Below are 235678 nucleotides of genomic sequence, written 5' to 3'. Positions count from 1 at the left end.
GGCTCTAGAGCGCAGGCTCAGTAGTTGTGGCACGTGGGCTTAGTTGCTCCGCAGCATGTGGGACCTTCCCGGACCAGGGCTCAGCCCATGTCCCCTGCATTGGCAGGTAGATACTTAACCACTGCACCACCAGAGAAGTCCCAGCTGACCATTCTTATCTGGATACTCTTGGGCTAAAATTCCTGGCTTTCAAGATTCCCACGTCCCCACCCCCACCTCACCCTGTGCTCCTGGGGTCTTCTTCCCTCTCTGGCCACTTCTCGCTTCTCTGTGTTCGTGCAGCCCATACCCAGCATCATTTCTCAGGGCTCCGTGGGGACCCCTCTACTGGCCTCTCCATGTTCTCCAGGTGACCACATCCACTCCCATCTCATCCCTGAATCACCACTGCCAGCCCCCCTCACTCCAGGGCTGTGGGGCAGGCTCCCTCCTGCACTCCTCCTGGTATCCGTTGCACAAACTCTCAAACTTAGTGCATGCACAACAGAATAGCTCATCTTCCCATCTTTGTGGGGGTCAAGAGCACAACCCCTCGTGGTCAGGCTTCCATCTGCCTGCTCCAGTGCTGGCCTTGGTGCAGAGAATGTCAAGGTGGGAGGCCTCGCTGGAGGATTACAGGAGACCCTTAAAGGAGAAATAACACGGCCACTACAGAAGTGCTTTCAGAACACGGAGGAGGAGGGAGCACCCGCTAACTCTTCACGGGAGTCCATCTTAACCCTGGTACCAAATCCAGATAAGGAAATGACATGAAAAGGAAATTAAAGTCCAATATACTTCATGAGCCCAGAAAAAAATCCTTAACAGAATATTAGCAAGTTGATTCCAGCAATATATTAAAAGGATAATACATATGACCAAGAAGGGCTCATTCCAAGAATGTAAAGTTCCTTTAACATTTCAAAATTGATTGATGTAATTCACAATGTGATTGGTCCGAAACAGAAAAACCACACAATCATTTCAATAGATGCCCCCAAAGAAAGCATGACAAAATTCACCCATTTATGGTTTAAACACACACATGTACAACACACACACATAAACATGTCAGTAAACTAGGACTAAAAGGGAGCGCCTTCAGTTGATAAAGGGGACCTTCAAAAACCCACAGTGACATCGTACTTGATGGTGAAAGACTGAGTGGGAATGAGGCAAAAGCATCTACTATCACCACTTTACTAGAGAACCCAGCCTATGTAATAAGGCAAGGAAAACAAGTTATACCTTATATTTTTATATGATTGGAAAGGAAAAATGGAAACAATCTTGATCCACAGATGACATTTTTGTCTGCAGAAAATCCTAAACTACAAAATACTCGTAAAACTAACAAGTGAGTTCGGCAAAGTCACAGGATACAAAGCCAAAATATAAAAATCCTATCTCTGTGTCCTAACAATGGATAATTAGAATTTGAAATTACAAGCACAATACAATTTATAAATAGAATTGAAGAACATGAATTACTTAGAGGTAAATTTAACAAAATATGTGTGAGATATGTACCCAGAAAACTATAAAATACCACTGAGAGACTAAAAAAGACCTAAGTAAATGGAGAGTCATACTGTGTTCGTTACCAAACCAAACTTGGGTCCACTCACCCCAATGTGCAGCAAAGCCAATCTACTAACACTGGGTTGTGGTGAAGAAAAGTGCAGTTTATTGCAGGGCCAACGAAGGAGAATGGGCAGCTTCTGTTCAAAAGACCCAAACTCCCCCACGGCTTTCAGGGAAGGGTCTTTAAAGACACTGTGAAGGAGAGGGTCAGAGGGTGGGTGACCAGCTTTTGCATAATTCTCTGATTGGTTGATGGTGATGTTTCAGGAATCTCAATCATCAACTTTCCTGTTCCAGCTGATCTGGGGTCTCTGTGCTGGTGGTCAGCATGCAGTTAACTTGTTCCACCTGGTGAAGGTTTCAGTATCTGCAAAACAACTCAAGGATACGGCTCAGGATGTTATCTATAGCCCTTGAGAAGGAAACTCGACTTAGCTTTATGGCTAAACTACTATTATTTTGTCTTGCTTGACCACTTTCCTACGTTTCTGCATTTTCTCACTTCTCTGATTAAATTTGCTCTTCAGAACATGGGGAAGGCCTAGAAGGCTGAAGCCTCTCTGCAAACAAGAGGTGTGGGACTTAGAGGGGGTCTGTCCCTGAAGCCCCTGCAGGGCCCTGCTCGGTTTCACGTTCATGGATTCCAAGACTGAATATTGTTAAGATGTTGATTCTCCCCAAATTGATCTATAGGTTCAATGCGATTTCAAGCAAAACCACCCAGTTTTTAAAAAGACATTGACAAGCTGATGCTAAAATTTATAAAGAAATGCAAAAGGCAAAGGAAATTCCAAACAATGATAAGGAAGAAGGAAGTTGGGAGACTTATACCACCTTATTTCAAGACTTAAAAAGGTACAGCAGTCAAGACAGAACAGTGTTGGCTTAAAGATAGGCACATAAATCAAAGAATGAGGCTAGAGTTCAGAAATCAATCCTTGCATTTATGACAATAGGTTTTCAACAAAGGTGCAGAGGTCATTTAATGGAGAAAGGACAGTCATTTCAGCAAAAGGTACTGAAATAATGAGACATCATATATTAATACAGAACCTCAAAGCTTACGTTATCTCTAAATATCAACTAGATTAATATTTATTAACCAACAATAATACAGGCATAAATGTAAAAACTATAAATGTGAACCTACTAGAAGAAAACAGGAGAAAATCTTTGTGTCCTTGAGTTATGCAAAGATTTTTCTACGTAAGATGTGAAAAGCACAAACCATAAAATTTTTAAAATAATAATTGGGTCTCATCAAAATTAAAAAATGTTTGCTTTGGGGACTTCCCTGGTGGTGCAGTGGTTAAGAATCCATCTTGCAATGCAGGGGACGCCAGTTCGATCCCTGGTCAGGGATCTAAGATCCCACATGCCGCGGGGCAACTAAGCCCATGTGCCACAACTAGAGAAAAGCCCGCGCACCACAGCGAAGAGCCCACACACTGCAACTAAGACCCGATGCAGCCAATAAATAAATATTTTTTTAATCTGTGCTTCAAAAGACACTGTAAAGAAAATGAAAAGCCACAAATTGGGAGAAAATATTTGCAAAACACATCCTCGATAACAGATTTGTATCTTGAGTACATAAAGAACTCTTGCAACTCAATAAGAAGAAAACTTGATTTAAAACTCGGGCAAAACACTTCAACCAAGAAGAGAAATGGATGGCAAATAAGCACCTGGAAAAAAATGGCCAAAGAGATTAGTCATGTGATCCAGGAAAAGTAAAACCACAACTACAGACCTATTAAAACAACTAAAACTCCCAACGCTGACAACACCTACTGGAGAGAATTTGGAGCGCCTGGAGCTCTCGCATGTCGCTGATGGGAACGTAAACATACGCCACTTTGGAAATCAGTTTGGCAATAATCTACAAAGTTCAACATACACTTACCACACAATCCAACAATCCCACTCGTAGGTATTTCCCCCCCAAAATGAAGACTTAGTCTACATGAACCAGCATACCAGTGTTCATAGCAGCTTCATTTGTAATAGCCAAAAAGCGGAAGCAACACAAGTGTCCTCCAGTGGGTGACTGGCTGGACAAGCTGTGGTCCATCCACACAGTGGACAACTGCTCCACAGTAAATAGGGTGCCCGTCAGGACTCAGGTGAACCTCAGAAACATCACGCAGAGAATCTGGTCTCAAGAAATAGTGTCCTGTGTGAGTTTATGTATGACGTTTTAGAAGAGGCAAGACTGCAGTTACAGAAAGCAGACTGGGGTTGCCAGGTGCGGGCTGGGGGAAGGAGATTGCCGGAAAATGGTGGAGGGAGCCTTGCGGGGTGCTGGAAACGCTCTAGGGCCCAATTGTGGTTACACCACAGTGCTTTTGTCAACCTCATCGAACTACAGGTCGATTTTTTTTTAAATAAATTTATTTATTTATTTATTTTTATTTTTGGCTGTGTTGGGTCTTCGTTGCTGTGCGCGTGCTTTCTCTAGTTGCTGCGAGCGGAGGCTACGCTTCGTTGCGGTGGGTGGGCTGCTCATTGCGGTGGCTTCTCTTGTTGCAGAGCACAGGCTCTAGGCACGTGGGCTTCAGTAATTGTGGCACGTGGGCTCAGTAGTTGTGGCACACGGGCTCTAGAGTGCAGGCTCAGTAGTTGTGGCACACGGGCTTCGTTGCTCTGCGCCATGTGGGATCTTCCTGGACCAGGGCTCGAACCCGTGTCCCCTGCATTGGCCGGCGGATTATTAACCACTGTGCCGCCAGGGAAGCCCTACAGGTCGATTTTACCGCATGTGATTTTTACTTTAGTAAAGCTGACCGGCACAAATGGGATCCGCCCTGCGGGGCCAAGGTCCAGGTGGGGAGAGAAAGCCCATGACCTCTGCCCATTTTCAGCACCCCCCGGCTGTGGGCATGTGAGAAGGAGAGGGCTTCCTGGAGTAGGCGGGCTTGGGCTGCTTGAGGACCTGAGTGCACAGCAGAGACGGCAAGGATTGTCGTCCCAACTCCACTGCAGCTTAAAGGTTCCTTGAGGCAGGGCCGATGCTGCGGGTTCCCAGCTCCCACAGCCCCAAGCAAGGGCCCTCAGGAGGACGAGCTGGAAAGAGAAGGCTCGCTCGGCCCCCGTGAGACACACAGGGCAGCGAACAGCTGTGGCCACAGGTTGGGGTTGGGGCACAGGCCACAGCAGCTCCGCCAGGAGGCACTCTAGGTGCCATGCTGTGCGTCTGGCCGGGCTGTCACTGCTGCAGGGGTGCGCTCTCCCCCTCCCACCATCCTGCCCGCTGGCATCCCCAGGCCCAGGGACACCGGCCCTGGCTCCAGGACTCCAGCACTTGTTTCCTGAGGCTAAGGGCAGACAGCGTCATCATTCATTCATTCATTCATTCCACATTGCCTGGGGTTCATGGCCACAGTGTGGCAGCCCCTTCCCCAGATGCTGACCCTCTGCCCTGGAGAGAGAATCACACAAATAAATGATTACAAAACCTGGGTGGGGGACTTCCCTTGTGGTCCAGTGCTAAGACTCTGTGCTCCCAATGCACGGGGCCCAGGTTCAATCCTTGGTCAGGGAACTAGATCCCACATGCTGCAACTAAAAGATCCCGTATGCCACAACGAAGATCCCGTGTGCCGCAACTAAGACACGGCACAGCCAAATAAATAAATGTGAAAAAAAGAAAAAAAAATGATGTGGGTGGACCGCATAAGTGAGCTGGGGAGACATTCACAGCCCTGAGTCACCCCCATGGAGGTAAGTGATGTTGGGTGTGAGCGAGGCCCCCCAAGGAAGGTGTGCAGCTCTGAAGACAGGCCAGAGGGACACAGAGAGATGGCACGGTAGGCGGGCCTACAGAGGAGATGGAGGACAAGCCATGGACCCAGGATGGGAGGGGCGGGAGGAGGGGCGGGAGGAAGGGCGGCAACAGGAGGAGTCTGCAGCTGAGCTTTGGAGGGAGGGGTGTGGAGGGAGGGGTGGGACCAATGTGTTCTAAAGGCTCTGTTGGGAAAATGAGGCTAACGTGACTCAATTACCAAGGAATGTGTGTTCATTGAGAGCATTTCAGAGCACAAGTGTTGTGCTTCTTTCGTTAAATTTATTCGTAAGTATTTTATTCTTTATGATGTTATTATAAATGTAAGTGTTTTCTTAATTTCATTTTCAGATTGCTCTTGCTAGCATATAGAAACACACATGGTTTTTTGCATCGCATCCTGCAAATTTGCTAAACTTATTAGTTCTGGTAGTTTTTAGTAGATCCCTTAAGTTTCCTATATTCAAGCTCATGCCATCTGCATATAGAGACAGCTTTACTTCTTCCTTTCCAATCTGGATGCCTTTATTTCTTTTTCTTGCCTTATTACCCTGTCCAGAACCTCCAGGACAGTGTTGAATAGAAGTGGTGATGGGCAGACATCCTTGTCCTGTTCCTGATGATGTCAGGAGGAAAGCACCTAGTCTTCTGTTGTTAATATGGTGTGAGCTATGGGTTTTTTGTAAATGCCCTTCATCAAGTGGTAGAAGTTCACTTCGATTCCTAATTTGTTAACTGTTTTTAATCATGCAAGGGTATCAGATTTGGCCAAATGCTTTTGCCAAGTCTACTGAGATGATGTGGCTTTTTAAAAGCCAGTTGATGTGGTGTATTACATTAATTGATTTTCGAGCACTAAACCAACTTTGCGTTCCTGGGATCAATACGACTTGGTCATGGTACATAATGTTGGTGGATTCAGTCTGCTAACATTTTGTTGAGGATTTTTGTGTCTATATTCATAAAGTAATTGGTCGGTAGTTTTCTTTTCTTGTGATGTCTTTGTCTGGTTTTGCTATCAGGGTGGTTCTGGCCTCATAGAATGAGTTGGGAAGAGTTCCCCCCTCTTCTTGGAAGGGTTTGTGAAGGATTGGTATTAATTCTTCCTTAGTGTTTGGTCGGATTCACCAGAGAAGCCATCTGGGCGAGGGTTTGTCCTTGTGGGAATCTAAATTATTAATTCAATCTCCTTACTTGTTACAAGTCTATTCAGATTTTCTATTTCTCCTGGAGTCAGTTTTGGTTCTTGTGTCTTTCCAGGAACTTGTCCATCTCACCTAAGTTATGTAGTTAGTTGGAGCACACGTATATTCATAGTTGAGTCCTTTGCTGTCTTTGGTTTTTCCCTTGGCCTCTCAGGGGCTAAGATTGGGAGTCAGATCCCACCCCTCCTCTGCTCACACCCTTCCCTGGGTCTCTGTCACCCAGCTTAGAAGGCGAGGTGGGCTTCCCCCACCCCCTCTCTCGGGCGTCCTCTCCCACCAGCGGCCTGCTTCACGCTGCTCCTCCCACCGTGGCCCCTCGCTGGCACTGGGTGCCAGGCATACTCGTCCTCACGGCCTGGAAGGGCTTTTGCAACTTTTTCGTCAAGTGTCAGGGTATCTGCTTGCCAGGGAGGCCATAACCAGTGCCACAGCTGGGGCGGCTTAAACAACAGACATTCACTGTCCCCAGTCCTGGAGGCTGTAATCTGAGACCCAGGTGTGGGCAGGGCTGGGTCTTCCTGAGGCCTCTCTCCCTGGCGTGTAGACGGCCGTCTCCTCCCTGTGTCCTCACGGGGTCGTCCCTCTGTGTGTGTCTGTGTCCTGACCTCCTCTTCCTATAAGGACACCAGTCCTGTGGGGTTAGGGCCCCACCCTAGTGACCTCATTTTACCTTCCTCACCTCGTTAAAGGCCCAGCTCCAGACACAGCCACACTCTGAGGTGCTGGGGTTAAACATGTGAATTTGGGGACACAATTCAGCCCATCACGTGAGGCCCACTGTGGCACGCCTCTTGAAACTGGCAACTTTTCCTTCCAAAGACTCCACATCCTTCTCACCTGCTCACCGTTTCTTTTTCCACGGCAGGTACCATCTTCTGAGGTCCATTCGACGTCACCTCTGGCCCGGGTCTCCCTCTGGAACTCAGCCCTGTGAGGCAGGGTCCTCGTTTTGTTTCTGGGGGGATCTCAGGAGCCAGAGCCCAGCCTGGCACATGGCGGGCACTCGGCCAACGAGCCGCCTTCCTCCTCACAGGTTCTTCTGTGGCATTACCTTCAGGGGCGGCCGTAGGTGCAGGCACCATAGCTGAGTATTAGCCAGGCTCTCGGGGGACAGAACCGACAGGAGATCTGTGCATCCTTTCTCTTTCTCTCTGTATCTCTATCTCCATCCCATCTGTCTCCTCTGTCAGCGGGCTGGATATTCAGGGGACCGGGAGGTGCAGTTCCAGTCCAAAGGCAAAAGAAGACCGATGTCCCAGCTCAAGCAGCTAGGCAGGCGGAGTTCCCTCTTACTTGGGGAGGCTCAGCCTTCGGGCCTTCAACTGATTGGATGAGGCCCACCCACATCGGGGAGAACCATCTGCTTTACCGGGTCCACTGATTCAGACGTTCATCTCATCCAGAAACACCCAGACTCTTGTTCAACCAAATGTCTGGGCCCCCTATAGCCCAGCCAGGTTGACATATGAAATTCACCCTCACACTGTGTAAGCTGTATAATGCCTTCACTTACAAAGATGCTGGTCCGGCCCATCTGCACTTGCATGTTTCATGTGCCTCTCGATGGCTTTCCTACAGTGAATTTCCCGGCGCAGGGTGGTTAGGGCAGCGGGTACTGCATTTTACACGCCTTCTATCCACCCCCAACACGGCCCTGTCTCTAGAACAGTTGTGTTGATTTACTGCCCTCTCTCCTCCTGTTCATCCCTCATCACCCATATGTTAGTGAACCACCTTCGTCCACCCTCACAGAACTGGGTCATGTTTTGACACCCGGCGGTTCGGATGCAGGGCAATCACCCTCTTCATTCGCGGGGACGGTTCCGGTCACTGGTGAGGCTGGAAGTATTCTTTCTTGCATTTAGTCACCATTTGCATTTTTCTTTTGTGAATGACTTCTACATGTCTTTTGCCTACTTTTCTTTCGAGGCGTTCAGGTTTCTCTCACTGATTTGCAAGAGACCTTTTAGTATTTTTTTTTAAATAAATGTATTTATTTATTTTTGGCTGCGTTGGGTCTTCGTTGCTGCGCACGGGCTTTCTCTAGTTGCAGTGAGCGGGGGCTACTCTTCATTGCAGTGCGCAGACTTCTCACTGCGGTGGCTTCTCTTGTTGCAGAGCACGGGCTCTAGACACGTGGGCTTCAGTAGTTTTCGCACACGAGCTCAGTAATTGTGGCTCGCGGGCTCTAGAGCACAGGTCAGTAGTTGTGGCACACAGGCTTAGTTGCTCCACAGCATGTGGGATCTTCCCGGACCAGGGATCAAACCTGTGTCCCCTGTATTGGCAGGCGGATTAACCACCGTGCCACCAGGGAAGTCCCCCTTTTAGTGTTGAAGACATCAGCATTCCCTCTAGCATGCTTGCTGCAAATGTTTTTTTTCCATGCTTGTGCTTTGACTCTCAGTCTCGGTTACAGTGTTTTGCGGGCTAAGTGCATTTTCAATGTCTGTGTCGTCAGGTATTGTTATCTTCCCCTTTACAGTTCTGGCAAAGTGGAGACCCCTGGCTGTCACTCCAGATTAGGGTCCTCCTGCTGTCAATGGCTGTAACCTTGGAGTCGGATCGGTTGGTGCCCTGCGACATCAGCCGTGGCTCATTGGACCAGGATGCCCAGCTGCCCACGCGGGGCCAAGTGGGGTCTCCCTCCTGACCATTTGGGACTAGGATCCAGAGGTGCTTACCAGGCACTGCTGCCCATTCCACCTGAGGACACAGAAACCTGGGAACTGTGAGGGTAGGACGACCCCCAGGGGCCCTGAGATGCTGGAAAAGTCAGATCACAGAGAGACGGGGAGGAAGAGAGGCTGCAGAGGTGAGTGAGAGGGCCGGGATGGGAGAGGCACAAGCGGACGGGGTGGAGGGCTCCCCAGGCCTGGCCCACGGCTTAGGAGACTGGCCTGTGTCCCGGGGGCGTCTCCTGCTTCTTAGCTGGGTGGGTCACTCGCCCTAGCAAAGCCTTGACCAAGCCACGCGGGGACCGGACGCCAGCGCTCAGGCTGTCCTCCTGGAAATGAAGACCTTTGCCAGCAGGCAAGCCTTCCCACCCGTGCCCTCCCCCAGCTTGCCCTGGGGGAGACCCCAAGAGAGAACTTTACTCTTCCTGGCTGGGCTGGCTGCAAGTCACTACTTCCTGGGGTCTCCACTCTTCCCCATGAGCTCGGGGTGGGGGTAGGGAGAAATGACAAAGGCGAGGGCCTTGGAGCAGGTGACCCGGTGGCCCCAGGGCCAGTCCCAGGTGCCTCCCTGGCTGCACCACACTGAGATACACCGAGGTTCCCAGTGTTTGGCCCTTGGAGTGTTTGGCCCTGGGGGTCTCAGTGGCAACTCCTGCGTCCAGCCCCGCCCCCATACTTCTGTCTGCTGGGGGAGGGGCCGAGCCCCTGCAGCCTCAGGATGGGGCTCCTCCAGGCCCCGTCCAGCCTTCTGCTGCACACAAGCGCCTTCCCCCTCTTTGGGCACCTGAAGCGCTGAAGAGGGAGCCAAGGAGCTCAGGAGTCTGTGGGTGCCTCTGATCATGGGGAGCTGACCCAGGAAAAATGGGGAGGCCTGTTCCTCAGTGACCCGAAGGCCCCGAGGGGTACAGGTTCCAGCGACAAGGATCTAGCCTGAGGACACAGAAAGACTTTCTAGTAATTCAGAGGTGGGTGGGCCGCCCTGGGTCGCAGGAGGCTCTGAGCCCCACCCCCAGCTTGGTGGGGGGTCCACCCACGGGTGGGAGGAGCCTCCAGAGTGTAGGGACCTCATTCGCTGCAGGGTCAAGATTCAGGGACCCCTGGCTTTGCTCCCCACCTGGGGTGGGGGGCTGAGGGGGGAAGCGCGGGGGGGGGTTCCACTCTCCCCACGACTGTATGTCCATCAGCATTTGAATAAGAAATGGGGAGTTAAAAAGCGAGCGGTTGGAGCTGGTTGCAGGACAGAGTGAAGGTACTGACACCGCTGAACTGCACGCTTAAAAATGCTTAAGAGGTTACATTTTATGTATATTTTTAAACACAATTAAAAACGTAAAAAACAGGCCGGAAAAACGATGGGAGTCATATTCTTCAAAGTAGGGCTTTGTTTCTTCCCCCTCCCTCCGCGGGACTTCTTGGGGGTGGGGGCGGGGTGGGCAGTGTGCGGCAGGTCATACGCGCAGGTGCGGCAGGACAGCGTAGGGAGCCTGGCCTCTTGGACCCAATACGGGCGCTGGGTGCGGGGAGGAGGGAGAGGGGACGGAGGGCGTTTCCAAGCCGGCTCTCCCAGCACTGGCCGCCTATTTTTGGAGCATTAATCCCATTCCTCGAGAGACAGCCCAGCCACTCGCCCCCTCCTCCCTCGCTCGCGGGGTGAACCGACGCGGAGCGCGCAGGACACGGTGCGCGGAGACGGTGCGCCCGCGCCACCACCGAGGAAGGAGGAAGCAGGCCACGCTGGAAATTACACTTATTAGGCAAAGCGCAGTAAATGCAGGTGCTGCGGTTGCCAGGGGGTGTGCGCCCTTCCTTCTCCCTCGTTCGTTCTCGAGCTGGCCGCGAAGAAACCATGCCCGAGCGCCAGGGCAGAAAATGCTCCGCGCGCGGAGTCCCCACCTGATTGATAACCAGACAGACTGATAAAACGTAATGACGCTTATAATCCGGCGAATTGTGGCTTAATAGTCGATGCATTTTCAGTAAGACTGTCTTTGTATTTACTTGTTTAATGACATGGGGCTCCAGGGACCCTGGAGAGGTCCCAGCCCCGGAAGTGCTGCAGGAGACAGGGAGCTGCCCCAACCCAGCTTCCCCTCCTGTCTGCTCCTGGCTCCTAATGGGGCCATTTATTTATGTTTTCAATTTGGTTATTATTATTCGCCTTTACAGAATTAGGAGTACATCAAACATCCTCTCGCCCCCAGAACCGGGTCACATGTCTCCAAAGTGCAGGCAAAGCTTCCCTCAGATGTAAGCAGAAGAAAAATATCTAATAATTATGTTGAATGTTAATAATTAAAGTCAATATAACTCAGTGGATTGAGTCCCTGTTTCTTGCAGTTTGCCCGTCGCATCACGAGGTAAGCCTGTGCGTCGATTCTTTGTACGTGAATAGCTGGCAGATTTGCATTTTTGCAATATTAGTGTTTCCCATGAAATTGGTGTTTAATATGGGATTTTTCTCTTGTTTTTTCAGGACCCTTTCAGCACCACGATCAGTCCCTTGGTCTTCACCTGACCCGTTTCCTGAGCCCCGCGTGAGGGGGTGAGGCTGCCCGTGTTTGGCACCTTGGTCATCTGTTGACTCCACCTCATCACACACTCATCGGAAAAACTCCAATCCTGTCCCACGGAGCCATATGCCAGAAATTCAGGAAGCAACTCACTGCAGTAAGAGCCCCGTGCGGGGAGCTCGGGCCACAGGTTAGGATTTGGAATTCATTTTGGTCACCTGAAGGTAGAGCCTTTCAGGGTTGGGTGCAGCTGTTGGAGACCTTTGTAAAGTCCCGGAGACCACTTTCTTGGGTACACGCCTCTGCCGTGGCCAGGCCTCGGAGCACAGTAGCTGGGACGGGAGCTGATCAAGGCTGCCCGTCCCAGGAGAGGCCTCAGCCCAAAGCGTAGGGAGGGTGGGAACCGGCACAGCGGCTGCAGGTGCAGCAACGGGGAGATGCCCTCCGACCCCGTGGGCGTGAGAGGTGTGCGCAGGTGGGCAGGGGAGCGGCCGGGACTTCTCTGCGGAAGCGGGGCTGGCCCGACAGGGCTGCAGCCCCCGCTGAGGCCTCTGCCCCCCGTCACGAGATGATCCCGCCTCAGGAACAGGAAAGGGGCCCAGTTGTGTCACTGAGCACCGCCCTGCTGTGGCCTAGATTGTGTCCCCCAGGTTCCTAGACTGAAGCCCAAACCCCAGCATCTCAGAATGTGACTGTATTTGGAGGTGGGCCCCTTAAAGAGTGGATGAAGGTAAAATGACTGAGGGACCCTGGGGTGACCCTAACCCCACAGGACTGGGGTCCTTATGAGAAGAGGAGGTCAGGACACAGACACACACAGAGGGACGACCCCGTGAAGACACAGGGAGGAGACGGCCAGCTACACGCCGAGGAGAGAGGCCTCAGGAGGACCAGCCTAGCCCACACCTGGATCTGGGACTGGAGACAGTAAACGACGTGAGGGCATCCGGGCCAGGGCTCTGAGGGCATCTGGGCCAGTGTGCTGTGACGGAGGCACCTCCAGCCCACCCGCGGCCGTGGTGCTACAGTCGCCTTCAGAAGCAGGCGCTTCATGTTGAGACTGATGACACCACAGGCGCCAAGAGGGTAAAGAAAGCTTATTCCTCACGGAGCAGGTGTCTGGGGGGAGCAGAGAGGCCCGATGCCTTGACTGAGGGCAGGAAGAGTGCGTCTTCACCAAGGTCACAGTGGGGCAGCTGTGAGTGTCCCCGCGTGGCAGGAACGTGCACTTGAATCTCCTGCCGGCACCAGAGGGCAGATGAAGCGCTCGCTTCCTTCCCAGCTCACCCAGATGTGGGCGCGAGGAACCCTAAAGGCCGTCAGCGAGCAGACACCGAGAGATGGAGTCCCATCCCTGGCGCACCTGGACAGCAGCCGGGCCAGAGCCACTGACCAGGCAGCTGACATCTCGGGCCAGCATGGAAGGGTGGCCAGAACAGCCTGTGCCTGGGGGCCGGGCTGTGGGGGAGTCAGCCACTCACACCACCTCCCTGGTCCTTCCCTGCCCCCCCTCCCTGACCTAAAGAATCCTGTCCCTTTCTTCAAATTATGTTGCGCTTTCAGCTCCTTTCCAGGAGCTCTGCTCTCCTCTCTACCTGGCCGTGGGGAGGACACGGGGATGGACCCACCTGGCGGGCAGGGGAGGGAATGGGCCATGGCCGTGGCTGAGGTCGGGAGGGACGGTTAGCTCTCGAATACGCGTCCAGCCATCCGTGTGGCCAAGATGAGCCCCGGGATCTTCCAGACCAGGCTCAGGATCTGGCCCGAGGCCCTGCGGCAGGAGGAGGGCAGAGGCTGGCAGGGCGGTGCCCAAGGAGGGATGTTCGGGGGGGAGGTGCTGGGGACCCATCCCACCCCCCACAGAGGCATTTTCCCTTCACCAACATCAGTGTCATAGGAGGGGCCGGACTTAATAAATGAAAACACAGAACGTGCAGCTAAATTTGAATTTCAGATAAACAACGAACAATCTTTCAGTATAAGTACGTCCCGTGCAATATTTAGGGCATATTTATGCTGAAAAATTATTCATTGTTTACCTGAGTTTTAACATAAGGGTGTCCTGCCACCTGCCTGGCGACCCCGTGAGCGTGGGAGGTGTGCGCAGGTGGGCAGGGGGAGCGGCCGGGACACTAGGCCTTTCTCAGATCCCTGGGCCACGGCAGTGGCCTCGTGGCCTTGAAGTGTGTCCTGGGGGCCCAGCTGCCTGGGGGGACGCTGAGGTGGGCCAGGGGAGGGGGCAGAGCAACACCCACCCTCACCCTCAGGTCCAGTGGAGGGACGGAGGGGCAAGGCCCAGAGGGGCCCCCCTTTTGCTGGGGACAGCACCTCCCGGAGGCTGCGGCCCCCCAGGTGCCTCCCCCCTAGCACCCCTACAGCTGTGGTTTACAGGAAACCCAGGGGCGTTTCCAAAGGAACGTGCTCTCTGCGGCACTGGTTTCCCGCGCTCTGCGGCTCCAGGCACCTAACTCGGAGCTCGGGGCGTGGGATTCACAGCAGAGCGACGGCGCCAGAAGCAGGGGTTACTCGGCCTGAAGCTCGGCCCAGCCGGGACGCCCCCAACACCCCCAGCAGCCGAGCCGTCGTCCTGAGAGGCCGCCACATGCGCCTTCATTGGTTTTAAATGAGGAGAAAATAGGCCAGCGGTAAAACGGAAATAAAGTGACTCGGGGTTAATAGACCTGAACGTTCAAGTTCATCCGAGCAGGTGACAGCGGGGAGAGAGCAGTCAGTGCCGGCAGCTCAGCGGCGTGAGATCGGGCTGCAGGGGGTCTGCCGCCCTCTGGGGGGACTCTCCTCTTTGGCTGGGTCTCTGAGCACCCCCGGGACCCCTGACACCCTAGGGCAGACCCTGGGCTCCCTTGCTTTGCTGAGGGCATGAGGCAGGACGGCCCAGTGTTCAGATGCCCCAGGTCAGGGGTCAGCCTGCTGGGTTCAAATTCCTCCTCCCCTGCTGGAGCCGGTAGGGCCCCGTCCCCTCCTGACCTGCCCCTGTCCATGAGTGAGGGTGGTGGCAGTGACCCCTGGGTGCATGGTCGTAGGGCAACTAGATGAGAGGGTGGGTGGGGCCAGTGCCCAGGCAGGGCTGCTGCGGGGTCCTGGCAGTGCCCCTTCCTGGGCCTGTCCCTGTGTGCAGTGCCCTGGCAGCCTGGCACCCGAGAGGCAGGGGCAACCCAGCCCCAGAGGACGAGGCCAACACGGCTATTCCTGGGTCGCTTGGGCTGCACCCCAGCTCCTGGCACCATGGGCTCCTGGCCAGTCCCCTCATGGGCATGGGGCCTGCTGGGCAGGAATCGTTGCCCTTCTCTGTGTTGGTCAAGGGTCTACCGGCTGGCAGGGTGTCTGCTGACCCCAAGAATGTGGGGAGTGGAGAGTCCATGGCCAGAAGGAGAACTGAGTGGGCAGCTTAGGTGTCCAGGCAGCAGCTGTGGTGGGTGTACCTGGCAAGGCGAGGGCGGGGCTGGGGAGTATGCACACAACCGTCCCTTGCCAGTTCTCAGCACATCCTAGCAGGGATGCCACCCTTTCCTTCCTGTTTACACCCTCTCTCCCCGCATGCGCCCAGTAGCCACTCCCCCGCATCCTTTTGGTCCTTCCCCGCACCGTCCGTCCCCGGCAGGATAATTCAGCGTGTGCTTCTGTGCCCACCCTGTGCACCCCAGGCAGCCTCCTCGAGGCTGGAGTCTCCTCTGCCTTTTCCGTGGAGGCCTCAGTAATGCTTTCTGGAGGCACACAGTTTTGTTCGTTTGCTTTTTATTTTTTCAAAATTTTAAATTTGTGGTAAAATGTACATAACCTAAAATTTGGCATTTTAACCATTTTCAGGTGCACAATTCAGCGGCATTCAGTGCATTTGCACATGTTATGCAGCCGTCTCTGCTCTCCTCTATGGTTCTTCATCGGTCAATTTGAGATATTATTCACTAACTTCTGTTGTGTCAGGTGAGGACTAGCTCTGTTATTACCCCTCACTGTCCCTCACCTGTCCTTCCTCATGTACTCCATACAGAGAGAACTTTTAAACTTGAATCGATGGTCCGTGTTTACAACATCCTGTCTACACACCATCCACTCTAGTAGAAGGTAGTGTAACTTCATTACCTTCTTTGGACAGCCTTTTGTTTTTCCTGGAGTTTGTTATTGCTGCATATTCCACTTGCATCAATTGCTGTCCTTTTGTCTTTAATTCTTTCCAGTTGCTCTGCCCTACTGTACAGCTGTCTACTGCTGCTGCACCAAATTGCCACAAATTTAGCGGAGAACACCTTGAGAGACGTGACTAAGGAAATTTCTAGAAGCATCCTGTGTGTCTAGTTGGAGCAGGTCCTGCCAGAGTGGACAGAGGCCCTCCCATGAGCGCAGTGCCAGGCCAGGGGCCGAGCGTAAGGAAAGAAGGGTGTCCAGAGGCTCCTGTCCAGACCTGGAGACAGTGCCCACCTGGGAGGAGGAGTTGGCAGCAGCAGGTGCATCTGGCAGATACACGACATTAGGGCAAAGGCCCAGAACCAGGAGCTGCTCCCCCGGAGATCTGCCTCCTCAGCCACGCCCTCCACGGAGGGCAGGCCTGTCCGCCGTTGCTCACTGTTCTGCCCCAGCGCCCAGCAGGCCCTCAGACAGGCAGCTGCCCCAAGACTGACTAAGTTCTGGATGGAATGCTCGCCCGCACGGGACCAGATGTTTCTGGAGAAGGCCAGACTTGGGCGATCCTGGAGAGAGAGGGGGATGTGCATTCCTGCAGAGAGGGAGGGGTCCCAGGCTGTGGAGGGCAGATGAGCCAGGGCTGGACGGCAAGGACAGCCAGCACAGGGGGTGTGGCCAAGGGGATGGCTGGGGTCAGTGACGGAGGGGTGCTCGCCCTGGGGAAGGACGCAAATCTGATGGGCCGGGCCCCCCAGGATGACATGTGGGTAGGCGGGGGCTGGGTGTTAAGATGGGGGTGGTCAGCTGAGACAACCCAGGTGAAGCCAGAGATGGCAGGAGGAGGGGCCACCAGAAGGTTCTAGAAGCCAGTGGGGCACCAGCCCATGTTTGGGCCAGACCCTGGGCCGTATGGCCATGGGGGGTCCAGGAAGGACATTCTCTACATGAAGGGCTGTCCAGCCCAGCGCCCGGTCAGTTCCCACAGCCACGGCCAGGCCCTGGCCGCCCCACAGGCCTGCGGGATGGGAGCCTACTGCCCGGGTCTCGGAGGAGGGAGGAAAGACAAAGACAACAAAGGCGGCAGCCGGCACTGAGCCCGTCAGAGTCAGGCCACATGGAGCAGGTGGGCCTCGGGGCCAGGCCGAGCGCCGGCCACAAGCCATCCATCAAGTCGAAGGTCCCATTGAAATTCTAATAGGAAAGGGGCGGGAGGCAGGGACTTCCCTGGGGCCGCCCTCCTGGCTCAGAGCGCCCAGGACAGGGTCACAGGGCCCCGGGAGGGGCACACAGAAGTGAGGTCACTCCCCCAGGAAACTCAGAGCACGTGCTTTTGGTGGCTTTCCCAGGGACCCCCAGGAAGACTGCAAACTGCCCCCAGCACCGGCGGGAGTCTGAGCAGAGGACTCTGCCGTGGACAGGCAGGCGTCCCACTGCGCGGCTGGATTTTCGGGGGGCTCCCGGGGCAAACGGCATTCTGTTTGCGTGAGTTATAGATGCCCTTTCCCTGGGAGGCGGGATGTGGCTCTCCCCCCAGCGCCCCACGCTCTGCACGGGTATCCACTCAGGACACCCCGCCTGGCTTCAAGTGCTCAGTACTTTCTCTTAGCTTTCATTCAATTCAGAATGTGGGTTGGGGGAGCCTCACACCCCCACGTGCGTCCGGCCAGCAGGAAGGGGCCCCGAGGCCCGCAGGCTGGGGAAGGACGGCATGAACCGAGGGGGGGCCGGTTGCAGAGAGGGTCCTGCAGGCGAGGCAAGGACTTGGACTTCTGTTCCAGGGGGACATCCGACTAATCTCCAGCCAGAGACGCACAATTCAGACCTCGTCACCCTCTTGCTGGACCTCCTCCCACCAGGAGGGGGACGGCTGGCCCTGTGCCCCTTCTTTGGGCCCTGCCGCCCCAGATGCACAGAGAAATGGCCCTGCCCGGCTCCTGTGGGGTGGAGTGACCACCCCCCACCCCCCACTGCTGATCCACTGCCAGAAAGCGAAGTGCGAGGGGCCTTGAACCTGCTGCCGATGGTGCGACCTGGGATGGAGGCAGACGAGGGCTCGCAGGCGTGGGGACAGCTGGTGCCCACGGACCCCAAGGAATAGTGGTCAGTGCAGGGCAGAGAGGGGCAAACCCACGGAGTGTCCACGGGGAGAGCCCGCGGGGGAGGAAGCCACTCCCGCGTCCTGACAGCCGTGAGCAGTGAGGGTGCCACGGGGGTGAGCGCAGGCGGGGGTCGCTGGAGGGAGGCAGGCCGGTGAAGGCTCTCGAAGCAGTGGACCCCTAGCCCCACCCTCTGCACCCTGGGACCCCTGCAGGTGCCTTCGGGGTTTATTCCCCTGGAGGGTAGTGGGGAGACTCCGGGCGCAGCGTGGGGTGGGTGGAGTGGGGGGAAGCCCTGCCCCAAGAAACACCGAGACCCTGGGCGACAGAACCCCAGCACCCGCAGTGGGCAGCCGGCGGACGGTGCCGCCGCTGAAGACCAGGCGTGGAGCTCCCGGGGGTGCTGATGGGAGGGTCCCCTGGAGAAGCTCAGGGAGAGGAGATGGGGGGTGTGGGGAGGGGCCAGGGCTGCTGGCGCTGAAAAGGCCCTGAGGACGGGCCAGCCGACCACGTGGGGGTGCTCAGGAGCAACCCCCCACCCCGCCCCTGGGAGAGGGCTTTAGAGCCTGGAACGCAGCGGAGCCTGGGTCACAGAAGGCGGGTGCGGGTGCGGGTGCGGGTGTGGGCTGGGGGGAGGGGCCCTCGCGGCAATGGCTGGATGTCCCGTGATAACTGCCGGCAAAGGAAGCCCTCCAGGAAGTGAACCCGCCAGCACCCACGGAGGAGCTCGAGGCAGGGCCTCCCCAGGGCAGCCTTCAGGGGAGACCACGGCCCTGGGGGACCCAGACGAGCCCCTCCCGGATCCTGACCCTCAGAAGCAGGGAGGTGGTGAAACGCGTGTTGTTTCCAGCCGTGACGTTTGCGGGTAACTTGCTACACGGCAGCCGATGCAATAGCTCACGGAATAAAGGATGTTAGCAGCGGGGCTGGACCCACTGTGAGTGTCTGAAGCTCTAGGGAAGGAGGGCCTGGGGGGGTGGCTGCCCTCGCCTCCCCTGCAGCTGGGTCCGGACTCGCGCAGGCCCGGCTGCTGCCCTCCTCGCTGTTGCCTCCGCGAGTCCACAGCCAAGCGCCCGACAACACCTGGGGTCCCTGTGGGGCAGCGGGGACCCGTCGGGAAGAGGGCTCAGGGCAGGAAAAGTGGAGACATCTGCAAAGTGCCAGGCCTGTGTCTGCCTCACTGCCTGTGGCCACCGTGACCTTAAGAGCGTGTGAGTTGTGTCCCCACAAGAAGTGAAAGCAGAGTCTCGGAGAGACACGTGCTCACCCGTGTCCACGACATCATCATTCACACGCCTGAAGGTGGATGCAGCCCACGTCCGTCAGCAGGAGAACAGGCACGCAACCTGTGGTCCATGCACACAGCGGGGCATTACTCAGCCTTGAAAAGGAAGGAAATCCTGACACAGGCTACCGCAGGATGGCCCCTGGAGGACGTTATGCTAAGTGAAAATAATCCGGACACAGAAGGACAAACCCTGTCTAATTCCACCCACGTGAGGTCCCTGAAGGAGTCAGATCCATAGAGACAGACAGGAGATGGTGGGGTCCGGGGCTGGGGGAGGGGAGGGGAGGGAGTGTTCATGGGGGCAGAGTGTCCGTTTGGGAAGACGGAACGTTCTGGGGATGATGGTGGGGAAGGTAGCACAGCATGTGAATGTGCTCCGTGCCCGGACATGTACACCGCGAAACGGCTGAGATGGTAAATATTATGTTGTGTGTTTGTTACCACAGTCTAAAAAAAAAGAACAGTATTTTTAAAAAAGAACACAGTGGCTGCTGAGTTTTGCTCCTCTCTGGCCGACTGTGTCCTGGAGACACCTGATTCAGCTGAGTTGACACAAACCACTGCCTGGGCCTCACGCTCCCCCTGGACTGACCGACGGGGGGACTGTTTTCAGCTTGAGGCGTCTGTGGAGAGCTGGCTGTTTGGAGAGGCCACAGCCCTGGAGACAAGAATCCAGGCTCCAGGCCCCGATGCCCGAGCACCAGGCCAGCCTTGCACATTTCTACCTGCAAGGCTTTGGAGAGGTTCTGTGGGGGACCTGCTGTCCTCTTCCCTCATAAAAGCCAGGGTCACGGCAAGCCAGCCTCATGAGGCTCTTGAGACAGCTGAGTGGGTCAATATGTGTGAAATCTTTTAAAAGTACCTGCTACTATCAGACGGTATAGAAGTGTTAGCTCTTGTTGCGTCGTTGAAGCGTAATTGTGTGTTGAGTTTATGATGTCATCACAGAATCTCTGATGGCCTGTTCCAGGACGTGGCCAGACACAAGCTTGGGAAATAGGAGGGAAATAACGCACTTACGCCCTGGACGGGGTATGAGTTTGCTCAGGCTGCTGTAACCGACATCACAGACGAGGGGGCTTAAACAGCAGACGTTATTGTCCCCAGTCCTGGAGGCTGGAATCCCAGATCCAGGTGTGGGCAGGGCTGGGTCCTCCCGAGGCCTCTCTCCTCGGTGTGTAGACGGCCGTCTTCTCCCTGTGTCCTCACCAGGTCGTCCCTCTGTGTGTGTCTGTGTCCTGACCTCCTCTTCTTATAAGGACACCAGTCATTGGATTAGGGTCACAGTCTTATGACTTCATTTACCTTACTCACCTCTTTAAAGACCCCACCTCCAAACACAGTCACATTCTGAGGTCCTGGGGTTTAGGTCTGCTACGCACGACTCAGCCCATCACAGATGGAGAATGGCACTGGAATTAAGTATGGTTCTAACCGCTTCAGAACCTTCTAGAGGTAAAGGATACACTGCCTCCCAGAGGCCCCAGGAGGTCAGGGACGAGAGGTCGGGGTCTCCGTGGACGGCCCTGGGAGGGGGCTCATTCGTCCACCACAGGCTTTTTGTTTAGGAGACAAGAGGGGGCGGATGTGTCCCTCCGCCGCGATGGCTCTCCCCGTAGACTGGGGAGGGGGCCCTGCTTATTGGAGAGCTAAGGGGAGGGGCAGGGCAGGGGTCCCCATTCCTCCCTGGGAACCAACCTGCCCAAGCCTCTTCCGTGTTCTTCCAACCTCCACGGTTTCCAGCATGGGGCTCTCCCCTTAGGGAAGGACAGGGACAGCTGTGCCTGGGGGGCAAGTCTGCACATTCTGAGGGTCGTCATTAAAAAGACCCTGAGCTCATATTCTCCAACAGCAGCTTAACCAGTAATAAACAGCATGTTGGTCCCCCAAACCTCACTCTTTTATTTCTCAACTGGCGCAGAACTCCATGGGGAGAAGTGGGGCCTCCTCAAACCGTATCAGAACGAGCCCAGAATTCCTGGAATTTGAAGAACCAGATGAGAATCCTGTGGGCACCCCATTTTTCTCCTGGCCCTGGAAGAAAACAAAACTCACCTACAAGGAAGATTATCAGGCTCGTTTCTGAATTTTCCACAGGAACATTCCATGCCAGGAGCAATGTCTACAGGGACCTCAGAGAAAGAGAGTAATCCAGTAATTCTATAACCAGCTCAATTCTTGTGCAGGGAAAGGCCACAGACTTTTGAAATGTGAAATTTTTGAATTTTTCAAATTTTGTAATTGGAAGGTTTAATGTGATATAATTTATACAGGATAAAATGCTCCAATGTAAACTGTCCAGTTCAATGGGTTGTAAAAAAAAATGTACCCCCCTTTGTAACTACCTTCCCGGTCCAGACCCAGAGCATTTCCATCAGCCTGGAAGGTTTCTCTGTGCTCCTTTGCCGTAAATCCCTGCTGCCCCATCCCCAAGGCTGCTGACCATTGACCTGACTTCTATCAATAGATCAATTTTGCCTGTTCTAGGATGTTGTGATACTGAAATCAAATGGCCTGTTCTTTTTGTGTCCATTTTCACTCGTTATCGTGTCTGACATTTGACCCTTTCGTAGCATCGCAGACAACATTTTCAAACATCTCAAGAACAGGAGCCTCCCAGAGACTCTGTGGTGATTCCTCCACTTGCTGAGAGCCCCCTGGCCAGGGAGGACCCTATTACGTGCATCACTTTATATCCAGCCCCTCAGATAGGGCCCCGGCATCCACTGTATAAATGAATGATGAAATAAAAGGAGATGCTGTTATAAAATGAGCGAGGTTGACCCTGAATCAACTTAAATGTAGAACGACTAAACAAAGCAAAGGGGCTTCCCTGGTGGCGCAGTGGTTGAGAGTCCGCCTGCCGATGCAGGGGACACGGGTTCGTGCCCCGGTCCGGGAGGATCCCACATGCCGCGGAGCGGCTGGGCCCGTGAGCCATGGCCGCTGAGCCTGCGCGTCCGGAGCCTGTGCTCCGCAACGGGAGAGGCCACAGCAGTGAGAGGCCCGCGTACCGCAAAAAACAAAACAAACAAAAAAAACTCTAGGAATTGTCCAAATGCATGCAACAAATTGAGACATTTTTGTTTGTTTGTTTGTTTTTATAAATTTATTTATTTTTTGGCTGCGTTGGGTCTTCGTTGCTGCACGTGGGCTTTCTCTAGGTGCAGCGAGCGGGGCTACTCTTCATTGTGGTGTGTGGGCTTCTCATTGTGGTGGCTTCTTTAGTTGCAGAGCATGGGCTCTAGGTGCTTGGGCTTCAGTAGTTGTGGCATGCGGGCTCAGTAGTTGTGGCTCGCGGGCTCTAGACCACAGGCTCAGTAGTTGTGGTGCACAGGCTTAGTTGCTCCGCGGTATGTGGGATCTTCCCAGACCAGGGCTCGAACCCGTTTCACCTGCATTGGCAGGCAGATTCTTAACCACTGCGCCACCAGGGAAGTCCCTTGAGACATGTTTATCCAGGGAAATCTACTGAATCTTGGCAGGAACCGTGAGAGTTTGTGGCATCTTAGCCAGGGCCTGCTCCTCTCCCTCCCCGCCCACAAGACCCATTGCAGGGAAGTCCGGCCCAGCCTGGAGAGCAGAAGGACCGTGGCAGAGGGGGCCGGCTTTCTCTGGAGCTGAGTCTGGAAAATTCCATGCTCAGGGCGTTGCCAACAACAACAACAACAACAGCAAACTCTGTGGCAACTGACAGAGAAGGCCAACACCCCAGCTAGCCTGAGGTCCCCGTAGTGGTCGGGGCAAGTGACGGACCACCCAGACAGACAGACATTTCACGTGGACATCTGGGGGGTGAAAAAGCCAGGGAGGGCCTTGAAAGACGCCATGTGTCCCTGGTGGCCTGGCGGATAGCACCCATGCTCAGTAGAGAGCAGAGAAGCCCCAGCGGCCACTCACGACCAGAGGAACATGAATCCCTTTTCCGAAGGGCTACTCGGTTCTCCCAACGCCATCACTGAAGATTCTGTCTTTACCCCGTGATTTGTGACCCACCCTTGTCATCCATGAACTTTCCACCCAGCCGGGCCCTTTCTGTGGTCCGAGTCCACTCCGGCACCGGCACCACGCGGCTCTAAACAGGTCACAGAGACTTTCAGGTGTCGTCACATCCGCTGAGTCCTCACAATTTCTCTTTTTCGGGGCACTCCTAGCTTTTCCTACATGTTTGCTTTTCTGTAAGAACTGTATCACCAACTCGTTTCACTCCATAAACGTGTCTTGGTATCTTGATTGGGGTTGCATTGAATTTATAAATTAACTTAGGAAGAAGTGACACTTTACAATTTGCGTCACTCTGTCCAAGGGGATGAGGATGTCTTTCCACTTCTTCAAACCGACTTGTGCCCCTTTCCAGAGTGTTTTAAAATTTTCCCCATGGGTTTCAGTGCAGTGTTTTTCAAAACAGTGGTCCACTGTCTCTCCCTTCAAAGCAGCTGATGCCAATTCTGCAAGTTCTGACAATGCTATTAAAACAAACAAACAAAAACTTACTATGCGGGCTTCCCTGGTGGCGCAGTGGTTGAGAGTCTGCCTGCCGATGCAGGGGAAGCGGGTTCGTGCCACGGTCCGGGAGGATCCCACATGCTGCGGAGTGGCTGGGCCCGTGAGCCATGGCCGCTGAGCCTGCGCGTCCAGAGCCTGTGCTCTGCAACGGGAGAGGCCACGACAGTGAGAGGCCCGCGTACCGCAAAAAAAAAAAAAAAAAACTTACTATGGGACTTCCCTGGTGGTGCAGTGGTTAAGAATGCAGGGGACACGGGTTCAATCCTAGGTCTGGGAAGATCCCACATGCCACGGAGCAACTAAGCCCGTGCGCCACAACTACTGAGCCCATGTGCTGCAACTACTGAAGCCCATGCGCCTAGAGCCCATACTCCACAACAAGAGAAGCCACCGCAATGAGAAGCCCGCGCACCGCAGTGAAGAGCAGCTCCCTCTCGCCGCAACTAGAGAAAACCCGCGCGCAGCAGTGAAGACCCAACACAGCCAAAAATAAAAATAAATAAATAAAAATTTTAAAGTTAAAAAACAAAACAAAACACTTACTAGAGAGTGTTAGGCAGGGTTTCAGACAAGTCAGGACTCACATCCTTTCTCCAGATGGTCCTTACACGGCCTGTTGGGTGACAGCTGTGGAGCGCCCGCGGCTGTCCAGCCGGACCCACAGGAGAAACCGCCAAGTTTTCCTGTGCGTGGGTGGTGACCAAATGTCCACATGTCACAGTTGCCACCAGGGCGCAGTGATTATAAGACAACATCCACTGCCACTCACAGATCTAGAGAACAAACTAGTCGTTACCAGTGGATAGGTGGAAGGGGGGAGGGGCGATGTAGGGTTGGAGGTTAAGAGGTACGAACTATCAGGTATACAAAAAACTACAAGGATACATTGTACACACAGGGAATATAGCCAATATTTTATAATAGTTATAAATGGAGCAAAACCTTTGAGAATTGCGAATCATTCTATTGTGCCATTGTAATTTATTGATATACAATATTATGCATCAAATATACTTCAATAACAATAGAAAAAGACAACATCCATGGCAACACTGCACCTGACTTCAGAGATGTTAAATGGTGAAAAAAACATGCCTAGGAATTTACAAAATATAGCGCATCCGGAGAAAATGCCCACTGGAAACTTCATTGGCGTGGCTCACAAATGAAAGGAGGACATCCTGGGACTTCCCTGGTGGTCCAGTGGTTAACACTCCACGCTCCCAATGCAGGGGCCCTGGAGTTCGATCCCTGGTCAAGGAACCAGATCCCGCATGCTGCAACTAAAAGATCCCGCACGCCACAACAAAGATCCCACGTGCCGCAACGAAGACCCAGCACGGCCAAATAAATAAATAAATAAATTTTAATAAATTTATTTATTTATTTTATTTAGTTATTTTTGGCTGTGCTGGGTCTTCGTTGCTGCACGCGGGCTTTCTCTAGTTTCAGTGAGTCGGGGCTGCTCTTCGTTGCGGTGCGCGGGCTTCTCGTTGCGGTGGCTTCTCTTGTTGCAGAGCACGGGCTCTAGGTGCGCGGGCCTCAGTAGTTGTGGCTCATGGGCTCTAGAGCACAGGCTCAGTAGTTGTGGCGCACGGGCTTAGCTGCTCCGCGGCACTTAGGATCTTCCCGGACCAGGGCTCGAACCAGTGACCCCTGCATTGACAGGCGGATTCTTAACCACTGCGCCCCCAGGGAAGTCCCTAAATATTTTTTTTAAGTAAATAAAAAAAGGAGGAAGTCCTGCGATCATCTCAACAGAGACTGAGGATGCTTTTGAGCAAATCCAATGTTCCTTCATTCGATTTAAAAACTGACTAACAAACGAGGTGAGTCACAGAAATCTGTCCCTCTGAGGCTGGGTGCCTATATTCAGTGCTGGGGTCCTGACCGCTGCTGTAAGAAAGAGAAATTAAAAGGAAAAATTAAATTATGTCATCACACATGATATAGTTGGGTATACAGAAGAATCCACAAGAGCCAGTGCTACCGGTTGAACTGACTTCAGAATGTGGCTGTGTTCGGAGCTGGGACCTTTACAGAAGTAGATTAAGTGAAAATGAGGCCATTAGGATGGGCTCTAGTCCAACGTGACTGGTGTCCTTATAAGAAGAGGAGATCAGGACGCAGACACACCAAGAGGGACGAACAGGGAGAAGACAGCTGTCTACACGCCAAGGAGAGAGGCCTCAGGAGGACCCAGCCCTGCCCACACCTGGATCTCAGATTACAGCCTCCAGGACTGGGGACAACGAACGTGTGTTGTTTAAGCCGCCCCGTATGTGGCGTGTTGTTATGGCAGCCCTAGCAAACTCATACAGCCTCGACTGATACAAAATCAATATACAGGGTGTCTAGTTTCTATGTGGGGTGACGAGGACGTTCTGGAGCTGGGTGATGGCGGTGGCTGCAGGACAATGTGAATGTGCTTAAGGCCACTGAAGTGTTCCCTTAGAGATGGTTCAAATGGTAACTTTTATGTTATGTTATTCTACCACAGTAAAGAAAAATCAATACACAGAAATCAATTCTTTCCGTGCCTGCAACAAACTGTTGGAAATAGAATTTGGAAGCTGACGCTTATAATAAGCCTCAAAAATATCAAACAGCTATGAATCTAACAGAAGATGTGTAAGAGCACTCTGGTGACCGTCACGACATTTTGAGGGAATTTAGAGATTATCACTAAAAATTGAGAAATACGCTATATTGATGGATGTCGAGACTCAGTACTGTTCGGATGTCGGTTCTCCTCAAAGCAGTTATCTGTTTGACACCGGGTTTTAATGGGATGCTTTTAATGTCTAAGAAATAAGCAGGGCAGTTGCTGTAGGTTTCCAGCTTCGTGAATGAAGGATGTGCTTTTGTGCTCCTGATTCACTGAGAGTTTTCACCTTTGAGCTCCTAACGTACGGAATCGCACTGATGGACGTGGTAGCGTGGAAACACCCTCGCAGGCCGAGAGGAGGCTTCCTTCAGGTCGAGGACAAGTTATTCTTTTGATCCCTCACTTGGTTTTTTGCTGGTGTTTTATTTAGGCAAGTTCAGAACACTACGTACCTCCACGTGGACGTGCCTGAGAGATTCCAAGCAACGACCAGGCATTAACTCTGGGAAGCGGAGGGCCTGCGGCTTCGAACCGTTGTCTGCGTTGCGTGTGCTGCCTGTCTGTGGCTCGTGCAGCAGAAACAGATGTGAAATGGAAACGTGCACGGTGTTTGCATCCAGTCTCCTGTGATGCTGCCTGGGGTTTTCCTTCACGTTCTTTTTTCCTTTGTGTGTGTCTGTGTGTAAGACTGCATGTGATTGTTTGCGTCTCTATCACCCGGTGTGTCTGTGTGTTTGATTGTGCGTGCTCGTGTATTTGTGTCTGTCTGTGTGTGTTACCGTGTGTGTACGTGTGTGACTGTGAGTGTGTGAACGCCTGTCGGATGCAGGGGGACGCTGCTGCGGGCAGGCTGGTCCCAGGGCCAGGACCGCTGTCCATCTTTCACTGTTGGCCACTCCCACATAAGGGGGCACTGCCCGCTGCTCGGACCTGCTCTGTGGGTCTCCCTGGTGTTGATGGCCGGCGGACGGCCACCACATCACATACTGCTGGTCATCGTCTAGTTTCCTTAGAGAGTCAGTGCCCCGAGGGCAGTGGTCCCTGTTGGTCTGTCTGTCCCTGGCTCACAGGAGATGCCCCCAAATATATGGGGAGAAATGAACGAGTCCATTTCATCCCATAGTTCCTCAGTTTCATTTAGACCTTCAAAGTGCTGGGTAGAAACTTGTGCATGAAGTTCTCCTTTAACTTTTTTTTTTTGTGTGTGGTACGCGGGCCTCTCACTGTTGTGGCCTCTCCCGTTGCGGAGCACAGGCTCCGGACGTGCAGGCTCAGTGGTCATGGCTCACGGGCCCAGCCGCTCCGCGGCATGTGGGATCTTCCCGGACCGGGGCACGAACCCGTGTCCCCTGCATCAGCAGGCGGACTCTCAACCACTGCGCCACCAGGGAAGCCCTCCTTTAACTTTTGACATCCCTTTAGTTTCTGTCATTATTTTACTTTTTTGTCTTTTATCTTTAATAAAATTCATTTTTCCCCAAAGTCCAGCTTTGGGTTTTCCTGGGCAGGTCTACTTGGCAATTTCCTGTTTTCTCAGTTTCCTCCTGCCTCATCGAGCCCTTTCCTGGGGCATCTGCTCTGTGCTTTCTGGCTTCAGCGTCCCCCCGACCCCCGTTCTCCAGGAAACGCCCACGGTGCTGCTGTGAGGCCATTTCCAGGCAGCTTTAACCAGGAAGTTGTTTACAAAGGTCTCTTTAAAGGGTCCCGGGAAACGGGGCCTTGCGTTACTGGGGCGCAGAGGGAGCTCGTGGGTGATCCCGGCCCCCGTGCGGCACTGGGCGAGTCCACCTTCCCGTCCCCAGCCTCCTCTGCTTACTGTGACCACACGTTCGGCCTGCCCTCCGACCAGGTAACTCCATCCCCAGGGACCTACTTACCTACTTACCTTCCACTTCGTCAGCTTCTGTGAGCGTGTCGGGTGTCTCACTGTGAGGGTGGAGCTCACCCGAAAAGTCCTGAAGGGTTTTGCTTCCTACATCCCGAAGGTGAGCATTTAGCTGCACTATTCACTACTGATACGTCTTTTTGGAGGATTTTACCTTTAGTCCATATAAAACCTTCCTTTTTCTAGATTAAGTCTTTCCATCTTCATTCTATTTTAATTAATACTTGTTCAGACGTAGAGTGGCACAACCACTTTCTCTTTGTGTGTGTGGATGCTTTAATCTCTGTCTTTCCCTCTATGTTCAAAGGTTCCTTTTCATTTAGCTTCTGACTGTATCTCTTATAAACAGCATACAGAATTGTCCACTAATCCCTCTCCCACCCCCTCAAATCTGGAAGGTTCTTAGTAGGGACCTCAGCCCTTGAGGCTTTTCTGTGATCGTTAGCGGCTTCACATTTACCTGGCCGTCTGGTCTTGTATTTCTTATTTACCATGGTTTTTACTGTTACCCCTCCCCCCAAGCCTTTCACTGTATTGGCTGAATTGTCTTTGCTCCACTTTTTGTCTTGATGATGGTTTGGAAGTTCTCCATCCAATTTCTGTTCTCCTGGTGGCTACCTTTAAAACCTATTTTTAATTTATTTTATTTTTAAATTTTATTTTGTATTAGAGTTGATTTACAACGTTGTGTTAGTTTCAGGTGTACAGCAAAGTGATTCAGTGACACATATACTCATTCTTTTTCAGGTTCTTCTCCCATATAGTTTATTACTGGATATTGAGTAGAGTTCCCAGGGCTATACAGTAGGTCCTTGTTGATTAGCTATAAAATCTTACCATAGGTTGGAAGATATTTTTCTGTGGATACCTGGAATCAGTCTCCTGTCGGGGGTTACAGAGGAGCTGCCAGTCCGGGGGGACATTTTACCGACACTGTTTAGGAGGGTCAGAGTGCAGTGATGACAACACACACACATTTGGTCAGCTTATTATGGTTTTGGGATCCCCTTATGCACCCGGGGTGGGGTGCCCACCACCCTCTTTAGGTGCAGTCAGTCAGCATCTCTGCCCTCCTTGGAAGCAAGAGGAGAAGCTGCTCTTATGCTGGGTTTGAAATGCCCACATAAAACCCACAGGTACACACGTGTGTGCACACGCACACAGATGCACCACACGTTCATAGGTACCACTATACACCCACAGCACAAATGTACACGCCCGTACACACACTCACACAGATGCACACACACGCTCACACACGTGCACACGTCGGCCCCACGGCTGCAGGGCTCGGCCCCTTCTCCTCTGTGTCCCCGATGCCAGGAGCAGGGGATGCCCGATGACACCCAGTGGAAGATCGGTGCCAGGCACCGAAACCGCACTGGCAGAAGCAGTGCTGAACCCACGGTGAGATGGTTCTGTCCTTCCAGGGATGTTGTGTGAGTTTCCACAGATGCTCTGAAAAGGAAACAGTCTCCTGTTGGTGGCCGAGCAGCTGGCAACAGTCCAGCCTTCCAGATGGCCGTCCACTGCTGGCCCAGATGCCCCAGAGGGCCACAGGGCCAGTGGTCACAGAGGGAGGCTCAGTGCTGGGGACAGCTCCAGCCACACGGACAATTGCCGGCCTGGGATGTATTGTGAAGATGGGGCCCAGGGACTGAGCGGGGGTCGCAGGGGGACTGGGGCAGACAGAGGACGAGGACCTGTGCAGGGGAGAGGCTGGAGCCTGCAGCCGTGGGTGAGTTCCAGGGAAGGGAGCCGCCAGCACGGGACAAAAGAGATGCAGGAAGACCAACCACAGCAAGTGGAAGGAGAAGGAAAAGGTTCCCTGAGGAAGGAGAACGCTGGGAGGAGAGAGACACAGAGACTGGGAGACACAGAGACAGAGAGAAGAGACAGGGAGACATACAGAGACAGAGAGAAGAGAGAGGGAGGAAGGAGACGGGGAGCGGGGGGGGGGGGTTGACGCGGGCGGGGGGCGCAGAGGGAGGCTTCCAGACCCGGAGCAGCGGGAAGACGCCTGCCCGCCGCGGTGAGGGGACGGGAGGACGCGTGGGGACCTTGACGCCCAGTAAGCCGACGGCAGTGTGGCTTCTCCTCACCCCAGCTTTTTTTCATCCTCGTAACCGGCCGCTGTCCTCCTGCGGCCACCCCGCCTCCCCGCACAGGGGGCCGTGTCCCCGGGGCCGCTGGCTCCGGGTGCTGCCTCCGAGGGAGCCGCCAGGGGGCGGCGGAGACCCGGGAACAGAGGACGCAGGAGTTCAGAATCTCTCCCCCAAATTGTTTCTAACGACATTTCTCAAATGAAGATGAAATGGAATAAAAACCATGCCTGGGAGGGAGGCGAGCCCAGCAGTGGGGACACGAAAGAAAACCTGCCTGTGAAGGGAAACGGGGGGAATGACAGCAGCGGAGGGCAGGGCCCTGGGGGGCCCCAGAACTCCGGGCTCTGCGGGTGTCCCGGCTTCGACTCAGGGCAGACAGACAGGCGCCAACACTGGGGCAGGTGCAGAGTTAGAGACAGCGAGGCGCTTACACCAAACCACGGAGCAACGATCAGGGTCTGTGTCATCATCATCGTCGTCATCAGTAAGGAGACCACCGCCCTCCCTGGGCCTAGGGGTCTGGGCCCGGCACACCGAGGCCCCTGCAAGGAGCTGGCTTGGTGAGCGTGAGATAGAAGGTCCTAGTGGACCACCTGACTTGGAGCCTGCACTGGGCACAGCTCCATCCAGCAGGGATCGCCCCGAGGAGCAGGGTCACGGTGTCGCGAGGCGGAATTCTGGCCCCCCGCCCCCCCCCCCCCCCCCCCCCCCCCGACAGCAGGCCTCCGCGGGGCCGTCCTTTGCTGGAGGAAGAAATTTTCCATTTCGGTTTGATCTGCATTATGAACACTCTCTACCGCCTCCTGAAGGCGACACCATCAGCAGAACCGGAGTCAAGGCCTGAGGCGTGGCCTTGGCGGATTTTCTCGCTAAGTCCTCCCACGTGGGCTCCGAGCCGGAGTTGGCGGAGGTGCGCGGCAGCCTCTGCGGCCCACGCGGGTGCGCCCCACGCGGAGCAGCGAGGGGCCGGCGGTAATTAGGAAGCGGTGCTTCTGGCTTTACTGCAGGTTATTTGACTGTAAGCTAATACACATTAACGTTTGAGGACGGCCGTGCTTCCGAGCTCCTGGGCATCAGCGGTCACTTCCCCGGCCCGCGGACTGGCAGCTGCGGAGGCCGCGGAGTCACGAGTAGTGCGTGTGTTTCTGAGCTCCGTCCAGAGTGGAAGTAAGGACTGGTGGTTCCTGAAGAGATGCGCCTCCGAGCGCTCCCTGGGCGGGGCCTAGCTGGGGGGCGGCAGCCGTAAGAAGGCACGGGAAGGGGTGGGGTGGGGTGGGGAGGGGGGGTGGGGAGGGGGTGGGGAGGGGGGGTGGGGAGGGGGTGGGGTGGGGAGGGGGTGGGGTGGGGAGGGGGGGGTGGGGAGGGGGTGGGGTGGGGCGGGGCGGGGCTAGGGTGGGGCTGGAGCTGGGGTGAGCTGGGGTGGGGGTTTGGTTGGCGGGGGATGGTGCAGTGGCCTTGACCCAGCGCTGGCCCCGGGCCGGGCCTGCAGGGCTGAAGCTGGGTGGCACAGGGAGCTGGGAGGGGGGAGGGAGCCCGGGACCCACAAGACCAGCCCCTCGCTGGGCTGACCTGTTCGCTTACAACCAGGCAGGGACCACCTGGAGAAAACTGGCCAGCAGGTCCGCTCCATCTTGAAGATGTATTAGGACACGTATTAAAAACAAAGACCCGGCTTTGTTACAATGGAGTTTCGTTCCCAGAGATTGTGGTGTATGGAACTTCCACTCCAAACATCTCTGAATTAGTTAGCACTTGGAAAATTGACACCCGATGTCTTGCAAGAGCTGCTAGTTACAGGAGTTCTGGGTTTTAGCAGATTCTCTTGAAAGCCCACGAGGCTGCTCTCCCATGTAGCTGTTCTCCCCGTTGACACCCCTGCACCGGGTATCTGATTTTTGTGTTTCCTAGGCACACCTCTAAGATGCTCTCAGGGGCTCAAAGAGAGAGTTTTGGGCTTCAATTTAGTCTCATCACGTAGAATCCATCTCTTACAAACAATTCATCTGTTCATCTATCCATCCATTCACTACTTATGTGGACTTGGGAAAGGTGCTTATGTCCCTGAGCCACAGTTTCCCCGCTTGTATCACGGGGCTGCGTGGCTCCTGCAAAGAGTGGCGGGACTGCAAAGTCCCTGCCGTAGGCCCCGCTCGGTGAACGTTGGCGTAAATGTTGGCTGCGTGATTGTCAGCCTCCTGTGCACCTAAGGGTGTGACTCAGAGATGACCAGCTTCCGCGCAGGACTGGCTGTGAGCCCACATCCCGGGGAGTAGTTAAAGCTGCCCAGGAGGGTGGCGACAGCCTTGACACAGGAGGCGACATGGGGCAGGGGCTTTTGGGGCTTTTTTCAACATCTTTATTGGAGTGCAATTGCTTTAAAATGTTGTGTTAGTTTCTGCTGTATAACAAAGTGAATCAGCTATTCGTATACATATATCCCCATATCCCCTCGCTCTTGCGTCTCCCTGCCACCCTCCCTATCCCACCCCTCTAGGTGGTCACAAAGCACCGAGCTGATCTCCCTGTGCTATGCAGATGCTTCCCACTAGCTATCTATTTTACATTTGGTAGGGTATATATGTCAGTGACGGGGCAGGGTCTTGATGTACGCATATGAGTTTTCCAGGTAGCAGGTGGTGGAGAGGGACTTGCAGGCAGAGGAATCAGGAATCACTCCTAGAGGCAGGTCCCTCACACCACACGGAAGAACGAGCTCAAAGTGGATTATCAGGACGAATCTTACAGGAGTGGCCAGTCATGCTGACATCAAACCACCATCACTGCTGTGGAGGGCATCACAGTACAGCAGAGAGAGACACAAAGCACAAACACTTTAAAAACAACACGGAGAGAACAGAGTAGAACAACGATTAGTATAATGAGTCGCAATCCGGGTCACGATAAGGCACTAAGTGCAGAAGGGAGCCCGCTGAAGGTTTCTCGATGTCAGGGTCAGAGCATCTTTTGCAGTGTGAAATGTCTCTGATCATGTCATCAAGGGTTTAGGTAAACTTTCTGAGTGGCTCGTACAACAGCAGACGTGAAGATTGTCTGTACGTGAGCTGTTATGGTGATTTCTCTGAAATTTAAATCAAGTTGTCTGATGTTAGCTTGCATGACTTTGGGAAAAGGGCATTTTTAGTTCTAAACATTTCCAAGTCAAAGGGATGGGAGGGAAACTGGAAATGTTAGCTTGGAGTCATAGCCAGATATTAGAGGACACTAGGAGAATTCAGGATCTAGTCCAGATTATGGGTAAATACCAAAACCTCAAAGGCAATTTAACAGCACTAGAACCTGATATCCGCAAAAGTATTACTGAAACATAACTTTTCTCTCTAAAATTACCCTCATTTCTACCAAAGTTAGCCAAAGTAATTTTTTTTGCAAAGTAAGTCTGATTTCAATAAACTCAACCCAATTATTTACATAAGTGGAACAAGAAGAGCAATTGTTCATATTTTTATGATAATTTAAATTGGCTTTGCTGGAACTGTTGATAAAGAATCTCAGATTGAACTTTTTTTAAAAATTTACTTATTTGTTTATTTTTGGCTGTGTTGGGTCTTCACTGCTGCACGTGGGCTTTCTCTAGTTGCGGCGAGCAGGGGCTACTCTTCGTTGCAGTGCGCAGGCTTCTCATTGCGGTGGCTTCTCTCGTTGTGAAGCATGGGTTCTACGCACACGGGCTCTAGAGCACAGGCTCAGGAGTTGTGGCGCACGGGCTTAATTGTTCCACGGCATGTGGGATCTTCCCGGCCGAGGGATCGAACCCATGTCCCCTGTGTTGGCAGGTGGATTCTTAACCACTGCGCCACCAGCGAAGCCCCTCAGGCTGAACTTTTATTTATTTATTTATTTTTATTTTTGGCTGCGTTGGGTCATTGTTGCTGGGCGCGGGCTTTTCTCTAGTTGCGGCGAGCGGGGGCTACTCTTTGTTGCGGTGTGCGGGCTTCTCATTGTGGTGATTTCTCTTGTTGCAGAGCACGGGGCTCTAGGCATGCGGGCCTCAGTGGTTGTGGCACGTGGGTGCAGTAGTTGTGGCTCGCAGGTTCTAGAGCGCAGGCTCAGTAGTTGTGGCGCACGGGCTTAGTTGCTCTGCGGCATGTGGGATCTTCCCGGAGCAGGGCTCGAACCCGTGTCCCCTGCGTTGGCAGGCAGATTCTTAACCACTGCGCCATGAGGGAAGCCCCCAGCCTGAACTTTTAAAGTCCTCTCAAGGCCAGGAAAGCCAAGCAAGAACTTGACATCAGATTTCGCCTGCAGTACCTGCAGATTGGGTTCCATTCCTCTTTTCTCCGGGTCCCCAAATATCTTGAGGTTTATGCACCTGCCAGGAAGTGACTTTCCCTACTCACATGTTTAGGCTGCTGGGAACCCTGTAAGCCAGGTCCCAGGCTGTTTTCCCAATGGGCTTTTGGCTCCATAAAGTCAGGCTTAGTTCCTTAAAGCTTTCTGGCCTGAGACAATGCATGTCCCTCTCAAATATGACATTCCAGTCAAAGCCTTGGTAAAAGAACCAATGCTTCCAATTATGTCCTGTTATAAGGAGAACAGAGTCTTATTGAAATTATGCAAATAATTATATTGCCATGGAAACAAGAATACCCACTCAGAGTTTCCAAATTCTGGAGGGATTAGGTAGGGAGAAAAGATCGATATTTCATCTTTGTCTACAAAGGTATACTTTATCAAATTGCTGCAAGTCCTAGATAGCTTGAGAGGAAAGGTTTTCTTAAATCTGGAAAAGCAAAACATAAAATGACCTGCAATGTTTAAAACAAAAAGTCATAAAAGTGATAATTCTCCTCACCAGTTCATTCAGTTTCATGGAATTAATTCTTTTTTTTTTTTTTTTTTTTTGCGGTACGCGGGCCTCTCACTGCTGCTGTGGCCTCTCCCGTTGCGGAGCACAGGCTCCGGACGCGCAGGCTCAGCGGCCATGGCTCACGGGCCCAGCCGCTCCGCGGCATGTGGGATCTTCCCGGACCGGGGCACAAACCCGTGTCCCCTGCATCGGCAGGAGGACCCTTAACCACTGCGCCACCAGGGAAGCCCCCCATGGAATTAATTCTTGATCTTGACCTGTTGTTAGTAGTTTTATGAAGCCATCAGTTTCTTCAGTAGAGTTCTGTGAATTCTTACCCAGTTGAATGGTATGATCTAAAAGTTTATCAGAAACCTGTAGTCTAGAGAAAGTGTCAGAGCCCTTTCCAGGAATCTCTCTGAAGAGGAAACATTAATAAAGACCAGAGTAAAGCAATGTGTATAAATGAAAAAAGACTTAAAATGGCTGGTTAAAGACCTGATCACAATGCAATTGACAAGGAAATTAGGTTATTTCACTGACATACAGCATTTTAAGATAATAACTAGAATTATGACTGATGACATTATACCAGGATACACCAGATTTCCAGAAATTTCACATAGTTTCAGAAACATATTTAACATATACCTACACGGACACAACATAAAGGAGGCTTAGTATTACTTCTTATTTGACAATGCTTCCCGTGCAATTTAAAATATCAAATAAGCCTAATTCATTTCACATCTCCTTTTTACAAGGAGAGAGAACAAATCTTTGTGTTATTTCAGGGGCCCTCTGAAACATCTCATACCTCGAAGTTAGTTCTAAGTCAAAAAGACTTCATTTAGAATTTGATTCGGGGAATTTTGCAACAAATACCAAAAGTTTTTAAAAAAAGCACTTGGTCAAATCGGATCATAGGTAACTGTGAAGCAGTGCTTAGTTATCCATTTTACCAAAATAACAATTAAAGGCAAATATAAAAAGTTATGTATATAGTAAAAAGCCTGAGCTATACAATATAGAATCTTTGTTTTTCTAGACAGATTACATTAAAGAAAACCTTTGTCTACAATTTCTCATTAAGATCAGACCAATAGTCTAAGAAAACGTTTCCTTTCAACAGAGAAAACAAAGTTTAATTTTTTAAACAAAGCTTGCTTTTGATATTAAAAATCATTTACTTAATTGAATTCATTCCAGTGTTAGCCAGTTCTGACCATATATAAAATTCCCTTCTAAACGTTCGCTTTTTTGTTTCATTTTGTTTACAAACTTTCTATAACTTCCTATATCCATATTGTTTGTCCCCTGTTTTCTTTCCCATTTAGAAACTACCAGCTTTAGGACAAAGTCACTTTTTTTCCCTTAACAAAATGCATTTCCATTCCTTAGACTTTTTAAAACAAATTGCCTTGCATGTAAAGATGTTTTTCTTATTAATTTTGGTGGTTTTAATTACATATATTAATTAGAATTTTAACCCTTAGAAGCCTTAATTTCTAGTAAACATTAAGAAGTAGGCAATCATGGACTGTCTTTTGCATTAGCATTCTGTAGGTTGGCGAATTACAAATACTTTTTACAATTTCTAGGAACATGGACCTTCTCACAGATAATTACTCAGGGTGGCACCAAATATATTTACTAATAGCCCCAAATATCTTTGGTTTCTCTGTAAAAGGAAGCCTATGTTCAGTAATTAATGTTTCAGCATCTTATTTTGGGGGGAATGACCTAGATATCTAATAAATTTCTGTCATTTAACTTAACAAAACTCTAAAGTTTCCAGTTACCAAAAAGAATGGAAAAAATATTTTTAAGTCTCATAAAACATAAAGAATTCACCTAACAACTCTTATCTCATTTACATTTAATTCACTTATGAAGATATCATCATACGGACTATTTTTGTTTTGGCTGACAAATTTTATAACAAAGATAACATGATAACTTTTTGACTTTTAGTAAACCTAGGTATTGATACAATAAAAGTATTATACTTGATGCTGAAGAAATGTCTATATGAATTAAACCAACAAAGTTAAACTAGTTTTAGTAACAAATATTAATTTAATACTGAAAATTTCCCAGATCACATAACCTGAAATTCATTTGGGTTAGTTTCTATTATATTTCTAAAAATTTATATAAGCACTTCATTTTCTTTAAGTCAATTATATAGAGCTCTTTGACAAGTTAATTTTGGCAATACCCTCCAGAGGTAGAAACATACCATATCCATAAGGACATACATAGATATTCACACAGTCACCCAGACAGACGCAGACAGAGATCTCATAGTTTCCATTTTAAAACTTTCGTCATGAATCACGTACAATACAAAACTCACTAGTTTATAAATAACAGTTGGAATAAATTAAGTCTACTCACTCAGACGGCTAAAGTCTTTTATTATCTGTGGAGAACACTTTTAAGATTTGTATTTGCCCTTGACGAAAGGCAGGTCACCAGGGGGAACAATGGTGTGATGAGACGGCTGTCACCCTCATTCCATCCCCCAGACCTCTGAGGAGGGGAGGGGGCTGGGGGTTCAGTTCAATCACCAGTGGCCAATGATTTAATCAATCAGGTAATGAAGGCTCGAAAGCACTGAAAAGGACCGGGCTGTGAACACACGGAGGTCTGGGAGACTGCACACCTGGAGACGGCATGGGAGCTCCCGACCCTTTCCCCACACATTGCCCCAGGCATCTCTTCCACCAGAGTTACATCCTTTTATAATAAACTGATGGTCCAGTGAGTAAAATGTTTCTCTGAGTTCTGTGAGCCACTCTAGCAAATCAAACCCCAAGAGGGGGTCTTAGGAACCTCCAACCTATACCCAGTCGGTCAGAAGTACAGGTGACAACCTGGATCTGGGATTGGCATCTTAAGGTGGAGATGTGAGACTGAGCCCTTTACCTGTGGGGTCTGATGCTAACTCTAGACAGGTAGTGTCAGAATTGAATTAAATTTGTGAGACACCCAGGTAGTGTCTCACAGGAGAATCACTTGGGGGTGTGGGAAAAAAACACACATTGGAATACCCAAGAGAAACGAAAATATGTCCACACAAAACTTGTAATACTCACAGCAATGTTATTCATAACAGCAACAAATGGAAACAGCCCAAATGCCCAGCATCTGCTGAATCAATAAACAAAATGGTGTATCCACACAATGGAACATTGTTTGGCCATAAAGAAGCACGAAGCAGAGAGGAAAGCAGGCTCTCAACCAGGTACTTGCACACCTGTGTTCACAGCAGCATCGTTCACAACAGCCAAGACGCAGCAACAGCCCAGGTGTCCACAGATAGATGGACGGATAAGCAAAATGTGGTCTGTGTGTACCGTGAAATATTATTCGTCCTTAAAAAGGAAGGAGATTCTGGGCTTCCCTGGTGGCGCAGTGGTTGAGAGTCCGCCTGCCGATGCAGGGGACACGGGTTCGTGCCACAGTCTGGGAAGATCCCACATGCCGCGGAGCGGCTGGGCCCGTGAGCCATGGCCGCTGAGCCTGCGCGTCCGGAGCCTGTGCTCCGCAACGGGAGAGGCCCGCGTACCGCAAAAAAAAAAAAAGGAAGGAGATTCTGACACAGGCTACCACGTGGATGACACTTGGGGACACTATGCTCAGTGGAAAAAAAAACAGACAAAATGTCACAAACCGTACAGTTCCATTTATATGAAATGTGCAGAACAGGCAAATCTAGGCGACATAAAGGAGATTTGCGGTTGCCAGGGGCTGGGGGCAGGGGAAGGAGCGGTCTATGACCGCGAAGGGTGCAGGGCTTCTTGGGGGTGGGGGATGTGCTCTAAAGTGGAGGGTGGTGATGGGTGCATCCCTCTGTGGGTCCGCTAAAAGCCATTGAATCGTAGGCTCTAAATGGGTGGGTTATATCTCAACAAAGCTGGGGGAAGGGGGGAGGGGGAGGGAAGGGAAGCAAACCCAGGCTGGAGGGTCTGGTGGGTGGAGCCACGGAGGCTGGGATGACCCAGTGCCGGGTGAGGTGGGCGGGAGCGGGGGACGTGGGAGGAGGGGAAGACTGGGGTCTGGTGACCAAGAGCCACGACGACAAATACCGAAGAAGGGTTGCTAACTGGCCGCCAGAACCTCTCCTTCTCTCTTCCTTTAACTAGTTAGGAAAGACCTTCCCCAGGGACTCTGTTCTCTATACAAAGAGAGCGGCCAAGTGCTGATGAAGGAGTGGGTTCTGACCAGCCCTGAGGGGAGAAATGTTCTGGCCACTACTTTTTCCTGGCGGGACTGACCAGTGGCGGCCAGACACGCCCCCACCGCAATGCACTGGGCGGGCAACGCCCTGGGTTGGCAGGGCCGTCGAAAGACCCGCCAGGGTTGTGAGAGACATACGCGTTCCTCTGGGTTTGGTGTCCATCGCAGCAGGAAATCTTTATTGTGCATGTTTTAAAGGTCATATTTGTAACTTCTTACCCCGCTGGCCTTCTCTTTGACCCCAGCCTGAATTCTGCTCTCCTGTGGCTGATGCCTAGAAGCAGGAAGTGTGCCCTGGTGTGGCTTACGGGGAGGCATGTGAAAAGTGGCTTCTTTTGTGAAACCTCACTTTCTGCAAGCTGTAAGCTGGGTGCCCCCTTGTGTCCTTACTCAGCTCTCGCCCACCTGGGCGTCCATTAAGGACACGTGCCTCCTGGGTGCCAGCCGTGGGCCTGAGGACTCCCCTGAGCGCGGTCTGGGCTTCCACCTGTTCCTGGAATGACATAGGTCATTTTTTTTTCCGTAGAGAAGATGCAGGTGCTGGCACACGGACCATGGAGGAGGTGAGGGACACTCTCTGTGCCCCTGGATCCCGGGGACATCCTGCATCCTGGGAGCAGGATAAGACACCCTGAAGAGCGGTGCCACTCTCTCCACAGACCTTGCCCCGAGCAGCTTCAGCTGGGCTTCCAGAGTCGCCTGCCAGACGGAGTTCGTGTTGCACTGAACAATAAAACACCCTGAGTGTAAAGCACCACAGTGCTGCTTCCTGGATGGAGAAGAGAAGCCGGTGCTCCACGCCACAGTGGGACTTCCTGGTGACACACAGAGTCCGAGAGGCGGTGCCTGGATGGAGAAGAGAAGCCGGTGCTCCACGCCACAGTGGGACTTCCTGGTGACACACAGAGTCCGAGAGGCAGCGCCTGGATGGAGAAGAGAAGCCGGTGCTCCACGCCACAGTGGGACTTCCTGGTGACACACAGAGTCTGAGAGGCAGTGCCTGGATGGAGAAGAGAAGCCGGTGCCCCATGCCACAGTGGGACTTCCTGGTGACACACAGAGTCCGAGAGGCGGCGCCTGGATGGAGAAGAGAAGCCGGTGCCCCATGCCACAGTGGGACTTCCTGGTGACACACAGAGTCCGAGAGGCGGTGCCTGGATGGAGAAGAGAAGCCGGTGCTCCACGCCACAGTGGGACTTCCTGGTGACACACAGAGTCCGAGAGGCAGCGGCCAGGCTCTTGGGGACCAGAGCCACAGTGGACCACGCTCTCCAGATTCCAGGTGGAAAGACGCGACAGAGGTGGGTCATTTCACTGGGCCATGTCAGTGCCCAAGCAACCAGGACATGGAAATAACCTGTGATCAGGAATAATGTGGAGTGTGAGTTTCCTGGAGCCGCCCCAACAAAGTCCCACAGATCAGGGGGCTTAAACAGCAGACACTCACTGTCTCCAGTCCTGGAGGCTAGAATCCAAGATCCAGGTGTGGGCAGGGCTGGGTCCTCCTGAGGCCTCTCTCCTCGGCGTGTAGACGGCCGTCTTCTCCCTGTGTCCTCACGGGGTCGTCCCTCTGTGTGTGTCTGTGTCCTGATCTCCTCTTCTTCCCAGTCCTATGGGATTAGGCCCACCCCTAATGGCCTCATTTTACCTTAATCACTCCTTTAAAGACCCCATCTCCAAGTACAGTCACATTCTGAGTTCCTGGGGTTAGGACTCCAGCGTATGAACTTGCAGGGACACATTCAGGGGTTAGGGGTAGGGTTAGGGCCTAACATCAGGCCATGACTTAAGACATTTGGTACAAAAGTAGTGAAGCCCCATGGAATCCCGAGCGCCAAAACGTGCGAGCCTGTGTTGGCTGGAGGGCCTCCGGGCCCTGTGCTGGCCCTGGCAGGGACACCTCGCGGACACCCCATGAGCAGTGGCCGTGCACTGAGATGCTGCAGTTTCAGGTGGCGCGCTGCATCACCTGGGCTGGGTGTGTGGGGAGGCTGGACCTGCACCTGAAAACAGTGTCTTTGGCCAAAGCCCCCTTAGCAGACAGCAGATTGCCACTTGTCTCTTGGAATTGCTTCCAGGGGGTGACGTCGGGCCCGTCCTGCCCCGGGTGTGGCATCTCGTGGCCTGGCCAGCCTTCTCCAGGTCGCTGGTCACCGCCTCCTGTCCCCTCTCACAGCAGCTCTGTTCCTGACCATCAGAGAGGAAGGACACAAGACAAGAGCCATTCTTCCCTGGAATGCGTCACCGTCCTGCGGAGGGACCCACTGGAATCTTGATTTTATGCCCAGGAAACTGCTCCCGTGCTGACCCCCCACCAGCTGCGAGGCGCTCCAGCACCCAGCAGGGTCACCTGAGCGCCCCTGAAGCAGCACCCGGGGGAACGTTTTGTTTTGTTCTGTTGGCGGTACGCGGGCCTCTCACTGTTGTGGCCTCTCCCGTTGTGGAGCACAGGCTCCAGACGTGCAGGCTCAGTGGCCATGGCTCACGGGCCCAGCTGCTCCGCGGCATGTGGGATCTTCCCGGACCGGGGCACGAACCCGTGTCCCCTGCATCGGCAGGCGGACTCTCAACCGCTGCGCCACCAGGGAAGCCCCCCGGGGGAATGTTAAAGTGCCTTCGTCCCTTCTGTGGAGCCAGAGAGCCCGCAGGGGATTGAATGCGATCAGGTAGTGGATCTTCACCCATGCCCGACTGGCACCCATGCGCGGCAGCGGCGGGACCTGGCCCCCTCCCTTGGGCTCTGAGGCTTCTTCGACGCAAAACCTACCCACAACACCAGGGCGCGGAGTGGGGCTGTGTCTGAGTGAGGGGTCCCCGCTGCTGTGTTTCTTGTTTTCTCTTCTTCTTTTCCCCGCTGTGATAAAATACGCACGAGATTGAAGCTCTTCGAGGGCACGTTGTCACTAAGAGGGTTCACACTGTGCAACCGTCACACCATCATCTCCAGAACCTCCCATCCTCCCAAGTGGACACGCTGCCCGCATAACACTCACCCCTCCCCTCCCCCAGCCCCGGCCCCACCGTCTGCTTCCTGTCTCTATGGATGTGATGACTCTGGAGACCTCACGGGAGTGGCGTCACACAGGATGTGTCCTTCTGTGTCTGGCTAATGTCCCCAAGGCTCACCCATGCTGTCGCCCGTGTCAGGATCTCCTTCCTTGTCGAGGCCCAGTAACGCTGCGTCATGTGGAGGGACCACATCTTGTTCACCCTTGTGTTGCTCTTAAACAGCCTCTTCCAAATCCCAAAGGTGGACCCAGGGCTGCGAGGTGTCAGTTAGGGGGAGAGGCATCCGCTCCTTGGCGCAGGAATTCTGCCCCGGGGTGACTCATGCGCTGAGCACCCCCATCCCTGATTTAGCAGAGATCTGGGTGAACTCTTGGACTTGGAATCAGTGCTGCAATGGGGCAGGACCTTTGGGGGTGGCGGGACGGGGTGAGCGTAGTTGCACCCGGGATGTGAACGCCGATGGGGGGTGTCCTCCTTGGAGCCGGCGTCCGCGCTCTGCCAGGCCCGTGTGCTTGCCGGCTGCTGGGGCCGCCCTCCCCGTGGCCCAGGCTCTCCCAGGTCAACAGGGACACAGAGATGAGCGTCTGCTCCCTGGGCTCTGCTCTGTGCTTCCTTCCTGGGAGCCCAGCGTCAGCCTCTCAGGGCCCCGAGCGACATCCCCCCACCGCTGGGATTTGGCCTGAGCAGCCTCTGTCTCCAGACCTTCTGGGCGTGGACACCCCTACCCTGGGCGTCCCCCCGACACGAACCCAGTGTCAGCCCCACTCGGGACACCCTGCCCTCCTGCACCAGCCCTCCTGTGTCCCAGCCAAGGTCACAGGACTCAGGGAGCACAGAATGGGGCGTGTGTGAGGTGAGAGAGCACCCATAGGTCAAGCTGCAGGTCAACGAGGGCAGAGGGGCAGAGGGGCAGAGGGGCAGAGGGCAGGGCTCGCACGACCCAGGGGGCGAGACTGAACAGGGGTGTACTTAACGTGGCAGTGTGACTTTTCCAAGGGAAAAACGTGTGTGTGTGTGTGTGTGTGTGTGTAGTGTGTGCACACGTGTGTATGTGTGTTTGGGGTGGGAGGGAGTAGGTCACACTTGGAAGGAGGACCTTGAGGCAAACGTGCTGGCTCCCGTGTCAGAAATCCTGACCCAAGGACTTGGGATGGGCAGGGCCAGGGTCTCCCACCCCTGGGAGGCGTTACTGGTGGCCCCAAATATAGTCCACATCTGAACCCCCAGAACCTGAGGTGACCTTTTTTGGGAAAGGGGTCTTTGCAGCTGTGGTCAAGCTAAAGGTCTCGAGATGAGGTCATCCTGGGTCACCAGGGGGGCCCTAAATCCAACGACAGGTGCCCTGATGAGAGAAGAGGCGGAGCGAGGAGGAGACCCGTGAAGACCAGGCAGAGGCTGGGGTGACGCGGCCATAAGCCCAGAGGCGCGTGGGGCCCCCGGCAGCAGCAGAGGCGGAGCGCGACACTGCGACACCTCGATTCAGACTTGGGCCTGCAGGGCGGGGAGAGGATGAACCCCTGGCCGTATTCCAAGTCAGAAGACCCCAGACACGCCCCCAAGAGTGCCGACCGGCCAGAACGAAGATGATCTGACGGATACTTGATGGCCCACGTGTACGTCTGCTCACAGAGGGAGGGTGAGGCCCCGCGTCCCGGCTCCTCTGGTCACGTGGTGGGGTGCTGGTTTTCCCCAACAGTTTCATGATAACACGGAGCTCACATTTCCTGACCCCGAGCCAGGGTCCCCAAGACGCTCTGCAAAAATGACCGCATTTGACCTTAGTGGAGAAAACCCCATGGGGTAGGTGTTCTCTCATTTTCACGGGTGAAAAATCAAGGTCTAAAGATTGGCACCGGGTCACGCAGCCAGTGGTACAGAGCCCAGGTCAGAACCCACCTGTCTCCCCTTTTCAGTGAAATGGCAGAAAAACAGAGGCTGGCATGACCAACTCCCGGCGACCAGGGCTGACATCACTGTAGATCTTTGTGTCTTTGTAAGAGATTAAACAGCGCGCCCAGCCCCAAGCTCCCTTTCCTGCTGGTGTGGGCACTGTGGTCCCCGCGGTGGGTCTGCAGTGCCCCGCTCTGTAACATCTCTGGGCCGCAGGTGCAGAGTGGAGCCCGTCGGCCTTCTCTCGCCCGAGGCAGAGGGTGTGGAACACACACTTTCCTGTGCACACGCGTCTTTGTGAAACGCGTGTTGTTGGTGCTAGCTTAGACCACGTGTGGAGGTCCAACTCCTGTACAATGACGGCACGTATTTAAACTGCGCTCGTTGATACGTTCTAGCTTTCGCAAATGACCCTGGAAGCATCGTACAATCAAGATAATGACGTACCCGGAAGCTTCCTGTGCCTTTGTCGTGCCCCTCCTGTTTGTCTGCCTGTCTGTCGCCACCCTCTCTCTGCCAGCTCCTCCCCACTCATCCGCTTGTGTCCTCACAGAGGACTTTGCATTTTCCAGAATTTTACTTATTTATTTTTGGCCGCAGTGCTGCAGGATCTTAGTTCCCAGACCAGGAATGGAACTCCTGAGAGCGCCGAGCCCTAACCACTGGACTGCCAGGGAACTCCCCAGAATTCTGAATATATGGACTCACACACACCGGCAAAATCATTTTGCGATTCACCTTTGCTGCCCTGTGTGCCAACAGCCCCTGCCCCCAGGTCACCCGGAAGTACCCCGCTGGGTGCACCTTCCAAGGTTCCTCTCTCCACACTTTGGTGCACATTTGGGTTTTCTCCAGTTTGGGACCATTACAAATAAAGCTACTGTGAGAATTCTCCGTGGGACACGTGCTTTCGCTCTCTTAGGGAAAGAGCCTGGAGTGGAATCACATGGTGGGTGTAGGTTTAACCTTGGCGGAAACTCAACAACAAGCAAACAAACCTTTTAAGAAGCTGCCCGACCGTCCCCCCAGTAGTTGTGCCGCCGTGTTGCTTCCCACCGGCTGCGCACTAGGGCTTAGTTCTTCCACGTTCTCTGGGCGTGGGCAGTCTTTTTTGTTTTAGAATTTAGCCATTTAATAGTGTGCAGTGGCATCTCATTGTGATTTCAATTTGCATTTCCCTAATGCCTAATATATTGAACACGTTTTCACATGCTTATCTGCCCCTATATACCTTTTTTCATAAATTATTCAGATCTTTTGCCCGTTTTTAATTGGGTTGTTTATTTTCTTGTTACTGAGTTTAAAGTTCTTGACATGTTCTGCATACAAACCGTTTACGAGATATATGATTTGCAAATATTTTCTCTTGGTCCATGGCTTGTCCTTTTATTTCTTTAACCATTATTCCTAATGGTCTTTAGAAGAGCAAAAGTTACTAATTTTAATGAAGTACAATTTACCATTTTTTTCTCATGGATTGGGCTTTTGCTGTTGTATCCAAGAAATCTTTACCTAACTCAAGAGTACAAAGATTTTTCTCCTGTTTTCCCAGGAAGATTTATATTCTTACATTTTACCCATGGATCTATGATTCATTCTTAGTTAATTTTCTATAAGATGTGGGATGCCAATCAAAGTTAATTTTTTTGCATGCGGATATCCAGTCGTATATATGGATACCCAGCAGTATCTGTGAAAAGACTACTACTCTTCTGACATGCTGGAAGCTCGGAAGTTGCCATTCTGTCCTAACAAAAGTAAAAAGCTGAACAAACAAAAATCCAAAACTCTTCTTTGATCCATAGAGGAGCGAGGTCACAGGGCAAACTACTGTCCCCCAAATTGGAGAGACAGACAGGCGCACACAGGGAGTCGGGGTTTACCAGTGCAGCTGTCTGCATGGGAGCCAGCACTGGGGTAGGAAGTCTGGACTGGAATTGATAAATGGCTGAAGGCTCGGTGTGGACACACCTGAGGGATGAAAGCTCCAGGGGCACTCGGTCAGGGGGTCCCCACAGTAGTGTGAGATTCACCTCCAGGAGCACCACCAGGTCCTCACAGTAGACACTGGAGAAAAATTCCTGGTGCTTCCGTCAGGCGGAGGGAAAAGGATCCATTCTGAAATGGATGGAGAAAGACACACTACGCTAGCCTGAAACAAGGGAAAGCAGGGGTTGCTGTGTTAATTTCAGGCAGAGCAGACTTCAGAGCTGGGAAACTTATCAGGGAAAATGGTAAAGCATCAATTCTCCAAGAATACATAATACTCCTTAATGTGTATGCACCGAACAACAGAGCATCAAAATACACGAGGCAAAAGCTGATGGACGGGCTTCCCTGGTGGCACAGAATCTGCCTGCCAATTCAGGGGACATGGGTTCGAGCCCTGGTCCGGGAAGAAACTAAGCCACGTTGCAACACGCATGCTGCGCAGCAACTAAGCCTGTGCACCACAACTACTGAGCCAGCGCTCTAGAGCCCGCGAGCCACAACTACTGAGCCTGCATGCCACAACCACTGAAGCCTGCGTGCCTAGAGCCCGTGCTCCACAATAAGAGAAGCCACCGCAATGAGAAGCCTGCGCACCGCAACAAAGAGTAGCCCCCGCTCACCACAACTAGAGAAAGCCCGCGTGTAGCAACAAAGACCCAACTCAGCCAAAAATAAAATAACTAAAATAAAAATATATAAATATTAAAAAAAACCCAAAACTGATGGACCTGCAAGGAGAAACAGATGAACCCACTGTTACAGCTGGAGACTTCACACCCCCCTACCAGAAATGGACAGGTCCAGCAGGCAGAAGACAAGTGAGGACATAGCTGAACTCAACACCACCAGCAATCAACTGGATTTATCTCTGAGTATTTAATGTTGCGGACGCTTTTGTAAATGGCATTGTTTTGAATTTCAGTTTATGAATGTTCAGTTTGTACTGCTAGTATACAGGAACACAGTAGATTTTTGTTTACTTCCTTGAACGCTGCAAACTTGCTCAACGCACTAACTAGTTCTAGTAGCTGTTTTGTAGGATTTTTCACGTAAACGATCATTCCGTCTGTAAGTAAAGATGGTTTGCCTTGTTATTTTTCAAGTGGGATGCCTTGGCTTCTTTTTCTTGCCTGATTGCCCTGCTACTGGCTCCATTCCACGCAGAATAGACGTGGTGAGCGCAGACATCCTTGTCTTGTTCCTGTCTGAGGAAAAGTATTCAGTCTTTCACCCCTAAGTATGATATGTCAGATGCATGGTTTTTTGTAGATTCCCTCTATCAGATGGAGGGAGTTCCCTTCTGTTCACACGTGCAGAAAGTTAACAGATGGAGTGGACTTTGTCAAATGCTTTTTCTGCCTTTATTTGGACAACCATCTGTTTTTTGTTTTTTGCTTTTGTTTTCAGCTCATTAATGTGGTAGATTGCATCGTATAATGATTTTCAAAAGTTAAACCACCCTTGCACTCCTGAGTTAAATGCCACGTTGTCATGATAAATTATCCTTCCTATATGTTGATGAATTCAGTTTGCTAAAAATTTTGTTAAGAATTTTGCATCTGGGTTCATGAGGGATATTGGTTTGCAGTTTTCTCTTTTGTAATGTCTTTGTTTGGTCTTGGTACTAGCGTAATGCTGGACTCATGGAATGAGTTGGAAAGTATTTTCTCCTCTCCTGTTCTCTAGAAGAGAATTTGTGTAGAATTGATGTTATTTTTTCTCAAATTTTGGTAGAACTCAGCAGCGAAGCCATTTGAGTCTGGAGTTTTCTTGGTGGAAAGGTTTTTAATTCAATAGACAGAACTGTCCTTCATGAGGGAGCTTTGATCATTTGTGTCTTTCAAGGACTTTGTCTATTTCATTCTATCTCATTTAACCTAAGTGAAGTTGTTCATAACATTTCCTTACTCTTCTTCTAATGTTTTGTAGAATCTGTAGTGATGCCAACTTTATCATTCCTCCTATCGGTAATTCACGTTTTCTATCTTTTTTTTTCCTGATCAGTCTGTTTAGTGGTTTATTGATCTTCTTTAAAAAATGAGCTTTTGTTTTTACCAATTTTCTCTGTGGTCTTTCTGTTTTCTATGTCACTGATTTCTTCAATGACTTTTTTTTTGGCTGTGCCCCTTGGCACACGGGATCTTAGTTCCCTGGCCAGGGATAGAACCCGCGCCCCCTGCAGTGGAAGCACAGAGTCTTAACCACGGGACGGCCAGCGAAGTCCCTCTTCAATGCCTTTTATTTCCTCCTTATTTTCTGCTTACTTAGAATTTAATTTGCCTTTCTTTTTCTAGTGTCTGAAGGTGAATGCTGAGGTCAGTGATTTTCTAATGTAGGCATGGATTTCCCCTATGTACTGCTTTAGTTGCATCCCACAAAATGTAATACATTTTCATCTTCATCCAGTTGAAAATGCTGCCTAACTTTCCTTTGGGTTTCTTTGATACGCGGGTTATTTAGCTGTTTGTGATTTAGTTTCCAAATATTTTGTGCCTTTTCCAGATATCTTTTAATTATTGATTTCTAATTTAATTCTGTTTCGGTCAGAGAATATACTTTGCATGATTTGAATCATTTTAGACTATTTTCTGGCCCGGAATATGGTCTATCTTGGTAAATGTTCAGTGAATACTTAAATTGTGTATTATGCTGTTGTTGGATGGCATTTTCTACAAATGCCGGTCAGATCAAGCTGTTGGTGCTGTCCTGGTCTGTCCTCCCTTTACGAGGCTTCTATTTGTTCCACTGAATACGGAGGGGAGGGGGTTGAAATCTCCAGCGACGGCTGTGCGTTTGTCTCTCTCCCTGCAGTTCTATCTGGTTTTGCTCCAAGAATTCTGAAGCTCTACAACTAGATGTAGAAACTTCTAGGATTTTTATGTCCTCTTGGTAAGTGTATCCCTTTACCATCTAAAACGACCCGCTTCATCCCCGGCAACTTCAAGGCAAAGCCTTTTGCGTACCCTACTCAGTGTCCTGTTGGTTATGTGGCTTTTTACTCTGACTAGTGGGAACAGGAACTATTCCTGCCCCGTTTGGCTAACGGTATTATCTCTGTAGCTCTTTCAGGTGGCGCTCTCTCGTGCCTCAGCAGTTTCATCCCATGTGTGCTCTGGTCTGTATTCAGCTGAAGTCTCCAGGGGGAGTCTCTGCAGATAGCAGTCCCTTCTCTGCGCAGGAACTCCCCCCCCCCGCCCCGGCGAATGCCAGCCTCCCCGGCCTCCTCAGGCTCCCGGCCAAGTCCCCTCAGCTCAGGGAGACCCCTGCCCTGCCCCTTGGTCACCCTCCCTGCCCTGCAGCCTGCAAGCTCTCTCCGGGCAGTGAGCAGAGGCCGTCCTACAGCTGAGCTCACTTGTTCCCCGTCCCACAGGGACCACTGACCCTCATTGCTTTATGTCCGGTGTCTTGAAAACCTGCTGCTTAATTATCTTGCGTGGATTTAAAAAATTCATACAAGCTGTTCTACAAACAACCACTTTATTGTTTCTCCCTGTCGCATTGCACCCATAGTGTGTACGCGTCACATCCTACTGATTCATTCCCCTAAAGATGGGCGACTAGGTTGCCAACTCTGCTACACAAACAACAAACAGCTCTGAATGTGTCTCTTGTGGGTCAGAGTGAGAATGTTCCGGAACGTATGCTCAGGAGAGAGCTCCTGGGGTGTGTCTAGTCCACTAAGCCCTGCTGCGGAGCCGCCCTCGCCTGGGTTCTCACCTGCCCTTGGTCTCCTTCCCCTCCTAATTGTTATTTTTCTGATGGATGTAATGTGGTGTCTCATGACTGTTTTATTTCTCTTACTCTTAGTGAGTCTGAAAGCCCCTTCCCATACCTGTCGACCCTTTGGGCTTCCCCTTTTGGAACTGCCAGTTTACAATATCTGTCCATTTACCATCTGGTCTCCTGTTTCCTTGTGATTTATGGGAGGTGTTTCTGTATTCTGGACAGTCATTACTCGTTGGTGTTAGACACTGAAACATTTTTGTCCTTCACCTGCCCATTATCCCTCTGTCAGGCAGATGACAAACGCATGTGCCTCATGGGACCGTACTGTAAATTAAATGAAATTACACACACCGAGCCTGACACCTATGAAACATGCAAAGGTGTTATTTATCATCACTGTTACTCAAGAATGCCACCCAAAGACATACAAAGAAGCTATCAGGGGCTCTTGGTACATTGGGATGTTCCATGAATACTGGGACCTGTGGGTGCCATTGTGAGTTGAAACCTGGACCCAGAAAGGCCACGGAGAGCTCACCTCCCATGACAACATGGAAATGGACTGGGGAACAATGAGGATTACACAGGTAGATGACATCGCTCAGGTGACACACAGGATCAGGGTCCTGAGTGTTGGTGTTGGGTCTCTGAGCAAATGTAAGCAGTTGGGGGAGGAGATGGTGTTTAAGTTAGAATTCCCTTCACAGTCTACATTTTCTACAGGACTTCACTTGGCTGGACCCCTGGCCTCCAGTTTTGTCCCTCTTGCAATTCTCCTGCCAAGGATGTCTTCTCTGGCCACCTCTATGGCCATACCACTCCACTCGGTAAGGCTCCATGAGGATGGTTCACTATTACACCTTGCTTTGGTCCTAACCCCCACTCTAGGGTTGAAACCTCCTTTTCTGGTCCACCTAACTCTCACTTTTTCTGCCCATCAGCTCCCTCTGCCTTTCTCAGGGATATGTGGTCAGCGCCCTGGGGGCCAGGTGGTGCTGGTCTGCTGAACAACTTGTCCTCATGTTTGACTCACCAAGCGTCTCTCCTTTCATCCTACGTGTTCTCTCCCAAGACTTCAACTGCTGCTCAACCCTTCCCAGATGGAGCAGAGGAGAGGTGCCACCTTTTTCTGATTTTATCCTTTACAAACATGACATAGGTATTGAATTCATCAAATTTTCACTGGATCAGTTCCACCAGGAATTGCTTTTTTGTTCAGCATAAGGTAGGGGTCCAATTTCAAGTTTTTTCCTAAGTAGAACCAATCGTTTTAGTACAGAGTATCAGAAGATACTTCCTTTCCCAGCTGCTCAGCAGTGCCAACACCCTCCTAAGTCAAGTTTTCAGATTTTGTTCCATTGGTGAACTTGTCTATCCCCATATCCATACCATAGGCTCAATTACCGTCGTTTTGGAGTACATTTGGACACCTCCTAGACAGTTTCCTTCTGTTTCCTCCTTCTCCTCTTTCTTGTCCTAGAACGTTTTGGCTATTACTCAGCCATTGTTCTTCCATATAAATTCTAGAATCAGCTTGTTAAACTTCTTTTAAAAAAGCCTGTTGGGGTTTTAATGAGAATTTCTTTTGTAGGGCAATTTGGGGGAGAATGGACATATTTCTGATACTGAGCCTTCCTATCCATGAATATGGTAAACAGTTCTCAACTTATTCAGGTCTTCCTTAAGGTCTTTTGATCAAATTTTATAATTTTTCCTTAACACTTTAAAAAAAGTTACATTTTGTCTCTTCTTTTTTTGCTCCTTTCAATGGTATAAAACTGTATCCTCTAGTTATCACTGATATTTAGACGCACATGTAGAAGAGTCTCTGTGTGGCCTCCCAGACCCTCTCCACCTTTCTCTGCCTTTCTTTGTGCCCCAGGAAGTGTTTGTCTACAGAATGCATCACCTGGTTAGGTTAATGGTAGACACTTGTAGAGACTAGCGATGAGAGAGGTCAGGGTGTTTCTTTCCCCAGGTGCCTCCCTGCAAGCCTGTGGTTGCCAGTGGCTCCACTCCTCTGCTGAGGAAGCCTCTCTCCCTGATTACTGCTTCCTCCTTTTGTCCTTTCAAGGCCAGGGGCGGTGGCCACTTCCTGAGGTTAAAAGAAGTCCCTCATGCTTTGCTTATTCACTTAACTCTGCCCCTCCTTTGTAAACTGGAGGGATTTGCTGAAATCCCTCCAGTGATCCTTGTGCGCATGCTATCTGTTTCTCGCCGGGACCATGACTGATACCGTAACTGCCACCAGAAGTGGCCCCAGAAAACAGACTCAAAATGGGACGCTAGCATTGGGTTGCACATATATTTGATGAGCATGTGGCTAAAGTCCTTCCCCGGGGAAATGGAGTACCAGGAGCCTGTGTCATCCAGGGGCTACCCAATTCCTCAAATTATCACCAATGGTGGCATGGGATGTGGTGCAAGTGGAGGGCAAACAGATGTGTGGCCAAGTGGATGAGATATTTAGTCGCTATGGCAAATGCGGGGTTACAAAGACTATGCAGTGGGCTGGCTATTTCTGAGGGCTCTGGGAAGTACACACAGGAAAAGGACGGTTCACACCTTGGGTGTGTCAGTGCCCTCCAGGCAGGCCACCAGGAACACACCTGTAACTCAACAAGCTGGGATTCTTCCTGGTTGCAGCTAAGGAAACCACACACCTGGGGGATGCACCGGGGGACTTAGAGGGTATTAGAAAGGACTCCTTATAGAATTGGGGCTTTTGTAGGTGGTTCTGGGGTGGGTTTAAGGAAGCGGGGTTTTGCTGTGGATTGGATGCTGTCTGGAAGCTTCTTAATAACTCCCATCTAGAAGGTGAAGCTGTGATGGGAAGTGGCAGCAGTGTCCCACCTCGGGTGGCGGAGCAGGTCCACCCGTGACTGGAGTGCTCAGCAGCCCTGTCTGATCGTAGTGCCTGGGAAACTGCTTGTGTCAACAGCAGAACACCAGGCCTAGGGGAAGCCAGGCCTCTCCACCTCCTCCTCGGACGGACAACAGCAAAGCTCCGTGGTCTCCAGAGGAAGCTCGGCCAGCAGCCTCGGGTAAGACCCTGCTGAGCGGCCGGCGGGAAGCAAGGGGCGGAGTGGTCAGCGCGCGGCCTCACCGCGGACACACACGGAGGGCGGCCGCCGCACCGAGTCACTCCGGTCACTCGGCGAGGCGCGGCGGGGCCACAGACCCGCTCCGGCCGCGGGTCCAGCCGGACGCACCAGCACCTACAGTCCGCGGCCCGGCCCCGCGGCCCGCCCCCCCCACCGCCCCAGCCCGGCGCGCATGCGCACACTGCCGGCTCGGGAGCCATTTCGCGGGGCCGAGGGGCGGGGAGCGACTGCGCAGGCGCCCGGCGCCGGAAAGGGCGGGGCGGTGCTGCGCCGGCGCAGTGGGCAGTGCGGGGGCGGGGCCGGCCGTCAGCTGACTGTGGCGGCGGCGGCCTTGCGGGGTAATAGTTAGATCGCGGTTCCGCGCGAAGGGTCGCCGGCGCGTCACCTCTCGGAGGGCGAGGCCTGAGGCCGGCCAGACCATGGCGACCACCGTCAGCACGCAGCGCGGGCCGGTAGGCTCCGGCTGGGGGCGGGCTCCGCGGCCTCAGGGCGCAGGGGAGGGCCCGACGCCGGGCTCCGGGCAAGCGGAAGGGAGTTCCGGGACGGAGGCGGCCCCGCACCGGGTGGGTCCCCGGGTTGGGGGAGGCCCCGCACCCAGTGGGTCCTCGGGAGGAGGAGGCACCCAGAGAAGCACCCTGAACCCTGGACAGGCTCTTGGATGGTGGAGGCTCCCAGGCCCGGCTCTGTTCCTCGGTTTCTTAAGTGACAAATGAGGGTCTGGGAGCCGCGAGCTGGAAGTGCCCTTCCGCGCAGCCCTCGCGTCCTGTCTTCTGGCCCAGCTTATTGTGTCGCTGCCGGCGAGCGAGTCCAGACGGGCTCAGGCCGGCTCCTGGGGACTCGCCTCCAGCCGGGCGTTCGGACTGGGTTGGGGTGCGTCCTCACGAGTAGTGAGGTTCTTATCACAGCGTCTTGAAACGCACGGTAGGCGGACACCTGGGTCCTTCTCAGTCGGGACAAGGTTCCTCTGTGGACACTCTGATGTGCCTTGTCTCAGAAAGCCGCTGCTGAGGGTAAGCCCCCGGCTGCCGGGGCTCCTCACCCTCGAGTCGGGCTTGACAAGTCTTGTTTGTGTTTCTCCCGACTGGAGAAGAAGCCACAGAACGTTTTTCTGAGTTTGAGGAAGACCAGGGCTTGTTAGAAACCCCCCTGGGCACAGACGCTCGTTCTGAGCGTTTGAATGGGACCTGATGGGAGTTCCTAGCCGACTGGGTGTGGAAACGCCCCAGAGTCAGTAGAGTGATTTCTCAGCGTTTCCGCGTCTTCACCGGCACTGCGTACAGCGAGCTACACAGCAGGCCGAGTGTCTGTCGACACGTTCTCATTTCTGGGCAAGTGGCTCATCGGAGCAGCACAAGGAGCAAATTAGTGGCTCCCTCGGGAGGGGAGCGGTGGCGTAATGGGCAAGCGGCCCGGCCCCGTTCCTGGCCCGTCACGTGTCCTCAGCCTGCTGGGAACCACAGGCAAACACACAGCCGGCTCGGGGCCGGGCGCAGGGAGCGCTTGCTGAAGGTGGGCCCCTCCTCTCACCAAGGGGGACGTCGGCCATGTGCTGTGACAGGGCTGTGACCGGGCCAGGGCGGCGGACGGTGTCCGGACTTGGGGCCTGTGCTGTCGGGGTCTCGATGACCCGGCTGACCCACCCGAGTGGTCGTGGGCCTTCTGTCCGTGTGTCGTGGGCCCCATGCGTAGACCAGCAGGTGTTTGAGGGCTGCCCTCCACGACCTGTGCTCGTGCAGTAAGGTTCGGTCCGGGCCAGAGCTGCTGGGGGCTCAGGGGTCTTGGGCGCCCTGGAGCCTGTGTGGCTTGCCCAGATGGTGTGGGTGCTCTCGGTATCTTGGGTGGCACCGTACGGTGACGCCTGCCTTCAGGGTCTCACAGAGCATCCACTCTCAGACCCTGAGGTCTGAATTCAAGTCGGGGTGAACGGTGGCCTGCCTGGGCCGGGGCCGGGGCCGGGCTGAGTAAGGGTGTTGGGGCAAGGGTCTCTGACTGGAGACTCGATGGGGTAGCAGGAGCTGTGGGGTGGTGGGAGGGGAGAGCATGGAAAGCAGAGTGGGACAGGGTCTGGGAGATGGGGGGCTGCTGCTTCAAGGCCAGGAAGGGTCCTGAGCAGGGCTGTCTGTGCCAGAGGGCGGGGCCGCCAGTGCAGGTGCATCTGGCCTTGCGTTTGATCTGGTTGCTACAGTGGACTGTTTACTTTTTACTGTTTCTTTTCCCCCCCTAAGGTTTTTGCCTGGTACACATCCTCTCGTTTCCACATCTCCCCGCTGGCCCACCCCCTCTGGGTTAACTGTACTCGTAAAGGCTTTTTTGCCGGTTATCAGACTTGGAGAACCCTTCCTTTTGTGGTTTTCGGGGTCTGGTGGAGACCTCTTCCTTTGCCAGGGTGTACGGACTTGGCGTTGAAGGAGCTCCCACGTGCTGTCGTGTGTGTGGTGCGGTGGAGGCCCCGCGGGACGGCGTGGCTCGTGGCAGAAGCCTCAAGTCCAGCTGGGGCATCCGGCAGGTGCTCCCCATGCCGGATCCCGGCTGGGCGGCTCTCCCGAGGGTCCCAGCCCTACCCACACAGGACGGGGGTTCAGCCTCGGCCCAGGGTCACTCAGCAGGGCTCCCAGGGCCTGGATTCACGCTCGCTTGGGCTGACTCTGAAGTCTGACTGTCTCTTCCCGCTCGTGGTGAAGGAGGGACAGGCAGAGTCCTCGGGCATGGGAAGCAGAAGGGGGGGTCCCACGGGTCTGGGGAGGTTCCCTTTGTCCCTGAGAAGGGGAGCCTGAGGGGCTAGGAATTTGCTTAAGTTCCAGGAGACGTGGTGTTTGCGTCTGCAGGTGAGTCCCTCCCTGAATGGCCACCGAGGGATGCCCAGCCCTGTGCTGTCTGCCCGCTTTCAGCAGTGCTGGTGTTTCTGTTCTGACAGACCTTCTCCATGCTGTGATTTTGTCTGGTCCACGAACTACTAAAAAGCACCCGATGGGCACCCACAGCAGTACCTGTGTGGGGGCCTCTCTGCCTTCTGAGGTAGAACTCGGGTCAGGGGGGGTTTGCGGGACCTGCCACTGTTGACCACAGTGCTGCCGGTCAGCTCGACGGGACGGCGGCCAAGGCTTGGTCACAGGCTAAGATGTGTGGTGTGTCCCATTGAGTCCAGGCCAAAGGGGGCCAGTAGGGACCACTTGTCCTGCTTTTGGAGATGCTGGTTGATCAGTGTGGCCCCTCCTTCCTGTCATGTCTTTTCCCTTGTCAGGCCTGAGGGTGAGCTGTCTGGATGCCTGGGTGGGCGGGGTTGTCCAGGTTCTCATCAGCCTTGCACGAATTGATAATTGACTTCACTGGGGGTGGCAGAGGGTGATAGTTGAATTTTTTTTTTTAATCTATTTCGGCTGCGTTGGGTCTTTGTTGCTGCGAGCGGGCTTTCTCTAGTTGTAGCAAGCGGGGGCTACTCTTCGTTGCGGTGCGCAGGCTTCTCATTGCGGTGGCTTCTCTTGTTGTGGAGCACGGGCTCTAGGTATGCGGGCTTCATTAGTTGTGGCATGCAGGCTCTGTAGTTGTGGCTCGCGGGCTCTAGAGCGCTGGCTCAGTAGTTGTGGGGCACGGGCTTAGTTGCTCCGTGGCATGTGGGATCTTCCCGGACCAGGGCTCAAACCCGTGTCCCCTGCATTGGCAGGCGGATTCTTAACTGCTGGGCCACCAGGGAAGCCCCTGCTGTTTGAATTTTGTTACTTCTGCTGCATTTATTAGCTGGACCTGTTTGTATGGATGAACGCTGTCTGGTTGTCCTTAAATACAGTCTGCATGGGAAAGGCAAGACAGCAGCTTAGTTCTTTCTCTTTCATTTCCAACGTTCAGAGGAAGGAGTTGTTTTTCTTTTTAGGCCTGCGCTTGGCTTTCTCTTTTTCGGGTACAGTTGTGGACCCGCACTGTTGGAGTCTAGACCATCGCCCGTGTCCCCGTGAGCTCTGCTCTGGATTCTCAGGGTGAGTTAGCAGCGCATCCTGGTTTAGGATGGCCCCGTCTTCCTGTGAGTTGGACCTTTTTGCGTGTGGTGACCCCGCTGGCCATGCACAGGCCTTTCTTGTTTGGTCTGATGCCACATGGCAACGCCAGCTTTCTTTTAGGGAGTGTTTGCCTGAGGGGGTTTTCATTGTTGGACCACATCTTTCAGAACATGTGTCAGGTTGGTCTGCTGTCAGCAACGTGGAGCTGGATTGTTAGGTCGAATCTGAAGTCTGTCTTCTTCACTTCTAGCTGGGATGTGTTAGATGGTTTTATGTGTATAGTTACACACACACTTTTTGTTCCTAACACTTTCATTTGTGCTTTTATTTGTCTATTTTTGTTTCTTTTTCTCTCCTTGCCTTCTTTTGGATTGATTAAATATAGTTTTTTAAGTTCCATTTTTTGGTTTCTGCCGGTTTGGAAAACACATGTTGTCATTCTGTTCTCTTTGGGGTTGTCCTGGAAATGTTAACGTACGGACTTTGCGCTGCAAGGTTAACCCTTGTAACCGCCCTCCTCCTGATGGGTTGCTGCCTCGGGTGGCCTCTCCCCATCCTCCCAGGGGCAGTGTTACCTTGATAAGCTGGTGCTTGCTCACAGGGACTGAGACACTGTGCTGTTTCTCTAGTTCCTGAAAGGTATGTTTGCTGTCTGGGATTCTGGGCGCACAGGCTCCTTCTCTTGGGACGTGAAGGTCCCTGTGAGGCATCTGCCATTGAGCTGCTGGTGTGCTCCAGCCCTGTGCCTCTCCCCGCATCTGAGAGCACCCCCAGCCCCTCTTTCCGCTCGCCCGCTCTGCTCTCTGTCGGTGTCTGTGGCATCTATCTGGGCATTGTGGCCAGCAGCTCTGTGCCCGTACCCTCCCACGTATACGGCCTGGGGGCTGCTGGGCCCCTGCGTTACTTGTCGTTTCTCAGACGCCTGGCCAACTCCTCGGGCTCCCCGCCTGCAGTCCTGCCTGTGCGCCTCCCATTCCACCCACCTCCCTCTGGTGATTCTGCTTCACCACCAGCTGGACAGGAGCTGGGTGGGAGGATGGCGGTGCGGGGCTGGGGGCCCAGGAAGGGCAGCTGCCTCAGCTGACGGTGAGAGGGTCCTGCAGGTCGGGAAGCCACCTGTGCTTTGCGAGGTGCGGGGGTGACCGAGTGGGGGTGGGGCTCGGGCGGGGGCCCCGCAGCGGCTTGTCTGGCGGGTTCATTGTGGGCACGGCCGCGGCAGTGGGCACAGGTGCGATGGCCTCTCACGGCCTAGGGTCGCGTTCTTCACACGGGTTTCCTTCCACGGCTCCTCCTTTCTGTCCGTCTTGCTCCCTTGGGGGTCTTGGGGGGTGTCGGCGCCCACCCCACTCATCCCCAGGCTGACCATCCTGAGCGGCTCCCTGTCTCCCAAGAACATCGCACACGGACCCGCCCTTTCCTTCCCTGGAACCCTCCCTGGCTTCCCCGTCCCCTTGGGCGGCCTCGCCTCTCCTGCCCACTCAGCCGCTCCTGTGGCTCTGCCTACCGAGCAGGTCCAGCATCGGATTCCTTCTCAGCCTCTGCTTCACCCACACCAACCGCACCCCTTCGACTGGTCCCGCCCGCCCCCACCCCACCCCCCACCCCCCACTGTCACACGCTGGGGCCGGGCGCCAGGCAGAGCCAGATGTGCGTGTGCAGCACCTCACCTGCCCCGGCACCTCACCTGCCCCGGCTGCTCACCTGCCCCGGCACCTCACCTGCGCCGGCTCCTCACCTGCCCCGGCTGCTCACCTGCCCCGGCACCTCACCTGCCCCGGCTCCTCACCTGCCCCGGCACCTCACCTGCCCCGGCACCTCACCTGCCCCGGCTGCTCACCTGCCCCGGCACCTCACCTGCCCCGGCTCCTCACCTGCCCCGGCTGCTCACCTGCCCCGGCACCTCACCTGCCCCGGCTCCTCACCTGCCCCGGCTGCTCACCTGCCCCGGCACCTCACCTGCCCCGGCTGCTCACCTGCCCCGGCTGCTCACCTGCCCCGGCTGCTCACCTGCTCCCTTCCTCATCTCTGAGTCAGAGCCCATCAGTGGCCTTGGTGCGACACTCCTGTCCTCTGCTGCACCCTCCTGCTCTCCCTTGCTTGTTCTGCTCCAGCCACCTCCCTGCCTCAATCTGCCTGGCGGGCTCCTGGCCAGGCCTGTGCACAGAGCCCTCCCAGGCTCTGCATGACCGCCGCCTTCATGCCATTCAGGCCTCTGCTGAGGTGGCGTCTTCTCCCAAAGTGGCCTCAGCCGTCTACACCGTCTTACGTCACCGGCTGTTCACCTGCCCCGGGGTGCTCACCCTGTGATTATGTACAGCGCTGCGACTTTCAGCAGTTGTCTTCTTTTGTTAAACTACGAGCGCCACGGGAGCAGTGATTTCCCCCCAGCATTTGGCGTGAAAATCCGCACATACGGTGAAGTTGAAAGACTTGCAGTGCGATGCCCGGCCCCGGCGCCCCTTGGCCCGTCACTGGCTGTTTCATTTTACTCAGGTGTGGACAGGGTGATCCATCTCGCTCGCACCCAGACCCCGGGCTGGCGTGAGAGGCTCCGGGATCCCTGGGCAAGGCCCCGTGGAAGACGCTGCTGTCCTGTCAGCATTGTGGTCTGGTCCTCGTTTGGGCCGGTGGCGTTGTCTCTGTCACTGACCCTCCGGCGTCCTCGTGCTCAGTCAACGCCGTGTCTCAGTCCCCGCGTCCGGAGCTTGTGTCCGGCAGGGCTGGGACAGCCAGACTTCCTGGCTTGAGTGGCCTATCCAGGTTTGGGTCATTTAGAAAGTTGGGGGAGGCCTGAGGGATAGGAATAGGGGAGGAGAGCTGACACAGAGGTTTTTGCAGTGAAACCTGGAAGAGGACTGTGGCGGGAGGGGCGGGGGGGAGGGACTAAGTGGCACCCTCTGGGGAGCCCCCCACGGCGCCAGCCCTCCCTCCCTGTTGCTTCTGGGCTTTTTCCTCTTTTCCTGTTTCCTGAAACCAGGTCATCGGCAGGAGGCGCTGGAGACTTGAGGAAGGAGCAGGGTGTGTGTGTCTGTGGGGGGCGGTGACCCGTGTGGAGACCCGTCCCCGTGGCTGCAGGTGTCGGCTGGCAGTTGGAGTTTTCCTTGTAACTTCCTTTGGGAAGATGCTGAACTGACGGAAGAACGTCAGTGGCCCGTGCCGTGACTGGCAGGTGTCTCCTAGGCCTCAGCGGGCGCGTCCCGGGGCCTCTCTGTCGGGCGCTGGGATGAGCGTGCAGCCTACTGCTTGCCGCAGGCCTCTGGGGCTGCTGTGCGACGGGGCCTGTTGGCTGGTGGGGCAGCCGTCAGCCGCCGGGTGCTGAGCCCCACATGCCCTGCCCTGACCCGCCATCACCCTGGGCCTCGCCCCTGCTGTTGTCTCTGGCGGGCGGGCCTAGGGCAGGTGTCCCCAGGGTGCCTTCAGGCGGGTGGCCCTGCAGACCTGGAGGCTCCTCCTCCCTGGGCTGTGATCCCCCCTCCCCCGCCCCTCACAGGCTCTGACCACGTGGGATTGGTCCCCCTCCCTTAAGGCCTCAGCGTGGCCCGCTGTCCCCGCGTGGCTCCTGTGTGGACTGTGCTGAACCCCAGAACCAAGATGAGTACAGTAAAGAGGGAACATACCCCCCAGGAGTTTCATTTCATTCTAGTTTCATGACCTCTAGGAGCTCCTGACAAGACAGGATCAGTGAAGGAACAGAGAGGCCTTTCCTGACCTGTCACTCTCGCCACTGAATGTCCCCCTGCGGCCTGCTCCCTGTGGGGTCCTTGGCGCTGAGGTGGGCAGTCATTCCTCAGGCCAGCAGGCGGGGGTGTGGTCTGTGCGCCAGCGACCCCTGGGAGAGTCATTTCAGTAAGACGAGTACCGGGCAAACAGCAAGGAGCCTGAGGGGCTCTGGATGGGGTGCGTTTGGGGGGTCACGGGGGCCTGGTCTTGGCGCTGGCAGGAATTGACGATTGGCGTGTCCTGGGCATCTCAGCCCTCCTGAGGGGTGTGGCCCACAGGGTGTCACCACCCGCTTTCCTTCGAGGGCCTGTCCTGGAACCCACTCGGCTGCACTACGCGCCCAGGAAACGCGGCCTGCGATGCCCTGGGGAGGGAATGGAAGGCACTGCGCTCCTCTCCTGGCAACGCCGGGGCCTCTGGGGGGCAGCCTCCGGGGGCACCCTCCCCTGCCCTGGGCTGGGCCCTTGATGCAGCGGAGGTGTGAGACGCAGAGCTGGCTCCCAGACAGAGGGTCGGGGGGGGCGGGGGGCTTGCTTTTAGAGAGAAGCAGCGGGAGCGCTAGGCCCCTGGGTGCAGAGTCGGCGTGCGGGCTGCTGGGAGCCAGCGAGCGCCCTTGTGTGCGCTTCCATCAGCCTTGGTGGGAGCGCATGATCTCCAGGCCCAGACCCTCCCAGGGACCTTCGATAGGAAAGGCGCTGGGGGCGCTCGCTGGGGGAGGTGCTCTCCCAGGGGCGCTGTGAGCTAGGTGGATGGGGTGCTGTCTGGGCCCCTGCCTGGTGCCGTCTGGTCTGCGCAGCAGAGACCCCCGTGTCGTGCGGCGCCCGGACGTCAAGTGGTCCCTGGCGGCTGCTGTGAGCGCAGTTGCCAGAACTCGCTGTGACACGCTGGGGTCTTCCTTTCCGTTTCCATCCAGTTCTTCAGGGCCCGCGGCTGGGGTCTGTGACGTCCCCTGTGCGGCTGAGGGGGCCTGTGGCCCCGGTTTCCCCCCCAGCAGCCAGACCTCCATCGTGGGTCCTGCGGCTGCTCCCTCCTGTTCACCTGGGCTCTGCTCGCACTGTGGCCCCTCCAGGCCCGCACCCCCCCGGGGGGCGAGCAACGGTGCGGCTGTCGAGGGCTCTGAACACAGGCGGTCGGGCCGTCTGGCTGTGGGCCGTCTCTCCGTGCATGGTCTCCTGCGGTCTTCTTGGGAGTCGTCACTCTTGGAGCCCCCAGGCTCCACACTCAGGTGTGTCCCTGAGTGTGGTCCCCATCAGGTGTGTCCCCATCACTTCACCTGTCCAGGGCCAGGTATCCGGGCTTCTGGTGGTTAATCTGTTGGGTTCTTGGTCTCCGGGGCGTTTTTGCACGCAAGTTGTTTCTCGTGGAGACGTTTGAAGGGTATCAGCACAGAGGCCTTTCCAAGTCACTGGACATCCAAGCTTCAGGTTTCACCCCGTGAACAGCGCTCACGGTGGACAGGCCTTGCTTGCGGCGGTCCTGGTCCTGGGGAAGGGATCGTGGACACGTGGACCAGAGCGTGTGAGGCCCCCAGGCCCAGCGAGGACGCGAGGCCTGCTTTCAGGGCGGAGACGCACTCGGGCCTCCACAGAGCCCCCCGTTTGCTGCGCATCCTGATGCCGAGAGTGCAGGCCCTGGGAGGGGTCCGCAGGGTGGATATCTTGCCGCCGCGGACCCTCGTCCTGTGGGCGGGTGGCGCCCAGCCCTGACCGCCGTGCTCTCCGCAGGTGTACATCGGGGAGCTGCCTCAGGACTTCCTGCGCATCACGCCCACACAGCAGCAGCAGCAGGTCCAGCTGGACGCACAGGCTGCGCAGCAGCTGCAGTACGGAGGGGCGCTGGGCACCGTGGGCCGCCTCAGCATCACCGTGGTGCAGGTGGGTGTGGCCGCCTGTGGGGGGGCGGGGGAGGGGGCCGGAGCGGGCGGGGCGGGGCCTTCGCTGTCGTAGCATGTTGCCACGTGGATGGATGGGGCTTCCTCTGATCCCGTTTTTCTGGAAACACATACCTCGTGGAGAGCGATGGATGTGAAGATACTGACGATCGCCCGGGTTTCCCCGGGAAGAGTTAGAGAGGGGGTCCGGAGTGCCGCTCGCCCTGCCGGTGCCGGGGAAGGGGCGGTGTGGCTGCTGCCCGGTCATCCCGGCCCCCGGGAGAACCAGATGTGCTGTCAGGACAGAAAGGGCGCTGCCACGTTGCTCTGACGGGCTGCGTGAGGCCGCGGGAGGCAGAGACATCTGTCCATCTGTCCGTTTGTCCGCAGCAGACACCAGGGCCGTGCCTGGCGAGTCGTTGTGCCCAGTAAGCTTCGGGGTGGCCTTCCTCAGACACTCGTGTGCCGACAGCGCAGCCCAGTCGATGCCTCAGGGGAGCCACTTGGAAGCGGGCAGGCCAGGCCTCCGAGTCCCCTTCGTGGTGCCGGGGGCGCGGGGGGAGAGCACGGTGGCAGACGGGCCTCTGCAGAGGGCAGCAGCCGTGAGCAGAGCACGGCCTTGGGGCCAGTCGGGGTCCAGGAGAAGGAAGGCGCCTCCCGCACTCACGGGCCGCTGGCCTTGCTCAGGCCACGAGCGTCGGATTATTCAGCCGGAAAAGCCTTGGCGGATAGACAGAGACAAAACAGCGGCCTTGAAGCTATCGGAAATCAGGCCCGTTCCAGACTTTGCTGCTACGTGTTTTCCAGAAAATACCAGGGCGGCTTCTAGGAGTTTTGGGGGGAAAATCTGCCGTCCTGAGAACTGCTCTAGTGAATTCACAGTGAAGACAACAGCGTGTGAGGGCTGAGGCCCTCTGCCGGGCGCTTTTGGGAAGACATTGCCCATGCGATCCGTGTTTGCTCTTGCAGACAGAGGAGCAGGAAGTCAGCGGGTGAGGAGGGCAGGGCAGGGCGGCAGTAAACGCCTGCGTCGCCCTGAGGGCCGGGGTGCAGTGCGCCGATGGCGAGCTTGGGGGGCAGGTGTGGAGCGGCCCAGGTGTTATCGTGGAAAGTACAGCATGAACAGGAATCGCCACCCTGTGCCGGGGGCTGCTTCAGGGCCAGGCCCTCCTGGTGCTGCCAGCTGGGGGTCCTGTGGCCTTGGGGCTCGGCTCTGAGTGGGCACCCTGTCCTGAGCTGGAGTTCAGGGCTCCCTCGGGGTCTGTGTCGGGAAGATGTGGGTGAGGCTGGAAGGCCCTGCGCTTGGTGCTCCTGGGGGAGAACCAGCCGACTTCGGGGCGCACCCACGTGGGGGCAGGCGGGTATGTGACCCCAAGGCCTGTTGCCAGCACCCAGGGGATGGAGGAGCCTCGACCAAAATGGGGGAAATTACAGGAGGAACAGGCCGGGAAGGAAACTCGCGGTTCGGTGTCGGACACGTTAAGTCGAGGATGTTTTAAAGGCAGGGGGCCGAGGCCGGGAGACTGTGGACTGCAGGGCAGAGGTCCAGCAGTGACATAAGGCGGGCGTCCTGAGGGGCTCAGGCTGGGCCTGCATGGAGGGGTGGTGGCTCGGGGACGTGCGGTCGTGGGCAGCCCCGGCCAGAGCTCTGGGGAAGTCGGCACGAGAGTGGGGGATGCGGGGGGGCAAGGAGGCTCGCAGACAGAATAGGGGCTTGTGCGGAGCCTTCCAGAGGGGAGAAGAGAGAGGGTGTCAGTGCAGGCAGCAGGGCTTTGGGGAATTTTTTGCTGGTTTTTAAAAAATCGACCTTACTGAATATGATCTACATATGTTAAAATGCACTGATTTGAATTAGCCTGTGTTTCAATGACCTCTGACGAGCCTGTCCACCCCTGTGATGAAGAGAGCTTCCCCAGCAACACAGATAGTTCCCTCTGCCTGTCGGTGGGCCTGCCCTTGACCGCAGTGCTGACCAAGCTCAGGCCCCGGGGCACTTCCCGAGTCTGTCTGTTGCCCAGCAGGGACGGGGGTCCCAGCCCCGGGCCGCTGTGAAGCACGGGCTTCTGTGTGAGCGTGAGTTCCCATTTCGGAGTGGACTCCCAACTCCCGAGCTGGGTGGAGTCTGCTTTGGAGAAGCTGCCAGGCTGGTCCCTGCACTGCCACACCGTGGCTTCTCCCAGCCGCCTGCGGGACTCCTGCGCTCTGGGGGTGGGCGGCTTGGCCCGGCGGGCTGGGTCTGAGCCCGTCCAGCAGCTCCTTGTGGCCTCATGGGGTTCTGCTTTGCGTGTCGCTGATGGCCGATGGTGGGGAGCGTCTTCTCACGTGCTAACTGGCGTCGAGCTTTTCTTCTTCAGATCTTCTGCCTGTTTTTCAACCGTGTTGTGTTCTCATTGCTGAGGTTTGTGGGTCCGTTATGTCCTGGACACGGGTTTGTGATCAGACTTGATGCCGCAGACGGGGCTGCTCTGTCCTCCTCACGGTCCCCAGGGAGCCAGCCGCCAGCTGTCCTTCCTGGGCCGTGCTTTTGCTGACCTTGCCTAAAAGATGGCAAAGACTTCTTCTGGTTTTTCCTGTGCAAGTTTTACAGTTTTAGGTTTTACATTTAAGCCCATAATCCACTGGGAGTCAGTACTTCCCGACCGACAGCCTGGTGTGCTCATCGGTGTTCACGTTTGCGCCTACAAACGCATCCCAGCCGTCCCGAGCAGCGCGTCTGGCTTGAGGTGGGCCCGTGACCTATGTGAGATGTGGGTGGGCTCCGCCTCATCTGGTGCCCAAGATGAGTTGCCTGCACCCCTGGCCCCCATGCAGCACTGGGCAGGGATGGTCACTGCTGAAAGGCTCCTGCACGGGAGCGGGGCCGGGGAGCCAGCACGGTCACTCTCCGAGGGCGCAGGGAAGGCCTTGGCTGGGCCCTGCTTCTCCGGGGTGGCCCCGTCCCCCTGCTTCTCTTCTCGGTGGCTCTTGGCTCTGTCCTGGGACGGCCTGCCCTTTTCACCCTCCTCCTCCTTTGGGTGGGTCCAGCCCCTGCCTAGCAGCAGCCGGTGTGTCCTAAATGTCAGGCACGGCGCCGGGTGCCTTATCGCAGAAACGCTGGACCCAGCCTGGACTTTCTCCTCCCTCCTGGGTCCCAGAGCACGGTCGTCCCTGGGATTGGTTCTGGGACCCACAGACACCACAATCCAAGGATGCCCAAGTCCCTTATATAAAGCGGTGCAGTTCTGCACGTGCCCGACACACGTCCTCCCGTGCACTGAGTCATCACTGGGTTACTCGTAACACTTGACACGCGGTAGATGCTGTGTGCGTGCAGTCGTAACACAGTGTAGAGCTATAGAATTCGTTGCTGCTGTGGCAAATTCAAGCTTTGCTTTTTGGAACTTTCTGGAATGTTTTTTCCTAATATTTTTTATCTGCGGTTGCTTAAATCCACGGATACGGAGGGCTGACGGTTCAGTTACAGCCGTGTTCCGGTGGGTCGGCACCCAGAAATCTCTGGAAGCCGTGAGTGGAAGGGGCAGCCCACTTAGCTGAGCTGCGGCTTCCACTGTGACAGCCGCTGCCCCGTCTCATACATCGGCTTTATTTCAGGCCAAGTTGGCAAAGAACTACGGCATGACCCGCATGGATCCGTACTGCCGCCTGCGCCTGGGCTACGCGGTGTACGAGACGCCCACAGCCCACAACGGCGCCAAGAACCCGCGCTGGAATAAGGTCATCCAGTGCACGGTGCCCCCGGGTGTGGACTCCTTCTACCTGGAGATCTTTGACGAGGTGGGCGCCGCGCGGGGGCCGCTCAGCCGCTCCAGAACTTCAGGTTTCTTGTGGCTTTGTGACAGGTGTCCTGGTGTCCCCAGCATAGTGAAAAGCACGTTTCCCCTGCAGAGTCTTTAGAACTTGCATTCAGACACGTCACCACCCTGTGTCCAGCGTGTGGGCGTCACCCGACCAGGCAGGTCAGGCAGCCGCTATCTGTACGCAGCTCAGGTGTGACGTGGTCAGGGCCCGTGGCTGGGTGGCGTGAGTGGCAGGAACCTCCCGAGTGTCGCTGGGCCGTCGGGTGCCCTGGGCTCTAACTCAGCCTGGCCCTCCGAGGGCCTGCCTGGGCGTGTCCCACCGCTCCTGAGGCCGGGTCGGCTGCCCCCTCGCCTGTGGTCGGCTGACGGGGCTGGGAGGTGGGGGTGGGCAGCGGGGCTGGGAAGTGGCCACAGTCCCCAGGGTTCTGCCTTCCTCCCTTCCTCCCGGGTCCTCCCTCACACCCGGCCCCGTCGCCTCTGGGGCCCTGGGGTGGAGGGGAGCATGTGGTCTGTGGGGGGCGCACATCTGCAGGGGCCCGGTGGAGCCTCCCTCCCCCTGCGCCCACAGGAGGTGGAGAGAGCGGGGCGGCCCCGGGCCGCGCACACCCTGCCGGGAGGGCTGGGGGAGTGGGGCGGCCTCCCGGGCAGCCCTGGGGTCACCGCCATCTCCCGTCGCCCCCCAGCGAGCCTTCTCCATGGATGACCGCATTGCCTGGACGCACGTGACAATCCCCGAGGCGCTGAGGCAGGGCAAGGTCGTGGACGAATGGTACAGCCTGAGCGGGCGGCAGGGCGACGACAAGGAGGGCATGATCAACCTGGTCCTGTCCTACACGGTGAGGCCGGCCGGCGGGCCCATGGCCACTGGGGTGCCGTTCCCGGGCTTACCGGCATCCCCGCCCTTACTCCCAGGTGTTTCTGGCATGTGGACGCGGGGAGCGGGTGCAGGGGCCCTGGGTGGGACCGACTGCCCAGCCTCACGGCCGCCTCCTCTGGCACTTTGTCTCACCCCCTTTCTGGTGCTGGACTGATTCACAGCAGGTCCCAACATCAGTGAGTTTACTCGTGAACATGCCATCGTGCCTCTGTAACAGGCGTTTCTACGTAGACGGAAAGCCATCGTTGTACTTAACTAAAGAATTATAAACAGAGAGGCGGTTTGACCCTGGAGTTTAAGCTTAGGTTTCCTTTCTTGAGCGGGGTTCTCTGTTGGTCACGTCTCAGCCGTGGTTCAGCAGGCCTGATGCCACCTTCTACCCGAGTCCTCCGGCAGAGGAGCCTTTGGGGTGTCGGTGTGGGCAGGGACTTGATGATGCTGGACGGGATGCAGGGCCTGGCTGGACCCACCTCGATCCTGGGCCCGGTGACTGGGCTCCAGGCCCTGCACTGTCCCTCCCAGGACGCTGATGTGATGAGGTTCGGATGTGTGCTGTGTTCTTCTCTGACCCCTGATTGTCTTTGGTGTGTTTCAGTCACTGCCGGCTGCCATGATGATGCCTCCTCAGCCCGTGGTCCTGATGCCCACTGTGTACCAGCAGGGCGTCGGCTACGTGCCCATCACAGGTGTGTGCTGCTTCTCCTCCCCGGGCGCATGCCCTTGGGTGTTCGAGCAGCGGGGAGGCGCGTGGGGGTTCGGGGTGTGGGCTAGAGTCTGGGCCTGGTCTTCAAGGGATGCCCGGAGAGCCTCCCAAAACCAGGGGTCCGCTGTTACGTTTGAACGTTACGTGCACGTGTAGGAAATAGGCTTTGTTTTTTCTCTGTTGGCACAGAGAAGGTGAGTTTTTATGGAGATTTATGGAGATGTTGAAATGTGATTTCTAAGCATTTTGAATCACCGCAGCACAAGATCACTTCCTGTTGGGTGGATGGACCCCGGGCTCCAGCGTTGCTGTTTCTCTCCCATCTCTTTACCTTTATGAGCTTCTTACCTTACGCGCTGGTGACCTTTCTGAGCGCGCGGCTCGCACAGCACAGCAAAGTCAAGCTGGACTGTGGCTCTTCCGCCTTTGGATTTTTGAGGCTTCACGTCAGCCTGTGATCGGCTCCCATCCGGGGCCGTGACGGGTCCTGGGCTCAGCTCGCCCCCCACGTGAACCACCGTAAAACCCGGGCAGTGCATGGGCGGCGGGAGGCTCGGGGCACCGGAGAGACCAAGTGACGCCGAGGATGCCGTGTGCACGGTGGTGGCCACGTCCCCGAAATCCTCTAAACTCCGTCCAGAGCGAGGTGAAGACTGTGGGGCCCCGAGTTAATTGCCCTAGGACCGCCTGCCTCCCACGCTACAACCCAAGACCCTCCTGGCGGAAGGGGCCTAAGGAGAGCCAGGGTGCCCCCTAAAGTTTGTCTCCACTGTTCCCAGAAGTGTCAGAAATGCAGGCGGTGGGGGTGTGGCCTGGATGCGAACCAGGCCAGGGCGGACGGCGGGGGGCTCGCGGAGTGAAGCTGTCAGCCATCCCCAGTCCCGGGTTCCCTTTCCCTCCCCATTTCTGAAAGGCGGTGGGCGAGCACCTTCCTGGGCTCATGGAATGACCTGGGGGCCCTGGCCTCACCAGGTTTGAGTGCCCGCCTGGGACCCAAGCGACCTCTCGCCTCTCAGGACGGCCAGGACTAAAGGCCGGTGGGCGGGGGGTGTGGGCCGGTGCTCGGCCCGGCTGGCCCAGGAGGGACTCGGAGGGGCTGGGCTCTGCTGCTGCCTTGGGAGCACGTCCCGTCCCCTCTGTCCCTGGAGGCAGCCGTGTGTGTCCAGCGCAGCCTCAGTCGCGCACCTGCAGCCGATGCGACCTCGTCTCAACACTTGTCGGCCCTTCTGCCAGTTTTGGTTTGGACGGCGTTGAGCCGCCTTTAGGATCTTCTGACTTCAGACAGGAAAGGAAATCATGTCCTAAACTTCTCAGTCCAGCGCTCCCAGCCTGGTTCGGCAGATTGTTTGTGCTTTTGAGTTTATAAGAACTAATGATTTTATTTTATTTTATTTTTAAAATTTATTTATTTATTTTTGGCTGCATTGGGTCTTCGTTGCTGCACGCAGGCTTTCTCTAGTTGCAGCGAACGGGGGCTACTCTTGGTTGTGGTGCGTGGGCTTCTCATTGCAGTGGCTTCTCTTGTTGTGGAGCATGGGCTCTAGGCGCACGGGCTTCAGTAGTTGTGGCCCCCGGGCTCAACAGTTGTGGCGCACAGGCTTAGCTGCCCCGCGGCATGTGGGATCTTAGTTCTCGACTAGAGCCCGAATCCGCGTCTCCTGCATTGCCAAGCGGATTCTTTTTTTTTTTTTTTTTAATTAATTAATTTATGGCTGAGTTGGGTCTTTGTTGCTGTGCGCGGGCTTCAGTAGTTGTGGCTCGCAGGCTCTAGAGCGCAGGCTCAGTATTTGTGACACACGGGCTCAGTTGCTCTGGGGCATGTTCGACCAGGGCTCGAACCCGTGTCCCCTGCATTGGCAGGCGGATTCTTAACCACTGCGCCACCAGGGAAGCCCTGCAAGCGGATTCTTAACCAGCGTGCCACCAGGGAAGTCCCAGAACTAATGATTTTAAATCCGTTTGTACTTTTCAGAGAGGTGTTTGACTAGGCTCTGCACTCGGTTAGGCGTGGAGCCCCTGTTAACACTCTCCTTCCTTACGTTTGTCTGGGTTCCCCCACGAGACCATCTCAGGACAAGGAGTCAAAGCTTTGTCTTGGGGTCCGGTGGCACCAGGTGCTCGGACTGAACCTTCCAGCAGTTGAGATGCCGTGAGGTTCTCAGTTGTCACCTGTGTCTAACAAGGGAGTGAGGGGACGTGGCTGGTGTGAGGGAGTGATACCAGGAGCCCCACGTGTAGCTGGCGGGGCTGCGTGTCCGGGGCCCCAGGGCCTCTGCTCGAGCGCACAGGCCCCGGCGCGGCAGTGCTCGTGAGCACCTCGCCTCGTGGGTTGTCTGCTGTCACGGGGAAGGCTGGGCACGTGCTGGGCACGCGCTGGGTGAGTTTTCTTTCCTCGTCAGTGTCTGATTGTGATGTGAGTGCCAAGCTGGGAAAGTCTGTTCTGGAATGTGTGACAGAGGAAACGGCGTGAAAGTCTCAGGTGTTGGGGCAAAGGAGCATAGACTGGGTTTGCTGTTTCGTTCTCAGGTGGAGGGAACTGTTTTGTGGCCTTTGATGGATGAGAATTGACCCCTGTGGTGTAAATGCACACGTTCTTAGGCTTGTTTTTGCCCCTGCCACCCCCGTTGTGAAGTGGGCTCATGTGAGATGCCGGGGACCGAGTGGCGGGGGGCTGCTCGCCCCTGGTTTCTCACGAGTGTCTGGCCAGTTTCTGAGGTCACGCTGGGAGACGAGACCTGGGGGGCCGACCCCCAGGGCGGCTAGCCCGCGCGTCGGAGGTGCTGCTTTCCCTGACCCCTGTCTCCTGCTCTCAGGGATGCCCGCCGTGTGCAGCCCCGGCATGGTGCCTGTGGCCCTGCCCCCAGCCGTGAGCGCCCAGCCCCGCTGCAGCGAGGAGGACCTGAAGGCCATCCAGGACATGTTCCCCAACATGGACCGGGAGGTGATCCGCTCTGTGCTGGAGGCCCAGCGGGGCAGCAAGGATGCGGCCATCAACTCCCTGCTGCAGATGGGCGAGGAGTCCTAGATGTGCCCCGCTGCCAGCCCACCTGCCCGCCTGCCCGCCCAGCTCCCAGGAGCACCGTCCCCAGCAGATCCCCGTGAACGCACCCTGCGTAGCCCCTTCCTCGGACGTCTGTGTAGCCCAGTCCACACCCTTGTTCGGGATGCATGTGGTTTTCGGTTCCTGCAGCCGTTCTCGACGTGGTCGCGGCGGGTGGGGGGCCTCTCCCGCATTGGTCGGAGGGCCGTGTCCCGTGTACGCGCCCGCCTTCCCGCCGTCCCGGGAGGCTCTCCTGGGAGCAGCTGCCCCCACCAGGGCCTTCGCGCCGAGCCTTCTCTGGTTTGATTGGTGGCCTACGGCGACGCGACCTGATCGGGTAGGCCCATTAACGCAAGGCACACAGAACCCACTGACAGCGGGTTTGGGGTCACTTAGAAGTTTCAGCTGAAAACTTGTCTCCTCCCCTTGGTGGTGTTCGTGGGCTGCTCACCCCCGTCCAGCCTCGGCTGCAGAGCTCAGCCTGAGTGCAGAGCAGCCAGGTCTGGGCGTGGCGTCGGGAGCCCTGGCCCGAGCCCTGGGCCCTCAATCTCTCCTGCTGTCTCACCCGCCTCTGTGTGATGCTGTCCCGAAGGGTCACCGCTCCCCCTGGGATGCACTCTGGCAACAGAACGAAAACTGGGGTGTAAGAAACAGATCCAGTCTTGTATTTGCTTATTAAAGGGCATTTAGGAACTCCTGGCTTTTACTGCCGATGTTAATTTAGGGAGACTAGGTTGGGCCAGGCCTGTGGGTCAGTTTGGGCGACAGAGAGGGCAGCCTGGTGACCGTCAGTGCTGGCAGGTCTTCCCAAGAGGCAGGAGGCGCCCTGCCGTGTGGATGCTACCCTGGCCCTGGCTCCGGCCGCGGACAGAGAGGATGGGGACAGGCTGGGTGATGCCCCGTGGAAATCAAATCTGAATGGTGTCTCCGAAGTGACGCACTGGCTGTGGCCACTGCGGTCCGCGGTAAGTCGCGGTCACCACTCTGTCTTTGGAGTCATTGTCCAGCCTTTGGACATAGAGGTGGATCCCAACCGTGTGGACGTCAGTGGAAGGCCAGCCCGAGGAAGTTAGGAGGACTCAGGCTGCAGCCCTTCCCTCCATGTAGGTTAAGTGCAGTGCCGCTTTCTGTCTCCCCCGGGCGTGCACGGTGGCCCCGGCTCGGGGAGACCTGCGTTGGTTGGTGGGTTCGGACCACTTGTGCCTTTGCCGCAGGCTCTTCTCAGATGCTTGAGAGCGATGGTTCCTCGGCTGCAGCCCTAGACTGTTGGGCGGTGACCTGACCACACTCGGCGCAGCTCCACACAGGCCGGGCCCCCAGCCCCAGGTGACCCCGCGCTGCCCCAGCCGCCCCGCCCGGGCCTCCGTTCACGGGAGTCTTAGCTTCAGGGCGGCCCCAGACCTGCCAGCTCTCATGGTCCTTTTCCATGGATGCTTCTTTACTAGGTCAGAGGAAGGTCATGCCTGTGAGGCCTTCGTTAAGTCAGACGCCCTTCCTGCCCCGGCTTCGCGTTCATGTCTGCACTCCCCATCCAGGCAGCCCCTGGGGGTGGGGTGGGGGCCGTCTGGCTCGGGCGCCCGGGGCCGGGGCACCGTGCAGCTAGCTGCCGCTCTGTGCTGGTGAGGAGAGAGGCGTTTCCAGCAGGCGCCCTGCCAGTGTTGGCAGAAACGGTCCTCAGAGCTTTGCGTTTCTGATCATTCTGTTGGGGTCCAGGGTCCAGATTCCTCCTTGATTGTAAGATACGTTTTTACTTTTCAGCCTTCTAATTTAATAAATGGTCTGTGTAAAATAGAGAAGTCAAGTTCTCCAAGGAGAGTTGACCATTTTTGTTCTGATCTAACTCGGCTCGTAACAAGCAGGTTGACAGCAGTCGCAGTAAACTCACCAGCAAACTAGTTACAGGACTCGTAAGTGAAGGCAGAGCAGGGCACAGGCTGCATTCTGACTGGGAGCCGGAAATGTTTCCATGCAGCGTGGGTCTGGTTTTCTGGTTGGGTTGTGGAGGACAGGCCGCAGACGCTGTCCTCCTCTCCTGGTTCCCGAAGCACCGGCCTCTCGTTCCTTTGTTGTCCTGTTTGTAATTCTCCAGGCCGTCCCGACCCGGGAGTAGGAACCGAACATGGGCCACAATGTGTCTCCCCTTCTAAGAGGGCCCACGACGCCCGCCTCGGAGCCATACCCCGAGTGCAGGGTCCGGCTCGGGTGCTGGGCCCCGCGGCCCTGGAGCACACAGGGGTGGGGCTGGCCCAGCCCTGAGTCAGCGGGCACTGGCCCCGCTGAGGATGTCGTGCAGCCGGGGATTGGGGGCGGGAGGGAGGGGACCCACTGCCTTCAGGTACGCCCCCCCCCCGCCCCCATTATCCCTCGACAGTTTTCTCAGGTGCCCTCCTGCCCCGGGTCAGTGTCACAGTGAGAGCTTGTGCCCAAGGCCGAGAGGAGTTGTGTGCGGGCGGGGCCCGGGCACCAGGGACACGATGCAGAGGGTAGGGTACGCTCAGCGCTCGTGTGTCCCGGGCGCTCGGCCCTGCGTGTGGGGCGTGAGCCGCCGGGAGGCGCGGCCTTGGCTCGTTGAAGTGCTGGCTGAGGAGGGGACTCGGCCCACAGAGGGAGGGGGGGAACCCTCCCCACCGCGGGCCCATGTCTACACCACCTGCAGCCCGGGGAGCTCCGGGTGAGAAAGCCGCTTGGTGGTAGCAGCAGCTCATTTCTGGAGGAGCCAGTGTCGGTCCCGGGGCGCCAGCTCAGATGCAGGCGAGCGGGACCCCACCCATCCCAGCCGCCAGCCTCCCCTGGAGCAGCACGTGACGACCTGCAGTGTCGTGGAAACAGAATAAAATGCAAAGACCAAGAGAGTTAAAAATACCCACCCAGAAATGGAGAAGAACAGATAGAACTGTTGGAAATGCAGATACGGTCATGCAGTTGGCCCCTTGGTGGGCAGGCTTTTGCCAGATGGGACGTTGCTGAGGGATGGTGGTCCAGCGGGGGCTGAAGAAACCCACTGCACGCGGGGCCCAGAGGAGGTGGGGGGACGGTTGGTGCCTCCGGTCGGGAATCCTGTGAACCCCAGGGAACACGAGGTAGCTGTGCATCGAGTGTGTGAAACAGGCCTGATGCTGAGCTGGGCGTGGGCGGGGGTGTTACCTTGGGGTCAGTGGGTGGAGCTGGGGACGGGGGACGCGGACATGGCCCAGGTATGCAGCCTGCCCACGTCTCAGGGGCCCGCCACTCCTCGCGTGGACGTCCATCCGCAGCCGGGTGCGGGCTGGGTGTGCAGGCGCCGGGCAGTGGGTACCGGGCCGTGGTGGTGGCGGCGACACTTGCGTCTTTCATGTCGGAGGTCAGACATGGCCCTCCTCTCGGCCAGCCCGTCCCAGACGGCAGAGGAATCAGTGGCGTTCTGCCGGTGTCCATCCCAGTTGCACGTTCCAGGGCTGGGGAAATGACCGGTGGGTAGCTGAGTGGCCCCATAAGCCCCAGTTTTAAAGGAGCCTTGGCGTTGCTTTGGGCCCCTGCGGTCAGTGGTGGCCCCTCTGCCCTGGGGGTGAATGCCGTGAGCCCCTCTGGCAGGGGGTAGGGACCACCGCCCTGTCCACTTGCCCTGGTGCCTTGGGGCTCTCCCGAGGGAGCCCAGCCTCTCCTCCGGCCGATGGTTCTGGTCTGAGGACCGAGCAGGTCTGGACCTTGGGCGAGGGGCCGTGGCCCCCACGAGGAGGCCGACAGCTGTCTGTGCTGTCACTTGGTTCTGTTCTGAGTCCGCAGGCTGTCAGCGGCCCGTCCAGCTTGCCCCCATCACCGCAGGTAGCCGCTGCTCAGGGCGTCCGGTTGCCTCTGACCCCTCTGCTCCTGTGGGGCCTCAGCCCCCACCCCATCACTCTGCTGCTGGGGAGCCAGCCCCGTAACGGCATCTGCTGTCTTCAGCCGCACCGCAGAGGTCACCCGCGCTGGTTCTCGGCTGTGCAGGCGCCCTCTCACCTGTGCAGTGTCCCCGCGGCCCTGCTTAGCCTCCACATCCCTTCCTCAGCCACTGCGAGGGCCCTCCTGGGCTCTCCACCCAACGCGGACCGCGGTCGGTTCCGAATTTCCAAGAGCCCGCCCGGCAGCATGGTGAATCTGCTCCTGGGCCACAGCCAGCCCCCCGACTGGGTCCAGAGCTTGTCAGGCTCCAAGATGCTTTCCCAGTGCCTGCAGCTGCAGTGGGCCCACGCTGTCCCAGCCTCCACGCTGACACCCGCTCAGTCATGGGCAGCGAGGAGTGGGCGGGCCCCGCAGCCATGGGGGCTCCGAGGACGGCCATCGCGGGTCCAGGCTCCCTTCCTCTCGGGGCTTCCTGGGGTGGCAGGTGCTGCTGCCTTTATGTTGAGCTCCGGGCCTGGTGCTCAGGGCCCCTCCTCAGGCTGCAGGATGACTGCTTGTCCCCAGCCGGCCCAGGAGGCCCCTCACTTCCCACCAGGAAGTCTGGAGACTCTAATGGGTGGGCCGAGCACCCTGGCAGCGGCTCTGGTCCTTCGTCTGGGTTCCCACGTCTCCTGAGCGCTAGGGAGACGGCACAAGGCCCGGATCCTCACCCACGTCCCGGCCAGCCCTGCAAAGGGAAGACCCAGGAGCCAGGAGCTCAGGGAGGCCTCCTGCCGAGCCTCCCGTCCCCCTGCAAGGCTCCTGACCTCCACCTGCTCCCCATGGCTAGCGGGGCAGCTTCCCAGCCTCTCTGGCAACTCCCCGCCCTCCCCACACCCAGCCCCTCTCGATTGGGTCATCCAGACGTACCCGTTCCCTTTCCTCTGCTTGGTGTCCATCCTGCTGGGATGCTGGGCGGTCAAGCACGGGCTCCTGCCTGCACAGCAGGGCTCGGTCAGCACTTGTTGGATGAACAAATGCAGGAGAGTTTCTGAGCTCGGCCGGTCCCCCTCCCCGCCGTGGCCCCAAGGGTGGCAGGACCTCCCTGGGCTGGGCTTCCGGGTTCACGGGGCTCCCAGAGCGCAGAGTCTGGGCCTTCGGGGCCGTCTTCCCTGTGCCGACAAGGAGAGCGGTTTATTATCGTTCTCTCTTCCATTTTTATTTTCAGAAGTAATGTTCAGAACATCCCTTGGAACTGTTGATTTCTGAAAAGCAACCTTTGTGGAAGCAAAGGCTGCAGCCCAGTTTGATGTTTGACTTGTTCTGGAGGCAGAGCCCCGTGTCCAGGGCCGTAGTCCCCTAGCACTCAGCGGAGCTGTGTCCCCATCACCCCGAGGGCGGAGGGCGGGAGACAAGCCAGCACAGCGAAGCGGAGCGCGGGGCTGCTTGGGACGAGCATGTCAATGGCGGTCTTGCTTGACAGCTTTCTGCGCTAACACGCCAGCCTAGCGAGAAACACGCGGCTCCCTGAGCGCGGGTGTCACTGTGAAGCGCGTTAAACCCAGTGATGATAAACGTTCATTCAGTAATTTGCAACGTCGTCACTAAGGCAATTATCCTCAGTGTCTATTAACTGTTAGGCACTGCCAAGATTCAACCAATAAACCTCGTTTAGGACAAAATGGAAAAGTGAAAAATTACAAAAATTGCAGTGCAAGGGTTATTAGTGTGGAAGAGCTGTTTTCTTTCTGACATACAGCTGGCCCGCTGTGATTCCTGTGGACATCAGGGCAGGATGGACAGAGCGTGTGGACTTCACACCAGCGCAGGGGGACGCGTCCGGTGCTGGCCGAGGGGCGTCCTGGAGGAGGGCCCGGCTGGGGCCTTGGTCTGGGAGGGGCTCTGCTGAGCTGGAGCTGTGGACGGACCGCTCGGCGGCCAGGCTGAGCCCTGGGCCCCCCGCAGAGCTCCGTGCCCCCTGCTTCCACAGCTCTGCTCTCAGGCCCCAGACAGGCTGGGAAACCAACGTGGCCTGGGTTCAGCGAGGGAGCAGATTGGAGGGCGAGTGAGGACGTGACCCCCGGGTACCCGGACAGCAGGAAGATCCGTGCCAGGCACCCTCCACACCCTTCCTAGGATGGAGCTAGGATGAGTTGTCTCGTAAAGAGCACTGGCGGAGTTCTGGAAACGTCTGTGACCTGCCCGGGCCCCACGCCCTCGGCCCTTCACGCATCGCACAGGAGCTGCCCCCAGTGAGCCTGGCAGCAGAGCTGGGTCCACTCAAGCTGCAGAAGCCCACGCGGGGTCCAGGCCACGACACCAAGCAGAGGATGAGGGCGCCTGGCGTCCGCCCTGATGGGTCAGGGAGCCCAAGACCTGGGTGGGGGGGGCCACGACACCAAGCAGAGGATGAGGGCGCCTGGCGTCCGCCCTGATGGGTCAGGGAGCCCAAGACCTGGGTGGGGGGGCGGCCACGACACCAAGCAGAGGATGAGGGCGCCTGGCGTCCGCCCTGATGGGTCAGGGAACCCAAGACCTGGGTGGGGGGGCAACGACACCAAGCAGAGGATGAGGGCGCCTGGCGTCCGCCCTGATGGGTCAGGGAGCCCAAGACCTGGGTGGGGGTGGCCAGTGGGACCCCAGTCAGGCCCCTGAACTCAGGGCTGGACCTGGCTGACCAGCAGTGAGCCTTGCCTGGAGCAAGACGAGAGCACAGAGCCGCCCGGGGCTGAGAGGCAGCACCTGGTGCTCCCAGGGTCCCATGTCTCAGCCGCCCTCAGTGACCGTGGGCTTGTGGCCTCTGGAAGGAGGTGGGGTGCAGCTTGTCCAGCGTCGACTTCAATAATAACATAGCCAGTTGTTTCACCAGCAAAAGTGAGTTTATTCGGGAATAGCAGAGGAATTGCAGCTCAGTATCTGTGAACCGTGGTGGCCCACAGGCACATCCAGAGAACAAGGAAGGGGTTCTTGCTTTTATGGGGAGAAGGGGGAGCTGGGAGGGGCTGTGATATCCAGAGCCCATTGGAGGAGCTGGGGGTCCGGAGTAAGGAGGCTTCCCATGGGCTGGGCCGCTGCAGTCTCTGATTGGCTGGGCTGCCGTGGGAGGAGAGAAGTTTCCTTCCTTCCTCCGGACGGCTGGGTGGTCCGTAGAGATGCCTTCCTGTCAGGGTCGTGCCGGGGGACGTCTCTTCCTGTTTGGGGTAGTTGATGATGCGCTGAGGGCATGAGAGCTTCCCCTGCAGGCCTGTCCCGACTCCAACTTTAGCTCAGTTTCCTTAATTAATTCCACACCAGGCAGAGAGAGAGCCTGCAGAGAGCACATCTGGACCCTGGTCTCCAAAGTGAGCTCTAGTCTGTGACGGGTGAAAACACTTCACACACGTGAGCTCTGGTCTGTGGAGACGGACACTCATTTCACAGGTGCCTTGGAAACGCTTAGTTTTGTAAGAGGTGCGTGGGTTTAAGGAAGCAGTCGTGCCCTGAGAATGACTGACGTTTAGGAAATGCTGTGTTTTACACGTGGGTTAACGAAGACACGGCTGGGGCATGACTTGGCCACAGCCCCCCCCCCCCCCACCGCCGCCCCAGGAAATCAGACTGTGAGACGGCAAGCTTACAGTTGACTCCAGTGGTGACCGAGGCGGGCAACTGTAACCTCGTCAGCCCTCCTGGACCAGCTCCGGCCCAGTCCCAGGGTGGCCTGCCCTGACCAGACCTCGGTGACGTGAGCAGGAAAGGCCACTAAAGAGAGCACAGGCCCCGCCTTCCCCGGGAGCTGAGGACCGCAGCCCGTGGGGGACAATGTAACTCACTGTGGCTGCCGTTCCCTGGGTGGGCAGGCGCACACAGAGCGCAGAGGCAGGTCACGTGATGCAGGAGGCCCCAGAAGCCCCCCGCCCCGCACACGCTCGCCAGGCTTCCTTGGCCCCGGCCAGCACCGCCTTTGCCTCCCCGGTGGAAGCCCCACCCTCTCGTAGCTGCCCCTGCCCATGTGGACACTCAAGCCGGGGCACCACCCCAGCCTTGCCCCCAGCTCGTCCCATCCCGTTCCTGTGCTGGCAGTGTTCTCCACCCTGGATGGGGCAGCAGAAGAGAAAGGCAGCAATCCCTGCCCTCGGTGGAGAGAGAAGCGAAGGTCAGATACACAGCAAGTTGACGTGTGACAAGTGCCTGAAGGAGATGCCCCGCAGAGGCGCAGGGAGTGCTTCCCACAGATGCCCCCTGCATCCCCCGTGGGCCTCCCCCGTTGGCTCGTCTGGTCTTTGTGTAGCTGTGAACCAACCTCCTTATAAAACCCGCGTGTTTGAACCTTCGGATGACCCCTGACTCTGGCCAGTACTCCCACAGCCCAAGACTGACCCTGGGGGCCTCTTGCCTCCTGCCCCGCCTGTCCCTCCCGGAGGTCCAGCAGGGGTGTGCCTCTGGACAGCCCAGCCCACACGTGGAGGGGACATCCGCCAGGACCAGGAAACGTATGTGATGCTCGGTGTTTATTTTCAGAGACGGGGGCTGGGTGAGCAGAGCGGGAGCTGTGGGGTGCCGACCCCGCCGGGGCCCGTCCCTTGGCCCTCGGAGCCTCAGGCCGGGGTCCAGACGTGGGCAGGTAGCCAGCCTTGCCCGGACAGGCCTCAGTCTGCACTCAGCTGCAAGAGGTGTAGCCAGCGGGCACCTGTGCACCGCGGGGCTTCGAGGGGCAGTGGGGGGCACACAGGCCCACCGTGGGAGCAGCACGGCAGTGGGTGTGCAGTTTTCTCCGGGGCATCCCTCTGACACCAGGACAGGGGTGAGCCTGGGTGGAGCGGGTGCTTGTGTTTCAGATGAAGGTCAGGGCCCGAAGGCCAGGCAGGTGGCCAAAGCAGGCAGGAGGGGCTCTGAGGGCAGGTCCCCCCAGCCTGGGGTCCTCCTCAAGCCGACCCTCACTACGCTGTCACCCGCCAGGGCCTGGGTTTCACCTGGGGCAGGTGTAAAGTGGGCGGGGGCAGTGGTATCCACGGAAGGTGTGCGTGGGCTCCCGCGGTTTCCGTGGTTGGGTGGTGCGTGTTCTGGCTCCAGGTGGGGCAGGTGGGGCGGGCGGAGGGGGGGCAGAATGCGTCAGACAATGGTGGACCCATAGGTCGGGAAGTTGGGGGTGCTGTCCTCGGGAGCCTGGGCCGAGGAGACGCAAGATGGGCCACAGCTGCACTCGTCCACGTGGGTGTAGGTGTGCTGGAAGGCCGTCCCGTTGGGACACTGCATGGTTACCACCTCCTGGTGGGCCCTGGTCTTCTTGCAGCAGATGCACGGGCACTGTGTGGCCCGGGCCCCCATGGAGTACCTGCAGACGTATGGCCCTCAGGACCTGCTCACCCAGCCACAACCGCCCAGACTGCCCGGCTCCTGGTTTCTCGGGGGTCGGGAGACAGCGGCCCTGTGCCTGTTCCCTGAGCGCTCGGGGCTTCTCTGTACTGGCCCAGGCAGCGCTCTTGGTCACTTTGAACCCCGACCTTCCCCAGCCAGGCCCCCTTTCTTTCCCACAACAGCTCCTCTGACTTGCTGACCCTGTCAGACCCCTCCTCCAGGAACCTGCCCGGGGCCCTCCAGCCAGGCCTGGACCCATCCTCCTGCCTCTTCCAGCCCGTCTGCTCACAGCTGGCTGCAGCCCGGGCATCGGGGGTGGGGTGGGGCTCTGCCAGCAGCTCTGCCCAGACAGTCTGGTCCCCCCGGATTCTGCCCGTCCTGCACGTAGACTCTGACCTTTGGGTGGTAGCCCTGGTGCCCTGCCCCACGTGGCCCAGCCAAGCTCTCCCAGGCTGGGCTCTGGGGGTCAGGGAAGGCCCCAGGGCTGGTGCAGCCCTGTTGGGGCGGCCCTTCTTCCCTTCCTGTAGCGAGCTGGGCCCTCCAGCCCCAGCCCAGCGCCAGGTGTCCGGCCAGGGACGGACACAGACACGTGGGGCACCGGGTGGTGTCCCCGTGTGTCCTGGGGGTGGGGGAAGGCGCGGGCCGCTCACCGGGCCGCTCCTGGGCAGAAGCCCTCGCAGAAGGGCACGCTGACGGCGGCCTGGGTGGCGCAGCCCTGGTGTCGCAGGACCGTCATGCTGGCGCGAACCTGGCAGGAGTCTGGGCAGACGAAAGGCGGTGGAGGCGGATCTCTGAGGTCCCCGCCCGCGCCGCACCCCCACGTCACCTCCCGCTCAGGGTCGGGTTCCGGCGGCGGCGTTGGCTTCGGGAGGAGTCAGTGGGCGGGGCTGGGGGCGGGAAGGCGGGCCTCGACTTACCCACTTCCTCACAGGAGTAGCAGCAGCCGATTTTCCTGAGGGTGCCCTGCGGGGGAAGGGGGACAGAGAGCGAGCTGGGGCAGGCGGGCCCTCCTGGGGTGGGTGTGGGTGGGGCTCCCGGGTGGGTGTGGCTCTGGGCGTGGGCGGGGCCTCCGGGGCGGGCCTGAGCCCCAGACACACACCCTGCAGCTGGACACGTCCGGGCACGCGACGGGCGTCGGGGTCAGCATAGGGGGCCCGTTCTCAGCCTGGCAGTGGTACAACGTGCAGTTGTCCACGAGGCTGTTGACCCAGGTCTCATTGGGCTGAAATAAAAGGGGGAGAGTGGGGGCCGGGTTGAGGATTATCTGGTGGGCAGAGAAGAGCTGGCGGGGAGGGTCTCTGGGGCGCGGGGATTGAGACTGAGCCCCCCTTACCTGGACCAGCCGGCCGTCGGACGTGAGGCAAGCCGTCTGCACGCACTCCCCGCAGCACTGCCCGGCCACCCTCGAGTACTGGAAGCCCTGGGGACAGAGGGGGGGGTCACGTTCCTCAGCCCCAGCCTGGCTCATCAGCCTCCTGCTCTCCTGCCCATATCCCAGGGGCCCAGGGCCTCCCTAGCAGCACCTTTCCTCTGTGAGGCAGTGTCCCTGCCCTGCCCCAGTGTCCCCTCTTAGCCTCACCCCTGCTTCCAGCACCTTCTGCACTTGTGCCCTCCAGGAACCTGATCCCAGCCCTGCAGGTCCTGCCCCTCGCCCAAGACCCCTTCCACCATCCTCCTGCTTCACTCTCTCCCTTTGGGAAGAAAAAAACCCCAGTGAAGCCTGAGCTGGAGACCCTTCCTGGACCCTAGGGTGTGGTGGCTGGGGGCTGCCCCAGGGGCCTGGGTCTGCCCAGGAGGCTGGCCTCACCTGGGGACAAGTGGTGTCGCAGGCATCCTCCTCACACAGCACGGTCGGGTCATGGGTGTCCACGGACAGGCAGGTGCATGTGTGGCAGGGAATGACCGCTGGGAAGGTTGCACCGACCTGCAGTGGACAGGGTGAGGGGAGGTGACACTGAGGGCCCTGAGGGGCACCAGGGCCAGGACCTCTCCCCGTGTCGGTGAGGCCCACAGAGCAGTCTCTCCTCTTCACATGGGATTACGGATGTACCTGCTGGCTAAGCACAGACCAGGGCAGGCAGGGGCCCCGGGCAGGCAGGAGGGGTGGGAGGGTTCAGTCCTGCCCCGAGGCTCTTGCTGGGAGAGCTAAGCTCCCAGAGGCTCTCTACAGAAGGTGCCTGTATAGGGCCCGGAGCCTCGACTCACTTGCTGTCATGGCGGGAGGGGCCGAATAGGGCTGGGCGTGGGGAGACGAGGAGTGGACACGGGGCATCCCTCGGCGGATGTGCCCACCCCGGACCCGCTCTCCGCCCTACCCCGACCACCTAGCTGAGCCCTTACCCCGTAGACGGTGCCGTTGTAGGTGCACAGCTGAGGCCCTGGAAGGGACGAGAGGGCTGAGGACCTGCCCAGGCAGCGGAAGGAAGTGTTCAGACCCCCCCGGCGCCACCCCCACCCCAGAGACTCACGGCAGCTGAAGGTGGGGCAGCAGCTGTCCTCCGCCTGGGTGCAGGCCAACTCCTCTCCCGGCCTACACTTGGGTGGGCTCTGGGGGCACGTGCTTCTGTTGCAGACTGCGGGAGAGTTGGGGGGCTGCCTGGGGTGTCCCTGCCCTCTGGCCTCTGGCTACTCTGGTTCCCAGGGTAACACCTACCCTCGCTGGACCAAAGAGCACCCCTTCCATGGGAGCTGACGGCTCTCTGCTGCCCTGCAGGGTCCCCACGCTTTGTCACCTCCCCGGTCTTCCCCAAGACCCTGGGTGGTACCAGGGCACACCAGAGGTCATCAGCTTCATTTTTAGGTGGAAAAATGAAGGCCCAAGAGGCCTCCCCACCTCGTGGTCCAGCCAAGTCCAGCTAGGACCCTGCAACCCTGCTCCGCCCTGCAGGCCTGCCGGCCAGGCGGCCTGTGCCCAACGCCGTCCTCTGCTGTCTCTCCGCTCCACCCGGTCCCCTGGGGTGCAGGCCTCACCACACAGAGTTTCCATGCAGCAAGGGTTGTCGGCCAGGGGCCTGGTCTGGGCCACGAAGCCGGCCCGGCCGCATTCCTGTGGCTGGCCCCGGGCCTCGCACTGCACGGGGGCGCACTGCACCGACACGGAGTCTTCATCACACACGCAGGACTGACAGTTGCTGACCCACCGCTCTCCGGGCTGGAACAGACCAGCTCAGGGTCCCCCAGGGCTCCTGGGTGGTGCCCCGGCCTCTGGGGCTGCGTCCAGCAGCGGGTCAGGCCCCCGCCCTCAGCCTCCCCATCTCTGGAGCAGGCGTGTGACGGTGATGCAGCTCACGCTGGGGTGCCCACACCAGCCCCTCCCCGGCCCGGGTAGAGCTGCCGCCCCGAGATGGGGACGCCCTCCCTCCTTCTGCTCAAGCAAGGAGTCAGGCAGCTGTGCGCAGAACACTCACGAATTTGGGAAACCCATCTGGTCCCACGCAGGCTGGGAGGGAAGAACGGGGAGAAAGGGGGTCACTGGGAGTGCCGGGGTTGGGGCCCAGCAGGCCTGGCCACCCCTCCCCCCAACAGAGGCCTCTTCTTCCTGCTGGGGACAGAAGCCCCCGAGAACCCGAGGGGGGTGGTCACTTAGGAGGGGGCTCAGGAAGGCTCAAGGCCACCCTGCGCCGCTGGCAGAACTGGGTGGGCGGGGCCAGGCCGGGGCGTGCCCGCCCCGTGGCCCTCGCATCCCGCTCTGCGGGGCTGGGGAGGGCCCAGGTGTGGGGCTGCGGGGCTGGGGAGGGCCCAGGTGTGGGGCTGCGGGGCTGGGGAGGGCCCAGGTGTGGGGCTGCGGGGCTGGGGAGGGCCCAGGTGTGGGCTGCGGGGCTGGGGAGGACCCAGGTGTGGGCTGCGGGGCTGGGGAGGGCCCAGGTGTGGGCTGCGGGGCTGGGGAGGGCCCAGGTGTGGGCTGCGGGGCTGGGGAGGGCCCAGGTGTGGGCTGCGGGGCTGGGGAGGGCCCAGGTGTGGGGCTGCGGGGCTGGGGAGGGCCCAGGTGTGGGCTGCGGGGCTGGGGAGGGCCCAGGTGTGGGCTGCGGGGCTGGGGAGGGCCCAGGTGTGGGCTGCGGGGCTGGGGAGGGCCCAGGTGTGGGCTGCGGGGCTGGGGAGGGCCCAGGTGTGGGGCTGCGGGGCTGGGGAGGGCCCAGGTGTGGGCTGCGGGGCTGGGGAGGGCCCAGGTGTGGGCTGCGGGGCTGGGGAGGGCCCAGGTGTGGGGCTGCTTACGGCACTCGGGCACGCAGACGTCCGTGTGGGAGTTGAACAGGATGTGGCCGTCGGGACAGAAGCAACCCTCCGCCAGCCCCCTGCTCGCCGGGCTCTGGCTCCTGCAAGGCGACCAGGGCAGTCCGAGGAGGAGTGCAGTGGGCATGGTGGGGGGCTGGGGTCACTCCGGAAGTCCAGGGTCGGAGGTCAGGGTGGGGGAAGGGCACCCTGAGATCTGGGGCTTGGGGTCCCGGACCCTCTGTGGGTCTCCTCCTGGGTCCCCCCAGACCCTTCAGGCAGGCCTGGGAGGCCTGCTGTCCCCACCGTCCTATCCCGTCCCCATCTGCTGGGCTCACCTGGAGTCACAGGACTTGGGCTGCACGGGGCCACACGGCTTATACACCTTGGTGGGCGGGCAGGTGAGGTCTGCGGACACACGGACGGGTGTCAGGTGGGCCATGGAGGCCAGGGCCCCCGGCGGCCACAGCCGACTCACCGCACAGCCCGCTGGTGGCGTTGCGCCAGTCGGGGCACACGCCCCGGGCGCGGCAGAGCGCAGAGTAGGCCTCCAGGCTCTGGCAGAGCGCTTCAGGGCGGTCAGGGCGGCCGGGCCTGCAGCTGTCGCTGACACAGGTGCTGAAGAACGGGCCGGGCGGGATGAGGCCGTGGCACCCGGCGAACACCCTGCGGGTAGGGCCGGTCAGAGGCCAAGGCGATGCCCCGGGGGTGGCTGCCCCCGACCGCCAGCCCATGCAGAGGACTCACGGGCTCAGCATCAGCTCGCAGAGGGGTTCCGGGGGACACGGAGTGGAGGTGGGTGTGCTGGGTGCCGGCAAGGGGGGGCTGGTGGTCGGGGGCAGCCCGGTCGGTGCCCAGCAGCCCTCCCCGCTGCTGTTGGCGACCAGCCAGGACCAGGCCATGTCCTGGCAGGTGGGGGCCATGGTGCCATCAGGCCGGCGACAGTCATCCCTGCGGCTGTTGGTGCAGGTGCCTGGGGAGGGCGGGGCAGGCGCATCACTGTAGGGGGGCACTGGACCATCCTGTTCTCCCCTTCCATCCCCCAACTTCCCTGGCAGCCAGTCAGCTATGAAACACTGCTTCCTGCCAGGGCAGGTGGCAGGGGGAGCAGGTGGGAACCTGTGGCGGGGGCAGGCGGTCAAGAGCCAGGGCCGCCTGGGGGCGCGTGGCGCAGCGGCGGTGCCCGGCCCCTCGCTCCCCCAGCAGGCGTCCTGCGGGGCCCTGCTCACCACACTGGCCCTCGGTGTTGTAGCTGAAGCGGCTGTAGGACAGCCGCGCCTGGAAGACCCGCCCGTTGAAGATGACGCTCACGCCGACAGCGGGAATCTCGATGCTCATCTCGGCGGCCCCCGTCACTGTCGCGGTCAGGCCGTTCTTGCTGAAGCTCGACCTCACCGGCATTTGGCCAAACAGGATCTGGGGACGTGACCGGGAGCCCATGACTTGGGCCGGGGGCAGCGGCCTGGCCTTTGGGGCTTTGCCTGCCGGACGCTGGGCCCCCTCCTCGGCATCTGCACCCCGAAGCGCAGATGCCGCCTCGGGCCTGGGGTCACAGTCGGCGCATTTGGGTCCCAGGGTGCTCTTGGCCGCGGGCCCCTCCCACGCTGCTTCCCTGCTCAGGAGTCACTGTGCTTGGGGCCCCAGGCCGCAGCGTGCCCTTTGCCTCCCCCGAGGCCCCATGGGAGCTGCCCTCCGCGCGGGGGAAATGCGCTCTATGTGCACCAGGGCTCCCGGGCCTCTGCTGGCCCCTGCCTTCCCTAACCAGGTTGGGACAGGCCAGTGCCGCTCTGCTGCCTGCACTCACCAGGCTTTCCTCCTGCCCGTCGGCGCCAGGGGTGGTGGTGAGGACGATGTCCATGGACTCATAGTGGACGCTGAGGGCGCGGGGGCAGCTGGCGGCGGCCTCACAGTAGTGATTGTGTAGGAGGATGCTGAGGTTCCCGTGGCGCGGCTGGATCTCCCGCATGAGGACGTGGGTGCAATCGTCCAGGAAGGAGTAGGAGGTGCCGTCGAAGGTCTCGTAGTGGGTGTCCCCCCAGCCGCTGCAGGAGCCTGCGGGGCGTGGACAGGCCTCACGCAGTGCCACCCAGAGCTGCCACCTTGGGGAGTCACTCAGCCCCCAGGGCCCCAGTCCTCTCGTTTATGACGTGGGTATAGCAGGTTGGATGGGGGCCCCGAAGACGCGTCCACCCAGAGCCTAAGAACGTGACCTCCTTTGGGAAAAGGGTCTTTGCAACTGTGATTAAGGATCATGGAGTGAGGTCACCCTGAGTTACCAGAGTGGCCCTAAATCCAACGACAGGTGGCTTTCTAAGAGACGGAAGAGACGGAGAGAGGAAGCCGCGTGATGACTGGGGCAGAGGTGGGAGGGACGCGGCCACAGCCCAGGGCGCCTGAGGCCCAAGTCTGGAAGGGGCAGACAGGACCCTCCTTTAAAGTTCTGGGGGTAGCTCGGTCCTGCAGACACCTGGATCTTGGATTTCGTCTCCAGGACTGGGAGAGAGTCACTTTCTGTTGTTTTGAACCACCCAGTTTGTGGTCCTTCATTTTAGCTGCCCCAGGACCCCCAGGGCTGGTAAGATCACCCCCTCCCACGTGCTGCTCCATGGGGAAATCTGCTCAGGACCCCTCAGGTTATGATCCCCTCCTCTCCCTGACCTCAGAAACCCCCGGCTTCCCTTCAAACCGCCAAGCCTGACGGGGGGTGGGCTCAGCGATCCCGGGCATTGGGCACAGGGGACATGTGCGTGTCCCAAATGCCTGGCGGCGCATCCCCTCCCCCCCCACCCCCAGCGGCGGGCTCTCACACTCGCACTCGTAGCTGTAGTCACAGGGCCCATCCCCGCTCTGCACTCGCACGGGCAGGTGCCCGTTCACGCAGACGACGTTGCCCATCGGCTTTGGCCCCAGCAGGACGATACGGTTGTCGCCCTCACACCGAGCCACCGTGCAGTCCTCCAGGGTCCAGGACTCATTCACCTGGAGGGAAGCGCAGAGCGCTCACCAGGTGGACTCACCGCCGCCGCCGCAGCCTTAGGACCCCCTCGGCCTGGGCAGGGCTGCCCCGCCTCCTGGCCGGCCGGTGCTAAGCAGGCCCAGACCCCGCGTGCCTCCCTCCAGCCAAGCTGTGGGGCGGCCACCGAGGGGCTGGGGGTTCGCCCGAGACCCTGTGCACACAGAAGGGCCTGGCGCTACAGGGAGGAGGCGGGAGGCACACCTGCCGGGGAGGGATGGTGTGATTGCAGCCGGGAACTGGGGTGGTTGGGGGAACAGAGGCCGAGGTCCCCGAGGGTGAGAAGGTGGGGCAGGTGCCCTGGAAGCGGTCGATGTCGCAGCGCTGGTTGCAGATGGCTAAGAAGAGGCAGCCTGCTCCGTCGGTCTTGTTGTAGATGACGTCCCCTACGAACACAGAGACACTGGGTCAGCCAGGGAGGGGGACAGGAGGGCATCCCCGGACAGGCAGGCACATGAACACGGCCCCCAGGACCCAGCGTCCAGGCTGCAGGGCTCCACTCACCTGGTAGGAAGAGCTTTCCGGAGGCATGGCAAAGGCAGGCTGTGGTGGGGCTGGGAGAGGCGGTGGAGGTGGGGAAGGCCCCCGGGCTGCCAGAGGCCACCCCAGACCAGGAAGGGGTGGTGGGTGGGGACCCGGGGGCGGTCGATATGGGCGAAGTCAAAAGGGGACCTGTAGGAGAGACACTGGGCAAGCCTGGCTTGGTGGTCGTGGGTGGGGACCCCGGGAAGGCAGAGGGACTAGGGGTGGAGACGCTCTCGGTGGTCCCAGGGGAGAAGGGACCTGTCACACGGGTTGAGGTGGAGACCCCCTGGGTGGTCCCCGTGGAGGAGGGACCCGTCAGAGTGGTGGGGGTGGAGACCCCCTCGGTGGTCCCCGTGGAGGAGGGACCTGTCACACGGGTGGGGGTGGAGACACTCTGCGTGGTCCCCGTGGAGGAGGGACCTGTCAGAGTGGTGGGGGTGGAGACCCCCTGGGTGGTCCCCGTGGAGGAGGGACCCGTCAGAGTGGTGGGGGTGGACACCCCCTCTGTGGTCCCCATGGAGGAGGGACCTGTCACACGGGTGGGGGTGGAGACACTCTGCGTGGTCCCCGTGGAGGAGGGACCTGTCACACTGGTGGAGGTGGCCTGGCCTGTGCTAGCTGTGGGGATGGGGGGTCCGGGTGTGGTCTCGGAGGGCCTGGTGGGGAGCTCTGTGACCTGAGGGGAGGCCGTGGGGTGCAGGGAGCGGGTGTTGGGCGTCACGGGGGTGGGCAGCAAGGTGGTCCCGAAGGTGGTCTTGTGCACGTGTGTAGCTGGAGGGGCCGTGGTGGGGGCCCCCGTCTGGGTCGCGGCAGAGGTCGAGGGCCATGGCGCCGTGGCTGTGGAGCTGCTGGTGGCGGGCAGTGTGGTGGAGGTGAGGTGGGGGGTAGCCGTGGTGGGGCAGTGCCGGACATCATCGCAGCAGTACACACGGATGTTGTAGTTGAAGCACATGGTGAAGTTCCCCCTCTGGTCGTCGTTCCTGCAGACCAGCCCGACCTCCAGGCTGCAGCTGAGCTCCTGCCCGATCTGCTCAATGCTCACCTCGGGGAAGCTCTCTGCCCGGCACTCGATCTTCTGCGGCTGCTGGCACACCTTGCCGCCCGCAGCCCGGATGTTGTCATAGGTCTCCATGTCTCCGCCCCTGACCCCCGAGGTGGGGGAGTCCACATCAAACCACTCTGTCCATTGGCACTTGGGTTGACAACTGGTTGTGCTGGTGGTGGCCCCAGTGGTGCCCGTCGACACCAGGATTCCCAACGTGCTGGTCTCAGGGTGTGAGGTGGACAGCGGGCCCGTGGAGGTGGTGCCCGTTGTGCCCGTTGCTGTTCCCGTCAGCAGCTGAGACGTGGAGGTCTGCGTCGTCACCAACATCAGGGTGGGCCCCCTTGAGGCTGTGTGAGTCGGGAGGACCGACGTGGCAGATGTTGGGAGCGTGCCTGTGTGGCTGGGCCTCGAGGATGTCACTCGGACTGTCAGCCCCGTGGAAAGGGAAGGTGCTGGTGTGGCACTGCTGGCGGGGGACGTGGTCACCCCTGTGCTCCCCAGCCATGTTGTGTGCGGCGTGGCTGGTGTCACAGTGGTGGTGGTGCTGGAGGCCGTGGGGGCCGTGGTGGCTGTGGCGGCAGAGGTGGCCACTGTGGCAGTGGCAGCAGTGGAGGTGGCTGCAGTGGTGACTGTAGCGGTGGCCACAGTGGGGGCTGTGGCAGTGGAGGTGCTGGCCGTGGGGGCTGTGGCAGTGGAGGTGGCGGCAGTGGGGGCTGTAGAGGTGGCCACAGTGGTGGCTGTGGCAGTGGGGGCTGTAGAGGTGGTGGCAGTGGTGGCTGTGGCAGTGGAGGTGCTGGCCGTGGGGGCTGTGGCAGTGGAGGTGGCGGCAGTGGGGGCTGTAGAGGTGGCCACAGTGGTGGCTGTGGCAGTGGAGGTGGTGGCTGTGGGGGCTGTGGCAGTGGAGGTGGCGGCAGTGGGGGCTGTAGAGGTGGCCACAGTGGTGGCTGTGGCAGTGGGGGCTGTAGAGGTGGCCACAGTGGGGGCTGTGGCAGTGGAGGTGGTGGCCGTGGGGGCTGTGGCAGTGGTGGCTGTAGAGGTGGCCACAGTGGGGGCTGTGGCAGTGGAGGTGGTGGCCGTGGGGGCTGTGGCAGTGGAGGTGGCGGCAGTGGGGGCTGTAGAGGTGGCCACAGTGGTGGCTGTGGCAGTGGGGGCTGTAGAGGTGGCAGTGGTGGCTGTGGCAGTGGAGGTGGTGGCCGTGGGGGCTGTGGCAGTGGTGGCTGTAGAGGTGGCCGCAGTGGTGGCTGTGGCAGTGGAGGTGGTGGTCGTGGGGGCTGTGGCAGTGGAGGTGGCGGCAGTGGGGGCTGTAGAGGTGGCCAAAGTGGGGGCTGTGGCAGTGGGGGCTGTGACAGTGGATATGGTGGCAGTGGGAGCTGTAGAGGTGGCAGTGGTGACTGTAGCAGTGGAGGTGGTGGCCGTGGGGGCTGTAGCAGTGGAGGTGGTGGCCGTGGGGGCTGTGGCAGTGGAGGTGGTGGCCGTGGGGGCTGTGGCAGTGGGGGCTGTAGAGGTGGCCACAGTGGGGGCTGTGGCAGTGGAGGTGGTGGCCGTGGGGGCTGTGGCAGTGGTGGCTGTAGAGGTGGCCACAGTGGGGGCTGTGGCAGTGGAGGTGGTGGCCGTGGGGGCTGTGGCAGTGGAGGTGGCGGCAGTGGGGGCTGTAGAGGTGGCCACAGTGGTGGCTGTGGCAGTGGGGGCTGTAGAGGTGGTGGCAGTGGTGGCTGTGGCAGTGGAGGTGGTGGCCGTGGGGGCTGTGGCAGTGGTGGCTGTAGAGGTGGCCGCAGTGGTGGCTGTGGCAGTGGAGGTGGTGGTCGTGGGGGCTGTGGCAGTGGAGGTGGCGGCAGTGGGGGCTGTAGAGGTGGCCAAAGTGGGGGCTGTGGCAGTGGGGGCTGTGACAGTGGATATGGTGGCAGTGGGAGCTGTAGAGGTGGCAGTGGTGACTGTAGCAGTGGAGGTGGTGGCCGTGGGGGCTGTAGCAGTGGAGGTGGTGGCCGTGGGGGCTGTGGCAGTGGAGGTGGTGGCCGTGGGGGCTGTGGCAGTGGGGGCTGTAGAGGTGGCCACAGTGGGGGCTGTGGCAGTGGAGGTGGTGGCCGTGGGGGCTGTGGCAGTGGTGGCTGTAGAGGTGGCCACAGTGGGGGCTGTGGCAGTGGAGGTGGTGGCCGTGGGGGCTGTGGCAGTGGAGGTGGCGGCAGTGGGGGCTGTAGAGGTGGCCACAGTGGTGGCTGTGGCAGTGGGGGCTGTAGAGGTGGTGGCAGTGGTGGCTGTGGCAGTGGAGGTGGTGGCCGTGGGGGCTGTGGCAGTGGTTGCGGTGGCAGTGGGAGCTGTAGAGGTGGCCACAGTGGTGGCTGTGGCAGTGGAGGTGGTGGCCGTGGGGGCTGTGGCAGTGGAGGCAGTGGTGGCTGTGGCAGTGGAGGTGGTGGCCGTTGGGGCTGTGGCAGTGGAGGTGGTGGCCGTGGGGGCTGTGGCAGTGGAGGTGGTGGCCGTGGGGGCTGTGACAGTGGTGGCTGTAGAGGTGGCCGCAGTGGTGGCTGTGGCAGTGGAGGTGCTGGCCGTTTGGGCTGTGGCAGTGGTGGCTGTAGAGGTGGCGGCAGTGGGGGCTGTGGCAGTGGAGGCAGTGGCAGTGGGGGCTGTGACAGTGGAGGTGGTGGCAGTGGTGGCTGTGGCAGTGGATGCGGTGGCAGTGGAGGTAGTGGCAGTGGTGGCTGTGGCAGTGGATGCGGTGGCAGTGGTGGTGGGGGGCGTGGGCTCCCCACAGTGGCTGTACCCACAGCACAGCACGCGGATTTTGTAGTTGTAGCACATCTTGAACAGGCCCACCTGCTCGTCGTTCCTGCAGACCAGGCCGAAGCTGACGTCACAGTGCACGCGCTGATTCAGCTCCCCCAGCCTCACGTTGGGGAAGTTTTCGGCCTGGCACTCTATGCCCTGGGGCTGCTCGCACACGGCCCCTCCTGCACGCCTGATCTTGTCGTAGGACTCGACGTCCCCTCCGGCCTCTTCGGACTTGGGGTAGTCCTCGTCAAACCACTCTGTCCACTGGCAGCGGGGCTCACAGGTGGTGGTGGCTGTCGGCTCCGGGATTCCCGACATGCTGGTCTCAGGGTGTGATGTGGCCAGTGGGCCCGTGGAGGTGGTGGTCGTGGGGGCTGTGGCAGTGGAGGTGGTGGCAGTGGGGGCTGTGGCAGTGGAGGTGGTGGTCGTGGGAGCTGTGGCAGTGGAGGTGGTGGTAGTGGATGTGGTGGCAGTAGGGGCTGTAGCAGTGGATGTGGTGGCAGTGGGGGCTGTAGAGGTGGCCACAGTGGTGACTATAGCAGTGGTTGCAGTGGCAGTGGGAGCTGTGGCAGTGGGAGCTGTAGAGGTGGGAGTGGGGGCTATGGCAGTGGATGTGATGGCAGTGGGGCCTGTGGCAGTGGAGGTGGTGGCAGTGGGAGCTGTAGAGGTGGTCACAGTGGTGGCTGTGATAGTGGATGTGGTGGCACTGGGGGCTGTGGCAGTGGCTGTGGTGATAGTGGTGACTGTAGCAGTGGATGAGGTGGCAGTGGGGGCTGTGGCAGTGGGAGCTGTAGGGGTGGCAGTGGGGGCTATGGCAGTGGATGCGGTGGCAGTGGTGGCTGTGGCAGTGGATATGGTGGCAGTGGGAGCTGTAGAGGTGGGAGTGGTGGCTGTGGCAGTAGGGGTGGTGACCGTGGGGGCTGTGGCCGTGGGAGCTGTAGAGGTGGCAGTGGTGACTGTAGCAGTGAATGTGGTGGCAGTGGGGGCTGTGGCAGTGGATGTGGTGGCAGTGGGGGCTGTGGCAGTGGAGGTGGCGGCAGTGGTGGCTGTAGAGGTGGCTACAGTGGTGGCTGTGGCAGTGGAGGTGGTGGCCGTGGGGGCTGTGGCAGTGGATGTGGTGGCAGTGGGGGCTGTAGAGGTGGCCACAGTGGTGACTATAGCAGTGGTTGCAGTGGCAGTGGGAGCTGTGGCAGTGGGAGCTGTAGAGGTGGGAGTGGGGGCTATGGCAGTGGATGTGATGGCAGTGGGGCCTGTGGCAGTGGAGGTGGTGGCAGTGGGAGCTGTAGAGGTGGTCACAGTGGTGGCTGTGATAGTGGATGTGGTAGCACTGGGGGCTGTGGCAGTGGATGTGGTGATAGTGGTGACTGTAGCAGTGGATGCGGTGGCAGTGGGGGCTGTGGCAGTGGGAGCTGTAGGGGTGGCAGTGGGGGCTATGGCAGTGGATGCGGTGGCAGTGGTGGCTGTGGCAGTGGATATGGTGGCAGTGGGAGCTGTAGAGGTGGGAGTGGTGGCTGTGGCAGTGGGGGTGGTGACCATGGGGGCTGTGGCAGTGGGAGCTGTAGAGGTGGCAGTGGTGACTGTAGCAGTGAATGTGGTGGCAGTGGTGGCTGTGGCAGTGGATGTGGTGGCAGTGGGGGCTGTGGCAGTGGAGGTGGCGGCAGTGGGGGCTGTAGAGGTGGCCACAGTGGTGGCTGTGGCAGTGGAGGTGGTGGCCGTGGGGGCTGTGGCAGTGGAGGTGGCGGCAGTGGGGGCTGTAGAGGTGGCCACAGTGGTGGCTGTGGCAGTGGGGGCTGTAGAGGTGGTGGCAGTGGTGGCTGTGGCAGTGGAGGTGCTGGCCGTGGGGGCTGTGGCAGTGGTTGCGGTGGCAGTGGGAGCTGTAGAGGTGGCCACAGTGGTGGCTGTAGCAGTGGAGGTGGTGGCCGTGGGGGCTGTGGCAGTGGTGGCTGTAGAGGTGGCCGCAGTGGTGGCTGTGGCAGTGGAGGTGGTGGTCGTGGGGGCTGTGGCAGTGGAGGTGGCGGCAGTGGGGGCTGTAGAGGTGGCCACAGTGGGGGCTGTGGCAGTGGGGGCTGTGACAGTGGATATGGTGGCAGTGGGAGCTGTAGAGGTGACGGTGGTGACTGTAGCAGTGGAGGTGGTGGCCGTGGTGGCTGTGGCAGTGGAGGTGGTGGCCGTGGGGGCTGTGGCAGTGGGGGCTGTAGAGGTGGCCACAGTGGGGGCTGTGGCAGTGGGGGCTGTAGAGGTGGCCACAGTGGTGGCTGTGGCAGTGGGAGCTGTAGAGGTGGCAGTGGTGACTGTAGCAGTGGAGGTGGTGGCCGTGGGGGCTGTGGCAGTGGAGGTGGTGGCCGTGGGGGCTGTGGCAGTGGTGGCTGTAGAGGTGGCTGCAGTGGGGGCTGTGGCTGTAGAGGTGGCCACAGTGGGGGCTGTGGCAGTGGGGGCTGTAGAGGTGGCCACAGTGGTGGCTGTGGCAGTGGGAGCTGTAGAGGTGGCAGTGGTGACTGTAGCAGTGGAGGTGGTGGCCGTGGGGGCTGTGGCAGTGGAGGTGGTGGCCGTGGGGGCTATGGCAGTGGTGGCTGTAGAGGTGGCCGCAGTGGGGGCTGTGGCTGTAGAGGTGGCCACAGTGGTGGCTGTGGCAGTGGAGGTGGTGGCCGTGGGGGCTGTGGCAGTGGGAGCTGTAGTGGTGGCCACAGTGGGGGCTGTAGCAGTGGAGGTGGTGGCCATGGGGGCTGTGGCAGTGGAGGTGGCGGCAGTGGTGGCTGTAGAGGTGGCCGCAGTGGGAGCTGTGGAGGTGGCCACAGTGGCGACTGTAGCAGTGGAGGTGGTGGCCGTGGGGGCTGTGGCAGTGGTGGCTGTAGAGGTGGCCGCAGTGGTGGCTGTGGCAGTGGAGGTGGTGGTCGTGGGGGCTGTGGCAGTGGAGGTGGTGGCCGTGGGGGCTGTGGCAGTGGAGGTGGCGGCAGTGGGGGCTGTGGCAGTGGGGGCTGTGACAGTGGATATGGTGGCAGTGGGAGCTGTAGAGGTGGCAGTGGTGACTGTAGCAGTGGAGGTGGTGGCCGTGGGGGCTGTGGCAGTGGAGGTGCTGGCCGTGGGGGCTGTGGCAGTGGTGGCTGTAGAGGTGGCCACAGTGGGGGCTGTGGCAGTGGAGGTGGTGGCCGTGGGGGCTGTGGCAGTGGAGGTGGTGGCAGTGGTGGCTGTGGCAGTGGAGGCGGTGGCCATGGGGGCTGTGGCAGTGGTGGCTGTAGAGGTGGCCGCAGTGGGGGCTGTGGCAGTGGAGGTGCTGGCCGTGGTGGCTGTGGCAGTGGATGCAGTGGCAGTGGTGGTGGGGGGCGTGGGCTCCCCGCAGTGGCTGTACCCACAGCACAGCACGCGGATTTTGTAGTTGTAGCACATCTTGAACAGGCCCACCTGCTCGTCGTTCCTGCAGACCAGGCCGAAGCTGACGTCACAGTGCACGCGCTGATTCAGCTCCCCCAGCCTCACGTTGGGGAAGTTTTCGGCCTGGCACTCTATGCCCTGGGGCTGCTCGCACACGGCCCCTCCCGCACGCCTGATCTTGTCGTAGGACTCGACGTCCCCTCCGGCCTCTTCGGACTTGGGGTAGTCCTCGTCAAACCACTCTGTCCACTGGCAGCGGGGCTCACAGGTGGTGGTGGCCAGGACCACAGAGGTGGTGGCCAGGACCACAGAGTTGCTGCTCACTTGGGTCACAGTTGAGGCAGACTTGGCGGTTGGGGTCTGTGAGGTGGAGGCCACCGTGGACAGGAGGGAGGTTCCTCTGGTGGGTGTGGTCTGGGTGGAGGTGGGCAGGGGCTGGGAGGATGGCCGCTGGCTGGTGCCCGGGGCCCGGCTGGTGCTGCAGGGCACGTAGTCGCAGCAGAGGACCCTCAGCTCGTAGTTGTGGCAGAGCGGGGGGTTCTGCTCACTGTTGAGGCAGGTCAGCCCCCGGGCCTGGCCACACTCCACCTTCTGACCCAGCTTCTCCAAAGGCATATCCGGGAACTGCTGGGCCCGGCACTCGACATGCGCTGGGGCCGGGCAGAACTGGTAGCCCCTCTGCCTCAGGTTCTCGAATGTCTCGAAGTCGCCCCCTTCCATGCCCGGCTCTGGATGTCCACTGTCGTACCAGTCGGACCAGCGGCAATGCTCCCGCACGCACACGGTGGAGGGTGTGGGGACCGAGCCTGTGGGTGGGGTGCCGGGGTCCCCATCAGCCTCCTCTGCGTCCTCGCCAGCCCAGAGGAGAGGTGACTCATGTCCCCTTGCCCCAGCGTTGGCCCCGGGCCATCCTTTGCACCCAGGACACCTGTACCAGGTGCCCACTGGGTTCTCCCTTGGCACCCAGACCATCACCGGGGTCAGGGGCTCTGGTGAGTGAGGCAGGACCAGTGGTGTGTCTGCCAGGCTTACCCGTGGTGGAGGGCGGAGCCGCAGTGCTGGTGAAGGTGAAGGGCATTGTGGGCGTGGTTCCGGGACACTCCTCGGCCTTTCGGACGATGGTTCCATTGTCTCTGCAGATGGCAATCAGGCAGGCGCCCAGCCCATCCGTCGTGTTGTAGATGACGTCTCCGTAGGCATAGGTTCTGCCCTCGTAGGTGCACGTACAGGCTGGAGACGGACAGGTGCGGGGCTCATTCAGAGCCCCCAGCCCCCATCCCTCAAACCAACAGGCCCCCGCTTACCCGCGGGGCTGTGTGTGCACTGGAGGCCTCTGGAGGTGCAGTCGCTGGGAGGGAGAGAGAGAAGAGCTGAGGACCAGCAGGGCGCAGGCCTTACTGTGTGCGCCCGGCCCTGCTTCCTGTCCTCCCAGACCCCACCCCCGCTCCGCCACTGGCTCACCAGCTCCGGCAGTTCTCCGCCGTGGGGACCCTGGCGCCGGCATCGTAGTAGTTTCCATCCTCGTCGTAGCAGCCCTCACACTGGGCCACGCACTTCATCTGGTCCTCATTGAAGAACGGCTTGCTGGGTGGGCACTTGGGGTAGCAACCTGGGGCGGGCACAGGGCAGGGAGAACACTCCCCTCTCAGGCCAGGCGGTGGGGCTGCCCCGGCTGCCACCCATCTCTGTCCCCCCGTCCCGAGGGTGGGCATGGGGAGGCAGGAGCCCCCTTGCCCCACTGCCTGCACGCTGTGCTGGGGTGACGAGGCATGGCCTCCCGGAACAGCCTGCCCTCACCTTCCAGGCCTGGCAGGTCCATCAGGCAGTGCCCGCGGGGATTCCGGCAGGTCCTCAGGCAGGGGGCCCCGCAGGGCTGGTAGTGCCACTCGCACTCCCCTTGGGGGTTGTAGTAGTCGCAGAACAGGGCTGAGCGAGGGGGAGAGAGGCTGTGGGCGCCCGCCGGGCCCCGTCACCTCACTCCTCCCAGGTCCGAGGGGTCTCAGGGCCTGCCCCCCAAATTCCTGTCCCCCGCTGAGCCATCCCATTTGGGGAGCCTGTCTGTCTGGTTTGTACGCACACGAACGTGAGCACATGCGTGTAGTACACACGTGTCACGTGTCCCTGTGTGTGCATGCGTGCCCGTCAGGCCCCAGAGCTGGTCAGCTGCACCTCATGCCGCCACCATGGACAGAGCCCGACTCACGGCAGATGTCCGGGGTCCGCCAGGACACGCACACGCCCGCGTCGCGGCAGGCCTGGGCGTAGGCGGCCACGGCCGTGCAGAAACACTCGCAGTCGCCCCCCGAGTCGCAGGCGCACGCGTCGCTCACGCAGGCCTCGTAGTACCTGGTGGAGTCGACCTGGGGGGTGGGGTCTGCTCAGTGAGAAGAGCCAGTCCCCGGCCCCTGGGCAGCCGGCAACCCCCCACCTGCCGTCTGCGGCGCGCCCACCTGGGCACCCACCCCTCCTCCCTCGCCTCTGCTCCGCCACTCACTCAGCTGTAGGCCAGCCCTCCCTGTGACCGTGCTGTGACCTGTCCTGGCAAACGGGGTGCTGTCTCCTCAGGGTGAGGGGGTGCCCCCCGCTCCTCCCTCCCGGGTGGCAGAGACCAGGGCCACCATGTCTCGCATCTGCCACCACGGGCGGCACCGTCTGAGGTGGAGACTGCTGTGTCAGGTGCACAAAGGACTTTCTGAGCCAGCGGGCAGGGCACCCGGGGTGCGGGCGGGGGCTGCGAGCCCGGCGGGACGCGAGGCCTCACGCAGGCTGGCCAGCGTCAGCCGCGGACCAGTCCCACTACGCCGCCTGCTCGGCACCCGCGAGTCCCGGATCACGAGACCGAGTCGGTGAGTGGGCCCTGCGGTCCTTGTTAAGTAGCAGGAAGGGCTTCGGGAAGGCTCTCAGGCCGTGGCAATGCTCCGCTTCCGTGGGGCCCGGCTGGGCTGAGGCCCCCTGAGGTTTCTGTCCGTGCTGGGGGCTGGCGGCTCAGGGAATGTGGGGGAGGACCGAGAGGTGACATTGAGGTCCTCCCTGGGTGGCTCGCAGCCCCGTTTCTAGGGGATGAGGCTGAGTGCCATCAGGGAAAGCAGAGCAGGACTGGGGACGTGGGCACCTGCCTGGTGGGAGGTCCACACAGTGTGCCGTGTACAATGGTCAGGGTCAAGGCCGTCTTCGGAGGACAGGCCTGGGCCAGACCCAGGTCCCTCCAGGAGGGAAGGAGGCAGCCCCAGCACCCGCTTGGCCCACCTGAGAATGGCAGGCGCTGAAGGTGGCGCTGTTGATGATGCTGCACTGCTTCTGGGCCCAGGACTTGCGGTACGGGTTGGCGGTGCAGGGGTCCCTGGGGGCCTGGGCGTCCGGGCAGGACGGGGAGAATTTCCAGCTGTTGCCGAACTCCAGCACGTCGCCCACCACCTGGCTCCGCGTGGTGAAGTCGTTGAGGGCGTTGTCGTCAAAGTTCCCGCACAGCCCGCAGACCCTCCCCTGCAGATGGACGCAGAGATGGGCACAGGGTGGGGCTGCATGAGGTGGCCTGAGGGAGCAGCACAGAGCCTGGCCTGGGAGGCGTGACTGCAGGCCACCCTATTCCCCCAGGCAGCACCCAGTGAACTTTCAGGAAGGCGGGGTGCACGAGGAGTCCTGCAGTGGGCAGGAAGGCAGGTGGGCAGGTGGATAGGCAGGTGGGCAGGCGGATAGGTGGGCAGGTAGACAGGTAGAAAGGTAGGCAAGTGGACAGGCAGGTGGGCAGGTGGACAGGTAAACAGGTGGGCAGGCAGGTGGGCAGGTGGATAGGCAGGTGGGTAGGTAGACAGGTGGGCAGGTGGATAGGCAGGTGGGCAGGTAGACAGGTAAGCAGGTGGACAGGTAGGTAGGTGGACAGGTAGGCAGGTGGGCAGGTAGACAGTGGGGCAGATGGACAGGCAGGCAGGCCGGTGGACAGGTGGGCAGGCGGACAGGTGGGCAGGCAGGTGGGCAGGTAGACAGGTAAGCAGGTGGACAGAAAGGCAGGCAGACAGGCAGGCAGGCACCTGCTCCCCTATAGAACCTTAGCCCAGCGGGCATGGAACAGCTGAGTGCAGAGACCAGGGAGCCACGAGCGCTTTCCAACCAGGACTGACACGCCCACTGGTCGGTTTGGTCTCAACATGCCCCTTTGGGAAGCGGACATTGTGCATGGCCTCTCCAGCCCTCAGCAGTCCGTCAGCTGCCAGACTGCACTGCTGGGCCAGGTCTAGGAGCAAGAGCTCTGTCCCTCCCCAAGGGGGTCCCGCAGCCTGCCACCCCGACCTTGTACTCCTGGTGCAGCCGAATAAACACGCTGGTCTTCCGGTCCCAGGACACGACCACGCCACTGCGGGTCTCGACGGCCAGGTAGATGCCCATGTAACGGATCTTGTAGGGCAGGTCTCCGCCTGGCCCCCTCTGCACCACCTTGTAGGAACCCTCGTGGAGGATCAGCTCATAGTTCTGCAGAGGGGCACGGGGAGGCGGCGGCTGCAGGGAGCTGAGGGGCCAGCTTTGGGGCCGGAGCCCCCTTCCCCCGTGGCCCAGGACAGGGGCTCTGTGGGTACTCAGGGTCCCAATGCATGGGGCTGGCGTTAGGAATGAGCCGGACTCCTGACACTGTCTGCGAACTTGAGGTGAGAGCCTGGGAGCCCGCAGAGGTGTGTGGGAAGTTGGGAGCTGTGGGCAAGCAGAGTGGGGCGGAGGGCACAGGAGCTGCAGGAGGCCAGCCAGCCCCATCTCGGGCCTGCCGCCCATGCTTCTGCTGCCTTCCTCACGCCTCTCCCCACCTTTGGGGTGGGTGGGAAGCGGCCCCCAGTCAGCAGCTCTGCTCTCTGCACTGTGAACTCTGACCACCCTCTGCTAGAACTGGTCACCCCAGGTGTGGGGGGCTGAACGAAGGCCCCCCAAAAAGACACGTCGAGTTCTAACCGCCAGAATCCGCAAATGTGCCCTGATTTGGAAAAAGGGTCTTTGCAGATGTGATGAAGTGAAGGATCTGGAGGTGAGACCGTCGTGGATTTAGGGAGGGCCCAGATCCAGGGACGGGGGTTGCTACCAGGTCAGACAGGGGAAAAGGACACAGAGAAGGGGCCGTGTGACGACAGAGCAGAGATCGGGGGGGACACAGTCACAAGCCAGGAGCCCCCAGGATCTGGATGAGGCAGGAAGGACCCTCGCCTGGAGCCTGTGGCGGGAGCCTGGCCTCAGAACCATGAGAGAATTAACTTCTCAGGTTGCAAGTCCCCGGGCTGTGGCTGTTACTGCGGCCCTGAGACCCGAGGCCACAGCTGGAGGTCCAGGGGCCCCGGCTGGGGCTCCAACGGGGCTGCAGAGGGAGGGAGATGGTCCCCAGGTGCCCCTACCTCCAGGAAGATCTTGATGGCCTTGGAGCAGGTGACGCCTGTGGTCCCGCAGGGGACGTTCTCGGTGACGATGCGGAAGCTCCCGTTGCTGGCGTCGTTGCCCGCACAGTAGTCCTGGGAGGGGGAGGAGAGGGACGTGGTCCCTCGCTGGCCGGGGGCGGGCGAGGGGCCGTGTACCTGGGCCAGCATGTGCTGGCCGAGGGAGGGGGGCCGCGTACCTGGGCCAGCGTGTACTCACAGCTCCCCTCAAAGCTGTAGCGCTCGCCATCAAAGGTGATGAAGTGGCCGTCCCCGTAGGCCACGCAGGTGCCCAGGCAGGGCCGGCGGCTGCACTCCCACCTGCGGCCCCTGCAGGTGCTGCAGGGGAGGGGAGGTGATGCCCTGCTCAGGGGGCCGGGCCAGGAGACCACCTCACCAGGCAGCCGCGGCCGAGCCCGTCACGACGGACAAGGACGAGGACACAGTGCCTCTTCCATAAAACAGGGGTGCGGTGCGCCCCTCCCCAGGCTGGAGGGGTTAAATGGAGCAGGGAGCTCGGGGCACGCGGGATCTGACACCCCACCCCCGAGTTGGGCTCCTGTCTGCAGGCTCCCCTAACCCTTGGCGCCTGGGGTGCAGGGCCCACGGCCCTGAGGGCAGCTTCAACCGGCCCTGCCGTCTGCTGGGCAGAGGCGGCCAGTCCCTGGGCACCTTCCAGAGGACGAACGGGCCACCCAGGGCCTTCCAGGCCTCAGCTCCTCTCCGGCCTCCTGCCAAGGACATCCTGACCGAGGCCCGCTCGGGCCGCTGCCCCCGTGGCCTCCGCCCACACCACCCCCTCCGCGGCCCCTCCACACACCAGGTGTTACAGTGGACCCTGATGGTCTCCCCAGGCTTGTAGGCGGCCTCGTTGTGCAGGCAGGGGCAGTCCTCCTCGGCCACACAGCCCCCGCTCCCATCGGCCAACAGCCCCGCGGGGCAGACGCAGCCCGACACGCAGCGCGTGCTGAACTGTGGACAGGCAGACGCCCATCAGCGGCTCGTCCGGCTCGGCTCGGGGACACCAAGGGGCAGGGGACGCTGCCCCCCACCCCTGGCCCCGGGCAGCACTGCCGTGCCCTCCCAGCTGACTCACACAGTCCACATCCAGCGCGTGGCAGCTCCGCACACACTCGGCCCCGGGCGTGTCCGCGGAGGCGTTGCTACAGTCCAGGAACAGCATGGGGGCCACGCACCCTGAGGAGGAGACCACGCTGGCTGGGCCGCCCGGCCCGGCAGCAGCCCCTCCCCTTGGTCGTCGGGGGGTGGTGCGGGGCCCTGACGGGGGGAGGCCCGGGGCGGGGGTGGGTAGAACCTGTGCTCTGCTCCACGGCTCCCAGGCAGCTCAGCTTCCCGCTCACACATGAACTACAAGAGATGAGAACGATGGCCGGTCTGGGCAGCCGCCCGCCGCCCCACAGACCTCACCCAGCTCTCGGCCGGCTGGGCCCCCGGGCCTTGTCATGAGGGGAGGGAGGCGCCTGCTCCGGGGTACGGTGAGGGCCCCAGATCCCCGCGAACGCACTGAGTGAATGAGCAGAGGTGCCAGGAAGGTACCTGGAGTCGGGCGGGAGGGGGTGGGGGAGGCCAGGACAGGGGTGCACCCAGGTGGGCCCTCCAGGGCACACGCCGTGACCCCCACGGGCCTCAGACCCTTGGAACTCCTTCCCGGGCCAGAGGAGGGGTCCCTCTCAGAACGGCTGTGGGGTGCACGGGGCTGAACTTCCCTCCCCAGGGCGTCCTCTGTGTTTTAAAGTCCCCTGGGGGAGGCACGGAGACCTTTGTGTGTGGAGCAGGCGGGTTGGGGGCGTGACATCGGGGAGGGCGCGACAGCGGGGAGGGGCCTCACCACACCACGCCGTTGTCGTGCAGGACCTCCCCTGGAGCCAGCACAGAGCCGTGCGAGTAGCAGGGGCAGGCCTCGGCGGGCACGCAGCCGCCGGCGTCATCCAGGAAGGTGCCCGAGGGGCAGGTGCAACCGTCCACGGGCACGAAGGCCGCGTCGCAGGTGACGTCGGCCTGGCTTAGGGAGCGGCAGGTGGGCTGGCAGCGGTCCACCACGTAGGCGTAGCTCTGGGTCTCGGGGCAGCTGCTCAGGTACTTGTCTGGGGGCCGGCAGGTTACATACAGGTCAGTAGCCGGGCAGCCCGTCCAGCCCCGCCTGACCACATCCAAGCTGGGGCTGCAGCAGCCCGAGACTCGGCCTCCCCGCCGGCTGGGGTGGGGAGGCCTAAGGCTCTCGCTGAGGACAGGTGGTGGGGTGCGCCCCAGGGTCTCCGGTCCCCCCGCATCCCCACCCTGTGCCCCATCAAGCCGGCTGGCGGACACTCACTGCACACGCCGTCCCGCCAGCCGACGAGCAGCACGCCCCGGGCGGCGCAGGCCCGCACGTAGGAGGACAGGGCCGCGCACATGCAGTCCTCACTCTTCTCACAGTTGCAGGTATCAAACATGCAGTTCTGGGGGGGCATTGGGACGTCAGGGACCCCAGCCCACCAGGGACCCTTCTCTCCGTGTCCGTCCTTCCTGGGACCCCCGTCTGGGCCAGGAGACAGAGGGCAGCGGGGCCTCCCGCGGGGAGCTTGGCGTAAGGCCACAGTGGGGGGGCGGGTGGGAACATGCTGCTCTGAGGGATGGGAGAGGCCAGGCCCGGCTGAGGACAGGGTCCAAGGGAGGGGTCTCTGCGGGACCAGAACAGGGCTCAGCTTGAGTTCTAGGTCCGTCATTGGCTGAGCTGCATGTGGGGGGAGACTGAAGGCCGGAGATGTCTGGAGGTGAGTTGGCCGGGAGGGTGCTGGCAGGGGGTGCAGCCCCCCAAAGTGGGCCTGGGTCTTCCAGCTGTGGACACACACTCCCGGGGGCTGCAGTCACTGAGCGTTAGGGCTTTGGCTTCCAGAGAAGCGGCCTGTGAGCCAACTGTCGGGTCGAGTTGTGTCCCCCCAAAGGGTGTGTCCACGTCAGGACCCCAGGGCCTGTGAACGTGGCCCTGTTGGAAACGGGGTCTTTGCAGATGTGACAAAGTTAGGATGAGGTCGTTAGGGTGGGCCTGGACCCACACACCTGGTGTCCTTATGGGAGAGCTTTGAACCCAGACACACAAGGAGGAGGGCACGAGGCAGAGGCTGCGGTGATGCAGTGTCGTGGCCCCCAGAAGCAGGAGAGGCAGGAATGACCCCCGGGGGACCGTCTGCCAGCACCATGATCTTAACCTCCAGGCTCCAGGACCTGGGCAGTGGGTAGATGCCTCCGGCTGTCAGCCCCCCAGTCTGTGGCCCTTTGGTATGGCCGCCCCAGGCACCGAACACACCAGCAGTGGCCATGTCCCTAGAGTGGGATGCCCCTCGGCCACGGAGGTGTGGGCGGTGCTGAGAGAGGGAGCCGGGAGTGGGGCATGTCCTGCCCCCAGCACCCCACCCCACCCAGGGGCTGGCCGGGGGTCTCACCGAGTGGAAGGGCCCAGGGCTGATAACAGAGTGGCAGGACGAGAAGGCCCCAGCAGGGTCGGTCAGCACAGAGCACCAGCGCCGGGCGTAGTTCTCTGGGGAGGGCAGGCACGCGGACCGTCGCGGGCGCAGCTCAGCGGTCACTGGCGTTCCTCCCACACCTCCTCCCCTGCACCTGCCCACCCGCCCAGCCTCCACTCGGCATACGCAGGCCCTGTGGGGGCCGCTCCGCTGGGGGAACCGAACCGGAACTGGGGGCTCGCCAGCCGCGCCGCGTGGGCCCAGCTCACAGGGCAGCGGGCGCCCCCCCGGGGGTGGGCCTGCAGCCTGTCGGTGACCCCGCACCCCGCCCCGCTCACCCCCCAGCCCCGGCCACCCTGGAGCCCGGGTGAGACAGACGGGCAGCTCCCAGGCCCGGCCGCAGGGTAACCCGAGGCCCCCCCACCCCCAGGCTGGGGATACCGTTCTCCACGCTGAGGGAGCAGGGGTCCTCAAAGCTGTTCTTGACGTTGGGGCAGGCGGCCTGGGTCTTCCAGCTGTTGGCGAAGGCGGCAGCCGTGCCCTCCACCACGCCGCTGATGGTCCGGAAGTCGTCGGCCTGGTTCTGGTTGAAGTTCCCGCACAGGCCTGGGGGCGGGGGGGTGGGCATCAGCGGGCCGCCCAGCTCGGCCCAGGCTCCCAGGAGCCTGCGGGTCCTGCAGGCACCACCACACCGTGGCCCCGCCGGAGAGCCCCATCCCAGGATGTTGCTTCCAAAGCCATCTGCAGATGAGCCCTGGTGGGGGGACAGGCAGCCCCCACATGAGACCCGCTGTGAGGGCAGCGTGTCCTGCTCTCCATCCTCCCGGCCCGCCTTCCGGGGCCGGGGTCCCTGCTGCGCCCGGGGAACCCCTGACTCCCCAGTCCCCGCCTCTGGCCTGACTGCCCACCCCCCGCTCCCCCCCCCCGCCCCGCCCCCAGCCCCCCAAGCCCACCGCTGGCCTCACCGCACATCTGGCCCTGGTAGGAGGGGTCCAGCCTGAGGAACACCTGCATGAGGGGCACCAGCTGCACCTGCAGCTGCAGCCCGAGGCCCGTCTGCACCAGGATGAAGAAGGATGACGGCCTGAAGACGGTGACGTTGGCTGCGGGTTGGGGGGGACAGTCAGCGGCCGCCGTGCTGACCAGCCAGGCCTGGGCCGAGGGCTCGGGGGGCTGCCCGGCAGGAGCCCCGGCCGCCCCTCCAGGGCCCGGGAGCTGGGCAGGAGCTCGCATGTGTGCTCGGGCCGTGACCGCTGACGCTGCTGTGAGGCCAGGCACCGCGTATGCGCCACACGGGTCCCCACGGAGTCACAGATGAGGCCCGTGACAGCCCCACCTTGCAGGTGGGAACCCAGCCCGGGGCCTTTCCGGGACTCCCAAGGCCACAGAGAGCTGGCTCGGTGGCGCCTCCTAGAGGTCCCGCCTGGGGGCCGCGTACCCACTGCCGCGGGCAGCTGCGTGTAGATGGAGTTCACGAACACCCCGCCGTTGGCCTGGACCTGGATGGTCTGGGGAGAGGAGGCGGGGCCGCGGTCAGCGCGGGGCGGAGCCCGGCCGGCCCGCGCGCGGAGGGCCGCTGCCACCGCCCCCAGCCGGGCCCTCACCGTGTCGCCTCCGCCCAACCACAGCGTCACCGTTCTGAGGCAGTTCTCGTTGTCCGTCAGGCCGCACTTCCGCAGCTCGGCCAGCACGGTGAGGGCGTTGCCTGCACAGATCTGACGGCACAGAGCCCACCCGTGTCCTGGGTCGGCCAGCCCCCACCCCGGGCGGGAGGGACTGTGTGTGTGTGGTGCCCTGTGCCCAGGAAGCCCTGCAGGGTCGGGGGCCTCTGGCACCTGGTCACCTCTGGGCAGCTTGTCCAGACCTGGGAGCCCCTTGGCCCCCATGAGTGTGAGCTTCCTCTCGGGATGGAACCCCAGGGGACTTCACCGCTCGGGTGGCCGTCATGGAACCCCTCCTGGGGTGGGGGAGGACGGAGGGTCCCGGGAGGGCCCAGCAGGCGGGGCTCACCTTGGTTAGGACATAGTTGCAGTCCCCGTGCACGTCGTAGAGTTTCTCATCATAGGTGGAGATGTGGGACCCGCCCTGGACGGAGCAGATGCCCGGGCACGGGAGGTCCCGGCACTGCCATAGTCCCCCGGAGCAGGTGCTGGGGGGGAGCCGCGACAGAGGGGCCACGGTGAGGGGGAGGTGAGCCCCATGCGGGGCAGGGGCGGGGCCGGCCGGGGACCTACCAGGAGCTGCAGCTGGTGGCGAAGGAGGCCCCCGGGGCGTAGGGGCGGCCGCCGTGCATGCAGGGGCACTGCCGCAGGGGCAGGCAGCCCGAGTGGGTGACGTCGTCCATCACCGTGCCTGGGGAGCAGCGGGGGGTGGGGGGCACAAGTGGTCAGCGGAGGCTGGGCTCAGGCGTTGGAAACACAGCGACCGATGGGGACAAAGGCCCAGAGAGGGGGCGGTCCCCAAGGGCCCGGAGGACCTGCCTTGGGGGCAGAAGCAGCCGTCGACGCAGTGGTCCTCGCAGAGCTGGGAGCGCTCAGGGTTGGAGCAGGTGTCCGCGCAGGGTGAGCCGCACTCCTGGTATTGCATGTTCAGGGGGCACGTCTGGGCTGTGGGGAGAAGGACAGGGCTTGGCCCCAGGAAGCCACCCTGCTCCCGCCTTCCATGTGCCACCAAGGGTCCCCAAAGGGGCGCGTCTTGCCCCATCTAGCCATCTTCTGAGTGAGGCGGAAGGGGAGAGGAGCGTGGGGCCCCGAGCCTCCGGGGGCAGCCCCCCCGCCCCCACCTGGGTTCAGGGGTGAGCCCAGCTCAGTGTGCCCAAGCCAGGTCCTCCCTCTGGGCCCTCGGGGGCCCGCAGGCCTTTCATATTCCCCTCTGATCTCCTGCCCATCCTCTCACCGTGGGCCCCCCGAGGGGCTCCACCTGCCCGGATCCCCAGCCAGGTGCCAGGTGTCCTGCCTGAGGGTCGCCTCCCTCACACTCTCCCCAGGGACCCAGTGTGGGTGCAGGGCCTTGGGCTCCTCCCCAGTGCATGGGGGCACTCACGGCAGAGGTCAGGGCCCCTCCAGCTCTGCGGCTGTCCCCCGGCGTGGGCACACTGGCGAGAGTACTCCACGAAGGTGGCACATGGGCAGGTGGGGCAGCGGCACAGGTCCTGGGTGCAGGTGGCCACGTACACCTCGGCATCCACCAGCCTGTGGCACTGAGCAAAGGCTGGGCCCAGCAGGGTGTGGCGACAGATGCCCTCCTGGTGAGACAGAGGCTGGAGGCTCTGTCCTCTGTGCGGTATCGGTGGGGACCCCAGCCCTGCAGCCTTTCCCCAGGCCAGGAAGCCCCCTTTCCCTGAGGTTCCAGCCGGCCGGCCAGCCACCTGCTTGCCCACCGTCCATCACGCATCCATCTTCTCATCCCTCCCTCCCTCCATCCACCCATCTGTCCTTCCAGTCCTCTGTCCATCTGTCCATCCACATATCCATCCATCCCTCCCTCCAGCCAGCCACCCATCCTTCTGCTCAACCACTGAGAACTTGCTACTGCTCTGTGCAGAGCTCTGCTTGGTGACCCACGACCCTGGACTCCCTGCGCCCACCCCGGGCTCCGGGACACACCTGCCCACGGTGCGCGTGCCCAGGACGGGTGCAGACCCCATGCTGGAGGCGGCTCAGAGAAGGCGGAGGCGGAGGTGCCCACGGTCAGCCAGCCCCAGCAGGGTCAGTGCCGACCTGTCGCTGACCGTCCCCCTTGTTCAGCCCCCACCCCTGACTAGCTTCAGTTCCCCAGTTAAGTCTCGTGGATTCTGCTGGTTTTGGGGATGCTGGAGCTGCTAGGCCACTTCCAAAGGTGGGGTCCTCCCAGCACGTCGGAAGGGCTTTTGCTCTGGGCTTCCCGAGCGCCCCCTCTTGGTGAGACTGTTTGGGGGGGCACGTATTTGCAGGGGTCGCGGGCAGGCACTCACCTCATCTGTGCAGTTGTCAGCTGGGGAGGGCAGGGGGTCCTGGCACTGCTCCGTGGGCCCATCCAGCTTCTGCAGGTTCCCAAACTGCAGAGGGGTCAGCCTGGCATCTGCAGAGAGGACGCACTCCATGCAGGGGACCGGAGGGGCTCTGGGGGCAGAGCTCCCACCCATGCTCAGGACCCCCGAAACTTCCCTCTGGGGCATCACTGGAAGCGTTGCCACCCCCCGATTTGCTCCCTGCCCAGCGTCCCGGCAAGGCCCCCACCCTGCGCCCCAGCCTCCCTGGGACCGTGCAGCCCGGGCTCGGCCACCTGCTGCGCACTCACTGTGGGCATAGAACTCGTTGATGGCCGGGAGCCCGTTGAAATCCCCGCACAGGCCGCAGGTCTGGTTGGCATACCTGGGGTCCAGCTCCAGCTGGGGGCGGGGGAGGGGCAGCTCTAGCTTCTGCGGGCCCGCAGGGCCCTCAGCCCCCATCCACCCAGCTCCCGCAGGGCTGCCCCTGGGTGGGGAGGGCGTCGGGGTGGGCAGCCTCACCAGGGCGCTGTCCTCTCCGTTCCACGTGAAGGTTAGCATCAGCCGGATGTTGACCTTGACGTAGGCACTGCTCTCCTCCACCAGGAGGCCGGCGCGGCTGTAGGGCAGCTCCTCCCTGGGCCAGAAAGTTCGGTGCTCCCACGGGTCCAGCGCCCTCCCCGCCAGCTCTGAGCCCAGCCCACCCTGGAGCCTGGCCCCTCCACACCCGGGCAGGCTCACCGCCTCCCGTTGACCAGGATGGACCCGTTGGAGACCTCCAGTACCAGCCCCTGCGTCTTGAGGGTGATGTGGGTGACCGTGGGCCTGGAGCCCACCAGGCCGCGGCGGAGCTGGAGGTTGAAGTCCTCGTAGGCGGCACCGCAGTGCGCGGAGAAGACGTAGTTGCACAGCCCGGGGAAGCGGAAGACGTCGCCGTCGAAGGTCTTGTAGTGGAAGTCGCCCCACGTGCTGCACACCCGCCCGCGGTGCGCCGCGTTCAGGGCTGTGGGGAGTGCGCGGTGGGGGAGGGCAGCCTTCCCTGGGACCAGGCCCCCGGTTTCGGGGTGGGGAGCTGCCGCGCCCTTCCTCACTCCCCTCTGCTCCGGATTCTCCCATTCCTCCGACACCAGCACCCGGGTCAGCCCCCAGCAGAACCATCTACAGGGATGGCTCCCAGCCACGCCCAAGGCCCGGCTCCAGCCAAGCTCCAGCTTCCCGGCTGCCCACACTGTCCCAGCTTTATCCCCAGGTCTATGACCACCCCCTGAGGCTGGCAAACACCCCCGCCCCTGTGGGCAATGGGCGGCAACCACTTACAGCTCATGGTGGGGAAGCCAGTGATGGGCGGGATGAAGGTCACACGCCGGGCTGCAGAGTGAGCCGGGTCACACCCGAACGTGGCCGGGCAGGGACCAGCCAGGACACCCCTTCCCAGGACTGCCGTCCTCCTCACTGGCTACCCCGGGGCAGCAGGGAGCCGCAGGCCAACCCTGGCCCAGCCAAGGGAGCCCAGGACTAACGCTGTCCCCTCCAGGACCCTATCCATCTGCCCAGGACACGCTCCTGCCCAGGTCTGTGTGTTTCCCCGATTGTGTGTGTGTGTGAGCATGTGAGTGTGTCCACGCCTGCGAGTGAGTGGGTGGGCATTCATGTAAGCACAGACGTGTGGGTGTGAACGTGTGTGCACACGTGTGTGAGTGCATGTGAGCGTCTGAGCCTGTCTGCTCGGTGCCTTTGTTTTCTTAGACCCCCTCCGCTGTCCCGTCCTGTGGGCAGATGGGATCCAGGAGGGTCTCTGTGGCACGTCGCTAATGTGGCAAAGGGTCCACCCCCCCCCCCCCCCGCCCAGATCCCCTGCCAGCTCCGTGTGGGGCCCTTTCTACCACTGTCCACCCTCTCACCGTTCATGGTAGCCTCCTGACTCGCCCAGCTCTGCTCCGTGCTGCCCTGGGTCTCTGTGGGAAAAGGGAACCAGAGTCCATGAGAAGCCTGACATCAGCCACCTGTCCCTTGGTCTCCAAGGGCTGCAGGATGGTGGCCACGTGAACAGCACCCGATGCCGGGATGGGAGCTTCGGCAGGGAGCTGACCCGCCCTCCCCGTCTGCACCGCATCTCGCTGTGGCTCAGGGTAGAATGGAATCAGGAAAAGCTGTTGGCCTCACTGACCCCAGGCCACCCCAGGGAGAGCGTTCGGCCCCATCCACACATCCCTCAGAGAAGGACGAAGCCTGGCTTTGTTGGGGAGAAGGACACACACGGCTGGGGAGGCTCCCGGGCGTCACTTAGCAGAAACCCAAGACCAGAGCCAGCTCCACCGTAGAACTACCAGCCGTGGCAGGTGGGAGGCCTGGGGGGCCCAGTGCCGGCACGGCTCCCCAGGTCACCTGTGTGTCCCCCGCCACCAGGCACAGGTACCCCCACAATCTTGATGGACAGGACTGTGCCCCCCTCCAGACCCCTCTGTCTCAGGCTCAGGCTGGGGCACCCTGCTCTCGGGCTAGCGCCTCCGAATTCCTTCATCACGTCTGTGGGGGTCTCCATGCTCGGCCGAAGCCGGCGCCTCTTCGGGAGTGGGAGGGGCAGCCCCAGGGGTCCCCATGTCCCCGGTGGCGCTGGGGCTCGGCCCCGCAGCTACCATGCCAGCCTCCACTCCCTGTGCGACTTTCCCGTCTGGGACACCGACATGGGAACCACAGGGACTGGCCTGGGATTTCTCTCTCCTCCTAAGGGCCCTAGTTGACTGCGTTTCCCAGAAGCGTGGCTGCTCCCCCGTCCGCCCCTGACCCCCGACCTGCGGCCCCTCCCGCGTGTGTCCGCTGTTGTACCCACCCCGTGGTCGGGAAATCAGGGGGCTTCACACGGACAGGCTCACGTGGCACACCCTCCTTGGGCCAGGTGACGGCCCAGTGAGCCTGGGTCCAGCGCTTGGCCAGAGAAATGCCTGCTGTTGACAACCCCATCATGCTGTAGTCCGGTGCACATCGCCCTGATGGGAAGCCCCCCCACGCAGGGCCCACCCTCACCCACCCCTAGGGGGGCTTCAGCCCAGGGGACACCCATCTGAGGCAGGAGATAGATCGGCTCCAGCCTAGATGTTTACAGCCAGCCTCCTGTTTACATTTCCCGAGGCAGGAGGCAGGTGGGCTCCAGGCTAGATATCTACATCCAGCCTCCCGTCTGCACTTGGAGATGGAAATAACAGGAACAGGGTAAAAAGCTGGACTTTGCTTCTGGTGGATGCTTTAAGGTAACAGTCGTGGCAGGAGCAGAGAGGGGCTAACCCTTGTTTGAGGAAAAGATCAAGAGATCACGTATTTCCCATCCCTGGGGCAAGGGAGACACTGCACACGCGCAGAAAGGCTCCTTGGGGGTCAAAAAGGAGGGGGCGCCACCCCCTAATAGGTGATGCCAAGGCCTCCCATAGGCCTCTGGGCTGGGATCCATCTTGGCTAAAGGTTGCGCACGCATGTTGGGGAGGGTCCTAGGGCGGTTAAGGGTGTGGAAAGGGAAACCGGATAATTGGCCAGAGGTAAACAGAGACCCGGAAGAACTGCCCTGTATGAATGACTTCACCGCCTCTTTCCTGGGGTCCTCCTCCTTGGGGGGGCGCCCACACCCTTTCTCTCTGGGGGAGGTGAGTGGTTAGGATTAGGGTATCTCTGCCTTGCTTCTGTCTTAACTAAACAAACTGTTTCTCTGTGAGCTCTCCCACAGGTTGTGCTGTGTCTCTAGTAATAAACTTTGTACCTGTTTTTACAGTTTTCGCCTCCCTGAGAAATGCATTTTCCAGTGGGGTCAAGGGCCAGGGGAACGTTGCTTCTGGCCCTGAGCCCCTGGGGGACTAGCAGCTGGGATTCCTGGTTTTCATCCAGGCTGCCCAGGCCCACTTCCTGAGCAGGGAACTAGGTCTTGCTTCAAGCCACGGCTCACTGCTCCGTCTCCCAGCCCATGCCCGCCACGGCGCGCGTCTCCTTCTGACAGGAGCACAGACCCATCCCAGGGATTTGCCCCCAGCCAGAGGGAGGGGAGTGGGCTGACGGCAGGCCTGCTGCCCCGGGGCTGAGGCAGGCTGGCCGGCCACCCAAACCGCGCGGGACCCCCACCGGGAGCTCCCATGGGAAATCCCCCCCCCACCCCGCACCCAGCCCAGTTCGCCCTCCCAGAAAGGCGGCTTGGGGCAGGGGCTCTGGGAGACAACCCCCTCCCCTTCAGCACCTCCCTTTCACAGAGGGAGAGAGCCTCGGGCTGGTGCCCACCTGCCCAGACCCCCGAGCTTGGGCTGAGGTGCTGTAGAGGGGCTGCCGGAGCAGTCCATGGGGCCCGGGGACGGAGGGGTGGCCCCCGGTGGCCAGGGCTCCAGGCCAGCCCAGCTGGGTGTCACCGGCCGCCCCAGGCAGCATCTTTCGTGTTGACAGTAAGCGTTAGGGCTCACGGTGCTTCCCCGGCTTGGAGTGCCACAGGGCCAGACAGGCGGCAGTCAGGTGAGGACGAGAAAGGCCGCAGGGCAGTTATAGCTCCAGGAGCAGAGCCGGCGCTGGGATGGGGCTGCCGTGATGGCCGTGACCCCGGGCCAGCCCAGAGGGCGGAGTGTGGGAGATGCAACCCTGCTGCTCTCCCTGCCGTCAGGCAGCTGTGCCGTCCCCTGCCCGCTCTGCTCTGGGGGCCTCACGGGAACCAGAGAGAACCCCCAGCCCAGTCTCCTCACCCAGAGCCCCCCCAACCCCATCCCGGAGGCTGAGACCCTCAGTTTCCCCAGGGGGACCTAACTTTTCCCAACGCAGCTGGGCGCTCCGGGGGGGCCGGGAGTCTGGCGCGTGCAGGGCCCCACGGAGGACACGCTGTGCAGTGTCGGCAGGAGACACACAGGCGAGTGGCCTGTGGGGGCCGACGAGATGGGGTGAGGGGCTTAGGCCTTACCTGCTTTCTGCACCAAGGGCAGGACCACCAGGGCCCAGGCCAGGGCCCGGCACCCGCTCTGGGCACCCATCCTGAGGGCCGGCACGGCGGTGGGCTGGCGGCGAGGAGGGAGTGGGGCACGACGCTCGCTCCCCTGGGGGCCCTGGGGATTATATAGCGGGAAGCCTTGGCCCCGTGCCCAGCTCCTGGGCCACGCAGGGTGCTGTCCTCTCCCCACGGCAGCCACGTGTGTTTGCTCTTGGGGAGGGGCCGTGGCACACAAGAGCCTAGAGGAGGAAGGATCTGCGGCTCTGGGGCCCCACGCCCCAGCCCACCGCTTCTGAGATCAGGAGAGAAAGCGTGGACGGAGCCGGAGGGTGGCGCTGGCAAAGCCCCCACAAAGCAGGGCCGCCTCGGCCTGCCTGGGTCCCGCCTTGCTGCAGCCCCGCCGCCCGCGATAGGATGGGGCCCGGGGAGGGTGCGGTGTGTGGGCAGCAGGCGGGCTCAGGCCCCGGGGCAGCACCTCCCGGGAGCCTGGCTGAGGCGGTCAGGGGGGATTGGAGGGGAAGAGGCAGCCGTGGGGGAGCTGCCCAGAGGTGCTCACCACCCCATCCCCGAGGGGTGAGCAGGGGCTGCAAGGCCATCACTCCGCCTGGCGGGGGCGGCGGGGGTCCTGCTCGCTGCGGGGTGTGCGTGCTATGTATGGAGGGGGATACCAGTCTGCAGGCTCCCGGGGGTCCCAGAGCTCCCAGCTGTGCCAGCAGGACCCTGCCAGGCCTCTGGGCTCCTCTCTGTCACCAAGTTCAAACTCAAGGGGAAACTGAGGCCCTGAGGATGGACGCCCTGGCGCGCACGCCGGGACTGGCCAAGGCAGGGCTGGGGGCTCCCAGCCTGGGTCCTGTTTGACCCTCGCCTCATGCCCAAGGCCGGCTGGTTAACCCCAGGGAAGGGGCACAGAGGAATCCCAAACCCACCTGGGGTCCCCGGCCAACGGCAGGCTGAGCAGGGACCCGTGTACAAAGTGATGTGGCCCCGGGGCCCCCCGCAGGGCTGACGGGGGGCACTGGGGGACCAGGGATCTCTAAACCCCAGTACCTGCCCCAAGCGGGAGCCACGAAGGCCTGCTCCCCTGACTGGTATGGCAGGTTTTGGGGGGGCCCTGGTCAGTGCAGCCCCCCAGCCACACTCCTCCCCCCCGTCCATTCCCTCCTCTGGCTCTGGCTCTCAGCCACTGGGCGTCCTCACCCCAAACCTGCTGTGTCTGAGCACAGGACGGCTGGGGGGTGGGGTGCACAGGCCCCCACCCCCACCCCCGCCCTGCCCTCCGCCTTTGTCTTTCGGATAAGTCCGTTGAAGTGGAATTTCTGGGGAAAAGGGAAACCCCGTCTTGAAGCTCTAAACGTCTTTTACCGACGTCATCCCCCCAGCTTGGCCAATGGCCCCACAGGTCCTGCGTCTCCTTTTGGTTCCTGGTGTCTTTGGGCCGTTTCCGGCACCGGCAGCAGCATGGGGGCTCCTGCAGACCTAGGCCCTGGGTCTCAGCTCAGGCTCAGACCCCACCCACTGCCCGCTTCTGGGACCCCAGGGCAGGCGCTCAGGCTGCCCTCCAGCTGTCCCTCCCCCATCCTCACTGTCACCTCCCGGCCTGGGGTGCGTGATCTCCAAAGTTCTCTTTCACGGCCAACCCAGTTGTCCCCTCCGCAGAGGGCACAGCTGGAGGGGCCTCTGGGGGAGGGCTGGGTGGGGCCCCTTGCAGAACAGGCCTGGAGGGTGCGCTGGACCCCTCCCTCCACCCTCCTAACCCCGCCCTCCCGAGCTCTCAGGCTGTGGCTGGGCCTGGCCTTCCTGCCCTCGCTCCAGGCCAACAGCCGGTGCTCGAGGCCGTGGCACCTGGTCCCTCATGTGGGTGGGGAGTGCACACAGCCCGGACCCCTGAATCCACCTGAAGGAAGGAAGGAAGCAGGGAATCTGGCCTCCCAGACTGAGCCCCCGTGCCCGCCTTCTCCCCGCTCCCGAAGCCTCAGCTCTCAATCTGTGCCCCTGGCCCAGAGCTGAGCTGGGCGCCTTCAAGGCTGGTCCATCCCTCCGCCCGCCCTGGGTGGCCAGCACCACACAGCCATCAGAGGGGCCCCGCCAGCCCCAGTGCCCACGAAGCTCGGCCCCTCGCTCCGCACCCGCCAGCACCGTGTGTGAGCAGCCTGGGCGCCTCGGCCTCGAGGATGTTATCTCTTCAAGCTTCAAGGTTATCGTCTGCCCCCCACCACCACCAGCACCCCGGAAGGAACACTCCATGTGGCAGGGGCCTGGCCCATCTGTTCACAGCTGGCACACAGTAGGCACTCAGTCAGTGCACCGGAAGACTGAGGGGGCGGACGGCTGTGCCGTGGCCCGACGCTGCCCTTTCCCCCCCGGAGCACCACCCTCGGGCAGGGCTGGCCGTGGGGGCCGCCAGGGTCGCAGGATTGAGACATCCCGGATGTGGACCGCCAAGCCCAGCCTGTTTGCCCAGCGAGTTTACCCCTTCACAGTTGAGAGAGCCGAGGACAGAAGAAGAAGGAAGCGAAGCGTGAGGCTGCTGGGAAGGAGAGCCCGGGCCAGGCCTCCCGGGGCTTGGGGAGGCCGCAGGGACGTGCCAGGGACCTGCCCCGCCTGGGGCGCACCCTGTCCCGCGCTCAGCCTGCAGAGCCCGCAGGCAGACGTGATCCCACCCCCCAGAAAAGACCCCCCACACACAGAGCCCAGAGCTGGGCTGCCCCGGCCAGTCCCTCGGCCCTGTTGGAAGCCCCTGGAGGGGTCATCACAGAACGCTGGGCGCCCTTCTCAGCTCACCCCTCCCTGCCCACCGGCCTCTCACCACAGCAGTGCGGAGTCAGGGCCAGGGGCACTGGGGTGCATCAAGCTTCAGGCATTTATCGAGTGCTGGCTGTTTGCCCAGCTCCACACCGGACACCATGGAGGGTTCAGGAGTACAAGGTATGGCCCTGGGGGCGTCAAAGGCCTGGCTGGCTCTAGGCCTGCTCAGAGCCCGGCCCCGGGCCGTCTAGGGATGCAGGCCTTCTGCACCTGCTGCCTCCGCGGGGAGTGGAAGCCTCCGCTTGCCCGATGGGGTGCCCCCCGCCCTAGTCCATACCCGGGTAGTGTAGGGGGGTGGGATCAGGCTCCACCGGGGCATCCTCGTCCCCAGAGCGGCCACCATGGTGAGAAAGGCTGTGCCCACTCCCCTAACCCTGCCCCAGGGCTGCAAGAATGTGGAGACCCTCCCCCAGGAAGCCCCTGCCCTGTGTGAAGACCAAGACCCCCCACCCCCACCCAGCATCTTCTTCTATTTCCTGGTCTTCACACAACCCCTTTTCTTGCCCATTTCATCTCTCCGTCCCTCTCACCCTCCTTCCCTCCTTCCTTTCTGCCTCTAGCAAATTCTGAGCCCCAAGCCCTGGGGATTTGACGTGGCCAAAGATAAGAGAGGGCCCCTTTGGAGCTCACAGCTCACTGGCCATATAAGGGAGCAGTGAGAGCTTTGAAGGAACCAAAGCTCTCTGTGGGGCTAGGGTGACGTTGAGCTGAAGGAAGGGGAAGAGGCAGTCTTTTGCAAATTAGGGAACAGCAGGTGCAAAGGGCCTGGGGCAGGGATCAACATGGCTCCTTGGAGGGTCTGAAGGCACCTGGTGTGGCTGGTACTGGGGCACCTGCAAGAGGGGAGCTGGCTGTGGCGTGGGCAAGGTTGGACCGGGGAGGAGTCAGGGTTTACTCTGAATTTGGGGGGTACAGTTTACTGTAGCATTTAAAGCAGGGAAACCATAGGGGATTTTTTTTTTATCTGTGTAGAGAAATGTATATAACTTAAAATTTACCATTTTAAGTGTACATTAACCGGCATTAAGTACGTTCACAGTGCTGTGCGACCGTCACCGCTATCCTCTCTAGAACTCTTTTATCATCCCGAAGAGACTCTACCCATTACACAACTCCCCCTCCCCCTCCCCCAGGCCCTGGCCCTGGCCCGGTCCTTCCTACTTTCTGTGTCTGTGAATTTGACTATTCTAGGTCCTCGTGTAAGTGGAATTGTACGGTGTTTGTTCTCTTGTGACTGGATTATTCACTCTGCACAATGCCTGTAAGGTTCATCCACATGGTAGCCTGTGTCAGAATTTCCTTTTTTTTTGGGGGGGGGGGCGGTACGCGGGCCTCTCACTGTTGTGGCCTCTCCCGTTGTGGAGCACAGGCTCCGGACGCGCAGGCTCGGCGGCCATGGCTCACGGGCCCAGCCGCTCCGCGGCATGTGGGATCCTCCCGGACCGGGGCACGAACCCGTGTCCCCTGCATCGGCAGGCGGACTCTCACCACTGCGCCACCAGGGAAGCCCAAGAATTTCCTTTTTTAAGGCTGAATAATACTCCATTGTATGAATAGACTACGTTTTGTTTATCCACTCATCCTTTGATGGACATTTAGGTTGTTCTCACCTTTTGGCTATAGTGAATAAGGCCATGACGTCATCAACATGACAGTGTGAATATCTGAGTCCCTGCTTTCAATTCTTCTGGGTACATACCTAGGAGTAGAATCGCTAGATCATATCATAAGTCTATGTTAAACTTTTTGAGGAATCACCAAACAACAGAAGCGTTTTACATTCCCAGCAGCAGTGCCCAAAGTTTCCAATTTATCCACATCCTTGCCAGCGCTTCTTATATGCCCTCTTTTTTAATGATAGCCATCCTAACAGGTATGAAGTGGCGCCTCGCATGGTCCTGATTTGCATTTCTCTAATGGCTGTTGATGTTGAGCATCTGTTCCCGTGCTAATTAGCTGTTTGCATATCTTCTTTGGAAAAATGTCTATTCAAGTCCTTTGCTCATTTTTGAGCTGGGTTGTTTGTTTTTTTGTTGTTGTTGTTGAGTTTTAGGAGTTCTTTTTTTAAAAATTAATTAATTTATTTATTTATTTGGCTTCGTTTCTGTGCGAGGACTTTCTCTAGTTGCGGCGAACGGGGGCCACTCCTCATCGCGGTGCGCGGGCCTCTCACTGTCGCGGCCTCTCCCGTTGTGGAGCACAGGCTCCAGACGCACAGGCTCAGTAGTTGTGGCTCACGGGCCCAGTTGCTCCGCGGCATGTGGGATCTTCCCAGACCAGGGCTCGAACCCTTGTCCCCTGCATTGGCAGGCAGAAGGAGTTCTTAATATCCTGAATATTAATCCCTAATCAGATATATGATTTACAAATATTTTCTCCATTCTGTGTTTGTCTTCTCACTCTCTTGATAATGTCCTTTGATGCAGAAAGGTTTTAGTTTTGATGTAGTCCAATTTATCAATTTTCTTTTGTTGCCTGTGCTTTTAGGGTCATATCCAAAAATCATTGCCAAATACAGCATCACAAGGATTTTTCCCTAATTTTCTTCTAAGACTTCCATAGTTTTAGCTCTTACATTTAGGTCTTCGATCTATTTCGAGCTAATTTTCATATATGGTGTCAGATAAGAGTCCAACTTCACTCTTTTGCTTGTGGATATCAAGTTTTCCCAGCACCATTTGTTGAAAAGCCTCCTTTCCCCTATTGAATGGTCTTAGCACACTTGTGAAAAACCAATTGACTGTGTGTGCCGGGGCTTATTTCTGCACTGTCTCTTCATTCCATTGGTCTGCATGTCTGTCTTTATGGCAGTGCCACAGTGTTTTGAGTACTGCAGCTTTGTAATAAGTTTTGAAATCAGGAAGAATGAGTCTTGCAACTTTGTTCTTCTTTTTCAAGAGTAATTTGACTATTCCCTTGAGATTCCACATGAATTTCTGTATGGATTTTTCTATTTCTGCAAAAACACCACTGGGATTTTGATAAGGATTACATAAAATCTGTATATCTCTTTGGGTAATATTGTTATCTTATCGGAATTAAGTCTTCAAATCCATGGATATGAGATATTTTTCTACTTATTTATGTATTCCTTAATTTCCTTCAGCAATGTTTTGTAATTTTAAAAATAAATTTATTTATTTAATTAATTTATTTTTGGCTGCATTGGGTCTTTGTTGCTGCACATGGGCTTTCTCTAGTTGCAGCGAGCGGGGGCTACTCTTCATTGCAGTGTGCAGGCTTCTCATTGTGGTGGCTTCTCTTGCTGTGGAACACAGGTTCTAGGCTCATGGGTTTCAGTAGTTGTGGCTCTCGGGTTCTAGAGTGCAGGCTCAGTAGTTGTGGCACATGGGCTTAACTGCTCCACGGCATGTGGGATCTGCCCAGACCAGGGCCTGAACCTGGGTCCCCTGCATCAGCGGGAGGATTCTTAACCACTGCACCATGAGGGAAGTCCCAATGTTTTGTAATTTTCATCGTACAAGTCTTTTGCCTCCTTGCTTAACTTTAATCCTAAGTATTTTATTATTTTTGATGCTACTGTGAATGGAATTATTTTCTTAATTTCCTCTTTGGGTTGTTCCTTGCTAGTGTATAGCAACTTGCTGAATTCATTTATTAGCTCTGTCTTAATCCATTTGGGCTGATATAACAAAATGCCACAGACTAGGTTGTTTATGAACAACAGAAATTTATTTCTCACAGTTCTGGAGACTGGAATTCAGCCAGCATGATTGGGTTCTGGTGAAAGCCCTCTTCCTGGTTTCAGGCTACCCACTTCTTGCAAAGTCCACAGGGGCTAGTGATCTCTCTGGAGCTGCTTTTATAAGGCACTAATCCCATTCATGAGAGCTCCACTTTCATGACTTAAGCACCTCCCAAATGCCCCACCTCCTAATACCGTCACCTTTGAGGGTTAGAATATCAACATATGGATTTTGGATGGAAACACACCATAGCAAGCTTGAATCATTTTTGGTAGAATTTTCAGAAATTTCTACATATAAAATTATGTCATTTGTGACCAGGGATAGTTTATTTTCCAATCTGGCTGCCTTTTACTTCTTTTTCTTGCCTAATTGCTTTGGCTAGAACTTCTAATACTGTGTTGAATAGAAGCAATGAACATACGCATCATTGTCTTGTTCCTGATTTTAAAGGAAAAGCTTTTATCTTTCACCATTAAGTATGACATTAACTGTGGGCTTTTCATATACGGCCTTTATTATATTGAGATAGTGTCCTTCTAGTCTTAGTTTGTTGAGTTCCTAATCATGAAAAGATATTGAAATTTGGCAAATTCTTTTTCTGCATTAATTGAGATGTGGGTTTTTTCCCTTTTCAATCTATTAATGTGGTGATTGGTTGGTTTTTGTATGTTGAACATCCTTGCATTCCTGGAATAAAACTCACTTGATCATGGTGTAGAAACCTTTTAATATACTTCTGAATTTGTTTGCTAGTATTTTGTTGAGGATTTTTGCATAACTATTCACGAGGGATATTGGTACGTAGTTTTCTTTATTTGGACCAAACATAGTTTCTTTTGTTGTTTTTTTTGAGGTTTTTGATTACTGATTTGATCTCCTTCCTAGTTAAAGGTCTATTCAGTTTGTCTGTTTCTTCGTGAGTAAGTTTTGTTAGACTGTGTTTCTAGGCATTTTTCCATTTCTTCTAGGTTATCAAATTTGTTGGCATGCAATTGTTCATACTATTCCCTTTAATCATATTTTTAGTATTATTTGTATTATATTTATTTCTTTGTGATTTTAGTTTTTAATATACTATATTGCCCTCATTAGATTATACCTTCATATTCATAGAACAATATAAACTAATGCCAGTAATAATAATATTGTGGTACAAAAGATCCTGAAGCCTTTTTTTTTAACTGTTTTGAGAACCATACATGGTATTATATTTTATTTCATTCTGTTATTTTAATTTTTTATTTAAGTATAGTTGATACACAATATTATACAATTTACAGGTGTACAAATAGTGATTTACAATTTTTAAAGGTTATGCTTCATTTATAGTTATTATGAAATATTGGCCATATTCCCCATGTAGTACAATATATCCTCATAGCTTATTTGTTTTATACATAATAGTTTGTACCTCTTAATCCCATACCCCTATGTTGCCCTCCCCCCTCCCTACTACCCACTGGTAACCACAATCTTTTCTCTACAACTATGAGTCTGTTGTTGTATTCACTAGTTTATTGTATTTTTTTGATTCCACATATAAGTGATATCACCAGTATTTGTCTGTCTCTGTTTGACTTATTTCATTTAGTATAATACCCTCCAAGTCCATCCATGTTGTTGCAAACCTTTAATCACATTTATCTCTATAAAATTGACAGTAATGCCCCTTTCATTTCTGATTTTAAATTTTGATTCTTCTTCCTTTTTTTTCTTAGTGCATTTAGTTAAAGGTTTGTCAGTTTTGTTGATCTTGTCAAAGAACCACCTTTTGGTTTTGTTGGCTCTCTTTGTTGTTTTTCTATTCTCTATTTTATTTATCTCTGCTCTAACCTTTATTTATTCCTTCCTTCTGCTAGATTTGAGTTTAGTTTTCTCTTCTTTTTCTAGTTCTTTAAGGTGTAAAGTTAAGTTATTGGTTTGAGATCTCTTTTCTTTTTTAATGTAGGTTTTACAGCTATAAATTTTCTTCTTAGCACTGCCTTTGCTGAATCTCCTGTTTTGGTATGTTGTGTTTTTGTTTTCATTCATCTCTAAGGATTTTCTCATTTCTTCTTTGACCTATTAGTTGTTTAAGAGTGTGTTGTTTACGTTCCATGTATTTGTGAATTTTACAAATTTCCTTCCATTATTGATTTTTAGCTTTATTCCTTTATGGTTAGAAAAGATACTTTATATGATATTAATCTTTTAACATTTACTAAAGCTTGTTTTAGAGCACTTAGTTTATAACACTTAGCACTTGTTTATAACACTTAGTTTATTCTGGAGAATACCCCATGTGCACTTGAGAAAATGTGTATTCTGCAGTTGACAGGTGGAGTGTTCTGTATATGTATGTTAGGCATAGTTGGGGTTTTTTTTGTTTTTTGTTTTTGTTTTTGCGGTACACGGGCCTCTCACTGTTGTGGCCTCTCCCATTGCAGAGCACAGGCTCCGGACGTGCAGGCTCAGCGGCCATGGGTCACGGGCCCAGCCGCTCCGCGGCATGTGGGATCTTCCCGGACCGGGGCACGAACCCGCGTCCCCTGCATCGGCAGGCGGACCCTCAACCACTGCGCCACCAGGGAAGCCCCCTGTAGTTGGTTTATAGTCTTGTTCAAGTCCTCTGTTCCATTATTGATTTTCTGTCTTGTTGTTCTATACATTATTGAAAGTGTGGTACTGAATTATCCAACTATTATTAGTAGTTTTATTATCTAGCTCTCCTTTCAAGTCAGCCAATGTTTGCATCATATATTTTGGGACTATACTGTTTGTTGCATATATCTTTATGATTGTTATATATTGTTGAATTTTTTGCTTTTATCAATAAATAATATCCTTCTTTGTCTCTTATAAACTTTATTTTAAAAAACTTAAAGCCTATTTTGTCTGATATTAGTGTAGCCACCCCAGCTCTCTTTTGGTTGCTATTTGCGTGAAATATCTTTTTCCATCCTTTCACTTTCAACCTATTTGTGTCTTTAGTTCTAAAGTGAATCTCTTGTGGACAGCATATAGTTGTTGTTGTTGTTGTTGTTGTTGTTTGCGGTGCACGGGCCTCTCACTGTTGTGGCCTCTCCCGTTGCAGAGCACAGGCTCCAGACGCGCAGGCTCAGCGGCCATGGCTCACGGGCCAAGCCGCTCCGCGGCATGTGGGATCCTCCCAGACTGGGGCACGAACCCGCGTCCCCTGCATCGGCAGGCAGACTCTCAACCACTGCGCCACCAGGGAGGCCCTGTTGTTGTTGTTTTTAATCAATTCTGCCTTGTGAATGGAAAGTTTAAATCGATTTACATTTAAATTGATTACTGATAAGGATGGACTGACTTCTGCCATTTTGCTATTTGTTTTCTGTATGTCTTCTAGCTCTTTTGTTCCTCATTTCCTCCATTACTGCCTTCTTTTGTGTTTAGTTGATTTCTTGTAGTGACAAATTTTGATTCCTTTCTCATTTCCTTTTGTATATATTATGTAGATATTTTCTTTGTGGTTATCATGGGATTACATATAACGGCATAAAGTTAAAACGGTCTAATTTGAATTGACACCAATTTAGTTTCAATTGCATACAAAACTCTAATCCCATCTAGTTCCTTCCCCTCCTAATGTTATTGTTGTAACAGATTAAATCTTTATGCCTTGTGTGCTAATAACATAGATTTGCAATTATTTTCATGAATTTATCTTTTAAATCATAGAAAATAAAACGTAGAGTTACAAACAAAAATTACAGTAATGCCGGCTTTTATATTTGCCCACATATTGAGCTTCAGTGGGTATCTTTATTTTCTTATAGAGCTTTGATTTACTGTCTAGTGTCTTTTCATTTCAACCTGAAGGGCTTCTTTTAGCATTTCTTATACGGTAGGTTTAGTTTTTGTTTATCTGGAAATGTCTTAATTTTGCTCTCACTTTCGAAGGGCAGCTTTGCCAGGTGAGGAATTCTTGGTTGATTGTTTTTTCTTTCACCCTTTCAGATGTATCATTCAGTGCCTTAATGGCTTCCAAGGTTTCCGATGATAAATCAGCTGATAATCTTATTGAGAATGAATTCTCTTGGTACTTTTGGGATTTTCTTCTTTGACTTTCAACAATTTAGTTATAATGTATGTCAATGTGGACCTCTTTGAGTTTATTCTACCTGGAGTTTGTTGAGCTTCTTAGAAGTTTTCAGCCATTATTTCTTTATGTAATATCTTCGCCCCTTTCTCTTCTCTGCAGGGACTCTCATTATGCATATGTTGGCCCACCTGATGATGCCTGACAAGTCCTTTAGGCTCTATTCACTTTTCTTCATTCTTTTTTTCCTGCTCCCCAACTTTGATAATTTCAGTTGTTCTGTCTTCAAGTTCGTTGAGTCTTTCTTCTGCTTGCTCAAGTCTGCTATTGAGCCCCTCTAGTGAATTTTCCATTTCAGTCACTGTATTCCAGAATTTCTGTTTTTTTTTAAATAATTTCTATCTTTGTGTTAATATTCTCATTTTGTACATGCATCATTTCCCTGATTTCCTTTGGGTTTTGTCCATGTTTTACTTTAGCTCTTTGAGCACACTTAAGGCAGTAGTTTTAAAGTCTTTGTCTAGTGAGACTGATGTCTTGACCTCCTTATGGACGATTTCTATAAATTTATTTTGCTCCTTTGAGTGGGCCATATTTTCTTGTTCTTTGTAAGCCTTGTGATTTTTTGTTGAAAATTGGGAGGTAACTCTGGAAATCAGATTCTCCCCTTCCCAGTGTTTGCTATTCTTCTTCTTTTCTTTCTTTCTTTTTTTGTTGTTGAAGGATGTAGCGGTCCATTTGTTTTGAGACTTCTCCAAAGTCTTAATTTTTACAAAGACTATTCCTTGTTGTGTGTGATCACTGAATCTTTGCTGGTTTAGCTTGTGTTCAGCTGGTGTTTGGCAGAGTTTCCTTGAGTAGCAGGAGCCTTCCCAGTCTTCACAGCCTAGCTCTGTCCTTCAACACTTAGGCAGGCTTGCTCTGAGCCTGGGGACCAGCCCAAGATGAAATCTTGCCTGGGCATGAGTGTGTCTTTCTAAATTCCTGCATGTGCATGGCTGCTTTTGAATGCCCGAATTTCTCAAAGGGTCCCACTTCAACTCCTCCAGGCCTTAGATGGTCCATTATATGTCTCCAACTGTAATCTCTTGCCCCAGGAGTCTGTGGGTCTGTAGTCACTTCGCAGCTTTTATGAGCAGTGTCTGCCACTTGTGCCACTTGAATTCCAGGTTAAGCAAAACAGAGATGCGTGCCTTGCATCATTCCTTCATGAATCCACCAGATGTTCACAGTAATTTGCAAGTATGGTATTCTCTGCTCCTTCTGGCTTGGGGTGGGGGAAGGGAATGGAACTGGGCTGGCAACTCAAGACTAAAACTGCCACTGCACTGGGGATGGGCAAGGGTGAGTGAAAATGCCACAAAACTTTCCTATCCTTCTGAAGATGGCCTTTTCTGGATTGGACATTAGCTTGGTTGCTGTAAACCTCTGACTATCTTCTAGAGCTCTGAAGACAGTTATTCCAGACAGTTTCTCCTTGTCCTTTTCAATGTTTCTGTGGAAAATGAGACCTTAGAGCTTCCCAGCCCACCACAGAGTCATTCTGAAAATACAAGTTCGTGAGGCTAAATGGATATAAATGAATAAATGAAAAATAAATAAATGGAAGAAAAGAGATATCTCTTCCTACTGCAGAATGCAGGTAAGAAGAGTGGATGTCACTAGAAAAGCATCATTGGGTGCCAACACTGAAGGGAGCGGGATCCTTACATGGCCCCAAGCCTCTCCCACAAGACCCTTATTAATTCCAAGGGGGGAAATGGCTACTTTCCAGTGGAAAACCTGACAGACCCACCCTGAGCCAAAGTGAACTCCCAGTGGTGGATCCAACCGACATCACGTGCCTCCAGGCATAAGGAACCGAGAAGGACACAGCTCCACTCCTGCTGAGTGTGTACTCCAACCTCGACACAAGGAAGCCACAGACAGACCCAGATTGGGGGATGCTGCACCAGATTCGGGGATGCTGGTCAAGAAGCCCAGAGAAAGGCTGGGGACAGATTCCAGGTTAAAGATGACCAAGCAGGCTGCACTCACGTGACATGCGGTCCTGGGTCAGACCCCAGACTGGGAGGAATGGACACCAGCAGGACAAGCGAGGGGTGTAGCAGCCTGAGGACGGCAGGTGGTAATGCATCTTCACAGACCCCGCCCTACTTCTGGGAGACGCACCCCCATCTATTTAGGTTGAAGGGGCAATCTTCTTAAACTCCAGTGAAACAGAGAAAATATGTAGACACAGAGAGAGGGGAGGGCAGGCACAGCACAGCCCAAGAGCACACAGTACAGCAAAGGGAGCAAAATACAAACCCTGGAGAATCTGGGCTAAGGGCAGACAGGAGCTCTTTATACTATTTCTGTAACTTATCCATAAATTGGAAATTGTATCCAAAAGTTCTCCAGAAAGCTCCGTGCTGGCTGTGATTTGGGGAATGGACTAGAGGGAGGCCATTGGGGGACCACTGCTCCTGTACATGGCAGGGACACAGTGGTGAGGTGGGGGAGGGCCAAAGGGAAAGGAGGGAAGGGGGAGGGGGAGGAAATAAGGGAGAGCGGAGGAGGGCAGGCACCCTATCTTCTGGGCAGAGCCAGCCTGAGCAGGGGCCCCGTGACGTGGAAGGTCCCCAGGCAGGTGCAAGAGGTGCCTCCCTGTCCCCTTCTCCCCGCTCCCTCTCCACCCCTCCCCCCTCCTCTTCCCCAGCCCTGTTGTGAATCTCCTGGAGAAGCAGCACCCCCATACAGGGCCAAGGTCTTGGGGAGGGTCACAGGACCCCCCGAGGGGGCAGAGCCTGGGTGAGGGGGCAGGCATGGCCCGGCATGGACGGGCAGATGTGGACAGAGGAGAAGGTTGGGCCTCTGGGCCCACGTTTGCTCAGGATTAAGACAGCGTGAGGGAGAATAAACAGTAGCGGGTGGGGTGTCCTGGCCGCCAGCAGAGGTGACCAGGTGTCAGTGGGCAGTGTGCCCTCCTCCCTCCAGGAACCCCAGTGTTGACTCAGCACCAGAGCCTGGCAGAGGGGCCCGACGCAGCCCCACACAGCCCGGGGCCACACCCCCCAGCCAGTGCTGAGGGGCACCTGGCCCTGAGGCTACGCAGGCTGGAGCCCCGCCTGCTGCCCTCTCCACCGGCCTCAAGGCCCCAGCAGTGACCAGTGACCGGAGAGGGCGGCTGGGGGACACACCACCGTCCTGGGCCACGCCGCCCTCGTCTGGGCTCAGGCTCCAGGGTGGGGGAGGCCCGGCCCTCCTGGGGGTCACAGGCCCAGGCCTGATCTCTGACCTCTGGAGGCCCCGACTTCACTCTGCTGCATTTTCTTGGGGAGACTGAAGGGGTTCCCTCGTGTCTGGGTATCTTGTTCGTGTTCCGTCAGGGCCCCCGCCTGGCCCCACGTCTGGGATGTGGGCGATGCAGCAAGTGGGGTACACCCCAGCGATGGGTGAGTTTGAACTCCGGACTGTAACAGGAGGGCGGGGAGGATGGCTAACGGCCGCGATCCTGGTGGCCAGGAAAGTCCTCGAGGCATGAGCTGGACTAGCGGGCTGTGGGGAGGGTTGGATGGAGGCTTCTTGGAAGCACCAGCCGGGGGAGGAGGAGCTAGAGCCGCCTCGCCACGTCTGCCGCCACATCTGCCCAGCAGAGCTGCTGCCAGGCCCCTCAGAGCTCAGGACCACTCGGGATGGACCTCGCTGGCCAGCAGGATGGTGGGACCCGCAGGGGACAGCAGTGGCCGGAGCGCCTTGCCCACAGCCCCCTGCCCCAGCCCCCTTCCCCGGGAGGCTGCCTGGCCTCTGCAGGAGGGGTTTCTGCCAGCAGGTAGTCCCTGCCCTCCGTCCCCAGGGCTCTGGTGTCCACGTCTGCAGGTCTGGCCAGGGACTGTGTGAGCGACACGCACACCCGGGTGCCACGTGAGCAGAGACGTAGGTGCCGTGGCTGGAGAGACGCCGCCTCCCTGATGCCTAGGGTTAGGGGTGTGGCCGCCGCCCCAAGGGAAGCTTCTGCAGGGGCCCTGGGAGGAGACGGGGGCCGGGGGGAGCTCGCTGGGCCCCAGCAAGCATGGCTTAGCCTGGAGCAGCAGGACAGGGTCCCTGCTGGTTCCACACACGCTGAACCGCCCCCTCGTGGAAGCGTGGAGGCTCGGCCGTCAGCTGAGGACACAGCATGGAAGCAGCCGGCAGGAGGCAGAGACCCCAACCCAGGGACAGAGCTCCAGGCCCACCTCCTGGGGCTGGAGGCTAAGGGCCGGGAGGGTGTCCAGGAAAGGACAGGTCTGGAGACAGGGCGCGAAGTCCCTCCACCCGAGGGCTCAGCCTGTGGCCTGAGATTGAGTCTAGGGTCCACGAGGCCAGGCCGCCCTTCCCACCTGGGGGACGGTCTCCAGACACCCAGGCTGCCATGGGGCCGATGGCTCTGTGGACGCTGTGTGCCCCCAGGGCTGGCTACCCTGGTGGAAGCAGGAAGGGCCGGGGCCCAGGGCGGGGAGGGGCCCCCGGGAGGGGCTGGGCGGGAAGGGGGCCACCTCATGCCCCCGGGGATTTCGTGCCCCTCACGTCCTCCAGTGGGCTGGGTACCTTGCTCTGAAAGGTCTCCTGAAGTGGGCAGCACCTGCTGACAGGCTGTGTCCCCAGAGGGCACCCTACCTGCTCCTTCGTTTCATGGGTGTGGGGGGCTGTGGCACTCACAGGACAGGGTGGCCCTGAGCTTGGCGTGGGTGCTGGGGTCCCCTCAGGGCCTGTCAATCTGGGAGTGAGGGCACCAAGTTCCCTGAGCCCTGCGGGGGCTGGGGGCGCCCAGGCTGTTTGTCTTGGTGGAGGGGCGGTTCCCATTCAGCTGCGTCAGCTCTGACCTGCCCTGGCGACCCTCCTGCCCAGCCCCCCAGGCAGCCCCCTGCTCGGCAGCTGGACACCCCTGGGGTGGACGCTGGGTTGTGGGGGTGTCCTGAGTCCCAGGCTGACCACTGATCGTGCAGAGCCCCCCGCTGCTGTCAGAAACACACCGGATCGCGCCCATCGTCCGAGTTCCGGGCTGGCTTTCCATCTTTGTTTTTGTTCCCGGCTCTAGCATCTTCCATCCCTCTGTCCATCCCTGCTTGGCTGCGGGAGCCATGCTCTTTGGAACGTCAGTCATAAACACATTTTCTTCTGGGAGCCGGGACACAGGGGCTTTACAGTGGTAACACGATGATGTTTTATTTTTATTCTGTTCTGTAAAGAAAGAAAACCCTGGCGTGCCTCTCTATAGGTGGGTTCTACGAGCCACGAGGAAGCCGCGGGTGCAGTGACCCCAGGTGTGTCACCCTGTCCACGGGCCGCGGCGAAGGGGAGCCACAGAGCTTATGTCAGCGAAGCCCAGGGCTGTCGCCGGCATCTGCTGTTTCACATCTTGCGGAAGGGCTCCCTCCCCACCTCCCGTCACAGAACCCTCTCCCACAGCTTCCCTGGGGCTGCAGGGTCCTCACCTGCGAGGTCTCGAGCCTCCTGGAGTCCAGAGGAGAGGAGACCTACCTCCCGCCCCTCCCCCCACCTCCCCTCCCTTTCTTTTCTATCTGCGCTCACTCCCTTGACAATCTCCCGAGCGGAAGAGCCGAAGCTCCGACCTCTCCCATCTTTGCCTCCCGGTGAGGGCAGGCTCCAGCCCTGGCCCCCCCGACTCACCCACCGCCCTGGCCCCCCCGACTCACCCACCGCCCTGACCTCTCCACCGGGCATCTAATGGTCAAGCTCCTACCCACCCCAGTGCCCTTCCCCGGCCCCCGATGGGGGTGCTGTCCATTCACCCACACTCCACAGCCGGTCCATTGCCAAACTGCCACCTTCCCCACTGACCTACCCCCCAGCTCAGTCTCCTGCTTCCCTCAGCCCGTGTGTCCGTCCTCACCCTGCAGTGGGGCCTGAAGGGCAAGGCAGGGCTCTACAGCCTCTGCCCGGTCCCCCGGGGCCCTTCACTCAGGGCTAGGGCCCGGCTCTGGCTCACCCTGCGGCCCCTCGCCCCGCCCGCCTCGGGCACAGCCGTGTGCCTGCAGCCCCGCCCTCCGACCCGCCAGGCGCTGCCGGGGCTCCTCCCCCAGACAGGCCCCGGCTCCCTCCTTCCCTCCCCCCTCCCTCCCATGACGGCCACTGAGCGGGACCCCGCCAGCAGAAAGGGGTTCTCTGCTCTACTCCCCCGTGGCACTAACGCGTGGCCTCATTCCCAGTGGTCTGTCCACCCTGCCCGCCGTCGCCAGGCTCCCGCTGTGCGTGGCTCCGCGCATGGCCCGGTCCCTGCACGCGGCTCGCCCTGGGTCCCGGGCTGCCACGTGGCACAGCTCCTGGCGCAGCCCTGGCCCCGAGGTCGCCGCGGTACTTCCCGCGCCGGCGGCAGCGCCCTCACTCTTTGTCAGTTGATCCGGATATCTGAGGACCTTTGACGTCCATGCAGATTCTGCAGTGTTCGCTGACTTCCTCTGAAGACCGGGCCACGAGGCTGTCTGGGCCACGCTCACGGAGACGCCTGTGTGATGGCCCAGGCCCCACGTGTCCCCACGGGGTTGGCTGTGAATCGCCAATCCGCTGCCCAGGGCCCAGGTCAAATAGGTCAGAGCTGTGACCTGCATGTGCCCAGGACCAGGCCGGCCGCTGGCGCCCGGCTCTGGCCTCAGACCAAGCAGCCCTCCCCAGTGGTTCGGGCCTGGGTGGGAGTCCAAGTGTCCCTGGATGGGGTGGGCTTGCTGGGGGCAGAGGTCAGGAGAGGGCTGCAACCCAACCTGCCCACCACGGTCACAGGCTCCCCAGTGTCCTGTGTCCCTGTCCATCTCCTTCCCCATATCCAGGAGCCCCCAGCGCCCTTTATCTGGGCAGAAGCTGCCCCCAGTCAGGTCCCCCCAGCATGAGGGTGGACGCCCCTTCCCCATCTGCCTGGGGCAGGACCCAGAAATGAAGGGGTGTCCCTGCCAAGGCCAGACTCCACGGGGGCCAAAGGGGTGGGGTGTGAGCCGCAGAGGCCAGCCCTGGCCCCGGGACCTCTTCTGGCCATGTGTCCCCACCCCCGTGGTGACAAATCATCCCCCCTCCCCCCCAGCATCCAGCAGGTGGGGGCCCCAAGCACAGCCTGGAGGAGCCGCCCTGCAGGCAGAGCCGTGGACGCCTCGGGGGGCCGAACCCGGCTCTGTTGCTCTTCCTGACACCACCTGGCCAGGGCTGCGGGTCTGGTGTGGCAGCAGGGACCCGTTATCTGGTTACTCTTGCTGCCTGGTCACAGTTCCAGGCAGGGGAGGGGTTGTGCACTCCTGCGGGGGTGGAGGGTTAGTCACTGTGTTGGCGTCCATCCCAGCCAGAGAGGAAGAGGGGGCTCCCTCCGACACCCGATCCCCCCCGGGGGCAGTGGCGCTGATCAGGGTGCCACCTGCGGCTACAGGGCCAGCCGGTCTCTGGGGCAGCAGCTCCCAGAGCCAGAGGGCCGGGAACTTCCTGCTCCCAAGGAGGGCGTCCCATGGGGGTGGCAGTGACTTCCCTGCCCGGACCTCGTTGCCACGTCCATCCACCTCCCACTCAGGCTGTCTCCTGGGCCCAAGGGGTCGTGGGGTCATGGCTGTGGGAGCGCCTCGGCCCCTACCTGGTCTCTGACAGGGGAGGTCAGGCTGTGAGGTCAGCTCCACTGCCCACACGGCCGGCCGGAGCAAACAGCCGGGTCAGGCGGGCCATGGGGGCCTGGACCAGGGCACCAGGCACTTGGCGCTCAGGACGGGGCAGACAGGGGTGGGAGTGGGCAACGCCGGCCAGAGGGGTGTAAACTGTAAAGGGCGGTCCTCGCCCTCATCCAGGGTCCTGGAGGCCCTGCGGACCTCAAGGGGCAGCCCAGCCTCAGAGGACGTAAGCCACCTCCCTGGACCCCTGAGACCCCTGACTCTGCTTCCTGAGCCCCTGGCCCAGCTGGAGGCGCCAAGACCACTGTGCTGCCACCTTGTGGCAGTTCAGGGACTGCAGCCCGGTCCTGGAGGTGGGACTTTTGGTGTCACCAGCCCCGGACCCACCCGGCCCCGAGACCCAACTCAGCCTGGCCCCGGTTCTTGTGACCAAGGCAGCGTGAGGTGGACGCAGTGGGCATATCTAATTCCAGGAACCGCAGCAGGGACATGAGGACATGAGTCCAGCTTCCTGTGTTTCCACAGCTGACCTCCAGCAAGCTGCCCTCCCCAGGCCTAGATTCCAGCAGGACTGAGAGCCTGCTCCCACCCCCCATGTTGTCGTGGAGGACAGGTGGTGAGGCATCCGCCCCTGCCCTGCATCCACGCCTGGCCACTCGAGCCCACTGCCCCGTGTCCTCAGGTCCCCGAGGCCTTCTCTGGCCCAGCAAAGGGGCCCCAAGAGGCCAGAGCGGTGGGAAGCTCGGCAGGACTGTTAGCCCCAGGCGACCCTGGTGGTCGGCACGGTCCAGCCTGGCAGCGCCCGCCCCGTCGGGGTCCAGGCCAGGCTGGCCTCCCAGCAATGGCCGGGGTCGGCGGGCTGGCACCTGGCCCCGTGGGCTTGTCTGCTCTGCGTGCCCCTTCCTGGCACTCAGGCTTGGGGAGCTCGGGACACCCTGTGCATTCCTGTGCTGGACCCTGCCCCCTGCCGCCCTCCACTGCCCTGTGTGGGCAGCAGCCTCCCTCCATGCCTGGAGAGGGACATCCGCACGGCCCTTGCCCACCCTCCCAGTGCTGCTGTGGGGCTGGGTCCAGCCTGAGGCCAGTGTGTCACCGGGGGTGTCGGAGACTCCCCTGGGGCCTCTGAGGAAGAGGGGGCGGGGTTTTCGAAACTTGGAGGTTCTCAGGGCAGGGGGCAGGGGTCACAGAGGGGAGGGCAACAGCACTGCTGGGGGACTGGTCTCCCTTGGGCCTGCGTGCACACACACAGGGGCACCGCACACCGAGCTTGACTTTGGTGTGACGGGAGAGTCGAGATTTGTAGAGAGAAGGTGGAGCCTTCCCAGTCCGACGGCTCAGCTGGGTGGACCCGCGGGACCCCCGCCCTCCGTCCAGCCAAGTGCACAGGAGACCAGGCAGCTGGCCTGCCCCGCCCCGGGCCCACGTCTGCCCTCCGACCTGCTCCCGGCGTTTCCGGACAAGCTTACAAACCACACGGAGCCACGCCTGCAAATGCTCCACGTGTATTTGCGAAACCGACGGCCCCTTCCTGAGGCCCAGGGCCGAGGCGGGGTGAGGCTCTGCCACCCAGCGGCCGGCCGAGCAGTCGTTGCTGCATCTGAGGGACCGCTGTGGATCGGGCCCTTACGTGATGCTGAAGGTTGGGACCAGCAGGCTGGCCCCACAGAGGAGCCTCCCCCACCCCCTGCCCCCCGGGCTGGTCCCGAGCAGGCGGCTGCAAGCCCGTCAGGGCCACTGCACACCCGGGGCCGCTGGACTCGGAGAGGGACGAGAGGGGTGGACCGTGCGTCCTAGGCTTGGGTCACCTGGACCGGGGCTCAGGTTCCACTGGCCCTGGAGGCTGAGACTGCAGCGAATACAACCGTTCTTGTGGGCCTGTCCTGGGGGGACAGGGCGGGGCTCCAGCCCGTCTACTGCAAAGGCCGGGGAGCCGGGGCGCCTCTGCTCCAGCGCCCGAGCCCCGCCTCCTGGCTGTGCTCAGCACCCTGCGCCTCCCCTGAGCGGCTGGAGCCCCCGTGGGAGTCGCAGCGCAGGCCCACGCAGCCGCACTCCTGCACCTCGGTGTAGCTGAAGGCCTGGCTGGAGCCGTCCCCACAGCGCAGGGTCACGGAGCGCACAGAGGCCCGCAGCTCCCGGCAACACCTGCACCTGTGCTCCACGGCGCGGGCCTCCAGGGAGTACCTGCGGGCAGGGGCCGCCTGAGCCAGAGGTCGCGGGGGCGCTTAAGAGTGGCTCCCGCGAGCCAGTCACGGCAGCTGAGGGCCTGTGGTTCCTTCTGAGCCCCCAAAGGCTGGGGGGGCCCAGCAGCCTCTCAGCAACCACTTGACCAGCAGGTCACCAATGGGGACCCCGAGTCTGGGGTCTCAGTAAAGAGAAGAGTGTGAGTCCAGACAGGCCGCGAGCCGTCCTTGGCCCCCGGCCCCGACCCCTGCTGGCCCCCGGCCCCCCATCCTGCCCCTGTCTGCCCGCCCCAGGCCCTGCCCTGCAGGAGCCTCTGTGGGCCGGGGGTGGGGGATGGCGGGTCTGCCCTGGGCGAGTCAGGGACTCACGTACATGGAGGTGGTGTCCCCACAGTTGCCCCGGCAGTAGGTGAGGCGCACGGGCCCCACGGAGCTGCAGCCTCGCTGCCGGAGGACCCGAAGCTCGTGGTACACGGCACAGGTCGACCCTGGGGAGGGACACGGGAGGCGGCGCAGAGGTCAGCCCTGGCCAGGCGCCCCCGCCCCCCGCCGCCTCCTGCGTCCCCCGGCCCTGGCAGACACGCCCACTCACTGTTCTGGGCTGGGGGTTGGGGGCAGGAGAGGCAGCAGCCGTCCTCGCTCAGCCGAGCCTTGTCCTGTGAGGACAGAGATGCCGTGGGCGAGGGCAGGGACGCAAGACGGTGGCGCCCACTCCCATGCAGGGCCCCATCCTCCCGTGGCCACTGTCGACCCCCCTGGGCAGGGCAGGGCGGCGGGCTCCCCGGACTCACCGCTGGACAGCCGAGGGGGGCACACGCCTTCTTCGTGGTCACCACCACGAGCCCGTCCTGCTGCTTCTCACACTTGTGTGTCACGCAGCGGCTCCCGGGGTCTGACCAGGACTCGCCGGGCTGCAGGGAGGCCCAGCCAGCAAGCGAGTGGCCCCCCCAAGGCCCCCCTTCCAGCAGGGGAGGGTGCCGCATCCATCTGTCTGTCAGCTCCCGCGGCCTCTGCCCTGCACCCGCCTTGCACTGACGGCTCCCCAGGGGCCCCAGTGCACCAGGAAGCCATCCATCCAGCACCCCCGCTGTCGCTGTCGCTCCCGGCGGCCCCCTGTGCAGGGGTGGGGCTGGCCCCCCTGGAGCCTGTGGCCAGCCCCGCCCGGAACTCACCCCAAGGCCCCGTGACCGCTACTCACGTAGAAGAGGTGAGCAGAGCTGTTGCTGGTGTTCATGACACAGGCCACCTGCACGCACTCGCCACAGCACTGCCCGCTCTGTGTCTGGTACTCGAAGCCCTGGGAGGGGGGCAGGATGTGTGGCCTGAGCCCCGGCTGGACGCTGCGTGGGGGTGGGGGTGTGGGTGTGGCCTGAGCCCCGGCTGGACGCTGCGTGGGGGTGGGAGTGTGGGTGTGGTCTGCGCCCCGGCTGGACGCTGCATGGGGGTGGGAGTGTGGGTGTGGTCTGCGCCCCAGCTGGGCGCTGCGTGGGGGTGGGAGTGTGGGTGTGGTCTGCGCCCCAGCTGGGCGCTGCGTGGGGGTGGGAGTGTGGCTGTGGCCTGAGCCCCGGCTGGGCGCTGCGTGGGGGTGGGAGTGTGGGTGTGGTCTGCGCCCCGGCTGGACGCTGCATGGGGGTGGGAGTGTGGGTGTGGTCTGCGCCCCAGCTGGGCGCTGCGTGGGGGTGGGAGTGTGGGTGTGGCCTGAGCCACGGCTGGGCGCTGTGTGGGGGTGGGAGTGGGGGGGGACGCTCACCACGGGGCAATGGGTGCTGCAGATCTGGGTCTCACAGCTGATCACGACCGTGTCCGACTGGGGGCCACCGGGCAACTCACACCAACACTTTTTGCACAGGTTCGAGGAGACTATGGTACCAGGCTGGGGGAATCAAGGCGACAGTGTCTTCCCAGCTGGGCCTGGTGCCCCCGCCCTCCCGGACATCCCCTCCAGGCCTGCCCCCGCCAGGCAGACTCTTCCCCCAAGGTGACCCTCAGTAGTGCCTCCTGGTTGGGGTCCCGGTCTTGGGGACAGAGCCCCAAGGCTGCTGCTCCAGGGAGGTCACATGCTCTGGAGGACCCGGCATGGGGAGAGAGAGGCTGGGGACCTTCTCAAGTTCAGGACAGGGGCTGTGGTCCCAGAAGAACCCACTGCTGCTCCAAAGGCCACCCAGGCCCGCAGGGACGCAGCCTCGGGGAGAAGCTGGCAGGACGGGGCGACTCTGGTCCCTGTGCACCAGGGGGCCTGACCTTCGGCTGGTTCTTACCTGGTACAAGGTGCCGTTGATGCTGCAGACGGTCCGGCCTGCTCGGGGGAGAAGGCAGACCTGCAGACCCACCGTCCCCTTGTCCCGCCAGCCTCCTGAGCGGCAGCTGCCCGCGCCACCACTACAGCATCCCAGTCCCGGGCGACGGCGCATGTTCCCCCAGCCTGGCCGCCGCTGAGCCAGGACACTCACTGCAGTTTTGGGTCGGGCAGCACGCCCCCTCCTTATAGGCCAGGATGGAGCGCGAGCCTTCCGGGCAGTCCACGGGCGCGGGGCAGTGTGTGGTGTTGCAGACTGCAGCAGACGGAAGGGGGCGTCAGGGCACCTGCCTCCCTCCCGAGCCTGAGTGTCGCCTCTCCCTGGGGGTCTCCAGGAGTACTGACTACCCAGTGGACACGTGGTAGGCTCCCCAGGGGGTGCCCACGCCACGGGGGACGAGGCTTCTGCTCGGCGCTGACCTCCATGGTACCCCTCACCCTTGAGCCTTCCTGCTGGGGGTCAGCAGCTGCAGCCACATACAGGGAGGGTATGCCCACCACCCTCCCGGGGTGTGCCGCCAGGTGCCAGCACCTCGGGACCCTTCAGGGGCAAAGCTGGCCAGCCCTGAGCCTGACCCGGCCTGGGGCTCACCGCAGGTGTACTGGGGACAGCACTGGCCGGTCTGCAGGGCCGCGGGCACTGGCACGAAGCCGGGCTCGGGGCAGGCGGGGGGCGGGGCGCAGGGCCGAGTCCGGCAGCTCAGAGTCCAGGTGCCGTCCTTGCAGGTGCACTCCTGGCAGCCCACGCTGACAGTGTGGCCAGGCTGTTAGGGGAAGGACATGGGACCCCCGGGCCCACGGCTGAGGGCCTGCAAGGGGTCTTCCAAAGTGTGGCTGGGGCTGAGGGCTGCTGGGGCTCTGGGAGGCCCATGGGGGCCAGGAGGCGGGGTGGGAGGGGGTTGTGCGGGCGACCGGCCTCCCTCCCCACCGTCCCCACCTTCACTGTGTGGGAGCAGGGTGGGGGGTTGTCTCCAGGGAGGGCGGGATGCGGCCAGCCTTGGGGCCAGCACCCACCCTCCTCCAGGGCCGTGCAAGGAGGCCTCCTGAGTCTTTGCTCAGGAAAACCTGGCCCCTCCTCTGAGTCCCCCGAGGGTGCCACACTCACCTCCACAGGCTCCCCGTCGGGCCCCACGCAACCTGGAGGAAAAGAGAGGACGTCATCGCTGGGCTTCCATGGCCCCCAGCCCGTCACGGGCAGACCCGGTGTCAGGGGCAGACCCGGTGTCAGGGGCTGGGGGAAACCTAGGCTGTGGCGGAAAGCCCTGGGGTCTGGCTGAGAAGTGCAGAGCCCGAGGGCCCAGTGCGTGGAAGCCCCAAGCCCAGCCCCAGGGACGTACTGCTGCAGTTGGCTGGCACGCAGACCTCTGAGCTCGAGCTGAACAGCGTCATGTCCTCCGGGCAGAAGCAGCCTTCTGTGATGGGAATGGCTTCCGGGAGGGCCCTGTGGGGAGCGGAGGGGGAGCGGGCCGTGACCTCCAGGGTGGGGAGAGGCGGCCTGGGGACACAGGGCGGGGTGGGCGTGTCCCAGAGGGAGAGGGCAGGTGCTTACAGGGTATTGGCACTGTTGTTCATGTAACAGTAGGAAGGATTGGACGGGCCGCAGGGCCGGTACACCTTGTCAGCAGGGCAGGTGAAACCTGTGTGAAGGGTGAGGCCACACCTGAGGCCGGAGGGCACGAGAAGCGAGGCCTGGCCTGGGCCCCGCTGGCTGGAGCTCTTGGCCCAGGCACCTGCTGTGTGCCCTGCACCGCCCAGCCTGTCCGAGCCCTGGACCCCTGCACCCTGGGCCCAGGTGCTCTGACCTGGATTCCCCTCTTGTCCCTCCAGGAAACAAATGCACTCCACCCTGGGCTCAGCCCTCCTCCTCCCAGAAGCCCACCCTGACCGCCCAAGCCCACCCATGGATTGCCCAGTGTGTCTGTCCCCTCGAACATGCTGATTGCCACCGCCCAGCGGGACGGGGCACTCTGGGGCGGGGGGGGGAGGGGGCACTCACGGCACTCGTGGGCGGTCAGGCCCCGCCAGTCGATGCACACGCTGAGGGACGCGCAGAGGGCGGCGTACAGCTCCAGGCTGGAGCACCTCGTGTCCACCGTGGGCGCGTGGCACTGGTCAAAGGCGCAGGCTTGGTAGTATGGCCACGGGGGGATCACCGAGTGACACGGCTTGAAGACCCTGCAGCACAGAGACACACGGGTCATGGGGCAGCTCCGTGGTGGGGTTGCCAGGCTGTAGGCTTTCCCTAATGAAGGGCCCCGAGGGAGAGGCGTCACTGGGCCGACCTGTGTGCCGAGGGACCCCAGCCTCTGGGGCCATCTGTGTGCGGCGGGGAGGGTGTCTGGCTGCAACACAGCTTTTCTTTCTGCAAATTCTCCGCTGGGCTCCCCCCGTGCCCTGCACGCCCGGGTGCTGCCGCCGGCTGAGGACTTACGCCCAGAGCCACCATGAGCTGCCTCAGCGCCTCAGAGGCCGACCCGCCACGAGCCCCGCTGGGCTCTGCGCCTGGCGTTCCAGCAGCCATGACCCCTCTCCCTTGGAGCCCCCTGCAGGCCCGCCCACCTCTTCCTATCTCCCAAGCAGCGTGGGATTAGCAGGGCTACTCAACACCCCTCACACCCCAGCCCTGCCAGGGAATCTCACTTGCTCAGAATTAGCTGGCAGATTGGCGAAGGTAGGCACGAGGTGGACGTTTTCTTGGGCTCAACTGTGGTGGGCGTCAGGGGAGGCCTGCTGCAGGATGGCTGGCCGGGGTGTGTCACATTCCAGTGGCCGGGCATGTCGGAGCAGGAGGGTACCACCGCCCCCCCGGGCAGGCGGCACTCGTCCCTCTGGTCATTGGTACAGGTGCCTGGGGCGTGGAAGCAGCGGTCAGTCAGCCGGGGAAAGCAGAGGCACCCTCACCCTCCCTTGGGGTGCTGGGGGCCGGGCCCCAGCGTCTCCGCGCAGCACTCGATGGGTTGCTGTGGGACCTGTCCCCTGACCTCCCTGTGCTTTCTTTTGCCTCCAAGAAGCCAGACCCTGGGGCAGTTCCCAAAGAGGCCTCACGTATGGGCCACATGGCCAGGCCCCTGGGCCGTGTGCCGCACATTCTTGGTGCAGCTGGAAAGCAGGATCACCTGGAGGCTCCGCGCCACACGGGCGGCCTCACCCCCAGCCAAGAATGCAGTTCTTGGAGGGACACACCCGAGGCCGACCCTTCGCACACCAGACACTCCCGGCCAGAGAAAGGGCCCAGAGTGCGGAGGGCCAGAGCGGGGCTGGGCCGGGCGCTCACCGCACTGCCCCTCCGTGTTGTTGGCGAACTTGCTGAAGGGCAGCTCCACAGAGAAGATGAGGCCACTGAACATGACCTGGACACCAAGGGCGGGGATGGTCACGTACATCTTGATGCCGATTTGGGAGACGACAATGCCGTCTTTCCGGAAGCCGGGTCTGACCACCTCACCGTTGAAGATGATCTAGACGGGGACCCAGCAAGGGAAAGAGAACCGGGTGGCGATCAGCCAGTGCCTGGCGCCCCGAGTCTACCCGGCACAAATGGGGGCTGCCCGGAGGGCGTCCCCACCTCATTGGTCATCACCCCTCCGACGGGCTTGCGGGTCAGCACGACGCGGTCCTGCTGGTACTCGATGATGATGGACTGTAGGCAGGGCAGCCCATCCTCAGCATCACAGAAGTAGGTGTCGATCAGCACCCGGAAGTGTCCGAACACGGGCACGATCTGCTGCACCAGCACATACGTGCAGTTGTCCAGAAACGTGTAGTACGTACCATCAAAAGTGATGTAGTGGGGTTTGCCCCAGCGGCTACACACGCCTGCGGGAGGACGAGCCGCCTTACCTGGCCGCACTACGGGCCTCCTCCCACCGCCCCGGGGCTCCCGCAGGGGCAGGTGTGTCCCGCGCCAAGCGGAGCAGGCGACTGCCCTGTTGTCGGGACCCACACGCCAACAGCACACAGAACTCTGTCCAGTAGGTGCCCAAAGAGGCCGAGAAGTGGGACCAGACTCCGGACGCCCCCTCGCGCCTGCGTGGCCCGGCTGCTCTGGGCTTGGGCAGGGTTCCGCCGGGCACCTGGGGAGGAGGCTGGGCGCCACCACCGCTGCCCTGACCTTGGGAAGTCCTTCCTGGGTCCCACTGATTCCGTCCTGCCTTCTCTGCATGGCCGCCACCCCCGGCCCCGCCCACTCACACTTGCACTCGTAGGGTGGGCAGCAGTCCTCCGGGTGGGCCACTATCACAGCGGGGTAGCCGTTGGCGCAGGTGGGCTTCTGCCTCTTTGGACACTGGCGCGCTCTCACGGTGATGACCCCGTTGCCCTCACAAGTGGCCTCAGAGCAGTTGGGCATGGCCCAGGTTTCACCATTCTGCGGAAGCAAAGACTGCTGCAGGGCCTTGCCCTGACGTGGCGCCCACCCCTCGGGGCTCAGGGCTCGCCTGGGTCTCCGGGGAGAGAAGAGCCACCAGGATTGGGACCAATACTCACACCAGGCCTCTCCTCCCCCAGCACCCCCCCGAGCGCCCGGCCGACTGGGAGGGGCTCCGGGTGTTGGAGGTTGCCCCCTTCCCCCTCTGCCCATTTCCACCCACCCACCGTTTCCACTCCTTGGCCGTTTGACCCTGTCCGGAGCATCAGTCACCTGCTCTAGCCCCCTTTATAGGCAACAGATTCTCAACCTCGGGCCCCACGCTCCTGGCGCCCCCTCCCAGAAGTTCTGGAGGACCAGAAATGGCCGCTCGCCATGGTCAGCCTACGTCAGCCAAGGGGCCACCAATGACTGCTCGCCATGGTCAGCCTACGTCAGCCGAGGGGCCACCAATGGCCGCTCGCCATGGTCAGCCTACGTCAGCCATGGGGCCACCAGTGGCCGCTCGCCATGGTCGGCCTACGTCAGCCGAGGGGCCACCAACCTTCATGCACCCTTGACACCACAGCCTACTTTGAATGATGCGGAGGGTCCCTGCCCTGGCCGCCCCGAGCCCCCGAGAAGGGCAGAAAAGGTGAGGTTACCGTTCTTGGGGGGACTGCATTTGGGCATCCTCCCTGAGTAACGGACACAGAGGCAGAAGGGGAGGACACTGGCGTGGAGGTGGCCGGGGCGGGAGGTGGTGTGCTGGTGGGACAGGTATGGTCGGTCCGCCTGACCACGTGGCAGTGCAGGCTGCAAAGGGCATAATAGCAGTGCCCGGAGAGGTCCGTCTGCTGGTAAATGATGGATCCTGCAAGAAAAGGAACGGGAGGGCACTAGGAGAGCCAAGAAGCGATCACCAGGAGGGACTCTAACCAGGCTGGTGGTCCACCTGGGTGCTGGGCTGGCAGGTGGCCTTCCTTCCCAGGTGTAGATGGCATATCCTCAGAGACGGCTTACTGCCTTCCTATACAAAAGACCTAGCCTTTTCGCAAAGACAAGGCACCCCTCCCTCCCCTTAACACCATAGTTTTGTGAACAGGACAACAGCGACCAGGGTCAGCACACACCACACACCCAGGTAGAGTACACATACCTGCGGAGCATAACCTGGACGCCACACTGCAGTAGCACGTGGATGTGGAGGGCGCTGCGGAGCTAGGGGAGGTCACCAGGGAAACCGTGGGGGCGGTGGACTCTGGAGAGAGTGAGGGCTGGGGACTTGCAGTCACAGAGCTGACAGGGCAGCCTTTCTGGGGCTCACAGCACAGCATGCGCACCTCGTAGTTGAGGCATATCCTGAACTTGCCCTTCTGGTCCCGGTTCCGACACACCAAGCCCACTTCCGGGCTGCACTGCACCACCTGGCCCAGCGTCTGGATGCCGACGTCTGGGTGGTTCTCGGCTCGGCACTCCACCGCCCTCGGTGCTCGGCAAACCCGGTACCCATAGGCACGGAGGTTCTCCAGCGTGTCGAAGTCACCGCTGTCTCTGCCCCATCCCGGACGGCTGACATCCAGCCATGGCGACCACTGGCATTCCTCCCCACAGCGGGGCCGGGACGAGGGCGGGGCGGAGGCTGTGGGAGGGGTTGGTCCAGGGGATGTGCCCGGGGTGGTGGCCGGGGCCGAGCTCGGAGCGTGTGCTGTCTTTTCGGACGGGCTGGGGTGTGTGCTGGGTGGAAGCGTCGAGCTCACGACTGAGGGCAGGAGAGAAAGGGCGAGCGTCAGGGGCCAGGGCTCCCCACACTCCTTGAGGACAGCCCCCCCGCCCCCTCTGTCAGTGTCAGCTGCCTGTCTGTCTCCACCCATGACGGGAACTTGGGAGACAGGGCAGTCGCCAAGCGTCCGGGATATGCCCAAACCTGGCAGGGGTAAAGCTCACTGCAGCTGAGTCAAGGGGTGAATTAAGCGCCCCGGAATCTAAAGCCAGAGCTACAGGGGCTCTTCACCCTCGGGGGAAGCTCTAATAAGGCCCTAAGTCACCCTTAGAAGAGGTTAGGACGCGGAGGTGCCTGGCCCTGGTGCGACGCAAGGCGATCGGAGAGCAGTGGATCCAGGCGGGGACTCCCCAGCCGGCTTCCCGTGGTCCTCTCCCCAGGAGCTAACCTGGGGTACCTTTGCTCACAGCCCCTGCCCCATGCTGGGTGCCGCAGCCCTGAGAGCATGACTGGGGACACGGGTCCTGCCAGCCTCGCGGTGGCTGCGGGCTGACCGGCACAGGGACATGCCCTCTGTCCCATCCCGGCTCCTTCCTGCCGCTCGGGGCCAGGGGTGGGGGGACGGCACCACCCGGTCGGCACCCCGCCTGTCTGCCTTACCGATCGGTGTAGAGAAGGCGAAGGTGGTTTGGGGGGTGGGGGTGGTAGTGTTGCAGTCTTCGACCCTCCTCTCGATGGTGCCGTTAGCCCCACAGTGGGCAAAGATGCAGCCCCCCGTGCCGTCTGTCGTGTGGTAGATGACTTCCCTGGGACGGAAGCGCCGCCCGTCGTAGGTGCAGACACAGGCTGTGGGGAGGACAGCAGCCAGGCGGTTAGGGGGCCGGGGCGCAGGCGGGGACCCGAGACCCCGGGCGCAAGGAGGGCCGCCCACCACTCACCCTCAGAGTGGTAGGTGCACTGCACGCCGCTCTCGGTGCAAACGCTGGCGACAGAAGGGAGATGAGTCTGGGGGTGGAGACTCACCCAGGGGCAGGCAGGCAGGGGAAGCCCCACTGGGGTCCCTGGGGGCCACGCCTCAGCCCCAGAGGTCACGCCCTCTCAGGGAGCCCTTCCTATCAATGACCAGAGAAGGCAGCTCGAGCATGGCCACTGAGCCCCCTGGACCTTCTGAAGGCCACTCCCTCTCCAGGGTGTCTTCCCAGAGGTCCTTGGGCCGTGTCATGACTCAGCTTCCCCTCTGGCCCCTTTCTTCACCCCCAGACCCCCCACCCTCATCCTGCATAAAGGAAGCTCCCTGTTGGACCCCACAGAAAACCCAGGCTGGGGGACCCTCTGGCCCTGAAGGAGGGAGGCTGTGCTGGGGGGTGGCCAGGTGGGGCCTTTCCCCAGTAGCGGAGGGCTGGGCGAATCCCCCACGTGCTCCAGGGTCCTCGCGGCTCCCGCCAGGCGCCTCACCAGTGGTGGCAGTTCTTTTCCGAGGGCACCACAGAGCCCGGCCGGTAGGACTTGCCCTGGACGCGGCAGGGCAGTGGTGGGGTCGGGGTTGGGCATGAAGCTACACATCGCATCTGGTCCTCATCGAAGATGGGGGCCTCTGATGGGCACTTGGGGTAGCAGCCTGGGGACCAGAGAGGCCTGAGTCCCAGCCACACCAACTGCCCAGTGCCTCAGCCCCGCCTCGACTCAGCCCCCAGCCCTGGACCCCACCACGCCATGGGGAGCTTGAGGCTATGGCCGCAAAAGCACCCCGAGGGGTCAGGAGCCGCCCAGCCTGGATCCCCAGGACAAATCTTGGCCCCAACCACCGTCTCCCCAGCACGGCCCCGCCCAGACCAGCAGGGCAGCAGCGCACCTTCCAGGCCACGGACGTCGTGCAGGTACTGGCCGCGGGGGTTCCGGCAGGTCCTCAGGTGGGGGGCCCCGCAGGGCTGGTAGTGCCACTCGCAGTGGCCCTTGGGGTTGCCGTAGTCGCAGAAGAGGGCTGCGGACAACGGGGGCGGGCTCAGGGCCAGGCGCTCGGCCCAGGGGGCCCCAGGTGGAGTGCCGCCCTTGCAAGGACAGCCCCGGGGGCTCCCCCGTAGCCCGGTCCTTGACCAAGTCCTGCGAGCTGTTCTGAAGACGCGTCCCTCCTCTGTGCCTCCCGGACGCGGTTTCAGAGGACATGGGCCTGGGATGCCCAGGGGCAAGGGGGGGCAGTGGGGAGGGGGGCTGGCTGGCTTGTCAGGGACGCCCACCCACTGCGGCCAGGCTCCATGGAGGGGGGGGTGCTCTGCTGATTCCCTTCAAGCCCTTCCTCCCCTCGCACATTCAATACCACTCTTGTCACTCTCTGTGTCTCCGCCCCACCCTGACGGACACATCCGTGGGCACTCACGGCAGATGTCCGGGGTCCGCCAGGACACGCACACACCCGCTTCGTGGCAGGCCTGGGCGTAGGCGGCCACGGCCGTGCAGAAACACTCGCAGTCGCCCCCTGAGTCGCAGGCGCACGCGTCGCTCACGCAGGCCTCGTAGTACCTGGCCGATTCCACCTACGGGAGAGAGAGGCTTCAGATGCCGAGGGACCCGCCATCCCTGTGGGCTCCGGGGAATCAGTGCAGCTGGTGTCGGCCTGGGCCGGTTTCCCCTGGAGCTCGTTGTCCCACGAGGCCGGCCAGACGGGTCCTCATCGCCACAGCGGGCCCTAGAGGGCGGCAAAGAGCCACTGCTCCCATTTCTGTCCCTTCTTCCCCAGGTGCCTGGAGGAGCGCCCCGCGTACGTGGGCGTGGCAGGCGCTGAAGGTGGCGCTGTTGATGATGCTGCACTGCTTCTGGGCCCAGGACTTGCGGTACGGGTTGGCGGTGCAGGGGTCCTTGGGGGCCTGGGCGTCCGGGCAGGACGGGGAGAATTTCCAGCTGTTGCCGAACTCCAGCACGTCGCCCACCACGGACTGGCTCCGCGTGGTGAAGTCGTTGAGGGCGTTGTCGTCAAAGTTCCCGCACAGCCCGCAGACCCTCCCCTGTGGACGGACAGACGTAGAGACGGCGCAGGCTCAGGGCAAGCGCAGGAGGGGCCCTGCGACCTCACTCGCTCCCCCCACCCCGGGGCCCTCAGGAAGAGCCCCACTGGGCTCTGAAGTCTCCAGGAGGGGAGGGCACAGGAGAAGCAGCCTAGTGGCTACGGAGTGTCCCCCAAAGACAGGCTCAGGTCCTGACCCGGGACCCACGAGTTGGCCCAAAGCGGAAGGAGGGTCTCTGCGGATGCAATCCAGTTAGGATGAGGGCATCCTGGACTGGGGTGGCTGATCCAGTGGCCGGCGTCCTTACAGGACGAGGGACACACACAGAGTGAAGACAGTAAAGGGACGTCGTATGCAGAGGTTGGGCTGACGGGGCGCCTGGGGCCACGGAAGCTGGAGGAGGCGGGAAGGATCCTCCCCTCGAGCCTCTGGAGGGAACGTGGCCCTGGGGCACCTGGTTGGACTTAGTGTCCAGACTGCGAGAGAAGGGCCACCAGTTAGGGATCGTTTCTTCCAGCAGCTGCAGGACCCGGACACGGCTGAGGGTCTCCTACTGTCACCTCCTCTCTGTCTCTCTGCCTCTCGGTTTCTGTCTGTCTGTCTCTCTGTCTCTCTATATCTCTCTGTGTCTCTCTGTCTGTCTCTCTGTCTCTCTATAACTCTCTGTGTCTCTCTGTTTTTCTATCATCTCTCTCTGTCTCTGTGTCTCTCTGTTTTTCTATCATCTCCTCTGTCTCTCCCCCACCCGCACCCCCGTCTCCGGCCGGCCCTTGGTCTGGGGTGAGGGCGTCGCCCTTCCTGGGCAGGGCCTCACCTTGAACTCGGGGCTGAGTGTGAGGAAGATGCTGGTCCCCCTGTCCCACAGCAACACCAGGCTGACATCCGTGTCTACCACCAGGTAGTTGCCCATCTGGCGAATGGAGAAGGGCGGCAGCTGCCCCTGTTCCTTCTCGATCACCTCCATGTTCCCGTCACTCAGCTTCAGCTCGTAGCTCTGCATGGGGCAGGACCAGCGAGTGTCTGGGTGAGGACCCTGGCTACCCGTCGAATGGGTCCATGGCCCTGCGGCCCCTGTCCCAGCTCGGCCATGGGAGCGCGGCCTTCCTGGGGGCTCCCCACCAAGGCCCCCACCCACTGCTCACCCCAGGAAGATCTTGATGGCCTTGGAGCAGGTGGCCCCCGTGGTGCCACAGGGGACGTTCTCGGTGAGACATGGAAGCCGTCCTGGGCGCTGCCGTCCCCCCCCCAGTGGCCCTAAGAGGCCGGGATGGGACTGAGCGTGCCCCGCGGGGCAGCAGAGCAGGGCTGCGGGGCGGCGGGAGGGCTCGGCAGCCACACCTGAAGCCGCGTGTACTCGCAGTCCCCGCTGAAGCTGTAGCGCTGCCCATCGAAGGTGCGGTAGTGGCCGTCGCCGTACGCCGCGCAGGTGGCCGGGCAGGGCTGGTCTGTGCACTGCCACATCCTGCTCTTACAGGTGCTGGGCAGGGGCGGCAGGCATCAGGCCCAAACCTCCCTCCTGGAGGCCCAGCTGCCTGCCTGGGCGGGGGCAGGACTTGCCGGCCGGGCTGTACCTCCCGCTGCAGGGAGCCCTCCCCAGGTGGGGTCCGAGCCCCTCCCCGTACCAGGTGTTGCAGCCCACCCGGATGACCTGGCCCGGCTTGTAGCTGGCCTCGTTGTGCACACAAGGGCAGTCGGACACGGGGATGCAGCCGCCGTCGCCAGTGGCCACCAGCCCGTGGGGACACACACAGCCAGGCACACACTGGGAGCTGTACTATGGGGGGGGAGCAGACACAGCTCAGTGGACCCCCAGGGCCTGCAGCGGGGCCACAGGGATACAGGACCAGCAGCCTGCGGGCAGGGGTCCCCTGGGGCCAGTGAGTGGGCTTCTCCACAGGTGCCCATGGGGGCCGAGCAGGTGTGGGGTTGTTGGAGGGGGGTCACTGGGGACACTTACACAGTCCATGTCCAGGGTGTGGCAGCTCTTCTGACAGCCAGCCCCAGCGGCCCCAGGCGTGGTATTGTGGCAGTCGAAGTAGACCATGGGTGGGGTACAGACTGGCGAGGGAGGGGCCATTCAGGGGACCCTGACGCCACCTACCAGGCTCGCTTGAGGGACGTGTCTCCCGACGGCAGAATTTAGCCGCCCCGGGGTGAGCGTGTGAGTGCGTGGGCAGGGTGCCCACACTGCTGAGCCCAGAGACGCTGATTGACACCCAGCAGCCTCGCTGACGTGTGGGCATTTAACCCCGAGCTTAGGTAACTTTATGCAGAGATAACCGAGGGCCCCCTCCCCCACTCCGGGCTCACCTGGAGCTGGGGCATGGCCTCCAATGCAGGTCAGTGTGCCCTGGGTGCAGGTGCTGCAAGGAGAGAGTGGTCAGAGAGCCCCCCAGCCTCGCCCACGCCACCCACTCAGCAGGGGCTCTTACCAGACGACCCCCTGCTCGTGCGTCGACTCCCCATTGGGGACCACGGAGCCCCCATGGTAGCAGGGGCAGCTGGTGGCCGGCACACACTGGTCCGTATCATCCAGGAAGGTGCCGTCAGGGCAGGTGCAGCCGTCCACGGGGACGAAGCTGATGCTGCAGGTGACGTCCGCGTCACTCCGGGCCCGGCAGGTGGGCTGGCAGGTGCTGATGTTGTAGAGGTAGGTCAGCGACTGGGGGCAGGTGGTCATGGCCTTTGCTGCACGATGCCAGGAGGGGGTAGCACTCAGGACAGGGCCGGCCCCCCGGCTTCCCTGTTCCCGCCAAGCCCTTCGTCCTTGATGGGGTCCCGGGGCACTGGCCTGGGCGCTCCTTGGCCTCTGAGCCTGGTTGGGGGACGGGGGCCATGGGACATCCACCCTGGGACACTCACTGCACATGCCGTCCCGCCAGCCGCCGAGCAGCACGCCCCGGGCGGCGCAGGCCCGCACGTAGGAGGACAGGGCCGCGCACATGCAGTCCTCCATGCTCTGACAGTTGCACGTGTCAAACATGCAGTTCTGTGGGGGCATCAGGATGTCAGGGACACCAGGCCACACACGGTGAGCTTCCCCCATGCTGCTGCCGGAGCCCCTGCCTCCCCAGGACCCCTCCCCGAGCCTCACGGGGGTCCCACTAACGTGCACAGAGCATCTTGCCATCACGCCCCTGGGCTGGCGGGCGGGGGTGCTGGAAGGACCCAGCCCCTCATCTGTGTGACCCAGCGGCCCATCCCTGTGTAGTCAGCCTTAGACACCAGTTTCTCATTTGCACCCTGGGGCCAGCAGGCTACTCACTCCCTGGGTGTAGCCCCTGTGCCTAGCATGGAGCTGGAGGAGAGGACGGACTCAGAACCACAGCAGTGGGTGAGTGAGTGAGTGAGTGATGAATGAGTGAGTGAGTGGATGAGTGAGTGGATGAGTGAGTGAGTGATGAATGAGTGAGTAGATGAGTGAGTGGATGAATGAGTGAATGAATGAATGAGTGAGTGGATGAGTGAGTGGATGAATGAGTGAGTGAGTGGATGAGTGAGTGGATGAATGAGTGAATGAATGAGTGAGTGAGTGGATGAGTGAGTGGATGAATGAGTGAGTGATGAATGAATGAGTGAGTGGATGAATGAGTGAATGAATGAGTGAGTGAGTGGATGAGTGAGTGGATGAATGAGTGAGTGATGAATGAATGAGTGAGTGGATGAGTGAGTGGATGAATGTGTGAGTGGATGAATGAGTGAATGAATGAGTGAGTGAGTGAATGAGTGAATGAGTGAGTGAATGGGGGTGGGAGAAACTGGAGACTGAGAGACCTGCTGGGCCCAGACGCTGCTGCCATGGCCTCTGGGACCCTGAGGGTGGCCGAGTGGTCCAAGGGCAGAGGCAGGTGGGTGGCATTACCGAGTAGTAGGCGCTGGGGCTCACAGCAGCGTGACACCGGGTGAAGGGGCCGCGGGGGTCTGTCAGCCGCGAGCACCAGTGCTGAGCGTATTTCTCTGTGGACAGAGGAGGGGGGCGGTCAGCGAGGCTGGACGGCCACGTCAGGCGGGAGCTACATGGAGATGAGCAGCTTTCCTTTAAGCCGGAATCCCTTATGCTCCGTGTGAAGGGGTGCCAGGTGTCAGCAGACCTAGGCTGCTTCCCGAGCGCCCCGCGAGCCCGGTCCCCCAGGAGAGCAGGCAAGGAGGGGGCCTCCACTCCCCCCAGCACCCTGATCCTCTCCTCCCGGGGCTCACCGGCCAGAACAACGCATGTTGAGTCCGCCTGTTTACCAACCACCTGACGCCCCCTTCAGGCCGGGCCCCCAAGGAGCGCATGCTCAGACCTCTGGCCCAGGGGCCCCGGCACCAGGTTGGCCCGCGGGGCTGCTGGACACACACACCGTTCTCCACGCTGAGGGAGCAGGGGTCCTCCAAGCTGTTCTTGACGTTGGGGCAGGCGGCCTGGGTCTTCCAGGTGTTGGCGAAGGCGGCGGCCGTGCCCTCCACCACGCCGCTGATGGTCCGGAAGTCGTCGGCCTGGTTCTGGTTGAAGTTCCCGCACAGGCCTGGGGGCGGGGGTGGCGTGAGGCCCCTGTGTGCTGGGCTGCGGAGGGGGGCTCGGGTGCTGGGTGGTGACCCTCTTACCGCAGGTCTGCCCCTGGAGCTGGGGCGCCAGCCTCACGAACACCTGCATGACGGGCACCAGCTGGATGTCCAGCTGCAGGCCCAGCTGGGTCTGGGCGATGATGAAGAAGGTGGAGGGTCTGAAGAGCGTGACGTTGGCTGCAGACACAGGGGACCAGGTCTCAGCGGGCGCGAGGGGCGGGGCTGTCAGGGGGCGGGGCTGTCAGGGGGCGGGGCTGTCAGGGGCGGGGCAGGGAGGCGCCCTCACCTGCCGAGAGGGGCAGCTGGGTGTAGATCTGGTTCACAAACACCGCCCCGCTGGCCTTTACCGCGAAGACCTGGAGAAGCACATGACAGGGCTCCCGATGGCCTCCCCAGGGCAGAGGAGGGCTGATGACCTGGCCCCGCATCCCCCAGGCTCAGCCTGCTCCGCTAAGCTTTCCGCGAGGACCGGACCGCTTTTTGGAGACGTGAGAACCAAAGAGATTTACTAAAGTAAAAAAGTCGACTTCAGCAGAGAAGCTTCCTGGCCTCGTGGGGGAGGTGTGGAGGCCCCTTGCCAGCCCCTGAGCTGTTCCCTTTGGGGACCGTCACTCAAAAGACCCACAAGAGGTGGAAGCAGGGAGGCAGTGGGCGGGTCCTCGGGCCATGCCTCGGCCACCTGCTGCCCATGTGGGGTCAAGGGCTCGGGCAGAGGTCGCTTGCCGTGAAGGACACCCCAACCCCAGGGTCTGCACGCACCATGTGCCCCCCGCCCAGGGTCAGCGTCAGGCTCTTCAGGCAGGTCTCGCTGTCGGTCAGTCCACACCTGCGCAGCTCGGCCAGCACGGTGAAGGCGCTGCTGTCACAGGGCTGGAAACACAGGTACTCACGCAAAGCGCAGCGCCCCCAGCCCGCCTCATCCTCTCCCCTCCCCACCATCCGTCCGCCCGCCCAGAGCTCGGGTGGTTTCCTGGAGGACTCGGCGTCGGGGATCCCAAGGTGGCCCCAAATGCGGCACCCACATGCAGCCCAGGCTGGGGAAGGACACGTGGACCCACGACCTGAAAGCCGCTCTGTCCGGGGAGGACCCTGGGGCCATGTACCTTGGCCAGCACGTAGCTGCAGTCCCCGTGTACCGTGTACTGCCTCTCGTCGAACGTGGAGAAGTGGGCACCGCCCAGCACCGAGCAGGTGCCCGGGCACTGCACCTCCTGGCATCTCCACCGGCCCCCAGCGCAGGTGCTGAGAGCAGGGAGCGCCCACGTGGGTGCTGGCCCCCGGGAGCAGCCCGCCCCCCCAAGACGGCAGGTAGACTTGCCCAGGCCTGCCTGCATCACCACATAGACTGGAGCCCATCAGCGCCTGCCCAGAGAGCCACTGGCCTCCACCCGGGGACCCGCGTGGGAGAGGACAAGCCCCCAGAGGGGCCGGCCCGGGCGCATCTACGGGGACCAGAAGGCAGGGGCCGTCCCTGGGCATCTCCGGGGAAGGGGAGGGCAGGGGCCCAGGGTCCTACCAGTTGGTGCAGTCTGTGGAGTAGCCGGTCCCTGGAGTGTAGGTGGCCCCGTTGTACACACAGGAGCACTGGGGCACCGGGATGCAGCCAGTGTGGCCGACGTCATCCAGCACCGTCCCTGCAGAGGCAGGCAGGCCACGTGGCAGGTGCCGGACTGTGCCTGCCATGTGGGTGTGTGGAGGGGACAGGCCCTCTGCCCACAGTGGCCCTGCCCTGGAGGGTTCCTCAGACCCAGGGGTCCAGGGACACCTCGGGCCACGTCAGAGGGGCCTTCCTTCCTGAGCACCTACAATGCATCTGTGTGGTTCGGGGGGGCCAGAGGGGGTGGGGCTCCGGCTCACCCTCAGGGCAGAAGCAGCCGGCGACGCAGTGGTCCTCGCAGAGCTGGGAGCGCTCGAGGTTGGAGCAGGTGTCCACGCAGGGTGAGCCGCACTCGCGGTACAGCATGTTGAGGGGGCACGTCTGGGCTGCAGGGAGGAGATGGGGCACGTGTCACGCCCTGCCCCTGCCTCCGGCCCGAGAAGGGATGGCATGGCAGGGCCGGGGTCACACAGGGCACTCACGGCAGAGCTGGGGGCCCCGCCAGTCCAGGGGCAGCCCCCCGGCATGGGTGCACTGGCGGGAGTACTCGGCAAGGGTGTGACAGAGGCAGCTGGTGAGGTTGGCCTGGCCACAGTGGCAGAGATCTTGCCGGCAGGCCTCCACGTAGCTGCTGGCGTCCACGAGGGCGGCGCAGTCCAAGAACGGCTCGCTGCTCAGCATCTCCTCGCAGATGCCCTGGGGCAAAGCCGGGGCACTCAGTCCAGGCTCTGGAACATCCCCTGGCTCACAGCCCCCTCCCCGGCTTGTCCCCGGGGCCGTGGGAGGCGGACGCCACCCCCGTTCACTCTGGGACTTACAAAACCGGTCAAGCAGTTCACGGGGGGCTCAGGGGCAGGGTCCTGACACTGCTCCGTGGGGCCGTCCATCTTCTGCAGATTCCCAAACTCGGTGGCGGTCAGCTTGATGTCTGACAGAGCACAACACCGGGCTCTTTGCAGGCTCCCAGCGGCCCTCGCTCGCGGCGACCGGGCTACGCCGGCCTTCCCCTTCCACACCGCCAGTTTAAGCGGCGGCTACACAGCACTTTCGGGGAGTCTGGAGATGAAATGAGGAACTCCCAGGCATTCGGGGCTGCAGGGCAGCGGGTTGAGGTCCGTTAACTGACGCTCCGCTGGCCCAGGGCTGGAGAGTGACCTGGGCCCCTGCCGGCCACTGCTGGGCACGCGGGCAGGCTTCCCCTAAGGGAGTCCCTTACGTATGGGCTCTGCATGGGGCTTCCTGGGCCTGACAGTGGGGGCCCTGGGATCGGGGCTGCAGCGGGTGTGGGTCACATAAAAGGCCACTGCCTGGCAAAGTCTCAAGGACCAAGAAGCAGAGACAAGGTCTGGATGGAGGCAGGTCTTCGATTTCAGAGGAGGGTGTGTGACGGGCACTGAGAACGGGAGGGCTCAGCGGGGGCTGCCCCGCCGAGAGCGTGTGCTGGGTGGGATGGGGTGGGGGCGAGTGCACGTGAGCGCGCGCCGTGCGTCTGTGTGTGCTGGGGCGTGCCCGAGTCTGTGCACACGCTCGTGGTGTAGGTGCGCGTGCACCTAGGCAGGGGACACTGGATCCAGCATTGCCTGCCCTGGGCTGGCACTCCTCCCCAACGCCTGTCCCTTCCTTTCCAGTTTCTGGGCATGGCCGAGGTCCCAACGCAGGTGACCTGCAGGGCCGTTGGGGTCACTCTGCTGTAGCTGCAGGACCTGGGGGCTGAGCCGTCCCAGCAGCCTTCTCCGGACCCGACACTCCCACCTCCCTCAGCCCACGCAGGCTGCAGGGCAGAGGCTCTGTCCTGGTGGACAGGTACAGCTTAGGGGCAGAAAAAGGGGGCAGCTTCACAGCCCTTCCCATGTGGGACTCTGTGGGGTTGGCTTCCTCCCCTCCAGGGCGAGGAGGTGAGAACAGCGGGGTCTGACTGGACGCGCAGACTGTCTGGCTGGAGTGGCCAGGCAGCCTGACCCAGACCTCCCTCCCCTATAGCCCGGTGCCCTGGAGGGGCTGCAGTGGGGGAAGACTTGACTTCCACTCTCCACCTGGGGCACATCTCCAACCCGGAGGTCAACACCCACACCCCAAACGCCAGGTCCCTCCAACCCCCTGCCCTGGGGAAAGAGCCAGGCCTGGACCAGCCGCACGTCTTAAAGCAGACAGTCCGCCGTGGCGCCTGTTTTCTGCTGAGACTGCGGAGCGGACGGGTGTCTCCAGGCCCCTCTGGACACTTTGCCAGCCCCGTCTCGGACGCCAGCCTGGTGGCAGCCCTCGTGGGCCGGGCACACTTCTTGGAGGCTTCACTGTATAATTCAGTCCATAGAAAATCAGAAACTCCTGAGTGGTAGGAACTGTGGTTATATCCCTGCTTTTTGGATGACACAGATGGGAGGCACCTGACCTCAGAGGGACCAACAGGAATTCGAATCCAGGGCCTGGGGCTCCAGACACTGGGAGGAGATGGTATCCTGGCCCTGAAACCCATCCGCTGTGTAGCCCTGGGCCAGCACATCACCCTCTCTGTGCCTCGGGCATCTCGTCTGGAAAATGGTGATCGTAGGAGCGCTGCTCAGAGGACGGTTGCCCCAAGGACAAAACCAACTGATGCGTCAGGGAAGCGTCCTCTGAGCTGCGTCTGGTCCCCCGGAAGAGCCCCTGCCGCCCTTGCAGCGGTCGCCTCCAGGAGGCTTCAGGCGAGTTGAAGGACCTCGTGAAGCTCCTGCTTTCTCTTCCTGAAACGGGGTGATGATGCCGCGCTGGGGCGTCCCTTCGACCTTCTGCACAGTTTAACGCATCTGGAACCTCGGTGCACCGCCAGCCTAGCCTGCACCATGACAGTCGAACAGGCAGCACCTTCCTCTATTGGCTGCACCTAAAATCACAGCCCAGTTTCTCATCAATGCTGGCTCAGCATCCGTGACCCACAGTCACTCCTGACGCAGGGGACACCGTGAGGCCGAGGGTGCGGCCTGATGTCACAGATGCGGAAACCAGCAGTTTGGGGAAAGTTTACCACGTATCCCGCGTGACAGAGCATGACTTCAGGACACAGACAGATGGAACCCTTCTAACGCGCGAAGAGGAAGTGGGCGCCACCTCGGCAGGAAGGCGCTGGGAACCTCTGACAGCTTGCAGGAATTATCATGCTGTTGACAGAAAGGGCACGGTGGCTTCAGAGTTGCTCCAAGCCGGGAACTTCCTTGATAAGGAGGACGGTGTCCTAATCCCTCCTGCTTGGCTTCGGGGCCCGAGGGGGAGAGAGCCATCTGGAAGATGCCCATGGGTGGGGTCAGCCTCCCCGGGCCGAGGGGCCAAGGCCCCCCCGGTACCGGCGGCGCGGGCAGGGGGGTCGGGGGGGCACGGGGGATGCTCTCTGGGCGGCGGGAGAAGGGAGCGGAGAGTAAACTTGGTTTCATGGCAGGGCTGACCTGATCTGGAGGCTTCCTGCACGCGTCTGTTTACCTGCATCACTGGGCAGACAGAATTCCTCCCGAGATCTGACCTGGTCCCCCAGATCCACAGCTGTAAATGAAGGGCAGTGAGACCCCGGCTTGCTGCTGACAGTGGCTCCCCCCTCCCCCCACAGCTGAGCCCCTCTCTGCCCAGGCCTGGGCGGGGCAGTGCTGGCCCTGGAGTCCCTCATCGCCCTGGGCCCAGCTCGGCTCCTGGGAGCCCCCGCCCGCCCCCTCCTGCCCCAGAAAACACAAAGGCCCCCAGCCCCTCCCCACCATGCCTTCCTCCAATGCCTCTGCTCAGCGGTCACCCCTCCACCTCCTTGGGGGGACGGAGGGGACTGTCCATTGAGGCTGTTCCCTGGAGGCAACCGCATCTGTGTCCCTCCTAGCTTCCCAAGCAGCCTGGGCACCCAGGGGTCAGGTAGCAGCTGACACTACTAGAATCCAGCCTCCTCTGCCCTAAGAGCACTGTGCCAGCCCCTCCCCCAAACACCGCCATCTGCAGGCAGGGAACTGCCCGCCCACTTGCCCGCATCAGGACAAGGAAAAGTCACCCTTGACGGTCCTGTCAGCCTCTAGGGAGAGGGGAGGATGCATCCAAAGTGAGATGCCGCCCAAACAGCCCTGACTGTGGCCCCCAGGGTCCTGACGCGGAGCGGGCGCCTCTGACCCCAGGACACAAGGACGTCGGCACTCGGGGGGCTGGGGCTTGTCTAACGCCATCAACACGTTTCAAAGGTATTGTTCACAGTGTAAAATCGTGCTCATAGAAATTAGACCACCACTTCTGGGCGTGTCCCAAAAGAACTGGAAGCAGGGCTTCGGAGAGACATTTGCACACCTGTGCTCACAGCAGCCCAGAGGTAGAGGCAACCCAAGTGTCCATCGATGGATGAAGGGATACACGTGGTCCATCCACACAGTGAGATATTATTCAGCCTTAAAAAGGAAGGAAATCTGACTCAGGCTGCACAGGATGAATCTTGGGGACAAGATGCCCAGTGAAATATGCCAGACGCGGGACAAGTCCTGCGTGACTCAGTCGCATGAGGTCCCTGGAGGAGCCACATCCATAGAGACAGAAAGTAGACGGTGGGGATCAGGGGCTGGGGGAGGGCAGGGGAGTGAGTGTGTAATGGGGACAGAGCGTCCGTTTGGGAGGATGGAACGTTCTGGAGTGGACGGTAGTGAAGTTTGCACAATGATGTGAATGTACTTAGTGCCTCCGAAATGTGCCCTTAGACATGGGTAAGATGGTACATTTTGTTACGTGTATTTTAACACAATTTTTTTTTTTTTTTGCGGTACGCGGGCCCCTCACTGCTGTGGCCTCTCCCGCTGCGGAGCACAGGCTCCGGACGCGCAGGCTCAGCGGCCATGGCTCACGGGCCCAGCCGCTCCGCGGCATGTGGGATCTTCCCGGACCGGGGCACGAACCCGTGTCCCCTGCATCGGCAGGCGGACTCCCAACCACTGCGCCACCGGGGAAGCCCGAAGTTCTTAATTTTAATGGAACACAATTATCCTTTTCTTTCTTTCTTAGTTGATGTTTTCGTGTTCTAAGTACTCTTCATCTAACTCACAGTCCTGAAGACACGCTCCCATGTTTTCTCCCAGAAGTTTTCTTGTTTCCCATTCCACATATGGGACCGAGATCCAGCTGGAATCCTGTCTGTGTGTGGTGTGGCCTGGTCAGGTTCACGTTTTTCCATCCGCTGTCCAAGGGCCCGAGCACTGCTGTTCATGGTGTGTTCGTCACAAGCCAAGTAGCCACATGTGTGGGTCTCTTCCTGGGGTCCCCATTCTGCCCAGATGATGGAAGGGGGAGGGGAGGGGGGAGGGGCCGGGGGCTAACCACACCGTTAACTCGCCAATTACACTGTTTTGCTTTGCTTGAATTTTTGCTGGACCATGGCTAACATTTCATAAACAAGTAACATTTATTATCTTTGGAATGAGTTGCGGTTTCCCCTGGACACTAATATAGATTAATTTCTGTGACTATCTTCTGGACTGTAAAAATGAATGAATGTCATCTGTATTAGGGAATAAAGTTAGAAACGTATGAATAAATAAATCTTAGGAATCACATAATTGAAATCTTGCCTCTATGTCTGTCTATCCGTCCCTCTTGCACCTGTCATGGGGTGGGACGCTACAACCACCTCTTCGCAATTCCTCTGTGCTCTTTTTGACATCAACTCTCTGTATATTTTTCATTGTTTATTAAGGTGTAACTTATACACAGTAAAACTCTCTCTTGTTCGTGCAGAATTTTGGGAGTTCTGATGAATGCATACTGGCATGGGTGACTGGACCCTACGGTAAGAGTACGTCTAGCTTATAATAAACTGCTGGGCCGTATTCCAGCAGGGCTGTGCCGTCCTGGTTCCGCCAGCCGTGTGGCAGCCGGGCCGCTCTGTGCGAGTCTCCTCGTAGCTTTCATGTGAATTTTTCTCTAACAGCTTTTGACGTTGGGGATACTTTCTATCCGTGTGTCTTCTTAGCTGAGGGGACCGTCAACACTTTGGCCAATTTTTAAATTGAACTGTTTGCTTTCTTATTGTTGAGTGTGTCTGAACACAAGTCCTCTATCAGACACGTGATTTGTCAACATCTTCTCCCAGTTCATGGTTGATCTTTGCACTTTTCAGAGCGTCTTTCAAAAAGCAAAGGTTTTTCATTGTGATGAGACCCAATTTGTCAATTTCTTCTCTTATGGGTCTTGCTTTTGGTGTCATAGCTAAGAAATTTTGCTTCCACCAGGGTCACCAAGGTTTTCTCTTGCTTTCCTGTGGAAGTCTTGTAATTTTAGGTCCTACGTTTGGATCCTCATCCGTTCTGAGTTCATTTGTGTGTGAGGTGTGGTGTACGGATTGCGTTTCTTTTCTTTCTTTCATTTTTTTGCATGTGGATGTTCAAGGACTTCAGCACCATTTGCTGAAAAGACAGTTGAACATATTTTGATGCTATGGGGTTTTTTTCCATTAAGCTTTTTATTTTGAGAGAATTGTAGGTTCTCATGAAGCTCTAAGAAATAATCCAGAAAGATTCCAGGTACCCTTTACCCAGCCTCCCCCAATGGTGACATCTTACAAAACAGCAGTGGGACATCTCGACCGGGATGCTGACATTGATGCAGCCGAGACAAAGAGCATTTCCAGCCCCCCAGCATCCTGCCTCTTGCCTTTGCTCTCACTCTCACCACCTAGCTAACCCCCGACAACCACAAGTCTGTTCTCTAGTTCTATAATTTTGTTGTTTCAGGAATTGTACAGAACCTTTGGGGACCGTCTTTTTTCACTCAGCATAATTCTCTGGAGTTTCACTCAGATTGTTTTGTGTTCACTGCTTTTTACCGCCAAGTGAGATCCCAGGGCATGGACGGACCACAGCTTGTTCATCTATCCACCTGTTGAACGACATCTGGGCTGTGTCCAGGTTTTGGCTGTTACAAATGATGCTGCTGTGAAGATGCGTGCATGGGCTTTGCTGTAAACATCAGCTCTTGTTTCTCCGGGATAAATAAATGCCTTTGTGCGATTGCTGCGCTGTACAGTAGTTGCGTGTTTAGATTTTTAAGAACTCAACAAACTGTTATTATTATTAGAGTGATTGTATTATTATTTGTTTGTTTGTTTTGTTTTTTGCGGTACGCGGGCCTCTCACTGCTGTGGCCTCTCCCGTGGCGGAGCACAGGCTCCGGACGCGCAGGCTCAGCGGCCATGGCTCACGGGCCCAGCCGCTCCGCGGCACGTGGGATCTTCCCGGACTGGGGCACGAACCTGCATCCCCTGCATCAGCAGGCGGAGTCCCAACCACTACGCCACCAGGGAAGCCCTCTCCTTGTGGTTTTAATTTACATTTCCCTCCAGGCTAATGATGTTGAGCGCCTTCTCATGTGCTTATTTGCCTTCTCTATGTCCTCTTCAGAGAAGCGACCCTTCATGCCTTTTACCCATTTTCTAATTGGATTGTTTGGTTTTTAGTGTTGCTATGTTGAGAGTTTGTTATATATTCTAGATACCAACCCTTTGGTGAATGTGTGGTTTGCAAATATGTTCTCCCAGTCAGTACCTTCTCTTTTTATCCCGCAACAGGGTCTTCCATGGAGCAGAAGTTTTTAATTTTGATAAAGTCAAGTTTACCTTTTATTTCCTTCTACGGATCATGCTTTTAGTGTCAAGACTAAGAACTCTTTGCCTAATCCTAAATCCTGAAGATTTTCTCCCGTTTTCCTAAAAGCTGTAGAGTTTTGCATTTTGCCTTTAAGTGTGCGATCCATCCTGAGCTAATTTTTGCATAACATGTGAGTTAGGTCCACATTCTTTTTTTGGATGTCCAATGCCTCCAGCAACTTGTGGAAAAATCAACCCTTCATCCACTGAATTGCTTTGGCACCTTTGGGCGTATTTGTGTGGGTCTGTTTCTGGGTCTCTTTTCTGTCCCACTGATCTGTCTCTACCCCTCTACCTATACCACATAGTTTTGGTTATCCAGCTACATAAGAAGTCCTGGAATCAGGTACATTGATGTCTCCCAATTTCTTCTTATTCACAGTTGCTTTGCCTTCTCTAGTTCCTCCATGTTTCCATATGAATTTTAGAATGATCTTGTCTATATCTACAAATATCCTTGCTGGGATTTTGATAGGAATTGTATTGCACTTGTATGTTGATTTGAGGAGAATTGACACTTTCACCATGTCAAGCCCTCCAGTGCATGAGCCTGGTATGTCTTTATGTGAGTGGGACCCTGTGGGGCCTTCCTGGGACAGACCCTGCCCTGTCCTCCGTCTGCCTCTTGTTTATAGAGACCTAGCTTCCTAGGCCTCCCCTGAGTTCCAAAGAATAAATTTAATCAGAGAAGTGAGAAAATGAAGAAACAAAGGAAAACAGTCAAACAAGATGAAATAATAGTTTAGCCATTAAACAAAGTCAAGGACCTTTAGTCCCTCCTCCAGGGCTATAGATAATATCCTGAGCCATATCCTTTGAGCTGTTTTGCAGATACAGAAACTGGCACTGAATGGAAAAAGCTGACTGCGTGGTGACCAGACTGTAGCCATGACATAAGCTGCTCCGTCTTGCACAATTCCAAGAACTGGCCTCAAGGAAATGGGAACAAACCGACCCTGGAGCTGAAGATCAACTGCACTTAAAACAATCAAGATGACGCTGGGGCTTCCCTGGTGGCGCAGTGGTTGGGAGTCCGCCTGCCGACGCAGGGGACACGGGTTCGTGCCCCAGTCCGGGAAGATCCCACATGCCGCGGAGCGGCTGGGCCCGTGAGCCATGGCCGCTGAGCCTGCGTGTCCAGAGCCTGTGCTCCGCAACGGGAGAGGCCACAACAGTGAGAGGCCCGCATACCGCAAAAAAAAAAAAAAAAAAAAAAAAGATGACACTGATCAGACCACTGCAGACCAGTTTCAAAATGACTTCCAGCGCTGACTCCGCTGTTTCTGCATTGAGCCCCTCCCTCCGCCTATACAGCCCTGAAACTCCCCTTTAAAAGCTCCTGCCCTCTGATCCGCAGCTGAGGAGTTGGTTCTTTGGGACACGGGTCCACGTTCTCCCCAGGATTGCTGGCTTCCTCCATAAAGCTACCTTCCTTTTAGCCAACACTTGTCTCTAGTATTGGATTCTTGAGCTGACGAGCAGCTGAACCTGAGGTCGGGGACACTCCATCTGTTCAGATCCTCTGTGATTCCTTTCATCAGCGTTTTGCAGTTTGGGGCACCCAAGTCCTATATAGGCCTTGTTAGATCTACACCTAAGTTTTTCCATTTATTTGAGCCATCGCAAATAGTATTATATTCTGAATACAATGGTCAGTGACCACGTGGTCATTGGTAAGATATAGAAATACAGCTCATGGGCGTATGTTTATCTTGTATCCTTGAAGCTTGCAGAATCGGCTTATTCTTAGATTTTTTTTAATAATAGATTATTTGGAATTTTCTGTGTAGACAATGGTGTCGTTTGCAAATACGGACAGCTTCATTTCTTCCAAACTGGGTGCTCTTTGTTTCCTTTTCTTACCTTACTGCATTGACTAGAACTTCCAGGCCTGTTGGAGAAGACTGGTGAGAGTGGGCATCCTTGCCTGGCTTCCAGCACTCATCTCTCCCCAGGAAGTTCAATATCAGCAGTAGGGTTTTTGTAGACGGTCCTCATCCAGCGGGGGAAGCTGCCTCTATTCCTGTTTCTCTGGGAGCTTCTATCATGAGTGGATGTTGGACTTTGTCATGTGAAGGGCTTTTTCTGCATTAATTGATATGCTCATGTGATTTTTCCTCTTTGGCCTGTTAATATAGTTGATTTCATTCATTTTTGAATATTGAAGCAGCCTGCGTCCCTGGAATGGACCCCACTTGGTGCAAATGTATAATTCTCTTTATGTACTGATGAACTCTGTGTGCCGTTACTTTGTAAAACATTTTTGTATCTATACTTACGAAAGATGTTAATCTGTAGTTGTTGGTTTTGGCTTTTAATTTTTTTTGTACTGTCTCTATAGTTATGGTATCTGGGTAATACTAACTTCATAAAATGAATTGGGAAGTGTCCCCTCCTCTTCTCCTTTCTGGAAGAAGTTGTGCAGATTTGGTGATAATCCTTCTTTAAAAGTTTGATAGAATTCTTCACTGAAACCATCTGAGCCTGGATTCTCTTTTTGGAGTTTAAAATTATGAATCTAATTTCCTTAATAGTTATAAGGCTACACAAATTATCTATATTGAGTGAGTTGTGGTAGTTTTTGCTTTTTGAGGAATTGGTTTATTTCATCTAAGTTGTCAAGTTTCTGCGTGTAGAGTTGTTCCTAGCATTTGCTCACTACCCTTTTGACGACTGTGGGTTCTGTAGTGATACCCCCTGTTCCATTCCTGATATCGGTAACTTGGGTCTTCTCTCTTTTTTCTTTTCAGGCTTTCTAGAGTTCTGTAAATTTTATTGATATTTTTCTGTCTTTCATTTCATTTCTTCCATTCGAATGAGTTAAAATTCATTCACTTCTTTCCCATTTTCCTGTTTTCAATTTCTCCGGTTTCTGCTGCTGTCTTTGCTCTTTCCTTCCTTCTGCTTTGAGTCCCTTTTTCTCTTCTTTTCCTATAGGTTCTTGAGGTGGGAGCTTCGTGTACTGATACGAGACATTTCCTCTTTCCTAGTATACACCTTTACTGGTATAAAATTCCCCCAGCACTGCTTTAGAATTTTTGATATGTTGAGTTTTCATTTCTATTCAGTTCAGTGTATCTTTGTGCTTCCTTGAGCCTTCCTCACTGGTCCATGGATTATTTAGAAACGTGTTTCTGAGTATTTGGAGATCTTCTTGTTAACTTTTGGTTACTGGTTTCTAATTTGATTCTATTGTTGTCAGAGAACAAACTCTGTGTGGTTTCCGTTATGTTAAATCTGTTGAGATTTGTTTTGTGTCCCAGGATATGGTCCGTCTTGGTATATTTTCTTAAAAAGTGTGTGTATTCTGCTACTGTTGGGTGGAGTGTTCTGTAAATGTTGATTAGATCCTGTTGGTTGATGGTATTAAGTTCTTCTACATCCTTGATGATGTTCTGTCTAGTTGTTCTATCAGTTGTTGAGAGACGGGGGTTGACATCTCCAGCCAGAATTGTAAATTTATATATTTCCCCTTTCAGTTATATCAGTTTTCAGTTCACAAATTTCGCAGCTTTTAGGGTATATCTTATGGTGACAGATTCTCTAGCTTTTCCTTCATCTGAGAATGGCTTGTCTCCCCCTTCCTTTCTGGAGAACATTTCCACGGGGTTGAGCATTCTGGGCTGGCAAGTCCTTTTCTTTCAACACGTGGAAGATGTCATGCTGTTTTGGCCTTCATGATCTCTAACAAGAAATCGGCCGTCATTCAAATTGGTTTTTACCCCTAAAGGTAAAGTGCTGTTTCTCTCATTGCTTTCATGTTTTAAATTTTCTTGCCTTTAGGTTTCAGAAGTTTGACTATGGTATGTCTTGGTATGGCTTTCTTTGGGTTTAACCTGTTTAGAATTCACTCAGCTTTTTCAATCTGTGGGTCTTTTGCCAAATTTGGGATGTTTTAAAACTTTATTTCTTTGAGTGCTTTTTCCAGGTCCCCTGTGGCACAGATCCCACAGGTTTCTGAGTCTCTGTTCATTTTTTTCCCATGTATTTTCTATTGATCGGATCAGGTAATTTCCATTGTTCTACAATCCAGTACAGTGATCCTTTCCCTCCATTGTGTTGGGTTGGCTTTTATTTCATTTATTGTAATTTTCGGTTCCAAAGTTCCCATGGGTTCTCCTTTATATTTTCTCTTTCTTTGCTTGCACTTTGTATTTTTTATTCATTTCAATGTGTCCATAACTGAAACATTTTCTGGCAGCTGCTTTAAACTCTTTGCTGGATAATCTAACATCTGTGTCATCAGTGTTGGCCTCTGTTGACCGTCCTTTCTCATTCAGCTCGAGATCTTCCTGCTTCTGGTCATGATGAGCAATATTTTTATTGAAACTGGGACATTTTGGGTACTGCCGTGAGATTCTGGACCTTATTTAAGCCTGTTTAGTTGGCTTTCTCTAGCACAGATTTACCAAGGGAAGGGGAGAACCAGACGGGGGTCCAACCCTCTGTTGACACCCAAAAGGCCTTCTCATTACTGCTGGGTGGGGTGGGAGTCCTGGCTCCCCATGAGGCCTCCCTGGCTGGGGGGGCAGTTGTTCCTCATTACTGCTCCCCTGCACAACCTCCACTGACACTCTGGGGGAAGCTGTTGCCTTTCCCCTCTAACTCTCCTGTGGCACGATTTTTAGATATGTCTCTTATAAACATGGAGTCGGCCTGTAAGTGTTTTTCTCCCTTTCTCACCCCACCTCCAGCTTTGTGTTCAGGGAAGTTGGATGTGCCTTTATTCTCACAGGTAAGAGTGGGCTCCCCAGCCACCCTGTTGGACGCATCCCTGCCTCTTTCTTTGGCCTCTGCCCTTCTCGTGCCGTTTGGCTTATGTTTACTTTGCCTTTTCTGCCCTGTGGATATTCACTGAGTAATGTTACCATAGAGGCTATCTTCTTCTATCAGCAATATTGAGTCACCCCTGTGGATGGCAGAGAAACTACCACCCTTCCATTCTTCCAGGCCTTGTTCTGGAATGTTCACTCTGGATTGTAATAACAATTTCACCCCTGTGTCTGTCCTGCAAGAGTTACTTCTGATCTTTGCACTCAGGGCTATGGCCACAGCACACAGCCACCTGGAGCAGCCCCTAAACCAGACAGTTCCAGGGCTCTCACCAGGCTTCTTAGGTCAAGACTTTCCCATTCTTGAACCGAGATTGTGTCTTGATTGTATGATCTCAAAGTATGTCTTCAAGTCCTTTTAGTTTCCAGGAAAAGTATGTGGAAAATATTCTTTCTAATCCTTAGACTTAACAGTGTTCAGAAGACCCGTTCCCTCCCACTCCAGGCTGCACGTGCTTCTGAACACCTGTGTCTGACACCTGTTTCTGGACCCCCATCCATTCCCCGCTGACCTCCATCACCTGTTTAAGGGCACCTTCTCTGGCTGTTCTCTGCCCCAGGCAGGCTCACCTCCCCAGGATGAATATTCCCACAGAATTATGTTCCTTTTGCAATTATACACAGATTAGTGAGACTATAGAACCAGAAAATGATGTTCCTGCTAAACTTTACTTCCTATGAGAGCAAGGATTTTCGTCTGTTTTTGTGACCTTTGTTCAATGAAAAGGAGAGGTTCTCAAATAACTAAATAAATGAGCAAAACTGACAGCTTGCGGGCTTCCCTGGTGGCGCAGCAGTTGAGAGTCTGCCTGCCGATGCAGGGGACACGGGTTCGTGCCCCGGTCCGGGAAGATCCCACGTGCCACGGAGCGGCTGGGCCCGTGAGCCATGGCCGCTGAGCCTGCGCGTCCGGAGCCTGTGCTCCGCAACGGGAGAGGCCACAACAGTGAGAGGCCAGCGTACCACACACACAAAAAAAGACGTCTTGCTTCAGCTCAAAAATGTTTTCTTTTATCGTATCTTCAATCCAGTTATGTGATTGGCACGGTTGGGTTTAAGTCTATCATCTTGCAATTTGTTTTGTGTTTTACCCACCTGTTCTTTGTTCCTCTTTCCTGATTTCTTTTCAGTTAATCAGGTTTTTCTTTTCTTTTAGACTAAACTTTATTGAGATATAATTCACACACCAGAAGATTAATTCACTTCAAGTCAATAGTCAGTGAGTTTTAGCAAATGTTCACACTCAGGAAACCAGCATCACGATCAAAATACATTTCCATAACCTCAAAAAATTACTTCGTGCCCCTTTCCAGTCAACCCCACCCTTATTCCTGAGCCAGGCAGCCGCTGGTCTGAGTGTTGTCCCTGTACCTTATTCGTGTGTGTTCTGGAATGTTCTGGAATGTCACGCAGATGGAATCAGAAGGAGTAGCTCCTGGTGCCTGGATGTTTCCGAGACTCACCTGTGCTGTGGTGTGTACCCACAGATCGTTTCTTTTCAGTCTTTTTTTTAAAAAAAACTAATTTATTTATTTATTTATTTTTGGCTGCATTGGGTCTCTGTTGCTGCAAGTGGGCTTTCTTTAGTTGTGTTGAGTGGGGGGCTACTCTTTGTTGCGGTTTGTGGGCTTCTCACTGCAGTAGCTTCTCTTGTTGCAGAGCACGGGCTCTAGGTGCACAGGCTTCAGTAGCTGTGGCACGCGGGCTCACTAGTTATGGCTTGTGGGCTCTAGAGCGCAGGCTCAGTAGTTGTGGCGCACGGGCTCAGTAGTTGTAGCTCACGGGCTCTATAGCGCAGACTCTGTAGTTGTGGTGCACGGGCTTAGTTGCTTCACGGCATGTGGGATCTTCCCGGACCAGCGCTCGAACCCGTGTCCCGTGCATTGGCAGGCGGATTCTTAACCACTCCGCCACCAAGGAAGTCCCCTTTTTAGCCGTCTTTCATTGTCTGTCTTTCCCTTCTTGTTTCAGAGTCAACGGTTTCTTGAATTAATAGATACTTTCTAAAATGTACTTTATTTCCCTGTCGTAACTTTTATTCTTACAAAACTATGTGTCTCTCCTGACTCTCATACCAGCTGATGACTCTTTCCAAGGGCCCCACTTCAGTTGGTTTTATTTGTTTGTTGTTTGCTTGCCATGAAGTGGCTTCTCCAGGCCTCTGGTACTTTCCTGTTGAGGGGACCACAGGGTCTACTGGCCCCTGGGCTCACCAGTTGGTCAGTGTATCAGTCAGTTACTTAAAAGTCTGAGGCTTAAACCAGCCAAGTTCCACTCGGGACCCACGTGACACGTCTGTCGTGGGCTCACTGTTCTGCTGGAGCATTACCATGTGCTGTGGCAGAGGGCAAAGCCTGGCCCAACAGTTTTACTAAAGATGTTCCTTTTTCCATATCTTTATTGCCCAGAGGAGTAAAGTAATCCTGAATAAGTGGAGATCTGTGCATGAATGAGAAGGCTGGGGTGCCAGGGAGGAAATGGCCCTCAAAGGGTTAAATCCTGAGGGGGCTGAGGTGGGACCTGATGGAGTAAGAATGTGGGTGATAATGACGCGGGGTCTCCAGAAAGTCTAGAGATACGTAGCCAGCACGGTCGAGATGCAAGGGAAACGATGCCCTGTGGAAAAGGCAGACCTGGCCCGGAGGGCCACAGAGAATTTCCAACGGTGGGTGCACAGCTGGGCGAGGAAAGCATGGAAGGTGTTCCTTGTGCAACGCCAAGCAGATACCGGCACGGTGAGGACCCAGTGGGCTGGGATGCAGTGAGGACGTGAGGGCATGAGAGGAGGAGAGATCAGAAGCTGGTGCGGTGCGCGCCGGTTCCCATACCAGAGGGTCTGAATTGCCTGTGGCAGAGGCTGGGCACCACTGGAGCACAGGGAATGGCAGCCAGGCGCCTGGGGCGGCTGCATCACCTCACAAGCCCTTAGCAGGCCCCGCAGACGCTCCCCCGTTGTGGCCCCACTGGAGGAGCTCTGAGGCTAGTGGGGGGTGGGAAGAGACAGGAGGGGGGCCACATCCTGCTGGCTTCCTGGAGGAGGTGACCGCGAGAGGAGGAAGGGCCAAGCAGGGGCAGGAGCATGGCGGCAGGGTGGGACCACGGCCTCGCCTCTCCCCCCTCTGGCCTCTCAGTGGGTTCCAGGCTCCCACAGCCTCTGTGTCTCTGCCCTCCCCTGTGGGTGGGCGGTCTAGACTGCAGGCTCCTCGGCGCACCCCCCTCCCAGAGTGACACAGGGCTGCGGCAGTCTCCCGGGATGCGGCAGTCTCCCGGGATGCACACGCAGATGCGGGGCTCGGCTGAAGGGCCTGGCCTGGGAGCTTGTCCGCAGAGCCTGTTGCCCATCTGTGGACGAGGGGCGGGTGGGGTGAGGACGGACAGGGGACAAGGAAGGGCTTCATGGAGGGTGCGTCCGGCAAGGTGAGACTTCACTAGGTGGACGTGGGGCTGGGAGGAGGCAGGGGTCCCGGGGGCAGATCCAGAGCAGGACTTTCAGGGAGTGAAGAAGTTGGGGACGGGGCTCAGCCTGGCCGGGGTGGGCAGACGAGGAGGGCCCCAACGGCTACAGGTCTGTGCCCACACCAGCCTCCTCTGCCCTCCTGCAAGCCCGCCCAGGGCTCGGCCCCTCCCCCGGGCCCCCCAGGCCACCCTGGCTCCCCCCTCCCTGTCCATGGCCCTTCTCCTCACGTCCAGCCAGGAATGACAGGAAGGCTGGGTGCCAACACCCTGCCGCTTGCGAGCAGGGCCCACCTGAGCGGTACCGACTGTCCGGCCACCGGCCCGGCTCTGTCCAAGTCCCCGTGTCTGCATTGCTTTCCCCCAGTTTCCTCTCTGGGTTTATTATATTTGCAGCTCAGTAGGGATGAGGTGAGGTTCAAACCACCGGCCAGTGACCTCAGGCCAGGCAGCCGAACTCCCGACACCGCCTCCTCATTTGCTGGTGGAGGTCCCCTCTTGAGAATCCATCCAGATGGCATGTGGGTGCTCTCGGTCGCCCCAGGTGCCCCCAATACCACTGCAGACACTGCCCCGCTGATGCCCGAGGCCCCTCCCCACTGGGTGCCCTGAGCAGGCCGGGCCCCCCCAAACCCCAGCATCCCCCTCCCGGTCTCTGTCGGTGCCCCTGACACAGGAGCTCGGGAGATACACGAGTGGATGTTCTGTGAGGACGAGCCAGGAAGGGCAGGCCTATTGGGGACCAGAGGCCGGAACACCAAGCAGTGGGCTCCCTGCTCCCCTCCACACCCTGGCCCTCCAGGCTCCTGGCCCCGCCACCTCCCAGCCATGGGGTGGGGTAGGGAACGCCCTCCTCACCTGGGCCTGTCCAGCCCCACCTGAGACAACATCCCCACTTGATAAGGCTGACTTCACTGATTTCACGCACTGGCGCACACAGCGCTAATCTGCTTATCTGTGGGCCGCCAGGCCACACCTGAGAGGAGCTCCTGGGCCTGATAGGGGAAGGGGAAGAGGCTCTCTCCGCTGCCCCAGCTTGGCTATCCTGTCCAGCAAAGGCCAGAGACGAGGGTCCAGCATGTTCCCCTCCCCGCTTCCCTGCGCCCCACACCTGCAGTCATGTCCACCTGCACGACAGCTGGGCCAGGAAGTGGCCGCCGTCCATGGTAGTGGCCAGAATCTGGGCCAGGGGTGCCTGTCTGTGGGAGGGAAGGCTCGGGACGTCCTAACCCCCTCCTGTATGGCTGGACGGTGTCCGCACAGCCCGGGCTTGCGCCCCTCCCCATTGGGCAGCTCTGGGCAGGGCGTGCTCATGGGTGACTTGGCCTCAGGCCCCGGGTGCACACACACATCGGGGCGGGTGCACACACAGGTCCGGCTGGCGTGGGCACTGGCCACCCAGAGGCAGAGAAGTGAAGGCTGCCTGCTGCGTGGAGGGGGCTGGAGACTGAGGGCCAGCCCCTCCCGTGGGGACCAGCAGGATGGTGGGCAGCTGGAAGGGTCCTGGGGGCAGCTGTCGAGGGGGCAGCAGGGCCGCACTTGAGGGCTACGTGCAAATGGGTAGAGGTCCTGAGAAGCAGGACCCCCGTGGCCGCAGCAGTTCTGCGTGGTGGCCTGCGGGGTGCCACCTGGGCCCCTCAAGGACCACGCCCTCTCCCCCTGCCCCTGGCCACTAGGAGTGCTGGCTGCAAGGACTCGGCCATCCGTCCCCGGGAACTGCCCCCCCAGAGACCCTCCCAGCCCAAGGCCGAAACACCCCCACCCCGGGCACAGACGGCCCACAGAGCTGCTCCGAGCGCAGCCGAGGTTTCCCCAGATGGCAGGATGCAGGGCTGGGGGTGCCAGCGGTCAGCCCCGCTCAGGGCTGCCCGGGGGGGCAGAGTCTGTCCTACATCGTGAGGACTGCGACTGCCACCCCGGGGGCTCCTTCGAGGCTGAAGCGGGGAGGGCGTGTGGACGAGCCTCTTTCCTTCATTCAGGATTTCGGCCAAGGGCCCACTCTGGGCCCGGCGTGTTCCCGCACTGGGGACACAGCACGGAGCAAAGCAGACCTCGCTCTCGTGGCTCTGTGTGGGATATTCTAGAGGGTGGACCCTCCTGAGTCAGACCCAGCTCGGGGCCCGGCTCGGGGTGGATCTCTGCGCTCAGCACGGGCCAGCCTCGGGGAGCTGCCAGGATCCCCCACCTGGGAGTCAGGCGCACCCCGCCTGGCCCGTCAGGGGCGTCCACGGGCCAGGGCCCCGGTGGGCAATACCCTGAGCTGCTCGGAGCAGAGCCTGCAGGTCCTCCGAGTGTGAAGCCTCACTGCCTGAGGGGCCGAGCCCCCGGGGGGAGATTCCCTCCCATCCTGCCTGGTGGTTGGATCGGATGGACTACCTGCCCTGCCCGCCCCGGGGACTGTGCTGTCTGGGCTGTGAGTCCTGAGGTGAAGCCAGGTGAATGGCGGCCCCCAAAGGACATGCCCCACCCCAGCCCCTAGAAGCCGTGAGTATGTGTATCTGGGAAAAGGATCTTCACAGGTGTCATTAAGTTAAGGACCTTGAGGGACCTTCATCCTGGGCTCCAACTCCACTGGCAAGGGTCCCAGTGAGATCTGAGAAGCAGAGACCACGCAGGGGACATGGCCATGAAGACAGGAGCAGAGACAGGAGGGAGGCGGCCACGAGCCCAGCAGCGCCGGAGCCCTCAGGCCTGGGAGAGAGGCCTGGAGCGACGTCCTCGGGGGCTCCAGCTCCCTGACCTCTGACCCTGAGGGCCTCCACGGGCTCTCCCAGGCCCGGGACCCTCAGGGATGCACACCGTCCTCCAGGTGCACAGGCCGGGAGGGGCTGGTCCCATGCAAAGCAGCTGCAGGCACCCTAACGGGGGACAGGCCATGGAAGGCCACACAGCCAGGGAGCTGGCCACGGTCTACCCCCCTTGCTGTCCCCCGTCACCTCAGCCAACCTGTGCTACCACAGGTCAGTGCCGGGGGGCCCCATCCCCAGGGTGGGCAGACCTGACGGGGAGACACTCCTGCCGTAGCTTCCGTGGCTGACAGGCCCCCTGGAACCAGGAGGCTCTGTGGGACAGCCAGGGCCGTGTGCTTGGGGCTGGCTCACCTGCTCAGCAGACACCACTCGCTCCCCCGCGCACACCTGGGCTCACCTGCGCTCACCTGCACTCGTCCACCTTCTCTCACCCATTTATTGCACAGTGTTTATGGGACCCCTCCCTCCAGCGCACACTGCGATTTGGGGGACAGACCGTTCACAGGTCGTAACACAGCAGTGTGAAGGGGAGATGCGGGGTCAGAACGGAGGGGCAGCAGGGCCCCCACCTCAGGTGAGTCCTTCAGAGGCATGAGCCCAAGTTCTAGACCCCCACTGGGTCAGAGAGCAGGGGCTCACACCTCTGCTTGGACACCACGACTTTGGGTCTCCAGGGCTGGGAAGTCCTCTGTCCCTGGGGCAGGGGTGTCTCCCACCCCCGGCACACGTATGTCCCGGTTGCCTTCCAGGAAGCTGTGAGGATTCCATCAGCCCAGCCCGGTGGGGGTGGCCCAACGCCGGGACCAGAGCGGATGGGGCCAGATCACCCCGTCTGCACTGAGAAGCCCCTGCAGGCCTCGCCGGCCCCTCTGTCCGCTCCCCTCGGCATCACTGCTCAGAGAGTTTAGAAATTCCAACCCGAGGACAAGCGCCCAGCGGGAGGACTCGAGCCCCCCGCCCCTCCCCGCTGACTGGGCTCGTGGGAGCTGAGGAAGGTTGCCCTGGAGGGTTAGAGCGGAAATCAGAGTTCTAGGAGTGGGGGTGGGTCAGCGGGGGGCTGGAGGGTGCTGGACCTCGTAGGAGAGAAGGCAGTGTCGTCTCCCCAGGCCAGCCCAGCCCAGCCTGGCACGGAGAGCAGCCGAGCCTGGGGCGGCTCTGAGGACACACAGGGCTGTACACAGCCCCTCACACGCTGCTCAGCTATCGGTCTCAGCCGCCTTCGGCCCCGGGGTCAGGCCGAGGTGCACTGCTGATCTGAGGGCAGAACCTGGGGTTTTCAGGGGCCCTAAAGCCCGTCCCAAGACCGTTGGCGGCTGACGCCGCCCCGCCTGGCTGCCCGCCCCGAGCCCACTGGCGGCGCCTCACAAGGCAGCGGTCCCAGGGACTCTTCCCAAACTGGCAAGACGTCGCAGGCCGTGGCCCCGCCTGAGGGACCTGACCCTCTGCCAGTGGCTGTGCTCCCACTTCCCTGGGGTGCCTAGCAACACCTGGCAAGGCGCTTCCAGCAGGGCTGAGCCCATCCAGCTGGGCCCACACTGGGGGCTGCAAGCCTGCTGCTGGGACCCTCCGTGTTTCTCGCGTGACCTTAGATCACGCCAGCCTGCTCGTTACAGAACGTCGGCCCCTTGCACACCTGTGTTCGCGGCAGTGCTACCGCCACCAAGAGGTGGAGGCAGCTCAGTGTCCGTCCGTGGATGAGTACGTCACAAAGTGTGGTCCGTCCACATCGTAGAACATTACTCGGCCTTAAGAAGGAAGGAGATCCTGACACAGGCTACGACAGGATGGCCCCTGGGGACACTACACTCAACGAAATAAGCCAGACACAGAAGGACAAGTCCTGTCTGATTCCACTCCCAGGAGGTCCCTAGAGGAGTCACATCCATAGAGACGGGAAGTAGACGGTGGGACCCGGGGCTGGGGGAGGGGAGGGGAGTGTTTCACGGGGACAGAGTGTCCGTGTGGGAGGATGGAGAAGCTCTGGAGGTGGATGGGGGTGACGGTCACACAACGAGAACGTGTTAGCGCTGCTGACGTCTCACTTACAAGCGGTTAAGGAGGTAAGTTTATGTTGCGTGTATTTTGCCACAATTCAAAAAAATAATTTTAAAAATAAATCAACCCCCCCCAAGCAGCATAACCTATAGGAAGCAGGGGCTCCCCTGGCGGCCCAGTGGTTAGGACTCCGCGCTTTCACTGCGGTAGCCCGATTCAGTCCCTGGCCCGGGAACTAATATCCCGCAAGGGAGGGAGGGAGGGAGGGAAGGAAGGAACTGTGTCCCGGCGCCCTGCTTCTGGCACAGACCTTGCCCCGTCCACACCGAAGGACTCGACCGTGTGGCTCTAGATCGGGAGGACTGAAGCCTTCCTGGGGGCTGCAGTGGACACAGGTCCAGCTGACGGGGGGTGGAACCGTCCTTTCCTTTTCTCCTGCAGCAAACATTTATCAAGTCCCACTGCGTGCAGGACACCGCTGTCTCCCAGAAACCTGCTAAGCAACCCAGGGCCGCACAGGGAGGGGCCCAGGCGGGCACTCCGGGAGGAGAGGACCTTCCCCCGGGGATTAGTGGGGTGTTGCTTCCCTGAAGGAGGATTTCAGAACAGCCCTGACAAAGGCAGCTGCCTGCCCTCTGGGACTAATCCAGGATCTCTCAGCGCAGGGGCGGCAGTTCCCGTCGGGGAGCCTGAGTCACGCAGCCTCCCATGGGGTTCGCGGGCCAGGGAGCCATGCACTGGCTCGGTGGCAGTGAAAGGCCCGTCAATTCACAGGAAAGGAAGAGATCCATTAGGGTCCCCTCCTCCCGGGTAAATCAAAGGCCCCAGGAAGGAGCGGAAGGAGGGAAACGCGGCTCAGAACGCAGCCCAGCACCAGGCCGCCTGCGGGTCAACCGGACGTCTCTGCAGCCACTGCTCCGGCCCTGCAAGGGGGTGCTGGTGGCAGCGGGGGAGGAACAACGGGGTTGGGGGCCTCTAGGTGCCCCACTCTTAAAGATCCCTCCTGGCAAACCAGGCTCTCTGGCAGCAGCTCCCGCGTAAAGCGAGGAGGCCAGGCTTCCCAGATGGTAGGGGTTCTCCTTACACACCAGCCCTGGGCGCAGGGCTACCCGGCGCAGGGCGTTCATCAGGGTTCCAAGGCCACTTCCAGGCCTGTGTGGGCAGGGGGAAGCCCTATCAACTAGCGACGCCGGCCCAGGCACCAGAGGACAGGGTGGCAGCCACCTGCAAGCTGGGGACGCGGCCTCCTCCAGCTGCCTGAGGCCCCCACTTCTGAGGGCCTCGGAGACCCTGTGCCTGGCCCGCTGCCCCATGGGGACACCTTCTTCTTGTTCCACAGTACATGTCTGCGGGTAGGGCTCGAGGGCCATGAGATGGGCACGGTCTGCCCTCCCAGACCTCACGGCAAACAGGTGGTGACCAGAGCGGTCAGCACAGAGTCTCAGATTACAGCCGCCCAGTGCCGGTGGGACGCTGGGCTCAGGGTAGTGGTCCTGCAGTCCCCAAGCACTTCCAACAGCCGCCTGGCTGGCCCACCCGGAGTGGGTGTCTGTGAATGGGGGATCGGCCCCCCACGGCTTTGCTCCCTCTTTGCCTTCAAGGCACCTGTGGGGCAGGAGCGTGGCCGTCCGTTCCCCCCCGCAGGCAACATGCCTGCCCTCTCAGGGCCTCCTATGACAAGGCCCACAGGTAGGGCCTCAGCGGGCAGGACCTCTCCGGCCCCCCATCACCCTCAAGGATGCAGCATCGGCAGGACAGCCGGAGGCAGGGAGGCCGGAGGTTGCAAGATCGGGGTGTGCGGTTTGCAAGAGGGCTGAGGGAAGGGTTTGTACGCCCAGCCGGCTGTGCCTGCGCCCCACTGGGAGCACCGCGGGTCACGGCAGGTCCGAAAGCTGCGTGCCCTCTAAGGTCAGGTCACCTCCTCAGGGTCCCAGGGGAAGGGCGTGCGAGCAGGCCTGCCGAGGCCGGGAGGTCCTCTCAGAGGAATGGCTCCTCCTGTCTGCACCCTCCCCGCCTTGCGGCCTTGCAGGAGGGCTCCACGGGTCAGCCGACGGGGTGACGTGGCACTGTGACCCTTCCTCCTGGCACCCGGCCCTTCCCAGCAAGCCGTGAGACTGAGAGGCCCCTGGAACGTGGTGGGCTTGGCCCTGCCCGGCCCGTCTCCGGGAGGCAAGGAGACGTGCGGGGACAGATCAAGGTCAGGACAAGGCACGTTGTCCCCAGCGGCGCTGAACACGTTCCCGCCCAAGTGTCAAGGATGGAGGGTGGACATGGACGGACACCCCGCTGGGCAGCTGGCAGCTCATGGACAGAAGTGCGGTAGCTCCCTGGCTCTGATAAGTGTCTGTGCTTTTCTGAAAAAGGCACCATCATAAAGGGAAGCTCGGAAACCTCAAGGACGTGCTCCCTGAGGGTCAGCGTGGGCCACGAGGCCACCGTCCCCCAAGTCTCCACACCCGGCCATGCCAGGGGCCGGCCGGCGGGACAGGCCTCGTGGCCCTTCTGGGGGAGGAAGGTGGCTGAGCGCTTGACCAGCAGCCCCGCTGCACGCGAGCCCCTGGGCTTGGAATCCCACGTGGGTGCTGGGCGTGTGGGGGTGATTCCCAGGCATCTGGTCCTCGTCCTGCTCGTGCGTGACCCACGCAGCTGCCGCGCGGCGACTCCGCTACAACCACCAGCCAGCGCCCCGAGCAGGCGCTGCACAGCCCGGCAGGATCAGGGTGGCCAGGGCCCAGGTTCAAAACTGACTCAGAACCCGGGGCGGTGATGCAGAGGCTGCCCCTGAGAGCCCGGCCACTCTGCCTCCAGCACGTGACCCTCGTGACTCCCCAGGACTCCCCAGCCCAGGGTCGGCCCCTCCTCTCTGTGAATCACCGCACAGCCGCTGCCCCTTCTGCTTCGCAAGGCCTCTGAGCCAGGAGGTGGCGGCAGGCTTGGAGGGAAAGTGTCAGGACGACGGGGTCTGTCCCGCCCTCCTCAGCAGTGGGGCAGAGGCCACACAGGTGCTTCTTGTTTGCACACAGGGCTGGCCCAGCTGCCTTATTTAGCTTTGAGATTTATGGGGTTTTAACTAAGCCCTATCTAATGACGCAGTCACTGGTCAGCACCCAGAGTGGGAGACAGAGTGAGAGAGACACAGAGAGAGACAGGGAGAGAGAGGCAGAGACACAGAGATGCTGAGAGGGAGAGAGCTCGAGGCTGCCTTGCGAGGTGGGGGGCTGGGCTGGTAGGGAGGGGACAGTGGGAGGCCGTGGGAGGCGGACGGGATGAAGGCCTTCTGGCCGTCTCTGGTCTCAGCCCTCAGCAGGCCCCTGGGCCATGAGGTTGGAGTCAGAGGCTGGCAGCAGTGTCCCAGTCAGCCTAGGGTAATGGCAATGGCAGGCAGGCCTGTGGACCAGCCCACCCAGCATCTCTCCTCCTTCCCTCTCCTCCAAGCACCTGGGCTGGCCGGTCAAGCCTGTAATGGCTCCTCCCCCAGAGGGTTCAGGTGAGGGTCTGAGCAGGAGGGGTCTGGTCACGGGGAATGCGTCAAGGTGCGTCTGAGGGTCTGGGCCCATCCCCACTCTCTCCTCAGGAAGACCCTGGAGAATCCCAGAGCGACTGACAGCAGGCTCGCAGGCACTCATACGCCATGTTCACAGCAGCCCAGAGACAGAGGCAGCCCAGGTGCCCGTCGAAGGGTGCGTGGATAGATGCACAAAATGTGGTCCATCCATAAATGGATGTCAGCCTTAAAAAGGAAGGACATCCTGCCACAGGCTACATCCTGGGTGAACCCTGAGGACACGATGCTCGGTGAGCTAAGCCAGACACGGAAGGACAAATCCCATCTGATTCCACCCACATGAGGTCCCTGGAGGAGTCACACCCATAGAGACAGAAAGTGGACGGTGGGCTCGGGGCTGGGGGAGGGGGGGGTGAGTGTTTCATGGGGACAGGGTTTCGGTTTGGGAGGATGAACAACTTCTGGACGTGGATGGTGGTGAAGGGTGCGCAGCAATGCGAGCATGCTTAATGCCCCTGGGCTGTGCACTTAGGCATAGCGAGATGGTAAATTCTATATTATATGTTTCGTACCACAAAGAAAAATATTTTAAATTTCAATGGAGGTGGCTTCCCTGGGGGCCCAGTGGTTAAGAATCCGCCTGCCAATGCAGGGGACACGAGTTCGAGCCCTGGTCTGGGAAGATCCCACGTGCCGCGGAGCAACTAAGCCCGTGTGCCACAACTACTGAGCCTGCGCTCTAGAGCCCGTGTGCCACAACTACTGAGGCCCAAGCGCCTACAGCCCGTGCGCCGCAACAAGAGAAGCCACCGCAATGAGAAGCCCGCGCACCGCAACGAAGCGCAGCCCCCGCTCGCCGCAACTGGAGAAAGTCCGCGTGCAGCAACGAAGGCCCAATGCAGCCATAAATAAATAATTTTTAAAAAAAATTTTTATGCAGAGGAAAAATGTTAAAGTAATAATGGAACGTTTTTCCCACAGTGGAAAACAAAAGGCCTCAGAAGGAAGGGACTCAAAGGCAGCCCAACAAGAGAGAAACGGAAAACAGCCCCTGGACACGACCCAGTGAAACGTCAGGAGGGCTGCTGGCGGAGACGGACCGTTCCAGGTGCTGGCCCAGCGCCGAGCTGGTGGAGCCCCCGTCCCGGCTGAGAGGACATGCCCATCACCAGGACCACTCGGGAAACCGTTTGCCTGACGTGGGACGAAGCGTTTCCAAGAGAGACGGTGGCTGCACCACCCGGAACACTGTGCCAATGATCATTGCAACTTTATTAACGGTAGCCACACACTGGGCACGGCCGCGAGCCCTGACTGCCCGAGGACAGGGCACCGGGCACAAGTGGCCTGATCAACAGAAGTTCATTCACTCCGTCCTGGGGGCGGGGAGTCCCAGATCAAGGGGAGTGCGGGGCTGCGCCCCGCCCCGAGGCTCTGAGGGCTTCTGTCGAGTGCTCCCCCTCAGCTCTGGGGTGTTTGCTCCAGTCTTTGGTGTGCTTGGCGTCTGGAAGCATCACCCCGATCTCCACCTTCATCTTCACGTGGCATCCATCCTCCCTGGTGTGTGTCTGTCTACAAATCTCCCCTTTTAATAAACACCAACATACAGGTTGAGGGTCCAGCCAAGTGACCTCATTTTAACTCAGTCACCTCCAGAAAGACGCTATTTCCAACAAGTCCATTCCAAGGTACTTGGTGTTTGGACGTTGACATGTGACTTGGGGGGGATACAGTTCACCCCACGGCACTGGGAGGAACCAGACGTCCACCAGTAGTAGGGTGAATAAATAATTGCGGCAAAGCTGCAACACAGTTCCACTCAGAAATAAAAAGAATGAACTTCTGCTACTCACAGCACGCCCAAATCTCACGGACAAAGGGTACCTACTTCCAGTTCTGTGGGCGTGAATCATAAGAACAGGGGAGACGGTGAGAGAAACCAGAAGGACCCTGCAAGGCACCCGAGGGGCTCCGGGTCCCGGGTCGGGGGACGGCAAATTCCTCGGGCCTCTTGCTACCAAGCCTCCATCACACCTCAGCTACCAGGGTGCGGGGGTAGAAGACGGTAGGATTCTGAAAGAGATGGGGTCGACCTTGAACTTCTCCATGCGCGCTGGTTACGGGACCAAGGAGTGATATGTTTAAAAGCTGAAAGAAAAGAACTCTGAACTTTATTTGATATTTGAGCCAATTGTTGCTCCAAGTCGAGGGCATTAAAGGACCCTCGGGGTCGGGGGTCCTGGGAGAGCTCGCCGCAGACGTGTGGGTGCTGAGAGCCCGCGTGAGGGGTGGGGGTCGTGACGCCCCGGAAGCACTCACCACCATCCTGGACACCGCAGCCAAATGCAAGGAAGAGCTAGACTCACGTGAGCTGCAATGGGAACTCCAGACCCTTGAGCATCGCGGCCAGCGGGCCGCTTGGGGCACCTCCACCCGTGGCCGGGCTGTGCTGCCCTAGCGGCCCTCACCCATCACCACCCCCGGACACCTGACGGGCTCTGGGCAGTGGCTGGAGACGCCCCCGGCACAGCCACCCAGGGGAAGCGACAGAGGAGACAGCCGTCCCCCACCCCACCGAGCGCCGGCCCTCAGGCTCAAAGGTGCAGTCGGCACTGGCCCTCCCGGCGAGCCTCTGTCGGGCTCTCAGGAAAATACGGCAACACCTCAGCGCCAGAAGGACGGGCAGAAGACCCCGCCCCGGGGTAAACGTCCGTGGTCTGGCGCTTGGCCCATCTCTGACCAACAGGCCAAAGGGCCCTGAAATGCCTGCGGTTTGGCCAAGAGCTGCTGCTTGGGGGCTGGGTTTGTGTGAGCCCTGATTTCGCAGACGGGAGGCCACTGTGAACACTGGTGTCCTTACAGGACGCCTCCCCCGAGACCCCTGTCCAGGCGTCGTTCGCAGGAAGAGTCCTGAAAGCTGACACTAAGTAGGGAGCACCCGGGGCCCACTTTGTGGGGTTCCCCCTGCAAGTTCTCCGTGTGGGGCCCCATCCTCAGGCAGAGGCGGTAGAGGGCAGCCCAGGCAGTGCTGGGGGGCGGGCGGCATGCAGGCTCCCTGGGGTGGGGTCTGGCTGGGCACTAGAGGCACGGCCTGCCCTGCAGCCTGGCCCAGAGCCACTGTCCCCCGAGCAGGAAGTGGGAAGATGACCGGCTCGCTCACTGCCCTGGAGATGCTGGGGAACGGCCGCTTCCTGGTCCTCGGGGCAGCCCAGGGACAGCCGAGAAGAGAGGACACCGCTGGCCCCGTGCCACCGGTGGGGGGCAGGCCTCCAATGCCAGGTGGCAACGTCCCCGATCTCCCTGGGGCCTTGTTAACAAGCCTGCTGACGCCGAGGACGTTGGGGATGGAAAATGCCCAGCTACCCCCCGCCAGCCCATAGCACAGGAGGAGGTGGCCTGGCTGCAAGGCCTGGGTACCCGTTTCTCAGCCACGTGGTGCAAGGACGGCCGCGGGTCCCAGCTCTGCGGCGGGCGGGTGGCATCCCAACCACGGGAAGAGCGGGAAATCAGGGCTCGGAAGCACTTCCAGCCAGGACAGAGCAGGCGTTTTCTGTGGCATGACCCGGCTGGGAGGGGAGCTGGGGAGGCCCTGGCCTTGTCCCCAGGGCCCCCTCCCTCGCCCAGCCCAACCAGGGTCTCCGGGGGATCAGCGTGGTGAGCTGCTGCCTACCCCAGCTGCGTGACCCCCCGGGTTGCTGGCCCACCTTGGCAGGTTTTGCCGTCTGTTAAATGAAGTGATAGTCAACCCCCCCCAACACCAAGATTGTCCCCTAGAGGAAGCTGCTTCACCCTCGGCCGGGATCACTGAGCCAATGACACCTCCCCTGTCACTCCCCGAGCTTGGCAGGGGGTGGACTCTCCGGGGGAACGCCAACAGGTGATGGCCCGAAAGCCCTATGTCCTCTCTGAGCGCCCATCCCGTCCACCTGGGTCCTCCCTCCGTGTAGCCGCAGGGTTGATCAGGGTGTGTTTCCTGGGGTGACTGGAGCAACATTGTTTGTTGTTTTTTGTCTTCAGTCCTGAGGCTGGAATCCCAGATCCAGGTGTGGGCAAGGCTGGGTCCTCCTGAGGCCTCTCTCCTCGACGTGTAGACGGCCATCTCCTCACTGTGTCCTCACGGGGTCGTCCCTCTGTGTGTGTCTGTGTCCTGACCTCCTCCTCTTATAAGGACACCAGTCACACTGGGGCAGGGCCCACCCTCGTGACCTCATTTTACTTTCCACCTTTTTAAAGACCTCATCTCCAAATAGTCACATTCTGGGGTGCTGGGGGTCAGGACCCCTATGTATGAATTTGGGGGACACAGTTCAGCCCACGACAACCTGTAAGAACAAAAGGAGAGAGAGTGATCAAAACTCACTGCACAGGGAGAAAATCCCCGGCTCCTTTCAGGGACCGGCAGGCAGGTGGGGTTCAGGGAGCGGCCAGCAGAACCCTAAACAGACAGGATCTGATTTGATGCCATCAGCAAACCCTGGCGGAGCTTCGCCTGAGGGTCCGAGGGCGCCATGAGGCTCTCAGAGCCCGGTGACGTCCGTGGGGCCCTGCTCCGGCCTCCTGGTCGCAGGCTGCGGGCTCGGCCTGGCTGGCTTGGGCAGGGAGGGACTGACCACACCGCCCTCAGCAGCCTGAGACCTGGGACGCCCTCCCCCCACCGCAGCACGTTCCCTGTGCTCCTGCCGCGGCCCCAGGGGCTGCGCTGGACGTTGCAGGGCCCACTCACCAGCTCCCATCCTCCCACCAGGAAAGATTTCAAACGTACCATCGAGAAGAGGGACACGTGGGCACCACGTACCCGCCGTCCAGCTTCAACTAACATTAGCTCCTTGACCTTTGTGCTTCAGATATGTTTTCCATCAAGAAATAAAATATTACGGGCAGAACCGGGTGCCTCTCCCCACCCACCCCTCCCCAGAAGTGGCCACAATCCTGAATTCCATGGTTCTCGAAAGTCTTTACAGTTTCACCACGTTTGTAAATGTGCACGTTATAAAGCAGGGATAACGCGTGAATCCCCAGTGATGCGATCAGCGTCTGCGCGAGCCTGCTGTGGCTCCGGTTCCTGCAGGTTTAGTGGCCGTGTTGCATTCTGGGGAAGGGTGGGGGTCTCACTCCTGCGAGAGGGCTGTGACACCCGGCTCGGCCAGCGGCGGGACGGCCCAGGCAGAAGCGCCGGCGGGCTGACGCGGGTCCCAAGGGCGGCTTCTCTCGCGTTTCCAGGATCCCCGTGGCCAAGCTTCTTGGCTTGCTGCTTATTTTCGTCATCCGTGCCTGAAGGAGGTGAGCTGCCCTCGGCCCCGAGGCAGCAGGTGGGCGCCCTGGACTCTCCGTCTAGGCCGTGGGTGGGCTCAGCCTCCCCCGTCCTCCCCTTCCCCTTCCTTCTCCTCCCCTCACCCCATGAGGGTCCAGCAGGTGGTGGACATCACGGGCATTCCTTAGCTCTTTGGACACTGGTCCTCATGAGTCATCCTCACGGAAGCTTCCTTCCCTCTTTGGCCTGTATTTTCACTTTGTTAGGTTGTCTCTTTGCAAACAGGATATTACCAAGTGTCTCCATTGCAACATCGACGGCTTGGGATTTTACTGACTTGGTTAAGAAATCCTCCCCTCCCCTGAGGTCATAAACATCACACCTTTAATTTCTCCTGAAAGTTTAAAAGTTTTGCTTTTCACATCTAGCTATTTAAGCCACTTGGTGTCTGATCTTAGTTTGGGGCGTGAGGTGGAGACCTCATTCCTACTTCCCCACTGAGAGAACGCTGTCCCAGCAGCTTCTACTGAAGGTCGCCCCTCCCCGCATATGAGGAGTCCCTCCCACCGCAGTCACTGTCCTGGCGTGTGGTCTGTTCCACCTGCCCGCTTGCCTATCCCTGAGCAAGCCCACTCGGCTCTGTGAGAAGAGACCAGCCTTCCCACCTCGTGCTTCTTTGAAAACTCTCAGCTCTTCTTAGCTCTTTGGTCTCACGTGGGCTGTTTGAGCAGCCTGACAAGTCCATGAAAAACTCTACTGGGATCGTGAAAGGCATTTTGTTAGGTTTATACAGCTGCTTGCCAAGAAATGGTTTTATTTTTCAAAATTGAATCTTATCATTTGTGAGCAGGGCATCTCTCTCCATTTAATAAGTTCTTCCTATTTGCCTTCCAGTAACTATAGTAATTTTCTCTTAATAGCCTGGGACATATTCTGTTTGATTTATTCTTAGGAATCTGCGTGGGTTTGTGGCTGTGTTAATTATTATTTTTTCTACTTGGTTTTTACTGGCATAAATAAATGCTACTGGTTTTGTGTACTTGTTTTCATTAACCTTGTATCCAACAATGTTACTGAGTTCTGATTGGCTTTTCCATCTTGATAATCACAGTATCTTTAAGTCAGGACAGTTTTATTTTTTTCCAATCCTGATACTTTTTTTTTTTTCTTGTTTTGTTGCTTTGGCAAGAACTTCTAGACCCCATAGATTGATGGTAAAAGAATATGAAAAAGAATATATATGTATAACTGGGTCACTTTACTGTATAGCATAAATTAACACAACATTGTAAATCAACTATACATCAATAAATTTTTTTAAAAAAAGAAAGTAGTCATTGTAGACAGCCTCCGCGTCCCCTGACTTTCATGGAATGACCTAAAGCTCTAGCACTAAATCTGATGTTTGCTGCCGCTTTTTGACTGATACCCACTAACAGATGAGGAATGTTTCCTTCCAGTCTTAGTTTGCTTTAAAAAAAAATGAAGACAAGCTGTTTGCTTTCATGGGGTGCTTTTTCTGCATCTCTTAATGGTTTTTCTCCTTTAATCTGTCCATGGAAATCGCCAAACGTTGCTGGCTCCCCTCCTGTTGGCAAAGCCACATCCCACATCCCAGCCCTGGCAGCTGGGATGACCCAGGTGACCCTCTGTTCTGAGGGTTTAGACACTGGGCAAGAGGCTCCGTGTGACAGACGTGATCTCTGAGATGACAGCTGCTCCATCACTTGAGGTCCTGGAGAGAAGATGGGAGCAGAGCACCAGTCCAGGGTGCCTGGAAACCTCTGCTGTCACAGGCCACCAAGATCTGGGGGCTCTTGTTCCTGCAGCACAGCAGAGCTATCCTGACTGAGACGTTACGTCAGTAGATCTTCTGCTGTTGAACGATACTTGACTTGCTGGGTAAGCCTCCTTGCTCACGGTTTCTGGGATCTTAGGGGAGCTTCATACACAGCCCTCCCCACCTGAAGGCTTGAACCAATTGAAAAGAAGGAAGGGGAGCTGGCGTGTGCAGGACAAGGCCTAGTTGCGTAAATTATAAATTCTTGGCCGGAGACCACGGATCGCGCTTGTGGGTAAGTCGGCTTCCTTACTCTGACCCCTCGAATTAAACAGACAGCCCTCCAATGGCCGGCCCTGACAAGCCCCCTCCTTGGAGAAGCAAGGGAGAGCAGGTCAGGCCCGGGAGGAAGGAAGAGAAGAGAGGAGGGATGCTGCCCACGCCCTGTTTCTCTTTTCGGGTGTGGATTAAGCCTTTAAGCCACTGCGCTCTCTCTGAGATGGAGGACGTAAAGGACAAAGGGGCAGGAACAGAAGGACCAGCTCCTCATGGAAAGAGATGTGGCCGCAGAGGAAAAGGCAAGCCCCACAAGGACTAATACATGCTTCAGGGTGTCTGCAACTTCCTTTCCTGGGGCTGCTTTTGAGAGATTTTTGTATCACCGTTATCCTAGTTTCAGAAATGGGAGGCCTCGGCCTCCCACTTCTTCGAAAGTCTGTGTGACACGATGTGGTCCAAGGCCCAGCTGTTCACACCCCTGTATCCCATCCTCACCGATCTGGGCTTGCTGTGTCCATGGTAGTTATAGCCACTGGAACAGCAGTAAATCCAACACATGTGGAGGCACAAAAAGAGCTTGTGCCCTCGGGTCTCTCGTGCCTCTTGGGAACGGTGACCGCCATGGGAATAGCCACCTTCTTCTGGAGAAGGAGCGACTCATGGATACAGGCGCCAGTGACCCAAGCTACTCCAACCATGTCCAGTCCTGCAGACCCACCAGCTGACAGCAGACACGTGACAAGCAGCCTGATAACTTTTAGTAACTATGTGCAGTCATGTACTCACCACCAAAACCAAGATGGAGGAACTCAGAAAGCTTATTTGTGCCGTTTTGCAGCTGGTCCCTTTCCACATCCTTGGTCCCAGGAAACCACCGCTGTGCTCGCCATTCCCCCCAGTTTTGTCATTTTTAGAATTCTGTGGTACAGAATCCTGCAGTCCTTTACACCTGACTACTTTCAATTAACACAGTGCTTTTGATACTTACCCCAGTTGCATACAGCGATACTTGTCCATTTTTATTGGAGAGCAGTATCTCAACATACGGCTATATTGGGTTGGCCCAAAAGTTCGTTCGGGTTTTTCATGTTATAGAAGACCCGAACGAACTTTTTGGCCAAGCCAATATTTCCATTTGTCTATCCATTCAGCAGTGGACGGGCAAGTACATCACTTCTCGTTTTCAGAAATCTTGAATGATGGGGCCTCAAACATTCACATACGTCTTCTTCAACCATGTGGTTTCTTTTGTCCTGGGTAAACATCTACGAGGGAAACTGGTGAGTCACATAGTAAGTATACATTTAACTTGGTAACGTTTTGTTTTCCAAAAGGCTGTACAATTTCACATTCCTTCCAGCAACATCTGAGAGTTCCAGTTACTCCATGTTCTTGCCAACATTTTGTATTGTCCGTGTGTGAAGACCGACACACCTTTGTAGTTTGTGCATTGATTGGAGGACCAGTAACGCTGAACGTCCTACTGGCCGATCCTATATCATATTTTGTGATGGATCCTATAAATCTTTTGCCTATTTTTAATTGAGTTAACTTACTTTTATTGAGTTGTAAGAGTTTTTTTATATATTCTGTATGTAAGTTCCTTTTCAGACATATGTTTTGCAAAAATTTGGTAACCATGTCTTTCAAAAACCAAAAGATTTTAATCTTAATAAAGTCTATTTTATTGGTTTTTTTCTTCTATACTTTGTGTTTTTTATGTCTGGTTTGAGAAATCTTTGCCTATTCCAATGTCATAAATATTTTCTTCTGTATTTCTTCTATAAATTTAATAGTTCTTGCTCTTGCACTTAGGTTATATTTGTATATGGTGTTGGCTAAGGGTCAAGGTTTATTTCTTTTCCACACAGATAGACATTTGGCATTATTTGTTAAAAAAGACTACCTTTATCCTATTAATTACCTTTGTGTTTTTGTTTTTGTTTTTGTTTGCGGTAGGCGGGCGTCTCACTGTCGTGGCCTCTCCCGTTGCGGAGCACAGGCTCCAGACTCACAGGCTCAGCGGCCATGGCTCACGGGCCCAGCCGCTCCGTGGCGTGTGGGATCTTCCTGGACCGGGGCACGAACCCATGTCCCCTGCATCGGCAGGCGGAGTCTCAACCACTGCGCCACCATTCTTGGACTCTCTGTCTTGCTGCGTTGATCTGTATGTCTATCTTTATGCCAATAGAACACTATTAATTATATAGGCTATATCTTTATAATAATATAATTAATATAATATAAATAATAAATAATATAAAACTGTATTTATACAACATTTTCCTGCAATCAGGTAATGCTAGCCCTCCAACTTTGTTCTTCAGAATTGTTTTGACTATACCAGATTGCCTTTCCATATGAATTTTAAATCATCTTGTCAATTTCTTCAACAAAGCCTGTTGGGGATTTGATTGGTATTGCATTGAATCTTTAGATAAATTTGGGAAGGGCAGCCATGCTCCCAATATTAAATCCTCCACCATGAGCATGGTATAGTTTTCCATTTACTTCAGCCTTTATGTTTTGCTTTGTACTGTTTTGTAGTTTTTACTGTGCACATCTCATACAACTCTTGTTAAATCTATTCCTAAGTATTTTATTTATGATGCTATTGTAAATTGAGCTGTTTTCTTTAATTTCATTTCTAATTGGGCATTTATACTATATAGAAATGCCATTGGTTTTTGTACATTGCCTTATATCCTGCAATGTTGATAAATTCACTTATTCTTTCTAGTAGATATTTTGTAGGTTCCTTAGGGTTATCGCCATACATAAATATATCATCTGCAAATATAGACATCTTTATAAAATACACCATTCAGATCTTTCCAACCTGAACATCTTTCATTTCTTTTACTTGTCTTATTGCACTGGCAAGGGCCTCTAGTTCAATGCTAAACAGAAGTGGTGAGAGCACACAGACTACTCTCCTACATGATCTTGGAATAGGCTTTAATCTCTGAGTGTGATGTTAGCTTCAGGTTTTTGTAAATGTCCCCAATCAGGTTGAAGATGTTCTCTTTTTTTCTTAGCTCTCTGAGAGTTTTTATCATTAAAGTGTTGTGATTTTTTTCAAACACTTTTTCTGCATATAATGTGATCATTTGTTTTTCTCCTTTATTTTATGAACATGGGGAATTACACTGATTGATGTTCATATGTTATACCAATCTCGCATTCTTGGGGTAAACCTCACTTGGTATTAGCCTGTGTACGTATTGTTGGATTTGACTTGCTAATATTTTGTTATGGATTTTTGCACCTATTTTCATGAGAAGAATTGATCTGTGATTTGCTTTACTTATGATATCTTTGGTTCTGTAATCAACATAAATACTAGCCCCATAAAATGAGCGGAGAAGTGTCCCCTCCTTCTTTATTTCCTGAAAGAATTTATGTAAGATCATATTGTTTTTTCTTTAAATACCTGATAGAACTCACCAGTCAAACCACCTGAACCTGAACTTTGTGGAAAAGTTTTTGAGTTTTAGTTTTCTAGAATCAACATAGGGCTGTTCAAGTTTTCAATTTCTTCTTGAACAAAGTTTGTTAACTTGTTTCCTTCAAGACATTTGTCTACTTAATCTAAATTATCAAATGTATTAGCATAAAGCAGCTCATAATACTCCCTTACTATCCTTTTAATGTCTGTAGGATTTGTAGTTATGTCCCTTCTTAATCTTGATATTAATCATTCACGTCTTTGCTCTTTTTTTCATGATCCACTAGAGATTTGTCGGTTTTATTTTTAGTCTCTTCAAAGAGCCAGTTTTCTGTTTCATTGACAATCTCCATTGGATTTCTGGTTTTGTTGTTTGTTTTGTTTTAAATTTTGTTTATTTATGCTCTCTCTTATTTGCTTCTTTCTATTTGCTTTGAGCTTCCTTTTCACTAATACAAACATTAAATGCATAAAAGTCCATCTAAGACATGCTTTAGCTACATTTCACAATTTTTGATAGGTTTTGTTTTCATCTGTATTCTATTTTAAATATTTCCTGATTTCTTGTGGCCTCCTCTGTCATTCATGAGGTAGTTAGAAGTATGTCTTAATTTCTAAATATTTGGAATTTTCCAGATATCTCTCTCTCCGTTGTTGATTTTTAGTTCAATTCCATGTGTCCCATGTGTGTAACATACTTTGTATGATTTTTACTGTTTTAAACATGTTTCCTTTTGTTTTGTGACTGGAGTACGGCCCATCTTTGTGAACAGTCCACGTGCACTTAAAAAGAACGTGCTTTCTGCTGTGTCAGGTGGAATATTCTATGTCAATCAGGCTCGTTTCCAGTTTAAGACACCGGGAAGTGTTTCCCTGGAAAAAGAAGCGAAGAGACAGCCATGGAGGGACTTGGGGTCCCCTGAGAAGGGAGCAGCCCTCCCCGGACCCCCTCCCTACTTGCCCAGAGCTGCTTCTCAGAGAAGGTTCTTTTCTGGAGTTCCAGCTGGAAAGCCAGGAACTGGTATATTAAGACTATTCAGAGCACTGTCTGTTGAAGGAGGGGCCACCCCGGCCCCTCAGCATTGATGTCCCGCTTTGGGGAAGGGAAAACCCCAGGACCATTTCGATTGCAGGCGCAGTTTCAACACACTCCCACAAAGGAAGTAAAGTCACAAGATTTATTACCTACGGGCCCCAGAAACAAGGGGCGGCTGGTGCGCAGGGTCGTCTGTCCCAGGTCACAGTTGAGCAGCCAGTACTCACAAGGCTGTTGGGGCAGAGGTCACTAACTCTCACAGGCTCAGCTCTGAGTGGTCTTTTTAAAAGTGCCCCGGATGAGCAGGGAGGCCTGGGGCGGGCGAGTCCGCCAGGAGACTCAGCCCTTGGCTGCTGGCAGGTGGCCTTGCTGGCTTCTCAAAGGCAGTGGCTCTGCCTGGGACAAGGCCCACGTGTCTGGGGCAAAGCGCCTTGGTTCGTTTGTTCACTTCCTTCATTCCATGAACCTTGTCTAAGGAAAACCCCACTCCTGCGAGTACTGCCCCCCCCATGCCCACCCAGGGGCCCAGTGAACTTCCAACTCGGGAGAGCTCAGGGGCCAGAATCTCTGCAGCCCAGACACCTGTCGGGGAGGACAGAGAAGGCTGGGCCGCTCGTCCCCAAGGTACTGTGACCCTGTGCCTGGAGCCCAAAAGGGACACACAGCCCTGTGACGGCCTGTGGCCACAAGGTTCCCGCTCTGCCCCCACTTTGGCCATGGTGACATGACTGTGCCTCCTTTGTGTGCTAACTTTTCCCATTACTACCTCGATATTCCCACTGATTTCCTTTCCTGTTAATGTCTTCAACTTTAAAATACTGTATTGAGAGCAGTTTCCTAAGTTACCCCGAATCCTATTCAGAACAAGCATGCTTCCCGAAGTTGGGATGGAGGGGAAACAGGCGCGGCTGGGGAAGCTTCTGCTCCAGAAGTGTGTGGGTGTGGAGCAGCCCTGCTCCACGGCGACTGGTTTTGTCCTGCTACAGTTTAACATTGAGGCATACTTGACACAACAAATGCACAGGCTTTAAGCGTGTGGTTTGAGGGGTCGTGACCATGTCCACACGCGTGTGAGCATCCCAGCCAAGGCAGAGGGGAACATAAAAGATTTCTATCCTCAGTGGTTTTTTTTTTTTGGTCGCACTGTGCAGCTTGCGGGATCCTAGTTCCCCGACCAGGGACTGAACCTGGGCCCCAGACAGTGAAAGAGAGCAGTCCTAACTGCTGGACCACCAGGGAATTCCCACATCTTCAGTGATTTCTGAAAAGAATTTCTGCTGTTAGAACGCGTGCTCGTGGTAGAACACGCCGATTGTGCAGAGAAATCCAGGGCAGGATGTGGCAGGGGCCCCTCCACGCAGCTCCCAGATAGAGGCTCCCCGCCTGCCTGGCGGCATCCCACCACCCAGACAGCCACTGCTCGCATTTCGGTGTATTTTCTTCTGTTTTTTGTCCATGCACCTATATACATATGTTAAAATATTTTTTCTACGCATACTTTTTTGCATATGACATCGGATCAAATTTAGTATTTAAAAACTTACTGTAGGGCTTCCCTGGTGGCGCAGTGGTTGAGAGTCCGCCTGCCGATGCAGGGGACGCGGGTTTGTGCCCCGGTCTGGCAGGATCCCACGTGCCGCAGAGCGGCTGGGCCCGTGAGCCATGGCCGCTGAGCCTGCGCGTCCGGAGCCTGTGCTCCACAACGGGAGAGGCCACGACAGTGAGAGGCCCGCGTACCGCAAAAAAAAAAAAAAAAAAAAAAAACTTACTGTAGAACAAGCATTTCCTATATTGTAAAATATTCTGTAAATACGACTTTTGAGAGGCCTTTGGGGTTTACTTTGTGATATTTGGTTCAGCTAGCGTCGTTGTGATAAAGAGGTGATGTTAGAGAGATAAATAAATAAATAAATAAAAGGTGCCCCGGGAGGGACTTCCCTGGTGGTCCAGTGGTAAAGAATCTGCCTTCCAATGCAGGGGACGTGGGTTCGATCCCTGGTTGGGGAACTAAGATCCCACATGCCGTGGAACAACTAAGCCCGCGTGCCACGGGAGAGGCTGCGTGCCGCCAAGTACAGAGCCCACGCGCCACAACTAGAGAGAGAAAACCCTGCATGCCACAACTAGAGAGAAGCCCGAGCATCACAACGAAAGATCCCGCATTCCTCAACCAAGACCCGATGCAGCACCCCCCAAATAATTAATTAAATACATAAATATTTAAAAATAAGTAAATAAAATAAAAGGTGCCCTGGGGAAAGCAAGGTGGGAACTCGTGATGGAAATCCTAAGTCCGGTCCTTATCTAATGTCCAGGCTCTGGGTGTGCACAGGGCTATCACACCATGGGAGGCCCGGGCAGCATCTCAGAACGAGGCTGTGTTCTCACCCCTGGGGTCTCCACCGCAGCCCTGCGATCGAGGGCCAGGCTGTGGGCCCAGGGCTCCCCTCACCGGTGGAGCCCCACAGAGCCCGAGAAGTGTTGCCCCAGGGTTGACAACCTGCGATCCCGCAGGGTGCCTAGGAGACCCCATCCCTCCCGGGCCCCAGCAGGGGTCTTGGCTCTGCGGCCTTCCCCTGTGGTGGGGGGCAAGTGTCTGGGGGCGAGCGTAGCCTCTGGAAGGCCTGGGTAGCAGCAAGCCAGGCACTACCTGTCGGTTGTTATGGTCACAATCCCGCTGTGAAGTGAGGACCTGAAGGGGCACAGCAGGCACAGAGTGGCCTGCACAGCTGGAGCCCGAGTGGGCACCATGGCCATGGGCACCGCTGAAGGCCACGCTGCAGGCCCGCCACCCCAGACAGCGTGGGCCAGCCGGCATCCAGGGGTCGAGCGTAGCTGAGCTGCAGTGCCGTGAGGCCTGGTGGGAACCTGTGGGCCCTGCCCTGGGGCCCGTCCAGCATCAGTGAGCTCGAGGGAACGGCGGGGGGTGGGGGGGTCACCTGCTGGGGTGGGGCGGGGGGGGAAGCAGCATGCAGCAGAAGGACCCATGGCCTGGTCAACTCTGCCTCGGGGTCCACTTGGTGGCCTTGGGAGCCCCTTGCCCTCCAGGCCTGTTTTCCTACTGAAAACAGGGTTGGAGTGAACCCTGTGTCAGGGCCCTTGTAGCGTGAGGGTCCACGGGGGCAGCAGGAGAAACAGGCCCTTAGCCAACAGTGAGGTGTTTTACTCTTACACAGCCTCCTGGCCAGGGGCAGAGGTGGGCAGGCTGCGGGAAGCGGGGAGGAGCTGTGACGACCCAGGGCGGGTGGGGCAGCATGGAGAGGGGCAGTTACTTTGTCCCAAGCCTGGCCCTGTTCCCACGGCACCCAAGACCGTGGCGGAGACCTTGTAGCCCAGCTTCCAGGTCCCCGGGGCAGGGCCGCCCACCTGGCTGACCTGGGGGCACCCCAGACAGGGGACAGCCCACCATGGGCCGTGGGAGAAGCAGATGGCCGTGGCTCCAGGGGCGTACCCCTAGGGAGTCCTAGGAGGACACAGCTCTGGGTGGTGAGCCAGGTGAGGAGGAAGAGAGAGCAGCTGGAGAGGGGAGGGGGCTGCAGGCTGCCCGCCCTCCTCCCTCCCTGTCCCCCATCCTGACCCTCCAACGCCTCTGTGACCTGGGTGGGCCGTGTGCAGGGGGAGGGGGCAGGCTGTCCGGACAGGGACGCACCTGTTCTGCCAAGTCCCCATTTACAGAAGGTGTCCCCCGGGCCACCCAGGTGGTTGGGAACATCTGCCGCCTCTGCCCTGGCACAGCGGTGCCTGAGAGCCTGGGGGGGCAGAGGCGGTGGAGGCAGGTGGAGGCCTCTCTGCCTCTGGTCAGAGGAGAGATCGGCCCCAGAGGCGTCAGTGGAAAGGGGAGCTCAGCCCAGAGACCCAGACCAGGAGAGGGGCCGCGGACTGGGGAGCAGGGAACCACCTGGCGTCCGGGCTTTGCATCCATCGGCGGTGTGGGCCCGGCCTGGGGTCTCCATGGGGACCCCTCCCCAGCTAGAAACCAGGTCTGGGGCAGGCGGGGAGCACCTGTGGAGCAGCCCCAGGGCCTGGGGTCTCCGCAGGATCGGAAGGCTGAAGTGGGAGAAGGGCTGGGCTGGGAGCGCGGAGGGAGGGGCAGGGCCCAGGCGGTTGCTCTCTGAGCAGAGGGCCGGGTTGCCACCCACCGTACAGGTGTCCGGCAGACAGCAGAGCCCTCAGAGCCCGCGTCTAAACGGGGGTGGGGCAGGAACCGTTGGCCTGACGGAAGCGAAACAATGAATCGGTACCTACCCCCCCGGCCCCCCCCGCCCCCGCCTGGGTCTTCGTGGGCCTGGGGTCGTGCGCAGAGGCTGGCGTGTGGATGGTTCCTCTGCTCACGCGCTCCCTGGTTCATTCGTCCGTGAGCGCTCGACGTGCGGGGTGGGCGGGAGGCGCCCGCGGGTTCCTCTCGGGGGACAGGGCCGCGGCCTCCCGCCATCTGCCGATGATTTTGTCGAACTATTTTTTTTAATATTTATTTATTTATTTGGCTGCACCGGGTCTTAGTTGCAACATTCGGACTCAGCTGCGGTGCGCGGGATCTAGTTCCCTGACCAGGGATGGGACCCGGGCCCCCTGCCCTGGGAATGCAGAGTCTTAGCCACCACTGGACCACCAGGGAAGTCCCTGTCAAACTATTTTTAAGCCAAAAACCTCTTTCCAAGCAAAACTTCATGGAAACTCCGTGTCCAAGAGAAAAAAGCCAGGGCTGTTCTGCTTAAATCAGCGGGCCTGGGGGCACAACCCACCTTTGCCCACCCCCGGTCACCCGGGAACCCCCGTTTCACAGCTGTGAGGCCAGGGCTAGTGGGGCAGCAGTGGGGACCTGGGAGGCCAAGGAGGTTGCTGGCCAGAGCCTGACACCACCCCCCGACCCAGCGCCGGCCCCAGCGCCCTCCCCCCGGGCCTGTCCTACAGGTCTCGCGGCCGGGGCTGGAGCTGCCGGGCCTGGGGCTCGGGTCCAGGTCCGGGCAACAGGCCACACACTGAGTGAATGGAGCTCACAGCCTTCATGGCCCAGGAGGGACAGAGGAACAGCTGAGAGCCTGGGGTGGGCTCAGTGACCGCTTACCAGCAGGGCTGGCTCTGAGGCACCCAGGACCCCACGTGGCCGCAAAGCAGGGGTGGGCAACCCCTCTGTCCCCTTAACAAATCTGCTTTAGGAGGGGACTTGGTGACTCCAAGTCCATCCCAGGCCAACTGACCACCGAGGAGTCCACGGGCTGGGCCAGGTGCAGTATGAGCTCCTGAAGTCACCAGGAGCCCGGGATCCAGGGTGGTACTGCTGTGCTGGGGTGTCCTGACCTGGTGTCAGGTGGGGGTCAGGTGGGGGAGGGGGTCAGGTGGCTGAGGGGAGGGCAGTGGCAGGAGGCGGTGGGTGGAGGGGAGGTAGGGGGCCTGGGTCCGCCCTGTGCAAGCACGGCTGGGCCCTGGGCAGCTTCATCCAGCACCCATGAGCCAGGTGTAAATGTGGCCGACAGGTATCAGGTGTAAATGTGACAGCAGACTGTACCTGGGCCCCGGGGGGAGAGTGCCCTCCCCTTAGGTCTCCAAGGATGCTCACAGGTTGGATTACTACACCTGGGGGTCCTCAGCCCAGGAACCCAGGGCCCCCACTCCCCCACCACCTGGTCAGAGAGAAGCAACTGCTCCCCTCCCAACCCCGTGGGTCTCCACGGCTGCCAGCCTCGCTCTACGGTAAAAGGACCAGAGGGTCCCTTCCCTAGAATTACCATTCTGGTATCTCAGCCAGCGCACAGAGCAGGTCCCCAGACACACGTGGGCGTGTGGACACGTGGACACACGCACGCACACAGGGCCGCTTCCTGGCCTGGTCCCCAGAGCCAGCCGGAGGCCCTGCGGCCAGCTGCGTTACGGCAGCCCGGAAGGACCCATAAGGTCACTTTTTGTCAGTTTTTGCAGCAGGCGTCGGCATGCTGCCCCCGTCTGTGGACCAGGACCTTCTCTATTTTCCCCAGGGGTTGGTGCATTTCACACACACATGCAAACGTGTGCACATTCACACACAGGTCACATATGCGAACACACACTCACATGCACGCAAACAGGTGCACAGGCAGCATAATGGCTGCTGAAGGGACTGCATCCTTCTTCACAAAATCGGGCACAGGGGGCTTCCTGCAGCGGGGGGCCACCTGCATCTCGGTGGCCCCGCCAGGGCTTCGTGCATGCCAAGGGCAGGAGAGGGCAGGACAGTGCCTTCCGGGGTTTGCCGAAGCCAGGCCAGGCCCCTGGGCACTGTGTCCCCCCGATCCTGTGTGCAGAGCCTGGTGGCCGGAGCCCACTCGCTCCCCAGGAATCAGCCAGACCTCGGCCGTGCACGGTGGCCCACCCGACGCCCAGCCTCTACTGAAACACAGCAGCGCAGTGTCTGCCTGAGTTTATTTCGGAAAAGCAGAGAATCAAACAAAGGCTTTTGGAGAATAAATATCTGCAGAGAGAAGGTCAGATTAGGAGGCGAGGAAGCTCAGAGGGTCAATAGAGGGGGTGTATGGACGGTGGAGGCGGGGCCTGGGTGGCCGAGCGCTCCCCGCTCACCCCCGCCCCGGGCCCAGGTCCCTGAGGCCAGAGCGCCGGGCCCTGCGCCAGGGGGGCAGTTCGCACATGGTGTCCTGGCACAGACAGCTGTCGATGTGGGTGTAGGTGTGGTTGAGCCCACGCCCGTCCGGGCACTGCAGCGTCACCTCCCGCTGGCTGGTGCGCTGCTCCGTGCAACAGGAGCACCTGTGGTCCAGGGACTGGGCTTCGGCCGAGTACCTGCAGAGCAGCCGGGGTGAGGCGCCACTGCCTGCTGGCGCGGACGCAGCCCCCGCCCCCCCCACGGCCCCCACCAGGGCCACTCGCGGCCTGGGCCTCACATGGCGAAGGTCCCGCAGGATCCCCCCGCCGCCCCCACCAGGGCCACTCACGGCCTGGGCCTCACATGGCGAAGGTCCCGCAGGATCCCCCCCGCCGCCCCCACCAGGGCCACTCGCGGCCTGGGCCTCACATGGCGAAGGTCCCGCAGGACCCGGAGCAGTCGTTCATGGTGACCAGCTTGGTGCAGCCGTTGTGCGAAATTTCCCTGACGACAGGGACAGTGGAGCAGGGGACCCTGGTCTCATTGCGAGGGAGGCCTGGGGAGAGGGGGCAGAGGTTCGGGGGGTCTCCACCATGCAGGGCCCTCTCACTCCCCCTCACTGCTTCCTCTTCCCTCCCCAAGCACCCCACCTCGGCCGCCCTCAAGTAAGCTGAGCTCTGTCCTGCTTCTCAGGAAGGGATTCAGGCTTCCTGGGCAGCCCAGGTGATGCCTTCGAACTCAGCGTCCAGCTGAGAGTGGCACAGAGGGGACGGGATTCCCGGGGCACCATCCCCTCGTGCTGTCCTCCCTCCAAGGGGCCCGGGTGGAGCCCGCTGCCAGGCCGCCGCGCCCCGCGCCCCAGGAGCCACCCGCCGGAACTCACATTTCCTGCAGCAGCCATTGGGCATGAGCGTGATGGAGCCCTGGCGGGAAGGAGAAGCAGCTGGGACTCGCAGGCCTCCCCGAGCAGTGACAGCCCCCCGCTTGCCACGGGGGTGCACGCGGCCGTTCCTGCATAAGGGCCCACAGCAGACCCTCCAGGCTGGAGGCTGCTGTCCTGGTGCTGGCGGGCCAGCCGCTCAGGAACATCGGGGACCCCCACTCCCAGCAGTGATGGGCCCGCTCACCGGGAGACAGGTGCTGGGGTCAAAGTCGGGGCAGGTGATGCTGGAGATGGATGAGATGAACTGGTCATGTATCTTCATGCAGCTGAAGAAGGTACAGTTGTTCAGGGGGTCTCTCTTCATGTCCCCGGGCTGTGGGGCAGAGGAGGGTCTGTGGGAGGCCTGGCAGGAGTCCCACCCAGAAAGGCAACTGGAGACACCCCGAACACCCTGCCGAGTGCAGCCCACAGGTCCGGGGCCACCAGGCCGGTGGCACCCAGGAGGGGCCCAGGGACTACCAGCCTGTAGTCCACAGACGGGTCCACAACCTAACCCGCACATCCCGCAGAGGTGACCTGACCTGGAAAGGGTGTCTTTCAGAGGGAGCTGAGTTAAAGATCTCCAGGTGAGACCATCCTGGATTACCCGGGGCGTGGGGGAGGGACAGGGGGCCAAAATCCCATGGCAGGTGTCCTGATAAGAGACAGGACGTGGACAGCCTTGCAGCCCCGGGGGAGACTCAGCCTTGCCCCGGGCGGGGAAGGACAGGCATGTGCACCTTCAGGACCACGCTCTGGCTGCCGGGATGGTTGATGACGATGCAGTGGGTCTGCTGACACTTCTTGCAACACTCGCCGGGGACGTCCACCAGCTCAAAGCCCTGCAGGACACCCGGGCGGGCTGGCATCGAAAGAGGAAGGGCTGCGCGGGGACGGCGGTGGGCGGGCCGCACTTGTCTGGGCACGGGGTGCTTACGCGGTTGCAGGAGGTGTTGCAAGGCACGTGGGTGCAGGAGATGACGTTGAGCTGCGTGGCGTTGTCCCTGCGGTCGGTGCACGTGCAGTTCTGGCACTTGGAGGAGAAGACTGGAGAACCGGGCTTCGGGCACGGGGAGGGAAGGTGAGGCGGGGCCTCCGAGGCACCTCCCCCCCTCCAGGGCACCGCCCCCCATCACCAGCAGGCGAGCTGGGCGCCCCGGGGCCGAGAGCCCCCAGAGCAGGGCCCCTCACCGGGCCAGCCAAGAGCCTGCCAAACCCCATGCCCTCTGTGCACCCGGCCCCACTCCCCGCAGCCCGTCAGGGCTCACCTGGTACTCAGCGTTCCGGAGAACACACACGCCCTTGGGTGCTTGGGGGGAAGAAGAGGAACGAAGGTCAGACTGTCCTGCCTGAGCCCACGTGGACGCAGAGCCAGCGGACTGGGCTGGGTGCATCCGCTGGGCAGAACTTGAGCCCCCAGGCAGGGGCCACTTCAGCCCCACCCCCCCACCTCCCCATCCCCCCATCACACCACTGCCCAGCCCCAGCCCGGCTGCCCGGCCTAGACCTCCTTCATCCCCCACCCCGGCCCACCTACCACACGAGTAGAAGGGGCAGCACCTCCCAGGGACCATTTTGCTCTTCACCTCGAAGCCCAGCGGGCAAGGCGGGGGGTTCTCCCTGCACAGGCTGGTGTTGCATTCTGAAAACGGGGGAGACACCCCAGTGAGCACGGCTGCTAGCTGGCCGAGCCCCGACGCCACCCTGCACAGGGCGGGGGCCTGCAGCAGAGGGACCTGGGGTCTGGACCCCCATGGCCGCACCGACGCCCACCCTCCTGCAGACACGCCCTGAGGCCCCCACCTCCAGAAATCACAGCAGGGCCAGGCCCGCTCCCTGCCCCGCGGACGCCTTACTGCAAGAGGTGATGTTGCAGCAGACGTTGGCGGGGTCGACCTCTGTGACAGTGTAGGTGCCTTTCTCCTTGCACTCCACGCGGGGCCTGGGGTGGCATGTCTTGGGCCTGCAGATGATGCCGCTGCCCCCCTCCAGGCAGATGCAGTCCTTGCAGTCGAACTCAAAGTGCTCCCCAAACTGCAGGGAGGAGGGGCGAACAGGGGGAGAGCGGGCGCCGGTCAGCCCGAGGCAGCGCTGCACCCGGCGGCCTGCGGGAAAGCCCGCGCCCTCCCCGCTCTGAGCGCACAAGGCAGGTCCTGGGCCAGGACACTCACATCACAACCGAGACCTGCTCACCAGCGTGTGCACACACAGGCCTGGTGCGGGGCAGACGCGCCACGTGCCTCTGTGGGGCTCACACAGCGTGGAGCTAAAGAGCCAACCACGCGCAGGAGACACGCTCAACACTGCAGACGCCGCCGCAGGTGTAGACAGAGCATGAAATGGCTAGTGGGTGGATCCCCCTGCTCGCTCAGCCTTCCAGGACTTCAATCACTCATTACTCATTATAGCCTCCAAGGGTCCCAGGTTCTCATTCCAACCCATCCCACCTCCCAAAATGCAGGGCTCGTGGGAGTGTCCAGTCCCAGCACCAAGGGTGTCGGCCTACCTCTCTGGGCACGTTGTCGGGCCCCACGCAGCCTAGGAAGGAAGGAGACAGGCCCCGTGAGCACAGCCCCGTGAGCACAGCCCCAGCACGTGGGAGCTGGCCTCAGCCCCAGGGAGGAGTAGCGGCCTCTGGCAGGCAGCCTACCGCACAGGTCCACGCAGACGTCGAAGCCGGGCGCGTAGCTGGTGGTGCCCTTGGGACAGAAGCAGCCTTCCGCCAGGCGTGGGCTGTTTGCCTGGGTGGGGCTGGGGGGGAGAGCATCATGAGACGGCGAGGGGACAGACTGGACGACCAGCCCTGACACACCGGCCGGGAGCACGGTCAGAGGGACAGCCCACCGCCCCGACGCATCCACGGCGACTGACCTGGACCTGCAGGTGGGCTCCTCCACGGGACCACAGGCCCGGTACTCGCGGTGCGCCGGGCACGTCACCGCTGCGGGGAGGGAGCAGGAACCAGAGTCAGAGGGGGAAAGCCTGTGTCCCCCACCCTAACCCCCAAGTGACATCGTGCCCAGCCCCTCCCAAACAGGACCCGACACACCCGCACGGGCTGAGCGTGGCCTCAGCCCCCCGTGCTGTCCCGAGCCAGGAGGAGGGGGCCCAGCCCGCCGGCTGCTGAGCAAGGCGGCTCTTCTGGTGGCCTGTCCCCCCACCCCAGTCTGGCTCCCGGCACAGCGCCCAGCAGAGCCCGGGACGGGGCGGGCAGGCACTCACGGCAGGCCCCGCCGGTGCGGCTCCGCCAGTCGACGCAGATGCCCTTCTGGGCACAGAGGGCGGCGTAGGTCTGCAGGCTGGCACACTCCAGGCCTGAGCCGGGCGCGGCGAAGCTGTCGGATGTGCAGCCTTCGTAGTAGTGCCTGGGGGATGCCACAGCGTGGCACTGGGCGAACAAGCTGCGGGTGGAGGGCTGCAGGTCACGGTCTGGCCGGTGCCCCAGCCTCTCTCACAATACCCCCTGCCCAGCACCTCCACCCGGGCTGTCCCCCGGGGCCCGGCTCAGCCTGCACCACCAGACAGGTGCCCGTGGGCTGAGGGTGGGAGCAGAGCGGCGGGGCTGGCCTTGGGGTAGGGGGGCCAGCACTGTGGCCCGAGGATGAGGCGCTGTGCTCGGGCCGGAGATGGAAGCTTCGTGTCTAAACGGCCACGGGGTGCCAAGACCCCCCTCCAGCAACACCAGCAGGGAACCTCCCAGCCCCGCCTCGCCCACCTCTGGGGACAAGCTGCTCGCTCCCAGGGATGCCAGCTTTGGGAGCGCCCCCTCTCTGTCTAAGCCCAAATACCCCTCCCCAGCATCAGTCCTGGATGCGAACTCTGTCCCGAGTCAACTAGTCTCTACCCAGGATTCAAGCCCAACCGCCCCTGCACCAGCCCAGGAGGCAGGAGAGATGGGGGGGTCACAAAGGGCACAGGGATGCCTTACGGGCCACTCAGCCCCATGGAAATCAGGAGCCCGAGTCCTGGGCCCCACTGTGACCTCCTTCTGCCTCCCCAGCCCCAGGCTCAGCCCTTGTGGCCTCTTCTCCGCAGACCAGCAGGGGTGCAGCTGGGCCCGGGCCGGGATCACCTGTCCTTGATGAGCTCGCAGAGCGGAGACGGAGGGGGTGTCCCGGTGGTTGTGCTGCTGCCCACCGACGGCCAGGTGGCCGGGGGCTTGGTGGTGAAGCCCCTGTGGGGACACTGCGGCTCCGAGGGGTCGTTCACCACCCAGTGGCCAGCCGCGACCTCGCAGCTGGCAACGGCCTCCCCACCGGGCAGCATGCAGTCATCCGAGGTGCTGTTGGTGCACGTGCCTGTGTCGGCAGGAAGGCCACGTGTCCCTGAGCCAAGCCCAGCCGTCCAGCAGGCTGGGCAAAGCCCCCAGGACCCAGCCCCTCCCAGCCCAGGTCCCCGGTGGCCGGCTGGCCGGGGCCAAGGGCACAGACTAGACTAGGCTCCTACTGGCTTCCCACAGGAGCCCAGCCCAAATAAGGCAGTGGGGGCCTGCACGGCGCTGAGAACCGCAGCCGTGGGGGCAGGCGCCCGCAGCCAGCCGCAGCCCGGCCACCCTCCCTGGGGCAGCGCACGGGGGGCGAGAGGCTCACCACACTGGCCCTTCGTGTTGTTGCCGAACCGGTGGTAGGGCAGCCGGATGGAGAAGGAAAGGCTGTCGTAGGAGATGAGGGCACCCAGCTCAGGGATGTCCACCACATAGTTGATGCCTGACTGGTACACCTGCAGCCCGTACTTTCTATAGGGCAGCGCCACGGCCTGCCTGTTGACCTGCACCTGTGGCCGAGACATCTGGGGTCAGGGAAGGCCAGCAGGGCGGGACGAGCTGTGCCTCCGGAGGCACCTGGGGTCACCCTCCCCCGCCTGTCCTCAGGCTGAGCGCCCAGTGCAGGGATCTCTGCCCGTCCCTCTCCCCCTTCCCTCTTCTGATCCTTGTCCTGACTCGTCTCAGGGGCAAGGTGGCAGGGCCGCTGTCCTCAGAGTCCCCCGGAGACCTGGGGGCCCCCGTGCAGGGGGTAGGACTCCCCGGGCCACGGGAACCAACAACTCCGTGCAGTGTGTTCAGGGCCCCTCCCCACTCACCCCTGTCCTCAGGGAGGGGGCTTCTGCCACAGAGACCTGTGCCCAGGGTGGGTGGCAGGGGCATGAGAGGGGGAGGTCAAGAGGTCCCTGAATGCCTCCAGAGGGCCAGACACAGAAATGTGTCCGCTGAGCGCCGCCCTGCCCTCTCCAAGCCTGGCTCTGGGGGAGGAAGCCCAGCCTCCCACCGGCTAAGGGAGCCCACATCAGTGCGCCCCGCCGTGGACACCCTTCCCCAGCCAACGTACCTGCACCCTCATGGGCATCGTGTGCACGGTCTTGATCAGCACCTCCTGGGTCTCATGGCGCACGATGAGCGTGCGGGGGCAGGACACTTGGCTGTCAGTGTCGCAGTGCTGGTTGTCGATGTAGACCCCGAAGTTGCCCATGGTGGGAGTGATCTCCTCCACCAGCACGTACGTGCAGCTGCCCTTGTAGCTGTAGTAGAGCCCATCGAAGGTGACGTAGTGCGGGTCCCCCCAGCCCGTGCAGTAGCCTGCAGAGGGAGCTGGGGTGAGCCAGTGCCGAGCCATGGGCTGGGGGCTGGGACAGGGACAGGGTCAAGGACAGGGACCAAGGGTCAAGGGTCAGGTGGGAAGGGCAAGCAGAAACTGAGGGAAGCCCCGGAGTCTGGTTCCTGGGGCACGTGGGACATCTGGGCCCCAAGAGTGCCTTCCGCACTCAGCCCGCAGTGGCCAGGCCTCGGTTCCAACTCCAGCTCTGCCCCACCCCCACCCCAGGCCCCTCGGCGGTGGCCATGCTCCACCAGGCAAGCCCCTCTCTTCCCCCCGGACCCCTGGCCTGAGATGGGGAATAAGCAGGAGGCGTGAGAAACTGCTCCAAACGTGGGCCTGGCTCTCCGCGGGTGCTCAGCCATCAAAGCCATCACGACAGCCTGGGGTCTGCAGCCCCCACACACACAGTGGGGAGCAGGTGGGGTGGGTCTCTGCGGCGTCGGGCTTACAGTCACACTCCCAGTGCCAGCAGCACTTGTCGGGGTCCTCGACGCGCACAGGCATGAGGCCGTTGGAGCAGGTGGGCATGGGTGGGGGGTCGCACTTCATCTCCACGAGCTCCACGGTGTTGTTGTACTTGCAGATGGCCATGGTGCAGTTACACAGCCACCAGGTCTCGTTCTCCTGCAGGTGGGGAGGGCACAGGGTCAGCGGCACCAGCCTGGCACCCAGGTTCACACAGGAGGGGTGGGCCGTGCAGGCGAGGCCCCAGGTGAGCACCTAAGAGCCCTGCCCAGGAGGCTGAAGGCGAAGGGCAACCCCGTCCAGGAGGGCAGCCAGCCACCTCACTACAGCAAGGGGCATGTGGGAGAGAAGGTAGGAGGGCCACAGCAGACCCTGAGCCCAGCAAGCTGCCTAAAGCCTTCGCCCAACTGGGGATGTGGGGCATAGGGGCAGGGGCATGACCAGCAGAAAGGTAGAGCCTGGGGCTTTGGATGCCCAGATAGTGGGGGGGTGTGCCCGAGGGGACAAAAGCCACCCACAGACACAGACCTGTCTGGGAGGATCGAAGTCCAGGCACGCAGGGGGCCTGGTGGTGGGCGGCACACTGGATGTCATGGATGGCTGGGTGGTGGGTGTGGATGGGCAGGACGAGTTGAAGATCTCAAGGGTGCAGTCCAGCGAGCAGTTCACGTAATAGCAGGTGTCCCCATGTGTGCTGTTGTACACCAGCTCACCTGCAAGGGGAAAGACCCAGTCCTTACCCCATCCACACAGGGCTGGCCACCAGAATACCCAGGCGGGTCCCCACAGAGGCCACGAGAGAGAAGTCCACACCACCCTCACTCAGCCCTGATTTGTGGCAGCACACGGGGCTGGCCATGGAGACATCCGCCCATGCTGGCATCCAGCTTCCCAAGCAAGCACCCAGTTTAGACCTTCAACTGACCCCTGGGCGCTGGGAACGCAAAGTCCCGCCAGCCTGCATTGCCTGAGTCAGAATGAAAAGCTTGGATACCTGGGGCATAGTACGTGTCATTTAAATAGCAGCATTCCCTCTGAGTGCCGATGGTGACTGAGACGATGCTCGTGGTGATGTGGGGCGAGGTTAATGGGATCACCGTAGGGGTGGTCACACTGGAGGTCAAGGTGCTGGTGGTCTGTGGCGTGGGTGGCATGGTCGACGAGTGTCCTATTGGTGTGGAAGCTCCCGTGGAAGTCGTCGACACAGTCGCGGGAGTGGGTGTGGGTGTGGAAGGGGGGCCTGTGGTGGATGAAGGGGGCCCAGTCGTGGTTCCATGGGTGGGAGTGGTCTTCGAGGAGGTGGGACCCGAGGTTGGCGAGCCTGTAAGAATGGAGGGTGCAGTCAGGGCTAAGGGCCTCCACCCATCGTAGATGCACAGGCGGCCTGGTGGCAAGTGCATGTGGGCAGCTCACTCGAAGGACGTGGTACCTGGCGTGGGAGGCCTCACATCCATTTCCCCAGCCCTCAGTCTCAGGGTTGAGCAGACTGTCAGGGCCCACAGTCTATGGTGTATGTAACAGGGGGGCCACGGGGGTGAGGCACCAGCTCCAGGCAGCACGAGAGCCACAGGACATTGGTCCATCAAGAGAGGCTGACCAGCGGCCCTCCAAAGCCCCAGGGAGAAGTGCAGCTGGAAGAGGGGGGACAGAGGGAGGGTCTCCCATGGCACCTGACTGGCAGCCTCTACTCCCCATGAGGCCACACATGCCTCGGTGGTCTCCCCTCAGGATGGCTTTGCCCACGTAGCCCATCTTACAGCCATAGGCTGAGGGATGTGGGCCACAGGCAGCCATGCCCAAGTAGAGACGTACTGTGGGGTCAGCAGCTTCCTGAACACTCAGCATCGGGACTTGGGGGGCAGGAGAGGCAGGCGAGCCCTCCTGGAGCCTTCTTGGGGACCGCTCTCACTGGGTAGGGTGGGGGGGCACCTGTCTCAAGTCCCAAGAGTTGTAAAGCTCCCCTGGCGGGAGAAGGAACGGTAAGTGCATCACCAATAACCACACAAGTTCCATGGTCTCTGTGTACCTGGAGGGGTGGTGCCAGGTGTAGGTGGAGAGGGCGTGGTTCCTCCTGTTGTAGTGATGGCTGATTCTGTCGACGCTGGGGTCTGTGGTGTGCTATATGTCTCCACAATTGTTGGGGCAGTGGTCACAAGCGTGGTAGATTCCATGGAAGAGGGATAGGTGGACTGGGAGGTTGGAGGGGAAGACGTAGGAAGAGATTTTGATGTGCTGCTGGTAGTGCTAATGTTGGGAGGTGGGGTTGGAGTCTCTGTGGATGTGGCAGTGGTCGGGGAGGGGATTTCTGTGGTGGTGGATGCTGGAGTTGGGGCCTCTGTTATGGTGGGTGTAGATGTTGGGGTCTCGGTGGAGGTGGTGCTAATGGTGAGGGTCGGAGTGGGAGTCACCATGGAGCTGGTGGTCAGTGGTGGTGTTGGGGTCACTGTCGTGGTGGTTATTGGTGTTGGGGTCTCAGTGGTTGTGATAGTGGTGGGGATTGTCTCTGTAGTGGTGGTGGTCGGAGTTGGAGTCCCAGTTGAAGTGGTGGTGGGTGCTGTGGTTGGGATCTCTGTAGTGGTTGGAGTTGGAGTCCCTGTTGAGGTGGTGCTGGGAGTCTGAGTTGGAGTCCCAGTTGAAGTGGTGGTGGGTGTTGTGCTTGGGGTCTCTGTAGTGGTCGGAGTTGGAATCTCTGTTGTGGTTGTGCTGGGGGTCGGAGTTGGAGTCCCAGTTGAAGTGGTGGTAGGTGCTGTGGTTGGGGTCTCACTAGTGGTTGGAGTTGGAGTCCCTATTGTGGTTGTGGTGGGAGTTGGAGTTGCAGTCCCAGTTGAAGTGGTGGTGGGTGTTGTGGTTAGGGTCTCTGTAGTGCTTGGAGTCTCTGTAGTGGTTGTGCTGAGGGTCGGAGTTGGAGTCCCAGTTGAAGTGGTGGTGGGTGTCATGGGTGGGATCTCTGTAGTGGTCGGTGTTGGAGTCTCTGTTAAGGTTGTGGTGGGGGTCGCAGTTGGAGTCCCAGTTGAAGTGGTGATGGATGTTGTGGCTGGGGTCTCTGTAGTGGTCGGAGTTGGAATCTCTGTTGTGGTTGTGATGGGGGTCGCAGTTGGAGTCCCAGTTGAAGTGGTGGTGGGTGTTGTGGTTGGGGTCTCTGTAGTGATCGGAGTTGGAATCTCTGTTGTGGTTGTGATGGGGGTTGGAGTTGGAGTCCCAGTTGAAGTGGTGGTGGGTGTTGTGGTTGCGGTCTCTGTAATGGGTGGAGTTGGAATCTCTGTTGATGTTGTGCTGGGTGTCGGAGTTGGAGTCCCAGTTGAAGTGGTGGTGGGTGTTGTGGTTGGGGTCTCCGTACTGGTTGGGGTTGGAATCTCTGTTGTGGTTGTCGTGGGGGTCGGAGTTGGAGTCCCAGTTGAAGTGGTGGTGGGTGTTGTGGTTGCGGTCTCCGTAGTGGTCGGAGTTGGAATCTCTGTTGTGGTTGTGCTGTGGGTCGTGGTTGGAGTCCCAGTTGAAGTAGTGGTGGGTGCTGTGGTCAGGGTCCCTGTAGTGGTCGGGGTTGGAATCTCTGTTGTGGTTGTGGTGGGAGTCGGAGTTGGAGTCCCAGTTGAAGTGGTGGTGGGTGTCCCAGTTGGGGTCTCTGTAGTGGTCAGAGTTGGAATCTCTGTAGTGGTTGTGGTGGGAGTTGGAGTCCCAGTTGAAGTGGTGGTCGGTGTTGTGGTTGGGGTCTCTGTAGTGGTCAGAGTTGGAGTCTCTCTTGTAGTTGTGGTGGGGGTCGGAGTTGGAGTCCCTGTTGTTGTGGTGGTGGGTGTTGTGGTTGCGGTCTCCGTAGTGGTTGGAGTTGGAGTCACTGTTGAGGTGGTGCTGGGGGTCAGAGTTGGAGTCCCAGTTGAAGTGGTGGTGGGTGCTGTGGTTGGGGTCTCACTAGTGGTTGGAGTTGGAGTCCCTATTGTGGTTGTGGTGGGAGTCGGAGTTGGAGTCCCAGTTGAAGTGGTGGTGGGTGTTGTGGTTGGGGTCTCACTAGTGGTTGGAGTTGGAGTCCCTATTGTGGTTGTGGTGGGAGTTGGAGTTGCAGTCCCAGTTGAAGTGGTGGTGGGTGTTGTGGTTGGGGTCTCTGTAGTGCTTGGAGTCACTGTTGTGGTTGTGCTGGGGGTCGGACTTGGAGTCCCAGCTGAAGTGGTGGTGGGTGTTGTGGTTGGGCTCTCTGTAGTGGTCGGAGTTGGAATCTCTGTTGTGGCTGTTGTGGGGGTCGGAGCTGGAGTCCCAGTTGAACTGGTGGTGGGTGTTGTGGTTGGGGTCTCTGTAGTGGTCGGAGTTGGAATCTCTGTTGTGGTTGTGGTGGGGGTTGGACTCGGAGTCCCAGGTGAAGTGGTGGTGGGTGTTGTGGTTCGGGTCTCTGTAGTGCTTGGAGTCTCTGTTGTGGTTGTCGTGGGGGTCGCAGTTGGAGTCCCAGTTGAAGTGGTGGTAGGTGCTGTGGTTGGGGTCTCACTAGTGGTTGGAGTTGGAGTCCCTATTGTAGTTGTGGTGGGAGTTGGAGTTGCAGTCCCAATTGAAGTGGTGGTGGGTGTTGTGGTTAGGGTCTCTGTAGTGCTTGGAGTCTCTGTTGTGGTTGAGCTGAGGGTCGGAGTTGGAGTCCCAGTTGAAGTGGTGGTGGGTGTTGTGTGTGGGATCTCTGTAGTGGTCGGAGTTGGAGTCTCTGTTAAGGTTGTGGTGGGGGTCGCAGTTGGAGTCCCAGTTGAAGTGGTGATGGATGTTGTGGCTGGGGTCTCTGTAGTGATCGGAGTTGGAATCTCTGTTGTGGTTGTGATGGGAGTTGGAGTTGGAGTCCCAGTTGAAGTGGTGGTGGGTGTTGTGGTTGGGGTCTCCGTACTGGTTGGGGTTGGAATCTCTGTTGTGGTTGTCGTGGGGGTCGGAGTTGGAGTCCCAGTTGAAGTGGTGGTGGGTGTTGTGGTTGCGGTCTCTGTAGTGGTCGGAGTTGGAATCTCTGTTGTGGTTGTGCTGTGGGTCGTGGTTGGAGTCCCAGTTGAAGTAGTGGTGGGTGCTGTGGTCAGGGTCCCTGTAGTGGTCGGGGTTGGAATCTCTGTTGTGGTTGTGCTGGGTGTCGGAGTTGGAGTCCCAGTTGAAGTGGTGGTAGGTGCTGTGGTTGGGGTCTCACTAGTGGCTGGAGTTGGAGTCCCTATTGTGGTTGTGATGGGAGTTGGAGTTGCAGTCCCAGTTGAAGTGGTGGTGGGTGTTGTGGTTGGGCTTTCTGTAGTGGTTGGAGTTGGAGTCCCTATTGTGGTTGTGCTGGGGGTCAGACTTGGAGTCCCAGCTGAAGTGGTGGTGGGTGTTGTGGTTGGGGTCTCTGTAGTAGTTGGAGTTGGAATCTCTGTTGTGGCTGTTGTGGGGGTCGGAGCTGGAGTCCCAGTTGAACTGGTGGTGGGTGCTGTGGTTGGGGTCTCACTAGTGGTTGGAGTTGGAGTCCCTATTGTGGTTGTGGTGGGAGTCGTAGTTGGAGTCCCAGTTGAAGTGGTGGTGGGTGTTGTGGTTGGGGTCTCACTAGTGGTTGGAGTTGGAGTCCCTATTGTGGTTGTGGTGGGAGTTGGAGTTGCAGTCCCAGTTGAAGTGGTGGTGGGTGTTGTGGTTGGGGTCTCTGTAGTGCTTGGAGTCACTGTTGTGGTTGTGCTGGGGGTCGGACTTGGAGTCCCAGCTGAAGTGGTGGTGGGTGTTGTGGTTGGGCTCTCTGTAGTGGTCGGAGTTGGAATCTCTGTTGTGGCTGTTGTGGGGGTCGGAGCTGGAGTCCCAGTTGAACTGGTGGTGGGTGTTGTGGTTGGGGTCTCTGTAGTGGTCGGAGTTGGAATCTCTGTTGTGGTTGTGGTGGGGGTTGGACTCGGAGTCCCAGGTGAAGTGGTGGTGGGTGTTGTGGTTCGGGTCTCTGTAGTGCTTGGAGTCTCTGTTGTGGTTGTCGTGGGGGTCGCAGTTGGAGTCCCAGTTGAAGTGGTGGTAGGTGCTGTGGTTGGGGTCTCACTAGTGGTTGGAGTTGGAGTCCCTATTGTAGTTGTGGTGGGAGTTGGAGTTGCAGTCCCAATTGAAGTGGTGGTGGGTGTTGTGGTTAGGGTCTCTGTAGTGCTTGGAGTCTCTGTTGTGGTTGAGCTGAGGGTCGGAGTTGGAGTCCCAGTTGAAGTGGTGGTGGGTGTTGTGTGTGGGATCTCTGTAGTGGTCGGAGTTGGAGTCTCTGTTAAGGTTGTGGTGGGGGTCGCAGTTGGAGTCCCAGTTGAAGTGGTGATGGATGTTGTGGCTGGGGTCTCTGTAGTGATCGGAGTTGGAATCTCTGTTGTGGTTGTGATGGGGGTTGGAGTTGGAGTCCCAGTTGAAGTGGTGGTGGGTGTTGTGGTTGCGGTCTCTGTAGTGGGTGGAGTTGGAATCTCTGTTGATGTTGTGCTGGGTGTCAGAGTTGGAGTCCCAGTTGAAGTGGTGGTGGGTGTTGTGGTTGGGGTCTCCGTACTGGTTGGGGTTGGAATCTCTGTTGTGGTTGTCGTGGGGGTCGGAGTTGGAGTCCCAGTTGAAGTGGTGGTGGGTGTTGTGGTTGCGGTCTCCGTAGTGGTCGGAGTTGGAATCTCTGTTGTGGTTGTGCTGTGGGTCGTGGTTGGAGTCCCAGTTGAAGTAGTGGTGGGTGCTGTGGTCAGGGTCCCTGTAGTGGTCGGGGTTGGAATCTCTGTTGTGGTTGTGCTGGGTGTCGGAGTTGGAGTCCCAGTTGAAGTGGTGGTAGGTGCTGTGGTTGGGGTCTCACTAGTGGCTGGAGTTGGAGTCCCTATTGTGGTTGTGATGGGAGTTGGAGTTGCAGTCCCAGTTGAAGTGGTGGTGGGTGTTGTGGTTAGGGTCTCTGTAGTGCTTGGAGTCTCTGTTGTGGTTGTGCTGAGGGTCGGAGTTGGAGGTCCAGTTGAAGTGGTGGTGGGTGTTGTGTGTGGGATCTCTGTAGTGGTCGGAGTTGGAGTCTCTGTTAAGGTTGTGGTGGGGGTCGCAGTTGGAGTCCCAGTTGAAGTGGTGGTGGGTGTTCCAGTTGGGGTCTCTGTAGTGGTCAGAGTTGGAACCTCTGTTGTGGTTGTGGTGGGAGTCGGAGTTGGAGTCCCAGTTGAAGTGGTGGTGGGTGTTGTGGTTGGGGTCTCACTAGTGGTTGGAGTTGGAGTCCCTATTGTGGTTGTGGTGGGAGTTGGAGTTGCAGTCCCAGTTGAAGTGGTGGTGGGTGTTGTGGTTAGGGTCTCTGTAGTGCTTGGAGTCTCTGTTGTGGTTGTGCTGAGGGTCGGAGTTGGAGTCCCAGTTGAAGTGGTGGTGGGTGTTGTGGTTGGGCTCTCTGTAGTGGTTGCAGTTGGAGTCCCTATTGTGGTTGTGATGGGGGTCGGACTTGGAGTCCCAGCTGAAGTGGTGGTGGGTGTTGTGGTTGGGCTCTCTGTAGTAGTTGGAGTTGGAATCTCTGTTGTGGCTGTTGTGGGGGTCGGAGCTGGAGTCCCAGTTGAACTGGTGGTGGGTGTTGTGGTTGGGGTCTCTGTAGTGGTCGGAGTTGGAATCTCTGTTGTGGTTGGAGTTGGAATCTCTGTTGTGGTTGTGGTGGGAGTCGGAGTTGGAGTCCCAGTTGAAGTGGTGGTGGGTGTTGTGGTTGGGGTCTCACTAGTGGTTGGAGTTGGAGTCCCTATTGTGGTTGTGGTGGGAGTTGGAGTTGCAGTCCCAGTTGAAGTGGTGGTGGGTGTTGTGGTTAGGGTCTCTGTAGTGCTTGGAGTCTCTGTTGTGGTTGTGCTGAGGGTCGGAGTTGGAGTCCCAGTTGAAGTGGTAGTGGGTGTTGTGGTTGGGCTCTCTGTAGTGGTTGCAGTTGGAGTCCCTATTGTGGTTGTGATGGGGGTCGGACTTGGAGTCCCAGCTGAAGTGGTGGTGGGTGTTGTGGTTGGGCTCTCTGTAGTGGTCGGAGTTGGAATCTCTGTTGTGGCTGTTGTGGGGGTCGGAGCTGGAGTCCCAGTTGAACTGGTGGTGGGTGTTGTGGTTGGGGTCTCTGTAGTGGTCGGAGTTGGAATCTCTGTTGTGGTTGGAGTTGGAATCTCTGTTGTGGTTGTGGTGGGGGTTGGACTCGGAGTCCCAGGTGAAGTGGTGGTGGGTGTTGTGGTTCGGGTCTCTGTAGTGCTTGGAGTCTCTGTTGTGGTTGTGGTGGGGGTCGCAGTTGGAGTCCCAGTTGAAGTGGTGGTAGGTGCTGTGGTTGGGGTCTCACTAGTGGTTGGAGTTGGAGTTCCTATTGTGGTTGTGGTGGGAGTTGGAGTTGCACTCCCAGGTGAAGTGGTGGTGGGTGTTGTGGTTGGGGTCTCTGTAGTGCTTGGAGTCCCCATTGTGGTTGTGGTGAGGGTTGGAGTTGGAGTCCCAGTTGAAGTGGTGGTGGGTGTTGTGGTTGGGGTCTCTGGAGTGGTCGCAGTTGGAGTCTCTGTTGAGGTTGTGGTGGGGGTTGGAGTTGGAGTCCCTGTGGAAGTGGTGGTGGGTGTTGTGGTCGGGGTCCCTGTAGTGGTCGGAGTTGGAGTCTCTGTTGTGGTTGTGCTGGGGGTCGCAGTTGGAGTCCCGGTGGAAGTGGTGGTGGGTGTTGTAGTTGGGGTCTCTGTAGTGGTCGGAGTTGGAGTCTCTGTTGCAGTTGTGGTGGGGGTCGGAGTTGGAGTCGCAGTTGAGGTGGTAGTGAGTGTTGCGGTTGTGGTCTCTGTAGTGGTCGGAATTGGAGTCTCTGTTGAGGTGGTGCTGGGGGTCGGAGTTGGAGTCCCAGGTGAAGTTGTGGTGGGCGTCGTGACCGTTTCCATGCGACACTCATCCGTCACCAGGCAACAATAGACGCGTATCTCGTAGTCATAGCAGACTTCAAAAGGTCCTTTTCCAAACTGGTCTTCGTTCTTGCAGATGAACCCGAAGGAGACATTGCACTGAGCCTCCTGGCCCAGCTCCTCCCATCTGAGGTGCGGCGGTATGGCCACCCTGCACTCGATATCCTTGGGGGCCCTGCAGACATGGTTGAATGTCTCTCGGTCTCCACCATCACTGCCGATTCTGGGATGGTCATCGTTGATCCAGTCGGACCAGGAGCAGCATAGCCCTAGGCGAGCAAGACGCAGCGCTGGTCAGCCAGGCTGGGGCGTGCCTTTCGGGAGATCTGTGGGACTCGGAGAACCGAGACCCCTGGGACCAGCTGTCCCCATCATCACCAAAGGGCACAGTGTTGGCTCTGAGGCTCTAAGCTGAGCCCTAACTTCCACCCTCCACTTCTCCCCTCCTTCTGCAGCTAAAAACCCAAGACCCCAATGCCATGCCAGTGACAGACCCAGGCCTCAGAGCGCCAGCCTAGCACCCATTCCTCAGCTACCTTCAAATCCTTATGTCAAACCAATAAATAAGGAAAGGGCCACCCAGTCCAGCGAAGAAGCGCGCCGGCAGGGACTTGGTCTGGACTCTTGACCAATGTTTTCACCCTGAGCTGGTCAGGTCCCCTGCACGTGTCCCTGGGCTCAGCAAATCGGGAATCAAGTCACCAAAATACAGCATCTTCGGTCCGCGAGCCGCTGGTCCAGCCCACCCAGCCCAGCCCCGTGTCTGGGTCTCGAGGGAGGCGCCCAGCAGTTTTCTGCAGGTCCTCGTCCTGTATCATTGGGAACGCCGTCAACGTGACTTACTCTGAGTTGTTGAAGAGGGAGATGGCACTGCAGTAAAATGGGGGGGAAAGAGAATGTCATTCTATAGCTCTGAGGTTTTTCAAACCTTTTAATTTTACCAGTTTCTTTTCCCAGTGGCTGGCGGCTGGCGGCTCGTTCAGCAGTAGCTGCAATTTCAGCCCGAGCAAATGCACAGGGACTAGAGGGTGTCTCTCTGCCTCCTCTAACCCTTAGGGGTAGTTTCCTGCGGGTCTGGGGAGACGGCCCCGAGTCGCCATCACTGCAATCTGGGCTCAGGGGTGTGGTCAAGATGCTGGGAGGCGGGGGACACTCCCTGAGTTGAGAGGCATGTCGGCATCACACCCATCTACCTAGAAAGGCCGCCCTGCTGGGATCAGGGGAAGACCTTACCTGTACTGGCGGTCAGAGTGGTGCTCGTGGTGGTGGAGGGGGTGATGAGGGAGACAGAGGTGGTGGTGGCGGGTGTTGAGGGGGACGAGGGTGGTGGGGTGGGCTCGCATATGCCGAAGTGCTCCTCCACCGTCCCGTTGGGGCCACAGGTCTCCCAGTAGCAGAAGGGGCCGTCCTTCTTAGAGGTGACATTCTTCCCTGGGGGGAGGCCGACGTCAACACGTCAGGAACAAGACAGAGACACACAAGGCCTTCCTCAGTCTGTCCCAATAAGGGGAAGACTGGTTTCCCCCACCTCCAACCACTGGCAAACCAGTGCCCGTCAGGACCCCATTCCCAGAATCCTAAGCGGTGCCCATCAGGACACAGAAGCTACACCACAGATGGGGCATCTGCTCCCCATCAGGAGAAACACAAACATTGCAGGTGAGCCCGCGGGGCTGCTGCGAATCAGAGGCACATCTGAGCTGGGAGCCCCAGGGAAGCCACACGGAAGAAAGGGGGAGGGGGAGGGCCAGGAGGACCGTCCAGGGGCGGGCAGCTTACCTACTTCTGGCCGGCAGACAACTTGCGAGGAGTTGTCACACACACTGAAAAGCAAGAGCAAGGCTGCAGGCCCGAGGAAACACTGGCCTCTCCCAGCCGCCTCTGCCGCCGGCCCAAAGCCTCAGGGCGCCACCCCAAAGGCTGAGTCCAGGAGCCCCCGCCTGGGTTCCCACTGTGGGCAGAGAGGGGACGAGGCAAGGGGAGCAGAAGGAAGGAGGGCCCACTTCTCCCCTCCCCGTGTTTCCTGTGTGCGAGCGGCCACGTGTCCACATGTGTGTACATGAACAGCACTGTGTGCCGGTGTGTGTGCGTGGATGTGGGTGCGTGTGTGCGTGTGCACTGATCTCCCCCAGGGCCCCTGCGGCGTGAGCTTAGATACCAAGAGTGGCAGATCTGCTCCGTGGGCACAGGCTCTCCGGGTGCGTAGTGAGTGCCGTTGACGTAGCAGCCGCATTGGTCCCGTGTGACACACTTCTTCAGGTCCTCGTCGTAGAGGGGACTGTCCTTAGGGCACCGGGGGTAGCAGCCTGGTGGGCACAGGGCACTGGGCTTGGACCGGCACAGAGGACCCCACATCCACAGACCCTACCCATCTTCCCCACCCTGGCAGGTCCTCTTCTCCAGATGTCCTCTGGGAAGGCAGGGGCCTGGACACCGCCCCCTTCCTGGGGCCCTGACACGGCCCTGTGGCCAAAGGGACAGCCAGGCCCCGCCCAGCCTCCTGGGGGGCACGCCCACTGCTCCCTCCCCAGATCTCCGTGTTCTCAGCTCACAGACGCTGCAGAGGACTCCCTAGCCCCCACCTCGCCCTCTTCTGCTCTTTCCCCACAGCAGCTTCGCCCCCGACCTCACACGGTCTCCTGACCTGACGTGGCGTGTTAAGCTGCCCCTTTTCTGCCTCTCTCCTCTAGGGCGGGGTCTCGACTCAGGCTCCCAGCCCCCTGTCAGCGCGGCGAGCCTGGCCCACCCTGGCACGCAGGGTCCCGGGCCCCACAGGGCGCCTCACCCTCCAGGTGGGACATGGAGATGTTGGAGTGAACGCCGCTGATCGTCCTGCACGTCTCAAAGCTGTGGGTCCCGCAGGGTTCGTAGTGCCACTGACACTCGTTCGGGGGGTTGTAGTAGTCACAGAATATGGCTGGGGGAGGGGGGAGGGGGGTCAGGCTCGGGGAGGGCCGAGGCCGGGCGGGGGAGGCGGGGGGGGGTCACAAACACCCCATCCCCCGGCGCAGCAGCCTCCGGCCCGCCACACTGGCACCCCAGGCCCAGGACAGGCGGGCACTCACGGCACAGCTCGGGCGTCCTCCAGAACACGCAGGCCCCCTCCTTGGTGCACTCCTGGGCGTAGGCGGCCACAGCAGAGCAGAAACACTCACAGTCCCCGCCCGTGTCGCAGGAGCACGAGTCGTGGACACAGGCTTCGTAGAAGGGCTTGGGGTCCACCTAGGGGAGGAGCCTCCATGTGCCCGGTGTCTACACCGCCCTCATGCGGACAGGCCTTCCCCTGTGGCCCAGGAAGCTCGGGACCCCAAGGCCGACTCTGCGCCCGGGACAGGGTGTGGTCACCCAGCCCTAGCCCCCCAGTGGGGCTGGCAGGGGAGGTCCAGCAACGGTTGCCCAACCCTGCCCACCTCCCCCCACCACTGCCGGGAGCTAAGGGCCATCTGGGCCTCAGGGGCTTGTGTCCTTTCTCCCTCCCTGGAAGGTCCAGAGGCCGGGGGTCCAACCAGGGGTCTCAGAGGGAAGGCTGGACCTCTGGTCACGTGTCCAAAGGACACAGAAGATGGAGCTGAAGCTGGAGAACAGATGGCACAGGCTGACGCAGCCCCGCCCTCGGCCCCGCCCTCGCCCACTCCCCACCCACCTTGCTGTGGCAGACCCCGAAGACCGGGCCCTTGATGATGCTGCACTGCTTCTCGGCCCAGGAGCGGCGGTGCGGCCTCAGGACGCACGGCTCGGGGGTGGCGCTCACGTCCGGACAGGTGGGGGCCTCCTTCCAGCTGTTCCCGAAGTCCAGCTCACTCTCCACCACCATGTGGTCCCGCGTGGTGAAGTCGTTGCTGGATCGCTGGTCAAAGTTCCCACACAGGCCACACACAGTGCCCTGCAGAGACAAGCCGGCCGGGGGCTTTGCCGGGGGCTCGCAGGCGGGAGGGGCTGGCCGCTCACGAGCCTGGGGGGCCCGGGGGGAGCACAGGCACGGACTGGCTGACGGGCAGGCGGCTGCGCACCTTGTAGGAGGGGGCGAGCTTGATGAAGACGCTGGTCCTCTTGTCCCAGATGACGAGGATGCCGACGCTAGCCTCCACCACCAGGTACTGGCCCACTTCCCGCGTGGTGTAGGCCACATGGTGGCCCACGTCACGCTGTATCACCATGCAGTGTTTGTCCTCCAGCTTTAGCTCCGTCCTCTGTGCCCAGGGGAGAGGCCCCGTCACTGGCCGGGTCTGAGGGTCCCCAAGGGACCATGCGTGCCCAGGGGAAGGCAGCACTCACCCCCAGGAAGATCTTGATGGCCTTGGAGCAGGTGACACCCGTGGTGCCACAGGGGACATTCTCGGTGATGACACTGAAGGAGCCCAGTGAGGAGTTCTGGCCACAGTAGTCCTGGGGGCCCACGGGCACGTGAGCCAGGCCAGCCCGGCCATGAGGGTCCTGGGCACCTCCCCCCAGCTGGACCTGGTCGAGCCTCAGCCCCTCATCTGTTGAGAGGGACCTTAACCCCCCAAACACACACGCCCCTCTGCACCCCACACCCCCGGAACCCACGGGAGGGTCATGGAATGGGAGGGCCACGGAAGGGCTCCCGTCCCGCCCCAGACCCCTCCACTCGGAGCCTCCTCACTGGTCTGGAGCAGCCCAGGGCCAGCAGCGCAGGGGCCACGAAGCAGCGGCAGGCTCTGGCCATGCCCTCGGCCTCACCTGAACGGCCACGTAGGAGCAGCGTCCATCAAAGTCATAGTACTTCCCATCGAAGGTGATGTAGTGGCTGTTCCCATAGATGGCACAGGTGCCGTGGCACACGGACTGGGTGCATGCCCAGCGCCCTTTCTGGCAGGTGCTGAGGAGAGCGAGATGGGGGGCCTGGAGGGGCTGCAGGGGCCCAGGTCCCCCACCCCTGCTCAGCGTGTACCCTGGCGCTGTGTGGAAAGCCCTCCAGCAGCTCACAGAGCACACCTCCAGGCCCTCCTATCCCAGCGCCCACCCAGGCCAGGGCCCTGCAGACCCCGGCCAGCCCCGCGGAGGAGACCCCCGTGGAGGAGGCCTGTGGTCCAGGGCCGGCTCCCCACGGAGTGCTTGGGGGTCGGGGGCCAGGGTGCTTACCAGGTGTTGCAGTCCACCCTGATCTTGTCCCCGGGGGAGTACAGGTCCTTGTTGTGCACACACGGGCACGCCTCCTCCACCACGCAGCCACCCCGGCCATCGTCAATCAGCCCTTCAGGGCACACGCAGCCGCTGATGCACTCCATCTGGTACTGGCGGGCGGTTGGAGAGCGGGGTTCGGGGATCAGGTGCCGGGCCCAGGGTGGCTGACCCCTCTTCTGTTGCTGCAGACACCCCTCTTGCCCCGCCCCCCCACCCTCTGACGCTTGACGCCTCTCCCTGGTCCAGCCTCTGGAGCCCTGCCCCCGGGCTCACCACTGGGCTGGGAGATGGGGGAGAGCAGCCTGCCAGGGGCCCCTACACTGGTCCCTGTGCCCTCAGCGGTCTGGGTGGGGACCCACAGGTGGTCACCTCCCACGAGGAACGGGGAGGGCCGGCGAAGCGCATGTGTCCAGAGGACCTAGGGCCCAGAGCCGCAGGACCGGCCGTACGGGAGCCCGCCTGCACCCCCGTCCACAGCGCCCCCGCCCAGCACGCACATAGCCGGCAGCCAGCGTCTGGCAGCTGACGGGCCTGGGGTTCCGGGTGGCCAGCGCCGTCCGGTTGTTGCAGTCGACATGGATCTTCGGGGCCGGGCAGCCTGCGGGACGGAAGGGGCCACATCAGCTCAGGTGAAGTTGGGTGCGGGGCTCGCGCAGGCGATGGAGGGGGAGCAGGTTGGGGGGCGGCAGGCCATGCACAGGGCAGCAGCCACTTACGCTGGTAGGGCTGCTTGACCTGCAGGCAGTGCAGCCTCCCGTTCTGGCAAACGCTGTGAGGGAGAGGTGGGGGGGTGAATGGGGCCCTTCGGGGGCGGGCCCAGTGGCTCTGTGGGACTGGGCGGGGGTGTGGGCGCCCCCAGCAGAGCCGGCCCTCCCTCCCTGACCCCAGGCCACACACCATCGCTTCTCCTGCCTCAGGATGGTCTTCCCTGCCTCCAGGTAGAGGCCATCGTGGTAGCAGGAACACTTGGCCAGGACCACGCAGTGGCCCTTCTCGTCCAGGAAGGTGTGGTCGGGGCAGCCGCAGCCGTCCACGGGTGCGAAGCCCTTGACACAGTGGGTGTCAGGCTCAGACAGCGAGCGGCAGGTCGGCTGGCAGGTGGTCAGGTTGTACAGGAAGACCTGCGACCTGGGGCAGGAGCCCACGTCCTTGTCTGCAGAGGGGAGGGGCCGGCCTGAGGGGCGGGAGGACGGCCCGCAGCTCCCTTCCCCGAAAGCCAGCCCTGAGCCCCACATCTGGCCAGGACACCCACCCAGCCAGGGGGCCAACGAGGGCAGTCACCCCGGGACCCCTGGCCACACAGGTGCCCCAGCCCCCCGCACGCACCTCCCCTCTGAGCTAAGGCATCGTGGCCACAGTTCCAGGCCCCTCCCTGCAAGCAGAGGGGCCCAGGGCTGGTTTCCTGCTGCTTCCTAGCCGGGGAAGCTGGGAGTGAGGTCGGCCCCCTGCACCCTCAACCCTCGACGGCCAGGGTGAGCTGCCACCTGGGACAGCAGGGCCTGGAGGCCGGCCCGGGCCCAGGACACCTGGCACTCACTGCAGACGCGCTCCCGCCAGCCCCACAGCGTGACGCCCTTGATGGTGCAGGCGCGGGCGTAGGAGGACAGGGCCGCGCACATGCAGTCCTCCATGCTCTGACAGTTGCACGTGTCGTATTTGCACCTCTGTGGGGGCAAACAGGGCAGTGAACGGGGAGAGCTGGCTGGGGGACATCACACCCGTGTGAGCACACAGACACGCAGCATTTACGCACGTGCACACACACACCCAGCTATACACATGTGCTGTGCTCACACCCAGCCGTTTCGCACAGGAGCCGCGCAGGCAGCGGGGAGGGCAGTGCCTGGGGGCCGTTTCGCACAGGAGCCGCGCAGGCAGCGGGGAGGGCAGTGCCGGGGGCCCCCACCTTGTAGTACTCGGCTGGGTCCACGGCAGAGTGGCACTTGCTGAACGGGCTCTCTGTCTTCTTCAGCAGGGAGCACCAATGCTCGGCGTAGTTGGCTGGAGAGGGTTCAGCCCGTCAGTGCGGACGGCCCTCCAGCAAGCCCCCAGGTCAGGCTGCCCAGCCGCCCAGGCTGGAGCAGACACTGTCCCCTCGGTGGACCGAGCCCAGGCCCCTCCCTTCAGGGCAGGTCAGCACAGGACGGTGCCCCTTTGTAGGGCAAGGGCTCCCACCCCTCTCCTCTCTCCACCTCGTGGACGTGGCAGGTGACCTGGCAGGTGTTAGGGTGTCCTGTCAAGGCACCAGGCCAGCCCCCAGATGAGGGCCACCAGCCTGCGATTAGTAGCCCCGGCCCCTCTGCCATGTCACTGGGCAGGCTGCCACCGTGGGCCACCATAAACCAGCCGCAAGGCAGACGGCAGCAGGTGGACGGCTGGCTCTGTTGTCTCCACACGACACCCGCCCGCCGCGTCCCACCAGGAGCCCTGTGTGCGCCGGGCCAGCTCCCCAGCGGCCAGGCCTCACCGCTCTCGATGCTGAGGGAGCAGGGGTCATCCAGCCAGTCCAGCTTGTTGCGGCAGCTCGACTGGGCCTTCCAGGAGTTGGCGAAGCCGGCGCCCGTGGCCTCCACCAGCCCACCGGGCGTCCTGAAGTCGTCACCTTCAAGGCCGTTGAAGTTCCCGCAGAGGCCTGAGGGGCCAGGACAGGGTTGGGAAGGGTCGGGGGTCAGAGTGCGCAGGCCCGAGGGTGGCCTGCGTGGGGGGCGCTGGGCGGGGCCGCTCACCCTGCACCAGCCCCTGGGCGGCATGGTCCAGCGTCAGGAAGAGCTGCATGACCGGCACCAGCTGGACCTGCAGCCTGAGGCCGAAGGCGGTGGTCACGACGATGTGGTGGGAGGACGGTTGAAGGATGGAGAAGCTCGCTGCAAGGCAGGGGAGGGGAAGGGCCGTGGAGGGCTCGTGGGGAGGGCTCCCCTCCTTTCCCATCCCCCTCCCCCGTCTCCCTCCCCCCGCCCCGCCCCCTCCCCGGCATGGGCGCCCCGGAGCTGGACTCACCCGTCACGTGGGGCAGGTTCACCTTAAGCTCATTCAGCAGGACGCTGCCGTCCAACTTGAAGGCCACCACCTGTGGGCAAGGCCGAGTGCACACGGGGGCTGAGAAGGGCCTTGGGGCCCCCGGGGGTGCTGCGAGGGCAGGGGGCAGGGGCACCCACGTTCTTCTTGTTGTCAGCCAGCAGCACCACCGTCTTCAGGCAGGTCTGCTTGTCGGTGGAGCCACAGGGGGTCAGCTCGCCCAGGACGGCGTAGGAGTCATGGGTGTCCTGCGGGGAGGGCAGAGGGCGTTGCAGCCACGCAGCGGGTGGGGCAGGGGTCCAGCTCCACCCACATGCCCACCCGGGTGCCAGCCACCTTGGTCAGCACGTAGTAGCAGTCCCCGTGGAACGTGTACTTCCTCTCGTCGAAGGTGGTGATATGGGCGCCGCCCTCCAGGGCGCATGTCCCGGGACACTGCAGGTCCTGGCACACCCAGCGGCCGGCGCTGCAAACACTGCAGGGCAACAGGGCCAGGGTCAGGCTCGACCGCCACCCCTGCCCTCGGGACCCCCAGCCCACCTGGAAACCCTCCCGCTGGGACCCTCAGCCCACCTGGACTCCCCTCCCGCTGGACTCCCCTCCCGCTGGACCCCAGCCCATCGGGACGCCAGCCCACCTGGACCCCAGCCCGTTGGGACCCCAGCCCACCTGGACCCCAGCCCATCAGGACCCCAGCCCACCTGGACCCCAGCCCGTTGGGACCCCAGCCCACCTGGACCCCAGCCCATCAGGACCCCAGCCCACCTGGACCCCAGCCCATCGAGACCCCAGCCCATCGGGACGCCAGCCCACCCGGACCCCAGCCCGTTGGGACCCCAGCCCGTCGGGACCCCAGACCACCTGGACCCCAGCCCGTTGGGACCCCAACCCACCTGGGCCCCAGCCCATCAGGACCCCAGCCCGTCGGGACCCCAGCCCATCTGGACCCCTGAACCCCAGCCCGTCGGGACCCCAGCCCACCTGGACCCCAGCCCGTTGGGACCCCAGCCCGTTGGGACCCCAGCCCGTCGGGACCCCAGACCACCTGGACCCCAGCCCGTCGGGACCCCAACCCACCTGGGCCCCAGCCCATCAGGACCCCAGCCCGTCGGGACCCCAGCCCATCTGGACCCCTGAACCCCAGCCCGTCGGGACCCCAGCCCACCTGGACCCAGCCCGTCGGGACCCCAGCCCACCTGGGCCCCAGCCCATCGGGACCCCAGCCCATCGGGACGCCAGCCCACCTGGACCCCAAACAGTCAGGACCCCAGCCCGTCGGGACCCCAGCCCACCTGGACCCCAGCCCGTTGGGACCCCAGCCCGTTGGGACCCCAGCCCGTCGGGACACCAGCCCACCTGGACCCCAGCCCGTCGGGATGCCAGCCCACCTGGACCCCAGCCCGTCGGGACACCAGCCCACATGGACTCCCCTCCCGCTGGACTCCCCTCCCGCTGGACCCCAGCCCGTCGGGACCCCAGCTCCGGGACCCACCACTGCTCGCAGTTGTTGGTGATCTGTTTGCCAGGCGCGTACAGGTGTCCATGCAGCTTGCAGTGACACTGGTTCACAGGGATGCAGCCGTCACCCTTGATGTCATCGTACACAGTGCCTGGGACAGCGCGGGACATGTTCCATTCAGCCGGCCCGAACAGCGCCAGCGTCCCCCCTGGCGGGGCTGCCGCTTCCAGGGCCACAGCCAGGGGCCGGCCTCCCTGAAGGGGTGCTGCCAGCCAGGCCTCCCAGCCACAGACACCTATGGTCCTTTGGGGACAACTGTGGTCCCCACACTGTATCAGAGGGACCTGCTTCCAGGCTCAGAGCCACAGGCCAGGCAGGAGGAGGTCTGTCCACGGGTGATGAGCAGGAAGGTGACACTGCTGTGTGTATGTTGGGGGGTCTGCAGCCCTTGTAGCCCTTCTATCTGGACCTTGTCCCCGATGTCCCTGCAGGGCCCCGAGCTGTCGCTCTCCCTCAGCATGGCTGAGAGCCGAGGCCCAGGCAGCGAGGCGGCCGTCCCGCCAGGCACAGGCGGCGGGCGGTGCTTCAGGGCAGCGCTCTCCACTCCGCTGCCTGCGTGCGTCCCCAGCACTCACCTTCCGGGCAGAAACAGCCGTCCATGCGATGTTCCTCACACAGGCTGCTGACCTCCAGGTGTGAGCAGGTGTCCATGCAGGGCGAGCCGCTCTCCAGGTAAACCATGGTCCTGGGGCAGCTCTTAGCTGGACAGGCAGAGGCAGGCCCCTGAGCCGAGGGCAGGGCGCAGCGGGTGCCACGAAGGGTCCGTGCCGGCCTCGCGCCCCGGCTGAGCTGGGCACAGCATGGCTCCCAGTCCAGGGCGCAAAGGGCACCGCGCTCCCCGCGGATCATGCCCCACGTGCCCCCGGTTCCTGCCCGCGCGGCACTTACGGCAGAGCGAGGCGGTCCTCCAGTTCCGCGGCCTGCCACCGGCGTGCGAGCACTGGCGGGAGAACTCGGCGATGGTGCTGCAGACGCAGGAGGCGCCATGCGGGCACTGGCAGCGGTCCTGCACACAGGCCTGCACGTACAGCTCCAGCGGCACCAGGTTCCGGCAGTCCTCGAAGGCCGTGTGTGTCAGCAGCCTCTCGCACTCGGCGCGCTGGCGGGCAGTGGGTGGGGCTGCTCATGGCCTCCTCTCCCCTCCGCGCCACCGGGGCGGGCGCGGGGTCCCCAACAGAGGCCAGCAGGCACGGCTCTGGGGGGAGGTGCAGGCTCTGCTCCCACGGCCCCCTCCCCCCCGAATGGCCAGCGACTCACATGCTCAGAGCAGGACGCGGGGGTCGGCACCTCCTGGGGGTCCTCGCACACCTCCTCAGGCTTGTTCACCTTCTGCATGTTCCCAAATTCGACGGGACTGAAGAGCACGCCTGGGGGGCACAGCCGTTCAGCGGGGCCGGGCGGGGAGCCTGCCCGCAGCCCAGCCGCCAAGGCCCGAGGAGGCCCTCACCATTGGAGAGGAACTCAGAGTAGGTCTGCAGGCCGTTGTAGTCACCGCAGAGGCCGCACGTGTGGTTCCGGAACTTACTGTCCAGCTCCAGCTGTCCGGGGAAGGGAGACAAGTGAGCAGGCCGTGGGGCAGCCAGGTCAGCCTCAGAACCCTGCCTGAACGGGTGTCAGCCGTGGTGGGAGAGCTGGGGTTAGCTGGGGGGAGGGGGCGGGGGAAGGGGCAGGGCCAGCACCACCCCGGGCCAGAGGGTCCCCTCACGGGGTGGGCCGCCTGACCCCCGCTCTGCCTCCAGCCTCTCCACCTGCCCAAAGGCCACACAGCGCCCCAGCCCGCCCAGACCCCCTCTTGGTCCCCTGGGGTCCCCGAGGCCCGTGACACACCATGACCGAGTCCTCCCGGTTCCACATGAGCATGAGGCCGGCACGGGAATAGACCTTGGTGTAGGCGTCATTCTGCTCGATGAGCAGCCCCGGGCTGTAGTGCGGGCTGCTGACCCTGGGGGATGGGCACCGGGGTCACGCCGGCCCACGCAGCACCCACGTGGCAGAGGGGCTGAGGCTGGGGGCGTGGGTGGGGTGGCCGGCTCCCAACCGGAGCCACAAGCAGTGTGGCCACCCTCTGGGGGCACTCGAGCCGTGGCCCAGCCCCTGTCCACCTGCCTGGCTAGGTCCTCCGGGCCGAGCCACACCCGCCGGCCCAACGCCCTCTCCACACCCCCTCCCTGGGCTCTGCTCTGGGCAGGGCCCCCAGGGAGCCCGTAAAGCCCTGGGAGGAGGGGGGCCAGGCTGGAGAAGCCCCACCCGCCCCATCGCCCAGGGCAGGCGCCGCACCCACCCCACGCTGCCCCTGTGGGCCCTGTTCCCACCCCCTGCTCTGAGCCTGGGCTTCGGGGAATCGAAATCCCTTGCAGCAGGGGAAGGGCAAACCCTGCAGGTGGGGACGCCCCCTGCACCCCAACCCCCGCCCGCCCGGGGCAGGAATGAGCTCAGGGCCCCTTTGTTCCTGAGACAACGCGGGACAACGTGGGGGAAGGAGGAACGGGCCTCCCGTGGGCTCCTGTAACCCTAGCTTGGGCTGCCAGGCCACCCTGCCCAGCACGGTCCAGCCCAGAGCCTGGTGGGCTGCCAGCAGCGGGGCTGGAGGAGACTCACTGGTAATAAAGCTCTCTCCCCAACACTCTCCTTCTTAGCCGGCGGGGCAGTGGGGGGAGGTGGGGGGAAGGGAGGGCAAGCGGGGGCACTGGCTCACAGGACGTGGGAAGGGACACTGCCTGGCCACTCACACGGCGCCGTTCACCACAGCGAGCTGCCTGGTGAGGTAGATGGCATCACCCTTGACGGTCAGCAGGATGTACTCGACCTGGGGGTGGCCCCCACTGCGGCCGGGGGCCCGTTTCAGGTGCACAGCGAACTCCTGGTAGGTGTCCCGGCAGTCAGAGGCGAAGTTGTAGTCGCACAGCCCGGGGAAGTGGAAGACGTCTCCGTCGAAGGTCTTGTAGTGGGAGTTGCCCCACGTGCTGCAGACGCTCTGGCCGTGGTTCCGGGTCCTGCCTGCTGGGGCGCAGCGGGTGGGCACGTGAGCAGCCCATGTCGCCAGGAAGCCCGTCCGTCCGAGGCTCTGGCCTGGCAGCGGCCCTCTGAGGACCCTCCAGAGGCGCCCCGCAGCAGCTCAGAGCCCGTCGGGGTCTCGGCCCAGGCCCCAGGGAGGGTCGTCCTGCGGGGGTCCTCTGCTGGACACTGGCCACCCCATCCACGCAGTCTCAGCCCCCTGAAAGGGCGTCTCCAGCCGCCGCGCCCTCCCACCCTGACCCTGCGGGGGATGCGGCTGTGTGCTGAGCGGGGAGCAGGGCCAGAGGGGCTGTCGGGCTCCCTGGCGCCCTGTCAGCCTGGCCCAGCTCCCCACCCCGGTCTCCACCACACTCCGTCCATCGACACCCCAGCCAGCACCCCAGCCCCGCTCCAGCCGCCCCTCATCCCGCAGAAGATCTGTGCCAGACCCCTCAGAGGGAACCTGCGTCATGTTCATCCGTATGGGGCCAGCTCCCCCTTCCCCCAGCCCTGCCACCACCCTGTCCCCAAGTGCCCTGCTGGGACAGAGATGTCCCCATCCTACATCTGCATGGTCTTCTCTGGCTGAAGCCACCCCTTGAGCAGAGACCCAAACAGCTGGCTCTGCTGAAGGGCCCAGCTTGGTCTTGACCCCCAGTCCCGGTACTGATACCGGGACTGGGGGCCTCCCCTGGCCCGGCCCCTCCTGGCAGGCCCCTGCCTCCCCTAGGCCCACAGGCAGCCACCCAGACCGGTGCGTCCGCCTGGGACTGTCCCCTGGATACACACTCTGGCCAGGCAATCACCTTCAGAAGCATGGTGGGAACCCAAGACCCCCTTCCTCCCTCCCTCCCTCCCTTCCTTCCTTCCTTCTTTCCTCCCTCCCTTCCTTCCTTCCTTCCTTCCTTCCATCCCTCCACCCAAAGTCAGCAGGGGTGGGGCTGCAGGAGGCCTGGCCCACGCTGTCCACCCCAAAGCCCGGGCCGAGGGAAACACCTCTACCCCAGGCAGGACCATGTGCCCTGGGCCGCCCGGTCTTCCTGCCCACACCCTCTCACCTCTCCGGAGTTCTGAGCCCCCGGCCCAGGTCAGAGTCAGGCAGAGGGCCACCAGGAGGGCTAGTGGCAGCCCCATGGTGGCCAGAAACCTGGTGTGGGAGAGCGACCGGGGCAGGGGTCTGGGCCTTATATGGCCCCGCAGAGCAGTCGGAGGGTGGGGAGGGCAGGGGAGGGGCGAGGGGTGGGTGGGGCACTGCCAGATTGTCAGGAAAGCAGCTGCGGGGGCTCCAAGGGCCCTGGTGGGGAAATATTGATTCAGGTTATCTGAGGTTTATTTTTTATTGCTCCCGGGTTAGAGCTGGCTCTGCCCAGAATGTGGCAGCCCCAATTACCCGATTCCAACACACACCCAAGGCGGACCTCCGTCCCTCCCAGCCACTAGCGGAACCAGGCCCGGGACAGGGAGGACCTGGCCCCCCATTTTTTTAATGTGGAATCTAATTTTTTTTTTTTTTTTGGCCGCGTTGGGTCTTTGTTCCTGCACGCGGGCTTTCTCTAATTGAGATGAGCGGAGGCTACTCTTGGTTGTGGTGCTCAAGTTTCTCATTGCTGTGGCCTCTCTCGTTGCGGAGCACGGGCTCTAGGCGCGCGGGCTTCAGTAGTTGTGGCTCACGGGCTCTAGGGTTCAGGCTCAGTAGTTGTGGCGCGCGGGCTTAGTTGTTCCGCGTCATGTGGGATCTTCCCAGACCAGGGCTCGAACCCGTGTCCCCTGCATTGGCAGGCGGACTCTCAACCACTGCGCCACGAGGGCCGTCCGGAAGCACGTCCTGGCAGCCAACAGGCTCCCCGAACCCCACCCCACCCATTCAGCATCTCTGGCACGGCGAACGTCAAATGGGGTGCCTCCCAAGGGGCCCCGACGAACTACTGCCTGGTGTGGGCTCCCACTCTGGGGGCCTGTCGGAGACCTCCTGGACCTCAGCCTCCCCAGCCAGGGGCCCGAGCTCCGGGTCAGGGTAAGGGGGCCCCTGCTCTCCCTGAACCCCGCTGCCGAGGCAGGGAGGGCATGGGCTCCTGTGGGGTCCAGGGGGTGCCCCATTTCCGCACCAATTCCTTCCCATACCTCGTTGAGCTCGGTCAGGGGCCCCCGGCTCCGGCCCACCCTCTAATCCCCTCCTTTCCCAGGCCAAGCCAGCCTCTGGAATTACATGTAATTGGGACTTGGGGAGCCCAGCCAGGGGATGCTGTAACAGAATCACATCCTCTGGGACACAGGGCACCGGGCTCGAGGCTGAGAGTAGCCGTCCCCAAGGGGAGTGGGGCCGGGGCCGGACACGAGCACGGCCTGGCAGGCACAGGCCCGGCCCTGCAGCCTCCCCAGGACGGTGGGGAGAACCAGGGAAGAGGGTGGGGCAGCCACGCAGGTGCTCCCGGGCCGGGCCTCTGGTGGGAAGAGGGTCCTGCCCCAGAGAGGAACTATGGCCTCCAGGGCATCTCAGACCCTCCAAGTGAGCCCGAGCATGTCTGGAAATGCCTTGAGGACGTGGCATTTGAGCTGCGCTGGCCCCAAGCCTTAGCAACCTCTGGGTGGGCACCCATGTCGCTGGTGGGTAAACCGAGGTCGGGGCCTCCCCTCCCTGCATTCCTCCCTTCTGAAAACAAACGTGCATCTTGAATTCGACTTTTGACTTTGGCCAGCGCAATTGTGGAGAACAGCTCTGATGGTCGGGGGGCCTCGGTCTCCAACCTCGGGGCCCCTGAGTTTCAGGGGCAAGTGGGAGAGGTTCATCTCAACTGTTACTCTGGACAAGGGGGCTGCCCAGTGGTGGGGGCCATGGGACCCTGAGTCCGGCGCCCCTGCAGAGGCAGTGACCAGAAGCTGGGGCCTTGGCCTGGCACCTCCCGGGGGCCCTTCCTCTGCAGACAGGCCCTCCACACCACTGCAACAGCACCCAGGGCCACGAGCTCTGCTCACAGCACCTGACGATTCCCGGGGTCCCCGCGGAGCCAAGACATCAAAGGACGGGTACCCCCAGGGTCAAAGAGAGTGACTGGGAGCCATGGTCCCCAGGCCTGACCCTCCTGGGGGCCTGAGGTAAAGCCCCTCATCCTGTCCTGCTGTGCTGCCAGCCCCAGGCCCAGGGGCCCAGGGACCCAGGCACGTGGGGGACAGCGTTCGGCTCGAGCCAGGAGGAGCAGGGATCAGGCAACCAGAGCAGCTGGCCCAGCAGGCTCATCGTGCCACTTCCCGTGGGGCTTGCATGGGCTGGCACTGCGCCCTGGGGAAACCCAAGGACAGGGCCCCCTCTGCGGCCCCCAGGGGCAGTGATTTTCCATGCCAGGCTCCCTCTGCCCTGGTGGGAATCAGAGATTCCTGGCCAAAGACAGGACGCGCAGCACAGCCCCGAGTCTAAGAAGGTGGGGTCCTCCCTGGGGTCTGAGAAGGTGGGGTTGGGTCCCCCCTGGGTCTGAGAAGGTCAGCCCCATGGACCCTCTGGGTGGGGAAGCCAGTGTCCCAAGGCCCACACCCCTCTTGGCACAGACGCAGGTTCTCGGGTGGGACCCGTGAGCAGTGCCATTAGGCGCTCAGCCTGGGGTGGGCACGAGAGGGCAGGAGGGATGGGGCTGGCGGGAGGAGATGGGGAGGGCTTGGGGCCCCCATGCGACCTCTGGTCAGTCTCCCGGCCGCTGGGCAAACTCAGTCATGGCGGGTCCCTAGCAGGTAAGTCCCTGGAAAGTACCTGACTAGGACACCTGGGTTCTTAGACATGTCCATCCATCCATCACTTTAATTCTTGTGGATGCAGGAGGAGGCCCCTCGGCCTGTGACACTCCACTCAGTGCGCTGGAGCCCCGTTCCCGCCCTACCGGGACCCCCACCCTTCACTGAGGCAGAGTTGAGGAAACTGCCCAGCGTCCCTCTGTGACAAGGCTGTGACGCCCGAAGGCCACCAGGACACCACTCTGGCCAGCCACGGTCGGGGGCTGCTGAGGGGGCTGACTGCCTGCCCACCAGTCAGGTGGACCCCCCGGGGCACAGACCCACACACACACACGCACACCGGCCTGGGCAGCCCCGGGCCTCCCCCGCCAGGGCCCACACCCAGCAGTGTTTACCCCAACAGGACGCTGTTCCCAGGACTACCATCTCGGAAATCACAGTCTTGACCACAGGGAGGAGGCCACAGAGACGTCACGAAACGCAGCCTAAAACAACTGGCCACGGCGATCTGTCCACAAACCCTGCCTCATCAGGAAGTGGGAGGGCGGGGACCGGGGGCAGCGGGGGAGGGCGACTCATCAGGCAGTGGGAGGGAGGAAGGGCGGAGGGGGTCTGTAAAAGAACAAGGATCCATATGTGTAGACCCTTCTCAGACCCTTGGCCCAATCCCAGGCCGACGGCTCCGGTGGTCCGGCCTCGGTGGGCAGATGGAGGGTGTGCCCAGGGAAGTCGTGGGTTCCTAGCCCTCGGGACACCCAAGGGAGCCCACAGCCCCAGCCAGACACCGGACAGAGTCCCCGGTAGGTAAGTGTCTGAGGACTCGGAGGCAGGCAAAGAGAACACCAGCCATGCCCACCGCCTCCCCATGTGCTCCCTGAGGCAGTGGAAAGGGTAACTCAGACCTGGCCAGCACCCTCAGAGGATCTGAAAGACCTGGGGGTGTGCAGGCCCAGGCCTCATACCACCTCCCCTGGCCTGCAAGGGTTTACAGTAGGACATGACGTATCTGCCCCTGCCATGCTTGAAGAGTAGGTGGGTTAACACACAAAGGTGTTTGCTCCCGAGCAAGTGGGGCGGGGCCAGGTCAGCGGGCTCTGCTCCGCAGGGCAGGCAGGCACAGGCCCGGCCTCCTTGGGGGTAAAGGGCCACTGCACCTCAGGAGACCGGTCACCTTCCAGCAGTCATCCCCGCCTCGAGACCTGGTCCTTACACTGACCATTTTCCTCACCAACCTGGCTGCACTGTGTGACCCCTGTGGCCTTCAGGCTGTGAGCACCTTGAGGGCAGCAGCCTATGTGGGCTCCTCTGTGGGCTAGCGTCACAGTAGTCACTCAATAACTTTGCTTCTGGGTAGGTATGTGGCTAGGTGGATGGGTGACTAGATGAGTGAATGAGTGGATGCATCTGTGGGTAAATGATGGATGGGTGGATGGATGGATGGGTGGGTGGATGGATGAGTGGGTGGATGGATGGATGGGTGGGTGGATGGATGGGTGGGTAGATGGGTGAATGAGTGGATGCATAGGTGGGTAAATGATGGATGGATGATGGATAGATGGATGGATGGATGGATGGATGGATGGGTGGATGGGTGGATGGATGGATGGGTGAGTAGATGGGTGGGTGGGTGGGTGGGTGGATAGGTAGATGGGTGGATGGATGGATGGATGGATGGATGGGTGGATGGGTGGATGGATGGATGGGTGAGTAGATGGGTGGGTGGGTGGGTGGGTGGATAGGTAGATGGGTGGATGGATGGATGGATGGATGGATGGATGGATGGATGGGTGAGTGGATGGATGGGTAGATGGATGGATGGGTGGATGGATGGATGGATGGGTGGGTAGATGGGTGGATGGGTGGGTGGATGGGTAGATGGGTGGGTGGATGGATGGATGGATGGATGGGTGTGTGGATGGGTGGATGGGTGGATGGATGGATGGGTGGATGGGTGAGTGGATGGATGGGTGGGTGGATGGGTAGATGGATGGATGGGTGGATGGATGGATGGGTGAGTGGATGGATGGGTATATGGGTGGATGGGTGGGTGGATGGGTAGATGGATGGATGGATGGATGGATGGATGGATGGATGGGTGGGTGGGTGGATGGATGGGTGGATGGAGGGATGGATGGGTGGATGGATGGATGGGTGAGTAGATGGGTGGATGGGTGGGTGGATGGGTAGATGGGTGGATGGATGGGTGGGTGGATGGATGGATGGGTGGGTGGATGGATGGATGGGTGGGTGGATGGATGGGTGGGTAGATGGGTGAATGAGTGGATGCATAGGTGGGTAAATGATGGATGGATGATGGATAGATGGATGGATGGATGGATGGATGGATGGGTGGGTGGATGGATGGATGGATGGATGGGTGGATGGGTGGATGGATGGATGGGTGAGTAGATGGGTGGATGGGTGGGTGGATGGGTAGATGGGTGGATGGATGGATGGATGGATGGATGGGTGGATGGATGGATGGGTGGGTGGATGGGTAGATGGATGGATGGATGGATGGATGGATGGATGGATGGATGGACGGATGGATGGATGGGTGAGTGGATGGATGGGTGGATGGATGGATGGGTGGATGGATGGATGGATGGGTGGGTAGATGGGTGGATGGGTGGGTGGATGGGTAGATGGATGGATGGGTGGGTGGATGGGTAGATGGATGGATGGGTGGGTGGATGGGTAGATGGGTGGATGGATGGATGGATGGATGGATGGATGGATGGATGAGTGGATGGGTGCATGGATGGATGGATGGCTAGATCGATGGGTGAATGAGTGGACAAACAAACAAAATCTCTAGGAGGGGTGGGGTGTGCCTTTTGTAGTAGCTCCACAGGGCTCCCACCTCATGAGGGTTCATTGTGTTTGGGCGATGGCCAGGTACTCAATCACCCCCCCTTATCATTAAAGTCCTCCACAACCTTGGGAGGCAAGTGCTCACACTACTTCATTCTAGAGACAAGGAAACCAATGATCGGAGAAAGTGAAAGAGCTCCCTGACCTCGCCCAGCCAGAGGCCACTCACAGTGGTCCTCTCTGCCCCCAGCCCACGCTGTCCACCACTTGGCAATTGTGTGACCATTTTTCAAGAAGGTTGACTGTTGCTCTTTGCGGAAACCAGTATGAGTAACAGAAAATCAGGTTCCTGGGTGGTGTCATAGCCCCAGGGGAGGAATCTGCTTCTCCTGCCTTCCTGGAGTGGTTCCCCAAGGACAGAGCACCTCCCCCCATCCCCCGCTTTTCCTGCACCCCCCCACCAGTGAAGCTGATTCATCCATTTGCAATACAGTTAGATTGCTTTGTCACATTTCTGCACGCCATCCTGGGATCCCTCAACCTCCTAATTAGCTCTTGTATTTTGCATGCATTAAGGTTCACTATTTGTGCTGCAACGTTCTATGGGTTTTGACAAATACATGGTGTCATGCACCCCCATTAGGTATCAAATCTCCTTTCACCTCCTCAACCCTCCCCACCAAAACCCCAGCAAGCACTGATCTTTTCCACCATCGCTATAGTTTTGGCTTGAATATATTTTTATGATTAATTTTAGATCTCTAACTGCTAAATTAATTCTAGAACGTCATGCAGCCATTATAAATTATGGCTATGATATTCTGTTGCAAGAAGGAAAACACTTAGGATTCACTGGTCTGGAAAACTCAGGACAAAATTTTGTCTAACAGAACCAATCTGAAATATTTTTTCGAAGTTTTACAGAGGTGAAATTGATATACAATAAAGTGTTGATTTGATCAGTTTTGACATAAATACACACCTGAAGCCATCGCCACCATCAGGACGGTCAACGTGTGTACAGCAGTCGCCCAGGAAATCTCATACCCCTTCCCCACGTACCGCTTCCTGGCCCCAAGGGTTAGCTTGCATTTTCTAGAATTTTATGTAAATAGATCCATACACAGGTACTGGTTTTTGGTTTGGCTTCTTTCACTCAGCATAATTTTTTTTTTCCAAAAAAAGGTGACTTTTATTTTGGAGAGATTATCGAAGCAGACAACCCTTAGGAAAGCACCACTTCCAAATCAGTGGAGCAAAAGCCTTTGAAACCCTGGCCTATTTTCCAGATATATCCATATCTTTTGACTATTATAAATTCTGAGGTCTCTTCTGTACTTTCGTCTAAACTTTGAATTTTTCCCTCTTATTTCTGCTCACTGGGTCAGCCCGTATTCCTCACACACGTTGGGGGGGAAGAGAAAGCTTACTTTGTGGGGATCTGCTTTCTGGACATGGGTGGTCAGTTTCTCAGGGGATCATCAACTGGTTTTTTTTTTTTCCTATTTTTTGGCCGCGCTGCACGGCTTGCTGGATTTTAGTTGCCCGACCAGGAATCAAACCCGGGCCCCCTGCAGTTGACGCGCGGAGTCCTAACCGCTGCACCGCCAGGGGAGTCCCCATCAAGTGGTTTTTATTCTGATGTTCCAGCTTCCGGTCTCTGGCTGCTTCCTCTGTTTGCCATTATTGCCGCTGGCTCTTCACAGAATCAGCATAACTATTTTGAGATGCATCCGCCATGTTGCTTGCAGGAATGGGTCATTCTTTTTTATGACTGAGTGGCTTTCTTTTGGGTGGAAATAAAAGTGTTTATTTCTTCAGCTGCGGATGGCCTTTGGGCTGTTTCCAGTTTGGGACCATCACAGATCACACTGCCATGAGCGTGTGCACAGGTGTCTTTGCACTGACCTGGGAGCGGAGTGTCTGGACCGCACGGCATGTGCGTGTTCCAATTTCTCTGAAACGGCCAGGCTGTTTCCAGAGGGGTTGTGCATCACATCCCCTCATCGGTGGATGAGACCTCCCCGACCCCGTCCCAGCCATGCCTTTGGCCTTTTCCATTTTGGCTGTTCTAATAGGTGCATGGTGGTGTCTCATCCTGGTTCGAGTTTGCATTTCTATTCACTAATGACGTTGAGAACACTTCCGTGTGCTTATCTGCCACCTACCTATCTTCTTTGCTGAAGTGTCTGCTCAGATCTTTTGCCAATTACTTATTGGGTTATTTGGGTGGTACTTTTAACTGAGATCTAAGAGTGGTTTATCTATTCGAGATAGCAGTTCGGTACTAGAGATACTCTTTGCAAATATTCTTCCTCTCTGTGGCTTGTTTTGTTCAGTCTCTTAACAGTGTCTTTGGAAGAGTAGAAGGTTTTCATTTTGATGAGGCCCAGTTCATCCATTTACTCTTTTATGGATGGTGCCTTCCGGATGATAGGGTATAGGTAAGAAGGCTTTGCCCAACCCAAGGTCACAAATATTTTCTCCTGCATTTTCCTCTAGAAGTATTATACCTTTAGGTTTTACACAATGCATTCTGAGATTATTTTTGCATATGGTGTGAGGCATGGCCTGAAGTTTCCTTTCCTTTCCCAATTGTTCCACCTCCTTCTGGACAAGGCTATCCTTGTTTCCCTGTGTTGCTCCTGTGTAAAAATTTAGTTTTTTATACTTGTGAATTTATTTCTGGACTCTCTCTTCTGTCACATTGGTCTACTTGTCTATCTTTGTGTTAATATCACACTGTTCTGATCACTGTAGCTTTGCAATAATTCTAATATCACCTAATGCTCACCCTCCGATTTTGTTTTTCTTTTCCAGAATTGTGGGTTTTGTTTTGTTTTGTTTTGTTTAGCTATTCTCTGTCCTCCACATTTCCATCTGAATTTTAGAATCAATTTGTCAATTTCTACCAAGAAAAAGTCTGCTAGTAGTTTGACTGAGATTGCATTGAATATATAGACCAGTTTGGGAAGAATTAAATCTTAGTAATACTGGGTCCTCCAACCCATGAGCAAGGTATATCTCTCCATTTATTTAGATCTTTCATTTCTATCAGCAGTGTTTTATAGTTTTCAATGTACGGGTCTTTCATTTCTTTTGTCAGATTTTTGTCTAAGCATTTCATGTTTTTTATCATATGGTAAATGGTCTTTTTATGTCAATCTCTGATTGTTCCTAATATATAAAAATACAGTTGATTTTTGTGGTACCTACAACCTTGATAAACTCACCCACTAATTATAGTAGCTTTTTTTGTATTTCAGGTTTTCTACATAGAAGATCATGTTACCTGTAACTAAACTTCTTCCTTTCCAGTCTAGTTCTTTTTTTTTTCTTTCTCTTCCTGGTTGTACTGGTAATGATTCCCAGCACAATGTTGATTATGATAAGAGCAGATATCCTGATCTTGTTTCTGATTCCAGGGAACAGCGTTAAGTCTGTAAGTATGACTCCAGCTGTAGGCTTTTTGTAGATATGCTCTTTATCAGGTTGAGGAAGTTCTCTTCTATTTTTAGTTTGCTGACAGATTTTATCTGGAAGTGGTGTTGAAATCTGTTAAATGCCTTTTTCTGCATCTATTGAGATGATCCTATAATTTTTCTTCTTTAGTCTGGTAATATTGTGAATTATAGTGATTCATGAATGGTAAGCCCACCCTGTATTCCTGGGGGAAAAAAATTTAGTCATGATTTTCATATGTTGCTGGATTTGATTTGCTAAAATTTTGTTTAGACTCTATGTTCATGGGGGAGATGCTCTACAGTTTTTTTCCCCCGTGGGGTGTTTTTGTGTGGTTTTGGCATCAGGGTAATACTGGCCACATAGAAAGAGTTGAAAATATTCCTTCTGGGGCTTCCCTGGTGGTTCAGTGGTTAAGAATCCGCCTGCCAATGCAGGGGACACAGGTTTGATCCCTGGTCTGGGAAGATCCCACATGTCGCGGAGCAACTAAGCCCATGCGCCACAACTACTGAGCCTGTGCTCTAGAGCCCGCGAGCCACAACTACTGAAGTCTGTGCGCCTAGAGCCTGTGCTTCACAAGAGAGGCCACCGCAATGAGAAGCCCACACACCGCAAGGAAGAGTAGCCCCCGCTCGCCGCAACTAGAGAAAGCCCGCATGCAGCAATGAAGACCCAGCACAGTCAAAAATAAATAAATAAATTTTTAAGAAAGAAAATATTTCTTCTTTTTCAGTCTTTATGGAAGAGTCTGTGCAGAGTTGGTATTATTTCTTCCTTAAATGCTTGATGGAATTCACCACTGAAGCAGTCTGGGCCTGGAGCTTTCTCTGTGGGGAGGTTTTTGGTTTGGTTTTGTTTTCTATTTCTTGAATATATAAGCCTATTCAGTTATTTCTTCTTCTTGAGTGAATTATGTCTTTCAAGGAATTTGTCCATTTCACCCAAGTTGCTAAATTTATTGGCAGAAAATTGTTCATAATATTCCCTTATTATCCTTTTAATATCTGTAGAATCTGTGGTGATGTCCCCACTCTCATTCCTAATACTGGTAATTTGCGTCTTCTTTCTTTTCCTTCTATCAGTCTGGCTCGAAGTTTATCTATTTTATCGACCTTCTCAAAGGCCCAGCTTTTGGGTCCTTTTTGCTTTTTTCTCCAGTACTTTGTTTTCTGCTTCCTCTTATTAACGATACTCCTTTCTTCCACTTACTTTGGATTTAATTTGCTCTTTTTCTTTTCTAATTTCTGAAGGTGGACTCTGAGGCATTGATGTGCGACCTTTCTTTCCTCATTGCTATTGCAGCTGCTTCGTGCCTGACAGGTCCCCCAAACACTGCCTTCACGGTATCCCCTCCTCCCTGGGGCTCTGTCTCTAGGGTGCCCATCTGCCCTCCAGTCTCTTTCCTGACTTTGGACCCTGGACTGACCTCGGAAGTCCACCCAGTACCAATTACTGTCCCATCAGAAAAATGAAACCACAGAAGGTATTTCAAACAGACAGGATTCAGCACAGAGCTAGTTACGCAAGTGCTGGAAGTTGTGAGGACAAAAGGAGGCCCTGAGGGAGCGGCAGGAAGTGGCTTCCACCCCCAGGGCTGGGGGGAGCAGAGAGGAGGGGCCTCTGGGGCTAGGGCGCAGCTGGTGGTGGGACCACCCAAAAGCCACCCTCTGGGACAGCAGGACTCCAAAAGAAGCCAGAAAGGGGACGGGAATTCCTCCTCCCTCTCCCCTCCCCACCCGCCAACAGTGCCTTCCAGGGAGGCAGCCGGCCAGGGAGTCCCCAGCCACAGGTATAAATCAGCCATCACTCACAGCACAGCACCTCAAATCCAGCGTGTTCAAACCATAAACACAGGATAGATGATAGATACATAGATATATAGATGATAGATAGATAGATAGGTGATAGATAATAATAATCGTGATAATAATAATAGCTAGATAGGTGACAGGTAGACGATAGATAGATGATAGATAGACAGATAGATAGAGGTAGATAGAAAGGTGATAGATAATAGATAATAATAATAATAGACAGGTGATAGATAGATAACAGACACACAGATGGGAGGTAGATAGATAGACAGACACATGGGCGATAGATGTGTATGCAGTTGGTGTCTTCCTAGCGCTGTCCACGGAGAGGGCCTGCAAACAGGACACCTCACGAGCAATGACCACCCAATGTGATGCACAACCCCTCTTGGTTCTCAACACCATCCTCCCATAAAAGGCACCAGGGTTCCTTGGAGAAGTAGCTGAGCTTCTGGGCAAGAACATTGAGATGACCCGGAGCAGCATTTCGTGACGTCAGAAAATAAGCGCCCCCCTAAGCGTCCACCGTCAGGAGCGAAGGCCTGCTGTCCCGCCACCGGGCCTGGATGGATGAAGGGCCGTGAGGCTGGACCCCAGGACAGCCCACAGCCGTTAAAAATCAAGTTCTCAGCGAATATCTAATGTTTGATTTCATTTCCCCGATCTACTGTTGGGAAAACAAGCCCATAAAACAACCTAAGGTGACAGCCAGGGAAAGAGGGGAGCGCCCAGCGGGCCAGGGCACGAGGAGACCCAGCAACGCCCTTGAAGGCTCATCACACCCAGCGAGGGTGTCGCCAGCCCCGCAGACCCGCCCCGTTCCTCCAGGACGAAGGTCCCCGTCAGCCCGCCCACCAGCTGCCCCTGGGCCAGGCGGTGGGCGCCCCTTGTTGAGAAGCCCTGTGGCCTCCAGCTGGCCGGGGTGTCCGTCTTCATCCACCGCTCACAGCGAGGGAAACGCAGGCAGGCGCGGGAACCCTTGCCTCCGGGCACCGGGGGCTCAGGGCTCCGAGGCAGGGGCGGGGGAGCCGGGGTGTGGCCCCTCTGTAGGAGACAGGACGGCGGTCTGCGTGTCCAGCTCCTGGGCTGGTAGAGCACGGCCGGCACTCAGAAAGGATCAGCGTGTCTGGCGTCTCTCCAAACCCCTGCCACGTGGGCGTGGGCGGGGTGACGTCACACCACTCACAGTGACGCCAAGGCCAGGCTCGCCCAAGGCCACAAACACCTGCTTCCTGGCCCTCGGGGACCTCCTGACGCAATCACACAGAACAGTAAAGATAGGACACCGGAAAGACAGGCGAACGTCAGTCCCCGGGCCCACATCCAGCATCCCACCCCCCGGGGCTGGGGGCTGGGGCCCTCCCTGACAGGACGGGAAGGCCTGGGCCTGAACCCCAGCTGCTCTCCAGGCCTCGGCTCTGAGACTCGAGACACACAGACACCTGGGCCCCGGGGGAAGCTCTGGGGACCCTTCTAGGGGCAGGAGACCCCGGGACACCCCATCCCGGCAGGACCCCTGGGCCTCTGAGCAGACAGGCACCAAGGACAGGGGCTCCCCAGGGAAGAGGAGGCAGCAAGGGTGGGGCGCGGGAGCGTCTGGCAGGTGGCAAAGGGGCCTGGTCTGAGCCCTGGGGCCCGCCAGGAATGGACCTCAAGCTAGAGGCCAGGACAGCACACGCACCAGGCTGCCCTGCTGTCCAGAAAACAGACAATAACAAGTGCAGACGAGAATGTGGAGAAACCAGAACCCCGTGCGCTGTTGGTGGGAATGTAAACCGGTGCAGCCGCTGTGGGAATGGTATGGAGGGTCCTCAAAAAATTTAAAACAGATCTACCATTTGATCCGGCATTCCCACTTCTGGGTACCTCCCCGGAAGAAGTGAAAGCAGGGACTCAGACACTTGCACACCCGTGTTCACAGCAGCTAAAACGTGGAAGCAACCCACGTGTCCACTGACGGACAAATGGGTACACGAAAGAAGGCAATTCTGACATGTACTATAATGTGGATGAATCTTGGG

At 58.9% G+C, this 235678-nt stretch overlaps 4 protein-coding genes across 4 annotated transcripts; 1 reads left to right on the top strand and 3 right to left on the bottom strand.

Annotated features, from left to right (window-relative positions):
- Positions 1-53445: 53445 nt before the first annotated feature.
- TOLLIP (toll interacting protein) lies at positions 53446-73965 on the top strand. Its single transcript, XM_079930520.1, has 6 exons — positions 53446-53593; positions 62578-62727; positions 66315-66497; positions 67204-67356; positions 67993-68083; positions 70914-73965. The coding sequence occupies exons 1-6, from the start codon at positions 53561-53563 to the stop codon at positions 71123-71125; spliced, it is 822 nt and encodes a 273-aa protein (XP_079786646.1). The 5' UTR covers positions 53446-53560; the 3' UTR covers positions 71126-73965.
- A 5117-nt stretch (positions 73966-79082) lies between these two features.
- On the bottom strand, positions 79083-113044 carry MUC5B (mucin 5B, oligomeric mucus/gel-forming; the record flags this gene model as incomplete). The annotated part of the gene is made up of 54 exons (XM_079928329.1): positions 79083-80291; positions 80965-81073; positions 81232-81277; positions 81414-81536; positions 81648-81734; positions 82122-82238; positions 82655-82692; positions 82783-82887; positions 83045-83465; positions 83722-83753; positions 84527-84627; positions 84862-84931; positions 85002-85189; positions 85271-85496; positions 85753-86066; positions 86104-86575; positions 87331-87502; positions 87741-87922; positions 88041-89759; positions 91851-92243; positions 92305-92855; positions 93120-93359; positions 95216-96044; positions 96271-96468; positions 96543-96586; positions 96700-96847; positions 97036-97164; positions 97442-97598; positions 98485-98721; positions 99526-99705; positions 100608-100721; positions 100826-100964; positions 101446-101597; positions 101722-101822; positions 101941-101993; positions 102475-102730; positions 102958-103084; positions 104069-104163; positions 104531-104695; positions 105055-105192; positions 105528-105597; positions 105694-105804; positions 106100-106238; positions 106324-106441; positions 106570-106695; positions 107132-107333; positions 108042-108148; positions 108368-108458; positions 108579-108693; positions 108798-109326; positions 109374-109424; positions 109958-110011; positions 110581-110727; positions 112975-113044. The coding sequence occupies 54 exons, from the start codon at positions 113042-113044 to the stop codon at positions 80069-80071; spliced, it is 11121 nt and encodes a 3706-aa protein (XP_079784455.1). The 3' UTR covers positions 79083-80068.
- Positions 113045-138292: 25248 nt separating this feature from the next.
- On the bottom strand, positions 138293-192973 carry MUC5AC (mucin 5AC, oligomeric mucus/gel-forming; the record flags this gene model as incomplete). The annotated part of the gene is given in 36 exon segments (XM_079928328.1): positions 138293-138504; positions 138931-139114; positions 139222-139620; positions 139768-140022; positions 140802-140875; positions 141161-141763; positions 142385-142570; positions 142663-142706; positions 143180-143342; positions 143577-143705; positions 144099-144255; positions 144484-144723; positions 145538-145717; positions 145866-145870; positions 145873-145932; positions 145935-145977; positions 146062-146200; positions 146346-146497; positions 146681-146781; positions 147034-147086; positions 147156-147411; positions 147586-147712; positions 148586-148680; positions 149067-149231; positions 149311-149448; positions 149558-149627; positions 150031-150141; positions 150375-150513; positions 150788-150905; positions 151129-151254; positions 151351-151564; positions 151687-151796; positions 166534-166663; positions 190119-190193; positions 190468-190567; positions 192867-192973. Coding segments are annotated over 36 exon segments (5460 nt in total).
- Positions 192974-193366: 393 nt separating this feature from the next.
- MUC2 (mucin 2, oligomeric mucus/gel-forming) lies at positions 193367-222978 on the bottom strand (the record flags this gene model as incomplete). The annotated part of the gene is made up of 56 exons (XM_079928327.1): positions 193367-193589; positions 193822-193948; positions 194180-194315; positions 194520-194648; positions 195055-195156; positions 195252-195374; positions 195583-195623; positions 195852-195956; positions 196171-196348; positions 196821-196852; positions 196965-197065; positions 197186-197255; positions 197537-197715; positions 198387-198612; positions 198904-199087; positions 199639-199886; positions 200355-200529; positions 200899-201083; positions 201365-201538; positions 202041-202220; positions 202397-204495; positions 204839-205486; positions 205889-206338; positions 206459-207100; positions 207221-207419; positions 207731-207843; positions 207995-208577; positions 208685-209440; positions 210405-210602; positions 210951-210994; positions 211330-211477; positions 211957-212088; positions 212237-212393; positions 212815-213054; positions 213182-213361; positions 213447-213557; positions 213873-214011; positions 214275-214426; positions 214814-214914; positions 215033-215085; positions 215214-215469; positions 215854-215980; positions 216223-216317; positions 216784-216948; positions 217043-217180; positions 217314-217383; positions 217472-217579; positions 217668-217806; positions 218824-218941; positions 219426-219551; positions 219739-219949; positions 220108-220217; positions 220298-220388; positions 220678-220792; positions 221580-221850; positions 222903-222978. 56 exons carry the CDS (start codon positions 222976-222978, stop codon positions 193367-193369), a joined length of 12279 nt encoding a protein of 4092 aa, XP_079784453.1.
- Positions 222979-235678: the final 12700 nt, after the last annotated feature.

This window comes from Stenella coeruleoalba (genome assembly GCF_951394435.1).
Source record: "Stenella coeruleoalba genome assembly, chromosome: 8".
NCBI lineage: Eukaryota > Metazoa > Chordata > Mammalia > Artiodactyla > Delphinidae > Stenella > Stenella coeruleoalba.
This window is presented reverse-complemented; position numbering and strand designations above follow the sequence as displayed.

Bases quoted from the DNA above. Each gene is read 5' to 3' on its own strand.
- TOLLIP (XM_079930520.1), top strand. From the start codon at position 53,561: ATGGCGACCACCGTCAGCACGCAGCGCGGGCCG. The intron at 53,594-62,577 runs GTAGGCTCCGGC...TGCTCTCCGCAG, and splicing joins TCAGCACGCAGCGCGGGCCG to GTGTACATCGGGGAGCTGCC. The intron at 67,357-67,992 runs GTGAGGCCGGCC...GGTGTGTTTCAG, and splicing joins ACCTGGTCCTGTCCTACACG to TCACTGCCGGCTGCCATGAT.